General features: G+C 41.7%; 4 protein-coding genes and 1 long non-coding RNA gene across 14 annotated transcripts; 3 read left to right on the top strand and 2 right to left on the bottom strand.

Moving 5' to 3' along the window:
* Positions 1-1,484: 1,484 nt before the first annotated feature.
* Positions 1,485-26,625, bottom strand: LOC309342958 (protein FRA10AC1 homolog). The gene is made up of 14 exons (XM_081863961.1): positions 26,457-26,625; positions 23,061-23,137; positions 21,429-21,518; positions 21,295-21,340; positions 19,350-19,426; positions 18,557-18,640; positions 17,815-17,899; positions 12,146-12,191; positions 6,372-6,485; positions 5,325-5,367; positions 4,432-4,553; positions 3,662-3,700; positions 2,563-2,647; positions 1,485-1,598 (listed from the first exon to the last, which is right to left on the bottom strand). Exons 1-14 carry the CDS (start codon positions 26,472-26,474, stop codon positions 1,556-1,558), a joined length of 969 nt encoding a protein of 322 aa, XP_081720087.1. The 5' UTR covers positions 26,475-26,625; the 3' UTR covers positions 1,485-1,555.
* A 99-nt stretch (positions 26,626-26,724) lies between these two features.
* LGI1 (leucine rich glioma inactivated 1) lies at positions 26,725-56,001 on the top strand. Of its 5 annotated transcripts, none has more exons than XM_081863956.1 (9): positions 26,725-26,863; positions 29,692-29,795; positions 41,701-41,772; positions 48,115-48,186; positions 48,285-48,356; positions 51,439-51,510; positions 53,001-53,170; positions 54,236-54,400; positions 54,502-56,001. In XM_081863956.1, the coding sequence occupies exons 2-9, from the start codon at positions 29,788-29,790 to the stop codon at positions 55,317-55,319; spliced, it is 1,449 nt and encodes a 482-aa protein (XP_081720082.1). In that variant the 5' UTR covers positions 26,725-26,863; positions 29,692-29,787; the 3' UTR covers positions 55,320-56,001. The 5 variants fall into 5 exon arrangements, with proteins under 5 accessions (XP_081720082.1, XP_081720081.1, XP_081720080.1 ...); XM_081863955.1 differs by having other exon boundaries at positions 26,751-26,885; positions 29,697-29,795; XM_081863954.1 differs by lacking the exons at positions 26,725-26,863; positions 29,692-29,795 and adding an exon at positions 40,534-41,355.
* Positions 56,002-83,832: 27,831 nt separating this feature from the next.
* Positions 83,833-94,840, top strand: SLC35G1 (solute carrier family 35 member G1). Of its 2 annotated transcripts, XM_081863959.1 has the most exons (4): positions 83,833-84,152; positions 85,160-85,217; positions 91,524-91,704; positions 93,740-94,840. In XM_081863959.1, the coding sequence occupies exons 1-4, from the start codon at positions 83,838-83,840 to the stop codon at positions 94,497-94,499; spliced, it is 1,314 nt and encodes a 437-aa protein (XP_081720085.1). In that variant the 5' UTR covers positions 83,833-83,837; the 3' UTR covers positions 94,500-94,840. The 2 variants fall into 2 exon arrangements, with proteins under 2 accessions (XP_081720085.1, XP_081720086.1); XM_081863960.1 differs by lacking the exon at positions 85,160-85,217 and having other exon boundaries at positions 83,842-84,152.
* LOC309342959 lies at positions 87,318-90,691 on the bottom strand. Its single transcript, XR_014157046.1, has 2 exons — positions 90,362-90,691; positions 87,318-87,761 (listed from the first exon to the last, which is right to left on the bottom strand). It is a non-coding gene; the product is annotated as an uncharacterized lncRNA (long non-coding RNA).
* An 18,745-nt stretch (positions 94,841-113,585) lies between the features above and the next one.
* On the top strand, positions 113,586-247,194 carry PLCE1 (phospholipase C epsilon 1). 5 transcript variants are annotated; one of them, XM_081863941.1, is made up of 35 exons: positions 123,518-124,101; positions 124,314-124,442; positions 148,084-149,583; positions 178,495-178,777; positions 190,734-191,050; positions 204,546-204,691; positions 206,071-206,329; positions 208,213-208,427; positions 213,967-214,642; positions 214,909-215,091; positions 217,434-217,551; positions 218,449-218,611; positions 218,892-219,014; positions 219,112-219,248; positions 219,966-220,204; positions 221,285-221,346; positions 221,430-221,595; positions 223,654-223,761; positions 224,974-225,090; positions 225,198-225,356; positions 225,497-225,626; positions 226,786-226,827; positions 227,524-227,648; positions 229,715-229,832; positions 231,618-231,749; positions 233,862-234,155; positions 235,461-235,624; positions 236,133-236,394; positions 238,168-238,286; positions 240,581-240,709; positions 241,575-241,784; positions 242,837-242,998; positions 243,554-243,772; positions 244,267-244,467; positions 246,057-247,194. In XM_081863941.1, the coding sequence occupies exons 3-34, from the start codon at positions 148,630-148,632 to the stop codon at positions 244,444-244,446; spliced, it is 6,711 nt and encodes a 2,236-aa protein (XP_081720067.1). In that variant the 5' UTR covers positions 123,518-124,101; positions 124,314-124,442; positions 148,084-148,629; the 3' UTR covers positions 244,447-244,467; positions 246,057-247,194. The 5 variants fall into 5 exon arrangements, with proteins under 5 accessions (XP_081720069.1, XP_081720067.1, XP_081720066.1 ...); XM_081863943.1 differs by lacking the exons at positions 123,518-124,101; positions 124,314-124,442 and adding an exon at positions 113,586-113,604; XM_081863940.1 differs by lacking the exon at positions 124,314-124,442.
* The last annotated feature ends 3,196 nt before the right edge of the window (positions 247,195-250,390 follow it).

Here is a 250,390-nt window from a genome sequence, read left to right as displayed (position 1 = left end):
ATTAAATATAGATACAAGCAAGAGATACTAAGGTTGCTGTTGATCATATACTTTGTATTAAAACAAAAAACAGCATATTAAATATGTACTGACCATTTTTTATAACTGTACTGGAAAGACCTACAAGAAAAACTGGACCTCGACAATGGATACTTTATAGTGTTTGAAGCAGCAGATATCGTAGAGGACTCTTCCAAAGCCCTGAGAGACATGTTACACAGATGCAAGCTGATTGTTGCTTATTGGATTTGGCTCCCAACCAAACTTACAAGAAGGCAAAGATTTAACCTTTAAATCCACCTTCTTACCTAAAGAAGCCTTCACACACAGACAGCTACCTTTCTTTGCTATTCAAGGACACCCTTAATGATTTATCTTCCTTCTGTGTGCATGAATGCTGAAAAATATAATGAAATAACATTAAATGTGTGTAGAGATGTTCCAATATTCACTCAAGCTGTACACCAGGGTAAAAACATGTTCATAAATATATTGCGAATATGTTCAATTAGTGTTATTTTTTTAAAAACTTCTGGTCTTTTATTACCTGGCATATTTAATTGTCTACTTTCAAAATGATAAGCACACTACTTTAAATATAATTGTTCCACGCACCCCCCAAAAAATTAAATGTAAATGTCATGCAAAAATATGCTAATTTCTTTTTAAACCTTATTTCACATTGCTCAGGGACCAAACAAGATAGTTATTTTCGAGCATATTATTTATTAGAAGCATATGGTAAAATGGATTTAAGATATGTTGTACTTTGAACAGGGGAGAAAGAACCAGGCTGAAAGGTTGTGTGTTCTCGTCTTGCTGTATGCTCAGGATTACATTCTAAAGGAAGATTACTGTTCGTTCACTGCTAAGGGGATCAGAAATCATGGATAATGCTTAAGCCGCATGTACCTTTGCCCAAGGCAAGCCATCTCCTCGTTCATTAAAACAAAATGTGACAGTTAACTTAGTTCCCAGTATTACGTATCTATCCTTCAGAAATAGCTAGCCATACAAGCGCTCATGCTAGTCTCACGTTTGATCATCAAACCTAATCATTCCCTCTAACAGCAAACTTTAATAGCAAACTGACTGCTAACATGTTTGCAGTCAAAACAGAAGCGCTGAGGAAGAAGAGGAAGGTATCAGTGACACTGGGTAAGTTCTGAGGAATGCAGAACTACAAAGCAATAAAAGGCCCCAAAATTGCCTCTGCAAATTCATTTGGTTTTTTTTTTTTTTTTTGAAGTGAACATTAATCAGCTGCTGTGAATCTAACCTGTTCATCAGAGAATGCTGAATCTTATCATAGTTTTTGAATGTAGTATATCACATGGAAATAATCTCTTAGGTTAAACTACTGCAAAAAAAAAACCACACAAAAAAACACAATCTTATGCCAGATATCTAAGTGAGCCTGTGAAGAAAAGTTGTGCTAGATAGTTCTTATGCAATTAAAACCGTATTTAAAGAAAAGTCAGATATGAAATTGGAAGCTTGATGTTTATTTACGGATTTTGATGATCCACGAAGTTCCAGATTTCCACATTACATTTCAGAGAAATAAGTCTTGAAAATACTCATCAAATTCTTCTTCCCTGTAAAACAATAGCAAATGGTATTAAGAAGCACTGGGGGGGGGCATGCATGCAGTCATTTTCATTTACTCACAAAGACATTTTTCAGTCCAAGGTGTGGTACACCTTTTTAGGTGTGCTGGCAGGGTCTGTGCTGACAAAAATGTTGCACTATTGGGGCATATTGTTAAGGAAACATATGCTTACAATAATGCTTACAACTTATGGTGGCATGGCAGAGGTGCTGTACCAATCTTGCAAACAGATAACACATGCGCAAACAGTAATGCCAGGGTTGTTAGATCATTCAAATGTGTGAAATGGCTGAAACAAAACTGAGAAACCTACGGGAAGATTGAAATCTAAGAGGAATGCTTCCAAAGGATGGTGCTGCCTGCAGTGAGGCCAAAACTGCATCCTCGCCCACATTTAAAATGTCTTCCTGGACCTCCCAGACACCAATTGTTACCTTCCTTCTAAGGCTGGTGCTGTCTGTCTTCACCCTGAAAAAACAAAACAAATTCCTTCCAGTAGCACCTGAAAGACCAACTAAGTCAGTTCTTGGTATGAGCTTTCGTGTGCATGCACACGAAAGCTCATACCAAGAACTGACTTAGTTGGTCTTTAAGGTGCTACTGGAAGGAATTTGTTTTGTTTTGACTATGGCAGACCAACACGGCTACCTATCTGTAACTGTCTTCACCCTGTTGTATGATTGGCCCTGGCTGACAGATTTTTGACTACGCTATATGCCCACCACTTTCCCTCTTTTAGGGGCAGAGCAAATTTTATTTTACTAAGTTTCCAAATAAGTCTGCAATTTACAGAGAGGAGTTCTCTTCTCTGTTTCATTTACTGAAGGAGGATATCTGCCCATAAAGGTTAACTGTAATTGTTACCAATTTGAGGAAAAACAACGTAATTATATTTATTTTAAATAAGCACCATCGTTTTAAAACAAACAGCTACTCGTCAAAAAACTGACCGGGTTTTCTCTTCAGTTTCTTGTGGTGGACCCTTCCAAAAATCAGCATCTGAGGGACCATCTTTCTCATCATTATTGACAGAATCTGTGAATGAAAGAGTGATTTAGTAGTATTTAAAATGATTTTAGGAATGTCACATTTTAAACTATGTTTGTAAGCTGCCCAAAGTGGCTGGGGAAACCCAGCCAGATGGGTGGGGTGTGAATATAGCAACAACAACAATCTGAAAGCATTTTCTTTATTAACAAGTCTCATTCACAATCCAATGAAGGTAACATTCTCAATCTATTTTTTGTAAATATTAAAACAGGAGAAGAATTGGGAACAACAGGCTTATGGATACGCTGCAACTATATTTAGCTAGCTTATATTCCAATATCAGCATTGTGAATAAGACTGACCAAGCCTTTCCTCTTTAAAATCCATCCCTTTGTAATCATGGTGTGCTTTTCTTCCTAAACAGGTAATTTTGGCATGGGATTTTGTGGGCTACAGCCCAACTGCATGAAGGCATAAGAGAAACAAATATTGTTGCAGGTTTAAATGACTTATGTTTATCACCTCTTTTCCTAATCCCAAACAAAGTATCTTTTTTAAACAAGGCAAAAGATGCAATGCAACTAAATAGCCAATGTGGTTTGGGTCCCAACTGCCTATTGGCTGTTTACAAACTGTAATTTTCTGCACTTCCACATGAGCATCAGAATGTACTTTCTTGCCACCTATCAACTCTGCATTGCGTTCAGTAGAATGGACATTTGAATGTGTATTCAAAATGCAGCCCCCAATCCACATCTTTGTGCATCTGGCAGCACCTAAGTACTTCTTAAAAAAAAAAAAAGTTGGAGCACAGAACTTAATGCTTACTTGGGGTAGAAAATCTCCTGGTAACATGAGCTTCTTGCCGGCATTTTACAGAAAGGGCAACATGTGTCTATCTGGGTCACATGCATTTAGGAGGCCGGGCTCTAGGCTGGCCCAGGGACCTGCCTGCCTCTCCTCCACTTTGACTGAGACGCTCAGCAGGAATGTGGCTGCGGTGATGGGCCCACCACTCCTTTAAGCCAAAAATCAAGATGTCACCTGCAATTTAGTTACCTTTGTCAGAATCGTCTGATTCTTCTAAGAATGACTGATCTGAAAACAGACATTTTTAGAATTATGTTAGTTACATGTCTAGTTATTCAAATACATGTACAAATATAATGTTAGAAACTCAACATCTACTTAGCAATTCCTGGCATTTGATAAGGCCAGAGAGAAATGCTAAAAAATAATAATTATGGTTTTTAACTAGTAAGCCTCAAATATATAACAAATACTTTTGGTTAATACTTTTGGTTAATACGTAAATGTCAGTTTTCAGCAAATGAGTTTACCATGAAATGTTGCTAAATGTCCAACATAAACATAGTGACCTAGGACGACATAAAGGCTAGTTCATCGGACAACAGGCTGCTTCCTCCACCAGGCCTCCTGTGCACAAATTCTCCTTCTACCCTCAACCGTAATTTGCAAACCGCATGAAACACGGATAATCTTAATTTAGCACCTGAAACTAAGGTTTGGCTTGAAATGTCAGAGTAGAAGCACCCCAGGACAGAGAGATTTGCTTTCAAACGTACTTGGGAAACCTTCCCACCTGTAGGAAATAGACCAGGCGTTTTCCCCATCTCCCCTCTTCCTCCCATGTTTGTCCTTCCCTCTCACAACCGGATGTGATCTGCAATCCCACAGGCACACAAATCCTCCTGAGTCGAATCGGCTAGCAGTTTTCCAAAACACAAAATGTACATGTAGAGTCAAATTCAACTATGAATGTTAACATTTTAAAACAACCTCGCTTTAAGCATAAAGGTTTCTTTTACCTTTATGGCTCTTTCTTTTCTTTGGCTTGTGTCTGTGAGGTGAAGATAATCTTGTTTTCTTTGAAGCTTTGGAGCTTTGTTCTGTGCTTGCTCGCTTTTTCGTTGGTTTGACTTCCTTCCTCCTTTATAAAAGGGAGTGGATGTTAAAGGTTCTATCAATGTGTTTATCCAGCAACAAAAATATTACAGAAATATATAGTGGGTGGGGAAGGACTCTTTATAATTCCTGAACAGCCAACCCTGAAAAAATCAGTGAATTTGATGTTTTTAAACTGATCAATTTGAACATAGTATGGATGCTTTTTGTTTAAGAAAAGATGTTATATGCCCTAATAAAAGAGAAAAGGTTTGAGCCAACTCAGCTGCTTCCAAAAAAGGACCACATCTTAGTTGAACATAAAGATGCAGAGTGTAACCTGAATCAAAGCTTAACCCCAGAACTGTGTGATGCTATCAGTTCTTGAACCAGGAAAGTAGAAGTGGTGTCAATAAACATGCATACACGTTTCCCCAATCCCTTGAGGGGACTTTATGCATACACAAGCAGACTTCCGTATGTGTATATTGCTAACTGGACAAGCAAAGAAGTGTTTCATGGCTCTGCTCCCCAATCCAACAGCTGGAATTTCAGTTTTGGAAAAGCTGGAAACAATTGCTTGGGAGAGGAAGATAATTTCAGGTTGTGGCAAACATCTGTTGAGGAACTCACTGGAGCAGATCATGGAATCATAGAATTGTAAAATTGGGCGTGACCCCAAAGGTCATCAAGTCCGATCCCCTGCAATGTTGCAAATACACCAAGGGGAGGAGAGGAAACATAACCCCGCTGACACAGCATTGTGCATACAACTCAGTATACCCAAACATATATACAAAGACTGTACTTTCGTTACCTGTGGTGAAAGTTTAATTTGTAAGAGCATTCGGGACAAAGCCCTTTAAAAAGAGGGGAAAAAAGAAGAATTAAATGTAGAGGAATTAAAATATCCCCATAAATTTTACATCTAACATCAATTATCCCCATAAAGTCTGCTTTCAGTTTTTGTAAGATTGCCATGTCTAGCATGTCACACGTGCTGCACGCTAATCAAAACTGTCAGCACTAATTCTGCCTTTTAATAAATAAATCGGAAAAGCATTATTAAAAAACACTTGGGGTGGTTTTCAACTAAGTTGGTGTGTGTGTGTGTGTGTGTGTGTGTGTGTGTGTGGAATGAGGTCTGCTCGCACAGAAGGAATTTCCTCACTCTCCTCCCATCCGCACTGCCCAAATGTCCTCTGGAGCGTTGCTGGGACCCCCTGGTCAGGTTTAGGACACACAAGGGAGTCACACAGGGGGAGGAGAGAGTGGGAAAGTCTCATAGAAAGAGCAGACCTTGTTCCTTGTGTGCATGCCCCACTTAGTGCTACGCTGAATTCTGCCCTTGAGGGGCTGCAATCCTATACCCAGTTTCTTGGGGGTAAGCATAACCGAACTCAATGGGACTTACTTTTGAGTAGATATTTGTTGGACTACCCTGTTGTTCAACCAAAGAAATCTTTGGTGGCCTTTGAACACAACACTAAGATATAATTTAACCACTAGAGGGATGAGCCTGAGCAAAGGGATGGGCTCATTTGCTCCCTGCTCACCTCCTCTTTTGCCGCAGAAGGTGGTTTTCAGCAAAGCCAAACAATCCACATTCTACAGAAATCAGCTGGTTTGGAATGGATCCAGACTGCACTCCCCTTTTGTGAACTCTGTACTTTAAAAAAACCCTGTAATGTGGGTTTATAAAAGTCCTAATGTAATTTTCTACCCCGAGTGAACATCAACAGTAATAATTCAGCTGGCCAGATCCATTTATAATTAGCCTTCTAAACCACTTTGAGGTTTTCTTAAAATTAAGCAGTGTATTATTAAATAAAAATAAAAATCAAAGCTCACTGTTAGAACTCACTTAATTTAACAAGTGCATTTTTCTTTTCGCCATGCTCAACGTAACCAAAATTCACCTCCCAACTCTTCAAGCCTTCTTTCTCATCACAGTGCTTACTTCCACAGGAAAACTGACCTAGAAAGCAGGCAAAACAGAAAAGAGCACTAAATTTATCTCTCCCCAGGTAAGTTCCTAACAATTAAGTTAACTGTTAAGGATACTACTACTAGGTTTGTTTAACAAGAGGGCCTTCTCAGTAGTGGCACCCTCCCTGTGGAACACTCTCCCTTCAGATGTCAAGGAAATAAACAACTATCTGACTTTTAGAAGACATCTGAAGGCAGTCCTGTATTGGGAAGTTTCTAATGTTTAAGATTTCAATATGTTTTGATATATGCTGTGAGCTGCCCAGAGTGGCTGGGGAAATGTTATTATTATTATAAAATCATGCGGTATTTACAATGAAGATAAAGTTAGTCTAAATCAGCTGCAGTCTGCAGCACTTTGCATAGGCAAGGGAAGAAAAATAATATATTGCATGATCAAGCAATTGCAATAACACTGTTTCCTTGGCTCTTCATGATCATTTGATGGTCCTGGGATGCCATACCCATACATTTCTATGGTCCAAAATCTAAGACATTGAGAAATATGAGTAATATATTGAAATCATTCCATTAGTGCACAATCCTAAACCAGCATGCCTATTTCAATGGCTGGAGGGGGTCAGAAAGGAACTCTGCCATGTGGGGGGAGGGGGTTGCCCCATGACAGAAGCCCTTGCTATGCCTAGAAAGGGGTCAAGTTCCCACCAGTGACAAACCCCAAACTGGAACATTATAGAGCATGGGGAGTTGGATCCCCAGGGGGCCTAACCCCAGGGGAAGAATAACAAAAATAAAAGGAACCTGCCCTCCCACCTTCTGCTCAGGCCAGTGTGGCTTCAGGTGTGGTGGTAGGTGGAGCAGTGGTGGACCGTGGGGTCTCAAATTTCAGTGGCGCCCTGTGCAACACCCCCTGTTTTTCACCCTGCATTCTAAACCACGGTTGCAGCGGCCCCGAGGTTCCATGCCCAGTGCAACTGAATCAATTGTGTTGCCCTAAACCCCCTTCTGGGAGAGCTTCCACTCTTGCTTCTCCCTGCCGCTTACTACTGGGATGGATACGGGAAGAGCCAGCCCACTGATGAGGCGGGGTGAAGCAGCCACCCCAGGGGATGGAAACAAAAGAGGTGTTCCCATAGACACCCAGCCCACCCCACTGCCACCAGAGAAGCACCCCAGGCAAGGGAGGCTTTGTTGGGGCCATGGTGGAACCACGTTCTGCTGTCCAGCTTTGCCGCTGGTCTCCCCCGCCCCTAGGAGTGAAGGGGGGTGGGTGGCCCAGCTGTGCAGAATGCTTTGCCTCTCACCCAGCAGGGTGGGGAGGTTTTGCAAGGGCTTTTCCTTGAGGGTAAGCCCCTCGCAGACCCACATGCCCTTCTCGGCACCACTGGAGTAACAGCTGTGTGCCAACTCATTCCCAGGCCTCCCCTGGGTACTGGCACTGATGTCCCTGATCCGGGTGACTCCTTTGTGCATTTTAAATTATTTTTGTTAACTCTCCCCACCTCACCAACCCCACTTTATGCCACGTTTTAACCTGTTGAAACTTCCCCGAGTTTTCCAAAAGCAGGTCGCCACAGAATCATAGAATTGCAGAGTTGAAAGGCACACGCCAAGGGTCACCTAGCAGAATCTCAGCTAAGGCATCCATGACAGCTGGTCATTAAGACAACCTCTGCTTAAAAACCTCCAATGGAGGGGAGTGTTGTGTTGGAGTAAAGGATGTGCTGCAATTCAGAACAAACCATTTAAAACCCGATAGGGATGAATAGCTGGACTCTGTACTGTGCACGTCTTTCTTAGGATGCTGTACTTCAGTAACGAAACGGGCACAGCATGTGGCAGCCTTGTTAAGGCATGTCCCACGAATGAAAGCCCAACATCTCGTTTGATTTCACTGGCTCTGTTGCGTTTCTAACCCCGTGTGTAGTACCAGAGACATACAGCCTCTCGGAAAATGAGACATCCCCATGCCTAGCGAGTGGTAACTATCTGTATTAATAGGCTCACCTCCAGAACTGTTTTTGAAAGATTAACCTCAGAATGTTCTGCCTAAGCTGCTAACCAATGGATTGACAGTGTCCTCAGATACTTCACTTCTGCTGTGCAAAACCAACCGTAATGCTAAAGCAGGAACCAAAGAGCACAGAATGCTGCTGCTCATTTACTTCTCCAAATGAATTAAGAGACACACAGTCAACCCTGGATAAAAGAACATTTGAATATTTATACAAAACACACAAACGGGAAACATCAGGGTTTGTTTGTTTGTTTGTTTAATCAATACGGTGTATTTTGTTTTAATTTACACCTACAGCAATCTGATGCCAGCATTAAAACTCTGGCTGATGGTGATGGGTTGGGATTGTAGCCCATGCTTCAAGTCATATGCACAAGGGAGACAAAGGATTAATAGGCTCATTTTTAGACACAACAGAGCTCTTAATCTAAGAGGGGAGGAATCAAAATATATTTATGGACCCTCAAAGGCTCGAGCTGCTGTGGCACAAAACAGCTGTTGGTGAACCTTGGAAGAGGGGATTTAAGTCACTTAAGGGTTAGGCTGATCACTTTGTTTAGTGGTATGGAGGAATCTTCTCCGACAGCTGATCGGCACGTATCTCTGAATGTTTCACCCTCAGCCGTACTGTATCTCTTAACTCACTTGCTGGAGTCATTGGGCTCCATCTACATCCTAGTGGTTTGGTGCAATATTTCCTGTTTGTGGTTGGTATAACTATTTATTTATTAAATCTGTATGCCACCCTTCATCTGAAGATCATAGGGTGTTTCACAACATAAAAATGCAAAATGCAAAAACAAATTACATAGTAAAACAAAAACGAAACAATAACTCCCCTCCCACAAACACATTTAAAAGGCCATATAATGTTTACTCAGCCAAAGGCCTGGTTATAGAGAAATGTTTTCACCTGGTGCCTAAAGATAAATAATGAAGGCGCCAGGCGAGCCTCCCTAGGGTGAGCATTGCACAAACAGGCAGCCACCACAGAAAAGGCCCTTTCTTGTGTTGCTGCCCTCCAGACCTCTCATGGAGGAGGCACATGAATAAGGGCCTTGGATGACGATTGCAGGGTCTGGGTCAGTTCATATGGGGAGAGGTGGTCTTTGAAGCATTGCGGTCCTGAGCTGTTTTAAGGATTTATAGGTGAAAAACATCACTTTGAATTGGGCCCAGAAACTAACTGGCAGCCAGTGCAGTTGGGCCAAGATCGATGTAATATGCTCAAACTGCCTTGCCCTGGTGAGCAACCTGGGTGCTGAATTCTGCACCAGCTGAAGTTTCCAAACCATCTTCAGAAGCAGCCCTACGTATAACGTGCTGCAGTAATCTAACCTAGAGGATACCAGAGCATAGGCAACAGTAGTTATCTGGGGCGTAGCTGAACCACCAGCTGTAGCTGACAGAAGGCACTCTGCACCACCGAGGCCACCTGAGCCTCAAAGGATCCAGAAGTAGCCCCATGCTGCGTACCTGTTCCTTCAGAGGGAGTGTAACCCCATCAAGAGCAGGCAACCTCCCATCCATCTAGGAACCTCCCACTAACAGTGCCTCAGTCTTATCTGGATTGAGCTTCAGTTTCTTGGCTCTCATCCAGTCCATTACTGATGTAAGGCAGTGGTCCAGCACATCCACTGCAGATAGAAAGGAGGAGGAGAGCTGTGTGTCATCAGCTCTTTGCTCACAACATACTCCAAACCTCCAGATAGCCCCACTCAGCAGCTTTATGTAAATATTAAACAGCATGGAGGATAAAAATGAACCCTGAAGTAACCCCACATTGAAGGCTCCCCGGGTCTGAAGATGGGTCCTTCCCAAGCATCACCCTCTGGAAATGACCATCCAAGTAGGACGGGAATCACCATAAAGGAGTGCCCCCCACCCTAACTCCGACAGCCATGCTAGAAGGATACCATGGTCAATGGTATTGAAAGCCACTGTGGTCAAGGAAAACTGTCTTTCTCCCAAGAGAGTTCATCATACAGGGTGACCAAAGCTTTCTGTGCCAAAAGCGGACCTCAACCCTGACTGAAATAGATCTACAAAATCAGTTTCCTCCAAGAACATCTGGCATCAAAATAACTACAATGAAAATGTTTGATATGAACCTCCTGGTTATGGAAGGAAAACACAACTTGTTTCATTAAATGATAGCTAAGAAGCCAAACCAGAATTCAAAAGAAAATGTCATTTTAAAATTAATGTCACTGCTGCTTGCTTTTCTTACATACTGGGCTGGGAGAAGCTTTAAACAGCTTCTATTGCCTTGCTAAGATGTATGCAAAATCAGAATAATGTTTGATTTGAGAATGCTAATAAAATAATATACAAAACATGTTTTGCAAGAGTAAGTTCTGCAAAACAGATTACACAACTGCATCTAGAAATGTTTACAAAATTGCTGAATGCTTGCGCCCCTTAGTGGTGAACTATATTATTGATCTATGCTAATAGCTGCTGGTAACTGCAGCTGTCTTTGTGAAGACAGCCTATGGTTTCAGAAATAATAACTGAGAAACAATAAATAAATGCAGAATATATATTAGCGGTCTACTGCATTGCTAGAACAAGAAACTGTCACAAGAAGCTATCCATAGCACAGCTGTGCTTCCTATACATCGTTTATTGGAACTTGATCAGATATATTTATATCTTCAAACTTTCTATAAATTACAAAGTATCTATGGTTCCAAGCCATCAGAAGCTCCCACTGGTGAATATTGCATTCGCGGCTTCTACCAATCTCTCCTCACCCCTGCAGCCCCAATGCCACCACCTACACAGCTCCAGAGGATGGCCCAACTTAGTTGTGGGGGCACAGGGAACTGCAGCAGGAAAGGGAAACTCTACCAGCCAGAGCCTGCATCAATAGGCAGGCATGAGAAAAGACTGGATGGACTGTCAAGGAGTGAGACATACAAAAAAACTCATGTTAGTATCAACAGTCCTCTTGCCCTGTCTACTTTACTACCTATGGTTGAATTAGCAAATGCTTCTTGAAACAATACATACTACAGTGGTTCCTCAGGTTACATACGCTTCAGGTTACATACGCTTCAGGTTACAGACTCTGCTAACCCAGAAATAGTGCTTCAGGTTAAGAACTTTGCTTCAGGATGAGAACAGAAATCGTGCTCCAGCAGCGCGGCAGCAGCAAGAGGGCCCATTAGCTAAAGTGGTGCTTCAGGTTAAGAACAGGTTCAGGTTAAGTACACACCTCCAGAACGAATTAAGTACTTAACCTGAGGTACCACTGTAAATGAAATTAAGCTTGTTTCTCAGCTATTCTCCACCCAGATCATTAAAGCACTCTAGAGATGGTAACTGCCATGACAGAACGATATAAGCTAATTTATGTTATCGTGTATATCTTGAAAAAAATACTCATTATGTGACAATGTAATAAGTAAGAGAGAACAAGTAAAAACATTCATTCAAAAAGGCTTGGATCTCAAAGTTCCCTATGTGAGCATAAAGACCAAGGGAGAATCCCCTCCTAGCTGCACCCTTCCACACTAAGTCTCATAATGTTACAGAAGGTTTATCAGCTGGCAAACAACAATTGGGGGCAGGGGCTGGAGCGCGAAGCTCCATTCTCTGAACAGAACTCTGCTCATAGAAGTTACAATTCAAACCACAATAAGAAAAAGAAAAAAAAAACAACTTGCCTTTTCCTGATACAACCTCTTTCTCATGTCTCCATCTAAATCCAAACTGTTAGAAGAATAAAAGACATGCAGTAAGTATTTTGCACTTAGACATTCAGTGCATCCAGTGCAACTGAGATATTTCTCTTATGCCTCAGGTATTGCGATTTTATTTTTCTAGTTCACTATCACTGAATTATTATGATATTGAGCTACGTGTTCCACAGAAAATGGTAAGAATGGATTTCATAGACTCTGATAACTGCTAGTAGGCAAGAAATAGGAATGATTAAAATATGAACTGGTAAGATCCACCCTTGCCTGGAATTGCTTCTGGTGTCACTCTAAAGGTTGCTCTTCCTCCACTTTATAAGTTCAAAGTGTTTAATCCAACTTTTTGTACTTCCTCTGTACCATTTAAATTTTCTCCTCAAAGGATACAGTGGTGCCTCGCAAGACGAAATTAATCCGTTCCGTGAGGCTCTTCGTATAGTGGTTTTTTCGTCTTGCGAAGCAAGCCCATTGACAGCTTAGCGGATTAGGGCTATTAGCAGTTTAGCGGCTTTTAGCGGATCAGCTGATAAGCGGCTTGGGAAAAGGGGGGGAAAAGGGGGAAAAACCCACAGGAACTCGCAAGACATTTCATCTTGCGAAGCAAGCCCATAGGGAAATTCGTTTTGCGAAGCGCCTCCAAAACGGAAAACCCTTTCGTCTAGCGGGTTTTCCGTCTTGCGAGGCGTTCGTCTTGCGGGGCACCACTGTACATGAAGAACATGGGAGCTCTTGCAGCAAGTTGCAGGATAACCTTTCATTTGTTCAGAAGACACGGTCCATCCTGAATCTTGACCCAAACACAAGGCCATTCCAACTTTTTCAAAATGTCTTATCACAGAGGTCAACAACTTGTTCATGGTTCCAGGAGCAGAGCAGGTAATGAGATGATCATGAGCTTCAGGGGTGCCAGTGAAATACCCAGCTAGATGCATGACACTACCTGGGAGCAGGGGAAACCTGTGACGGTGACTGCTGGGATCAAGGCCTATCTGAGAGCCTCCAACTCCTACAGGAATCCCAGGCTCCTTTGTATGACTAGCCAGGTCAGATCTGTACCTGCAAGCCTCTCCAGAACTGGCAAAACAGACAGTAACAAATATAGATAGTATGAATTGTCTGTGCAGGTAGGGGACAGAGAGGTGAAAAGAGCACTCTGGGGAAGTAATACAGGATATATGCATTCCTGGGGTCTTCGCCCTACCATACCCCATTTAAAAAGCTGTGTAATGAATAAGACTACGATGTATACTTTCATTCTAGGGCATTCCCTCTCCAAAAAACCCTGCTTTGAAAAGAAAGACAGACTGCAAATAACACTATACAGAAAAGTTGGTAGTTCCAATTTGCTGATCTAGATCCAACATACTGGCCACCTAGCTATACTCCCTTTTTATCATCAAATGACAAGGAATAGACAAAGCACTGTTATGCATAATAGTCTTATGTCTACTTTTGTCTGTGCCAAAGTCCTGTTCAGCCTCTGCATTTTCAGCAAGGTGCAAGCAGGTAAAAAGTGTAACCTACAGCAAGAGCCACTGTGGGTAGTAGCCACTGATAGCAATATTCCACATGAATTTGTCTATTCCTGTTTTAAAGCCATCCAAATTGGTGGCTATCACTACAGCTTGTAAGGGTGAATTCCATAGTGTCTCTCTGCACTGTGTGAAGAAGTACAGTGGTACCTCAGGTTACAGATGCTTCAGGTTACAGACTCCGCTAACCCAGAAATAGTACTTCGGGTTAAGAACTTTGCTTCAGGATGAGAACAGAAATCGTGCTCTGGCAGCAGGAGGCCCCATTAGCTAAAGTGGTACCTCAGGTTAAGAACAGTTTCAGGTTAAGAACGGACCTCCAGAACAAATTGAGTTCTTAACCCGAGGTATCACTGTACGTAATTTCTTCTGTCTGTTCTGAATCTTGCAACATTCAGCTTCATAGGATGTCCATGAGTTCTAATACTATAAAACAGCCACAGTCACCTCCATGAGAACCTGCATTCTTGTGTGTTCACACTAGGCTATACTTTGGCTTATGATTACATGCAAAACAGGACATTCTATCTACAGTTCCTATTACAGTGGTGCCTCGCAAGATGAAATTAATTCGTTCCGTGAGGCTCTTCGTATAGTGGTTTTTTCGTCTTGCAAAGCAAGCCCATTGACAGCTTAGCGGATTAGCGCTATTAGCGGTTTAGCGGCTTTTAGCGGATCAGCTGATAAGCGGCTTAGGGCTTAGGAAAAGGGGGGGGGGGGAAAACCCGCAGGAACTCGCAAGACATTTTCGTCTTGCGAAGCAAGCCCATAGGGAAATTCGTTTTGCGAAGCGCCTCCAAAACGGAAAACCCTTTCGATTTCCGGGTTAGCGCCATCGACTAATGGCGGATTCCCTCCGAGCTCCGGAGGGAATTGGCTTCGCAGGATCGGGTCTTGTCCGCGGCGGCGACGCGGGGATCCTTAAAAATCACAGGCGCAGTTGCCTGTGAACCTGGTGACTCAGCGGGCACCATTTGCGCCCCCCCAAACTGCGAAGGAGCCTTTTTAAAGGCTTCGGAACGGGGACGGGGTGCGGCGCGGTGCTGAGAGTACATTGCTCCTTCTGCGGAGTGAAGCCGCAAGCCATTGTCGGAGAGCGCTGACTTTTTCCTTGGAACAATTGGACTTTAAAGTAAAAACCTGTGAGTAAGATGGAATTCGGAAATTAAAGAATTTTTTTTGTTAAATTAGGAACGAGCGGGGAAGGGTTAAAAAGGAAGTCCGCCCGCCCCTCTTTGTAGATAATTTAAAGCAAAGAACCTGCTATCTAAGGTCGAGAGGATCCTTTCTTTCCTTTTTTAAAAGACTTCAACCTTCATGGTTTGATACTATAAGAAATTTTACTGGAGGATAAAATATTAACTTTGGGAGCTGAAGTTTCACACACACACACACACACACACACCTGGACCCGGGAGTGTCCCGCGAGAGAGCCTGTTGATGAAGTACTGAGGAGTTTGACAGCTGTCAAATTGGCTGTCAGAGGGAAAAAGAGAACTTTGTTTCTGTCGCTTCTACTGGTTATATTTGTTACAATTTGTTGAGAATAAGGAAGGACTGATACAAATTAAATTGACTATTGGATTTGAGCTGAAAAACATTAAGAAACTAAAATCCCCCCTAGAGGGGGTTTAGGACATTACAAGAGTGGCTGGAGGAGGGAGGAGGGAGCTGGGGGCACTGTCATACAGTGGTTCCGCTCCTTCCTCCTGGGCCGTGTTCAGAAAGTGGTGGTGGGGGATGAGTGTTCAGACCCCTGGCCGCTCACTTGTGGGGTGCCTCAGGGTTCTGTCCTCTCCCCCATGCTTTTCAACATCTACATGCAGCCGCTGGGAGCGATCATCAGGAGGTTTGGGCTGGGTGTTCATCAGTATGCAGATGATACCCAGCTCTACCTCTCTTTTAAATCAGAACCAGTGAAGGCGGTAAAGGTCCTGTGTGAGTGTCTGGAGGCGGTTGGAGGATGGATGGCGGCTAACAGATTGAGGTTGAATCCTGACAAGACAGAAGTACTGTTTTTGGGGGACAGGAGGCGGGCAGGTGTGGAGGATTCCCTGGTCCTGAATGGGGTAACTGTGCCCCTGAAGGACCAGGTGCGCAGCCTGGGAGTCATTTTGGACTCACAGCTGTCCATGGAGGCACAGGTCAAATCTGTATCCAGGGCAGCTGTTTACCAGCTCCATCTGGTACGTAGGCTGAGACCCTATCTGCCTGCGGACTGTCTCGCCAGAGTGGTACATGCTCTGGTTATCTCCCGCTTGGACTACTGCAATGCGCTCTACGTGGGGCTACCTTTGAAGGTGACCCGGAAACTACAACTAATACAGAATGCGGCAGCTAGACTGGTGACTGGGAGCGGCCGCCGAGACCATATAACACCGGTCTTGAAAGACCTACATTGGCTCCCAGTACGTTTCCGAGCACAATTCAAAGTGTTGGTGCTGACCTTTAAAGCCCTAAATGGCCTCGGTCCAGTATATCTGAAGGAGCGTCTCCTCCCCCATCGTTCTGCCCGGACACTGAGGTCCAGCTCCGAGGGCCTTCTGGCGGTTCCCTCACTGCGAGAGGCCAAGTTGCAGGGAACCAGGCAGAGGGCCTTCTCGGTGGTGGCGCCCGCCCTGTGGAATGCCCTCCCATCGGATGTCAAGGCGATGGACAACTACCTGACATTCAGAAGACATCTGAAGGCAGCCCTGTTCAGGGAAGTTTTTAATATGTGACATTTTAGTGTATTTTTTATCTCTGTTGGAAGCCGCCCAGAGTGGCTGGGGAAACCCAGCCAGATGGGCGGGGTACAAATAATAAATTATTATTATTATTATTATTATTAAAATTCAGACTGAACAAGATAGAACATTTGTTCTCTTGGGAAAGTTACAAGGTGAAATTGATGTTTTGGCTACAAGCGTCATAACTCTGGTCTCAGCAGCAAACAATTTTGTTGAAGTTGATAAGGATTCGAAGCAGGAAGCTCATACAACTGGACAAATAGAGAAACTTGAGAGTTATGAGAATATGGAGAAGGAGACATATGCTGTTCCTGAAGAAAAGGAAGGAGGAGCTGTAATTTCGCAGATATCAAATGAGAGTTGCAATTTGTGGCCTGACATGAAGGCAACAAAGGAGAATAACAATTTGATGTGGAAAGCCTGGCCTGAATTGGTGAGCCTAAAACTGAGAGATCCCCTCATGTGGAGATCTGAAGACCGAAGGATTATAAATTTGATCAAGGTGGAAGTTGGAGCTTTAGGGACATTTGGACTTGAAAGGAGTATGTTGGAGTACCCCATAGGCTCTATTTTTAAGTATGGAGGGCTGGCTGGAAAAAATATGGATCCTGTTGGGCCGAAGCCTCTCCGAAATCTGGGGTTCAACATTAAGGACTATCAAAAAGGTCGGCAGAGAGGAAATGAAAGAGATTTAAAAGCCTCGGATGTGAGATCTCCAGGCTAAACAAGATATTGAGCTGATGATCACTTGTTGGGGACTGAAACCGGGAAAGGGGTGGGTGGAGTCTGGGAATCCAAAGGGTATATAATTATAACTTGCTTTGTTTTTATTTTGTTTTGCTATTTGTTTGGAACTGGAGAAAGCCGTGGAAGGGAAATTTTGGTCGACTTTAGGAAAAATGTTTAAGAATGAGCAACAATGATTGAGTATTGATGTTTCAATTTGGATAAGGATTTGCTGAATTAATAATTTAAATTGGAATACAAGAAGGGGAGGTGTGAGGAGGTCTGAGAAATAAGTTAAATGAAAATAAGTAATTGGAATTTTATGTGTTTTTAACTGTTTTTTCTTTTAAATTTTGTATTTTTGTTATTTTTTCTGTTTAATTGTTGTTTTTGTGTGTTTTTTTTCTGAAAATGCTAATAAATGTTCATTAAAAAAAAACCAAAACGGAAAACCCTTTCGTCTAGCGGGTTTTCCGTCTTGCGAGGTGTTCATCTTGCGAGGTACCACTGTATTGGCCACAGGTGTTAAGATACTGGCTATGTTTCTACCTATAGTCTCTGCAATAGCATACATGGCCTTAAGAGAGATTACATTCACTTGGATGAACATAGACAGCCCCCCGAGTTACAAAATTTGTCCAGCATGTACCTTGTTCTCTTTGTATTTAGTCAGATCTGCTATGCAGTACTCCTTGAATAATTTATCGTAGTATTTCTTGCTGAGCCTCTTCTCCCTGAAAGACGGAGACATTATTATGGGTTAGTTGGTTAGACAACGCAAATGTGGGCAAAAGATAGAAGTTTTTTTCTATCTTTTTATCTTATATTAAAAAGGCAGGAATACTAGCAAGGTAGTTTTATAAATGTACAGCTGTCACAGAAAATTAAAGAAAAAGCACAATTCAATGACCTTTTCTTTAAATACTTTAACATCCTATGCATTTATGCAGAAACCACCCTGTGTTTAAATGGGGATAGTGAATGTAGAGGTGTAGAGAATTGGTGGGCCGGTTGGACAACTCCCATCAGTCCTGGCTAGCATGATAAGGGATAGCCAATGGTAAAGAATGAGAGGAGCTACAGCCCAACAACATCTAGAGAGCCACAAGTTCTGCACATCTGGTGCATAGAATTGCAGCCTAACACACAGCTGAGAAACAGCTTTGAAGATGCCTTGTTTTGTAGCATTAAAAACAAATCACTAGATTGCTTTTAATTGGCAATGCACAACAATAATTCCCACTCACTCGCATCATGAGTGTATTAGCCACAAAAGTATACAATTAGACTCCTTAAGTTTATCAAGCCATTTTACATAAAAAGACTATGTATGAATTAACATATGAATTAACAAGAGAGAAATAAATGAGATCAATCCCAGGCCAAGTTACCAGTTCATGTCAGCTTCATCTTCCTCTCTCCACAAGAATCTGTGGTTTTCTCTTATAATGTCAAGGTCAGTCTTGTCATTTTCTCTGTTAAAAAAAAAAAAATCAATCAGTTATCAAATTATTATTTTTTTAAAAAAGATCACCTCTCTTCATTTGTTGCATTTCCTTTCAGAATCTCTAACACATTCAGTTTCATTTTATAGCTCACTTTTCCAGAAAAATCTGTGTCCAAAGTGGCACATAATGCATACAAAATACACAATGAGCAATGTTTGCCCCTGCCCTTATGCAGCATTTGAAAGGGTGGAACACTTTGCAATTCAGCAAGGAAGAAAGTCTTAAGCAACTTCTGCTCCTGACCCAATGGGGAGGGAGGTTTGGCTGGCTGTAAAATGCCTTAAGTCTGCCTCCCAACTGAGTTGGTGAAAACATGGAACCCGTCCATCCCTCTACTCTTCTGTGCAGGGCTCACTGGACTCTTCAAGACCAAATGAGATGTTCTGCCTTCATCTTACATGGCTGTGGGATGGGACCCCCCCCCCCACTCTGCACTATATCATTGTATTGCTTTTCCCCAACACAAACAACAACATGGGATGGATGCAAGTAAATTGTAACATGTGAAGCACTCCAGAATTATCCAGAGTTTACTTCTGCCCGGCCCACTCCTATTTACTCAAAAGTACGCCCTCGGTGATTTCACTTTTAACTTGCTCTCTATTATTTATGCATAAGATTACAGACTTAGTAACTTCTGAAAGCAGACAGACTTCTGTAATTATTTTGTACTCACCCTGAACGTTTGAAATCTTCTTTCTTGCCACCATAGTACAAAATATAGTCATTGACCATTTTCTTATGTCTTGCATACTGACAAAAATTAAGGAATTTGCTGACAGCATTTTCCTGCTTCCCAAATAAGAAATAAGATAACTGGAAATCTATCGTTCCTATGCTGAAAGAACTCTGCCTACACCTAGCAAATTTGGAAATGGCTCATACAGCATATGAAGGACCACTCAAGGAACAAGACAAAGATTTCTGCAAGAGAGAAGTTGGGGAGACTGGCAAATCTAGTGACAAAATTTTACCATTCCAAAATAAAATCTACACTGGAAGGTTCCAATTTGGACCATTTCATACAAGTGTCAACCACAGTGCATTTGCCAAAATTAGCACTATGACCACATGATGTAGTTTTCTGATGAAAATACTGAACAAGGAAAATACTCATAATATGGTAATTCCCGATATAATGTCTTATAATTTTTTTTTACACAGGCTTCTTCTGTGCTGGTTATTTTTAACCAAGGACAGCACAATAAATACAGGCAAGTAACTGCAGGGGTGGGGGCAGAATATTTAGTTATTTTAGAATTGTTCCAGAACTGGTTACATAAAAGACGTCTAGAAGTGTTGCTTCCTTTGTCAATAAAGCAACAGGCTTTCAGCCATGCTATCATAAATCATTTATCAAGCTTCTAACTTACACAGCACGTATACAAATATAGACAGAGAGCTCTGCCCCTAGGATATAGCACTAAATATTACAAGACAAGGCATAGACAGTTGAACTTTGTACACTATTACTGACACAGGCCTAATATATATGAAGCTGAACTAAGGACACCTCGCTCCATGTAAATAGAGAAAGCAATCCACCCATCAGCTGGATTCATGACAGACAAGGAATGCTACCCCAAATGAGGTAAAGCAAAACAATGGAATATGCTTACCGACCAAAAGACACAAACTATTCAACTATTAACACCGTATTTCATTGAAGAGGTGTCTGGAGCGAATTGGTCACTGCCTGTATATTATTGACTAGAATCCAGCTTTGGAGTCTTACCTGTCTTCCATCCACACGTTTGTTGTCTTAAAAGACAGCAAGAACAGAAGTAGGAGAGTCCAAGTTAGTTCTTCTAATCAATTGAGGAAGCCTCTAAGTCAGACTCAATAGCACTTGTGGTGGTGTAGTGGCACTGCTCACCAGGTTCCCCAATGCAAAGTGTGGTTGTGGGCATAATGGCGTCAGAGTGGCTCCACCACTGTGCCCACACTGAGCTCTCCTCCTGGCAACTGGCAGAGATGCTCACTGTTTAGAAGCCAGGTGAGCGATGCTACCCCACCTGCCCTACTGACTGCAACTGGTACTGTTCAACCTGCTGCAGTAGTTACATCTGCTGAATTCTCCTTGTAATAAGAAAAGGGCACTGAGGCTCACTAGGAGGAGTTGCAATCCATTTGCCTCTTTTCCTCTCTCCAATAGCCTTCAGTCACCTTCCTGGAGAAGAAAAGCAGCACACGTATCACTAAAGAGCTCAATCTCACTCAATGACTCCCTCTCAGGTCATCATATTGTCAGTTCTGCTCCAGATGATATGAAGGAGTGTGGGTGGGCCGGTTGTGTCCAGTCAAGTTGGTGTTTCTGTTGGGAGTTCAGAAGGAATAAATTGTTCTAGCAGGTGGTATGGGCAAGGGCCCTGATTGGCAGGTGGTAGCAATGGAAGAGTGCTTCCTAGAAAAACTTACATATAACAAGATTATATTTGTGGCAAATTTAATGGCTGGTACTTAACTTTGTTCAGCAAATTCCTCTCTTAGATCATGAGAAATGAAATCCTATACCCTATACCTAAGGAAGCAACCTCTCAAACAAAGGTCTCTTTCATGAAGTTTCCTCTTCTCAAAATTAAGACTAACTATTTCTTCATCAACGCAAATTTAAAGGATACAGCATCCAATGCTAGGAAATGAAATCTTTGATTTCTTGCTTCTTCCCTGGTAAAGACAACAATGTTATTCTAGTTGTCTACATGCCATGTGCTTAATGCTGTTCTGAAAACATTCCACAAGTATGGCAAAGTACCTGTCCCATTCATCTGTCGCCACCTGTCTGTGGGCCACCTTGCTCTGTTTTTCTTTCTGGAAGGGCTTTTTGAGTAATGCATCTTCATTCCTTATCATGCAGGAGGGGAAACACACAGAATTGGTTATTAGATGAAAATACATATAAACGGAGCAGCAACTTAGTGTTAAAGGAAAAGCTTACCCCCTGTCAATAATTAGTTGGACCACTTGGAGAAGGGATGGGAAGTAGGAGGTTGATCTACACCACCACTCATTCGCCCCCCCACCCCCCATGGTATAGAGCAGGGCCAGCAACTCCCACTGCTACAGCATGGGCTTCCTCTACACCCCTCTATTGCTTCTGGATTAGCAATTGGAAGGCCAATGGATCATCCTCAGGAGTCAGACTTGACCCTGGATTTTCCAGGCACTGATCTCTAACTTATTGGATAAAGGAAGCTGTGTTGGCCCATGAGAAAAACCCCAAAGTCCACATTCCTAAATAACAATAAGTAGTACTCAGACATCTGGGATCAGGAGCAAGGGCTTACAGATTGGAACATGTAGCTTTCATATGGGTTTAAACTCTAGCAAATCTCTAGATATTTAGCACTATGTGTTAGTTCTCCATAGGAATCGCTCCTAAAGGACTACCATGCAAAAAAAGCTCACTAAGGTTTCTTCTCTGCAAATCAAATTGCATCTCTATCTTGACATCTGAGAAACATTACAAGAGTTAACTAGGAAACTACTTTCTTATTTTCAAGTTTAATGTCTGCTACTTCTTTACATCTACATGTTTACAACACTTCTGATGCTCTGAGCAGCTGGTAGAGATGAAAGATCTATCCCTGGAATGCAACCCAATGAGTTGCTTAGCTGCCTTTATGTATGTCTTCTAAACAGGGACGCTCTAGTTCTTTCTCCAAGACATTTATACAGCTGAGACAGGAAGTCTGGCACTCTATGCAATGCGCTGGTGTCATCTACAGTTAGGCCAGCCCAGTGTGCAGAAAATGTTGCACTAGAACTGACATTCAGCCAAGGCTGGGGCAAGGAAGTTATATTCTTTGATCTACTCTCCTGAAGTTAAACAGACAGCCCCAGCTGGTTTTGGTGTTGTTGTTTTTGAATGCTGTCTTCAGCACAGGAAAGGCAACTAACCATTAGATTAATAAATAATCCACATAAATAAATTATTTAGGCATGTTTAGGGATTTACTCCCAGGTAAGTGTGCATAGGACTGCACCCTTAGTTGCCACAAAAACGAGTAATAGGATATAATAATCAAGCAGCAAGAGCACTCCATTCCCTTCCAGCAGGTGTCTTATTCTTTCATAGCCTGCTGCCACCTGGCTTTGACTGCTTTGATCTCTCATTCAGTAGCTTGATTAATCCTGCTGAGATGTGGCAGAGGGAAAATCAAACTAAGGGACCAACTAGGCCTCAGTGCTGTTCTTGTAGAGATGAAGCACAGAACTGCAAGAAATGAGATGGCACAGAGACACTAGTTGAGCACAGCAGTTCTCCCCTACCCCACTCCTCATTGGAGACAGCACTCTCTGTCAAGCTTGAGAGAAAGAAGACGAAGGAGTCTGTCATTTACACTCCTAGGGAGGACCTTATAATACTACTAGTAAAAGGCATTACCTATTTTTCTGCTGGTCCGATTTCTCTGCTGTTTCATCATCACTAAAATCAGAGTCATATCCTCCATGGCCAAGGATCTGGGAGGGGAATTACAAGACACAGAATCTAGTAAATTTAAGTATCACAAGACACTGATTTAAAAGAGAATTGCCATCATTTCTTACTAAGTTTAAAAGAACAAGAAGCATGTTTTGATAGCCGATCCAAACTACTTATTGGCTTCATAAACAGAGAGAAGATGAGAGGAACTAAACAGATTTCTGCTTGTCCCCTCTGCTTAGAAAACCACACCCCATAAGAACAGCACTTCATCAATTGTCTCTGACTCCAGAGACTACTGAAGAGGACTGTCACAACAGCAGCAGCCACACATCCTTGCATGTCTCTTCCAATGAAGTTTCACTTCAGGAGCACATAAGAGGTGATGTGGGAATGCTCCAACTTCCCTCTCACCTAGGAGCAGAAGATGTAAAGAGGCTCTCTGCACACATATATTCACCAGTGCATCAGAAGATCCTAGTATCATCTACATGTTATTGCCCATCTTTCAGTGGCTAGCCCATCTTTGACTTTCTCAGGTCTTTGCACAACACCCTGCCAGCACCATGGAAAAACCAGGAGTTGCTAACACGGTGCCTTCCAGAGGCTGCTGGACTACAACTCCCATAATTCCTGACTACTGGCTATGCTATGGTTTTAGAGTGGAATCCAAAAGTATCTGGAAGGTACAACATTGGCTACTCATGCCCTGACTGACAGGTCCTAACACCTTTTCAACCAAGTCCTCCAAGTAAACTCTACAGTGAACTAGATTCTACTTCTGTCTTATCTAGGAAATGTTACAGAGATGATGGAACAAGGCAACACCATAAGCCAGGCACTGAAGCATCTAGGACTGGTTCACAGAGTCCTATTTCCAGTTTTTCTCTTCACACAATCAGCAATAGTGGCTCTCCAGTGAAGCATACAGTATGTCCATGATTATAAATTTACAGGAAAAAATATGTCAGAATGAAAATATGGAATTTATTAACTAGGATGGATCCATAATGTTCTTTTAAAGGTTGCATAATACTTCTTCCTTACACACAATGCACACCAGCATTCGGTCTCAATTTAGGAGAAAGTGAACTTTTCCCCTTTCAGTAAGTCACTCTCTAATATATAAATTGCACGCCTGGTTTAGAAAATGCCATACACTGATCAAAGAGCAATAAAAGGATATAATGATCCCCAACTTTCATTTAGGCTTATGAGTAAAAAGGAGGGATTCTAATCTGTAATTGTGAGACAGCGCAAAATCAAGATGTGATAATTATTCTGCATAAAAAAGGATGGCATGCAAGAGTGCCATCTTATGTACGGGGCATCACCAGAGTAACTAGGACAGACAATTACTATGAAGTAGCCCGACAGCATTCATTGTTATGAGAATAACTGCAGTAATACCTGGCAATACCTTTCTGCTCTGAGAGGCCAGAGTTCAAATCCCTACTCTGGTATGAAGCCCACTGTGTGACCTTGGGACATTCAGCCTAACCTACTTCACAGGGTTGTTATGATGTTAAACTGAAAGCAAGAGAGGCACCTTGAACTCATTGGAGGAAAGGTGGGTTATAAATGCAGTTATAAATATATAAAATCTCTGGTGGTGACAGCTTATTTCTGTTGTCATTCTTTATCTGCAGCTCCAGGAATTAACATGTTCTTGCAGTTTAGTGCAGATTATTCTTAATAACAACTGCATGTTTTTCTATACTATTTTAATACAAGATATATACAAACTGTAACAAGACTAGAATTTAGTCATGCTGGCCACATGACCTGGAAGCTGTCTGCAGACAAACGCCGGTTCCTCGGCCTGTGGAGCGAGATGAGCACCGCAACCCCGGAGTCGTCTGCGATTGGACCTAACGGTCAGGGGTACCTTTACCTTTTAAAGGCACATAGAATACCTCACCCTTTAACATTTTTCAGTGACAATGTGTTTGGCATAGTGTTTAAAAGTGGCGAGAAAAGAATGTTTTTCCGTCCTTTCAAAATATGTATATGGAAGAAACAGTTCTAATATGCAGTAGCAATTGTGAATACTGAATCAGAGGAAAATAGTTATTTTATGTGTGTCTTTTAACTGGCCTGGGATCACTAGATAAAAAGCAGTATGTAAATAATCTTTTTAAAAAAAAAACCCAAGCAAGCATGTTTACATAACACTTACGATAATTAGAGGACCGGGTGGAGCTGTGGGTTAAACCACAGAGCCTAGGACTTGCCGATCAGAAGGTCAGCGGTTCAAATCCCCGCAACGGGGTGAGTTCCCGTTGCTCGGTCCCTGCTCCTGCCAACCTAGCAGTTCGAAAGCACGTCAAAGTGCAAGTAGATAAATAGGTACCGCTCCGGCGGGAAGGTAAACGGCGTTTCCGTGAGCTGCTCTGGTTCGCCAGAAGCGGCTTAGTCATGCTGGCCACATGACCCGGAAGCTGTATGGCGGCTCCCTTGGCCAGTAAAGCGAGATGAGTGCCGCAACCCCAGAGTCATGACTGGATCTAATGGTCAGGGGTCCCTTTACCTTTACTATGATAATTAGTGAGGCTGAGAAACACAAGGCTGAGGTTGCAATCCTAGATATCAGGGGTGGAAAGCCTGTGGCACCCCAGCTGCTCTTGGACTCCCATCAGCCAGAGCCAGGATGCAAAAGCCAGGGATGGGGGGAGCCACAGTTTACAACATCTGGAGGGTCCATTTGGTTCTCCCTCTCCACTGTACCATTTCCTTGTGCGTGACCTCATCTGCGAGCAGCAGCAAAATATTACACTGCAAATGTTGCCGAATCAGTACAGAAAACAAGATTAGAGCCATTTTAAAATAAAGCCAGATCCTCTTTTTTTCATTTGCACTTTGTCCTTCTTTCAAGAAGCCGGCTGGGAGGCACCCACGACTTTATTCCCAAATTAAACTTCGTGAGATAAGACTGATGAGAAATAAGTTGCTTTTCCACGGAATTAAACTTCAGGCCTCCTCGGTCCAAGTGTGACCCTGTGCCCATCAACCTACACCATACCCATTGCTAGCCAGTGCAGAATTTACCCCATATATATAAACAGCGGTTTTTAAAAACAAAAACAAAAAACGTTTAAGTGGTAAGCTTCCGACATTCAAACCTTAAATGCGGAGAGTGGTGGACGTACGCATGCAAGTTTCGGGGTCGGAACTGCCTTAAGAGATGTGATTCCCCTCCTGCCTCCTGTCCCCACACCCACAGGAGAGTCTTCGGGACTATTATTCTTATTTTCATTTTTGCTGCCCGACCCGCAGCGAGCGCCTTCCCAGCCGGTCCCTGAGGCGACGGGCCTCCGTTTCCTTCTCCCTCCCCCGGGGCGAGGGGCTCCGACTCACCGCATTCGAGAGCTTCATCTCCGGCTGCCGCCCCGACTTCCAGCCCGTTCGCTTTGCCTGGGAGGAAGAAGCGAGGCGCTTAGGCCTATCCTCCTCCCGCGCAGGAGTCCCTCAGAGAGAAAGGCCCCGTCGGAAACCGCGTCCGCAGCCCCAGGGGGCCGGCTGGAGAAAGCTTTGGCCGCGCTAGGCGGCGACTCTCCGGGGCCGGATCCTTGTCCGCATGAGGTAACGCTCGCTCGCTCGCTCGCTCGCTCTCCCCGCTGACTTGGGCGGCTTTCTTCGCTCCCTCTCCGAGCAGAAGGGCAGGCCTGCAAATCTCCGCCCGCCCCAGCTGAGTGGGGAGGCCGGCCACCTTCTCGCCGAGCAGAGCGCCTCCCTTTCGGTCCTGCGAGAAGGCGCCATGTGTGGTATGAGGCGCCCCCAGCTGTGGTGGTCGGTAGCGAAGGGCAGACACTTCATCATCATAAGCATGCCCCTTCTAAGATTAGGCAGCAAAAATAATAATGAATTTCTGCTCATTATGGATTCCCTCATATTTGCAGTTAAGGTAGTGATGAACCCCTGAACACCTTGAGGAGTCAGGGGAAATTTCACTGAATTTGATGCAAGTTTTAAGGGCTCGCCCACCACTTCTGTTTGTCCCGTGATTTCTAGGCCTGAGAGGTTTTTCTTTCAAATTATTTTTATTAGTTTTCCAAATTATTCCAAATCAAACCAAATCACTTTAATTCAATACAATGAAACAAACAAACAAGCAGGTTTCCCACTCCTGTTGCGAACAGGTTTTTCTCTCCCGGCCCCACCACTTACCCTGGAAAACTGGCTGTTTACTGCTGAATTGGAACAGACATCATCCTGCAGAAAACCTGACCAATGTTTGTTCCCATTCAGCAGTAAACAATTCTAAATGTTTCAAAAACTTGCAATCCAAAAAAGGCCAGACACACAGAACCCACATTTTATTCAGCCATAGTCTTGTTGAAGTATATTCTCAAGTAAATGGAATGTTTTCAAGGATGGATCACAGATGTCTCTTAATGAAATAATTCTGTATGTTTATATGTATTAAGGGTGTGCTGCAACCACAATATTTGCCTTGTGTCTGTATCTGTAGCTTTTGGAAGCAGCCTGATCTGTTTTGGATCTGCTCTGTCATTCCAGTTCGATTCAGGTTCATTTCTGTTCATCCAAATCTCTGTTTTGCTCCCTTTGACTATAATGGGGAACCTAAAGATGGTGGTCATGTTGTTTTTTCTTTTTCTTTTTAACATAAGTGGGTGGAATTTGCAGGCAAATGAGCCCCTTCGACTTGGATGGAGCCTGCCAAATTCCATGCATACCCATTCATGCGTTTTCATACAGGGAACTTTCAAAAAAATTTTAAAAAATGTTATCTGTCAGAATTGGGTGCACATTTTAGGCATGGTCCAGCATACTAAAGGGATGAAATCTGTCGAATTTCAGAAATAAAGGTGCATTGGTTGTTCTGAAATGAAAAGCTTTACTATTTTCGGGTGTGCATTCCCCTTTGGAAACTGTAGACATGAGGGAGGTGCCCCTGGGTGGAAAACCTGTCAAATTTCAGACAAATAGGTCCAGACTGGGTGATGTTACCTTCATTATATCTTAAAAAGCAACAACTGGGAGAATGATTTTTCTCACTGCTCCCCCGCCCTTCCTGGAAGCATCCTCCATGAAAAAAGGAGAGAGCTATGGTTTTTATGGAAACAGCTATGTGAGAAAGAAGCAGGCTACCTCAGTCTCTTACCTCTGTCTCATGCCCTGCTGTCACAGCCAAAACTCAAAGGGGAATGACAGTCCACATCCCTCCCCCTCTCTGTCAAAATGGCGACAGGGAAGGGGGCACAATTCCACTTCTTCTCTCTCCCCTCAAGCTCTGGGTGTTTTCCCAGACATCTTGATTTCATTTCTCAGCAAAGGGGAGGAGGAAAAGGCTGTGTGTTTGTTGAAAAGCTACTTGGAAGGTTGGGAATTCCCTAATCCGCCTTGAGATCTCTTGCTTTGGTGTAACCCAACTCAGTAACATGAAAGGCTACCCTGAATCACCCTGATGTGCCTTGTTATTTGAGTATACGCACAGCTAATGCACACCCCTAATATATATTCCACTATATAATGGTTGTAATTTTTCTTTAAAGGAACTCAACTTAGTGCTTGCAAAAGTGGCATCACGTGAATTATTCAAATAACTCAAAATAAATAATTTATACATACCAGGCGATAAAAGCCAGTCCCTCCCTCTCCTCTTTTGTCATCCCACTCCCAAGGAACTAAAAGTCTATTTTTGTATGAATGAATCTTGATATAGGTCTAGCAACTGGGCCAACAGAATCACATTTTGTGCACGTAGAAGGAGAGAAGATTTATAATTCTTCCTTATACTTGTTATACAAGACATATGTAGGCAAGAAGCAGCTTCCAAGATAGTGAAATTCTAGACAGTGACAATTTCAGCTGCTGAGAAATAAGATTTTTGTGTGTGTGTTTGTGAAAACCATGTTTAAAAAGCCAATAGTGCTGGATAAATAATAAGGTATGCTATCTATCAGACTGGTAATGGAGAACCTTTTAGGGTTTCCTTTTTATTTTCTTGTTTATACTCTGTGATCTCAGATATCTATAAATTAAAACTGGTCCCAAGATTTCCATGAAGAAGAGGTTGATGAGTCACTTTTCAGGAAAATGCAAGCATGCCCCAGGGTGCTATCTCATATCTATTCCCTTTAAAGGCAGTGCATTTCCCACATACCGCTGATAAAACAGGTAGTTGGAAACCCCAAAGAGTCTTGTGGCAACTTAAAAGATAACACATTTAATAAACTTGTTAGTCTTTAAGGTTCCGCAAGACTCCCTGTTTTCTGCTGCAAGAGACTAACATAGCTACCCTTCTGGAAATAGCTGAGTGGAGATAGTGAATGTTCATCTCTGTCTCAACAGTTGTTCCTTTACGCTATCTTTCACTAAGGCGAGCTTTAACAGCTAACATCCCCATCGATTGGTCTTAAATCTGCATGTAGGACATCCTCAATGGCCATGAATCTTACATCAAAATCCTGTGTCCAAAAGTCATGGGTCTGGATGGTTCTTCTTATTCTAATCTAAATGTGTCTTAGAATGACTTCAGCAAAATATTTCAATAGAACCAAAATAGAGAACACTATATTCTGCTATTGATTTTTGTTCCTAAGTTTTCTCTTTCTTGAACTTTTTCCAGTACAGGTACGACCTTGAGCAAAGAATCTGCAAAGAAAGCTGCTGGATTCTGGTGAAATAAGATAATGATGGCACAGGTGATCAACAGCCAGTTATCATGGCCCTGTAAGTTCCAACTGTTGGTTCCCCAGGATTTAAAAATCACATCACACACCCCAGACACTTCAAATGGCAGCTGATGATCTACCTCATTTCTAGGTGAAATAAAAGTCCTAAAGGAGATACCAGAGACCCCATGGCACTTTGAAAGAAAAGATTTCAGATAACTAGCAAGGATCTTTTAAAGGTTCTCTTTGGAAATATCCAGGAATGGAGCCTGCCTAATATTGTATGGGTTAATACTCTACAATCGTGGGGCCACCACCCCAAAAAGCCCAGTATCATATTGGACACTTTAATTATACTAACTGCATTGTTATATTACTTATGACATTGTTTTTGTGTTGTTCCTCTGGAATGTTCTGACATCTTCAATTTATTGAATTTTATTGGGAAATCATATTTGAGCTTTGTATTGAATCTTCGGTGGCTCAATTTTTTACACTTTTATTAGTAAGGTGATGCACATGGCCTGCAAACACTCAATGCACTCATAATAGGTGGGACAAATGGTTGAATAGGTCCTAGATTTCTTAGGTTAGTCAGTTACAGAGGGACTATGTTACAATTTTGTGCTTTTTCAAGAAGTTAATTTGAAAACAACCAGTGTAAACAAAATGCTGAAATATTGTCTTCTGTTTCCTTAAAAAAAAAAAGGTCATTCATGAATCTGTGACTTAAGAATGTGCAAAATAATTTTCTGTTGTTTTGTTTTGTATTAAAGATGGTCTGTGGCCCCAGATTGACAGTGTTATGTTTGCCCATCTCTAGACCAATCTGTTTCAGAAATAAGTCTTCATGGGTTTTATCCTTCCTTGGGTCCAGGGCTTTTTTTCAGCTGGAACTCTCCAGAACGGCATTCCAGCACCTCTGAGCTGACCTTGGAATTTTGGAGAGAGATTGACCAGCCTCAGCAAGCCTCGCTGTTCTTCCAGCTCACGAGTAGACCCTCCCAAGAACCTGAAGGGGACATCCTCTGTGAGCTTTTTGTGAGCCAGAGGCACAATGGGGCTTTGCTGAGGCTTTTCAGCCTCCCAGCTAATAGCTGACACATGAGAAAGCTGTGCCTCAGCTGAGCAAGCCCCCAGCTGCTCCGGAGCCAGAGAGGCCTGGGGTGGGGGCTCCTTAAGCTGATGTGCTGAGGCACAGAAGCCTCTCCATGCCCCATGCTCTGGCTCACACAAGGCAGAGGGGTGGGGAGAAGTTGCTAGGCTGATCAGCTGCAGTGCAGCCTCAAAAAGCCTCTGGCTGGCAAGGGAACTACCCCCCTCAGCGCAAAGAGATCCTTGTTGGGCTCTGTGGTGGGTCTTTTGCATTCCAGCACCCTTTTCTCTAAGGAAAAAAACACTGCTTGGGAATATCAAAGGAAAGGCCACTGTTTGGATATATATTCCCTGCTTCAATATGTCATATCTTCCACCCAAAGATCATGTCAAGTCAGCTTGCCACAGCCTGTTTTTGCTGCAAGTGAGAAAGATACAAAAAAATTACAGAAGATTTAGTTGTTCCATAGTTGGCATTAAGTATGTGTCACAGCATAGATAGAATTCTAGTACCCAGGAATTTGAACAATCCACATCAAAGAGCCAGTGAGGATCATCCATAGTACAAATGTCTAATTTAAACATTAGATGTGACCTGCACCACCCTAATGCATGTTAAGCCTCAGGAGAGCTCCAGGCTATGTTCCCCTCGCCTCCCCAATTAATCTGGCAAGAAGTCGAAATGTTCTTCTGGCAGTGGATCATAGTGGTTGCGCCAGTAGGAAGAGTAATCCCTTTCAAAAGGGTTTATTTTGTTTATTGTGGCTGAGGTAAAACAGAGCCTCAGTTGGTCTGAATTTGGCATTTGCAACAGAACACTTCACAAGAGCATCACTAGGAATGTAAACTCAGAATCCCAGCAGAGGTTCACAGGGAGAATTTCTGATCTCAAAAATCTTTGCTGTGTAACTGTTTTTGCAGCATAGCAATGGCAATCAGCTTCTGAGTAGAAACGTCTAAGGCTTCAGTGCTGAACACTGTGAAGCAGTTCCCACAGGGCCCAGTTTAACGCACCCCTTCCCTCACCAGTAGCCTTGACGCATGGTGCAGCATTGTTATTCCATGTGCACCCCGAGGCTCAGGTAGAACGATCACGTTCAGCAGAAGCTCTCCATGCTTTTCCTTCAAATGTTCCAGCAGCTGGTTTTACCTGGGTCCTTGGCATGCAGAAGCTGGGGAGAAAGTTGTACTGGTGAGGGTTGGCACCAGCACATAGCACCCTCAAGACAGTTGTGAGCACCCCAACAAAGTCCACTGCTGATACTTTCCTTTGGCCACTCTTTAGCTGTTGTTTTCAGACCTGGAATGCCAGGCCTTCTAGCCATCCTATGAATTTCCCCCAGTGCCCTCGGGCAACAGTACAGCTGGGCCATTGCATGGCATTTAAAGGAAGCCTAACTCTGCAGCCTGGCCCTACGTTGGAGTTCTGCCACCTCCAGGAAAACTCATAGGGGCTTGCTGATGGAGGGTGTCAGGAGCTGGAGCCAGGTGTAGGTCAGCGATAAAACATTAAAGCACCCAATGTCAGTGACATTAACTCTTTATTCAAAGAAACAAAACAGTGCAGTCCTAGTGGTCGCAGCAACCCTTCCCAGTAGATCTTGCCCCAGTGAAGCAGTTGTGAGGACTGAAGGTCCCCATTTTCCCACCACTCTAAGTCTCCATCCCTGGTTCCTTCCCCAGCAGCCTAAGGCTTCCGCATCTTGCCTCTCGTTGCCCTGCCCTCTTCATTTCTCTACATGTTCTGGGAAACCAGGGGGGAGAGGAGCTTGTCACAACAGCAGGGGCAGACTCCCTAGATTTTTCAGCCGCCTTCCTCTGTCTCCTGGCCCCACTCCTCTCCTGCCTCTGATTCTGAACTGCTGTCTGCCATAGTCTCTTCTTGCTCGCTAAACCCTGTTTCCTCTTCAGCTTCCAACACCTCCTCCTCCCATTGTCCCCCTCTTCTACCTTCTGAGCATTCATCGTCGTCACACCACCTATTGCCAGGCTCTGAGCCTTCTTCCTCTGGGGGTTCCCTTGGAGGTTCCCCAGCTGGTGCCTCCTCCCACTACTTGGCATCTGGCCAGTCCATGACAAAGAGGAGCATTGTTAGTGGAGGTAGACCACCAAAGGGCTGTGATACAGGTTTCAGGTTGGGAGCTCGCCATTATACTGAAGGACTCTAGGAGCCATTCTGCTCTCTGTGCACTCAGGATGGTGGATTGAAACAATAGGCATGTGTCTTGATTTTCGCAAAAGCAACTCTGTGGCACCTTAAAGACTATCATGAGGTAGCCAATATGGCACCCTCCAGGTGTTTTGGACCACAACTCCCTTAATTGCACACCACCAGCCATGATGGCTGCCCTGATGGAAGTCCTAGTCCACAATATCTAGAGAGCACCATGTTGCCTACGCTTGGACTGTCACATTTACAGCCACAGGCACTTTTGCTGAATGACACTCATTTCATCTGAGAAAATAGGCATTGGCTTCATTAGCACCAGTTTAATCAGCAGATTAATCAATGGTGGGCAATTTTAATCTCTGAGGATACAATTTAAGTGCAATTTAAGGACATGCCAATTTATTTTCCAAGGCTATTTTGTTCTGTTATTATACTGTGATGGAACATGGAAAAAGCAAGATATTAAATATCACCTTTCCTCGTACTAATGGGTGGTAGCTTTTATTTCTAATTCTAAGTTATCTCACACTTTTTTCCCATCTCAGAAATGACCCAATGTCCTTCCATCAAATTTTTGATATTATGCAAATTTATATATATAGTGTTAGCCAATCAGTTAATTGGTTAAAAGACAGATGAATCCGCAACAGCACTTTTAAAATAAGTTGGAAACCCTAGAAAATACCCCTAACAAAGTGAATTGAAACATTCTTATATACAAAGAGGGAGGTTTGGCTGTGTTTCTTGCTTTGATGTGTTTATTCCTCCATTAGTGTTGTAAATAGTTCAGCTGGCAGAGCAGTTGCCAAAAGCAATTATATTAACTCTCAGATGCACGTAACACCTAATTCCAAACAGCACTAGGATAGCCAATAATACTGTGTGACAGGTTTGGCCAATCAGAATCTTCTAATGTCTTCTAGATACTATTCATCATTATTTTAATTTAATACATGCCAGACAAGTAGGAATAAAGTAAAACCATTTAAAATAATGCAAATGTAACAGTCCATCTCTTACACAGTACTATAAAGAAGGAATAGTGATGAGGGCACATAACTTGAAGCAAGCTATACTGGGACATGAAATGGGTCTCATATTATATAGGGTCTTTTCAGTTTTGAGTAATTGTATGTACTCAAGATGGTAAATGAAAAGCCGTATGTCAGCTTGCTGGGAAGCATAGTGAAGGCAACAGGCTCTTTGCTTTCTGCCTAAAAGCATATTCTTCCCTTGAGTTCTGCTGGCCAGGAGGAATGAATTGAAGGCATGTGACTCTGTCTAGCTACTGCTGATTAGGTAGCAGCAACACGGCTTCTGAGCTGACTCACTGTAGAGCACCACATATCAAGAGCAGTCTATCTGTGCTGTGTCAGTTTAGAATTTCAGCAGCAGTACTTACTGCCCATAAAGGAATACATTCGTTTTTGGCTTAGCCCAGATTTTACCAATCATTTCGCAAGTGGAACTGTTCTGGGATAATTGCTATTTTATACATTTGGAAACTTATCTATTTGGGAACTTGCCTTGGGCCCGGAAATTACTAGTTTACAGGATTGCTTTTGGGTGGGCGGGAGGAAATCTTTCCTTTCTTCCGGGCAAAGAGGTGAATTGGAATACTGAAAGGAGCGAGCTAACGTCTCCAAGGAGTCGCCTGGCATCGCTCCACCTTCTTTTGTTTCTAATGGCTGTTTCAGACCACCCTGCCGCAAGAAGTAACCAAGGTATGCCTCGTCAGGATTTGTACATCAAAGAGGCTGTATGGCAAATGCTCAAATTCATGATGAGAGGTGGAAGCTTAAGTCTTAATAGGTTTTGCAGAATGTACATGACGGCATTCTTCTTGTTGCCAGGCTACAGTAGCCACCTAGCTATTACAATAAGAGCAGCAGAATGCAAAATGAATACAGTAAAATTCAAATTGAGGAAATACAGTGGTGAGTGGCTTTTTCAATGGGATTGTACTCCAGAAGCTCAGGTGCACTACCATTATTCTTAGCCTGGGTTTAAGGGGTCTTGATTTAATGCATTGGCTGAACTCCACCTACAATATCAGAATGGACTGGAGGTTGAAAATATCAGACTGGCCTGGAGAATAAGCAGGGCTTATTTCAGTTCGGTGAAAATCCTGGCTGTCGGTATGCCGTTCCACAAAAGAAAAAAACACTGCTTTCCAAAGTGCTGAAGAGATCATCCCTAATCAACCCTAGAATTTGCCAGAACCTGGCCCTGCTCCATGGATTGCTATCAGCTTGAAATGATGATGGAGCAAGATAAAGTCCAGGCTATGAGGAACCTCTGTGCAAGCACCTTTTTTGAGCTGTTTCTGTTATATCTGACACACACACATCCCACGAAAAAGTATTAAAGGGAACAGGTACTTACACAAGCTTTAGAATGGGATCATACTGGTTTACTGAAAATGTGTGCAAGGAATGGTCCATGCAGAAAGCATCCTTCTTTTCCTGACTTGTCATCAGGCATGGAAATCAACAGCAAAGGGAAGCTGGGTGAGTCTGACCCCTCGCTACCAGATTCAGGAGAGGACAAACAACACGGAAAGGCAGCTGAATGCCTACCTGATTGTGGGCTTCCCATAGTCATCTTGACAGCTAGTGTTGCAAGCCAAATGCTGGCCTGTCAAAGAGCCCCTTTGTCTGATCCAGCGGCTCATGTTATATTTCTGCAACCACTCCTAGAGGAGAAACAGACACCACTGGGGCTGGGACTGGATAGATCTGGGTGCTGCTTTCCTTTCTGTTCCTCCATCCTTTGCAGCCAAGGTCTGAAGTTCCATTCATCATAAACACAGGACAATTTTCAGAATCCTGCATGCATTATACTCTTCCATATGCTGGAACTTTGGGTTTCTGTATTAATGGAGTGATGCTTGGCGCTGGCTGGGTTCCTCAATGATGCAACGGTCCTGCAATGATGCATGCCCAGCTGCTGGTTCCCTTTTCTCCTCATAGCCATTCTGGTCCTTTGTAGGTGAAGCTGTACCTCTCAGTCCACGCCTAGCCAGTGTTGTGGCCTTTAGATGTCATCGAAGCCAACGCCTTCACTATTGGCCATGTTGCTCTAGGGCTGCTCTAAAGGGCGTCAGGTTCCCCATCCCTGTCTCTAGGCCAAGCTCTGCTGCGAGCCTCTGACCACATTCTGCCCATCCCCAAATAAATCCACTCTAAAGGAATAAAGCAACATTCCCTTTTCAGCTTTGTACCTCCGCTACTGTTTATCTGCTACTCTCCTGTCCTCGAGATTCCAGTCTCCCTGGCAACAGTTGCCTGGAGCTCCATATGTTCACCTGGCCCCTCTTGTCCATCACCTTCCATCCAGGTGAAGCTTCCCTCCTCTACCACACTTGACTCACCACTGGTAGGGATGTTCAGGGGAAATTTGATTCAGTTCGCATTCAAAGACAAATGCACCTAATGCACGTTTCTGAAACATTGTGGGAGCTGCAAAACAGCCATCCTTTGAAATTCGCAATTGTCCAAATTTTGCAATGTGATTCTCCAGGCAAGCAATGTGTGCAAAAAACCCCGCATAAACCAGGTAAAGGGTGCATAAAAAAGCATATATTGGTGAAAATAACACACACCACTGTGTTATATTAGGTGAAATGTTCTTTGCAAAAAATATGTACGTTAGACCAAAATGGATACAAAGCTGTAATTCCTGAACTGTCCAGCTGATAAATGAGCAGGTGGCGACCCTCTATGACAGTGAGCCTGGCAGTAGATCCTTAGCACTCACAAGGGATTCCTGTGTAAACTGCTGCCAGTGTGACCTGTGCCTAGGTGCATTCAATCCAATCCATACCTGTTTCTCCAGCAGAAAGAGGAAAGGAGAGGAAATCTAGGAGGAAATCAACCAGGCATCTTGACACGGGCCTCAACAGAAAGGTTGTCTTCCCCCAAAGATTTGGAGAGGTCACAGTGATTGAACTGACAATTGGGAAACCAGATTTCCACAGCTAAAGCTTGAGTGAGCCATTAAAAAAAAATCCATACAACCCACATAATCTTATAAACAGATTGATGACAATACAAAGCAGATACCCGGCTTGGCAGGAATGGGAATATAAGTTCATTTTTTATTGCCCTGTAATAAAAATAAACCATTGTAATGTTTAGACTTGTGGTTAAACCAGATTGTGAGAAGTAATCTTTTGGGCTTTGTGGTGCTGGGCTGGAAAATATGAACAAAGGCATTGCGTTCTACTGCATAATGCATGGGTATAGGGAGATGTGTGCAGAAGCTGGACACATGTGGGGCAGGGGTTAAATGAGGAAAAGTTGCAACAGCTCATTGTCCTAAGACTCAGACAACAGGCTTAAAGGGAATCCAGAGTCATTGGGAGCTGAGCAGAGTTTGCAATTTTAAAAAATAGGCCATTAGTACCACAACAAATCTATTGTCCTGGCTCTTATTTTCATTAGAGGCACATTTTCAGTTTGAAAACAGACATTGGCTGATGTATTTACATGTCAGACACTGAAGTAATCAAGCAGGGAGTCCCATGGATCAGTGTTTGCAGTAAAGGGGAGCTCACCATTGTCAGGGGGTGGTGTTTCGTTAAAGCCCCTCACCAATAATTTGAGCACTGCACTTATTACTCTGTTCCTTGCATCAGAAATGACTGCTGGTCAGTTTAGTGGACTTCAGGTAGTTTGGCAGATCCAGTGACAGCAGAAGGCCATTCCTGGGCCACTTCCTGTTACTGAGTTTCCAGAATGGTTGCACACTTTCTCTGTTTGGGCAACATTATACAGTGGGAGATTATTTATGTCCTGGTCATTTCTCTCTGCTCAACTACTAGTTGCTTGCTACCTCACTGTCTTCCTAAAGGAGCTTGCCTGCCCTTGGCCATGAATGACTGACAGGTTCACTTTCACCACCTCAATTCTATACAAGTACCGACCTCCAAAAAAGATGGCAAGAGCTCGACTACCTACGTGCCATAGTGTTGGACTTGCTTCCATCATGTGTTGTTGTACTCAAGTCAATGGATTGTGCAACCACTGCTTAACAGCCCCATAGTAATACATGTGATGCCTATGTGTTCTGAACCACAGCCCTAGCAGAGGGCTCATGGGAGTAGTTGGGTGCAGGGATCCCAAAGGAGGAGGCCAAAAACACCAGAGTGATCAGTTCTAGTGCCTTATTAAAAAAAGGTGTAGACTTACAGCCTGACAGCTCTCCTCACTGAACCCAGGATGGACACCATAGCTAGGACATGGCTTGTCCGTGCTCAAGCACAAGTGCGTATGTTCTTCATCCACTAAGCAGCATACATAACATGGCCTAGGGCTTCCCATCGCTCCACCTGCCCAGATGAGGGCATGGGTGGCAAATACCCAACTCTTCCAGCTAGCTCCCCTTTCTGGCTCAGAGCAAGCCAATCAGCTTATATCAGAGCAAGTGAATATAAGCATATATGAGCTCATTGCTACAACAACTACCAATTAATTGTGGGGTTGTCTTGACTACCAAGATGGTGTTAGCAAAGCTCCCAGAACAGTTCACCTTTGGGTCAACACGCTACGAAAGGTGTTTTGGCCCTTTTCTATATAGGACTACCCCTAGCCTCAATCTCAAGAGGGGAAATGAGGTTCATCAGCATGAGATCCACTTAATACAGGCCTACAGATACTAGACGTTCAGCTTGATAATAGCACTTCCTGTACCATTCTCTGTTGGTGATGTACATTCCTCTCAAATTCTGTGCCCCTACAACACTTCTAATCATAACCATATACTTTATTCTTATAGAGGAAAATAATTATATTGATGCCTGCTTACCGGCTATGGTATTCTATGAACCAATATTTTCCCTTAGCACCTGAAATAATGGAGTTATACTAAAGGCAAAATTGATCCATTCATTTTCTCTTGTCGTTATTATGCACCTGAAGTTCGAACTGACAAGAGGATTATTTAAGTGCTTTCAATATCATCATCATCATCATCACCCATAAGTGTGCACAATGCTTTAGAGTATGCAAGGGGACAGGTCCCTGCCCCAAAGAGCTTACAGTCTAAAAATTGGCACAGGAGAAACAGCAGAGCAAAAGGATAAGCTGGGGCAAATACTGTGCAATTACAGTATTTGAGTTGCATGTGCTTTGGCTTGGTTACAGGCTTAGTTACAGCAGCAGCTGTTCCACTGGACCAAATGGCAAATGGTGGGCAATTTCGTAATTGTTTCTCCCAGCCTGTTTTTCTTAAAGAAGTGCAGCTGTAGGTGGCTGAAATCAGGAGCAGAGGAGCAGCAGCAATTGTCTGCTCAAAATCATGGTCTTTTCGCTTTGCGGGGGGGGGGGGGGAATACAGGGAAAGGAAAGGGTTAAGCACCCTACCTTACTCTCTCTGATGCTCCACTCTTGATTTTTAGCCTTTCATGGCTGCTTGTAATTTTTTATTTATTTTTAAAACCCACTATTAGTAGGAAGAATCATGGAACTGCCCAACACATATCATTTGTCCCTTTCTCTGACAGAGAAGACTCTACCAGTCCCAGTGACAGCTTCATTTTATACAGTACTCAGTTCATCAGATTCTGTCACCTGGCCAGCAGGTTAGCTATGCTACACTTGCCTAATCTGTAAAAATGATCCCTGTGTCAAAAGATCAAAAATCCTTCTAATGAATGATGCAGTGCCCAGGGCAAGAACCATCTCCAAAGGACTGATGTTCTGCTTTTTTGGTTTTGAATTTTAAATTAAGGGATGTTAAGTTTAAGTACATTTATTATTGATCTGCAGCTCCTTGCACATAGAATGTTCTAAAGTCCAATAGTGCTTTAAATATCTTCTACTTATAAGAGCAATGATAGGATAATGGCGAAGATAAGAACTTAGTCCTAATTGGGGGGTGGGGTGGACATTGCCTTTTCTTAAACTGTGATGTAGCAAATGTAAGTTTTAAGCAGCCAACGTCACAGTGCTTAATTCCTGGTAAAAGTAAGACAAGGGCTCAAGCCTTGGATAAAACATCCTTGAGAAACCTCTCCAATCCCCAGTGCTGAAGGCTCCTTCTTCAGTGGTTAGGCAAAATACACACCCAACATGCTCAGGGGCACTTGCATATATTCAGATGTCCTAGGCTAGGGCGAAGCCTTGGCTTCAGAAACAGATGCTGAGGCAGCAACTTTACGTAGATTAAACCCCACTCCTTTGCCTCTTTCTAAGGATGACACAGCCTACCGCAGCAAATAAACAAGTTTTCAAAATAATATGCAAATTGGTTTGCTTCAAAGGCTGGCTGCTGTACATTAGCAAGACAAAGATGCAAGGGAGGTTTAAAAAAGGATTTTGTCTGAGAGCAAAAGAGCATTTTCTTTCTCAAATGACAGTTGTAGGCATTCTTGGTAATAGGCTCCATGTGTGCCTGTTTGTCTAGCTGTGACCCGAGCTTGTGCGAGAAAAGCAAACCCATAAGACAACTGTTCCTTTTGCTGTGATGGCTTTGGACCGTGTCACTCAATTTCCTCTTTTTGCTGTCGCTTGGCATATGCAAAGAAGAAACAAGGGGAGGGAGCCCCAATTCCCAAAGGACATTTTTACACAGGTGGAGGGATCCAGTCAAAGATGATGACCGATCTCCCCACCACACACACGCACACACACACACAATCCACCTCACGCCCACGCACCCACCCACCAGCAAAGCATAGTGTTGTGCTATTTTTGGTAACAAGAAGAGGGCCTCCCCTCAGACGAGAGAGAAAGGGAGAGTGCCGTGTATTTTCTCAGTTGCGTCACTTTGCAACCTAAAGCTGTGTTGTGCTCAGTGTTTCTTTGCGGTGATGCAAGCCCTCTTCTGCTTCTACAGCTGGTTGGATTTTCCTCCTCCCTGCCTTCACAGCACCTCGCAGGTTCCCTCTCTGAGAGCAATACGCTGCTTGAGTGAATAGAAAGAAACATACAGCTCAGCTGCAGGTTTTCCAGCTACAAAAAGAGAAAGAGAGAGAGAGGAAACATTCAGGGGAAAGAGACAGAAAAGAGCTGGAGAAAGAGAGAGAGAGAGAAATATATTGCTGTGTCTTAACAAGAAAGACATTCAACGGCTGAATAAAAAGGTGCGGGGGGAAAAACCCTGTTCATGTTTTGGGATATCATTCTTTCAACTGGCTGGAACCAGAGTGGATCAAAAGAATGGGAAATGCCAGCAAACCCTTTAGAAGAACTGCTTCTTTCCTATGCTTTTTCTCTGTACTGTTGCTGACTGAAGGGAGCAAGACAGGGAAGACAACATGTCCAGCTTGGTGTATTTGTACCAAAGATAATGCTTTATGTGAAAATGCCAGAGCTATTCCGCGCAGCGTTCCACCTGACGTTACCTCACTGTAAGGGCTGTAAGCATTTGGTTCTTTTAATTTCTGTTTAAAAATTGAGCCAGCATGTGTGGTGTTTTCAGTGCAGACTGAGGGGTGTCTGCAGTCGTGAATACCTACAGCATTCAAAACCCGGGAGCCGGGCGTTGAGGGGGGATGTGCTTAATGTTGTTCTCTCTGAATGCAGCTAGAACATCTAATTTATTTCTTTTTCTGAAACTTGTAGCATCCATTTCCCCCTTTTTTGTGGAAATAATGTAAATCCTAGTGATGATGACAAGAAATGGTCCTTTGAAGTGGTAAATAACTATTCAGGGAGCTCACGTTAACATAAGGTCTGTTTTCTTTTCCTTCTAGTTCCTTTGTGAGATCGGCTTTTACTAAAATCCCAGAAAGGAGTTTTGTCTTCTCACCATCTCTGCAACTTCTGTGAGAAAGATTTATATCATTGTTACTTGTTATGAAACATGTGTATCTAAAGTAACGGGGCTTTAGTACTTGTTCTATAAGAAATAGTGCAGATCAGTTATGTAACAAAATGCACCCTAGCGATTCCAGTAAAGGTAATTAAAGGTGTGTCATGCCTAGTTGTATATATATATATATATATATATATATATATATATATATATATATATATATAACTTTATCTTCCTCTTTAATATTTGTTAATTGCTGTTATCTTTATCATTATTATCTTCATTGTGCTTACTTGGCAATATTATTTGGCTAGGCTAAATTTAGATGCCTGATTATAATTATGTTCCCACATTGCGTTCCTAAATCACATGTATTGTACTTCAAAGGCCTGACTGTACTAATGGGTCGTAATTATTAATTCCCCACACTTTTAAAATTTGGTATTGGTGGATGTTAAAGTCTAAGAGTTGTTGCTGACTAAATAGACTGGCTGTTTTCAGAATCGAGACCTGAATTTCAATGGGACAATTCTGTAAGCAAAACCCGTAATGTTTGCTTCGGTAGAGGTTTAGCATTTCCCACAGATATTTCTTTAGGTAGGGACTGGATTTGTCCCCTGTTCTCCATCACAACAGAGACCTGGAGAAAAACTGAAGTCAGTTGATGTTTTGTGCAGTAGGGATAGCTCAGAAATATGTCTGTTTTGAATGTATACTTTGTGTGAAATAGAGACACCTATAAAGGATGGCCCATACATATGACTGATTTGGTTCAGAAACCTGTCGAGAAATCTTTTCACTCATTTTTTAAAAAAGAAAATTGTGTGTGTGTACATGATGGTAGCATAAACAAGATGAGTCAGCCCAGGGCATAATTTTGTTTGGCTACTAAGCATTACCTTCTGTTGGAACATTACATCTATTCAGTTCAAATGCTGATGCCCTGATAGTTGACGCTATGACCCTTCCTGTTCTTGTCTACTGTCAAGGGAGCTGATAAGAAGGCATGCGCACAGTGAGTACGGTTTTGAATCCAGGACAAATGAGTAAATATAGTTACCATGGAAACCTTTATGTTGCCCCTGTACACATTATCCCACACAAGCTTTTTTGGAGTAAGAGCATATTACAAGAGAGAGAGAGAGAGAGAGAGAAAGAGAGAGGGGGGGGGCAAAATTCACACATCATCTGTGCTGGGGAAAAGAGACGGTTACGGTTTTTGTATTTGGTCGTTTGTGTGCCCATAAAGGGAAAGGCACATCATGAGTTTGCCATTTAGTTGTGAGACACCACCTGCACTGCCATCCGGCTATGTGGTGCAAAGAACATGCGAGGTCGCCCATCTCAGCAGGCTTTTCAGCGAGGCAGCACGTTTCCTTGGCTCACAGTGTACTTGCTCTGAAGGCCCTTTTGCAGGTGGAAAAGCAGCATATACATTTCAGTATAAACAAACCTACTCCGTGCTTTTGAAACACTGAGAACCCAGAAGCTCCCTTACAAACCTAGAAGTACAGATTTCAGCTCCAGGTGTATGTGCATTGTAATAACAGTGGTGTTTGAGCAATGCAAGATAACTGTAACAATCTTAATCTCAGGGCCATGGGTTCGAGCCCCGCGTTGGGCAAAAGATTCCTGCATTGCAGGGGATTGGATGAGATGACCCTCGTGGTCCCTTCCAGCTCTACACTTCTAGGATTCTAGGAGTCACCAACCTTTCTGGGCTAGTGAGCATATTTGCATACTGGAAAAACTGTTCTGGGCATCACACCGCAACCTAGTTTAGAATGTTTATTTCACGTTTCATTTCAGCTGGGGAGGGAACCAGTTGTGTACCAGAGAAGGCCAAACATATGACCCCCAGTTACACATCAATTCTCATCTTAACTATTTTTTCTTCTTCTAGAGCTTATGCCATACAGGTCTTCTTAACTAAAATTATTTCTGTTCAGTTAGACCGTTACCTGTTGGAGTTATTTTGGAAGGGCAGGTCACTGGTCAAAAGAGAATAGGTTTAGGTCCTTTACAGGTAACATAAACATTGTGGCTTTCAAATCCTATAGTATACAGTATAGAGAAATGTGATGATACCTTACAGAGATTGTAGCTTGAAGTCTGCCAAGTGGGATGCATTTCCCGAGTAATAGGTAGAAGATATAGCCAGGAGGGTAGGAAGCACACTGCCAAGGGCTGCGCTGGAAGTACGTAATGCAACATACATAGGCAGCCAATCTGCATGCTTAGAAGCATTTGCTCTGTGATCTCCTGAAAGAGCCCAAAGGACACATAGAGCTGGAAGGATTCCAAAAGATTGTCAGAACTAACCTCCCATTGTAAGATTAGACCATCTGCATACCAACCCTGCACAGATCACCCCACACAACCCATGGGTGAACACAGAAGGGTCCCCACAGAACAGGTCGCTCCAGAATGTGATCCAAACAGTGAGCCCTGACTACAATCAAGCTAAACTGGTAGGCAGAACACGGCTTCGCCTGCAACATGTTCAGAACAGAAATGGTGACAAGGATTGAGGGAGTTTCTTAGAGCACAGTGGAGCTTCACTGAGCCCATTCCTCTTCCACTTGCACTGCTCTGCATCACTCAGTTAGCTGCTCATGAAATGTAGGAGACCTTTCGGTGTGGTCTCCAATGCAGAGCAAGGACCTGTGGTCACTTCCAGTTGACCTGTTTATTGATTGATCCTGATCGGTTTGCTGGGAGGCTAGATGACGTTGCATCAAGCTAGTGTTATCTCACACTTTCTGGTGCTTTCCCTTATCACTTTCCTTATTGTGCAAAGTCCAGTTTTGTGGGGGAGGCAGGCTTGTCACACAAGAGGTCCAAAACAGTTTTAACTGCGCAAGCTGAACTTGCTAGAATGTGATTGAATCCCACCCCAATATACCAATAATCTGGAAGCAAACAGGAAACAAGGGAAGGCCCAGCCAGTGCACCCACAGAAGGGTTTGGGCACATGTGGCCTTTCAGTCCCAGCAAGGCTTTCCAAATGGAAAAAAGCACTGAGTCAGGCATTCATTACTCTCAGGATATAGGCATACAAATCATTCCAGCTGGAAAAATGGACATTTCCCTCTGTTTTTACTTGTTTCCTTGCCCCTCTGGTTCTACTGCCCTCAAGAGGTCTATTCAACTTGCTCTTTCTGCTCCAGCATCTGTAGAGACATAATAATAATTATTTCTGTGGACTCCTCAGTCAAAATGAATTATAGAAATTAGTCATACACGTTTGACCCATTGTGAGCCTAGAATATATACAAATCCCCATACAGAATGTCCCCTACTAGCTAATCTATTGAATCATGAGCCCTATTCCTGTGTTCCTCACATGCAAATCCAGTTGGGGGGGGGGACTGTGCTCCATAGCTCCTCCTGTCACTGGCTTCTTTGCCTCTCACACACAGAGGGCTGAATGTCTGCAGTGAGGTCCCTTTTCGACTTGTGTAGGGGCTCACTTTGTGATTGAGAACCCCGGAAGGTCAGTGTTCTAGATCATGCGATGACCCTACCTGAGAAGGCCCCCCACTGCAGAAGTTCTGACCCCAACCCATGGTGGCTGACAAAGTTAGCCATAGCAATGAGGCAGAAGGCATGGGGCCAGGGAGCATGCCTCTGCTTCACAATTCAGATTGCATGTGTGGCAGTGCCTGAATAGGGCTACAGAATCATAGGCTGTGCATATTCTTTTCTTCAAAGATTTCTGGGTACTGTAGTTTACTCATCAAAGTTACAATTCCCAGCATCCCTTAACTAACTACAGTGCCCAGAATTCTTTGAGGGAAAGAATGTGTTTTAAAGGGATAGAAATAGGTGAAAGAGCAAATAAACAAAACATGCCCCCCCCCCCAATATTCTGTAAATGTCTCTAAAATATTCATGGTTGTTTGACAGCAAGAATTGTTGCTAGTAGCTGTCGGTTGACTACTAGTAGTTGATCTGCTACTGCAGTCATAGATGATTAACAGTTAGGGCAAAATCCTACCTGAGAGTAGGGATAGAAGAACCTGTCCATTTTGGTTTGCTTAGTTTCTCATTTTTCTAGTCTTAAATTCAGTTCTCTACAGTGCTGAAACAGCTTGCATTTTTTAAAATTAAAAAATCCTCATGAAAATTCTTCAGCATTTTGGCATGAATTTCTCTTAACAAACACATTTTTAATTAATGTTCACATTTTTGTGAAAATTTTATTACAATTTAATATGCTTTTGCATTTTATTTTCACTAATATAGTCGTTTTTTATGTGCACTGTGCCCTAATATATGCATTTTTGCAAAATTCAAGTGAGTGTGGATTTTGATGGATGGTTATGTTTCAGTTCTTATATTGCCTCAGAAAGTGAGAATTTTGATAGATTCAGCTTTAAATGCAAACAGAATCAAATTTCTCTCTCATCCCTATCTGGGAGGGAATTTACTTGAAAGTAAACACTCATTCATTGCTAGTCTTGGGAACAGAGGACCCTTTGGCCATGACACCTTCCTCTTCCTGGAATAATTTTTGCTGAAGAGGGTGGGGAGTAGTATTAGACTTGCCATACATCCGGAAAATTCTGGACACGTACAGAAATCAGATGTCTAAAATGGCGTCCAGGGGGGAATTTTTTGAATGTTAAGAGAACTCCGGAATTTCCAGAACGTATGGCAACCTGATTTTTTTTTTCAGTTTTCTGTGCTCCCCCCTTTTAAAATATTCCAGGGGAGGCTGCACCCCAGCAGCAGTAGAAGTGACAAGAGGTCACTTCCCTTGGCCAGAGAGGGGGGACAGAGGGAGGGGGAGGGAGGAAGGCGGTGCAGCAGCCTAGCTGCCCGTAGTTTGTTAAAAAAGTGACCCCGTTCCAGGGGCGTCCCATGGGCGTCTCAGTCGCAGTGGTGGAGGCAGTGAGAGAGGGTCTGTAGCTGGGCACTTGGGAGCTGCTAGTCCTAAGAAGTATATGGCAGTCCTAAGAAGTATAAGCTTTCAGGTGCTGTCGGTCACCCAACTGGCATATGGGGCCAAGTTTCACTTCCTCCAAGTCCTGTAGAAGATGCTATGTCAATCATATCAGACAAGGTTTTCTCCAAATAAGAGCAATTACTAAATACTTGTGGTCCCAGAAAATTTTAAAGGTAAAAAAAATTAATTATTCCAAACCCTTGTCATATAGATCAATTTTAAGTTCAGAAATTCCTTTATGCATGTTGAAGCTCCATTGCATTAAATTACATAAATTACATTATACTGTCATTTAATGTTTGCATTTTATCACATTGCTAAATGTATGTTAAGCATAAAAACAATGTTTAAGCTGCAGTTTTAAAGACTGAACCGTACATTGAGTTGCTTCTAACGGTTACCCATGTGGAAGGCAGCTTATACAAGAAACTTTTCCCATTCTGTCCTGCCCCCTAAAAAGCCTTTCAAGAGAGTTGGAGGGCATCCCTGAACAGCCACATGGAACTGTCATGCAAGAGGGAAACCACCTGGAAGCTTGCATGAACAGAGATATTTCATTAAGCCTCGCCTGCACAGCCACATGGACCACTGCTGCAGATAACATGAAAAATATTTACCATAGTAGCCATATTTACCATTGAGAAACAGTTAAATTACACACTGATCTCTTGATTCCTTGTGGGTTCAGAAACATATGTGGATCTGAAAGAGTTTCTCCATTCATTTTATAGTGCAATACTCAGAAGTAGGCCTTATTGAAAAAAGCATTGAATAGGGCATCCTTTCTGGAAAGTAAGCATAGGATAGCAGCTTACTTAGGGCTGCCATAAGACTTTCGCCAAAGCGGACATATGACAAGCAGGGTGATAATTTTTCCGGGGGAGATGTTGTTCTTTGAGGAATATGGCAAGTAAATCGGAAAGCCTGTCCATTCAAAAGCTCCCATGTGCATCTGAGAGCACAGATGAAGCTCTGGAATTGGGGCCACTTATGCAGACTTCACGTGCCAGAATCAAAACTTTGAACATCCAAGCAAGGCCACAGTATATTTTTGAATGCACAGGTAATGATATCAAATGCACAATGAGCAATAGTGAGAAACCATTGGGAAACGCCATCATTTCAAATAGCCACACATTTATAGATTACTACTAGCCTATTTCCCAAAGGTTCTAATGTTCCCAAAGGTTCAGTTTTCCCTCTTAGGATCTGGGCGTTGTCTGCTTTTGTATTACAATATTTCCCTTGGGTTGTTCTTATGCAGGTGATAGAATATGCCTCCTGAGATCTATGGTTCTTCATTTTTAACTTTAACCAAGAACCAGCAAGGTGGCTTTTAAACATCTGTTCCAACAGCATGTCACTGTTTAGTTATTTTTTGCTTTATATTTCTTTATACAGGTTATTTACAGCAAATACATTTGATGTCATTAGCGGTGATGCCTTCATGGGCCTTCCTCATCTAGAATATTTGTGAGTTGAAAAAATAATGTGAAAGATTTCTTGAGAGTGGTTGTGTACTTGAGATAGAGAGATTCCTTTGACCAAGCTGCCTTTATGACCCATTGCAGGTTTATAGAGAACAACAACATCAAGTCTCTTTCAAACACTTCCTTCCGAGGACTGAAATCTTTAATTCACCTGTAAGTAAAAGTGTTTGTTTTATTCCTTGCCATCTTTACAGAACTATGTCAATGACATATTTCTTTTGAAGATGTTAACCAGCTAAAGGTTTCGGGGGTTGATTACCTGTTTTGCCATTAATCAATTGATTATACAATTAAACAGGCAATTGCCTAATGTATCATTTAATAATTCAAATCATGTTCTGTGAGTAGTGTTAGTATCTGCAGCTTGGATCCAAGGAATCAAGAAACTGCTTTGCATATACAAGGAAGCTTTGAGCTTGACTTTTGTTTCACCCCCTGAATTGCCCTTCATGGCAAGATTTTAAATTTAAAGAAGGTTCAAAAGCAATTTGTGATATTGTGGAGGTGTGCCATGCAGTGGGGGAAATTAAACAGTTCCACTGGGTATGCCCAAATCCTTGGGTAATCCTAAAGTAACTCTTTGGATCTCAGCCAGTGTGATCCAGGCATTAAAGTTTATGCATAAGGTCTTTTGCATACATGAATGAAACTATCAATCTCTTGGCATGCTTCATGGTTTGCAATTCGGAGAAAAGTGAATAACACACAATAAAATAGCACATTTTCTTCTTCTCCATCCACCAGCAACTTAGCCACAGAAATACTTTTAAAACTTCACCCTAAAATGAAAATTGTGCAAATCAACAAGCGTGGGGTGTCAGTGTTGTGCATGGGGTTCATATCTTTTGGATTGAATCTAAAGGGAGAAGTGCTAGTACAAAACAAAATTTCACAGTCAAATTACCACCATTAGCAGAAACCAAATTTATCTATACTGTAAATTATACGTGAAAAATGCTTTCTCCAAATAAGGTTACTTTCAGAATATGGGAATGCACTAGAACTACCACCCCCAACCCCACCCCTGGCATATGTAGTTCAAAGTCTTTTTTTTTTTATTTGAATCATGCATAAATAATATAAAATAATGGAAAATTTTGATATGAAAACAATATTATTTATTTAAGACATTTATATACCGCTTAGTTATTCACATTTCTAAGTGGTGTACATAAAAACAATCCACAGAAAATGGGACAGTAAAACAATATATACTATCATAAAATGAAATTTTTATTGTAGCTGCTAAATTTATAACTACATCACATACATACATTCAATGATCACAGGGTAGTGTATGATTTAAAACCAGCAATAATAATACTGTGTGTGTGTAAACATCATAAAATTAGGCTCATATTGGTCAATGAAACTAACTGGCACAGTCCAAGAAGCTAAAAAAATAGGCATATCCTGATGCCTCATCTTCTTTCAAACGTTCAAGTGAAAAAAAAAATCTTTAAAAGATCTAAAGAAGACAGTATTGAGAAGGGGGAATCACATTTCCAGTGGGATGACATTTGATTATGGAACAGGACTTGTGGCCAGTTCAATCCCTGCTTCATCCCATAAATATATTATCAGATATGTTCAAGTACAATGTATATAGATGTAATCAGTAATCCTGTGGTCCTCCAGATGTTTTTGGCCTCCAGTTCTCATCAGCCCCAGCCAGCATAGCCAATCAGCTGGGACAATGGACATGGTAGTTGAAAAACATCTGGAAGGCCACATATTCTCCATCCCTATCTATGAACTACTAAGCGGGGGGTGGAATCCTTGGGCCCCTCCTTTCCTTCTTTTCCACCATGGTCACAACAAAGAGATCAGAAGCTTTCACTTCCAGCAAACGAGGTTCCTTATTACGTTGACTAAAACTATGGCGTGTTCAAAGAAGCCAAGATTAAACAAACCATAGTTTAACAAGTATCTTCATTCATTTCAGACATAAAGAGTAACTCTAGCTAATTTAAAAGTAGAAATAGAGATTTCTGATCTCTTCTTTAATGCCCTGTGAGAGGAGGGAGAAGCACATGAGTTTGAGGCTCAATACAGTTTGTGCATGTAACACTAATCCATAGTTCAGCATTAGGTCTGTACTGGGCCATTATATTCCTGTACAGCACAGCAAATAAATTTGTGATAATGATGCCTATTAAACTGTTCTGTGAAATTACAGCATCTGATTAATTTAGTTCCTGGCACACTAGTTTCATTCAAATGAACTTTTACATAGAAGTATAATGATTCAAGCAGCTATTAAAAATATCATTATAAATTGGCTTCTTGACAGCAGAGAGTCATTTAATACTAAATATGCTTCAGACAATTTGTTTTCAACAAAAAAGTATTTTTTAAAAAGTCACAGCTTTGATTTGTTGAATATCACTTGGCGTGCAGAAAGGGGGCAGAAATTTGTATTAATGCATGTGATGAAAACTCTTTCTTGACATTGGTTGTTGGTGGTTTTTGCTTAATATTGTGCAAGTCACCCTGTGAAATAGAGTCGCAAAGTGATTTCATGCTCTTTATTCAGCTCATAGTGGTGAGGAGGAATGAATGAAAGTCCCCTCAAAGTATCTGCTTTATATACATTATTTACACAATGGGCTGCACATGATTGGCTAATTCTGGAATTCTACTGTAAGCCAATCAGGTTGTGGATTCACTTATATCTGGAGCATGATTGGGTGGTTCCTGCCAACCAATCATACTGCTGCATTGTTCTAGGACCAATCAGGCTGCTGCATTCTGAATCCTATTGTTCTCGGACCAATCAGACTGCTGCAATTTGGATCCTATTGTTCTAGGACCAATCAGACTGCTGCAGTTTGGATCCTATTCAACTCAGTACATAACACCCTGGCTTGTTTTGGGTTGTTGTTGTTTTTCAGTTGAGGGGTGGGATATATTAAATAAGATAAATAAAATAACTTTGCATCTTCAGAACAATTAAAAGAAAGAAAAAAGTCACAGAGTTTGTCAAAATATGGACAAGGCATGGGAAATCTTCACATTCAACAATTGTTTTGGAGAGCAATCGGCAGTGCAGACATGATATTTTAACAAAGAACTGTTAAATAAGTTGCTCTGACAAATAATCCTTTAAAGAAAAACACTTCTTGGCATTTGCATAGCACTCCTTAATTATTTGCCGTAGAAGTATTTGCTGAAACAGATTAGAAATGAATGAAAGGATGATCTTGTGCTAAGAATAAAACATTTTCTTTTGCAGGAGTCTTGCAAACAATAATCTCCAAACCCTCCCAAAAGACATATTCAAAGGCTTGGATTCTTTAACAAATGTGTAAGAAAGTTTCTTCATTTTAACACTATGATTTGAAAGACAAGAGATCAATGCTCACTAGTAATTATTACAGAATAAGTACAGGTCTGGCCACTCATTAAGTGGGCGTGGTGTGACAGATGCATTAAAACCATTGCTGCCAGTTGCATTGTCAATTTACATTCAGGCACCAACTGGTTTCATTAGGAGATATATTTTGCCTGTTACCAAACATCTCTCCAACCAACCAATTTTTTAAAGCTTCAAAAATGTATAACAACATAGAAACACAGCAAGCACTAGCAAGGACGAGGCTGCTGCCTAATTGTTCAATTGGCTGCATAGCAAACAAATTACTTTGTTTTGAACCAAACCTTTCCAATTGATGAAGACAGTGATTGGAACACTGTCAAGGGTATTAACATTGTTTGTGCAATTCCACAGCTGAAAGTTGAGATTTGAGACACAGTCGAAAACACCCTGATTATATACAGGGAAAGTTGAAAAATGGGGTAGACTGTGTGCCATCAAACCTCCCTTGTCAGAGAATAATAAAATCATATAGAGTTGGAAGGGACCCTGAGGGTCATCTAGTCCAAACCCCTGCAATGCTGGAATCCCAACATGCAGTCCTCCATCCATTTTTTAAAAAGTTTATTTTTATTAAAAGATTTTCATGTATAACAAAGATGCATATTAACATCTGTTTTCACTTAATAAAGTCCTTTCTACACGTCAGTTGCATTCAGTATGAGGCATTTCTGTCCTAGGCATTGTGAGGTTGGCTTACACTGTACCCCATCCAATTTGAAACCAGACCAGACCCTGCTTAGCTTTGCAAATGTGCTGGCAGTTTTATTGCTGCACTATTAGGAGGGCATAGTCACCAGGGTTTTAGTGGAGAGCAAACCAAGGCATACCTGGAGTAGAGATGAGGCTTGGAGAGGGGAGGACATTTTCAGTGGCAGCCAGGAGCATCCCTGTGCTTGCAGAGTATAAGCTACGTTTACTAGGATCTATAATGTGGAACTTTGGAACTCCTTGCCTGTTGATATCAAGCAGATGCCTTCACTATACTATTTTCGGCACCTGCTAAAAGCATATTTGTTTAGATAAGCCCACCCACGTTTCAATAATAGAGAATGTTTTAACTCTTTTAACTAATTATTTTATTCCTTTTATTCCGCTTTGAAGATTTTTTTTGCAATCAAGCTGTATATAAATTTTACAGATTAAATAAAATAATAGTTATGAGTGGAATAAAATGAGAAAGTAACGCATCAAGAGCCCATACTGAGAGCAGTGAGACTTAGCTAGATGAAAAGGGGGTTGCAATATTTGAACACACTTACAATCATATCTGCAAATAAGTAAGAAATGCTCCCTCCTTATGCTGCTCTATGACCGTAATAAAGTGTTGATTGATTGATAAGTAAGAAATGGAAAACGAATGTTTCAAAAGCACTTGTACTGCACCTACAACCCCCGCCCCTCCTTTCTCCTTCCGACAGGGACCTTAGAGGTAATGCATTCAAATGTGACTGCAAATTAAAGTGGTTGGTTGCGTGGGTGAGCAGAACAAATGCAACAGTAGAGGACATTTATTGTGAAAGTCCTCCGGAATATAAGAAGCGAAAAATCAACAGCCTCTCTCCCAATGAATTTGATTGCATTATTACAGGTGAGTGTTCTAACTGCCTTCCGTTTACTTCATTTATGGCATATTTTACAAGTCACTCTCGCCATATGCTATAGAATGGGGATGTATGGCACACCCCATGGGACATGTGTCCCAGCTCTACTAACCCTCTTCAAGCCTCGCCTTTAGATTCTGGGGCATGCCTAGCACCTAATAGGGGACTGCATGTACAGTAGTACCTCAGTTCTCAAACTTAATCCGCTCTGGGAGTCCATTCGACTCCAGAAACCATTCGAAAACCAAGGCACGACTTCCAATTGGCTGCAGGAGCTTCCTATACTCAAGCAGAAGTTGCAGAAGCCATGTCAGACCTTCGGCTTCTGAAAAAACTTCCAGGTTTGCGGTGTTTGGGAGCCGATTTATTCGACAACTATGCCGTTTGGGAACTAAGGTACCACTGTAATTAGAATGATTCCTTCCCTCCCCATGCCCATTCCCTGCCTTTAGAACACCTCATTTTGGGCCTGCTAAGCTGCCCACTGGCATGTGGACATGGTTCTGCTAGTATGCAGGTTTTCTGCTGGCGTGACACCTTGTCCACCAGACTGTGTGTTAACTGCCCCCTCCCAGCTCCTCCCAGGTGATACTTTGGATTACTCTGGTAATTCTTCAGTTCTTGAGCTTTTTTAAAACAACAACAACCACCAAACACCCATGAAGCTTTGCTTCCACTCAACAACCATTCATTCCAGTAAAGAACTGAGTAACAGCATTGAAACTTCCTGCGTTAGGTACTTTGCCCAGGTTAACAGAAATAAGGGACTTTAGAAAGTAACTACTGTCTGGGAACAGGAGTGCCAGCTTGGCCCCGTGACTGTGGGTGCTTGGGGATGTGGGTGCCAAGCAGTGTGCATGGCCCTGGAGTGAAAATTTGTTGGTGCCCAGCCCCTTCATGGAGAATTTTGTGGGTGCTTGAGCACCCAGGGCCCCAGGGAGCCGGCACCTATGTCTGGAAACCTATTATTATTATTATTATTATTATTATTATTATTATTATTATTATTATTATTATTAAGTATGTCTCCTTTTGGTGTGCCCTTTTTGCAGAATTTGTTGTTTTTCGGAAGCTGCCTTATCAGTCACTATCGGTGGACACATTCTCGTTTGAGAATGATGAATTTGTTGTCATTGCCCAGCCTTTTACTGGAAAGTGTATCTTCCTTCAATGGGACCACGTGGAAGGGACTTTTAGAAATTTTGACAACATTACAGGTATGAATGATTCGTCTCCATAGACATTGTGTTGCTACCTGATCTAAATGCCAGTTGATGATGAAGCAATCTTTTATCTCTTTTATACTTTTTTTATCCAGGGACGTCAGTGGTTGTATGCAAGCCTGTCATTGTCGAGAGAAACCTGTACATCATAGTTGCCCAACTCTTCGGCGGCTCCCATATATACAAAAGAGACGTTAATGCAAATAAATTCACTAAAATTCAGGATATTGAGATTCTCAAAATCAGAAAGCCTAATGACATTGAAATATTCACGATGGCGAAAGAATGGTATTTTGCAATTGCAGACAGTTCAAAAGCTGGAATCACCACTGTTTACAAATGGAATGGAATCGGATTTTATTCTGACCAGTCTTTGCATGAGTGGTATAGAGATACTGATGTGGAGTACCTTGAAATAGCTGGCAAACCTCACTTGATCCTGTCCAGTAGTTCTCAGCACCCTGTCATCTATCAGTGGAACAAAGGAACAAACAAATTTGTTGACCCTGTTGACATTCCAGATATGGAGGATGTTTATGCTGTGAAGCACTTCACTGTGAAAGATGACATTTACGTTTGTCTAACAAGATTCATTGGTGATTCCAAAGTAATGAAATGGGGAGGTTCGAAATTTCTGGATTTACAAAGGATGCCGTCGAGAGGGTCAATGGTATTCCAGCCACTTCAGATAAAGAATTATCAATATGCTATTCTTGGAAGTGATTATTCATTTACTCAAGTCTATTTCTGGGAGGCAGGAAAGGCCAAATTTGTGAAGTTTCAGGAATTAAATATACAAGCTCCAAGATCTTTCACACACGTTTTTGTCGACAAGCAAGATTTTCTCTTTGCCTCAAGCTTTAAAGGGAATACAGTGATTTATAAACATATCATAGTGGACCTAAGTGCGTGACACACAGAGATTTTTGGAATTTGTTGTGAGGCTTCCTCCAATGATAACAAGGACCTAATGAACTAAATGCATGATGATGATTCTCTTTACTTCCAGTCTGCGGAATGCCTTTAACGGATCAGATTGCTAGAATCAAATACTACAAGTATCTTCATCCGTAAATGTCACGTCTAGTGCTGTTGGGAATTGCTTTTTTTTTTTTTTAAGAAAAGACAAATTAAATCATTAATTATTCTTTGCAGTCACAATGGCTTGGATCCAAATTTAGTCATGCTTAAAGTAGACCCATTGATATCAATGGCACATAGTACAGTGATGAGTAACTCAAGTCCCACTGATCCCAGTGGGTCTAGTCTAAACATGACTAAGGTTGCATACACACCATACATTTAGAGCACATTTAAAGCACATTCCCCTCACCCAAGAATCCTGGGAACTGCAGTTTATCTTTCACAGAGCTACAATTCCCAGCATCCTTAACAAACTACAGCTCACAGGATTCTTTGCCCGGGGGTGGGGGTCCTTAAAATATATCGTGTGTATGCAGGTAGTCTGGATCCAGTGCTCTGTAAATATGTAGTGAAACTCCATCTATCTTGGGGGGGGGGCGGGGGATCCAACAAGATGTAATTTTCCATTCTTCACCTATTTGAAAACTGCCAAATAAAACGTTTACATTTTCTTTCATATTCCAAATGGTTTTTTGTTTCAGAATTATGTCATTTTTTTAACGTACTTTTGCGCCAATTCAGTAGTTTCCTAGGGACATTGAGGTCCACTGTGAGGATGCCGCAAATGTAACACTAGACCTGGATCTATGTGGTTTATTATTATTATTTTTAAGTTTGAAGAGCTGTTTTCTTTTTTTATCATTCTTTTTATTATTTTTCAAAATTATGCAAATCAAGTCTAATTACATTATTTTAATACAATTTCTTAAAATCGGGTTTCCTGCTCCTGTTTCAAACATATGGCAATCATTTCTTCCCGTAGATGCATCATTTCTTATTTAGTGTCCAGTTGTCATCCTTCGCTTGCCGTTAAACCATTCTTCCAGCTGACTGCTTCCCCCCCTTACAAACAGCATCTCTGCTACATCTTACAAATATAAAATCCAGTTCATGTGTGTAGTCCTTCATATACATTTTTGTTCCAGACCTGGTGTGCTGGGAGAGTTCATTACTATCTTCCATTGTTTAGTTCTTTGCAGTGTTTATCTGGATGGTACAAAGTCACATCCCATTCCTTCCGCTGTTTACAGACTAGCGTATGGGCCACAGCCATTAATAACTCACAGGGTGTACATCCAGGCTCTGCCATTAAATTCCGCTCTGGAGTTCTTTCTCGGCACAGTTAAGAGCAAGATCTTTCCTCAAATTCAGTCTCTTTACCACATCTGTTCGGCTGCAGTTCATCCCCCACCCCCCGCATTCCTCCGGCAACACTCCAGTCCAGAAACAGTTGCAGATAAAGTCCATTTAGCCTCGACCGAGGGGGAGGACATACCAAAACCTTATTAAATTCCTTAGCATAAATCAACCCCCCCCCTCTTTTTCCAAGTATCAGACAGAATAACAAAGCAGTGGCTACACACGTCTCTTTCATTATGCAGGGGAGGTCAAGAAAAGGAAAGAGCATTTGAAAACCATAAGAAAGCACAAAGCACCTTGTCCTCCCTCTTCCTTTCCCGGCTGTTGTAGGGGTTTCTCAAGCTTCTAAAAAACATTCAAATACATTCAGAGAGCCAAGCCCAGTCCTTTTGGCAGCTGATTGATTGCAGCCCATTAGCATATGTCAGTCCAGGAGCGCTTCTTGATTAAAGCCAATTGTCCAGATTAAGGAGGAGCCAACCACAAATCACGCCGGTAATAGAGGATCGTCCAAGGCAGGGACACACTTCCAGGTCGTTCCCACTCTGCCTTTCAAGTTGGCAGACACAGGATTTCATGGTACTGTGGGATGCAGTGAACTCCCCAGACCCTACTATGGAGCACTGCGAATATTTATGTCTCATAAGTCCTCGCTTTCCCCTGCCTGAGCTTCCTTGCAGCTTGTGAAGGGCTGCGAAGAACAACTGCCATTGACTCGTGAAGTAGCTGGAAATGAACCTGGACCTATGTTATGACACTGTTGGACTTTTCTAGCCACTTGAAGTGCATAGCTCCCAAACTCTAAATATGGATATCTTTGGGTACAACACAGCTCCATAGAAATGGAGGAAATGAGTGTGTGGCACCCCACTTTCCATGACTTACATTGGGGGGAAAAATCCTGTTGAATTCTGCTCTTTTTGCTTCCAATAATTCCTTACATATCCATACTGTGGGAGGAGCTCAAGATACTGTGGGTGAAGTTCAAGCAAATATTACTTTTGCACAGAACCTCTTAGTAAATTACTAGTTAAATATTTATCATTAATCCATATTTCTAAGGCTTTTCATTTTAATGAAAAATATGCAGTGTTTATTCAGAAGCAAGTCCCGCTGTCATAATCATAGGGTTGCCAGGTCAGGGGCATCGCAGACCCTGAAATTTCTCGGCCTAAACCTGAGACTTAGGGACAGCCCCTGGTGATGTCATAGGAGTGGGCCCAGATCTTTCTTCCTCTGTGCTCCCTTCCTCTATTGAACCCTGGAGATGGAGGTTAACTGGGAGACAGCAGAGAAGGGCAGTTCCCACCACCAGCAAAAAAAAGTATATGCAATAATTTGCAGCCAGCTCCTGCCAGGCTGAAATGTGCAAGCTGCGTGCAGAAATGTCTTAATTAAAAAAAATAAAAAATAAAGGCATTCTCACACACCTGGACATTCAAGACTTCCCACTGCTACCTGGAGGGAGCCAGGCAAACCTGGAGACTTTGGGCCAGCCCCGAAGGTCTGGTAACCCATTATAAACTGCCCTTCCTTCCTTCCTTCCTTCCAAACAGCAGCACTCAGTGGTACTATTTCAGAATATACTGGGATGTTATTTTGGGATATCCTGAGATGCCGTTCCTGTTTGCCCTGTTTACGTGGCTAGTTAACACAGTCTTTAATCAAGATGCTGGGGATGCAACTCTTCTTTCAACAGAGAGAAAGAAAAATCATGAATCTAACATGAAATGAAATGTCCCCAGTCATGTACCGAGAAGGACTGAACTTGACAATATGCCAGCTACAGTTGGGAGTGTCTGATGCACCCTGAATTAAAGCAGAGCGACAGTTCTGGAGAAGAAAACCTGTCACCTTGCTAATTAGCAGGAATGCAGCATGAGCCACTCACTAAACAGTTATCAGATGTTTTGTCCCACAGTGCTGTCACTGCGACAGTTCTTTTCACAGAACTGTGCTTCAAAGACAGCCCTCCAAATTCCTGGCACGGTATTGATGCAAACATATTCTCAAGCGAATAGTTCCTGGAATAACATGGCAGACATTACAGGGTCTCCTAGAGCTAGCTCTCTCTCTCTCTCTCTCCCCCCCCCCCCCCGCTGTGTTTAAGTCATGAGAAAATCAGAAAGCAGAGACAGGACACACAACACCAAATCCTGGTTTTAAAATGGAGACTCTTGGATGTCAATTTACAAGTATACACTTGCTCAATGGCTGCAGCTTCAAAAAAAGGAGTTAAGAACCAGCAAGGGTATTGTGTTGCACACAGCCACAGATGGATTCAGTATAATACTATGCACATCTATTAGGAAGCAAGTCCCACTAAGTTCAGTGGGGCTTATTCCTTGGTAAGTGGGTACAGAATCACACCCTTGCTCACTGTTTAAGTGTATCTGTTGGGGGAAATACAATGCAACAGAATGATTTTGCCACCTCAAGACTGCCCCCCCCCCATTGTGCTTTCTCTGACTGTTTTTCAATAGGCAGCAATGTCATTAATCTCATCACCTAAAAAAAGAATTGAGCACGTCCTTTTAGGGCAAATTCTTGAAGAGTCTAGACTAAAGAAGACTGAAATAACTAGTTGCTACAAATGGGCCCTAATTGGACCCCCATCAAAGTTGGGTTCAAGGTCTGTTACCACCAGTCTCTGTGGATGTTGTCATCTCAGCACTATTAAGAGTAACATCATACAAGCACCTAGACATGCAGTTATATTTGAGCTTATGGTCATATGAGTCTTTAACTCACCCCACTCCCAGAAATGTTTGTTGTTAGAGCACACAAATGAAGATGCAGAGATAAATGCAGGAAATTTAGGAAACCAAAGAGGAATGTCATTCTAACTTTTCTGTTCTGACCCTTGATTGGTTGCTGAGCCTTCCCTGTGGTTTTTAGAAAACCATGAGGCCAAAAATCAGCATCCCTATCCTTACAGGTGGATCATAGCCATGATAGACAGCATTTCCTCTAGAGGACTGATTTCTGGCTGACTTTCCCTCCAGTAGCTGCCGCTCCACGTGTCCTGTAAATGGGGTGCCTTTGGGGACACAGGGGCTCCAGAATGGTTAAGTGGGGGTGGAGCTTCTGCTTCCCACTTATTGTAGCCCCTTGTGAGATCTTGCACAAGGCTGAAGGGTTTAATGGGACCTTGTGAGGGTTGGAAATCCCAGAACATATGTAGGGGGACACGGAAGGGCTGCAATGAGAGGAGAGGGAGGGGAAATGCCTTTGCACAGCCCAAAGTCCTTGCACTATTTAGCTGGATGCTACCCTTGAACACAAGTAAATATACATGGATTTTAGGGGCAATGGAATGACACAGCTGTGGCCACAATTTTCTCTGCACGTTTGCTATTTCTTGGGTTCCACTGTGCTTACTGATTCAACACGCTCCTGGGATTCTTGGGATCAGTTTTGAAAGTATACATAATTTGGACATCAAATTGTATCTTCAAAGGGGTTTCTCAGCCTCATGCAATTTTAATCAGAAGCTAAAAATTGGGATATTGTGTTATCACTGAGAATTTCCAGTTATCTCCAGATATAGTGCAAAATTCAAACTGCAATTTTCAGCATTAAAAGATCTCTACGGATATTCCCAGTACAGAAAATATCACATATAGCTTTTCAGTGAGCAACACAAGGAATGGGATATTTTTAGCACAGGATTCATGATATTTGAGCTATCTTTAAAGTGCAGGAGAGTAAAGGTTGAATAGGCAGCTTTCTACATTGACTTTGAGAAAGATAATAATTTCACTGTTCATTATGGATACTGAACCACATTCCTTCATAGGCCTCTAGAGAATCATCACTTATTTTTATGGACAGGATCGTGGTTAAATATAACATGGTTAATCATTATTATGTTAATAATTTCCTCCAAAGTAATACTTAAGAGAAGCAACAACAGATTTTTCTGCTAGTGCAGTATATGTTATTTTTTTGCTTCCACACTGATGTTTGAAGCTGTAATGGCTTTTTGGTGCTCCCTGATGGTTTTGCTTTTGATTGACAGATCACATGCAAGGACCAAATGTTCCTGAAATGATAAGCAATGCAGAAAGTTATTAATGGATGCAAACTACAGATCAATTTTTTTTAATGTAGCAACTTCACTTTGATATGCCTCACTTTAATGTCTTAGCCATAATAGTCCTATTGATGGAATTTTATCATATACCCCTAGCTCTCTTATCTATTGCTGTATTAATTTTTAAATGATATGTGTGCATAAGGTTAGTGAATTCCACATGCCTTTTTTAACTCCCATAAAGGAGCTAAGATTTTACCCATCTGTTCCAAATAATTTGACATCAGTGTATTTAAGAAATGAATTTTTCACAGGATAGGAGAGATTAAACACAGAACCCCATTCAACTTTTTCTGGAGATATTCAATACATTTGCGTCAATTTGTAGTTAAGGGATAGTGACAGTGGTGGAGCTTCATGCTCTGGCACCGGGGGGCGGAGAGCAGGTGGGGGTGGGGGTGGGGCTGGTGCACATCCTGGGGGCGTGGCACACTGCCCGCAGGGGCATGGCACGCAGCGCGGGCGGGGGGACAGCCACGATGGCACTCTACCAGGATCGCACTGCCAGGGGCGGTGGGCTCCCCCCCCACTCCTCTTCCTCCACCAGTGGATAGTGGCTTCCCAGCCATGAGCTATGATGAGTCAGGAAGTTCCTAAGCTCAAATAGATGATGTTAAGCAAGGTCTCCTCTCTCCATATCAGTCTCCCAACAAAAGGTCCATCTAGTCTTACATACAATTCCCAGTGTCAGATGACTCTGCAAACCCTTTTTTATGGGGAGGATGGGTAGGATATCTAGAAACTTCAACCCAGACTCAACAGTGCCACATTTTGTTGTGTCCAATAGCCATGCTCTCTGAATTTGTCTAATGACCTTTTAAAACAATGTGAGCCAGTGCATAATTATTTTATTTATAAAAGTATTTATATGCCGCTGTATTACAGTGTTTTGCAGCAATATGAAAACATAAAACCAAACAATAAAATAATAAAAAGTTAAAAGCAAAAAAAGTTAAAAATAACACATCTTGGGGTTATAAATTTCATGCATTAATTATTTGTCTGAAAAAGTATTTTATTTTGTCTCCCCTGTTGATCGGTTCTGCTGGTGCTATGAGGGATGGAGAATGTTGTATCTTTCTGTCCACTTTCTCCAAACCTCACATAACTTCCATCTGCTTCTCTTCCCTTCCCTATGTCATCTTTTTTTTTAATTTAAGCTATAAAATTACAAATTTTTGCTTTTCCTTTTTCATCATCTGAGTTGTCCTTTCCTACAGTCTGTGAATCCAATCAACTTAAGTATGCTACTGCCATAAAAGAGAGCCTTCCCTAAATTAATTGTGTTAATTGAGATTTGCTCCATTGTGCTATGGTAATTTATGATGCTCTTTTAATCTGAAACACAAATTAAGTAACACAGGACAAATTCATCCCTGGTGAGATACCATTAATTTACCTGAAGCTACACCAAAGGTTACTATAACTCATCACATACTCACAGTCTTTATACCATTACCTAAGGATGAGAGTGTGGAGAAGGGCAACTGGTGCCTCCAGGTATTTTTTGAAGTTTTGGAACAGAGGTAGTGCAATTCCAATGCCATCACCACCCCTCCCTAGGGATGGGAAAGCAACTTGATTCAGTCTGCTTTTAAATGTGAATTTACCTTCAAATGCAAAGTGAATTGAACCAAATCACAGCCATTCTTCAAAAATTTGCACTTATCTATAGCTTAGAAGCAAGCCAAATGTATTGTCAAACAGAGACTAACAGCAATTAACCTACAAGAGTGTATGGCATGGGGCCAAGAAGCCTTGCTCTCAGTTGCTGGGTTTGCCAAATTCCACTTCTAAGAATGGGATGCCTTATCTGAAATGGTTATCTGTTCCTAAATGCAGGAAAGCCTTTTATCTGGCACCTTTAAATGCCTAACCCTCAAAAGCTTTTATGGGGAACATATATCCAAGTTCCTATAAATAACAAATACTGCCCTTGTCATCACAAGAAGGTAGAGTTGGTGCCAAATGGTGTTTATATATGCCTTTTTAAACAAAAACCAGGGAACTACAGATAGTTTGATATACCGCTTTACTTGGGATGGATGCAAGCATTAAAGCCACACTTGACTTGCTTATAGGCTATAGACAATAAGAAGGTGAAAACTCAAGTACAGTGGTACCTTCGTTCTCAAATGCCTTGGTACTCAAACAACTTGGAACCCAAACACTGCAAACCCAGAAGTAAGTGTTCCAGTTTGTTAACTTTTTCCGAAGCCGAGCATGCTCTGTTTTGAGTGTTACGCTTCCGATTTGAGTGCCACACTTCTGTTTTGAGTGTTACGCTGAGGTCTGTCTGTTTTTGCTACTTATTTTGCATTTTTTCGGCTCTTTTGTTTTTGTGACTGTATGGAGCCCAGTTCAGCTACAGATTGATTGATGTGACTGCAGTACATTATTTATTGCTTTCATTTTGTCGATCAATGGTCTCGTTAGATAGTAAAATTCATGTTAAATTGCTTTTTAAAACCCTGGAACAGATTAATCCATTTTGCATTACTTTATATGGGAAAGCGTGCCTTGGTTTTGGAACGCTTTGGTTTTGGAACGGACTTCTGGAATAGATTAAGTTTGAGAACCAAGGTACCACTGTAACAACATTTTGCAGTAATTCCTTCATCTAGGCAACCTTATGAAAGTCTCTCATCACCTGGAAAACAAAGGAACTGGGAGGAAGCAAAAGAGCAGTGGAGCCAAAAGTGAATGGAATACATCCAAGCTAAGTGCAGTTTCCAAAAGCAGCATCGGCAACACATCTTGATGTGCCAAATATAAATCTAAGAAAACAGGACTGAACTCCTTCTAAGTTAAAACTTAAGACATGGAGACCCAGTAAGTGCTCCAAAAAGAATCTGTGATACAGATATAACATGGAAATAACCAGTGACTTGGCGAGGGCTACACAGTGAGCTTAGTAGCTGGAGAGGGATCTGAACTCACATACAGTAGCCTCTGCCAAGCTCAATACAGTTGTACCTCGGGTTACATACGCTTCAGGTTACATACGCTTCAGGTTACACACTCCACTAAGCCAAAAATAGTGCTTCAGGATAAGAACAGAAATCGGGCTCCAGTGGTGCAGCGGCAACAGGAGGCCCCATTAGCTAAAGTGGTGCTTCAGGTTAAGAACAGTTTCAGGTTAAGAACAGACCTCCGGAACGAATTAAGTACTTAACCTGAGGTACCACTGTACTCTACTGACTACATGACACCAGTTGGCTTTTCAAAATGCTTTTCGTATCTGACTGCCTTCTGTTAACAATCTATTGGGTTTCTCCAGATTATTCTTCATACTGATCTTCGATATCAAGGACATAAAATATCATCAATAAAAAATGATAATTTCCCTAAAAGTTACTAAAACAGATCTGGTAAAGAACAAGCTTCAAAGATCTGCCACTGCTCCAATCCAGCTTGCAGGAACAGCAGAGTTTTAAACTAGCCCCTAATTGATGCTGTGATGTTCTGAATAAAGAGGGCAGGTCTGCTCTACTAATGCCTGTTATTTGTCAAATGTTGCACAATCCAGAGGCAGGTTCAAGTTTTGAAAGAAAACACCCAGAGGAGTCTGGGAGGTGCTAGGAAATGGTTTTAGAGATGCCAATGATTTTAACATTTTGGCTAATGCATTCAAACATCCTGCAAACCAAGTTAAACAAGAACTTCAGCTGAATTCAGCTACAGAAGTTTTGACAGACAAGTAACCCCACTGGAAGAGATGAATAAGGCATCTTTTCTGGTGCTGTTAGCTATGGATAATTATTCTCAGCTGCTCAGAAGACACCAAGATCTTGTCTCTGGAGGAGGTCATTAAGAGGAAAGTTGACATCATCATACTGGTGAACTCATTTGAGGAGCATGGAATGCATAACCCTAAACCCAAACCCATTCCCAAACACACAGGGAAAGCACAATATTGTAGGCTGTTTGGCAAACATCTACTTGTGCCAACTTTGCACCAGGAATTAGGAAACCATAATAATTCCCTCTCTGTCTCTCCCTTGTATAAACTCCTTAGAGTAACCCGATTCAAAGCAAGCTTTACTCAGCCTCTTCTGCTTCTCATCTTGGCCAATACATAATAATAATAATAATAATAATAATAATAATAATAATAATAATAATTAATAATAATAATAATAATTAAATAAATAAATAATAAGAAAAAATAATAAATGATAAATAATAATAAATTTTTATTTATATCCCGCCCTCCTCAGCCGAAGCCGGGCTCAGGGTGGCTAACAACAATAAAATAATACAACATTCTAAAATCATTTCATTATAAAATTAATTCAAATCAAATTGATGGCAACAATTGGGCTAGAGTTCTGTGAAGATTGCCAAAGGAGGGAGTCAGGCTGTGTCCTGGCCAAAGGCCTGGTGGAACAGCTCTGTCTTGCAGGCCCTGCGGAAAGATGTCAAGTCCCGCAGGGCCCTAGTCTCTTGTGACAGAGCGTTCCACCAGATCGGAGCCACAGCCGAAAAAGCCCTGGCTCTAGTTGAGGCCAGCCTAACCTCTCTGTGGCCTGGGACCCTCAAGATGTTTTTGTTTGAAGACCGTAAATTCCTCTGTGGGACATGAGGCTTAAATTACCTTGGAGCCAGTTTCATGCTATTTAAGTCATTCATCATATTACAGGAAATAAAATGAGGGTGGCTGACATTTATAAGATGAGTGAGAATCGCAGCCAATGTCATTTTTACATTGGCAAAGAGATTTTTGAGTAAGATCATTTTAAAATCCCTCTCTACTGGCAGAAACATCAACATTGCTGCAGAGGATTGAGAACCCTACCCCTGCCCTTAAAAGATTTGCACAGGTTTTCCCCTGGTCAACCAAGTAAATCAGAGGGGAGAGTATTTGCAACCTGAGAGGAATCCTCTCTCATCACTGCCATGGCTTAGTAACTTAGAAGGACCAGGCTGTCAAAAACACCGTTTCGTCTCAACAAGCAGCAGTAGCAAAGTGAATGGGCTGATCAAGATGAGAACAAATCGTGAAAGAGGGTGAAAATCCAATGAAACACCAAATAGAGTTACAAGCTTTTAATTCTTTTTAAAGAATGTTTTTCATAATGACATAGCAGATATATGCATGGTTTAATCTAAATAATCTATCAGTTTAGTTGTACACCACTTAGAGAGTTTTTGGATTCAGCAGTTTATTATTATTTTAAATAAATGAATGAATAATCTACTCCATTTCTGCTTGCTACAAACAAACAAACAAACAAACAAACAAACAAACAAACAAACAAACGGAAATGAAATGAAAACCTGACTGTTATTTCTCGTGCACTGAGAAGAACAAGATGTCATGTCCCAGCGCTAACAAAGATATTAGAATTAGATGCCTATTGTCAAGGAACACTTTTGCATACCTATAGATGCCTGGGAATGGGAAGGCTTTTTTCTTCCAGTTGCCTCTTGTGAAATCTGAAACTCATTGAAAGTTTTCTTTTGAAATCAGTCCAACAGCAGCACAGGGAGGGGAAACAGACCAGGGAACTAAGATTGATTTAATCTAGAAACTCCCGACCCCCTGCAGTTTCCCCCTTGCCTACTATGCTGACAGACAGAATTACAAGGGACAAAATGACTAACTGAACTATGGGAAGTGGTAACAAGACATTCGGGGAGCAGGCCAGTGAAGTCGCCAAGAACATTTTAGATCGCCCTGTTCTTGATGCAATCGCACACAATGTCCACTGTGTACAAGGCATCTTTGACAACAACAGCAACCAGCATGCAACTCATTTCAAGGTGCCGTGGGACATGCACCCAAAACATGCCAGATGCAGAATGGAACTGGCAGAAGCAAGCAGGCAAAAGAGTCGCGGGAATAAAAGTTAGGGTGGGTTAACAAGGGGGAGGGAAAGTCAGTAGCAAAGGTTGAAATGCAGGTTACTAGTCGAGTAAAAATCCCAAAGACATAAGACAGCAGCAGCAGGATACCTTAAACATCTCTTGCTATGTCCAGTGCAAAGCTAGTTTCTGTACAATGAGTTACTTTCATGCTGCTGGAAGGTTGGCAGGGCCTGAAAAAATTCTAATTAATAATCTTCAGTATCCAGATTATGGAATGGTGCCCATTGATGGACTTGCAGGGTGAAAGGCAGGGAGACCAACAGTAAGTAGAGGCAGAGACAATGACAGGCAAGGCCAGCTAATTATAGTTTGTCTCCATCCTCCTCCCTGCTGAATTCTACAAGGGCTAACATGGAGACTAAGGAGGAGGAAGCTGATAGGCATTAGACTTATAGTATGCAAGAAGGCAGGCAGCTGGGGGCCAGCTGAGGGCACACTGAGGCTGGTGGGGCAGGAATCCATTTGCCCATATGGACCAGCATCCACTGTCCAATAGATTAAGCTGCTTACTACAAATTAGGCTGGAGGGACCAGTCAATTGACTGGTCAATTGGCGGGAATGGCTAGCCCTCCAACACTTCTGAGAAGAAAACTGGGACACTGTTTTTTGGTGCGGCGTTGCTGCATGGGTCAGGTAGCTTGGGCAGAAATGTGCACCAAACTGCCGCTGCTTACCAGGGTTGGAGAAAGATGACGGAAAGAGAGAGGGGAATAAACATTTTGCGGCTTGGCTACATGTCCACACCTCCCTCTCAGGACCCTTGATTTAGCCTGACAGCATAAGCGAACATAGCTGTCAACTTTTCCCTTTTCTTGCAAGGAATCCTATTCAGAATAAGGGAATTTCCCTTAAAAAAGGGAAAAGTTGACAGCTGTGAGCAAAGCCTCTCCCGAAGTCCCTTCCCAGCACCCAGATAAGGAGGCATATCTCTAAGTCCCACTTGCGACACCCAGGCTGTCCATTCCCAAGTGCAGATTCCTCACGAGATTGGTCCGCACGCGTACTTTAAGCCCCTGAGTTAGGAATTCCCTCAGTAGCGCTTCCTGTCAAGAATAATAGCCATTGTGGCCTAGTCCACTAGGGCTGGGATAGCTGGAAACTGGCAGCGTGTGAGGCAATTCCTCATCTCTGTGAAAAGTGCCACCACAGATGCGAAGTCAGCATGCCATGCTTGGCCTGAGTGGATGAAAAGAAACAGCATGCCGCCTTCCCAACACTGCTGCTGCCTCAGGGGCTGCTTCCATGGCCTCTGTCTGCTGGCAGGGAGAAATCTGAGCCCCCCAGGATTAGCTCAGAAACTGTGGTGGCTTTTCTAATTCCATGGCTGCCCCGGTAGAATCGGGACAGTTGAGCAATATGCAATGACAAATTTTCATTTTGCTAAATGCAGCTCAGAGGGGGCTCTTTGCATTTGGATCTCTGCTGGAGAGGAAAGGATACAACTTTAAATATCAGTCAATCGTATGTTAATGCGACGTTGCTATAATAACTTACCCAGGCTGTTATCTTTCCAAATGATAAAAGCATAAGAAGAGCCCTGCAGGTGCAGTCAGGCCAATGGCACATCTAACACAGCCTCCTGTTCTCATAGTGGCCAACCAGTTGCCTGTAGGAAACCTGCAAACTCGCAATAACACCAAGTCACATCTTCTAAGTACACGGAACATTGGAAGAACATTCATTTTCTCATATATTTCATGAGTAAGCAGTAAACGTCTAGTGGGAATGATTCCTTGATCCAAGAACCAACTATAATTCGTCACCAGCTGGAAATATCTGTAATGAAGCAAAGAGGTACTCGCATTGTGTTAAAAATAGATCAGCCAGACAGCAATGGAGAATAAGAAGGTGAGGTTTATTGCCAGGCAATAAGGTACCCAGTTGGAATATTTTCCAAAGAACTGGGGACCCCGATTGACAGAATTCCAGAGGTCTTTATACCTGAGCAGAACACAGCAAATCATTGATCATGAGACAATCAGGAAGGATTCACAATATTGTCAGCGAGAATCAGCCAATCAGCAAGCGGTTGTCACGCTACTTGACCCCCGGTCAAACCTTGGTCAGCACCGGATTCTAGTTCTGCTTTCCGATGCTCATAGTGACGCTCTGTCTAACCTTTCCCCCAGTAATGACAGGACAGGGAGCTTTGGACATTTTGTGGTTTTGCTCTTCCTGTTCTGTGGATTAATTTAGCCTGTATCTGAGGGGATTTTGTACCAGAATCTCTGATTCATGTCTTTCCCCCTTGTCCGGGGTGCACAGATATTTAGGGGAAAGGTCGGCTCCTAATTTCTTGCCGTTTCAAGCAGTTTGCAGCACAGCTTCCCTTTTGATTCAAAATGAATTATAAAGTACTGTAGTCCTTGATTTGTATAAGCATGTGTGGATATATATTGAATATATTGAATATATTGGTTTCTGATAACTGATTATGTGGACAGCATAGGGGTAGCCCTTCTCCCTTGCCTCAGTGCCACCCTAACAGATAGCAACATCACACCAGTGTCAACAGTGCATGTGAGTATCTTGTGACTACCATGTTTTCCTTGCTTGTTTTATATCAGCAATGTGCAGCTGCCTACCTCTTCATGGGCCGTGAGCAAAGTCAAGGAAATTCCCATTGTGGTGTTGCACCCTGCTTCTCTACTGTGACAAGTTTCTTGTTTGCCTCATTAAATGACTAGATAAGTGCCTTTTAGAGAAAGATGGATAACTCTCATGTGTTACCATCTACATGAGGCAAGTCTTGTCAGTTTCCTGGTACAGATGCAGTCCTTCGAAATTACAATTGTATAATTACAATTGTATAATTACAATTGTATAATTACAATTGTATAATTGTTCAAGGTTGTCTTGGTGGTTTTCAGGATTTTATGAAGGATGGCCATATCTTTTCATATACAGTGGTGCCTCTGGATACGAACGGGATCCATTCCAGAGCCCTGTTTGCATCCTGAAGCGAACGCAACCTGTGTCTGTGCATCTGTGTGTGTGCGGGCTGCGATTCGTCACTTCTGCGTGTGATGTCATTTTGACTGTCTGTGCGAGCGGCAAAACCCGAGTGCAACCCGAAAATGCTTAACCTGAAGCAACTTCAACTTGAGGTATGACTGTATAAGTTACCATGACTTATGCCATGTTCACATAGAATCAGTTATCTGTGTTTGCACACACATGTAATACCACATCCCCCAGTTGCTATGTATTAGTTGACAAATAGTGTAAATTTGTTGTTTTTCTGAAAAGTGCACGTTTGTCACACAGCTCTTTGTAACACAAAAAATGCAACAGTGAGGAAGGAGGCAGAAACTCTCTTTAATGGCCTGTTCTTAATTCCATTATTAGTTTGTAGCTCCTACTTGTAAACAGCAGATGGCACTGGCTGTTCTCTGTTTTTCCACATGATCTCTGTGCAAAAGACTGCAGGTTAAGAATGCCAACTAAATTTATATCCCATCCATCTCCAGTTACATATTAAAGGTTTGTAGCATCACAGTTACCTAGCATGGCAGTTTATCTCGTATATATGGTCATCCTCAAAGCACAATTAAAATTCTGTGGTACCCCACACCTTGGAATGTTAGATCACATCATATATATCATATATTATATTGCATCAGATATAATAGCCTTTTTGTAGACATAGCCTGTGGGGTTTACTTCAGTTGTTTCATTAGGTATTCATTCGTAGTCAAAACATTTGATTTCTGGTAAAAGGGCAGAGCCAGGCAGCTGTTTAAACTCCCTTTCGGTATACTTTTTATATAACCAATGCCTTCCAGACCTTGTTTTTGCTCTGCACTGTAGTATTAAAATCAATCTATCTTCTAGAAAGCCCACTCTACAACTGAAGGCTGTCTAGTACTATAGACCTCATCAAGGATTTAAAGAAAGACATCGTGATAATGATTTTCTTCTTTTCTATCAAGACTCACCATGACCCCAACCCTAGAGTGAGGGCAATGCCTAAGACCTGGCAGTCACTGAACTGGAACTTTCCAAAGTGTGTTGCCGGTGTACAATTGCCCTGCGTTGATTGTACCATCCTTTCCAGAGGACTTTCCCCACATTTCTGGTGTGGCAAAGCACCAACCCATGCGTTTGGTATGTTCCCATGGAGATCTGCTCTAGACTACTGGTGTTTCCAGATAAAGGTCTGTAGTCATCTAGTCAGAGTAGATCCATTTAAATGAATGAACCTAAGTTAGTCATGTTTATTAATTTAAATGAGCCATCTTCAATGCTGTGCTAAGTAGCACTTTGTAGGACTTTCCCACCCCCCTTCTCTCCCTGTGTGCTCCTTAAATCTCTTCTGGGAGTTCTTGCTACCCTTTGGAGCAAATCTGGGGCTGGTGGGATGTGCATGGAGGAAGGAGAGGGGGAGGGAAAGTCCTGTTGCACAAACAAAAGTTTTTCCACTCATGCATTTATTTAGTTTAATACCACCCAATGAGCCTATTCTGAGTAGCACTGAATACCCAGAACATTTGTCAAGTATCAAGCACACTGAATGAGCACATCTGAAACTCACAACCCACACCAGAGCAATGCTGGTTCCTAAGCTGATTGCTGCTAGTTCACATGGGCAGCACATGAATATAGGAAGCTATTTTATACTCCGTAAGAACGTTGCTCTAATGGTCCACCTATCTCGGTATTGTCTACAGTGACAGTTGGTGAGTTCTCTTTAGGGCTTCCCTATTGGTGACAATAGAAGCATTTTGATCAACACTATGTGAGAGTGATGCTGTAAAGTCATTGTGGCAAATTGAAAAAGTGGCTCTCAGATGCAGCTGGGGTGGGTATGCATCCACACATCATAAACCCTGGCTGTTGCTTGAGGCTTTCCAGGGTTTCAAATGGGAGCCTTCCCCAGCCCAATCTGGAGATGTTGGGGATTGAATTTGGGACCTTCTGCACACAAAAAACCACATACTCTGATACCACTAAGCTACGGCCCTTTCTAGCCATAATCTGTATGTGTGGCATAGCCCACTGCAGCCGCTGAGCACAAAATCTGATGCAGTCTAGATGAAATTATATGCATTATTAGGCAATCAGTTTATTTTTTTCTCTTCTGAAACCCAAATAATAGGGTGGGGTGGAAGAGAAAGCATAAGCAGACCAAAATCAAATATTTTAAATGCCTGAGCAAACAAGTTTTAACCTGGCACTGAAAAGATGTAACATTGACATCCTGTTCCACTTCAGTAGGGAGAGTGTTCCAAAGTTAAGGCCTCATTACAGAAAAATGCCCTCTCCTTTGTGCAAGTTTAACACACTTCAGCAAATGAAGGCGTTCAACCTCTGGTTGACCACTGTGAGAACAGAATACTGCACTGGATGAGCCTTTGGTCTGATCCAACAGGGCTCTTGTAATGTTCTTACTCTCAATATCAGATGATGGGGGCAATGTAGGGCCTTTGTGTCATACTTGTAAGCCCCCTTGAAGCAGCCATCTGGGTACTACCAAAGGAAACCAAATTCTGGACTAGATGGACATTGGCCAGTCCAACAGGAATCTTCCAAATGTTTATGTTTGACAAATACCTTTGTTTTGCCTATTCGTATGTGATGATATGCTGCAGATCAATGGTGGGGAACCTGTTGCCCTCCAGATGTTGTTGGACTATGCCATCCCTGCTCATTGGGCATGGTGGTTGAAGCCAATAGGTGCTGGAGTCCAATAATCTCTGGAGGACCAAAGGTTCTCAAACCTACTTGATGCACTGGATTAGAACCTAAGATAGTTGACTTCAGGCAGTTCATAGAAGTTCCCCATTCCCTTTCCCCCATCCATCTGCACACACATCCCAAAGTCACCATGGAAGGTTGGAAGTCCCTTACTCAAAACATATGCATATCTTAGGATCTAAGTCTGATTTGGAGTGATATCCCCCTTCCCCAAAAGCCCTCCCTCACCCATGCCTCATCACACATTGTTAAGGAACCATCTCCCAAACTCCAAAAAAGCTTTGCTGAAGGTGCTTGTGACTGGAGGGAACAGGGACAGGATGAGAAACTTCCCATGGTCTTCCTTAACTTATATGAGGATCCAGACTACTGAAACTAAGCTGTTCAATAAGCATGTGCCATCGCGACCCAATCAATAATAAAAAGAAATTGTATCCACATGTATAGTAGAAGAGGAACAGAACTGTGCATGGCTATCCATTTAATTAACCCCTATAAACAAAGATAGGGAAATCGTTTCTGAGAGACGGTTGTTACAGCAGAAGGCAGGGAACCCTAATCATTACAAACTGATTTCATAAAACTCCTTATGAAGGTTTAAGATATCCACAGCCAACCAGAGTGAGCAAAGTCTCTCCATAAAACACCTCCCATATTTCTTGTGCCAGAAAATATAATTACTCTCCTTATGTAAGTGTACACCAGGTCAAGGTTAATAGTGAAATAAATAAGCAAAGCAATTGCCTGAACAATGTCCCTGGGAGATTTATACCACATATGTCATCAAAAATCAAATAAAAGAATGTGGCAGTCTTTGCTGGAAAGTAGGCTTTGTACCTCAGTGTCTGTCCGATACTATCAGGACATATCATGTGCCAACCTTTCCAGGGCTCCAGAATTTCCTTTGCTTAAATTGGCTTGCACTCATTTAGTCATAAGCGCTTTAACTTTTTTTGTATGGAGCTTTCAACTATAACAAACTGGATTATCTCATTGCTCTTGTGACTCCTACACCCAAAATCTCAGTCATATGATCTTGACATCTTGAGAGCTGAGTCACATATTTAGTAGAGTTGGCATTTCAGCAGAGAATATCCACATGTACTATGAATATGAGCACGGCACCTACATGTTCAGATTTGTAATTACATATGCTAAACATGAACACTCTTCATTTTTGTGTGGATGTTTTTTTAAAAAATAAAAAAATAATACATTTATTCAAAAGTTACACATCAGCTGCTGTTGGACTACAACTTCCATCATCCCCAGCTATCAGGACTTATGGTCAGGGATGATGGGAGTTTAGTCCAACAGCATCTGGGGACCCAAGGTTGAAAAAGGCTGGTCTGGACACTCTCTCAGTCTATCCAACCTCACAGGGTTATTGTGTGGTTGTTGTGAGAGGAAGTGTGAGATAAATAAACAACATACAGCTCCTTTCATACTCTGTTATATATTGGTTCTATAAATAAGTCTCTCGTGCATGTGTGCAAATTGTCGAAGCAGCATTCACTAAATTGCTACTAGAAGGGCAAAGGATAGTGGAATGCGAAAATCCATGTGCCCATCCGATCTGTGTCTAGTTCTAATCAAATTTCTTCCCTGGTTTATGCTCAGTCAATTGAATATTTCATCTATCCATACATGTAAACAAAGTATGCAATGGTAGGTCCATTAACATGCTCCAAGTTCAATAATGTACATTTGTTCAGGTCATAAACGGTTCCAAGATTGCACCAGTTTCTTTTAATGTCCTTTCAATAGAACAGAATTTTAATTTCAATAGTTAAAGGTCATTGAGGGCATTACACGACAAAGTGATAAGAACAGTTATGTGTGAGAACAGCTACGCTTCAAGCTCAGGCGTGCCCATCCACCTGACTGGGATATTGCCAAGTCACAGCAGGAAATATGTTTGAAACTGCTGTAAACAGGAAACTGGCTGGCAGAAGTAGGTACAAGGAGCACTTTACAATCCCCTGGTAACGTGATAGTTCACTGTTACATATATAGGAGATCTACTGGTACAACATGACTTCTGTTTCCTCTCCTTCCAACATTCAGCTCCATTGGATGGTCTGAGGTCCTAGAATAATGAGAAAGGGAGAAAATTTCTCCCCAGCCACACCATGTACAACTTCGCACACATCTGTTATGCCTCTCCAACTCACCTGTGTGTCCTAAAGTAAGAAATCCCAAATGTTGTAGCCTTTCCTCATAGCTAAGACCAGCTTAAGGGTTTGGGGAGGGCGGCCCTCAAGGCAGGGAAGTGGTGGGTGGTGGGGGTGGAGAAGACAGTGGTGTACAGAGTGAAGACCAAGGTAATCCATTTTCATTTCCGCTTCAAGAAACGCAGGGTCAAGGTTCAAGGCTGCTGAGCCACAGAGGGGAGTTGGGGTGGGGCTAGGGGGAAAGAGGCAGCCCAGGAAGAACAGAAAAGTGGGCATGTAGGCGAAGAAACAGCATCTCAAACCTAGGGGGGGGCGCTTAGTGCTTGAGATGCATTGCTGCCCACCCCACTGCCCACAGAAGAGTTTCTATTACAAAAGGAAAGAGGGATGGGAGAGGAGAGGATAGAATCATACTTCCAGAACTGAAAATATCAAGGCAGCATCTAACCTCTGGTTGATACTGTGTTACGGATAAAGAGAATGCAAGGCAGCTGAAGATGACTCACAGTAGGAGTTGGGGAGGGGGATCTGAGTCATTGTGAATCTGACCTGATAGGTCAGATGGGGAAATCTGCTGCCCACATCAAACATGGCAATCAGCCATGGCCAAACTAGATGAGATTAGCGTGTGCATGAATGGCTTTTAAATAGTACATAGGAGGTGTGGGGGACCCAAACCAATCGAGATTGAGACTCAGGGGAGGCAGTGGGGTTTAACCATTTGCCCTCCTGCTGCAGTCCGGATACTGTCCGGCTCTCGTGCCTGCTGTTTCCATTGGAAGAAAAGTTCTCTTCCAAGGCAAACAGCAAGTGTAAACCCTCAGTTGCATTTGAATCCACGGGGGGTGAGGGGTGGGACGGGGACTCGCAGGTGTGAGTTGCCCAGTATCAGGAGTTGCATTCTATGTGGCATATGTACATATATGAGTGTATGTGTGTGTGTATTTGCTTCAAGAAATATTGGAACTACACATTATACCATAAAAACTAGATCAGATTTTCTGCAATGTACTTATAACTAGCTATACAATTGACTTCCCAGCTAACTACTTAGTTGTACAACTAACTTCTCAGTACTATTCTTTATATGTTCATGTAATCCAGGGTAAAAGAGAAGCAGCTCTAAAGCCTCTTTTCTAGCCAGGATGTGTTTAAAACTCATTTTAAACTTTGATTCATTCCTGGAATAAAGCAGTTCAGGGGCTGGTATCCCAGGATAACTCACCTTGTAAATACCGTAAGTGGAAATGGACAATGCTTGCATTTGTTTTTCACATGTTAATGAGATGGTCACCTTTTCACAATTTATTAAAGCTGCTGATACACTCCGATATTAAATGTGACTCAGAGGCTTGCATTTCCAATCCAAAGTCCAAATCCTGAACTGTTGCCTTGCCACATTCCAAGCAGCAGGCACCCTGAAAATATTGACTCAGATTCGATCCTTTATTCCAGGGTATAGGGCAAAGGGGGGGGGGGAGAGAAAAAGAGTGCATCACCTCCTCACAAAAACCTACCTTCACTTTTACTGTCAAATGCCTATTGCCACAGAAAAAATATTCAGGTGTAGGCAAATGCAAATATATGTATTTCTGTGAAGAAACGCAGAAACATTGGTACCTTACTGCCATAAACTTGTTCAAGGGATCCTGTGAGTTGTATTTATGTAAGGGGAATTAGGGGTGGCTAACAGTGAATTTGCAGTGTCTATAAATTACTGTACCAGGATCTTTTGTGGAAAGCCATGGCAGGAAGACATGAAGAACATAGGAAGCTGCCTTATAATGAGTCAGAGCCTTGGTCTATCAAGCTTAGTATTGTCTACTCTACACAGATTGGCAGCAGCTCTCCAGCATTTCAAATAGCAGTCTTTAACTACCTGGAGAAGACAGGTTTGAACCTGGGACCTCCTGCATGGAAAGCTGATTCTCTACCACCAAGCCACGGCATTTCCTCATTATTTGCTCTGTTTTTGATGCTCAGGCTGTGCCAGTGCTTATGTAGCCAAAATGCCACTCCCTCGCACAAATGAGGGGTGAAAGCTTTTCAGAACTACAAATACACATTTATTTTCTTAAAATAAATCCACCTTTCTTTCATCATGGAACCCAGGATGGTGTACATCTGATTACTAGGCAGTCATCCATCTAGGCTCTGATGAGCCCCAGACCTACCAAGCTTTGACAAGATGGTGGACTCGTGCTTTCAGACCATACACTAAACTAGAGGTTGGCAACCTAAGGCCTATGGGCCACAGGCGGCCCATGGGGGGTCGTTTAACTGGCCCATGGACCCCCGCCACCTGCTCGGGGAACCCCGCCACCCACTCGGTCAGCTCCCGTGTGCCGTGCTAAACCAGCGTGGAGCAGAGCGGGGACCACCTTCTGTGACACTGGCAGGATTCCCATTGGCTGCAGGAAGCTCCATGCAGGAAATAGTGTTTGCGCACGTGTGTGCGCTCGCACTCTGGCCCACCACGGCGTCTGCGGGACAGTGAACCGGCCCAAGTCACAAAAACTTTGCCGACCCCTGCACTAAACAGCCCAATGAGAACTGAGTATGCTCAGTGGCAATAGAGCACTATTGCTGTATGTGGAGGGTGAATGGAATTAAACCAGAACACCAGAGTTTGTTGCAGATCCAGCTCTATATACAGTGGTACCTCGGGTTAAGAACTTAATTCGTTCTGAAGGTCCGTTCTTAACCTGAAACTGTTCTTAACCTGAAGCACCACTTTAGCTAATGGGGCCTCCCACTGCTGCTGCTGCACTCCCGCACCACGATTTCTGTTCTCATCCTGAAACAAAGCTCTTAACCCGAGGTACTATTTCTGGGTTAACGGAGTCTGTAACCTGAAGCGTCTGTAACCCGAAGTGTCTGTAACCCGAGGTACCACTGTACTAATAGTGACCTCAATTTTCTGAGTGCCATTCTTTTTAGAAGCAATATGACAAAACATTAGTTATCAGCAGACTTAGGGGAACCATGAGGTTTTTCAGAAGTACAAAAGTATTTACAGGGATTGGGGGAAGCTTCCCAAGGGGAAAAAATCAAATGAGTCCAGTGATAATTGGTATGCTCAGTGGGCATCTATTGCTTATTATTGGAAAACCAGAGGGAGGGGAAATGGAGCGGTTGGATTCCACATGGCAACATTTTGTTACAGGTCCAACTTGTAAAATTAGTTGGGTACAGCACTCCCCCCCCCCTTTTTATTTATAAAATATATTTTATGTTAATTTGTCATTAGAGTAAATATTTGTTTGTAAAAAGCACATCTACATTTTCTGAAGGTCTAACCGTATTGTCCAAAAAATAGGATCAAAGTGGACAAGTGTTTCTGAACTTTGTGACATGACACATCTTTGGCAGTTTTATTGGCTGCTTGGCCAGTATGAAATTGGATGCTTTGTATATCTTGGCAAAAACAAGCACAGCCCTGAAATGGCTCAGCCCTTTTCACATTAGCCTAGGCTTATGAAACAGATCCTATTCCTCAAGAGCACAGTACCTGGTGTCAGCAGAAGCAACCCAATATTTTTTAGAAGACTGCAGTTCGATAGACACTTACCTGGGAGTAAGCTCCATTGGGGCTTACATCTGAGTAGATGTGCTGGACATTACCTCCTAAGTAATAACAAGGTTATAAAGTAAATATGTTATTGTCTTTTTATAGGTATGCATAATTAAAATTACGATGTCTAGAAAATGGAACAGATAGGTAGCCGTGTTGGTCTGCCATAGTCAAAACAAAACAAATTCCTTCCAGTAGCACCTTAATCTGAAGAAGTGTGCATGCACACGAAAGCTCATACCAAGGTATCTGAAGAAGTGTGCATGCACACGAAAGCTCATACCAAGAACTGACTTAGTTGGTCTTTAAGGTGCTACTGGAAGGAATTTGTTTTGTTTAGAAAATGGAAGTTTATGTTGTCAATAAATGGGAGAAGGGTTGTGGTTCGGCATAGACAATACTGAGGAATATGGACCTATGGTCTAATTCAGCATAAGGCAGCTTCCGGTGTTCCTAACACGACTGTGAAAAGTTTAAAACAAACAAAACAAAACAGATTCCTTTACATCACAAGCAGAAAATCCAGGAAGGCTGCTGTTAGTCAATGTGTAGGGTGATTGTTGAAGGAAGACAGGGAGACCATAGAGAAGCTACAAGAATTCTTTGTTTTGCTCTTCAGTGTGGAAGATGTTTGACAGATGTTCACACCTGAACCACATTTCGGGGAGAATATCTGATGAGACAAGTCAAGCAGAGACGACGAGATATTCTAGGACTTGTCAACAAAATGCACATGAAAAAGTTACTAAGTCTGGCTGGCATGCTTCTGAGAGTCTTCGTGTGTATGCAAAACACATTCAGAACAGATGAGTTCCCTCAAAGAACTTTGGGGACTGTAGTTTACACCTCACAGAGTTACAATTTCCAGCAACTCTTAACAAACTACTGTGCTTGGTATTCTTTGAGAAAAAATTGTATACCACCCTTTATCTGAAGATCTCAGGACAGTTCACAGCATAAAAATGCAAGATAAAAACACAATATACACAATAAAAATGGGGGGGACCAATAGCCCCCTCCCTACTACCCTCACAGTTGGGTGGTATATAAATAAAATAAATACGGAAACAGAAATAAAATAAAAGGGAAGCAGAGATATCATTAGGAAATATATGAGCCACAAATCGATCGTGTGGTAGAACTTTCTGGTTTCTTTTGAAACTATTTCTCTCTCTTTGTCAGAGCAAAAGGGATACCTACCCTTAAAAATAAGAGATCTAGTATTTTAGAGTGTGATTAGGCAGCAGTATGCCCCCTTTTCAAGAACAAAAACAAAAAAAATCAACATAGCATCAAAGATAGGAATACATGTGCTTTCTAACTCATGTCTTATTTTGTGTTGAAAGTTTACAATGAATATGCAACTTTAGGCTGCCTGGGTTTGGGGAACTGGAATACAGCAACCCTACTAATGTAATACTCTTTCTTTAAAAGTGATCTAGAGGGCAGTGCATGAAATTATAAATACCTAATGTATGTCCTTGGATAGTTTTGAGGCAACATTATTAAAACAGAATTATTAAACAAATATGCCTTGCTGCCCCCAAAATCAGCACAATTTCTCCTGAGGGGTGTCCTGCTTCATTAAACATTTCAATTCCCCTGAGTTTGTCAACAAACATGTAGATGGGAGTAACATCTACCAAAAATACAAATTTCCATCAGTTTTAAACCAGTTTTCCTCTCATGGCATTCCTCCTGCCCCAAAGAATCCTGTAATTTGATGAGAGTGTTGAGAATACTCTGTTAATAATCCCTAGTCCCCTCTCATAGTTATCATCTCAGACTTCCCTAGGAAGTGGAAGACTATTGTAATGTGTTTGTGGGGGTAGTTTGAAAAAATTCTCAAGGACACCCTCCATGGACTATAAAAAACAGATTAGAGGATTAGCAAAGGTATAGGAACTGGCCTGGCAAGTTCTTTACTTGTGCATGCTCTTTTGTTATCAGCTCACCTTCCTGAATGAGCAAGAAGGTGGAGGTTTGCCCATATTTTTGTTCTCTGCCTGGGCAGGGGGAGAAGGAAAGCTAACCTGCTTTTTGGGTCTTTCTTGAACCTGGGCCTACCTGCAAAGCTAAATACGAGAACATGATATGTTGAAGTGTTAATGCTGCAAGCCTTTTTGTATTATGCTCAATGTATGCATGTGTAAATAAGTCTTAAATCACACAAATGACAGAAGTTTCCAATAACCATTATTCTAAGAAACCCAAACCTAAGGTATGTGTGGGGACCCCTGAAACCTCTCACCACTGAGGGGTGTAGGTAACACTATTCAGCTAGTTGAAATTGTACTGTTGCTTTGTTTTTAAAATGAGGGGGCAACCCATGGCTTATTTAGTAGAGCATTCGTTTACCACTCTCCTGGAGCCGCTGACATATAAGCAATTAAAATGAGACTGTGCAGGGGTTGGGCTGACAAGCCCTGCACCTTCTAGGTCCCTGGTGTCACTGTTCAGAGTACAGACTCAAGGACTTGTTATGGAAATAAAGGGGGGGGGGCACTTATTGGAAATCAGTTTTGTCACCTCTTCCCCCCCAAACCCCAAGACAATGAAGCCATCCAGCTTTTATTCACAGTCGCATAAGCACTACACTACAGCATGGCCATAAACTTGTACATTCAACTGCTGAAATATACACACAATGGCCTGCCCATATTCAGCAATATCAAGTTACAGTATAGGAAAACTGGAGCTATTAACAGTAATCCTTCTAGTTGGTTAATTGGTTCGGCCACTTCCATGCACATGACGTGTGATGCTAATTATTTCCTGTGCGAGTTAAATGATAACCAATCAGAGGCAGCTACAGGAGAGCTATGAGATTAAGGGGAGGGCTTGTCAATCCCAGCAGGTATATAAGAGGAGGACCAGGCCTGACCAGACCATAGGCAAAAGTTTTTCAGTGTTAATTTTATTCATTTTTTAAAAACACCATGGTATTTAACAATAATATCTTATGTCCTTTAGAGGAGAAATTGTGAATTGTAGAATTTTAAATACCTATTATCACCCTTGGCTTCACTCGATTTTGTTTATAATACTCTTCCATTTTCTTCTAGTTGTGAGGATGGGGGATGGGGAGGGGCCTCACCAGTGGAGTAGCCTAGGGCCTCTCTTCATCTAAATCCCGCCCTGCTTAAACTGCATAAATACCGTAATACAACTAGTTTTTATGTATACTCATAATACTGAGCAATCAGACCTGCTGTTTAGCAAACAGCACAATAAAGTACTGGTAAATAGCTGATTGCCTCCCACAGGAACTTTTGTTTCCCCAGTAACTGGATTAGTGCACCTAACATTTTATAATTTCCTATTTGGGTTTCCACCCCGGTGCAAGGAGCTATATCAGCACCTCCCCCCCCGGCCCCTTACGTGACTGGATTCCTCTGTTGAGGCGCACAGAGAAGCCTGGCTGCCCAGTGCAGTGTCGCCAGTGTTAAGTTGTGGGTGAACATATCAGACGACACAGTGATTCTTCAAACAGCTCTTGTTTATTCAGAGGCCAGAACAGAACTGAACTGAAGAGCTCAGTCAGCCTGCTTATATAGAGTTCCAGTACGTTACTGTAGCAACTTTCTAAAACTATCCAATCACTGAACGTCACTTTAGATCCTTCATTTGCATACAAACTATCCAATCACTGAATGTCACTTTTGATCCTTCATTTGCATAACTATCTACAGTATCCCCCTGCTAGCCCAGGGTGAGAACTTCAGTACATAACAGGGAGCTTGCAAATGGGCAGGTGGGATCCTAGCCACTCAAAACCAGAGTGGAGGAGTGTGCCTTCTGCGCTCCCCAGGACCTCTGTCCTTGGCAGCAGCCAGCCTAGCTAACTCCTAGGTATGCCCCTGTCCCTGTGTTGCAAACCTTAAGAGCAGGGGTCAGCAAACATTTTCAGCAGGGGGCCTATCCACTGTCCCTCAGAACTTGCGGGGGCGGCAGACTATATTTTGAAAAAAATAATAATGAACTAATTCCTATGCCCCACAAATTACCCAGAGATGCATTTTAAATAAAAGGACACATTCAACTCATGTAAAAACACACTGATTCCCAGACTGTCCACGGGCCGGATTGAGAAGGTGATTGGGCCAGATCCGGCCCCCGGGCCTTAGTTTGCCTACCCATGCTCAAGAGCTAACTTCCCAAAGATTAGCTACATACTTGGCTGCTCCACAACAAATCTTTACAATGTGCCAAAACGCAGGGACTACTGGACAAGAATATAAGCGCTCCTAAGAGGTGGTTGCTTCCTATGAATCCCCCTGTTCCTATTACTGCATATTTCTGATGACAGCCAGGCTTGACTGAGCAGCTTTCCTGATATAGCTGCTGCACAAAACCAAGGCCAGTCAGAGACAGTTCCAAGGCCTGTACAGTCTTACCTCGGGTTGAATGCGCTTCGGGTTGAGCGCGTTACTTCTGGGTTTCGCTGCTTGCGCATGCACAGATGCTCAAAATGACGTCACACGCATGCGCAGAAGCGGCAAAAAGCAGCGCGCGCATGCACAGATGTGCCGTCGCTAGTTACGTTTGCTTCTAGATGCCAACGGGGCTCCGGAACGGCTCCCGTTCGTATCCAGAGGTACCACTGTATTGTGAGAACCGGCGGTTTGAATAGTTCGAAAAATGGCTTATACTTGGAGGGAGGTGGTGGTCTGCTTTTCAAAATGCATCACTGAGCATGCTCAAGCCCAGGGCTGGATTTAGGTTTGATGAGTCCCTAAACTGCTGAAGGTAATGGAGCCCTTTATATGTCTAGCTGCCCTTTGTCAATAACAAATTGTCACTGTTTTTTTGTGTTGAATATATGTTATATGGTAATTTATGGACCTAATAGGTATCTAAAGCTATTTGCCACTGTTGCTGTATTAAGGTTTTATTTTATTTTAATCTTATATTTTGGAAATGTGCATCCAGGTTTGTTTGTTTTTTCCTTTAATTTTTTGGGGGCCCCCCAAGAGAGTGGGGCCCTAAACTATAGCTTGTTTAGCTTATACGTAAATCTGGCACTGCTCAAGCCCTTCCCTTCAGGCACATGCCTAAAAGTACTATTTTCAGCTGTAGCTGTAGCAAATGCAAATAACCCACCCATTGCTTCCTGGGAACAAATACTTTAAATAATAATAACAACATATAAATGCACACCACACATAGTGTTCAAAGCGCTTCGCACGTTATTTCATACCTCCGAACAATTCTTTTTAAAGCAAGTTCGCTGTTAGTATGTATCTCATTACTTATTTAATTTATTTATTGAATTTATATTCCGCCCTATACCTGGAGGTCTTGAGAGAACTGAGGGGGCTTGCCTAAGGTCACCTACTGAGTGAGATAAGGGCAGAAGCGAGACTTAAACCGCAGGAAGCCTAGCTTCTCTTGGCTAACCACACGAAGGGATATTTCGGTAATCCAGGAACAACCTCAACACATGATTTCTGGCATGAGTTTCTCCCTCCACCAAAATATTATTTGAGGGGAAGCTTGGGAAGAGCTGTATTTATCGCGCGGCTCTCGGTAGAGCGGGGGAAATGGGGGAGAGGGGGCTTCGCGCCGCGGCCTGACGGAGCCTTCGCGGCTGCCACCTTCCCCGCGGAGGTCGCCGCAGTTCACGCCGGGACATGTAAACATCCCCCTCGGCGGGGAAGCAGGCCGCCCGGCCGGCGCAGAGCAGGCGAGGCAGGCAGGCAGGCAAGCAGGCGGGGGGCGGTGTCACGGCCGGCATGCCGCGCACGCGCACCGAAGTTGCCGGCTCCTCGCCGGACAGAGCCGGCGAGCAGTTTGTGGCAAAGCCGGAGCCGGAGGAGCGGTCCTCATGGTGCAGCGCCAGGGCGGCGAGGAGGATGCCGCCGCCGCCGCCGGAGGAGGAGGAGGGCGGCGGGAGGCAGAAGATCCCCCTCCTCCCGGGGACCACGACAGGAACGGCGAGGATGGCGGGCTCTGCCAGGTGCACGACCTGGAAGCGGCAGCGGGCGCTGCCAGCCTCGGCGACGGCGGCTGCTGCCGAGGAAGTTTCCCTTGGAGACGCGGGACGCCCGGTGGGTGAGGGCAGGCGGGGCGGGGAGAGAGGAGGGTGGCGAGCTGGCAACGGGCAGGGCGAGGAGGCGCAACGCCGCGCGCCTTGCGCGCCTCTTCTCGGCCTCGGGCGGAGGCTCAGACCGGCGGGCGTCTCAGTGCTCTGGTGCGCCCTCGGGGTGAGTCGGCGCGCCCTCGTGGCAAGGCCGGCTGCATCTTGCCTCTCTCCACGCGAGGTGCCCGCGAGCTGCGCCTTTTAGGCTCTGCCCAAATCCTTGCTAACCTTGAATACATCCGCTTAAGGTAGTCACAACAACAACAACAACAACAATTCTTGTTCTCTCTGGGTCCTCCTTGGTTCTTTGATTTGTGGTTCTGTTTATATACAGTGCCATGCACGTGCGGCTCTCTTTTTTTAAAAAAAGGGGAAAAAAAGATTTTAGGGATTCCGTTTCACCTTTGTTTTAAAACTTTTAAGAGTTAGGGCGCAAGGGCTTAACCTAGAATTTGCCAGCGCCCTGTCAAGGCAGGTTAGTGCTTTTACCGAACACATCATGGTGGCAAGTTGAAAAGGTAAAGAGAAACCTTTCCCATCGCTGGTCTCTAACACCTTTGCCCTCCTACGATCACTTAGTACAGCTTGTCTATTCCTTAATAAGCTTTACTTTTCTTCCAATTTTCAAAATCCTGTGCTTATGTGTAAAAATCGATGTGTATGATATTGAGTAAGGAATTGGGGAATTGCATTTTAATTATTATAGAGTACTAGGGGCTGTGTCTCTGCTTTCTCTGGCCCATCATTTGATTTTGTGCTTTAATGTATTATATATTTGGTGTTAGCTGCCCTGAGCCCAGTTCTGGCCAGGGAGGGAGGGGTATAAATACTATTATTATTATTATTATTATTATTCCCCCACATTTTAAGATAGAACTTCCCCTTCCTCGTATAAGGACAAACTTGCTTTTCACCTTCCCAACCCCATTTCTCCCTTCTCGCTGTACTTAGACTTCTCCTTCTTCCATTCCTCAGCTTCCTCATGTGAGAGAGATAAAGGATGCGGAACCCTCACATATTCCATTGTATGAAGGTACTTCATTCAAACCTCTGCTGTTGTTTAAAACCACAATTTCCCTCTTCCTTCCATCCCTGCTTTACTCTGACTTCTGCCACTACTTGAAATCACCAATTGCCCCCTCTCAGTATCCCTCTCTTCTCTCTCCCATGTCATGGCCACTGCTGTTGTGCAACCTGCCTTCTCTTTAGCTCCCCTACTGCACCCTGACTTCATGTAAATCCAGGGTTGGTTGTGATGGGGTACAACAAATCCACCAAAGTGGGATGCGCGTGTAGATAGCCTGACGTTTTTATGTATATAGGAAGATATGTAGCTTGTGTATGAAAACACAAGGGTGGTTATATTTTGTAAAGGGGTAACTAAACTATTGGTGGTCCTATACTATGTCTCTCTTTCTCTCTTGACCTGAAGTACTGTAGTATGAAATATATTCTGCAACAAAGGATATTTTGTTCTACAGCATAATTTGTACTTGCACACTCTCTTGCTAATGTACACAATAATTACATCAACATATGTAACTATCATGTTTAATCAGGCTGGCAATGGAAAAGCCATCTAATATTCTTTATTTTAATCATACATTGAAAAGCTATGTTAATATTTAATTATAAAATTATCTACCCCTTGGAGCCATAAGGGAGGCACTCAGAACATAACCATTTTTGTTTTAAAGAGTGGTGATTTGTCAACCTAGCATTTTGTGAGCTGCTAGTAACAGTGCTTTCAGCAAGAGCGATCATAGTTTGTAGGATTAAGCTTGCGGATAAATCTGCTATGTAGAAGTTTTATTCCAAGTTTATACGAGTTGGCGAGATGTTACAAAGCAAAGGATTGTCTAGAGACCTAGATAACACATGAACTATTTTGTTTTCCCCCTGCTGCTGCCACAACCACTTTTCCAAATCAAGAGAGTCTTTAATATTATTTTGCATTTCTAGTGGTAAGTTCCTATGACAGTCAGAGACACTGGTCTTGCACACAGTGTTTTGAAGCGTCTGTCAATAATGTAAAGGATTAGACAAATTCAGGGAGGTAAAGGCTATCAGTGACTATAAGTCAGGATGGCTATACTCTTTTTCCATAGTTGGAGGCAATGTTTTTGAATACCAGTTGCTGGAAACTGCAGGAGAGGAGAGTGCTGTTGTGTTTAGGTCCGACTTACAGGTTTCCCATAGGCATCAGGTTGGCCACCGTGACAACAGGATACTGGACTAAATGGGCCACTGGCCTGATCCAGCATGGGCGTTGATACATTCTGGAAGCTGTTGAGTAGGTTGTAGGATCATCCCGTTTTGGGGACCTACTTATTTTGGATGTTGTCTGGATTGTGCCACTTCAAACTTCAGGTGGATGAGGATTCGTGTGGTTGAATGCTCCTCCATATAGAATACCTATTTATTGTAGTTACAGATAGGTAGCCGTGTTGGTCTGCCATAGTCAAAACAAAACAAATTCCTTCCAGTAGCACCTTAAAGACCAACTAAGTCAGTTCTTGGTATGAGCTTTCGTGTGCATGCACACTTCTTCAGATACACTGAAACAGAAGTTTCCAGACCCTTCTATATAGTGAGAAGGTGGGGAGGGGTATTACTCAGAAGGGTGGTTATTTATTGTAATTATTTATTGTAATTTCAGTTCTCCATTTTAATCCTTCTCTTGAGAGCGGAGCTAGCCATAAAACAGCATTAGGCAAATGGAATACTGATAGAATAACACTGTGTCTTAAAACTTGATATACCCAGCAGAGATATTGTGGGTGTCACTGTTTGCTGTGCTTTGGCACTGAACACCTTTTTGTCACTGTTTTGTCAGTGCTGAATGGAAACCTACTGTGCTTTGAGAACATAGGGACATGGGAAGCTGCTTTATACAAAGTCAGACCATTGATCCATCTAGCTCAGTATTGTTGACACTGACTGGCAGCAGTTCCCCCGGGGTTTCAGCAGGCATATTTCCCAGATCTACCTAGAGGCACCTTTGCATGCAAGATATGTGCTCTGCCAATGAGTTGGAGCCATTCGCCAAGAAAGTGCTTGAAGAAGAGAGGAATGTTATCTTATTCTGTTCTTAAAGTTTACATTGAAAGGACAGATGCTCTAAAACCTATAATATTTTTCTTTCTTTTTAATTGCAGTAAGAAGGTCATTCGTTTCTACAGTGTTTGCTTTGCTAGTCTGGAATACCAGCCCAGATTTTTTTTTAAAAAAAAAGAAAGAGAAAGAAAGTACAATTGACTATGATACCTTCCATTCATAATATGAAAGTTTGGTGTTTCGTTAATAATGCAGAGGTTCGCTTTTCCAGCATCCCTAAACATCCTTTTATATAGCAACAACTTCAGAGAATTAGTGTCATATACGAAGTCTGTGCAGAATTCTGGCACTTTTATCTTTTAGGTAATCAAAGTAGACTACTACACCGAAACTTGATATTTTGTTCTTATTCTTCACTCTGTAGATCAGCATGGCTTTTTTTCCTTCTTCCGCTTCAGTCCATTCTGAATCTCCTTATTTTAATCCAATATTTCAGACAAAAATTTCCATTAATGTGGGACTGTATTGGACAACAAGAGCAAACTGGGGCAATAATGCAATTAAGGGATCAAATCTATATCGGTCTGTATTGGCTAATGTTGTGAAGCTCTGCCAACAGCTACACTGTAGGTTCAGAGAGAGAATGGCACGTTTGTTCTTCTAATAACACTTTAGATTAAAACCCATTATGATTAAACAGAGATGTGTATGCTTTACCTCAAGCAGTAATATGCCTTGAGATTTAGCATCCTTTGAAATCTATTCTTTTCTGTTCCAATATGTCACAGAGGCCCCTTCTCTGGAGCTTTTCTGAAAGAGAGTGAGCAGCCTGTTTAGTTCATTGTTACTGGAGTTTGCTTATATACCTGCCACAGATGATATTTTGAAACCAACCCCCCCTGCCAAATGTGTTCTTCAGATTTTGCCTCTTCCTGTACAGGTGTCTCCCCACTGGTGCACAATCAGCACATGCGCTTCCACTGACACACACACCATTTGCAGTGCCGAAAGGGGGTTGGATAGGGGCAGAACGGGGGAACCCTCACTTACACATATCCCAGTGATCCATTCAGCGGCCAGGAACAGAACCCTCACATAACTGGGGATTCTCCTGTATTAATGCTGCAGTCTTTTTAAACACACATACATGGGAGTAAGGGCCATTCAGCTCAGTGGGATTTAAATCTGAATAGACATGCATAAGATTATGCACAAATTAGAGGCCCAGGTGTTGTTTGTTACTAACTACTGCCCAGGTGCTTCAAGTACAGTGGTACCTCAGGTTAAGTACTTAATTCGTTCCGGAGGTCCGTACTTAACCTGAAACTGTTCTTAACCTGAAGCACCACTTTGGCTAATGGGGCCTCCCGCTGCCGCTGCTGCATGATTTGTGTTCTCATCCTGAAGCAAAGTTCTTAACCTGAAGCACTATTTCTCGGTTAGCGGAGTCTGTAACCTGAAGCGTATGCAACCTGAAGCGTCTGTAACCTGAGGTACCACTGTACTGGTCTGATAGAAAGCCAGTGAAATGCAGTGAAAGTTAAACCCATGTAGATGTAACTTTCATTTCATTTCATTTATTGGTTGCCTTTCCACCACAACAGTATGTGGTCACATTAAATCGCCGTATTAAGAACTTCTGGGGATTTTGAAGATAAATGTGTTGTGAAGAACCTATACGTTGTGCCAAGTTTGCCCGTGGCAGTCTAGAATTTTGGAGTAGACTGAAAACAAAGAGAAAGTTCTGAACATGAGCTAGAACTGGTGTTTAGGAATATGTGGAGGTGAAGGAGGACATCTTCACAGATAAACAGGAAGAAAAACGGCTAGAAAATGAAAGGGCTTTTCGAGATAGATTAGGGAAATAGGAAGAGAATCTGAGATAGGGAGATTGCGAGAGGAGATGGTGGATTTCACAAGATGAGAATATGCAACGTCATAGGATGAACCCCAAGCTATTTGTATTGATTTCAGTTGTTTTTTTTAAGTAGCTTGGTTGGATCCTTTTTACATCCTGTTGCTACATGATCCAGTGTTGTAATCTTCCATCCTTATGTGCAATGGGTCTGTTATGGCATAACTTTTCCTATATTCTTACATACTAAAGCAGTCTTCACCTACCTGGTGCCCTTGAGATGCTTTGGACTACAACCCCCATCAGCCCCAGTCAGTTGTGTTGATGGGAGTTGTAGTCCAAAACATCTGGAGGACACTAGGTTGGTGAAGGCTGTACTAAAGCATATTTAAAATTCCAGTTTACTCAGAAGTGATGATAAAGCACATTTTTGCAATCAATTTCTCCTAATGTTATGAATTTTTGCATGTTATTTTCACTAATATATTCATTTGTATGCACACTTTCCCCCCTAATATATGCATAAGCATTCTTTGGTTGGAGAACTACACAGCAAATTCTGGATGAGCGTGAATTTTGGAGGATGCCAATGTTTTGATTCTTTCATTGTTTTAGGAAGTGCGAATTTGATACAGTTTGCCTTTAGATGCAAATTGAACCAAATTTCTCCCCTTCTGCTCCATGGAATGCCTCCAGAGAATTCCATAAGTAGATTCCTCTTCTAGGACAAAACGAGGAAAGTGTTGTGTTAAGTGGGAAACTTAACCAGATGACTTTTAGATTCAAAATAATCGGCTAAAAGTAGAAGTGCTCAGATTTTATTCCCAGGAATTGATTTTATCGAGAAGAGAGTTGTTTGCACCTTCATGCAGGCAGGCTGTTAAAAGGACCCTGTCTACTTAACCGTGGTAAAATCCATGTCCAACTCCTCATACCAAATAAAAAAATACTTTCCAGTAGCACCTTAGAGACCAACTAAGTTTGTTATTGGTATGAGCAGGCTTCCTCAGACTCGGCCCTCCAGATGTTTTTGGCCTACAATTCCCATGATCCCTAGCTTGCAGGACCAGTGGTCAGGGACAATGGGAATTGTTGTCTCAAAACATCTGGAGGGCCGAGTTTGAGGAAGCCTGGGTATGAGATTTTAGTTGGTCTCTAAGGTGCTACTGCAAAGAATTTTTTTATTTTGTTTCGACTACGGCAGACCAACATGGCTACCTACCTGTAAGTACTCATACCAAGTACATTCTCACATTAAGCCTAACCTCAGTGTGTCCAGCGCTTGGAGATTTCAGCCCTTTCAAAACAGAGAGACAGCTGCTGCTCAGAAGTTGACTTTAGCAGTTGAAATCCTGGGACCAAGGCAGCCAAAGCATGTCTGTGCATATTCTGTCACCTTGGATTCACAGCAGTTGAATGTTAGAAAACATTGATTCTCAGCTTCCAGGTTGCTTATCAGCTTCCAGGTTGCGATTCCAAGTTGCTTAGCAACCGACAGAAATGCCCTGCCAAACCACTGCTTTCTTCTGAAGATAACTCTGTTGCCTCTCTAATCTTCTTAGATGATATCCCTACACAGCTAACAGTTCCAGGATTCAAGGTTCTTTTTTATATTATTTTTTTAACAAAACAGCATTATATTTGTTTTGGATATAAATGTGGGAAAGAAACTCTGGTGGCATTCTACCACCTCTACCCAGAGTTATGTTCATATTATTGGGATACTAGAGTTAAGATATTTGCACAACAGGATAACTTCTTCTAAGTAGCCAGCTCATTGTAAAATAATAGGGTATCACACTGTATATATAATGAAACAAGTAGAAATAACCATATTTAGTGGGTGTAAGTTATATCTTTATTCATTACAGTTAAATAAGAAAACTAATATTTTACATTTGCTTTAAAAACTCAAGATTTTTCCTAATACAAATAAGATGTAAAGTTGGTTTCTTAAGTATTACCCAACAATGTTTGGGAAAACACTGGAATAGATGCTTGAGCCTGCGGTAATTTTCGTTCATATAGCCTCGGGAATGCAGGTTAATATTTCTTGATGCCAAAATTTATCAGAATGGTTGGGCTATGTAATGAATGTGGTAAATGGACCTATTTTGCAAACATGGTGCATGGATTTATACATCCTACTCTGAGACTACTTAAAAAAAAAAAGTTGAAAAAATGCAACATGCAGATAAACATAGAACTTTTTGAAAGAGTAAAATTATAGTCCATACCATCATGTCAAAATTTTTTGTTAACTTTTTTTAAAAAAACCAACCGTATACCTTCAATTGCACTAAATGTATTTCTTTTGTTTCTTTCCCTCCTCAAAGTAGACATTTTTTTTTTAAGAACCGTTTCAAATTCAGTTGAAGAAATTACTGCTAAATTGTTAATTGCTAACTGGAAATTGTTTTGTTCCAGGAATAAAGGGGAAAAGGACCTGTCCAGGGCTTGGCCTGTTCTATACGCTGCTGTCTGCCTTTCTCTTCTCTGTGGCATCTTTATTCCTCAAGAAAATTGAAGGTGTGCATTCAGTGGAAGTCAGTGCCATTAGATGTGTTTTCCAAATGACATTTGTCCTTCCTGGTTTAATATACTACAGGTGAGTATTATGCCTCCTTTGTATGAGGCAAGGCTAAGAAAAAATGCACTTTGGATTGTTTATTGTTGTTGTTTTGGTTGTTATTATTATTATTGCCATTTATTTATACAGTCAAACCACGGAAGTCGACCGTAATCTGTTCTGGAAGTCTGTTTGACTTCTGAAACGTTCGGAAACCAAAGCACAGCTTCTGATTGGCTCCTGTAGCCGAAGGGAAGCCAAATGGCCGAAGGGGCTTTTGTGGTTTCTGATTGGCTCCTGTAGCCAATCAGAAACCACAAAAGCCCCTTCGGCCATTTGGCTTCCAAAAGAACGTTCGAAAACTGGAACACTCCCGGTTTTCAATTGTTCAGGAGCCAGAACATTCGACTTCCAAGGTGTTCAGGAGCTGAGGTACAACTGTATACCGCTTTTTGGACCAAGTATTCAGTAAGGATTCAACAAAATGCCATAAATCAGCAAGGGAAACAATATAAGGAGGGGCAGAGAAAAGCCTTCCCAGGGCAGAAGACTAATGAGCTCACCAACCTTGCCTCCCACTCTCTGTGAGGCTAGAGGCCTGAAGAGATTATGAGAAATGCTTATGTGAACAAAAATAACTAAGGTTGCTCTCATCACCCCCCATTCTAATTATTCAGGGATTCAAGGCAAACATGTAGGTCTTCAATCTGTGGGTCGCAATGCTGCTTCTGCCATTTTGGACTCCAGCTACAGCTGACCAAACCAAAAGAGCACTGCATGTAGTGTTTGGGCTAGAACACATCATTATGATGGGGCACTCATTTTATCAATTTCAATGAGTGCTGCAAAGTGGCAGGAGAAAGGCAAGAGGAAGATATTTCTAGCCAAATGTATGCCCCGCCTTCCTGTAGCTATGCCCATAGTAAGGGAACTCTCTGGAATGGGGGCTCCATCCACGTTCCGATCTATTCCTGTGGCTTTCTAGACTTCTTGCATAATCGATGTTTGCTGGGGACCAGAATGCAGAAGTGTCTGTTGCAGTGATTAGAATGCAGAAGTGTCTTCAGTTCTCCAGAACAGAAGCCGCTGTGATTCCCTCAAATACCCTAAAATCTAGTCTACAACACACAAACGTAGAGCTCAGCACAGCAGTCTTTGCTTTTATAGTTCACCAGAAAACAAGCTAATAAGCAGATTTTAAGGGTGTGAGGGTGTACAGTGAATACAGTCGTCATCCACTGTAGAGTCACTGGAATACCTGTTATCATTATATATGGAAAAACAAACATGCTCAGATGCTTCACTGAAATTGTGAGTCTTTTAAAAAAAGAACCCACTGGTTTTCAATAGCTTCTCAGCCTTTTGGCTCAGAACAAGTGTAAAAATCACTGGTTTTCATATAGTTCTAATGCTAAGGTAATGAATTGCCATTTTTAGGATTAATAATGTACCTTTTTAGCACTGTTAGTATAAGTCAAAAGTGAATACTGTATGTGAAAGTGGGTCCCATGGTACAGGTTAGAAGTCAGAGGTGAGTCTTGGGTCTGGACTAGTTGAAGACCATGGAAACTGCCAAAAACATTCTAAAAAGTATAATAAAAATAGGAATACTTAGAATACTGATAGTTGCTCCAAAAATGAAAAGCCCAACAAGCTGCCCCATGCAACTACAAGCTTAAAATTCATAGTCTTCCTGCCACCCAATAAAATGACCCAAAGGAGCCTTTGATAACAACCTGCCCTGATGTCTGCTGGTGCCCTTTCACATGCTGGCTGGCTGGCTGGTCTCCATGTGTCCTGGAAATAACAAGTTGTTCCTCAAGTCGCCCAGCTGCTGCATCTCAGGCTACTAGCTACGAACTAAGAGCAGAATGCCAAAGAGTCTTTATAACCATTTGATCAAAATGCATCAAAGTTGGGGACACTATTGGAACGTGAAAGTGTCCTAGTAGTGTCAGCGTTGGAAAAAATCATAGTGTTATTTAACATCCTGTGAAATGCACTGCAAGTCCTATTGATGCATGAATATGGAAACCTTAAGCCATGAGTTACATCTCTCTTTCTTTCATTTTAGAACAGGATTTCTGGGACCAGAAGGCAAACGACTCGTTCTTTTCTTTCGAGGATTGCTTGGCTCTGGTGCAATGATTCTTCTCTATTATGCTTTCCAAGTGATGCCTCTTGCTGACGCTACAGTCATTACTTTCAGCAGCCCCGTTTTTACGTCACTACTGGCCTGGATATTTCTCAAGGAGAAGTATAGTCCTTGGGATATTCTTTTCACTCTGTTTACAATCACCGGAGTGGTGCTTATTGCAAGACCACCTTTTCTGTTTGGATCCAGAGTTGCTGGAATAGAAGAAGAGTACAGAGATCGCCTGAAAGGAACAATAGCAGCTGTTTCAAGTGCCGTAGCTGCCGCCTCAACTTTTGTTATACTAAGGAAGGTGGGGAAATCAGTGCATTATTTTTTGTCCATTTGGTATTATGCAGTAATTGGGTTAATAGTTTGCCTAATAGCACTTTTCGTAATGGGTGAGTGGAGTTTACCCAACTGTGGCATAGATAGATTTCTCTTGGTATTAATTGGAGTGTTGGGTCTTGGTGGCCAAATATTCCTTACAAAAGCACTACAGATAGAGAAAGCTGGTCCTGTTGCTATAATGAAAACAATGGACGTGGTGTTTGCTTTTATCTTCCAAATCCTTTTCCTCAATCATTTGCCTACGTGGTGGACAGTCGGAGGTGCCCTTTGCGTAGTAGCTAGCAGTTCCGGAACGGTCATTCGGAAGTGGCATCAAAACTCGAAAAAAAGTACAGGAAATGAAATTTGACAGGTGGGGTGTTATTTCACTGCTGAAAGAGAGCAAAGCACTTGAGTATTTATTTTAAATAATTCGCCGCCACCTTTCCTTTTCGTGGAGATGGTGCTCCCATGTGCCAACTCTGGCACCAGGCACTTCTCTCTGGCAAAGAGGGAGACTTGTGCCTGCACAGGTAGGGCTGAAGCGTGTGCCCAGTTCATGTTTCAATCCGGTAATGTTCCCGTTTTGTTTTGTTATTTCTACTAGTTGTTGCTTTGGCATAGTTATTTTTCTATATTTTGGTGAAGCAGATCTTAAAATGTATTTATAGCAATATATATCTTTTATATTATTACATTGTGCCTGAGTAGACGGAGTGTTTAACTATGCAATTAAAGTAGCACCTACTTGTCAGTTTTGCCAGAATTTTGGGTTTAAGGATGGTGGACAGTTTAAGCCCCTATATACTAAGAGTGGGATGCACCAGAAGCTACTGCATTCCAGAGACCCACAATAAGCTGGTACGCTGATGATGCATCAACACTGCCCCATGCCATTGCAAATTATGTTAGTATACATTCTCAGGATTGATGTGTCTATCAACTTAAATCCAAGCATTTTTGCATAAGTGGTTTTTGCCTATCATAATAATTCTGGAACAGTGTTTACATATACTGTAGCAACACAAAACAACAAGCGGCCTGATCTATTGCCCTGGATTTGTGGGCTTGTCATAGACATCCCATTCACTATAGTGGAGAACTCAGGGGCAGCAGGTCTTTGCATAGAGATCTTTCTTGGTACAGTCATACCTTGGTGGACGAATGCCTTGCGACTTGAACGTTTTGGCTCCCAAACACCACAAACCCGGAAGTGAGTGTTCTGGTTTGTGAACGTCCTTTGGAACCCAAACATCCGATGTGGCTTCCGCCACTTCCTGCAGCCAATTGGAAGCTGCACCTTGGTTTCCGAACATTTTGGAAGTCGAATGGACTTCCAGAACGGATTCCGTTCGACTTCCGAGGTACCACTGTATTGGTGCAAAAACAGAAAGCCAAACCTTGCTCAGACATGAAATGACATTGTATTGCAGTAGTTGCGATGGATGTGTACAACATAACATGAAAATGTCTGAAATGTATGTATAGTCATAAAATGTTCACATGAACTAGAATCTGGATGAATCAGGGTTTTACAACGAACAAGACTTGTTCTGCAGGTGTTGCCCGCACTCACATTTGACTGTGTTAGAGTTGCATTTTTGAGAGCAGCATGTCTGTGTGTAATATGGTCAGCTAAACCACAGAGATGGTATCAGTGTGATCAGCGTTTTGTATCTTTCTTTCTCCTCACTGCTTGTTCATTGCTAACATTTCCTGTTTGGTGTAACCCAAGCCAAGTTCCCATGCATAGTTACATTGGTGTCTTCATCACCAGATATAAAAATAGAACAATGTTCAGGAGATTCCAAATCTCATCCCTCAGAGCCGATTTTTCTTTAAAACACAAATGGTGTTGTTTTCATGTAGTTTACCCCTAAACCTGGATGCTACCCCATTTCTATTTTCATTTAGAATTCTGTTATTGAAAAGTCAAGATGGAAACATCAGTAAAACCAAGTACAATATGCAACAGATTAGGCTAGCATTTCCCTGAATGCACCTTATTTTCAGCTAGCTAATGTGAAAAGCATATCATGAAGCATTCATTGAAACACAAATCCAGTCACCCCAGAACTTCCTAGTGTCAATGTACTTTAGTATGTGGATTGTATTTTAGTAAGAGCACCAGACGTCACTTTGATTGCGCACATAATTGTGATAAATAAAATTCCTAATGCATATTCAGTATTCAGGATAAAAACATGTTATACATGTCAGTACTCTCTGAATATACAGTTGTACCTTGGTTTTGGAACAGCTTAGTTCCCAAACGTTTTGGCTCCCAAACACTGCAAACCCAGCAGTGACTGTTCCAGTTTGCTAACTATTTTTGGAAGCCAAACATCCGACGGGGCTTCCGATTGGCTGCTGGAGTTTCTTGCAGCCAATCAGAAGCCGTGCTTTGGTTTCCGAATGTTTTGGTAGTTGAACAGACTTCCGAAATGGATTCCGTTCTACTTCCAAGGTACGACTGTACAGTAAGAATATTGCACAAAGTTGTTGTTAGTCTATAAAAAAACAGCTTAGTCACTTGCACTGCACAGCTTCCTCACTTGCAACTGTGGGGAAGTCTGACCAACGAGCCTGGAAATATTTCCAATACGAGAAACCGCTTCTTTCCAAAGACACAGTCACTGTGAGCCTAGCTAGGTTTTAAAATGATATGACTTCTTTCCTCCGACGAGCTGTTCTTGTTTATTTTCCTAGAGCTCTTTCTCCTTCTTGAGAGGGTAGAAAAAGAGAAGGGAAAGGTCTCTCCAGCCTTCATTGCCTGTTGTGGGTGGAGGATACTTTGGAATGCTAAATAAATACAGTACTCAGCTTCTCCCATGAGCAGCTGTCCTATGTAGCCAGACTTCTAAAACAAGTTGCTCCAAAAACTCTGGTGTCTCCTTTGATGCAGTGTGGTGGGCTGTGCTCAGAGCATGGAAAAGGCAAGTGCTTAGAAAAATACTCACATGAATCTAATCAAGTTCTCAAAATCTCTTTCCCCCCATCCCAACTGCCTTTTTGAGCCATGACCTCCTAAGTACTGTTAAATGCTTCCCAGTTCTCTGAACAGGAAGAAGTATAGGGCTAGTATTGCAGATGGAAGTCCCACAGAGTTCTAGGAGGCTTACTCTGGTAAGCAAAGTGCTACATCTATCAGAGCAAGCCAAAATGGGGCCAGGAAGGAGCAAGTTCACTGCCATATCTGAATACCTGCTTCTCAATCCAGCCAGGGCTGAAGGTCAAGGGTATTTTACCCACCAACTCAACCACCCCATTTTTTATTTATTTATTGCTGCAGCTGATCTTGAGGATTGGGGTCCTTGAGGCATAGGGAGCCAGGAAACTGCCTTGACATCAGTTCAGACATGTTATCCATCTAGTTACCAATGCTGTTTTCTATCTTGGTTAACTGTGTGTGCCTATACATGTCCACATGGAAACAAGCCTTACTGGACTTACTTCCAAGTAAGTGTGCAAGTAAGGATTGCAGCCTTAATATTACTTGGAGATGGAGGGAAGAGACATGGGCACATGGCAGCCTCATACTCCTCATAGCATGAATATGCTATTCCTGTTCCAGGTGATCAGGAAATCCATTGGACAGGATAGACATGATTTATTTTCATGTAAAAAAGAAAAGAAAATGTCCATGTTGTCCTCTTTAAGCAATACGGGTAACTTGAATCCATCTCACTGTTTTTGTTTAATCCCAGTTCAGCACACCTCTGGAATTGTTTCAGTTCATGGGATATACAGAAAATTCGTTTATTGTATCTTAAGTATCAGCCATTGTCTGTAAGTATTATGAAGTGGCACTTCCCTAAAGTATGCCTACAGTAGAAATAGAACACTTGATACAAGAGTGTAATGTTTAATTTGCACGCTTAGAGTACTAGACTTTTTTATACTATTGAACAGCCTAATCTTTTAAGAGGACAAATCTCAGGACAAGCCCAAGATGTGTAAAAATCTTCCCAATACAGATTTCACATGCTCATGATTCCTTTTGGCCTGATAGTGTTGACCTGTGAGTGTTATCACACTAAAAATGAATGCATGGATCCCTTATCTTGAACTTCTATACTTAATTTAGAGTCCTGTTCAGGTTTAACAGATCCCTTCAGGTAAGGTTTGGGTTCTGTTCTCTTTCAAAGGGTTGGTCTGATTTTTGGTTCATATTTGTTTTGATTTCATGAACCCAGCATTTCATCCCATTTATGTGAGTTGAAAGTGACCTTGCTAATTGAATGACCCAGTTATATGCATGCTTATTTAGAAGCAAGACCCAATATATTTAGTGGGACTTAATTGCCAACTAAGTGCACATAGGCACTTTTACTTGAAAATAAGTACCTCAGTTCCCGAACAGCTCCGTTTTTGAACGATTCAGCTTCCGAACACCAAAATGTTCCAGTTTTCGAATGTTTTTGGGAAGCCGAACGTCTGACGCAGCTTCTGCTGAGTGCAGGAAGCTCTTATGACCAATTGGAAGCCACGATTCGGATGTCGAAAGTTTTGGAAGCCGTACGGGCTTCTGGAACAGATTACGTTCAACAACCGAGGTTTGACTGTATTTAGACAAATGGCACTTTTAAGCTGATTTATTTAGAATCGGGGTGCTACTGTAATGCAGATTTATCTCTGGTACTGCATTATTAGGTACCCTTTGGCTTTTAATTACATTTTCATGATTCTCATAAAAGTAACAGTCATAAAAGGGAACCAAATAACCCACAGGAAGAATAGTACAGTGAGACTTCAACATACACAGGAATTACATTTCACAATTGCGCCCATAGCCAAAATAGTGTATAGTCAAAACACATTGGGTTCAATGGCAGGTGGGATTGCTAGTCATTTTCCCGGACATCACTCCATTTTCACCCCCCTTAAAAAATATTGATTGCCAAGCCCATAAAGCAAAATGTGCACGTAAGTTGTGGGCTTACTGTACTATAGCAAAGCAACAAGGACACAAGGACAGCAATAGAAGTAAGAAAAGTCGCAGAAGTAGAAGAATAGGATTATATTGGAGTAATTGTGAAATTCTAAAAGGATAAAATAACTACCCAGAACAACTCATGAGGTTTAGTATCATGCTAATAAGTTGACTGTTTCGTGGCATAAGCCTGGGTTCACCAATGTGCTGCCCTGGGCTGGCACCAGTGTGCCCAACTACCTCCTATGGCACCTACAGCAGGTCCTTCAAAAATCTACAGTGCATAAGAAACTGTTTGTTGTTTCTATTTATACTGCCTTGGCCTCTCTTACATTGAACATGTCCTCTTACAAACAGGTCCGTATTCACTGCATGCCGTCTTTGGGCATTCACATTCCTTCCTCTTCTGGAGAGGTGCAAAGAGCTCTCTCAGTGAATGCCACACTAGCTGGGTGCTTCCTTTCCATCAATGGGCATGACCACACCATTCTGTGGTCTTGTCTCATTTCCTGCCCTTTTTGGTGTGGAAGGCATTTTGTGTTACGTCACATCCCCATGGCAGCCATTTTGTGGCTGGTGCCCCCACAGTACTTGCTCTAAATTCCAAAGGTGTCCACTGGCCCCCAAAGGTTGGTGACCCCCTTGTACAAAACTATGAATGGATACCAGTTCTCAGGTAAATTGTCAGAATGTGTTTCTGACAATTGCCAGGTGTGCATTTCTTTAGTGAACTGGTCTGTTGAGGCTGCAGTATTGTACACACTAGCCAGGGAGTAATGAATAGGATTCTGCTGTAAAGCTCCCTTACCATTGGTTAAATGGCATATGGTTATTATTCCATTGCAAACATGTTTCCAATATTTCTCTAGGGTGAGTGGGGAACCTGCGACTCTCTAGATGTTGGTGGACTGCAACTCCCATCATTTCTGGCCATTGGTTGTGCTCTTTGGGTCTAATGGGAGGTGAAGTCCAGTAACATCTGGGGTGTGAGTGGGGACAAGTTCCCCAATGCTGCTGTGGGAAATTAAATCTAGCTAATCCTCAATTACCTAATACAGGCATAGGCAACCTTCGGCCCTCCAGATGTTTTGGCCTACAACTCCCATGATCCCTAGTTAACAGAACCAGTGGTCAGGGATGATGGGAATCGTAATCCAAAACATCTGGAGGGCCGAAGGTTGCCTATGCCTGACCTAATCCAAAACTGGCATTACTTAGAAAAGATCTGTTTAGGATGGTGCTAAGCTCCTGAGAAATTAGTTTTTCAAATTATGTTTTCTTTTTCTTTTCTTTTTCAAACCACCCTGGGATTAATTGAGGGGCAGCATTAAAATACTTCAAACTAAATAAAAAATAGTTCAGGGTAGCTTTCAACTGCCTGATATGCGCACTCCATATGTAGCACTGTGCTAGTCTTGTAGAAGTCTCTTCAGCCTTTTTAAGTGATAATAATTTTTAATCCTATGTAGCTTTCATTAATGCATACAAATGCCAATGGATTATCTTTAACCTATTATACTTTGCAAAGGGGAAAGTAGATTTGAATTGCACTGTTCCTGTGTCTCCTTCCAGTTTTCCTCAGCAATTACCAAGGTGTTATGGGTTAGTCACAGTATAGTGACCTGTGGTGGCTTGTCCAAAGAGAACGTATCAGAATGAGCAGCACAGTAGATTGTTTATGGTCTGTTCAACATAAGATAGACCTAATAATACAAATATACACAGAAAAGATGGCGTATCTTTTTTGTCTTTTGGAGGTTCTGCTTGATGTACCCAATACCAATATGTTGCTATATTGCCAGTAGACAGTCGTCATGATAAAGCAGCAACTCTTGAATCTGGTTCTTTAAAAAGTGTCTCTGACGTTAAGGAACCACCAGTGTAAAAATGCTTTTGAATACTGTATATGCGATCTCTATTTTTGCAAAATATCAGGGAGCTAAACTGGATTGCCCTTGCACTACTTTCATCGACTTTATTGCACCTTCTTAAGCTGTTTTTGTAGCTGCTGTTGTTTGTAGTAGATGCTTATTTTTTTATAGGCAACTTTTTAATTTCCTGGATTTTGAAATGTAAAGTATATTTTAATAAGTTTATATGATTTCATAAATTCTAATAAATACAATGAAAAATACACGCTTGGTTTCATTGATATCAGAAGAGTCTCGCAGCTATTCAAGCTGACATGAAGGAATAAACAATAAGCTGTGGTTTCGTGAGAAGGCCCTTCCTGAATCTATCCAAAGATGTATCTAAATCCAGCATCCAGTTCTCACATTTTACAACTAGATGCTTATCCTCCAATAATTTTTCTAAACCCCTTTAAAGTCATCCAAGTTGGGGGCCATTGCCATATCTTGTGAAGCACTTCTTTTTGTCTGCCCTGAATCTTCCAAAATGCAGCTTCATTGAATATTCCTGGGTTCTGTTCTTCTGAAAGAACATCTCCCTATCTACATTCCCCACACCATGCAAAATGCTATACATCTCTATTATTAATAATAATTAATTAAATAATTAAATTTGTATATTGTGTCCCCCACACAGCTTTTCCCCAGCTAAAAGCCCTACATTTTGTAACTTTCCCTCATGGGGGAGTTGGTCCAGCTCTGTTATCATTTTAGTTGCCCCCACTTTTTTAACCTTTTCAATATTCTTTTTTAGATGTGGCCACCAGAACTATGCACTGTGAATACAGCCCCATCATAGGGCCGCATGACAGCATTATGATATTAGCAGCTTCATGTTCAATCTTTTTTCCTAACATGGAATTTGCTTTTTTAAAATGGCTGCCACACACTGGGTTGACATTTTCACTGAGGTATCCACCATTACCCAAAAATCATAGATCATATATTAAGATCATATATAACCACAGAAAACAACAAATACCTTAAACCTACCCTCCAACAAGGACTGGAACCCACACAAGGCTGTTCAGAGGCTTAAACAGATAGTATGATAACATCCACACCATACATTTGAAGTATATGGCTTTCCCCAATGTACTCTGGAAACTAGTTTATCCCTCACAAAGCTACAATTCCTAGCATCCTTAAACTGCAGTTCTCATTATTCTTTCTGGGGGTGGGGGGTGGGGTATCAAACCCAGCCAGATGGGTGGGGTATAAATAATAAAAGTATTATTTTTATTACTCTGTATCCTTTGATCTGAATTTAGAGAGATTCCTGGAGATATTTCAGTGTATCTTCCAGTCTCTGGCCAATCTGCTGCAGCACTCAGCAAATCCCATCCCAAAACTATATTGCTGTGGCCCGGAGATCCATCCATCTCCAGACAGAAAAAACATTTGAAAAACTGTATTTTACTATTGTCTCCTTAACTTTACCTGTTTTGCAAATTCCCCTCCCGTTCTTGTCATTATGGCAATCCAGCCAATCAGGATGCAGGGATTAACATACTGCCTCATTACCACATAAGTAGGGCTGCAGCTGTGGTACACAAATTAGCCTATCAGAATCACTGACAATAGTTCTGAGCGTGTGCACAGCTGTTTCCTTGAAAGCCATACCAACACAGCCAGGCCTCAGGAGAGCATTTGCATCCTGAATAGCCTTGCTATTCGCTTTCCCTTTCCTGACCAGCCTTTTTGAGTGAGCAAGCACCATGGAATTCACTGTAAGTCTCTTGTTTTTAAATTAAACGGGTTCTTTTTTTAGTTATGGGGATTTATATATGAATTTACCTTGTTTATTGGAATATTTATAAACTGCACTTTCATAAATTATATAATAAGGCAGTGTACAACAAAAAAACAATACTCTAGCAACAGTGAAAACATCAAGAATGTATCAATGAAAACTGGTTGGTACAAAATGCCATGCTCTAAATCAAGCTGGTTCTCCCAGTGTTGCTGAACTACAATTCCCATCAGCCCCAGCAAGCATGGTCAATGGCCAGGGATGATGGGAGTGGTGGTTCATCACACCTTGAGGACCAAATTTCCCCCACACCTGTTCTAAAGGCTTATCAAACTTCTATTGGCAAGGAGTTCCTCAGTTTAATTTAACTTATTCTGTAAATATATGTCATGTTTCAGCCCAAACAGGCTTCTTCTGGCTCTTAACAGGACTCAGCACACACACACAAAATCTCTACAGCTGGCTTCTCAAAGCCTGCCCTGAGGGGGAAAATAGTTTCCTGCTGACTTTCCCAGAGACACTTTGAAGTCGCTGTTTTTTGGGTGGGCATCGAGGAACAAGAAACAATATGGGTGTGGGCTGAATTTCACACACCAATTTTGGACCAACCAGCCACATCTTGAGCTGAAGGCTTCTAATTAAATGCAATTGGGAACAGGGAACGTGACTGAGCCATAGATCCACTCACTGGGGCCTTTAAGGGTTTTTGTGTGCATTAAGACTGTGAAACAGGAGTGGCATAGCATTACATAAGATTCCTCCAGGAAGCAGCTTTTGTTGGTGTTGGCAATACAAAATCCCTGCTTGCTTCACTTTTAAATAGTTTCGAATCATTACAGAAATGATCAAATCAATTTTCTCCTGAATAGCAATGATGTGATGAATTTCCTTGAACGGGTAAAATTACCTCATCTCCTGCCATTGCTTCCAAAAAGTATGGCATTTTTGCCAAAGGGATAAAATCTGTTGCTGTGGAGATAGTTCCCAAATACTTAACCCCCACCCCCAATATTCTTGTTTGTAAAGATACCTCACGTACAACACATGTACAGAGTTTTATTGCGTATTTTCTCTTACTTGAATTTCAGTGTTCTAATATTCATACATTACTTTACCATGAGCTTTTGTTGTGATGAATGATGATTATAATGTTTTTTTATTAAAAAATAAACATTGCAGTCTTTGTCATCTATAATGTTCTACTCTGATATTTTGAAATGTTATGTTTCATGTTTTAAGATGTGCTGTTAAAACACACACCCACACACACCATTCCTCTGCATCTGGCCAGTCCATGACATTGGCAAGTGCTTGTCTGAAAAATTCATAACATGAATGACATGGAGATTTATTCTTCAGTGGTCTGTGGTAAGAACAGAACCAGGGATTTATTTCGGAAATCTCTCTTCTTTGGAATTCCTTTGACTATAACTCCCACCATTTCTTCCCTGAAAAGAAAGCCCAAAAGAACTTGATTTTTGAAGAACTGCTGAAGACAACAAAAACACAATCTTCCTCCTGCGTATCTGTTTCTTTCCAGTGTAACTATCACTTTTTCATGTCTCACAAGGAGTTGCTGAGCTATTGGCACAGCACTAGGGCATTAAAACTCTCAAACCACTTGAGGAATCTGCCAAAGATTTCCACCAATGTTTATGTGCTTTAAAACTCCAAAGCCACTTGGGAAATCTGCCAAAGATTTCCAACAATGTTTACGAGCTTTGGAGAAAATCTCATATTTTCAGTTTAAGAGGAAAGAAAATGGACAGAATAACTTATGGGCTCATTGTCACCATTCTGTGATGTGAAGTGAGAAACGGAGCTATTAACCTGAAAATGAATGCCAAGGGAAAGATAGCTTATTTTATCCAGCAGATGTCACTATTGTTCAATAGCACAGTGCCAGTCCTTCAGTTCTAAACACGGAGGTGCTAAGAAACCACATACTCTTGAGAAATAATCTTGCGTGGTGATGGGTGTATTTTCTTGATGGCTTGACAAATACACTCTGTGTGTTTTGAGGCACTTCCCTAAAATTGTTTCTATGTCCCAGGGTTTTGAAAATTTATTAGTGGTGGGTGACACAAATTATTATCAGTTCTTAGACTTTATAATTAAGTTTCAGTAATTCTCCCACCACCCTAAAAGGGGGCAGAGAGTAGTTTTGCATTATTTATTATTAAAATAGGTGTTTTCTAGTCATTCCGGTTTTGATCTGGCCACATAGTGTCTAACTAGTTTTATGCTGTATTTTCCAAGAAAGATAACAGGGAGAACTAAATCTTCCAGTTAGGATTCTACAGTACTATACTTCTCCAGCCACAACCACATTTTGATCAGCAGGCAAGATAATAGCTCTTACATTTTCTAAACATACTGGCAGCTTTATTAATTGCATGTGTGTTTTAAAAAAACTTTAATTGCATGTGTGTTTTAAAAAAACTGCTAACTTTTTATTACTGTACTGGATCATTTCAAGGTGGGGGATTAGTAGAAGCTGCTGTTTCTCTGTATTCAGAGTATTTGGTGGAACTAAAACCATGGGCTCACTCATGATGTTTGCTTAAAAGAGAAAACCCATAAATGAAGATTGCATCTGCATTGTATCAGAATTGCATAGCATACCTATGGAAGATAAGAATGTTTTCTTCCCTTACAGTTAATCAGTAATTCTCTTGCACAATAATATCAAACTACAGTTAGGCAACAACGCACAATATTGCTGCTCAGCAGGAAACTCCTTCGGCTAGTAATTAAATAAAATCATTTTTATAACTGGGAGAATGAGGTTGAGGTTTCACAAGTCCTTGTTGCCTTGTTAGCATTCAAGGTCACATTCTTCTTTGTTTGCTAGAGTGAAGTTTTTTTGGTTGGCTCACATTCTCTTCTATGAAATGTAGCTACTCTTATGGGATCAGGTCCAGCTTGAAACTCAAGAAAAGTCGGTTGTCACATTCTGCTCTGTGATCAAATTCCGTCTACAGGTGCTGGGTGTTTGTTTGTTTGTTTGTTTGTTTGCTCATTCATTCATTCATTCATTCATTCATTCTACTACTTTAAAAAAGGTTTAGGGACATTTTTTTGTCACCAGAAAGAACCATCTGCTGTTTGGGAGTCCTAGGGGAATTCTAACTCCAGAAGAAAGCCCTCCCCACAAAGGCATTTGACAGCCACCAGTTTCTGTCAAATTGTGGCATCCTTGTGGGCCCTCATTCATGTCCTGGGTCCCACTTGCAGACACAGTACTTGGACTCTTGGCATGATTATTTTCAAAGGCCTTATTCCAAAGCCCAAACATAGATCCGTGTGCAAACAAGCACTGAAAGCAGAGTTCCAAGGTTTATGGATAGCTGTGAGCTAAGATGTTGTCTCAACACTTGACACCATCCCAGGCTCCCCTTTTGAAAAGCAGGGTGGACAGAGTCAATCATGTGGCTCATGTTCTGAGCCAAACGACTGGCCAAACTAGGGGAAACTTCTGTGGGCTGGGTCTGCTCGTGCTGATGCCATGTGATTTGAGATGAGTGAAAACAGCCAATTCACTGCCCCAACATAAGCCTTTCCAGAGTTGGGAGGGGCCTCACTAACAGGAGGTGGAACCGAGACAGAATCAGACACCTCTTTTTTTTACCATGCTTGGGATGACTGCTGTCACTGAGTTGGGGCTATCTCTTGACAATCAGCTGAACTTCTCTCCAGAATCCAGATCAGCAGCTCCCAGGCCATCGGGCTCCTCTCCAGGAACAGGTCCCATACTCTCTCATCCCATTTCTCTTCCCCCATCAAGACACAATTAGTCTGAGAGAAGATAAACCTTAGAGAGCCCTGCGGGCAGCTTTTAACAATAAAAGAATAACTACAGCACTTGAAGCGATGCATTTAATGTTAAGTTTGGTTTGGCTCTTTAGTTTGTTTACTTTTCTATTGAAATTGTAAGTGCTACTTGGACTGGAGGTTGGGATGTCAAATTTTATAAGGAATTAAGAAGATAAACACAGAGTGAAAGACACTCACAAGAAACTATTGTTCAGAATTGGCCCACCCACTATTCACTGCTATTATCTTGCTCCATATCAAAGTCCTGTTTCATGATGATTGACATCACATATAGTCTTTGGATATTTTCTTTCACCAGTCTGAGGATGATTGGATGATATGTTTACAATGTAGTTTTATTTCTCTGTATGCAATCAAAAGAGGGAACTTCCTTTTTGAAACAAAATAAAAAAATTCCTTCCTTCCTTTTTGAAGAATCCCAAGACCTGTCAAATAGTCAGATTTGAGTGTCTGTGTGTGAAAGGTGATCGTCACCCATTCCTTGATATTTCAGTGGAAATAATGGTATTTTTGCTTGCTACATATGGCCTTGTTTAGTTATGAAAGAGAGGAAGAGTGTGACAACACCTTTATACAGAGATCTTTTTATGAGTGTGTTTTCTTCACAGACTGGTCTTTCTTCACAGAGAGATAAGCTTGTCTTGGTTAAACCCATACTGTACTTCCGTTTCCTCATAGATGAGATTCTTTACACTTTCTGTCTATGGAATAATTATGCATTAGGTTGCTTGTATCTTTTTAAGAGTAGCAAGGCAGGTAAATATTCATCCAGTGATAGATATGCAGTGATGAGAGAGCAGCATCTATCAAATTTCATCCAACTTTGAAAGGCTTTAGTCAAGGTTGTTGAAAATGGCAACTGCAGAGACCATCTAAATTGTTTTGGTTCTCCTGCTTCAGTTGCCATAACTGTACAAGAAGCTGTTAAAAGTTCCTGAGAGACAAATGTTCCCAAGCGACATGCATGTGGTCATTTTAATATGTGACGATTCTATCTTTCCGAGAGGAGGAAGTGGTCCTTTCCCAGAGGGCCAGTGTGACTCCAGGCTGTTTGTTCTGCAGTATATTTTATGTGCTTGTTCCTTTTCACTTCTCCTCTTCCTATCAGATGTAACCCAGCTATATGGGACAGTTGTAAAAGTTATTCCTTAATCTCTATTAACTTGCCTGTAGGCTAGGCCTGCACTGCTCTGATATTATTATACAATTTCTAGCCCAGTTGCATTTAATGCAGCATAATAGGCTTTTTTTAGATTTGTAGGGAGGGAAAGACTCTTTTCTTCAAGGCATATACTGAAGTCATTTCATTTCAGAGTGTTTCAATCTAAACCACGTCCAGGTTTCTGGAAGAGCAATGACTTCCTCCTTTGTTCTCAATCTGTTTTATCTTGAGTTGTGTCCTGTTGATGTTTTTTGTGGTAGTTATGTGATGGCTTTTTGGAACTTCTTTGAAATGACTTGACTTACTTTTACTGACTTTTACTTAATTTATTGCTGTTGTTCTGTACTGTATTTTTATTGTACATTGCCTTGGGAGAGCTTTTCCATTGATAGCCTACAGATATTTTAAATAAAGAGGCCAAAATAGGATTGGTTAGGAAGCACACAGAAATTTCATGATATGGAGCAAGGACCTTGACTCTCAGCTTTGTACTGGCAAAGGCAAAAAAGGAACCATGACCTGCTCACCCACCACCTGACATTGGGGAACTTGTGACAGTGATTTTATCACACCTACTTTGTAGCACAAATGTGCTTTGCAAAGGGACATGTGCTGCAGTGACAGGATCTCAAGTACCTACTTCCTGCTGCCTCGATGTGCCCCTTTCCCCTTGTGGAGGTACTGGACACAGTGGATCACTCATCCCACAATGAGCACAAATTAGGAAACCGTTCCACACATATGGGGCAGAACTAACTCACTCCTGTTGGATTCCAGGCAAGTCCAACAGGTAGATCGTGATCTACCAGTAGATCACTGGATGTCGGTGGTATGGTTCCCCTAAAAAAAGCTCAACATTTTTTGCCCTGCACCCCCCAAAAACAGGGCTCTCCTCCTCCCTAAATAAAGCTCAACAACTTTGACCTGAACCCCAAAAAGGGGGTAGATCACTATCACTGCCACTTTTTAACTCTTTGAGTAGATTGCAGTCTCTTGGAAGTTGGCCACCCCTGGATTAGACCATGGGTAGGCAAACTAAGGCCCAGGGGCCTGATCCGGCTCAATCGCCTTCTAAATACGGCCCACGGATGTTCCGGGAATCAGCGTGTTTTTACATGAGTAGAATGTGTCCTTTTATTTAAAATGCATCTCTGGGTTATTTGTGGGGCATAGGAATTTGTGGGGCATAGTTCATATTTTTTTTCCAAAATATAGTCTCCCTCCCCCCCCCCCCCAGGTCTGAGGGACAGTGGACTGGCCCCATGTTGAAAAAGTTTGCTGACCCCTGGATTAGTCAATATTTTGGCCTTGGTTGAAGCTATGCAAATCAAGCTTCACAGCAGCAGTTGAAACAAGTCTGGTTGTTTTTTGTTTTTTGTTTAATTATCTCAGAATGTATAGACATTCTATCTACTTATCTAACTAGTTACCTAGAGCAGAGTACTGTAAGTAGAGCAGAGTAACTTCACAGCAAAGCCACTTCACAGCAGAGCAGTGAAGAGAGCCAGTGTAGTAGAGGGGTTATAGAGTTCCAGACTAGAACCTGGGAGATGGGGGTTCAAATTCCCACTCAGTCATGACACTCACTGGGTGACCTTTGGCCAGTCACCAGCTCTCAACCTAACATACCTCACAGGGTTGCAAGGATAAAATGGAGAGGGGGGAGAAGCACATGCACCTTGAGCTCCTTGATGCAGCATCAGGTAACAGGGCGGCACAGACAGGGCGGCACTGCTCACCTGGCTTCCCAATGCCTATTTGTTTATGCTGGTTACTGAAAGGGAGAGCAGCATTGCGCAATGGCAGGAGCAGCAGATTGATGTTGGCACCAGGCCAGCAGCACACTTACCTTACCCTTCAAGAAGAACTATCTATCTATCTATCATCTAGCTAGCTAGCTAGCTAGCTAGCTCATCTGGATATATGGTGAAATGGTGAAAATACTTGCTAAAAAGGACAATTGTGTTAATGCAGAATGAAATTTTAGACTGAGAGTGCACATGTACATGTGCTCCTAGAGAAAAGTAATGTTTCCCTCTGTTTTCTTTTACCTTTGAAATGTAGTGCTTGGTTTTGTTTGACTAGACTTTGACCGTGCTTATTGGCTCATTGGGTGTGTTTGTTTTTGTCAGAAAACCATGAGACAGAGCAATGACGGGATTAAAATTCTAATGAATGGTAGGAAGGACTCTCTTAATTTAAAGAAATGCTGCCTTATTTCCAGGTCTTTCTTTGCATCATTATTGTTTCTGCAAATATCAGAAATGTGGAGCAAAAAGACCAGTCTTGCAAATGAATTAATGACTTATTCAAACCAAGTCTCTGCTAAGCAAAGGGAAATCAAAGTAGGCAGCTCTAAGAAGTTTGCAGCATATTGGATAGAGAAATTATGTACTGGTTATGGTATTCCAAGGCCATCAAGGCAGCATTCGTGCACTTCCCCAACTTGATTCCCATGACCACTGTGAGATAGGGCCAAATTACATATGACATGAAATAGGACATGATGGAAGGGGAGTTTCACCCCTTTCCCTCTGCAACAGTTTCTGTGAAAATCACCCTTCTCTAAGCTACTGCTAGCTCTAGGAGGGAGAGACTAGTTGGTATCAAACACAGCTTCCTTTCTAGGGCTAACAGCAACTTCGAATCCAAACAATTTCTATTAGGACAACAAGGGGAGAGGAAAAATTACAATTCCCTCTTCAGGTTGCCCACCAACCATGATCATACACTCTGCACTTGCTATTTGCCACTACAAAATTGTGGAGACAGAGTTTTGGGCAGCATGAATCTTATTAGTTTGTCTAAAGCCACACACAATGAGCTTCTTGGCTAAGCAGGGATTTGAATCAGGTCTTCCTGGTCCAAATCCAAAACTCTTACCACCACAATGCACCTTATTTGTTCTTTCCCAATATGGTATACAGTATCTCACTTATCCTTGTCCATTCCTCCATCAATGAAAGTCAACTTCACTTCACATGAATTTGTTCTATATTAAGTGTGTTCTTTTCATTTCTGACTAAAATATTTTGCCTGTGGATTGACTTTCTCCATAATAGGTTTGCCAAAACAATGCTTTCAATCTCTGAGAATCTAATCTTTTTTTAACTGAAAGGAAATAGGAGACTGAATGTTGAATGCAAAGTTTATTGATCCTAAACAATGAATATGTACATGCCTTCAGCCAGCCTATTGGCATGGACATATGCTGAAACAACATTCTCTATCAATTGATTCACAAGGTATTTGTTGTTGTTTAGTCAATTAGTCATGTCCGACTCTTTGTGACCCCATGGACCAGAGCACACCAGGCACTCCTGTTTTCCACTGCCTCCCGCAGTTTGGTCAAACTCATGTTGGTAGTTTCGTCCTCTGTCATCCCCTTCTCCTTGTGCCCTCAATCTTTCCCAATATCAGGGTCTTTTCCAGGCGGTCTTCTCTTCTCATGATGTGGCCAAAGTATCACAAGGTATAAAATCGAATCAAAATTGTTCAGATTTAGATTTAATATTTATACCCCACTCTTCTGTTAAAATAACACCCAAAGCAGCTTGCAATATAAAACAACAAAAAATATAAAAGGATAATACAATATAAAATACTGAAATTATATATATATTAAGCAGGAAAGTTTATTCGTGGTCCAGTGATGACCCAATGAGTACAGAGCCCAGGGATGTGTTAGATCTAGGAATGGGGGAGACTATGCAAGCCCCTTTAGCAGAAGCCATAAATTTTATTGGCAGCTCTGAAGCAATACTGCATCATCATATGTGACTGGCACATGTAACCAATGGGAACTGGCATGTGCAGCCAATGCAGAATGTAACCGCTCCACTGCCCATCAGAGGATGTCATCAGAGTGATGCCAGCTGATTGGCAGGTGGACATGTTTTTTTAAAAAATGGCTTTGTGGGACAGGATTGGCCTGCAGGCCAGTGGTGCTCCACCTCAATGTAAGATATCCTACTGCCATTGCCAAAAATATTCCTGAGTCTGGCAATAGTGTTTTCCACTGCCCACTTCATCCTAACTCAGTGGCTCACACAATCCCATATATCCACAACATCCAAGTTCCTTTGATCATAGTTCCTGACTCGTTTGTGCTCAGTTTATAGATTCTACTGCCCCAATATGGCAACTTGCTTTTGTTTAGCCTTTCTCTTGAGGCACCTAACCATAAGCCTGCATTTTTATCAAAGCTTCTATATATTTCAATCAAGGCTTGTATTTAAAAATGAGCTTAAAAAGGATTTTCAAATGTTTCATGCCAGGCAGAGAAAACCTTGGCCATTCTCCTAAGACAAGAGGGCCCCATTGATTTATAGTAGAAAAACAATTCTCAAAGTCATAAAAAGGGAGAATTACATATGCTGCCCCAAGGCTGAAAAAACACTATTAAGAATGGGTAAGATAATACTAATGTGCCTCCCAGTAAAATGAGCCATATCTTCTTTCTAAGGTTCAAAGGCCAGGAGCAAATGGGGAAAAACATTTAGCTAGAAGAAAGAGAGCATTTTTGGGGAAGTCTTTTTCTAAAGCCATTCTTTCTTAAACTGAAGAGGCTTCTTTTAAAAGCTGTGTTTTATTGAGTTCCTTCCTTTTTACTTTGAAAAGCTTTATTCTTTTAAGAGGCTACCTATGATAAATGTATGAAATATATTAGCTTAAATATATTGGCTTAAATGTAATTATGCAAAGGATTTAAGAAATGCTAGATTCTTATTTCATAGAGTCATATTGCAATAGGAGACCAGAGGGGCAAATGAGCCTAGCCCCCCTGCCAGACAGAAGACGCCATCCAAGCAGTCTTGATATATAGTTGTCAGGCATTTGTTTAGAAACCTTAAATGAAGGAAATCTTTCAATGTTGATGTGAAACTCAAGATCCTTGACATCTGTTGAACATAAAAATGTAAGATTAAACATTTGTTTTAGAAGGCAATAGGGCAAGGAGGGCAAGAGGTGAGCTGGTAATTAAGATTCCATGTAAGATATATTATTACTTATATGTCATATATATAGCTCTTTGTCTCCCTTATAAGGGCAAGGAAATGGGTGTATCTTTTGTGGGTGTATCTTTTGTGATTGGTTCTACCAAACAGCCAATAGGAATTTCAACCAGGCTGATTGGACAGAGGCAGCCACAGGAGGAGCAAAGGGGGCTGGATTAAGGGAATATAAGTGCTGGCCAGAATGGCAGGAGGCCAGGCCAGAGCTTGGTAACCACGTACCACTGAGCCTCTTATTTATTTGTCTGACAAATAAATTACTATTTTAATTTCTCTATTGCTGCGTTGAATATTTCATTCCAGCTAAGCGTTAACCACAAGCAGGGTGCTACACTCTCACATTCCACACTCCATTCATCTCCATCTCTCTTTACCTTTGCTCTGAAACGGCTACCCGTGGGACTTGGGAGCTGGCTGGCTTTGCTAAGGCAGACATACTAGAAGAGAGTGGTGCACATTTAATAAGGCCGTCTGCTAGCCACATGGTGAGTCAATTTGTTAGTCAGAATTAGGGTGGTTAGGGCTCCCCTCCCACTGTTGCGGAGCCAATTTTAAAGCGAGGTGGCTATGCCTCCTTCACTACTCCAGCACCCGACATCTTAAACTGCTGATTTGCCTCCCTCGGATGGTGTTTTGGTCTATTCAGTATGCATGGCTTTAGCAGTAGGGAGACCCAGACTGGCTGCCAGCTCGAAATGTTGCGCAAGATCACATTTCCTGACCATCTCGCCCCACTTTCAGCTGTTCTTCAGATGTAAAAGTAGCAAGCGAATCAGTGTGGGCAGAGGGGAAGGGATTGCTGAGTCATGACCTGTGGGCGACTCACATTCTGGTGACAAGCAGAGTTTCAAAACTTTCTCCAACTGTGAGTTTCCTCCTTTAAAAGATCAGGCTGCTTTTCATAACTTTTGCGAGGGCCCTCTTAAATTACTAGGACTGGACTTTTATAGTCATAAAAGCTGACTGTGGTAGGGTTATTAATTTGTTGGTAAATGTGATCAGACCGCCCCAGAGCACTGCAAGTTTTGCATTTATTGTCCACGATCCATATGTTTTTGAGACTGCAACACATTTTGCCATTGTCTCAAAAAGACGGTGCTTCATAAGTATTCTGCCTCCCTGAATTGTACCCTGAGAATTCCTCCTGCTATTTTTGAATTTCTGGTTTATATTATAATTCAAAATGGTTAAAAGATCCCTCAGAACAGGAATCTTTGCCTGTCCATTCCTGCTCTCAGCTTATTTCTGTAGTAGTAGTAGTAGTAGTAACAGCAACATACATACATACATACATACATAAATAAATGTGCCTCCCATCTGGCTGGGTTGCCCCAGTCACCCTGAGTGGCTTCCAGAAAATTAAAACATCAAACATTAGCCCCACCTCTGATGCCACAAGAGTTGTCTTCATGAATTCCCTGAACTTCTGAAGCAAAACATATTCTGCGATCTCAACCTGACTCCTTCATCCATATGGCACACTACAAGCTTTCCTGGTAAAGCACAAGTTGTCTGCACACCCTAGCTTCCTATGAATCATTCACGATTCTGAGTCTCTCCTAATTTTGCTGCTATAAACTGCTGGAAAATACTGATAATTTCCCAAGAGACAGCAGTAGGGTTTTACTAGAAATATTCTAACTCCAGGAGATTTGTCTTAAATCACAATGTTGTCTGTGGTATGAACTTCTTGATGAAGATACTTTCTTAACCACTGGTGGAAAAAGTGTGACTCTCTCCACATGCATAACCATTTTGTACAACTATCAAATCCTCTTCTGAATATTCACTAGCCAGTTCAACTAAAAGCACTTCTAGGGCTGTGTTTAAACCAAGGCACGCCCCCCCATTAGGTAGAATGAGGCTGCTTCACCAGACAGGTTTTTTAGGATGTCATGAAAGGGCAGCAAATTGTATTATCGTTGTATTTTCACTCCCGGGGAGAGGCCCTTGTGTATTCATATTGACCTGAGCATTGGGTACCTGCATAACCACAGTAGTCAAGGCATTGGTCACTTTAAGGCTGGACTACTGCAGTGGACTTTACCTGGGGTACCCCTTGCAGTTGCTTTGGAAATGGCAATTGGTGTCAAATGCTGCAGCATGATTACTGACTGCAGTGAGGTTCTGTCAACATATTACACCTCTGCTTAAAGATCTGTGCTGGCTGCTGATTTGTTATTGGGCCAAGTTCAAGATTTTACTGGTATATAAAGATCTTGGCACATTGGAGCCAGTTTATTTGAAGGATTAACTCTCCTCTAGGAGCCTGCTCAACCACTTTGATCTGCAGAACTCGCGTAAAGTATGTTTTCTGCATCTCTTAGGAGCTGATCTCTTGCCATGGCAGCACCTAGGCTTTGGAGAGCCCTTAACATTCATCTGGACCCCATGCTATAATGGTTTAGATTAATTTAACATCCATTCTTATGGGATCTGAACTGCTTTGAATTAACCAGGAAAAAGATCTTGAAGTCATGGTGACTAACTCAATCGACTCTAGAGTGCAGCAGCAATAATAATAATAATAATAATAATAATAATAATAATAATAATAATACCCTGCCCATCTGGCTGGATTTCTAATTCCATGCAGGGTTGGAAAATAAAGTGGCCTGTATCTCCATGATTTTATATTAAAGCCTCTTTCTGCTTAGTGCCCTATACATTGCTCTGTTACTTCTTATTACATTTTTACTGGATGTTCACATTTAGCTGTATTGTTTTAAACAATAACTAGTACACAGAAATATTATAAAAAAAACAGTTGTAACTTTCACTGATATCTGCTGCTTTTAATAAATATTTTATTTATATTTATGAAATGTTATAAACCACTTTATCAAAACAAAATCTCTAAGTGGCGCTATTCTAAAAGACAAAGAAAGAAGACAACAATTCAATAGTATCCAGAAACTAATAATAGAATACAGGATTGCTCAAAACGTTAAATTTAGTAGGCTGCCTGGAGCAAAAGATACCTATGCAGGCCCACTGTGTTGAAACTTTTTTTTAAAAATAGTAATGCTTAATAATCCCCAATAATTAAATAACACATGTGGCGTTTAAACATTCCTTCTCTTTTTTATTGTACTAGCCCAATACAGTACAGCCAATTTCATTTTTCTTTCCTTGCACAGTGATTGGTTGGCAAGCTTCATGGAAAGCTGTGTAAGTACTCTTACATTCAAAACACCTAATCAGACTGCCTGAATCTGAGAAAAGCAATAATGTATTGGAATCTGAATTAAATGTGTCACTGCCTCCTGGAAAATAAAAACTCTGCAGTTATTGTGTTCAGCAGGATGCTTCACTTACTTTTTCTACAGGAGTTTTAAACACAGAAAATGGAGTTAACTGCATATCAGGATGAAATACTCTTATCAAACTGACCATCGCTGTTGACATATGAGTTTGAGAGCTCGCATCATATAATGTCACACTTTGAGTATAGATGCTGCACTAAACAGCTTCCCTGGAGAGCAAGGGTTAACCAAGAAAGGGTCCTCTAGATCAGCAAACTTTTTCAGCAGAGGGCCGGTCCACTGTCCCTCAAACCTTGTGGGGGGCCGGACTATATTTTGAAGAAGAAAAAAATGAACGAATTCCTATGCCCCACAAATAACCCAGAGATGCATTTTAAATAAAAGGACACATTCTACTCATGTAAAAACATGCTGATTCCCGGACCATCCATGGGCTGGATTGAGAAGGCGACTGGGCCAGATCCGGCTCCTAGTTTGCCTACCCCTGCTCTAGGTGTTTTTGGACTCCAACTCCTACTAGCCTTAGCATGGCTGATGTTTGGAGCTGATGGGCGTTCATGGAATCATAGAACTGTAGAGATGGAAGGGACGTTGAGGGTCACCTAGTCCAATCTGCTGCAATGCAAGAATCTCAACTTGGGCCGCAGGTTAGCCACCTCTGCTGTATTGGCTTATTTGCATCATGGCTGTAATTTTTTGATGTGATGACAATGCAAATTATCAACACCACATGGACAGCCTCCAAATTCTTAGTAACACTGCCTTTGGTGATATACCCGTTTCAAATGTAAAGTGTAATGATCCACTTAAAAATAGATTTATGATTATGCCTTAACGCCTTGTTCTGAAAAGCTAATTTGAACCTGGACAATATTCAATAGGTTCCTTTGACATATATTTGCCTTCAATACTTGATTTCAAGGTTTTCCGCTATAATGATATAATATAATCATACTGTCATAGACTTTTGTATGGCTGACAGCTTTCATTGGATCTTTCTTTCTGGATCTTTCTTCACAAACTTAAGCTATTATCAACTGTTGCAGCCCTCTTCCTGATGAATTCAGGACCTTGGGATCTGCAGCATTTGCCTGAGTTTCTTTTGTTGTCTCGTGGATCCACTTCACGACTGAGTCTTACCTATAAAGCTCTAAATGTACTGGGTTTTGACATACATGGGAGATTTGCTTCTAAGCTACCGTAAATGGAGGTTTTCCACTTCAGGCAGCAAATGTCTTGGGCTGGCCCTGTCAGAGGGTATTCACAGTGGCTGTTCCAAAACTGAGCACCACCTTTCCTCTGGAGACACAACAGGCTCAAATCTTAGAGAAATGGGCTTTGACTCTAAGTCAGTTTTCAGTTGGCTTTTGATGACTAGGAACCAGTGGGCGTGACTATTGAATTTTAAGGTTTATAAGGCTGTTAAATCGTATCTAGTGTTGTGTGCATGTAATTCCACTGACTTCTATTTTCTCTCCTCCCTTTGCACAGCCCCCAGCCATCCAGATCTGAATGGGGGTGGGGTGGGGGGCTGGGGAAGACAGTAGAAGGAGAGGAAGCTCCCTTACATGCACAGAAGTCTCTTGCACTAGCAGAGTTGCAGCATCAGATACAGCCCATGGCTGGAGGATAGGATGAATGACCATTTCTGCTCAATAAATAATTGAAGAAAACCACTCTGGCGACATCTGATCGCTGTCAGCTTTTGAAGTTTCACATTTTACAACTGATATCCAACAATATTTTATAGGTTATCATGTGGGATGTTTGACTTTCATTCTGCATGTAACTTGGGCTGCAGTTCTGCGCACACTTTCTTGGAAGTAAGCTCCATTGAACCCAGTGGAACTTGCGCATTGAACTGAGTAAAACAGGTTCCGGAATGGGCAGCTGACCTTTGAAATCTGCATGCCAGCATGTGCTATTCTATAAATAATATTTGATTTATTACTAACTCACTACTACGTATGCAGCATACTATATATGTTGGTGAGTGTGTGTGTGTGTGTGTAATAAATAGTTGTCACTGCTTAATTCCTGTGTTTGGAAAACTCTCCCCGTGTAATGGAATCTCTAGCCTCTCCTCTGTGGCAGTCTGGAGGCCAGCTGTGGTTGCTCTTGTTGCTTCCTGTGACAGACATGCTCTCTCTGCAAAGGGTTGGAATGCTCTTTGCTTTATTATTTATTTAAAACTGAAACTAAGAGACTCGTGCTATCAGCTTACTGCTGATGACATATCACTAGCACTGAGAAAACTGTTGGATGCTCTGCATGATGGATTTACTGATGCACAGAACAAATGAGTTCCAGGAAATGGCAGGTTTGACTGTTTGCAAAGTAGGAGCTTATGTGTTCAAATAGCCCCATTCGGGAGCAATGTTTATTTAATCCAAGATAAAAATGAAGATAAAGAATGGGCACGAAAGTATATAAATATATAGGCATTAGAAGGAGGAATTTTGGTCCACAAATAAAGCAGGCAAAAAATTAGTTTACAAGGTGGGAACAGTTGAAGCTTGTCATTATTGGGGATGTTTTAAAATGGTGATTCTGCTCAAAGTATTGTTGGGCTTTTAGACTTTGCCTGTTCAACAAGGTAAGGAAAGCATTTGGAGTTGGCAGAGAAAACTGGAAAACTTTTATTCCAGAGGGAAGAGCATTAGGCTGAACAAAAAGACTTTGTATAGGTAGACAAACAGTCGTTTCCCATACCTATGTCTAGATTATGAGTTGGCCTAAATTAAACAACTAATGTGTGAATAGGAATAACATGGGGATTTATTGGGTCGGTCCAGAGTTTTGAAACGAGGCTTCCTTTTGAAGGGTGATCCCCTTCAAGACAATTGGGGGCAGGGGCCCAAGGAAGATCATACGTTTAAAGCCAATAGCTTTCACCCCAAAATCCCAGGAGCTGTCATTTGTTCAGGGTACAGGGGATCGTAGCTCTTTGAAGGGTAAATGACAGTTCCCAGTTTTATTTGAGTGAAACTGTGTGCTGTCATGTAATCTCTCCTTCCTGAACGTTGTGTTGAAAAATGATGCATGTGACCTATTTACGGCATTAGGAGATTTGAACCTCTGCCTGCAGCGGACTTGCAGCAATGGGGGTCAATGGACTCATTGCCATCTGCACCACAAGAGTGGGAGATGCTATGGGGCCATTGTGTGTATTGTGAATGCAAGAAGGTGACCTTCTGCAGGGATATTCCCATCATTGCGAGTTCATTGGCTCCCTCTGTGTGGGGACAAGACTTGGTGGGTGCTTTTGATGGTATAGCCTCTGATTGAAGAGCTTTGATTGTGATTTCCAATTGATCATGTATTGGACATGTTGGCCATTGCACAAATGCAGAGGCAGCATCTCTCTCACCCCATGTTCTGAGTAATTGGGTGAGAGGATTGCTCTGACAATCATGCCAGGTAGATGTTGCCCTCTAAAACTTTGCAAGGGTAAAGCTTCAAGGATTTGGCCTTGTTGCGGACCAGGAGTGAAGAGCTGGTCAGAATCTGAGGATGCTCTCTACTAGTTGCTTTCCCCAACCCACCTTGATCCACGCTACACCTCAGCTCAAAATCCATATTCCCACATCTGCTCTTTTTCATTCCAACACGTTTGTGCAAACCATCTAGTTAACCCTGCAGAGGGTTTAGCTTGTATTAATGAGAGCAAGCTACAGCTCTTTCAGTTTTATCTGGAATACGGCACCAGCAATTTTTATGCTTCCTTAATAAAGTCTGCCTGGATTTTTATTATTATTAAGTCGTAATATCCCCTTCAATTATAATAAATCTTGGAAAACCACATCAGATCAGCAGTTTTAATTAGAAAAGCACAGTACTGAGTTCTTGTTCATCCATCAGACGACATAGCTAAAGTGCCCCTGTGTTTTTTTCAGTTCTAAATTGTGTAATGGGAGTGGGAACTCCAAAAACCTGTTCATTTACATTCATATCTCAAAACAACAGTGTTTTTTTAACACTTGCACAAATACTCTTGTGTGAGTGAGCAGTTTAATAGGTTCTAAAGAAACTGTTTTGCAGTTTTACACAAACTTTCCAGACCTCAGAGTTGGACTAATGGTTTGAATTCTGTGTTTTCTACTGTACTGCAGTTGGTGCCTCACTGGTGCAGGAGCATTTCAAAGTGTTTTTATTGTCATTTGGGAATGACCCAGTTATTGCATAATATCACTTTTCACAAGTTATGCTGTTCCCAATTTAAATATCACTGCACACCTCCAAACGTATTTTGGAAGGACCCACCCCCACCCCCCAATGTATGCACTTTACCTTCCCTGGGTGTTGGTTCATAGTGTTCTGCGGTTGGACTTATATGATCGCTTGATTTATCCATTTCAATATTTTTATTCTGCATTTCATAGAAGGAGGCATCCAAGTTGGTTGCCAACAATTGAAAACCAGGCACATGAGGAGAAGCTAATAACAAGGTATAGCAAATTTTGCAGCAGGCAGTCAGCAGCTTAATATACAGCAGAAGGGTTCAGGAGCCAAACCATAAGTCTGCTGGAATGAAAGTGCTTGGAAAGGTATTTGGTCTCACAATTAAAGGTCATGAGCCAAGGGACTAATCTAATCTCCTAGTGCAAGAAATTCCACAGTCAGCCTGGACTCCACAATGGGGGGATGATGCCCTCTTCCATGTCTCTTCCAACTATACGTCTGAGGTTGGCAAAACATTCAGCAGAGCTTCCTCTTAAGAGATGGTACATACAGTGCCCCCTAGCACAAAGGAGCCAGGATACTCTTTATCTCTTGAGCAACAGCCAGAGGCTGCATCCACAGATGATACCCTACATGATGGAGCTCCAATAGCAGGGGCTCTACCTCCCCTTATCAGGACCCCCACTTCAGCTCTCGAAACCCCCCCCCCATCAGGATTCGAGGCTCAGTGGCTCTGAAGGACCCAGGCTGAAGCACATCTCCCATGAAGATCTCCAAAAGGGCCTCGGCTGAAATTCATCTATCTAGTCTCCCAACTATGTAGTCTATTCAGGAGTGAGAGGCAGCAATTCCCACACATGTTCTGCATCCTGGCCCTGAGTAGTTCCAGGCCCTCAAAGATCCAACAGTCTCTAGTTACACGGTGCCAGTACAACATCTTTCTGACGTAGTTCCTTACTTGGCCTTAAGGTTTCAGCTCCTTGGCTGCAAGTTGCAACCTGTAAGTTGGGAAAAGGACAGTCGTTCCACCTTTCCATATTACTGTGTATTCCTGCCTCCTGCTCTGTCCCTAGCCACACAAAGGAATTGCTTTGTATACAAGACATTCATTCATGTTGGCCTCACCTCCACAATGTATTGGCAGTGTCTTTTTAACATTAAACACACACTCACACACACAACTTAACATGTATGTAATCATAATCTCTATATAAAGTAAACCTTTGGGACTACATGCCAGGTGATCAGCTTCAAAGACCAAATCAGCCTTTTAGCACCTTTACTTGAGGGTGACTTCATTGTAAAGTTGCATAGAATCAGCTGGCCTGCCTCACACCAGCCGGAGGAGATCCTGCTGTGTTGACAGATGGTCATAATATAGTTGAAGTGAGCCTTGTTCTAGATGCCTGTGTAGCAAGTCTCAAGTGGTAAGATGAACAGCTATCTGATAAATAACATGGACAAGGAGGACTTACAACTTTGGAGCAGCATATTGATCAATAAGTGCTCTTTAGAAATGTCCGTCATGAAAAAGGGACCTAAAAATAACATAAGAATACTGCCTAACAAGATTAGTCAAGAGACTAATGGAATTATACAAATGGGCTTATTCATATAGGCACACTATCTGAACTAGCTCAGCTTATTTTAAATAGTCCCAGAGAAAATGGACATAAAATGCCTTTATAGGATTTCAATCTGCTAGAAAAATTGCAAGCTCCACAGGTCTGCTTTTAAAATTGACGGTGGAAGTTGGAGTAGGGCCAGCTCATCTATTGGACAAAAGGGGCATTTGTGCCTGGAGCAAGGAACACATCTGCAGTTGCCACAGAAGTATGGCATCTGTTTGGACTCTCTGAGTATCGATCAAACTTTGCTAGACGGAACTTGAAACAGGATTTGCCATTCTGAAAATAATGCCTCAAGAGCATGTGGATATAGTTGCTTCAGTTTTTTTAACTGAAGCATGAAACTGGATCTTGTTGTCATTATGTTTACTTTCAGGATGAACTTGTGTTAAAGGTTTATCTAGTGACACAGCTATTTATTGATGGACCGTTATGAAGGGAATTGCATTGGCCACTGATATCTGGACCCATCTAACACGTATACAAATCAAGCTCTCATATCTGAATAAGGTAAGTCACAGGTTGCTTGGGAGTCCAAGATCCAGAACTGATGCTGCCAAAGTCCTTGGAGGGAGACAGCAAGCGTGCTGCCTTAAGTATGCTAGCTGACAGCTGCCCAACTGACTGTTGTATGGTCATGGAAAGTAGGAAATAAAACTGAGGCACATGGAAATTTCCTAAGTCAGAAGCATGGACCAGTCAAAGCATAAATTAAAAAATTAAGGCTGCAATCCTATGCACAACTGGGAGTAAGCCCTGCTGGGCTTCTGGAAGCATGCAAAAGACCAAATCAACAGCAGTGTTAATAGAAAAGCGGTAACCCTTTAATAAAAATATCAAGAAAGGAGCATAGCAATGCTCTTCTGGTATTACGTATGAGCAGCTCTTTGTGATGGTCTGGACACACTTAAGTCCCCTGGTAGTTAGTAGTCCATATGGAAATTATCATTTCCTTTGGTTTCAGTGGGAGTTAAGCATGTGCTTAAATTCATCCTGTTAAAGTCAACACAACTTTAAAAGTGCTTTAACTGTTAAAAGCTGGGCACTGCCCTTTATTTTCCTCCACTTAAATATTATATTAACTTGTAAATGTTATTGCCACAGCACTAATAAAACGCTACTAATCTTTGATTTGTATCCCATCTGTACAACATTTAAGAACTATTCCCAACCCATCTCAGACTAAATGGCTTAATAAGACAGAAAATAGTTTTGCTTAAACTGCAATGTAGAGAGGTGCAATATGGTTTCTGAAAAAAGTAACCATGCCTAGTGTATTCAGAATATGTTTTAGTATATGGCTGATGCACAGCAGTAAAAGTGAATTGTAAAAGTTCAGACCCACCCCACTTTTTAAACTTTTTTTAAAGTGATGATGTGTTCCTGATACTGGAAGAGAATGTAGTAAATTAACTGCAAGTTTTACAGCCCAGTTCTGGGATATGGTCTCCACATACCATAATTATGAAAATTGCCATGCTCTTCGTATATAAAAGTCCAGAATAAAATGGTCCGCTGCCTTCGGCCAACTTTTGCTTCTCAACTTGAGAAATTAATGTTCCAAAAAATTTCCTTGTTTGGCTTGGGGTGCGTGTGTGTGATCTTTTGCATGCAAAGATGTCCAGTCTAGTCAAATGGTAGTTTTCCAAAAAACAGATGGAAACTTCACAATATCTCCCCCCGCAAGCACACACACTGCCCCCTCCCCAAAGAGCCCTTTCAGTTTACTGCCTTTCTTCCCATAGATAATAGCTGGCAGCAGGGTACAGGGCCGAGGCTGCGCGCTCCACTTCTGAACAAAGTCCTGAATCGAGCCATTGTTTCCACTGCGATAGCCTGCATTTTTTCACTGGACAGAGAAAGCAGGGTGTAAAAAAGGCACCTTGTGTAAAACTGTTGGCAGGGCTTGGAAGTGAATTAAGAGCTCCACAAGGTCTGAGCGCGGCAGCTCGGCTCGCTCATTGAGCCCTGGAAGCCCAGTCAGCTCAGACATTCCAATGCAGTGAGGCAGCAGCAGGGACTCACTCGACACACACACGAGAGAGCAAGGCAGCCAACTCCTCGTCCAGAAGCGGCAGATCAGCCGATCTCCTCCTCTCCTCTCCTCTCCTGAGTCCGCATACACAATCGGGGGACGAGGTGGGTTGGCGGTGGGAGGGAGGAGATGAAAGGTGGACGCGATGGCTCGGGACCAGGTCCTTGCCTGCAAAATTGTGGGGATCTGCTCGCCGTTCACTGAGAACGACGGATCGGGACTCCGAAAAGCAAGCCTCCCGCGCCTCGAAGGTAAGAGGATGACTTGGAAACTTGGAGGGGAATCAGCTGTTTCTTTTCTGCTTAGTTTTTTTAGCGCCCCGCTCCAAAACAAACAAACAAACAAACAAAAATAACCTGACACTTCCCCCCCCCGTTCTGCAAGTGTTGATTATTGGATTGATTTAACACACAAAAGACACCAGATCTTTTGTGAGTTATATCGACCACTCTGCTCTTTGCAGATCCAGGGCATTAAAGAACTCGGGACTCCCCGCGCGCGTGCAAACGCACACACGAGACCCAGTTTGCAAGATTCCGGGCAAAATCCGATGAGTGCATCGAGGTGCTGAGCTGTGAGCCCTTCTCCAAAGGTATCCCTGCCACTCTTTTCGAGCCGGAGGGGGCGGGGGAGAGTTGCCTCCCGGAACTGAAACCTTAGAGGGGCACATTGTAATAGACCTGGATGGACCGAGGGAAATACGAGACAAGTCTGCACAGTGCAGACTGGCTGCTGGAGGCTGATGCGTCGGAAGAAACGGCAACAGAGGCAGCGGCGGAGCTTCTGTCTCTGCAGTCCAACGAGGGGAGTACACGTGTATGTGCGTGCGCACGTGTAAAAGTTCCCAAAGAAGGAGAGCTTTGCGCAAGTGCTTAGCTGCCTGGCCTGGCTCTGCTTGCCGTGGCAAGATACTAATCACCACCACCACCTGGCAGGTGTGTGGTTGGGCGGAGAAGGGAAATCCCTTCCGTCCCGTGGGAAGGCACTTGATCTCACAATGAAAAGGGCTCTCTCCCAGGCGGTCCCTGCTAGGGAGGCGGAGGTGGGAGGAAAGACTGAATGAATGAATGAACGAACGAACTCCCTTTAGAAAGGGCTTCCCGCACCCCCGATTATTCAGTGACCAAAGTCGAGAACAAGAGGAAGGAAGCCGACTCCTTTCCATCCCTTGGCCTGCAGGGTCGCTTTAAGGGCAGCTCTGTTTGTCTGTTTGAAAGGTTTTGTCACCTTTCAATAAATGTGGAATCGTCGCCTGCAAAAAGGGGGAGAGGGAGGAGGACCGGCTGTCTCAGGGTAAGGATGCTAATCTTTCCCCACGTGGTATGATAGTCTTTGAATATTTCCTAAGGGGAAGAGAAAAGGGTTCCTTTGGCAACGCAGCTTCTTTCTTCTTCTTCTTCTTCTTCTTCTTCTTCTTCTTCTTCTTCTTCTTCTTTTTAAAAAAATAATATTTATTCTTCTTCTCCTCCTCCTCCTCCTCCTCCTCCTCCTCCTCCTCTAAAATTACACCCACCTCTTCTTGCGCTGAGCGACTGTGTAGGAAAAGAGGGCGAAATGATGAATGGAGGACAGGATGAAGACGTTTGGCTGCTGGTATGATTTCTCAGCATCAGGTTCTTGCATCATACATTCGTGAATCCAGCAGGTGTTGCGTACAGCCCCCATCTCTTCCCTCAAAGATGTCCTTCAGGGACGTTCCAATGGGCAATATTTTGCTCATTGGAAGATGTGATACTCTCCTTCTACATTAGTTGATACTGTTGGGGTTTGTACTAGGGTAGGATGTTCAGTATTTTAAAATGTGGGAGATGTCGTTGGCTATGAGAGATGCTCAGGTCTTCCCATCTTGCTCACTTATTTTCCGCTAATTTTCAGTATAACCAGGGAGTCCAAACTCCTGTGGTCTGCCATAACAAAATTAACAAGCTCAGTCATTAAAGCCAACGTTCACAATGGAGTATTGATTTCTGTTTTGAATTGCACAGAACTTTTCCTGTGGCTGGATGTTTAAAAAAAAGACGATTTTAAACACAATAAATAAATTTATTTATTTTTAATTGGATAGCTCCGAGTGAGGTCATGGTATTAAGTCATTTTAGTTGCATTTTGTTTCAGCCTTGAAAATGGAAAGTGTGAGTCTTGAAAATTATTTGAAAACTCTACTACTGATCTTTCCACTGTTAGAACTCTAGTACTGAAGCACTTTGTAATTATTAAAAAGCAAATGTCTGGCCTTCACTTTGATAGCCTTATGTAGGTGTTCAGTGCTCATGAAAGGTGATGGTCCATGATTGGATTGGATAGCCCTGCCACTCAGTGCATATCTAGGGGTTGGCAAAATTGGCCCACACTGGGAGTGCAGGCCCAAAAGGGGTGCAAAAATCACCCCCAAAATGTCTCCAGTTATCTGTGTAAGGTCCTGAATTTAGACAAGAGCTGGGAGCTGAGCGATAGAAGAAAAGGCAAAACGGTATGAAGGCAGACTACTGAAGTGTATTATGTATATGTGTATGGTGACATGCCACTATTATTGTGAGATCAAACATGGGAGAATCTTTCCATCCTTGCATAAAGGTGTGTGGGATTTTTTTGCCCTTCCTCCTCCTCACCTTGCCTTGACTCCCGATGCTTTGAGTACTTGGACCTCGTAAAATGTAGTAATTTCTAATGTGGCTATTGCAGTAAAGTGATGGGGGGGGGCGCTTGTTGATATATCTCCCTTCCGAGGGTGCATGGGACCCTAGGGTATGCCTCTGCCAAGAGGCCCACAGATTTGCCACCCCTCAGCTAAAGCCTTACTGGTTTCTGAGTTGCATAAAACCCTTCCTGCAAATGGATGTACAAGAAAAATAAAACTGTGAAAGTGATTTACCTTTTAATGTTATCTTTATGTTCTGATTAGACACTAAGATTGAAGATCCAAATGCTCCCTTGAAAATAAAATTGCTAAATAACAAAAAAATAAAATAAATGCTGCTCTTTTTGGTGTCTTTAGTGTGCAACCAATACAAGCTTGGGACACCTTTTGTGCAGCAATACCCTTACTAATGTTAACAATTAATGTTTAGCTTCTATAATAAAAAGTGTATTGGTTCCACACGTCCTAGAAATCAGAACGTCTGCCCTAGAAACACCAATTCTATACTGGGTATGTAACTATATTAGTGCTCTGCTCATGGGACTTGTTAAGTGGAAATGCTGCTTTGAGTTCCTAGATGGCCTGGGATTCCTGAAGGAGCATCTCTTGCATAAATCTACTTGAATACACTGATGTGAATACACTCCAGATTTCCCTCCAGATTTATGTTTAAGTTACCCAAACTGGTGTGGTGTTTGAGATCATTTTGGTACTAACAAGGCAAAAAGTGCACACAAAATGGCCACCCCCACCCCCCAGGTATAAAACTAAGCATGCTTGGTGCCTCTTTACACTGTCAGTCTGAATAGCTCACTTGGTTAGACTCAGCATGGTGCTGATAACATCAAGGTTGCAGATTTAATCTAAGCAGAGGTTGGATGGCTGTTTGTGATATATGATCGATCTAGTTGAGATTCCTGCATTGCAGGGGGTTGGACTAGATGCTCCTCAGGGTCCCTGAGGAGGATTCTATGATCCTGTGTTTACTTAGAAGCAAGCACAAATGAATGCCCTAGGGCCTCAGGTAGCAAGCAGTTGTGTCAAAATGTAATATTCTGCACCCACATACACGTGAGAAAAAGAGAAGTAAAATCCATTGTGACCCTGAATAGCCTTCACTTTAGAATAGGATTTGGAGCACTAACAGCTTTGTTGTGACCTTTGCTTCCAGTCTTTAAAGTTCCCAATAATCAACGTTTGTTTGTTTTTTGCTGCGAAGCTAAGACCTCCACTTGAATTTGTCATCACATATGCGCGCGCGCACACACACACACACACACACACACAGAGGAAGAAGTAGTTTTAAACTGGTTTTAAACTAGGCCGTTGCTTGCTTCTAGTTTCCCAAAAAATGTTCCTTTTCTTCCCATGCTGAAAACCACCCTCAGCTCTACGAAGTTCCCAAGCCTAGCCTCTAAATTTGTGGCCTGACTAAGCTTTTTCTTCATTTCTGTATGGGACCATGGTGCTTTTTTTGTCCTACTGATCACAAAGAATGAGTCAAAAGTTTCAAAAAAGCTTTCCTTCAGGCTTTTTCAGAAAAAGGAAGGAACTTCTCTGTATTGGATTTGGACTGGAGAAACCTTGGGTTCAGATCTCCACTTGGATGTGAAATGCATCATCTTCATCATCATCATCATCATCATCATGATTTATATACCGTACAGCCTTTTTGCCAAGGTACCCAAGACAATTTTCAGTTTTACAATACTTGCACCTATTCACTCAAAGCTAAAAATGAAACACACAACCACCTACGTTCCCACAACCCTTCTTTTCTCCTCACAGTACAGTCATACCTCGGGTTAAATATGCTTCGAGTTGAGCACGTTCGAGTTGCGCTCCTTGGCAACCCGGAAGTATCGGAGTGTGTTACTTCTGGGTTTTGTCGCTTGCGCATGCGCAGACGCTCAAAATGACGTCACGCACATGCGCAGACGCGGCGAAAAGTGGCGTGCGCGCAGACATGCCGTCGCTAGTTACGTTTACGTCTAGATACAAACAGGGCTCCGGAACGGATCCCGTTCATATCTAGAGGTACCACTGTATAGGCATTGAGACTATATTTCAGTTTAGTCTATCTCATAAATCTATTATCAGCCCACAATACAATGATTTTGAACATGCCACCTTAAATGCCTTGTAGAGAAGATGGTATGATGGTAGTTAATTGTTTTTTATTAGTATTATTTATCTGTATTCCACCCTTCATTTGTCCATCTCAGGGGGGTTTACAGCACAAAAATACACGATAAACACAAGAACAAAAGACAAGAAACACAAGAACAAAAACAAAATAAACAAGGTAAAAGTGAATTGACATTACAAACAAAGTGTCTATTTTCACATTGGAGCTGGAATTTATGTGTTGGGGGGGGGATGGCGGTGATGCAACTTTTGCTTTAGCAATGAAGCAGCACAGACTGTAAGGGCTATAGGAGCCGAAGACTCCATGCTTCCTGGCTCTCAGTCAGGCCCTGATCCGATCAGGGGTTTCTATGTGCTCCTTGTGGGTAGCCTCACACTGGTATCTCTGAAGTTCCTGCCTGACTTGCCATCACCTTGGCTTTTGTGGCCCTGGGGGAGATACGAGAGTGTATGAGAATTGGCTAGGAAGCTAGGTAGCTGTTGTGGGGGCCTTTGGTACTGGGAAAGGGATATTCAGTTTGGATGGCTCACTGAGGCCATTAGGAGTTTTGGAGATCTGCTGGAGAGTCCCGGTGCCATTGCTCTTCATCATAGGAGGTTGTTGAACCCCAACACGAGGTCATATACCCATGAATATTATGATGGTAAATCTGTTCCACGTTCACAGTAATTAAAGTAGATTAGTAACCTCACTTCGCCCATATGTTGCAAGGGTGGAAAACTCCACACTTAAGTCTGAAAGGATAGTTGGAGTGTATTAAAAATGTAGCTGATCTGCTTTTTTAAAAAATTCTAAAGTATGGAAAAATAGTGGCTATAGTTTGGGTATTTTCTCAAACTTGTGGCTACCACAACATAAGGGGCTGTTTTACAGGACTAGTGCTGTTTCACCAGCACTTTGTCCTGTGGTTTTCTGGACAGATTCTCCCCCTTGCCCTTCCTTGTTGGTAAACTGCTATGTAATAACGCTTCAGAAAAACTGCTATTTAATTTCACCAGACAAGATTCTGGTGGAACATAATTTCACTTCACTTTCAGTTTGTACACCGCCTTTCCACATTACTATACACAAGGAGGAATTAGTACTTCACACATTAAGTAAAGATATGCTATTAAAACAACAACAAAAACCCCATATACTCATCTTTAGCATTCCTGTTCCGCTGGACATACATCTCAAAAGCTAACATAATCTCTCCCCCCCCCCCCAGATGATGGTCCATCATAAATACAAACCCCACATTGGGCAAAAGATTTCTGCGTTGCTGGCAGTTGGACTGGATGACCCTCGTGGCCCCTTTTAACTCTATAGTAGTATGGTTGTTTACTTACTGTATTGGGCTGCAATTCAGAGAAATGTGAGCTTATTTAAATCCCTTTAATAACTTTATCTGGATTGTGCCCTTTGTTTCACTAATGAGCCTAATGTTTTAAATAAACAGCCCATGAGGACAGAAAGTTTTTCTAGGCACAAAATAGGCAGTAATGTGTATGTTTTTTCACATTTAAAAAAATCTGCAATGGTTTCAATGGTTTTCGCATTGCTGTATTAAAAGTGTTGGGGCTAGAACACTTTTTATCATTGCAGAGAGAAATTCTACTTTCAGTTCAAGTTTAGTTCTGTGCTTGTATTTATGTATGTTAAGGGTGTGACTGACTTGAGTACTCGGTATACAAGTGCAAGAGTCGGTGTCATGTGGTGTTTGCTGCAAAAAGCTTGTGCAAATATTTCCTAGGCTGGGAATTCACAATACTACTTCTGCCCAACATAGACTGTGTTCAGCTACGGAGGAAGCTGCTCGGGCGCCTGGGGCTGCGCACCCATAGGGGTGGGGCGAACCACCCATAGGAGTGGGGCGAGGGAAGAGCGAGCTGCCATAGGGGCGAGGCACACCACAGGGCCTCTGGAGCCTGCCTGCCTCCTCCCACTCAGCTGCCCTACAGCTGGGCAGGGAGGCAGCGGATCGTTTGGGCAGCACGGAGCCACCCAAGAGAGATGTGTGGCTCGGGCTCACTGCAGGCCCCGTGGTGAGTGCCACCCAATATTTTGTCACCCCTTTCAGGGGTGACACCCAGGGCAGACCACACCCACTGCACTCCCTTCCTCCACCCCTGACTGTGTTAACCATCTGTTCTGAGCCTAATTTCTTTTTTTACTTCATTACCATTAAAAATAAGTACAATGCATTGCACTAGAGCAGGGGTCAGCAACCTTTTTCAGCTGTGAGCCAGTCCACCGTCCCTCAGACCATGTGGTGGTCCAGACTATATTTTGGGGGGGAAAGTGAGCGAATTCCTATGCCCCACAAATACCCAGAGATACATTTTAAATAAAAGCACACATTTTACTCATGTAAAAAACTAGTCAGGCCCCACAAATAACCCAGAGATGCATTTTAAATAAAAGGACACATTCTACTCATGTAAAAACATGCTGATCACCAGACCGTCTGTGGGTTGGATTGAGAAGGAGATTGGGCTGCATCCGGCCGACGGGCCTTAGGTTGCCTACCCCTGCACTATAGTGTACTGTACCACTTTAGGCTGCAGGTTACATATTGAACAAGTCTCTCTTTTTTCTTTGTACCCCCCCCCCCCCAGTGCAATTAGAAGCTTTGATAGCAAAGAGGTGGGCTAGTACCCTTTACCCTGATTCAGGGAAGCATTGTCGTAGTGTTGTTTGCCATCACCAGGCGGGCATGTGTGCATGGGCAGGGGTGGAGCTCAGAGGGTGACTGAAGCCCACCATGCCAGCCCAGCCCTCACCACTGGAGCCAAGCAGGTCCACGTTGCGGTGCCTGCGCTGGGGAGATCATATATTCCCAGATGTAACTCTTGTGTGTTGGATTATGCATCTAACTGACTTCCACAGAATTGAAGTAGTTTACATGTAACGACTTGGATTCCAAGATAAATTAATTTAAGGAGGTTTGCAAAAGGAAGTCCTCTCCCCTCCCCTCTGCCATGCCTTAAACTGACTTTTCTTAGGATCCAAAGGTGTGCACTTTACCTTAACAGAGTTGCCAATCATCATGTAGTTAATGGCCCAAGTTTTTGTTCATTTATTTATTTTGATAGTAAAATATGAATTGTTCCTGTGGTGACATAGAGGTGTATATTTGAATAGTATTTCAAGCATTTATCTTGGAAGAATGTTTTAATTCTACTCCTGTGCACAACTGCTGCATAACTTGCATCTAATAATAGCATCGTTTTTTAACAGATGATTCTCCAGTTGCCTGTGACCTTGCTTAATGCTGGAGGACTTTGCTGTTTGTTTCAGACAGGAGCAGTGCTCTGGTGTGTGATGTTTCCTCCCACGATGTTTGTCTTCATCTGTGCTACTGTGGACAGCAAAAATGCTGTTGAAGTGAATTATGTATAGTAATCTTCAGAGTTCTGCTACAGAACAGCACTTCAGTGACTTAGTTGGCTAACTTCCCCTTCATACCAGGACAGGGCATCAACAGACGGCATTTAAATAATTTTCTGCTTGGATATCATTTTACGGTGTAGAGAATCTTGTTCAGTAGAGCAAAAGGCTGAATGTAAAAAAGCTGATTGTATGAGTCGGATGTGTACTCTGGACTTTAAAAAAGCTGTTTTTAAAAAGCTTAAGGAACTTCTGGGTGAGATCCCGCAGTCAGAAATACTCAGAGAAGGGAGTCCACAATAGATGGGAGTTTCTTAAAGGTGAGAAGGCACAACTGAAATGTGCAAACAATTCCAGCAAGAAAGAAAAGTGGGAGGCATCTGAAGAAGTTTTTGTGCCTTGAGCTGAGATTTAAAAGCGGCAGATATAAAAAATGAAAAAGGGGCAAATCATGAAGGAAGAATATAAACGATCATCCAATATTTGCAGAGAGGGTCAGGTGGGCTAAAGCTCAGAACAAGGTCAGGCTTGCAAGAGAGGTTAGAAATAATAAAATGGGTGGTGGTGGTATTTTACTATGCTTGAAGCAAGAGGAAGAACAAAAAAAGTAGCCAGACCTCTGTGTGTAGAAGACAGAATAATGGCTTTGGGTGACAGAGAGAAGGAGGAACAGCTCAACACCTGTTTTGCTTCTGTCTTCACTCAAAAGGAATACAGTGCCCAAACTGGCGATAATAGAATAAATGATGTCGAGAGGGAGCTACAGCCCAAGATAGAAAAAGAGGTGGTAAGGGAACACCTGTCAACTTTAAATGAGATCGCCAAGGTCTGAGGAACTACAAGGTTACTAAGGAACTTGCAGATGTAATCTCAGAGCCTCTTATCTATAATCCTGGAAAATTCTTGGAGAACTGGGAACAGGATTCCACAGTTTAGGTATCAGGATTTAATCGCCAGTCATCAGCTGGTGTTGGCAAACAACAGCTCAAGAGCCACAGGTCCCCCCACCCCCATCTCCTGATGAGAAGTTATATTTGGAGATGCCAGCAACTCAGTCTGCAAAATGAGCTATGTCCCATCCCCTGATTACTCTAATGTTTTCATTGTAGTAGTTAAATGAAGAAACAGTAAAACTGAGCCTTTATGGCGTGAGAGCTTAGCCTTGACAATAGATGTAGAAATGCACTTTCAGGAGAGTAAAATCTGTTCTCTTGTTTGGAAAGCCAAAGTCCTTTGAAAGAGCACTGTAAATTCATATAATGAATGCTTGTTATAACAAGCATTTGTATGCCCTTATCTTGGTAGTGGTTGTTTTATTACTAGTCCTCATGTTTCCCATGTATACTTCCACACAGATGATTCCCTAGTAGCTGTAGAAGATCAATCTAGGAAATTTGAGTAATCACTTATTGTTCTTCTATTGGCAAGTGGGTTGTCATGCTTGTGGAATGCTGACATTTCATAAAATATCATAAAATACATGGACTTGGACTTGAAATTCAGTAGGTCAGGGGAAACTTTCATTCACAAAACAGTAATTGTTTCTGTATTGATGCATTTTTCTATCAAAAGTTTTAATCTAAAAGAAAAATGGAAATAATGTGAACACAAATATTTAGAAGAGACAGATAACATAACAACTGACATACTAGGCTGCAAATATATACCGGTAGCTTTGCCAAATTTAGGTTTGCATATATATCTTATAACAAAAACATCTAATGTGCATGAGATAACACACTTGACTGATGGCCTGAAATGTAGATGCGCCTAGTATGGGCTCGTTTTTTTTACATGGTGCTTCATTTACATTTCATTGATATAAAGCATGGCTTTTCTTTTGTCTAAAATGAAATTGAGCCAGTTAGGCTGCAATATTATAAACACCTAGCAAGGAGTAAGTACTTTTGAACTCAGTGGTACTTAGTTTAAAGTAGACATCTAGAGGATTGCATTGCTAGTCCTATTTGCACCACATCTAAGTTTGTTTGTTTAACAACTACTTCGGGTGGAGTATAGCATTACTTCTGTGCTGCAAACCCTGTTCAGTTGATACTACAGAGATTATAAATTGGCTGAAGACAGGTTTATGCAAATGTTTGGAATAATAATACCTGTGGAATGTTGCACAGAGAGACCCATGTTTGCCTTATAATGCAAGGGGCATTCACAGATGACAAATAGCACATGGGAAGCGGCATTTTAAATCTTCCCTGCCAGCTGATTCTCCTTTGCAACACTTCCCCACCCCATTCCCCCCAGTCAGCCTTGACATTTGCCTGAAGGGGAAATTAACTTGATACATCTATTGTAGAGTAGAATTAGTGGGAAGGGTAATCCTTCCCTCCCTCCTGCCTTCTAATTTCCACCCAATTTGGGAACTAGAGACCCAGGCTGATGCTAGTAAATACAGTGGTACCTCGGGTACAAACACTTTGGATTACAAACTCCGCTAACCCGGAAGTAGTACCTTGGGTTGAGAACTTTGCCCCAGGATGAGAATGGAAACTGTGCAGCGGCAGCAGGAGGCCCCATTAGCGAAAGCACACCTCAGGTTAAGAACCGTTTCAGGTTAAGAACGGAACTCCGGAACGAATTAAGTTTGTAACCCGAGGTACCACAGTATGCAAAACAAACCATCCCTCCTGTAACTACGGTAAATTCTTTGTTTTAGAAATTCTCTGTTGCTATAATTCTCAACTAGTTAGAAATAGGACTCTGCCCATATTGTATATTAATTACTTTTGAATATGGTTGAGACCTTGCTATTCCATTTTCTTCTTCATCCTCTCTTTAAGCCAAGTTTCAACTTTTATGGCATTGCCTCTCAGCCAATATTATTTTTACAATATTAGCTAATTTGTTATTGATTTGTTCAGCTGGTCACTTTATTGCCCACTCTCAGCAGCTAATCAATATATTACTGGGACTGCCATTTCAAAAGCTGACAGAACTCTTAGTTCTTTACTCACAAGGAATTGTGATACAATTGTTTCTCAGATAAAATAGACATTGGCACTGACTTATTGCCATGAAGATTCTGTTTGACTGCCACTTGAGAGGCCGACTGAATTTTGCTGTGAGAATTATTCTAAAAAATCTGTAGTGATGTCTACTGATCAATAGTGATTGACATCAGTGCCAAGTTACAGTCCTAATTAGAAAGCTGTGACATTTTTTTTTTCCTGAATAAATATTTTCACTGTAGAACTGACTCCTCCTTTGTGTCTGGCTTGTATTATTAACCCCCCGTGTCCCTGCCCTACAAGATTTATAGAGAGAAATTAATTCTCATCCCCAGTTGCCTAGACACCTTCCCTCTGCACTTCAGAAACCCCCAGCTCTCTCTAGCACTCTTTGTCCTTTGATTAATTTCCCCAGTCCCTTCTAGTATGCATTCTGGAAAATATGGGAGGGGATAGCTGTGTTGGTTTGTTTAGAACAAAAACAAGAGTTCTTGAAGGCTGGAAAAATCCAAAATGTCCAGAGCGCAGCTCACAGTGAGTGGTCTTTTCTTTGTGAAAAGTACAGTTACAAAACTGTTCTAAACATGGTGTTTTGTAATCATGTAGATGGGGCATAGTCCAAAAATGTCACCAGACTGTGGGCTTCTTTGTCTTGCTAGCCACAGTCTAGGAACCGCTGAATGGTTGGTTGTTTACCAGCTGCTTTTTCCCTCTCAAGGTACTCAACCTACCAGGTAGTAAAGTGGTTGTGAAGCAGAATTCCTATGAGAATTGCTTAGTGGGAAAACAGAATTCTGAGGACAGAATTCCAAAGGGGGGCTTTAGCTAGAATCTTGGGTGAAGAAAATTTGGTGACATTTTCATGCATTGTCCTCAAAACTCCTGACATAGTAACACAGTGTTAAAACAAACATGAACCACTATGAAATGTCAGTGAAGAAACTAAATAACATGTATCGTTTATTCATAGCTTGTTCCTACAGTTGCAATCAAAATTATTCAACCCCCATTGCAAATCGGGTTTTTTAACCAAAATTTACAGACTTTCAGCTGTTTTTGTTTCATTGACTAGGTATGAACTGGGAGTTACAAATTATTCCTCTGAATTAATTGTATTGGATTAAAATGTAGGTCACTAACTTTTAAACTCTGTTATTAGCTGATATTTAGGGACAAGTATAAAATAATATGCTTGAAAACAAGGACATGTTTTTTTTTTAAATCAAGGAAAACTGTCTAATTACCCATATTGATGAGTAACCAGAAAATATCAGGCAGTAAGAATGATTTTTGTAAAAAAAAAAAAAAAAAATCTCTTTTGACTGTTTTCCTGCTTTAATGTAACAGAGCTTTCAAATGATTTCACACTCTGAACAGTCAGTTATTGAGGTGGGCTTCTTCCCAGAGACTGAGGTAATTGGCAAAGCTAAAGTAAGCACAGTACTTGTTTGCTGACCAAATATTATTTGTGGCATTCTAAATAGGGTTCCCATTAATACTAAAATACATGGGGGAAAAACACCAGCAGATTTTGACCATATTGAAAGGAATGAAGTTGTCTTTTATGTGTGTGACTCAAAAATTCAGCTTTACTTACTTTATAAATGAAGAAGAATGCTGTTGAATAAATATTCCGTAACAGATATTTACCGTAATCAGTTTTGAATATGCAGTAGGATGAGCTCTGCATGTAGATAGACACTTTGTGGGAATATGAAAATAGAGAATAAAAAATAAGAAGATCTCTTTGTTGGTAACTGGATATCCATTTGCTCTTTTCTGGTGGGGATAATACTCCCTAGTTGCTTGAAATTGAGTACTTCAGTGCTCTACAATGCAGTCAATTTAATTAGTAACAGAGTAACAGAGACTGGAATCATTCTTGTAATATTATTTCTATTTTACCTTCAATAGACCAGTTGCTGCTGGGATAAGGAAACAAGAACAAGCAGATAGACAGCAACACCAGACCCCAAACAAAGAGTTTTTTGCAGGCTAGACACAAAGGTGGACTTTGAGAGCTAACACCCCCCCCCCCCCGTTTAGTTTGAATTACCTCCATTGGAGATTTCATGACGCTTCAGCCCAAGAAACTGGGGAAGCCAGTTTCACATCTTTCTCCTGTTCTGCAGGTGACTGCAAGCTGACTATTTTAAAAGGTGGTGGAGCTGATTACCCCCCCTGCTTGGCAGGGGGTTGGACTCGATGGCCCTTGTGGTCTCTTCCAACTCTATGATTCTATGATCTGCTGCCCGAACTGCTCATTAATCAGCATTCATTATTATGACCAAGCTGTGGAAAAGCCAAAGTGATGTTTTTTCATGAGCAAGGACAGCACAATCCAAATCATTCAGGTTCTTTACACTTCATGGGTTGGATCCTGACTAAAGTTGACATTAACTCCCACTGATTTCTAATGGATATAAGTTAAACTAACATCATCTGGACTGAACCCAGTGAGTTTGGGTACTCATTCAGTGCTCTGCTTAAGTCCAAGTGCTTCACTGTTCAATATGCAGCCATGCAAATAACTCTTCAACTCTATCAATAGACCCCTGACATTTAATACTTAGATTCTCTCTACCAAGATGCTAGTCTCTGGACTTTATAGTCTATCATTCCTTAACACGAGCCAGCTGATAGCCCCCCACCCTCCAGCTCCAGTTCTATTTTGGGGGTCAGAGTTTCCCTGCTGTTGCTCTCTATTATATTATCTACACACTCTGAAATCAATGGAAAATGTTGAGGATATTAACATCCTTCAGCAAAGAGACCTAGAATGTAGTGCTTAGGTATAATAAGACCCAAAGTTCAGGTCAGGAGATCAGGTAGAATGCTTGTCTAAACAGGTATGTGTTCAAGGGCCAGCAGAATGCCAGTGTAGATGGCATTTCAGCTGGGAGAGCGTTCCACAATATTGATGCCACCAGTGCAAAAGCCACAAACCAATACACATTCAGCCATGGCAAAACTGCATAAGTTTCATTTGCAGTTCTTAATGCCATTACTGGACAATGGAAAGGAAGTTGTTTTCTTTTTCGGCTTGACAGAGAATGGCTTGCCTAAGGCCAGTGAGTTAGTTCAGCCTCTTACAGGGCAATCCTATGTATGTCTACATACAAGTTCCAATGTGGTAAATGGGACTCACAATCTAAACTTGAAATCTAAACCTCTAAGTAAGCAAAACAAAACAACTCACCACCACTCCATCATTGATGGGGTGTTTGTGTCAATTGTGTTGACAACCATAATCTAGTTCTGCCCAATTTCAGTAAACATGCTGGTCAGGTTATGTGACCTGGTTGTTTCACACATTGATGCATGGAGAGCTTCTTTTAAAGTACAATAAGTTGGGCAACAAGCTTTCCAAGCTGTAGCTGTCCCCACTTCCCCCATCCTGAGAAAAGTGTCGTCATATTCACAGCTGCTATACCCCAGCATGGGCGTAATCTTACTCCAATAGGTTTCCTGTTTTCCCCTTCTTTCAAACAGCACGTGCAGCACATGCCACCCCAAAAGCACTTTCCTTGATTTATGTTGATTCATTTGCACCTTTAATTCAATTCAGTTTTAGAAATGCCATATTGTATATTACTCTAGATATTTTAAATTCACCTTATGGCTGTATGTTATAATTTTCATTGTAAAGAGTAACATTTTGTGACCATGAATACTGACAGTTTGCCATGATGTATCATTTTATACTGTTTCTGCTGTTTGACCTCTGATCTAATGTGATTTATCCGTGCTGAATCTGTTTCCTCTCAGTCTTTTTTGCTTTGCTGATGGCATGGAACATGTTACATTTCTCTGATGTATCAAAATTAGCCCTTTTGTTATTTACTGGATTAGTGATGGTATTAATGAAAGTAACCTTTGCCTGCACATTGCCTCACATTCATTTCCCATGTACTAAAGGGATATTGTGCTTTCAGCTCTAAACAAATCCAGATTATATCTTCGTAATATTTCATTGTGAAATCATGGGGCTTGATTCAGGCCATGGTGGGTGCAGTACTTGCAGGTGGAGCATAAGGCATAACAGAGCCAGTTCTCCCTTACATCCTTTGTGAGCAGACATTCAATGCACCTGATGTTTAGGTGTGATGGCAAGTCTCCATGCTTTGCATTTGTTGCGTGAGCAGAGGTGGCTGATTCCTCACAGTGGCTTGGTTGGGGAAGAAAGAGAGCTTTGTTATACATACCCTGTAGTGATCCCTCTGCATGTAGTTACTGCAGTGTAGAGGACTGAGTCCTTGGGAAAGTTACTAGCAGGTACTGCACTAAAATAGATGTTGATATCCATGTGAAAGAAATAGACAGAGGCATGTCCATGCCTTTATCAAAAGGGTTGTTATGTAGCTCCAAGTTCCATTAGTGCAAACCTCCTTTTTGTGCTTATGACAGTTATAATATAAGTAGTTTAAAATGTTAATAATGCTAAAAAAAAAAGAAAATCAGGATTCTAATATAAAATCAGGATTCTAACTGATAGTGATTAGGACTGCAGAGCCAGAGTACGGTATTTATTTGAGATTAATTAACACAGGCTGTGATATATGTGAGGGACACGGGTGGCGCTGTGGTCTAAACCACTGAGCCTAGGGCTTGCCGATTGGAAGGTTGGTGGTTTGAATCCCCACAACGGGGTGAGCTCCCGTTGCTCGGTCCCAGCTAGCAAACCTGCCAACCTAGCAGTTTGAAAGCATGTCAAAGTACAAGTAGATAAATAGGTACCGCTCCGACGGGAAGGTAAATAGGTACCGCTCCGACGCTGCTTTGGTTTTGCTAGAAGCGGCTTTGTCATGCTGGCCACATGTGGTGGGATAGTGTGCTGCTTGTGCGTAAAAGCTTGATCCCTCTGGGGTTTGGCTGGTCATCCAAACCGATGCACTAACGGAGCCCCCAAAGCATGACTCCGTCAGTCGCTGGTAGAATCTGACAGTGGGCGTCTACGGAATTTACGCCAACATAAAAGCTCTTTGACAGACATGCGCTTTCGAGACTCTCTGCGTGACAGTTTCCGGCGAAGGGTGGGCGTTCCCAACGGGGGTCCCGTTACCTCTCCACTACTCTCACTGGAAGCATCCCAGAGCCTCCCCTCCGCTGTGACTCCTGCACTCCCCCTGCTGGTTCCCTCTTCTACTGCAGATTCTCTCCTATTCTCCTGTAGCCTGTCCACTACCTGTCTCTCCGATGGCAGTTCCCTGACATCCACCTCCCCCCCAGGGCCCCCTTCACCCCCTCCCGCCTCCTCTCCCACTGGCGGTGAGGGCGGAAAGCCCCTGAAGGAACTCTCCTCGTCGTCCGAGGATTCTAACACTTCCAGCCACGGCGTACCGTCTCTCTCCCCGTCTTCCTCTTCTTCGTCGGAGTCGGCTTCTTCACCCACCCCTGACTCTGGGAACCCTTCAAACTCTCCTTCCTCATCGGTGGTCCCAAAGTGTTCCCTTCTAAATCGAGCCACGGGTTGCGGTTTTCTTGGGAAACGCTGATGAAATGTTTCTATTAAAACCTCGTCATTGACTACCTCTGCTGGTACCCAAGTGTTTTCCGACTCTGCTTCCCCCTCCCATTCTACCAGATATTCCACCTGATTCCCCTTCCACCTGGAATCAATGATTCCTGCCACGTTCATGTCGCGCTCTCTCTCTTCTATCACGGGCGTTTGGGTGGCCTCTCTCTCACGCTCCCCCCACTCGCGTCCCTCTCGGTACGGCGACAGTAATGACCTGTGAAATACTGGGTGTAATTTCATGTGACTGGGCAGCCTGAGTTTGAATGCCACTGGGTTGACCTGCTGTATGACCTCAAAGGGTCCCAATCTTTTGGGCCTCAATTTCTTACTCCCGCCCTTGAACGGTAGCCCTTGGGTGGACAACCACACCCGGTCCCCCACCCTTATAGTTTCACCTTCCCTCCTATTTCTGTCTGCTTGCTTCTTATATTCTTCCTTGGCTTTCTCTAAGTTAAGTTGAAGCTGACGGTGGATCGCCTCCATCTCTTCAAAAAAATATTCCGCCGCCGGCACGCTCCACCTCTCCCCTCCCTCTCCTGGGAATGCCCGGGGGTGACACCCATAATTTGCCAGGAAGGGACTCATCCCTGTGGACACGTTCTCCGCGTTGTTGTAGGCAAATTCTGCTAGAGGTAACTTATCCACCCAATCATTTTCTCTGTCTTTTACATAACACCTCAGGTATTGTTGTAAAACCCCATTTGCCCTTTCCGCTTGCCCATTGGTTTCTGGGTGCCGGGCAGTTGAGAAATTGAGTTCTACGTGCAGTAAGCTCATAAGTTTCCTCCAGAACCTGGAAGTAAATTGTTTCCCTCTGTCGCTGACCACCCTCAAGGGGGCGCCATGCAACTTGAAAATATGTTCTACAAACAACTTGGCGGTTTCCTCCGCTGTGACTGCATGTGAACAAGCTATAAAATGACACATCTTGGTTAATTGATCTACCACCACCATGACAGCTGTTTTGCCTTTGGATTTTGGCAGGTCCGTCATAAAATCTATGGATACTGCCTCCCATGGCCTTTCGGGCGTGGGTAAGGGTTGTAATAGCCCCGCTGGCGCCACCCTCTCTCCTTTCGCTCGCTGGCACCTGTCGCAACCCCTGACATATTCCCGTACGTCCTCCCTCACCTTGGGCCACCAAAACTCCCTGGTAACCAACCACATGGTTTTGTGCTGTCCAAAATGTCCCGCTGTGGGGCTGTCATGCAACTGCTTGAGTACTCTGCCCCTCAGTTCCCCGTCGGGTATGTACAGTGCCCCTTTGTAATACAACGCCCCGTTCTTTTCTTCGAACCCCCCTGTGTTCTCCTCTGTCCTCCGGAGCTCTCTGAGTTTCTCTTGGGCGTATTCATCGTTCTCCGTACCCTCTATCAGTTCCCTCTGCCCCACCAATGCCGCCCCACACACCCAGCGGTCTTCAGGGATTACATGCCTTGCCTCAGGCGCTCCCTCCCCCTCTAAGTACTCAGGTTTCCTGGAAAGAGCGTCCGCCCTCACGTTCTCGGAGCCGGGCACGTAACGAATCTCAAAGTGGAATTTGGAGAACTCCTGGGCCCATCTCACTTGTCTCTGGTTCAGCACTCGGGCTGTTCTCCAGTATTCCAGATTTTTGTGGTCAGTTCGGACTTGAACCTTGTGCTGCGCCCCAATCAGCAAGTGCCGCCATTTCCGGAATGCTTCATGAATGGCGAGCAGTTCTCGGTCGTACACTGTGTAGTTCCTCTCTGATTTGTTCAACTTCCGCGAGAAGAATGCACACGGTCTCCATTCAGACGTATCTTTTCCCGGCTGGAGAAGAACGGCCCCCACCGCTCGGTCTGACGCGTCAGTCTCCACTCTCATTGGTTGTTGTAGATCCACGTGCAAGAGTTGCTCTTCCGACGCAAACGCCTGCTTTAAGCGTTCGAACGCTTGTTGCGCTTCTCCCGTCCAAACAAATTTCTTTTTGCTACTAAGACAATCCGTGATGGGCGCTGTTAAATGGGCAAAGTTTTTGATGAACTTCCTATAGAAGTTTCCGAAGCCCAGGAACCTTTGCACGTCCTTCTTGGTCTTTGGTGTTTTCCATTCCAGTACCGCTTGAACCTTGCTGGGATCCATGGCCAATCCCTTGTCAGACAACCGGTACCCCAGGAATTCCACCTCCTTGGTATGAAACTGACACTTCTCCAGTTTCACCCACAGCCGGTTTTCTCGCAGCTTGCTCAGTACCTCTCTTACATCTCGCACATGCTGCTCCTCATTGTCTGAGTACACCAGAACGTCATCTAAGAACGCTACGCAGTTCTTGTAGAGCAGTGGCCCCAGGACGTGATTCATGAATGATTGAAAACAGGCGGAGCCCCCTTGTAATCCGAAAGGCATAACGGTGTACTCAAAGGCCCCCAAGGGGGTGAACATAGTGGTCTTCCACTCATCCCCCTTTCTCACACGTATCAAGTTATATGCCCCCCTAAGGTCCAGCTTGGTAAAAATTTTCCCTTTTCTCACCCGTGTTAGAATGTCATCAATTCTGGGCATAGGGAAAGTCACTGGTTCTGACACTGCATTTAGGGCCCTGAAATCACATACAAGCCTGGGCTTGCCTGTGTTTTTTTTGTCCACAAAGAACACTGGGCTGCCCCCCACCGCTCGTGACTCTCTGATGAAACCTCGCTTGAGATTCTTGTCAATGAACTCCCTTAACTCCTGCATCTCACTGTCTGACATTGCATACAGCTTGCCCACTGGCAATTGTGCTCCTGGGAGTAAGGTAATTTGACAATCAAAGGGTCTGTGCGGGGGCAGTTTATCTGCTTCTTTTTCGCTGAATACGTCAAGCAAGTCAGCGTATTGTGGTGGCACCCTCCCTTTGTCCATCACTTCCATCCCTGCTAGAGTGCCCCTGGCGCCTGCCTGAGCCTCTCCCTCCTTGCAGTGTTCTAGGCAATGTGCTGATCCAAAGGAAACCACTCTCTGATGCCAGCCTACTAGCGGATCGTGTAGCGCCAGCCAGCTCATACCCAAGATAATAGGAGCTCCTCCCAAGGTGGCTACGTTAAACGCTATCAGTTCGGTGTGTCGTGCCACCCTCATTATCATTGGTACAGTCTGTTGGCTCACTTCTCCTCCCAACAGCTCCCTCCCATCAATCGTGGTAACCTGCAAAGGCTTACTCAATGGGATAGTCTGTATTTGGTGTGCAGCTGCAAACTCTTTGCTCATGAAATTACATGAGCTACCTGAATCCAATAGCGCCTTTATCTTCAGTGGGTGTCCGTTTGCCAGTTCCAGCAACACCTCTATCACAAGCGCTGGTCTTGGAGGTTCCGGCGTGGGCACATTCATTACTCCCTGGCCTGGCTGCTGTGCCCTGATGTTGGCAACCAGGCGTTGGCTTTTACTGGCTCCGTGATTTCTTCTTCCTCCTTCCCCCCAACAGTTCCCGCCATCCCTTGCCATTCCTTCCTTTGCGGACAGACTCTGGCAAAGTGACCTGGCTGTTGGCAGAGATAGCATCTCTTGCCGCTCTTTCCCTCCTTCTTCCGCCCTTCACTGGTGTTTGAAACTGCGCGCGCGCGCGCTGTTCCAAGTTCCATCGGCTCTGCTGGCGGGAAAGGCTGCTCCGGAATCTCTGGAATGCGGAAGTCCTTCCAACGTTCCCCCTTTCCTTCCCGCTTTTCCATAGCTCTAGCTTCCTGGCGTGCCCCAATGGACAGCGCTGATTTAGTCAGCTGATCCATAGACTCCGCCCTAGGCGCCCGGGAAAGTTCATCTTTCACTGCCGGAGAGAGACCTTCTTCAAACAGCATTTGAATAGGTTCACTAGCAAGGTCCCACCCAAGTCTATGAATCAGCATGGTGAACTCAGTCCAGTACTCACGTACAGATCGGCTCCCCTGTTTACACGCCATTAACTGCCTGCGCACCACTCCCTGCTCGATCTCGCTGGAAAACATCAAGTCCATGGCGCGGAAAAACTTCATTGTGTCCTTTAAGATTTCATTATTGGCTGCCATCAGGGGCCGAACCCAGTCCCTCGCCCCTCCCTCTAGATGGCCAATCACGTACGCCACTCTAGAGTTCTCGTCGGGGAAGTCATCAAACAGTAGATTGAGTGCATATTGCATCTCTGTCCTAAAGGCTTGATAGTTCCGGGGATCCCCCCCAAATTTCTGCACCAGTCCAGGCACCCGTCTGGCAAGTGGGGTGGTCTTCCCCTTATCTGCATCTTGAGCCCTCCTCTCCTCGAGCCTCGCCGTTTGCAGTGCCAGCTGGACCTCCAACGCCCTGTACCTTTGTTCCAGGCTTGGATCTGCGCCAGCTCCCGCTCCTGCTCCTCCGGTTCCGGATGGTTCGCTCATGATGCCTTCTGCTTGCACAAGCTGCTTTCAAAGACTGTCAGATTGCTGTGGTGGGATAGTGTGCTGCTTGTGCGTAAAAGCTTGATCCCTCTGGGGTTTGGCTGGTCATCCAAACCGATGCACTAACGGAGCCCCCAAAGCATGACTCCGTCAGTCGCTGGTAGAATCTGACAGTGGGCGTCTACGGAATTTACGCCAACATAAAAGCTCTTTGACAGACATGCGCTTTCGAGACTCTCTGCGTGACAGTTTCCGGCGAAGGGTGGGCGTTCCCAACGGGGGTCCCGTTACCTCTCCACTACTCTCACTGGAAGCATCCCAGAGCCTCCCCTCCGCTGTGACTCCTGCACTCCCCCTGCTGGTTCCCTCTTCTACTGCAGATTCTCTCCTATTCTCCTGTAGCCTGTCCACTACCTGTCTCTCCGATGGCAGTTCCCTGACACCACATGACCCGGAAAAACTGTCTGCGGACAAACGTCGGCTCCCTTGGCCAGTAAAGTGAGATGAGTGCTGCAACCCCAGAGTCATTCGCAACTTGACTTAACTGTCAGGGGTCCTTTTACCTTTTATGATATATGTGTAGCAAAACATTCCATTTATGTTGGTAGAGATCTGTATGTGTACTAAATGCAGACCAGATTCTCCTAACCTTTATATCTGTTCAATATAATACTTATTTTGATTTGGCTTGGCTCATGGTTTCACCTCTCTAGTGATTACCATGATCCGGGGGGGGGGGGGAATCAAACCAGTGCATTAATTCGGTAGAATATCATTGTTGCTTTGCACATAGAAAGCTGGCTTGATTACCGTAAATAAACAAAGTAATAGAGAGCATCTGGTTTTCCTCTTGTTTCTCATTACAATCTGACACAAACTCTTCTAGTCTGTTGACAAAACTAGATTTAGCTTCTATGGTTGCTGTTTACAAAGCAAACATTCATGCCCCACCCTGGTTTTATATTGATCTTTAGGCAAGTGATCAATTTGATCCAGTCTTCTGTCCATACCTGCTAGTGTTTGCTCTCTGCTTTGCATTCCAGCCCTTAAAATAACAACCTCTGTCCAACTATGAGAGCTTGAGGCAGCTGAGAAGTGGCCAGTGTCTGGTCTGAGTTAAATCCAAGCAGACAGAAAAGGATCTTTGATAGCTCCATGCAGCGGCGTAGCGTGGGTTATCAGCACCCGGGGCAAGGCAAGTAATTTGCGCCCCCCAACCCAGGGCAAGGCAAATAATTTGCGCCCCCTAACCCGGGGCAAGGCAAGTACAGTAATTTACTCTCCCAAGCAGCAGCAGCAGCGAGGCTTCTCTCCTTAATTGATTCCCCCTCCACACCGCGTCGTTTCCTGGCTGCTCCCCCCCCCTTCCCCTCTCTCTCCTCCTCGCTCTGCTTGCCTTGCCCTGCCCTGCCTGAGGGCACCCTGAGGAGACTCCGCTCTCCTTTTTGACCAGGCGAGGTGGGAAAAAGGGGGGAAAGTCTCTTCCCGCCCCCTCGCCAGACTCCCTGCTCCGCTCGGCTCACTACCCAGGCGGCCAGTGGAAAGAGAGACGCAATTACCTCTCCCTCCGCTTCGCCAAGCTGTCAAAGCCCGGCAGCAGCGGCAACGGCAGCAGCAGGCGCAGCCAGACCCCCGCGAGCCAGCCAGCCCGCCCGCCCGCCCGGCTTCCTCTCCTTTTTTTGCCAGCGGCAGAAGGCTTTGCTCTCCCCCTTCTGCGACCTCCTCGCCAAGCCGAGCGAGCGCGGGCTCCCTAACCAGTGGATTTTAGTAGGGGCAGAGAGCTGCTAGTGCGAGTGCGCCCCTGCCCAAGTTGCGCCCGGTGCGGCCGGCACCCCTGGCACCCCCCACGCTACGCCACTGGCTCCATGAGAGGACAGTGCCGGCCAAAGCATTCTCTTCCTGGGGCAGCTACAATAAATGTATCCGAAGGCCTTGGAGGAGCTGGCTGGATGGCTAAAGGACTCTCACCTTATTTTGTAGTCTTAGGCTTCTGTGAATTGTTTGATAGAAGTAATGAAAAAGTTTAATCTGCCATGAGTCCTGCAGTGCTGTCAGGATTGGGATCGGGCTTGGATTGGCAGGCTTTGATGCAAAAGGAAAAGGATGAAACAGAGCAGGACCCTGAATGGTGGGAACTTTGAGTTGGAGGAGGGGATAATCTCACCTGTTCAACCCAAGTTCAGCCAAAGGGGCAGCAGGGATTCTGGGTCTGCCCTCGCAGCTTTCCTGTGGAGTGGAGAGCCACTGGGAAGGATGTTGCTGGACTGCAACTCCCACCATGCCTAAGTGTTGGCCATGCTGTCTGGACCTGATATGAACAACACCTGAAGGCTAACAATTTCTGGTTTAGATGGTGAAAGATGTTGCTTTTTAATCCAAATGTCCCATCTGCTGACAGAGTTTTGGATAATGCTGTTTTAATTCCCATTTTGTTTCCTCCACACTTGTCTCAGAAATATATTGTAGAGAAGGGTTTCCTAAAATGGAAGCCTTTGAGGGGAGGGAGATATGGTTGGTGGAAAGTAGAAGGTCTTGGCTACCTTGTGGGACTGCAAATTTTAAAAAAGGTAAAGGACCCCTGACAGTTAAGTCCAGTCGCAGACGACTCGGGTTGTGGCGCTCATCTCACTTTCAGGCTGAGGGAGCCGGCGTTTGTCTGCAGACAGTTTTTCTGGGTCATGTGGCCAGCATGACTAAGCCGCTTCTGGCTCAATGGAACACCGACCCCAGAGCAGTGCACGGAAACACTGTTTATGCTGTTTACCTTCCCGCCGGAGCGGTACCTATTTATCTACTTGCACTTTTTGGTGTGCTTTCGAACTGCTAGGTTGGCAGAAGCTGGGGCCGAGCAATGGGAGCTCACTCCATCATGGGGATTCGAACTGCCAACCTTCTGATCGGCAAGCCCAAGAGGCTCAGTGGTTTAGACCACAGCGCCACCCGCATCCCTCCCTGCAAATTTAGCTGCAAATAAATGGATGGGATGGTGCCTGATCAGATTCTGTCTGAAGAGGTAAGGTTGGGGTGGTAGATTGCATGTCTGTTTATCCCACATATTCTGAATCTCTCAAAGGGAGCTTGGAGGGAAAACGTCAGCTATAAACAAAAGCACAATGGAATATATTCTTAAGGATGCTCTGCATTTCCATTAAGCATCTGTTAATACACCATACTCTTTCGTTATGGATATGCAGGTTACACCTGGCACTGTGTATTAAATATAGTTTTGTTTTTTGTTTTGCAGGCTACTGATTAACTGGAAGTTCCATGGCCTAAGGAACAATTAATTACATCTCCCCAACTTACTCTTCCAAGGCATGTAGCAAGAAACAAGGCGGGGTATAGGTATATCCTATCATGGAAGTGTTTGCTTGTGAGAGAAGAAAACTGTGCTATTACAAACAAATACTCAAGCTTTATGTGGCAATCCACCATAAACAGCATTCTGAAGGCCATTAATAATACAGCTGTGTTGTATGCTGTAAGTCTGCTGTGAAGATATAGCAGTGTTTTGCTTTTCTTTCAGTGCTATTATGTAATTCATAGTATTTGAGGGAAAGCAGGGTAGTGTCTGAAGCCTGTGTTTCAAGATGCTCTCTGAAGAGAGACAGCAGTGTCTGCATTTGGTCTTTGGCAGAGTTTTCAGTCCACCAGAAAGGAAATGGCGATAAAGATAAAGCACCCTAGATGCCAGTTATGAAAGTACAAAGAAATTGGATGCACACAACTCTCTCTTCCAAAAACGTGAAGAAAAGCTGTTCAGTGTTTTTATTTACCACATGAGAAAGAAATGACTGATAGCAGAAAACCCTGGGAGAGAGGCATATGTATCCCTGCTTCTGTGGAGTTTCTTAACATAAATTATGACATTATACAGAAAAGCTACAAAAACAACACTATACATAACCACTTATATAAAGCATGTGACTCTTTTGCAAATAAAGACAAATGTTTAGAAACTGGAATTCCTTCTTCACTGGAAAGAACTGTGTATGCTGAAATTCAGTTACAAATGGATGGATCTCAAGTTGAGTTGAAGCCACTAAGAAGCCAGTCCTCAGTAAATAAAAATGAAAATGAAACTGAGAGTGCTGATTTCAAGTATGTTAAAGAGAGAAAGAACATCTCAAAAAGTTTGTGTACCTTGCACAACAGCTTCATTTGGAACGAATGCTTACAGCCAGTACAGGCTTATAATGATTGCACCAATATTTCTGCAGCTTGCACTTGTAAAACAGTGGAACTACCAGCTACCTGTGGGAATAAAACTGGACAACAGTTGTGTGATTCCTATGGCACTACAGTGGATAACTATTTGTATTTGGAAAGAACAACCCCAAAACTCAATATGGCATGCTCAGGTCACAATTTTTCTAGCGGTAATATTACTGGAAGACTGCCTTCAAAGCCCAGTTTGAGCCATTATCAAAACTGCAACGAAGGCCACGGAGAAGAAATGGATGAAGATTCTTCTCGTACTAAGAAAGAGCGCTCCACTTTATTAGTCAGAAGATTTTGCAAAAATGATAAGGAGGTTAAGAAATCGGTCTATACTGGAACAAGAGCTATTGTTAAAACTTTACCGTCGGGGCACATAGGAGCTGTCGCTTGGAGTTGTCTTGACCGGAAGAGAACCCACGATGAATTAAGGCACTCTAGGATTATATCAGAAGAAATAATTGCCTTTCAGATTTCAGTGAGCCAAGCGTTAAGTTCTTCCCTTCTGCAGTCCATATGGCATGGGGTAAGTGTCTTTTTATAACTTTCAGATGCCTTTCTAAACTTAGTGCTTGAGCGAGAGCAGCTGGTTGGGAGCTTCTGTAGAGCCATCTTCATGATGATGCTGTTGCTTCTATGTACCTGGACAGTGCCAGGAGTGGGTCAGAGTTCTGGTGAGATTGGAGTTGGAAGGGTGCACCAGTGGAACCAATGCGGCACTTCTGCCAGGGTACCCATGCAGTCCTCCCCCTCCCCACCACTATCCAGGCATCCTCCTCCTGACAGGTGTTAGGAGGACAGCTTTGCACCATCCCCCCCAAAATGCCTGTCACATCTGTGCTTGAGAAATTCAAGACTGAAAAATCACATTATGTTTAATGATCTAGTTTGCCTCTAAATTAAAGCAAGAAATTACAATCCATCTCTATCAGTTCTTTTAAAATAAATGTGGCAAGAGCTTTAATACTTAAACATTTATTTTCTTTGTGTGTGTGGATAAAGTATATATTGCTATCAAAACCATCTAGAGTTGACAGCTCTGCTTAAGTGTGTGGTGCATGTTGTTGGTTAGTAACTATCTCTACTATTCTCAGCAACAAACCACAACTTCAGATTATGGTTTGTTGGCAGTAAGCATGCCATAGTTAAGCTGCAGGCTGCCTTTACATACAATGCTAAGCCATGGTTTAATAAACCATAGCTTAATAAACCATTGTTTAGAATTATGTGTGAACCAGGCTGTGAGAACAGAATGCTGGACTAAATAGGACTTTGGTCAGATTCATCCAGGCCCTTCCTGTGCTCTTATTTGCTTCTTCTGTCTTCTTGAGACCGAGAACAAGACTAAATTATTATTGTCTTACTTTATGTGCATTAATATATGAGGGACTGATTTGGTGAGAACTTGCCTTTAGACAAATGGGAGATTTTATGGGCATTAGCTCTTCCAGTTGTGTGATTCTGTGAAAATACATTTATCTGTATGTTAATTCTGGTTCTGGCACATTTTCATTATAGGAAAATACTTCATTTTCAAATCTTGTTATAAACCATTTTTGTGACCAGATTCAAATAGATTACTTTTATGCCTTTAAAAAAATAATTAAACAACGCATGCTTTAAAAAAATCTTTATTTCTTAGTGGCTGAACACATTGACATCAAAATTTAGTTTTAGTAATTGAGTACTTGGAGGCAATGTCATATGCAATAACATTGATATAATCTTTCTACATGGGCAGGGGAAGTGCATACTAATAGTTGTAAAATGCAGAGCAAGCTTATTTTGCCACAAATGCAAATATTAGTTAACACGCATGGCAGCTGCCCTATTTGTGTACACGTGGTTTTTCCTATATTGAGATGATGGCAGTCAAAAGGCTGGTCTGATATTCTGCTATTGCTGATATAGTTTTTATGATGCTATTTCTGTTTGGTTAATTTTAGTTGTGGTTTATGTTTTTTCTCATTAACACAGCTTGCATTTTAATTAATTGTAGAAAGGTAGGTTATTATCATTGAAATACAGAAAAAGAATAAAGCTTCTGAGAGAGTTAACTCAAAGGTTAAAAGATGAAAATATTCAAGCTATTACCTTGGTGTGAAGAAAGACCACAGACTGCCTGACTGACTAATCAACGCTTAAACAGTCTTTTTCTGCTCTCCTACTTAGCCTGTTGTACAAGCCTCACTTGCTTAGTATTTCAGGTTATATATGTGGTATATTTTAAAAACTGGCTTGGCTTGTATTTGTGCTTTCAACTCCTTTTCACTCAAAACACCTTTCCTTCAAGCACTGACCCCTGACACCAGCACTGGGCACTTCTGTCCTCATCTCACTCTGGGTATGTTTCTTTGGCAGAAATAATTATTTTTGGTATGGTAACTATTTAAGAACTTCCCATATGGTATGCTGAGTTGACTTGCACAATACTGTACACTACTCAGCTACAGCTTGCGGTTAGTGGGAAAAGAACTTAACCATGACTCCTGGTTTAAAAGAGTTATAATTATAATTATTTATTGAATTTATATACTGCCCTGTACCCAGAGGTCTCGGGGCAGTTCACAGAATAAAATAAAAAATATAAAACCACAAAATACATAATCAAAATAATAACAACCCAATAACACCCCCCAACCCACCCACCCCCTTTTAAAGGGCAATATTAAAAGTTGACCTTTCCATCCCCTTCCCTTTTCCTCCTTCTTGTATGTGGTATGACCAGTGCTTTTTTTTCTAGAAAAATAGATGCTGGTACTCACCATGTAGTTGTGACAGTAAGTGCCACACTCTTTGTCAACAACAAAAATAGGTGCTGGTACTGCCGGCTCTTGAGTACTCCATGGAAAAAAGCACTGGGTATGACTACATACACTGATATAGTTTCAAGTGCTATATGAATAAAAAATTAATTGTCATCATAATCAAATGATTAGTAGTCAAATGATTCCTGTGGATATAAAAAATATCCGTTGCTTGCATTAATATATCATGTGCCCTATCTATCTATCTATCTATCTATCTATCATCTATCATCTATCATCTATCATCTATCATCTATCTATCTATCTATCTATCTATCTATCTTGTCTGTCTGTCTCTGTCTGTCTGTCTATCTATCTATCTATAATATAAAATCTCTTTTTTAAAAAAGTGTTTTTTGATGGTGAGATTTTTGGCTCTGAAGCTCCGCCGTAATGAGTTTAACATCCATATTAGGAGTTAAAGGCCATACTCATCTGACTTGTTCTAAGCTCCATCAAGATGCCAAAAGCAGTGTCAGAAGAGTGCCAAACTTAGCAGAGATTTAAAGGAAATTCCACATGATTGTGACTCAGTGAATCCAAGGCAGGGAAGTGTGGTGGGTGGGTGGGTCGGTGGAACGCTCTCATCAATGTCCAAACCCCATCAGTTTAATTCAGCAGCATGGAATTGATTTTGCCAGCTGCTTTCAAAAACTATTAAATGAGCAAGTTATAAATAAATAAATAAATAAATAAATAAATAAATAAATAAATAAATAAAGCAAGGTAGCCATTGAAACACCTGATAAAAGAGGGCAGTCTTCTTTAAACTAAGTAAAGTGGCAGGGTGGCAGAAACCTTCCTTTTCATTTCTGTTATTTAAAAGAGAGAATAATGGAATAAAACACAGGGGTTAGAAACAATTTATTCCAGTCACAGGTTGCAAAGGGAGTTGCAGATGTGGGAATCATCCAAATGCCTTAATCAGTGACCAAACTTTCAAGGCCGTCACAGTTTGCTTTCTTTTTCAGCTTGCTGCTCAGCGATGCCTGTAGCATTTATTTTTTAAACCAAATTTATATGCCACTTGATTGTAGTAAAACCCCTAAGCCGCGTCATGCTCTGCTATTGCAGAGTAATACAATTGGTCTGCAATATACTAAAACACAGAACAGGGTTGTAGCATGGCTATCTCTTAAGTTTAACCAGCTAATTCATCGTTCTCTCTTATAGTATTCCAGTAGCTGTGTGTACCCTCAGTGAAACATAGAGCTTCCTTAAGCAGGAGTGGCTTTTGAGCTGAGCGCTGTCTTGCTTCAACTCTCCAAGGGCCATGTGATAAAGTGGGCATGGGGAAGTGGGCGTGGTCAAAGCGGGAAATTTAATACCTTTCCTACAACTGCCGCAAAGTATATTTATACCAGATGGGTGGGGTATAAATCATTAATAATAATAATAATAATAATAATAATAATAATAATAATAATACTTTGCTTCTTCCTTCTTCTTTGATTTTACTTCTTTATCCCAAATCATTGTGCTCATTTATTCAGTTAACTCCCCCAATTCATTCCATTCAATCCACAAATGAACCCCTCCCTTTATTAAGCCCTATAGTATTTTTAACTATTTCCCCATATATATTCCTTCAAAGACCTTCAAAGTTCCTTTCTTCCCACCCAAAATGTCTTCAGAGGCATTCAGTTTTCTCACCAATGGGTGCTGATGAATTCATTACCTCGATCCATTTCACTGTAGCTGCATGGTTTCCTCCCCTTTGATGATTTGGATGATATTCAGAATCAGGATGCCCCCCCCCCCCGCAAAGCTGGATCCCCACCCTGGTCCATCCCATGTGAGTCACGGGACACCAGAGCCTCTCCCGAGCTCCAAGGAGAGACACATCTGCAAACCCAGAGACTTCACAGGTGGAAACTACATTACCCTGAAGGAGCCAACTGCTACAGTGGCAGGCACCTACCCTTTAACTGGCTAGGAGACAGCCTCAGAGGCTGCTGATTCTGGTAAGCACCTACCTATAAAATTCACCCACTTGCTCTAGGATCTAGCTGAGACTACATGAGGCTTCAACTCCAGGAGCAATACTGGTGGTCCTGAACCCACACCTTGCACTACCTTCAAGGTGCACTTGTCTTTGGAATCAGGAGTTGATCTTCCTTTGCTTGGACCATCACTCCTCCTTAGTGATGGGCATCTCTGTGGATCGCAACAGTTTCAGGGGGGTGAAGATGGATCCTGTTTAGGATGAGTGAACTGGCTATCCCTACAACCTTAAGGTAAAGGTAAAGGGACCCCTGACCATTAGGTCCAGTCGTGACCAACTCTGCGGTTGCGGTGCTCATCTCGCTTTATTGGCCGAGGGAGCCGGCGTACAGCTTCCGGGTCATGTGGCCAGAATGACTAAGCCGCTTCTGGCGAACCAGAGCAGCACACGGAAATGCTGTTTACCTTCCCGCCAGAGCAGTACCTATTTATCTACTTGCACTTTGTGCTTTCGAACTGCTAGGTTGGCAGGAGCAGGGACTGAGCAACGGAAGCGCACCCCGTCACAGGGATTTGAACCGCCGACCTTCTGATTGACAAGTCGTAGGCTCTGTGGTTTAACCCACAGCGCCACACGCGTCCCTCCCTACAACCTTACTGGGGCTTAATTAAGTGCTTTTTTACAGGTTACTTACAGGCCCAGAAAGTGTCAAACAGCATCAGGTAGCAGAGACCTCAATCATCTCAAAGTGCAGCTTGGGGGGCAGGGCATGTGCTCAGTTGTTGCCCCAAAGACTCTGATACATATGATTTGTAAGTCACTGCACATAGGGGTGACTTGACACACATCCCTCCAGTCTGTCTGGAGGTAAGGCTCTCCCATCATCCTCCGATTCTGAGGTTGACTCCCCTATAGCTTCTCCTGTCCCACAGCCATGCAGGAGCATGCTGACTACCAAATCTGCTATGGACCATTTATGGAGGGTTGTCTAGGAGCTGCCCAGGGTCCTGATTTGCCTTGCTTTCCATGACTCAGGTAACTACTATCACTTCCCCATCAGAGCAGATCATGTGGAATTTTTTAAGGTGGGGAGGGGGGAGAATACCTGATCTATTTCTATTTTTAGGGAACTTTTGATATCTATGCTACTAATTACTTATGTGGTTTTAATTTTAGAGAAAATGTGCTCTTATTGGTACAGTAGTACTATAACATAACAGTTGTAACAATATGTTAAAGGTAAGTAAACATTTATCAGCTTTAGAGATTGACCCATAAGTAGTAGCAGTTGCCAGGACGTTAGCATGTTCACCTCTACATGGCTCCAGCCCTATTTCAGATATTGTGATATATCAAAATACCGTGATGCTTAACTGGTGATAGCCCAGCCCTACTGTCTAGCCAATGAGGTAAAATTGTCTAATGGGTAAAACTTAAAAGGTGTATGTTGTATGATTCCTATTAAATCTTTTCATTTGAAAGTGAGATGGATATACCCTCTGGTGGAGAAAACTATTACTACAGATCCCTTGCTATACTGGGATAATAAACAGCTTGTTTTCATAGCATTGACATTTTCTGATATGCTGTAGTCTTGGTAGATTTAGAGAGAGATTTCATTTTCAGAAGTATGTGGACTGTGAAAAGAGATTGTAAAACAAAGTCACTGTGTTTGTAAGTGCAGCATGTGACTAATTGTTCTGCATAACGTTTAATGTTCTGTTTTTTACAAACACCGGGTATTAGACTTTTGTTTAATTTGGTATTTGATGACTGAGGACTTCAGATTGCAGCCTCATTTATCCTAAGATTTTCCTAATCTTTTGCATATTAAAAATGGTGAGTTATATTAAAAATATTCCTGAGATATAGCTGTGTTGTTGTTTGCTGCAAGTGACTTAACACAGCACAAAATATGTGAGACAAGTACACTGAACAACAACAAAAATTTACACATATAGACCTTGCACAATAACTATTTTCTGAATTTTGGTCAAATAAATATGATATGGACTACTTCTGAACTTTGTCCTATTTTCAAAACAAATGCAGCATCAGCTAATCACAAGACAAAGGTTAATAAAAGGATACGAATGTATGAGGCAAAATCTTGCCTTTGATACCTGCTTCTAAAAACTATAACCACATGAAATGTTTAATGTTTCATATTTTTTGAAGAAGTGGAAGCTGCAAAACTCAAAAGTTGCAGTAAGTAAGCATACTACTAAATGCCTTTTCTCTTAATGGCTGAACAGTTGTGACCCACAACATTCTGTTATTAAAGATATAATCAGTAATCTTTTTGGCTAAAAAAATGAGGGGCTAGTATTCATATCTTGATAAAAGTGATATGGGTGCCATATCAGCACAAACTGGTTGTCACAGGCAGCAATCAATCAATCAATCAATCAATAGGTGACAATACTCTTTGCTGGTGAGTACTGTAACAAAAAAAAAGTGCACTGGGCATAAGAGCTCATTTTATTATTATTATTATTATTATTATTATTATTATTATTATTATTACTTGTAGCTTCTGAAAAGAAGCTAGAGTTAGGCTGTTGCCTAATCCTCCAGTTCTCTACACTGAATTGCATTTCCGTTTCTACATGCTCTTTGCCTGGTTATTTGAGGAAACAACTTCTTCTAGGATGTAACTAGAGGGCCAAAATAGAATAGTGACATTTTCTTAGGATCCCATAGTGACACAAACACTTGTCCAGATTTAACAAAAGTGGCTTAAATTATAAAACTAAGTTTGAGATAATATAAAAATACTTAACAATGAACACCATATATACTATACGTATGTTACACATGTATTTCCTTCTCTGTGTGTGGATTCCTAAATATTCTCACTAAAGGTTATGAACCAATATTGAAATACCTCTTCAGCTTAGGGGATTTTTATTAGTATTTTGAAAATAGCTGACTGCAGTTGCGGCTGCAGTACTGGAATCCTCAGTTATAATTTTTTTTATTTCCTTTAGCCATGTACACTTTTTATGATTTTTGTTCTCAGTCTTGGGTTGTTGAATTTTGAATTTCTGGCCAGCAGGTGGAGACTGAATAAAACTTTCAGCATTTATTTTGTAGCTGGCTTTATTCTGAGCAAGGGAAGCAAACCTCAAACAACCCGAGTGTTTTCAAAGATATGATAATGAAAATAAAACAGTATTGTTTAATCCCACCACCAGAAATGCACTTTTGCCCAGGTTTCTGGCAATGGCAACACCGTCATCACTCCCATACTCACTCACCCAGCTTCTCAGTCTACCCTCACTGGCAGCAGTTAATTAATGATTTCAGCCCGAGGTCTTTCGTAGGCCTTGGCTTAAAGGTAAAGGTAAAGGGACCCCTGACCATTAGGTCCAGTCGTGACCGACTCTGGGATTGTGGCGCTCATCTCGCTTTATTGGCCGAGGGAGCCAGCGTACAGCTTCCGGATCATGTGGCCAGCATGACTAAGCCACTTCTGGCAAACTAGAGCACCGCACGGAAACACCCTGTACCTTCCCGCCGGAGCGGTACCTATTTATCTACTTGTACTTTGAGGTGCTTTCGAACTGCTAGGTTGGCAGGAGCAGGGACCGAGCCACTGGAGCTCACCCCATCACGGGGATTTGAACCACTGGCCTTCTGATCGGCAAGTCCTAGGCTCTGTGGTTTAACCCACAGCGCCACTAAGCATTGAACATTCTGTATTCAATGCATGGTAGGGCTGCCATTTCCCAGACATTACAGGGATTTCAAAGGCAGAACTGACATCCAGCCTGGGGGGGGGGGGGCGGTTTCCGAAATGTGACACTTTGTCCTGGATCTTAAAATCGAAAAACTGTGGGAGTTTTTGTAAAAACAACAACAACTAGTTTTTACTTTTTGAAATACAGTGGTACCTTGGTTCACGAACTTAATCCGTTCTGGAAGTCCGTTGGACTCCTGAAACCATTAAAAAACCAAGGTGCGGCTTCTGTACTCAAGCAGAAGCTACGTTGGATGTTTGGCCTCCGAAAAACATTCGCAAACTGAACACTTACATCCAGGTTTGTGGCGTTTGGGAGTCGATTTGTTTGTCAGTTAAGCTGTTTGAGAATCCAGGTTCCACCAACCCTAAGATATGGCTCCAGCTTTCTATGCATCTGCAAGTTTCTTTAAAACACTTCAAATCTTTCTGAGGCTGGAGAGAGGGAAAGCACAAAGTGTAGTTTTACAAGTGTTTCTAAACCGTCAATACTTTATTTGTTTGCTGCAATATTAGTCTCATATTTTTTTAATGCCAAAGCCTGCTCAAGGCAGTCTGAATAATAAATGATAAAATGGCACAATACAGCCAAAACACAGTTTTAAAAATCTCAACAATAGTAGCAGCAATACTAAAACAGCGCTGTAAAACACAACAGCAGATGAAACAACAGCAGCCTTGCTGTCTCTGCTGCTTCTGCTCTTAAGTTTGCTTTAACTTTCAGCAGTCAATCTCATCATGAAAATTATTTGGGTAACTTTTTGTCTTTTGAATGAAAACCTTTCACGTTTGTTTTACCTGCATCTTGTTGAATGGGGATCTTAATTTTATAAACATTTGATATTTCCCAGATAGTGATTGGGCATCAGACTTTATAAGGTGTTTGTTTGTTTGTTTGTTTGTTTGTTTGCTTGCTAAATGTGTTACATTTTGCAGGAAATAATTTTTTAATATTCCATCCGTATGTTTCTTTCACTCTGGTGGCAAGATTTCATTTGTATCCAGTGTTGATGGGAAAGACACAGAGTAATTGGGTACAGTGGCTTCAAGAGATAAAATAATCAATTAGGAGAGTAGAAACCAAGAGAAGCAGAGGGCTCCAAATCATGGTTTGGAGGACTGTCTGATCTAAGCCAGTAGTTTCCCATGAGAGAGGGTTCATGACCTTTGCTTTGCAGTTGAAATAGCAATACCCTTGAAGGATACACCAGTTAGAATCAAAGTGGTTTACGGCAATAAAACCATTTAAAAAAATTAAAACTACACACTGATTAACCATTGTTTATTGGTTAATTGTTTGCATAGGCCGGGTGAAATAGAAAAGTTTTCAGCAAGCATTAAAAAGTTGGCACAGAAGGTGCCTGTTGAATCTCTGTTGGCAGAGTATTCTACAGGACCAAGGCTTGGTTTCTTCTTCTTGTCAAATGAGCCTCTCCAACTCGAGCGGCAACAAATGATATTCGTGCAGAGGATCTCAGTGATCAAGCTGGGATATATGGGCTTAGCTTGCAGAGAAGATACATAGCACAAACCAAGGACAGCCTTACGCTGGGAATTCACTTTTACCAACGAACAACTGCACCTGCAACAGCCTGCTACATATTCTGCAGAGTTCAAGATTAACCCTTTGGCTACCACATTAAATAAAGGAGGGAAGTGGAGTGCATGTAGGGGGTGGGAGAAGGTAGGAACCTAAAGCACTGGGGTTGAGGGCCACGTTCTCTGGTGGGCAGTCTTCAGGGGGGGCTGCATGGACTGGGCTAGAGGAGCAAGTGGGTCGCAATATAGATATGGCTCAGTAGGCTATATTCCAGTTAAGTCAAAGGTTGCTATACCCACCCATATCTCTCCATCCTAAATCCCAAAAATGAGGCATTATTACAGCACAGTGTCATATACAGCAGGGAAACGTCCTCAAGGAGGAATAATAGAATCATAGAGTTGGAAGAGACTACAAGGGCCATCGAGTCCAACCCCCTGCCAAGCAGGAAACACCATCAGAGCACTCCTGACATATGGTTGTCAAGCCTCTGCTTAAAGACCTCCAAAGAAGGAGACTCCACCACACTCCTTGGCAGCAAATTCCACTGTCAAACAGCTCTTACTGTCAGGAAGTTCTTCCTAATGTTTAGGTGGAATCTTTTTTCTTGTAGTTTGGAACCATTGCTCCGTGTCCACTTCTCTGGAGCAGCAGAAAACAACCTTTCTCCCTCCTCTATGTGACATCCTTTTATATATTTGAACATGGCTATCATATCACCCCTCAACCTCCTCTTCTCCAGGCTAAACATGCCCAGCTCCCTTAGCCGTTCCTCATAAGGCATCATTTCCAGGCCTTTGACCATGTTGGTTGCCCACCTCTGGACACGTTCCAGTTTGTCCGTGTCCTTCTTGAACTGTGGTGCCCAGAACTGGACACAGTACTCCAGGTGAGGTCTGACCAGAGCAGAATACAGTGGCACTATTACTTCCCTTGATCTAGATGCTATACTCCTATTGATGCAGCCCAGAATTGCATTGGCTTTTTTAGCTGCCGCATTGGCTTTTTTAGCTGCCGACCTGGGGCTGAAGATTGGAGTCATTGATTTTTGTTCATTCTGTCCAGCAGACCTCACCACAACCAACACCATATCACAAACTGTGTATGAATATCTCCTTGGGAGAAACACAGCCCTGGATCTCCCTTGGACACACAGAAATAGGGGCACAGCTCTTTGTATTCTGGCTCCTGTATTTAATTAGGATGATAGGCAGGTTCATTGAAAGAATAGCGTGTTCAGAGCCGTATCTTTAGGGACTAGATGATCTTGAGTACAAGTCACGAGGCTACTCCCACAGCAAACATCAAATTTCATAATGTCTAAATAGCCTGTTACTATCCTCCTGCCCAAGCTGCAAGTTTGCAAAGAAGAAAGGGAATGTCATTGTTTATATGCCAGGAAAGCACTTAAACTGTGTTTGAACAAACCTGATATACTTTTGGTTTCACTAGGGCTGCCAAGAACAGATTGGCTGTATTGTAAGGTGGATCATAGCATATTAAAGGAGCTTAAGAGACTAAAGCAGTCCTCGTGCTAGATGGTATCAGGGTTACTTCCACCAGGGCAAAACTGTGGTATCGTAGGCCAGTTTCCTTATTACCAGTCTTTAAAGGCTGCAGTTATGGTAGTTTGCCCATATGTGAATCATTTAAACCATATCATGCTAGATTTTGAAGGTAAACGTTTTAAACCTTAATGCACCAACTCAGTTCACATGACAGAAATGACCTTGGAAACAGCCTTGGGCTTGTACACTGTCCTTCCTGTATGCTCAGAGTAGTTACTTCCTAGGTTTTTTGGCAAACCATAGTTTGTTGTTACACCAGAACCAGAAACTATTGTTTGTGTCCGCCTTGTTAAGCTTGTTTGTGCACCAGCATTTAATCCTGGCCATTGTCACTGATAGTTGGGTCTCCTTCTGCCTTTAATGCAGAGATGGGGAACTTTCCCCCCCTTCTGGGCAATATTCCAGAGCTCACAAGCCAGAGGCAAAAGTAACCAAAGTGGCGAATACAAATTTTACCTTTGTGCCAGTTGTCTGCTTTCAGCATACACTCACACACCCGTCTTTATCCTTCAGCTAGCCTGATAAAAACACTCAAGAATAGTATGTATGCTAGTCTGATTAAGGTTGTGGTTGAGGTTTGTGTGTGGCTTGGGAGAGGCCTTAGAGTCAGATAGAGAGGCCTGGAGGGCTGACATTCCCCAGACTTGCTCTAGTGCTTATGTGAGCTGAGGAATTATGGATAGGGACTGGAAATCTGGCAAAGCAAAGCAAATTAAACTTCTTAAACTTCCAGTTCCTTTACTTTTAGATGTGGCAGTATGCAGGTGAACCAGAAAGCAGATAGGTAGGGTGAGAATTTGGTCTGTGCCAGACTGACAAGAAGTCTTTATTGGACTAGGCAGAATCCTTGTGTCACCTGATTGCCTCAAATCTACAAACTGTTGCATAGAATGAGGCAAGCTAGCAGTTCCACCCTCTGGAAAGCATGGGCGTAGCTAGGATTTATTTTAAGGGGGGGCAGGCATTGTATTAGGGGGGCAGAACCTAGTTATTTGTGATGCAGTTGGTCAGTTAAGTATTTTTATTTATTTACTTGATTAGGGGGGCAGCTTTTCCCCGCCCCGGCTACACTCATGCTGGTAAGCTACCAGCAGTAGCAGATAGTATGGCATGTCACCACCTCTCACCTGACAGTCCTGCAGTCAGGCACATCACTGCTGCTTACTGGGGAGCAGAGGGGAAAGGTGGTAGCAAGCTCAGCATGGTACAAATGCACTGGCAGAGCCAGTCCAGCACTGTGCCAACATCAACACTGATTGATGCCACAGAAACAAAGGTTGCTTGAGTACCACCATTGGGAGTCCTAAAATGAGACCTCTTGTGCCTTACATCTCCAGGATGCTTCTTTATTTATTTAGCAAGATTTATACACTGCTTAATCAAAATAACAAGAATCTATGAGCTGCTTACAAAACCGAGGCAAAAAAGAGCCTTTCCAAGACGGTCATTGTTTTTCAGCCTGAGTCATTCTTCTGACTGCTCATAAAATGAACTCTTTTTATTCATCTGCCAAGGCCGAAATAACCTACATCCAGAAGGAAGTGTCCAGCTGGTTAGATGGAAAATATAAGTGGTGTAGTAAAACTTTTAAGTTAGGAATGCCAGCAAGAATCTTCCTACCCTTACTTTAACTTTTTTTTTACCATGTCCTTATCTCAGAATACTATGTATTCATGAATTCCTTGAATATTTTTGGCTTTAAATGGTTTTTGGGAAGTGGCAGGGAGTTACAATAACAAAAATATTGCTTCCATCCTTTCTTATAATTAGTGTCTTTGGTGCTGGAGATGGGAATGGAGTAAAACCTCTTAGTTGCTGGAATTATGGTTCAGAGTTCCCCACTTCATTTTCTTAATGTAACTCCCTGTCAGTGGTATTTGCCTTAACCCCCCACTCACCCAAAACAAGCAAACAACTCTGCCCAGTTGCCTTTTAAAGTATTAATGTAACAAGCTGAAGTCTTTTCGGGACTGCAGGAATAGGGCAAGAATCCTGAGAGATACTTTCCTTGCTTCCCCTCCCCTTCATGTGAAAGCTATCAGACTTAATGGGGCCGTCTAGGTCCTGCTGCTAAGCCACCTGCACCCCTGATTGGCTCTCCCACAGTTGCAGTAATTTTCTTGCTCTGCAGCTGGTGAGTTGCTGATCATGTCTCCTCTGCCTCATATTGTTGCTGAGAGAAGAGAGGACAGAAAAAGTGGGCTGTGAAGGGTAGGTTGTTGTTGCTGTGCCAGTTGCATGATGAATAATTCCTCCCTCATACTATGGCACCTTGGTTCTCAAATGCCTTGGTACTCAAACAACTTGGAACCCAAACACTGCAATACCCGGAAGTAAGTGTTCTGGTCTGCGAACTTTTTTTGGAAGCTGAACATGCTCTGTTTTGAGTGTTACTCTTCCAATTTGAGTGCCACACCTCTGTTTTGAGTGTTATGCTGAGGTCTGTCTGTTTTTGCTATTTATCTTGTGTTTTTGTGGCTCCTTTTTCTGTGTGACTGTGTGGAACCCAGTTCAGCTACTGATTGATTGTGTGAATGCAGTACATTGTTTATTGCTTTCATTTTATGGATCCATGGTCTCATTAGATAGTAAAATGCATGTTAAATTGCTGTTGTAGGCATTGTTTTTTAAAGTCAGGAACGGATTGATCCATTTTGCATTACTTTCTATGGGAAAGCGTGGCTGGGTTTTGGAACGCTTTGGTTTTGGAACAGACTTCCGGAACTGTTTAAGTTTGAGAACCAAGGTACCACTGTGTATTTGGGGCATAGCGAAAATAGCTTAGTATGCATGTTACCTATCTAAAAACATATTTGCTTGCCCTGGAAAACTTCACACGTAACCTTGTTCAGCTTCCAGCACAGGGCGGCTGCTATAGACAGTATACATAAATCAATAGAAATCACTAGCACATTTCCCCACTAACACAGGCTATCAACATTAGCGGCTTAAAACACAGTGCTGCATTTCTTGTGTTTGCCTGCTTCTGTACACACCAGAGAAGGGAACAGGATGTCTTCACCTGTGTAGTTTCCCTGTGCCTGTAGCCTCTCCAACTCGTATTAATGAAGCTGTCGTCTGCGCATGTGCCACAGCTGCCTCAAGTGTGCACACCTCAGCTTAACTGCAAAATGAGTGTGGCTTGTTTTTCAAACCAGGTGGAAGTTCTTTTGAGGAAAAATGCATCTATCGGCAGTATTTCTGATAGTAGTTAATGCCATGTGCTTTAAACACCAGCATTAGGGAGTGCATTGGAGCCAGAATAAATGGTAATGTGTACACAGCCATAGATTATTCCGCCCCTTCTCACCAAAAAAGACTTCTCTAGGTTTGGATACAATACCACTGCAAAGTTGCCTGGACGTCATTCCTATCTTTCCATCAGGCACATGGTTGCATACAAGCACTCTGGGAGGTGCTAATGGTCAAAAAGTGACTAATACCATGAAAGTCTCTTCTCAGTTTCTTGTTAGTTTGTGCAGAGCCTTAAAACCTGGAGTACCATGTCCAGTTCTGGACACTACATATTGACAAGCTGGAATATGTGTAGAAGAGGGCAACCAAGATGATAAAAGGGTCTTGAAACCAAGCCTTATGAGGAACGGCTGAGGGAACTGAGCATGCTTAGCCTGGTAAAGAGGTGACTGAGAAGAGGTATGGTAGCCATCTCTAAAGATCTCAAGGGCTGTCACATGGAGGTTGGAGGAACCTTGTTTTCTCCCGCTCTAGAGGCTAGGACTGGAACCAATGGCTTCAAGTTACAAGAAAAGGAGATTCCAACTAAACATCAAGAAGAATTTTCTGACAGTAAGAGCTGTTTCAGAGTGAAACAGACTCTCACGAGACGTGGTGGACTCTCCTCCCTTGGAGGTTTTAAAGCAGAGGTTGGATGGCCGTCTGTCATGTATGATCTAGTTGAGATTCTTGTATTACAAGAGGTTAGATGACTCTTGGAATCCCTTCCAACTCTACAATTCTATGATATTGGATTTTTCTTATAGATCTCAGTTCTAATTTTACTAACACATAATAGGTTTTGAAGTGTTTATTATATCCCACCTTTTTAAAAAAATGAAAAAAGCATATTTGTAAAATCTTGGGGCTACCAGTCATGTACTCGGATCCACACTCACTTAGCTTCACAATGCTTCAGTATAATTCCTCAAAGTTTTTTTTTAAGAAAACTTAGTCTCTATTAGAAGGTTTGTACTCTAATATGCCTTTGTACGTTGCGGTTCCTGAGACTGTACCCCTTCAAGTGCAGATTTATTTATTTATGTAGCAAAATTTATATACTGTTTGATTGTAGGAAAACCTCTAAGTGGTTTACAAAAGATATCCTGTATCTTTACAGACTAGCCATTTGAGAAGTGTTTAATTGCATGTTCCCAAATTTTTCATCCTTTATTTATTGCAGCTAATGGAGCACTGCAGACCACCTTTCTTTCTCTTACACTTTGGCTGCAGTCCTTTGCACATTTCCCTGAGATTTAGACCCATTGAGCTCAATGGACTTACTTCTGAGTAAATGTGTATAGGGTTGCTGTATTAACTCTAAACTTACATATGATGAATAGGGTCATTGCTAAGTAATTAAAAGACTGGGTGCATACTACCATGTCACAAATTTATATAAGATTTGCCTCTACTAATGTATATGTATAGATGCTTCTGGCAAATTAAGGTGGCGGCTGGGTGGGATCTCAATAGCATGGTGCTTTGCAGTGCTCCCAGCTGCCCTAGAATAAACAAAGATTTATTTAAGTTTTAAAAGGGGAGAAGGGGGTAGGAGGCCCAGGACCCACTACAAAAGAGCCATAGCTCAGTCCCCCTCTGGTCTACCCCCACCCTCACCCGCAAACAATGCCTGACATTTATTGGATACCATTCAAAAGGCTTATCTGTGCTGCTTTTCTCTGTAACTCTACTTGGTTTCTTTTGTTACAAGCAGTAGTTATTACTCATGCATATCTGTCTCTCTCTTAGTCATTCCACTGTAACTGCAAGGTCAGTTTTAATGAAGTAGCTTCATATTGCTAAATATTTTGGAACAGGGCTGCAGTCTAGATTTCTCTCATGGGGTAAAAATGTGGCATTGGTTGAAGAAGCAAAGGAAGATAACATCATAAAGGTGAACTTGTGCAACTCTTGTGTCCTCTGAATTATGGACTGATGAGTGAGGTGGTTCATATCTCTCTGCCTAAACAGAAACCCTGAGCTTGCAGTGTTGTGTGTTAAGCAGAGTCCCACTTCCCTTTCTGACCTGCCCAAATTCATGTCCATCTGGCTGTTAAACCAGAAGGTTGGTGGTTCAAGTCCACCTAGGGGTTGCTGTGGGCAGGATTCCTGCATTGCAGGGGGCTGGACTAGATGACCCCCTGGGTCCCTTCCTTCTTACAATTCTATGATTCTAGGCTGTCATGGGCCTTGGAGGGTCACTGCCTATTGCCATGATTCTTCACATTGCTTGTGCTGAGGAAGTTTGTCCTCAGAAGTAGGCAGAAGTGACACTATATTTTTAGGATTTGGGGAACTTGAGGATTGAGGATAGCCTCCGCTGTTTTATTTTAAATCATTATTTCCCTCGAGGACACTTAAAAACATATCAGTTATAGGTCTTGTAAACTATTACTAATTAAAATAACCCAATGAGATCAAGTATTAAGTCTCTTGAGAAGAATTCATGCTATACTATAATTATATGTGAATTGGCATTTTCAGTTTTATTTTTAAAAATTCTTCAATTTGCAAAAATTTAAATAGCACCAGATATGCAAGGTCCAGAAACGTCTCAGCAAGTGATATGATCCAGATTTTCTTTCTCTGTGTGGCTCTTACAGGTTTGTTTGTGGATGTTTTTGTTTTGTTTTTAAATGGGACTGTTGAGAAACTAGGAACTGAAGAGGTGAAGCAGCAGCATGTGAAATTCAGCAAAAGGATTAGATTTGGGACTACACATTAGTTTCTGTACCGGCTCTTAGACATAGCCTCTTGAGACGAGAGCAGACTGTCATTCTGTATAGCTGAATACAGTTGGCTTGTTTGGGCTGCTTGGCGTGTGTGTGTTTGCTCTTGCATTCCATATCCAATGTAGCTTTTGCTTCAAGTGGATGTGATTTGGTTCAGCAGGCTGTGGATACTTAGACTGCAGAAGGTATGGTTCATTCATTGTAACCGAAGGTTTTGTTTCATAGTATGAATTACAGAACTGCCTTTAAACAGCAGAAGAGTATGTTTTTCTAAGACCTTTTGCAGTAATAAGCAGGATGCTGTTTTCATTGAAACATGCTTTGTGTTTATATCAAGATTTATTAATGTGTTCAAAAGTAATAAACGGGTCTTTCTTAAACAAAGTTCTTCCTTTCTAACTAATTGCTAAACTCTGTACACAAAAATGCTTTTATTGTTTCCTAGATCATTGCTGGCCTTAAAGCCAGTTTGTGTTTGAGTTTATATTATCTTTATGTCGTTTGTTGCCAATTTTAAATATGTTTGCTACAAGTATCTGGTTACTGGTTCTCATTCTGGCTGTATAATCATAGTACAATTGCAGAATTAAACTTCTTGCATTAGAAACCTTTTTAATGAGGCATGGTTTTAAAATGCTAGCAATTCGAACAACCAATCTATTCATTAAAATTTAATAAGTAAGCTGCATGTAATAATAGACTTGTGTTTACTTGGAGGATGAAATGGATTTCTGCTGTGAGTCTAACATGATAGCTGAAAATCTGTGTATGATTTTGAGGTTTCATACTGCAGTTGTATTGAAACATTTTTACAGAATCAGATTTAGATTACTTTTGAAAGATTTTGTTCATGTTTGCCTCATCAAATTTTTGTGTATTCCATATAAAATGTTTAGGTACTTTCTGTTATAAATATATATGATAGAAATCCTAATAAAGTTATTTGCTTACTTTATGTTGCATACTGTTGTAGTTAAAATAGCTCAGTTTGATTTTTTTTTAATGGTTATGTCAGTGTACTTTACTGGAACTTACAATATGTACTGTATTTTAGGAATTTAAGCAATCAAGACTACATGACTAACATAGTAACTTACCCATTCTAATAAATTGAACTGTTTACTATCTTAAACAGTTCTGAAAAATTACAGTAACTGTGACAAGTTGTCCTATTCTAAGTAGTGAAAGCAAAGTTCTTATACTGTGACTCAAACTTGAATGACAGCTTTACTGAATCTGCTCACTTCAGAGCTCTTAGAAAACTAAGGCTCAGTGCATTAATGACTTAATTGGAAGTTTTGATAGTATACTCTCTCTCTAACCCTGTTCTCTATCATACAAGCATAAAGGAGCATTTTGCTATATTTCTAAGTTTATTTTTATCACTTTATACAATTAAAAAAAAATTTTTTTTACTATTACATTGCAAAGGATTGCCAGAATCTGTAACGTAATTTGTATTGTTGAAGATATACATGGAAGAGACTGTTTATGTTGCTATGGTTTCACAGACTGATATTTATGATATGAATTAAGAACAGGTAAACTTATTAAAAAATATCACCCTAAACTGGTAGTAAATATACTGGTAGTAATATAATATTTCTGTACTTTTTCATCGGTGACCATTTTACATTGCCTCGAAAGGAGGAGGGGGGAATCTTAGAGATGGTGATAAGGAGCTAATACATAGTATGGGAGTTTCTAAACATCTGCCTTTATTGTGTTTTTTTGTGTTCTGTAAACTATTTGGCTGTTACAGCACTAGACTGAATGAGACCCATTCTTCACACAGAGGCTTGAGGGTCCCTAACCGGTGGGATTCTGTCAGTTTTTCTCACTCCCCAGTACTTGGGACTGTATGAATCTTTATATGTTAAGAAGGAGGAACAGAGATGAACTGTACTGTTTTAGTATCGGGCATAAGCTGTTGCTCTAGTAAGAGAAGAAAAGGCAGAGACAGAGGATTAATGTCAGCACCCAGCACTAATACTGAATTTCTCCTCCTTCTGTAAATGTTGATTTCATACACTCACCCTAACAGTCCTCTTCAACTATCAAATCTGATATATTGTTGAGGTGATCAATATGTACTGCTTCAGACTGCAGGTTCAAGTGATTGATTGATTGATTGATTGATTGATTGATTGAATGATTGACTGACTGATTGATTAAATAAATACTCTTTCATGCAAACACATCTGCACATGGAGAACTAGTATGTCAGGAGCAAAGCTTCTCTCTGACTTGCTCGTTTTCTGTATGCAATTGTCTCTTTGTAAAAGATCCAGTCATTTGAGCTCCCAATCTGAAATTGTACAGCTGAGATGCAGATTTACCTCCTCCGTACAAATAACAAAACATGCTTGAAATGTTTAGTTTTCTTTTGTGCTTTTGTCCATTTGAAATGAGGAAAGTAAGAAAAGAAATTGCCTCTGATTGGAAGTCCAAGATTAGCAAATATTGGTGATCTGTTGGCTTAAACACTGGGAGTTGTCTCTCTGGGGACTATAGGAGGTGGTGTCCATGTGGTGTCCTATGTGATGGGAAATAGTAAGAAGTGCCAACATTAGGGGGACAGTTAAAGCACTCAACAGCAATTTGGGGTTTATTTTTGTGGTTCATTGTGCTCCTCGGGCTCCAGCACTCAGAAAAACCATTTGCCTTGTCTACTTGGGTTGCGCAGATAATATTTGGCAGCACTATATAAATATTTGGCAGTAATATATAAAGCAGGGTGCCAAACTCAAATGTGTTGGAGGACTGAATTGTGTGCCCAGTGGAGGCACAAGGGGCAACACGCAGAATCTCTAACTGAATCACCAGTTTTGCTTCCCTAGATCATTCGAATTCAGTTTGCAACCCGTCTGCATCTTGCTTGCCAACATTCTTTTAGCATGTGGGTGGGGGGACACTGGTGGCCCCTTCCAGAGGTTGCTGGACTATGATTCCCACCATCCTTGACTGTTGGCCACGCTGGCTGGGGCCAGATGTAAATTCAACAACATATGGAGTGCTACTGGATCCCTGTCACTGTTTTAGCAGCAGCACTATCCCATTTTCCTTCTCCCTCCTTCTGCCCGCCATCTGAGACTGCCTTAGACATTCTTTGCCTTGCCCTTAAAAATCTACTCACATGTTAAAGCAGAGGTCACTAACATGGTTATCAGCTACAGCTCTCATCAGCCCCAGGCAGTATGGCCTGTGATCAGGATGGATGGGTCTTGTAGTCCACAACTTGCAGAAGACACCACCTTAGCTAACACTGCAATATAGCAACTGGCATTGCCCATCTTGCTAATTTAAATAGAAGAAGCTGATGCTAAGGCATTCAGTGGCCATCCTTGATAAATCAATTCCTTTTCCCTACTATGTTGACCTCATAGTCCTGCAAATGCTTTAGGGACAATTTATGTGGGTGTAGTGGTAGATTGTGGTGAGCTGTAGTTGTGGGTCTGTGCAAGCCACCAGACTTCGTTTGCTCATTCAGATGTATAATATAAGGCAGTCAACCAGTTTTTATCATGTAATTAATTCTAAAGAAGGCTTAAGCCCTTCTCTTGTATCTCATGGCAGTTCATCTCAATCACTTCATATTTTTGAGGTGTTATCATACTAGTGCATATACCACTGACCATAACATTACAAATTAAAGGAGCATAACTGCACATCAATTTTTGCAAGCAAGTTGTAATATACAAAGAATTTCAGTTGAAACTAACACATATATAACGAAATAAATCTAATGGATGCCTGAACTGCAGTTCCTGTCTCTGTGTTAGTCTCCAGGGGATAAGAGAAGTTAATATAAAGTATTTTTGTTTTTCTGGTCCTAAGCCAAATGTTTTCAATTCAGATGTCTCATATGACATTGAACTCCAGCAAGAAAAGACAGAAAAGCTTTATCCTAGACCTTTAATATATTACTGGCTTAAGTAGACTTTTACACAGTGACCATGTTCTCACATCATCCTAAACCATGGTTTAGTACTACATGGATGAGTTGAACAAGCCAGGAGCAGGACTTTGACTGAGTTTTGTTTCGCTTTTAAAGAAACCTTGTTTTCCATTAGTAAATTTCATAACAAGCCAATTTAAAATGATGGGTTATGCACCTGGCTTCTTAAACCAATATCCCTGGTTCAAACATAATGCTAAGGCAGCAGGACTCTTTAAAAAGTGAAACTAAAATCTCCCGGTTACACTGGAAGAGGAGTGGGGAATGTGTGAACCCAATACTTTGCTCAGGCTAATCCAGACATGCCCATGTAGTGCTGAACTATAGTTTAGTGTTACTCGTGAAAATGATCTTCCTTTACTGACTCTTACTTGGCCTGGTTTGAGTTATAGATTTATTCACTAGATGGGCAAGATTAGTTGGCTTCTTCTTCCCATTCTTCCTCTCCCCCATGCAAAATAAATTCAATCAGGGCTGATTAAACTTCACATTTTAAGGCTGTAGTCTTAGATCTACTTACCTGGGAGTAAGTAACATTGAGCTCAATGGAATTTCCTCCTGAGTAGCTGTATATAGGATTGTGCCCATATGTAGCTTTCCTATCTAGTACTTTAAAGATACGTGCAACTGTTTCACAAATCCTTTTCACCACCTCCCAGTGTTGCAAAACTAAAAGATTATGGAAACTATCTGGCATATAAGGAAAACATACTGCAATATATATTTGTGCTAGAATTCTTTTCACAGCTTTCGGGGTAAGACAATGACTTCATTTTTCCAGTCATATTTGTACGTTTTCAAAGTCTGCATGTGAGCCATAGAACGCTTTGAGGAGAAAGGACAGCTTTGCTTGGATTTACTGCTCATTGGACAAAAAGTATGTCTTGAAGTTCTGACACACTTCATAGGGAGAGAATATTCTTGTTTGTGTGAGATGAGAGTTTCCAGAAAATACTTGTGTGTCATTCAGAAACAAGACTTGCTGTTTTCAAGTGTTATGAAGAATACAGGATGCTCCCAGGACAATGGATTTTATTATCTCACTTTTTTGCTTATTACACATGTAGAAACTCAACTTCTGCTCCATAAAGATTATTCCAGAATCCATTTTTGGGCAATACCTTTGTGAGCCTGACTAAAATATCACAAAATAGTGTGCATGCTTTTGAGTTCTGCAGAACTCTTTGTCAGGCTAGATGGTAAGTGAAGGCTGGGGAGGAGAAAATTGCCTTGAGTCTACATCTGATCACACACAGTCTCAATATATAAAATGAGGAGATGTAGCAGGCATTTAAATAGGCTGTGTTAAGTGCTATGTAGGTTTTGGGTTCCATCAAATGGCTGCTGGGAAGAAGGAACATGACATGATTCTCTGAGAACAAAAAAAACAACAACCCAGCTGTTATTCAGACTGTCTCTGTCTTCAGGTGAAACACACAGGTTCCTTCATAGGAGGAAAACAGTAATAAAAAGAAACCAGGCAGGTTTCATATTATTGCTTATTATATTATCGTATATTATATTAATATTATGGTTCCTATCTGTGTATTGGCACAGTATGAGAAAAAATCTGCTTTCCATAGCAGTGTTTATGCTGTTAGTTTTTAAGGTATTACAATGCCAAGCTACTTTTGACAACTCAGGAAGAGTTTTAATCTTTACACCTGAAAAAGGGTTTCATTACGGTAATTAAATTTTCAGGACCATTCTGTTTCCAACCACCATAGTTCAGTCAGAACACTGAAACCTCCATTGTATAATTGTTACATAAAGGTTTTGTTCTGAGTTGTATGTATGTGTGTGTGTGTGATTTGCAACACCTTCCTGAGTTATGGCCTGTTTATATAGAGTTACAGGCCAGCTATATCTCCAGTCTTGTTCTTCCACAAGTTATTTATGATTGTTTACCTTTTACAACTGAGATAGTTTACAGATCCAAGAATGGCTTGTCCATTGTCTTGAGTGTGTCATCTTTGAAACCTATCACTGCAGAACATTTGACAGTAAATAATTACTGTGATACTGATGAAATTGTACGGATAAAAATTTGTTTCAAACCACCCCAATTTCTGAACTGTGTGAGGTTCCAGGGGTTCCAGGCGCTCATCCGGGGTCTCTGTTTTGGGAATGAGGCACAGCGGAGACTGTGGTTTCTTTATGATGTATGGTTTCTTTACACATATATACAACCCGATCCTATGATGGAGGAGTTCATAGTAGCATTAAAATCCCAAGAGGGTCTAGTTTCTCCCATCACCGCAGCCGTAGATTCAACCAGAAACCAACCATTCAGCTTGCTGTCTATACCAGCCTGCAACCTTTTTCCAGTCTAGGTCACATCACAACCAACTCTAAACACTAAACTCTGGCTTTAAGAGCTGGAAGAGGAGCCCCATCCATTTGCTGCCTTGCACAGAACCCCTTTTCCTTAGCTTTCTTAATAGGCCAGCACATTTCCTTTGTTTTCTTAATGGCTCATCATCTCAGCGATTATCTCATCAGGAAACTAGCCTGCCTTATATTCTTTTTTAAATATTTTTTATTGAGTTTTACAATTTTATATTCATCACAGTAACATCATCTCAAATAAAAAGAAAAATACAAATAGCCAGCTCCCCCCCCCCCCATTTTCCCACAACTTTCTCTTCTGGTTTTTTACATATTAACTTCTGCTGCATATTTTATTGTACCTTAATATTGCATTCTTTAAATTGAATATTGTTAGGTTCTTATCATTTTAACGCATTTGTTTTCAAATTACCTCATACTTCGTTATTTTCCAATTACTATATCTTAATCTCTGTTTATTTTGTTAATTGTAAGTGTTTACTCAAACCCAGCAAGTGAGTCCACTTCTTTACAATGTTTCTTAGGTACAACATAAATGGTTCCCAGTCTTTTTTAAAAGTCTCTATTGTCCTTGTCTCTGAGTCTTTCAATTAACTTCACCTTTTTGGCATACTCCATCAGTTTTTATTGCCATTCTTCTTTAGTTGGTATCTCGTCGTCTTTCCATTTTTGGGCTAGCAATATTCTAGTCACTGTTGCAGCAAACATAAAAAGTTCCCTCTCTTCTTTTGGCAGATCATGACCTGTAATGCCTAGCAAAAAGGCTTCTGGTCTTTTAACAAAGGTTGTCTTAAACATTCATTTCATTTCATTATAAATCATTTCCCAATGATTTTTAATTATTTTACAATTCCACCACATATGAAAAAAATGTGCCTTCTTTTTCTTTACACTTCCAACACTTACTGCAGCCAGCCTGACTTATATTCTAACACTTGCTAAATCCACAGGTTCAGTGTCTGGCATCCTGTTTAATACTCCAAACCTTAATTAAATTCTAACACTTACTGGACCCAGGAATTTGGGGGAATTTGGCACCCACAAACTTATAACAATATTTTCATTTGCAATACCTTATAAGAAAGGTTTTTTATTTTGTTTTGTTTAAAGATGAAATAAAGTTCCTTAAGAATAATGACATTCAGGTTGACTTAAATGGAGCCTAACGAACTACATGTTGCATGTGAATGCATGTAGTTAAAACCATTGTCCCTCTTTTATTCCAGGAAAAGCTTTCATGGGGCCGAGCAATTTGAAGATACGCAGCAGTAGTGATAGTGGGGACTTGATGCTATTCCTTTTCCAAATCCGCTTCAATCTACTTTCATCCTGCATGGGGTTCAAAACACATGTTTGGGAAAGGAAGGAATTTGAGGAAATGTCTTGAAGCAAGGAGAGAATGATTATTATTTTTTGCTGTTGTTTTGTTAGATAATCCCATTTGAAAGTGTGTTTTTGTGGTGAAGGTGGGTTTCATTTTGTTTAAACATGTCTGCATGAAATGTGCAGTTAGATCTTTGGAGAACACTATATCCTTGTTCTATATCTTTTGCTCCCTAGCCAGATAATGTATGGAAATAATTTGTATTTTTTTCTCTGATGAAAGTAGCCCCCTTGCCCATCGTTTGCAATTCCTTCCAGAATTCTAGCATTGACTCTCATCTGGTGACTCTTATCTTTATTCTTGGCATTTATGTAGCACTTTAGATTCTTGGCTCATCGCTGACACTGCCAACCACTATTCTGTCCCAGTTCCTTATAGTTTTTCTTACAGTAACGGAGAGTGATGAGTGCATGTGTGCTGAAGTTGGTCTGGAAACATGCCAGGCAACAGTTTATTGAAATATATATAATCTCTCCTCTGAAATTCACATGGCTATATGGTTAAACACTGTCAAGTAAAATATACTTTTCTTTCTTTACTTACACTTGTCATTTTCTTTGGACATCAGGTTCCAGAAGAGCATGTGCTTCATTTACCTGTCTCTAACCTACATCTCTGCATATAATTGAGCGGAGTTCTTGTACACTGCAGAAAACCAGACACTATTTTGAAAACAGTTGGTGAAATGCGCATTTTTGGAGACAGTTAAGTGCCCCAATGTCTCCTTCCATGCACTAGAGATTAACATTATTATTCTTTATATCATCTTTGCAGCAAGCCACTGTCGCCTCTCTCTCCAAACAAAAGGTTTCTTTGTTTTAGCAGTTAAGAAAAACTTGAATGCAGCATAAGCAACAGATATCAACTTCATTAAAAGGTTTTGGAAAGCAACTACCGCCGTTAGATATTATTTTTGCTAGCCAAATACTTTCAGAGAAAAGAAGACTTCTTATGCAAGTAACAGAGGTATACTAGGGATGATTGATTGAATGTAAATACAGCAAAAAGGATGGTGAGATGAAGACTGCTGCATAGTTAAATGCTGGGGCATTTTGCATACTTTCACCACTGTTTGCCATTGTGCAGCTAATAACAGGAAAGATACCATCCCCCCATGTATTTCAGATTTTTAAAAACATACTTGTCCGTTTTAATACAGCTTCACTGCTCCTTCTTTCTGAGCATAATCTGGAGTGCTGGTGTTTTTGTTTGTTTTTTGCTCTTAGGAACCTTGGTGCCTTTTCCTGACATGTATTAAGATCTTCTATACCCCTGAAAGTGAGGTGGAATGTGACTGGATTTAGTGCTCTCCTCTTTTTTTGGTAGTGGCACACCAGCTTTGGAATGCTTTTCCCAGGATGGTTTTCCTGGTCCTGAACATGTTGTCTTTTCAACCCAAGCTGAACTACACACTTTTATTTCTCTGAGTCTTTTGTTTTATTGAGGTGTTTAGTTTGGTTCTGATTTTATTTCTATGGTTTTATCTTTTAAAATGATGATTTTATGATTTGTTCTATTTTCTTTTAAAACCATATGCCACATTGAGCATTCAGATTGGTTGGCATCTGTCTGTCTTGGGAGACAATGGAGTGCACCTTTGGGGGTGAAGTCAAACTGTTGGATGCTTGCAGCACCAGCTGTGACTGTAGAGACCGATAAGGGAGAGACATTTTTTGTTGCAGCTGGGGCTGATGAAGGCGTCCAGTCCTGCTGTTGCAGATACACCATGGCATTTCCTCTCTCTGTGCTCCTCCCAGCAGTCATTCCTCCTCATTTGAATGGGGCTGGGGCAAGAGCAAGACCCAGATCAGAGGGGAGGAATTGAATACAGTCCATGGGCTGGATCTTTCCCTCTCTCCACAGGTCATTGTGGGCTCACTATGTTGTCATGTGACCCTGTTTTCTTTTGCCCACATGGTTTCAAACTATAGTGGGAAAGGCTCAGCATTTTTCAGGCACCACCAACAAGAATGAGCCGGTTGTCATACTTGCAAAGCCAAGACCCTTTGCAAGTGCTGCTGTGGTCATCAATGCTTGCAGAGGCATGGGTTTGGAAGCACCAACAGTCACAGCACTTTGGGCCTTGTTGCAAGTCACAGAGCTTTACAGGTGGCCCTGCAACCACTGTAGGAGCTGCGTCACACCTGATGTCACAATGCTTGCAGGGATGGAGGACCAATTGCTATGGTCTACTCTTAAAGGCTGATTAATCCAGAAGGTTCCCTGAGGTCCATGGGGGCTTTTCCTACATGTTTAACTGGCCATTTTGTGGAAGCTCTAGTCACAGTCAGGGATAGGCTTAGTCTGTTGGTGCAATCCTCCTGAAACGTCTTTGACCCAATTGTAAAGTCAGCTGCCTGATATGCTGGAAAGCTGATGACAACTGAACTACAGTGCAGGGAGTGGAAAGGGAATAGGGGAAACTTGTAATGAGTGCTACCAGAGACAAATAAAAAACAATTGTAGGGATTCCGTGGTGATCGTGGCAATGACAAAGAAACGTACTTCCCTGCCAGCAGAACACTTTTGAGCAATGAAGAACTTTTTGTATAAAGGTCTAGAGATAACCAAGTGTTAAGAGTCCTCAGAGGATCACTGCGACCAGTTTTCATTGCATTTTGCAGATAAATCACTCATGTTGGCTCCAACTTGGATGCCACAGTTTTGGCAGAGTCAGAGATGGATGTAGCCAGGACATGGGTGTCGTTTGTTCAGCCTTACGATGTGGACAAGCTGCTTGGAGCCTTCAGCTTGTTCTCTTAATTCTTTTTCTTATACCTGTATGGCTGTGCTATATTGAAAAGAAGTAAGTGTAATAGAAGTGTTTAGAACTACTTTTCTTATTATTGTGATTACTTTGTATATAGTTCTAAATTATTTAAAATGTTGGAAGCCACCATGGGAAAATACTGTTGCTCTACAATTGACTTACACCCTATATATTATCTTGTAGTAATTAAGAATATGATTGATTCTGCTGGTGGATTTCTGCTCTGCAGAAAAAAAGATAATCTTTAAAGGTCAGGTTGTCTCAACCTTATGTGTCACAAATGCTGTCTTCCGGCTTACTAAATAACAGTATCTAGGGGTGACTTTGCAAATACATTCTGAATTATTTATTTTATAAAGAATGAAGGGTCTTGTGGCTCCTTGAAGACTAAAAGTATATACGGTATACTGTGGGCTTTAGTGGGCCATAGCCCATTTAAACAAAATACACAATATGCTATCCTTAGTTGGCAAATCAATTCTGTCTGTCAGACAATGGAAGGAAGCAGGACTTACAGAAATTGTTGACTTTATACATTAACAAATGCACTAATTATCAGTTCTTGAAATATACCATAAATGATATTTTATATAAACTAGTATGTTGAAATGCACAAGTTGAAGGAACAGCACTCCTCTGTTGTGAAACCCTTCTATCGGAAGCAATTTAGGATTTTAGGTTTTGTTTTTTAAGCCTAGGGTTTTTGAGACACTAGGAGGAGTTCAGGCCTCTAGATTCAACAAGAGCATGGTGTGTCATTTTAGAGACTACACCCTTAAAAACGCCCAGTGCCATTAAGTCCCATGACAGCTAGCTGTGTTAAAAAGGACAAAACAAGTGGCCATTCATTCAAGTCCCCAGAATCCTGTCGCTAAAATCATTTACCTGGCTTGTTACTTAGTCAATGTGAAGCCCTTCCTCAGATCCCTGCACAGGTTTCCTGTTCCCTCCTGCACTCTTCCAAACTCCTTGTTGCTACTTTCAGAAGTCTCCACAGGTCTGTCACATCCTGTTTTTCTGTTCTTACCTCTTGTAACCTCTACTCCTCCTACTCGACTCCTCTCAGCATCTCACAGGTATGTTCAGAGAGAATACTTCCTCAAACAATTCTATCTGTTCTCTCCTGATGTTTGTTTATGCTGGGATTTTTTCCTTCCGCCACCTCTCCCTTTCTTCAAATCCTCCTTTAAAACCCACTATTTGCTACAGAGAGACCACCTCAGTCTAATGTCTCTGCAACAATTCTTTTCATTTAATTTCATTTTCAGCCATGATCAGATAACCTTTGATTCAAATAACGTTTTAGTGCAATACATAAGATCAGCATTTTAATTTGTTCTTCTACCAAGTGTTCTTCTACCAAGTGCTAAATTAATTGCTCTCTCTCTCTTTTTGTGTTTCACAGATCTTCAGGTCAGTAAAAGGAACAGAAGACTCTTCAGAATATTTTTGCTACCCTTTGAGGGAACCACTAACACCTCAACACCATGCAGATTGGTGGTGCAGAGGCAACAGCCCTTGCGTAACACCATGTTTTCAAAGAGCTCCTGAATACCGTGCTACTTTACGAAGGACTTCCCTTTCCAATTTTATCACTGGTGCTCTACTAGAAGCAACCACGTCACTGGGAGCTAGAAGTGGTACTCTAAATATTTTAGGAGGATCAACTGGAAAGACCATGCTAAAAGGTAATTAAGGGAAGTTTAATCATCTTTGACAGTGTGGCAATGGGGAGCTCCTACGGCCTCAAATTCTTCTCCAAATTGGAGATGATAAACGTATTGGACTGATTGTATGCTCTCCCCAAGTTCTAAGAATTCAAAATAACATTGTATATATTTAAATAATTCCATGTGTGTTAAATCAGTGGGTCAGATCCAGACTTAGTCATGCTTAGAGTAACCCCATTGATTTCAGTGAGTCTACTCTTAAGCAGTAGATCCAAAGTTTTTATTTCGCTTACATGGGAGCCAAAGGCTTTCACATTCCAGAATTAAGATTGTATAATTCTCTGCTTACAAAGATTCTACTTTTTTGTAGTTTTATTTTATTTTAATTGGACACTTGAAGTGGGGTTTTTTGGGGGGGAGACAAGAAATGCTCAGAACACTAGCATAAGCATCGCATGCAAAGGCTGAGTTGACATAATCAGATAATGTCCATTGATTACCGTTTAGCAGGCAGCTTGATTTTGGTTTTTTGCTTTTATGCTCTGCAGTCAGTTCCTTATTGACCCCAAACATATTGCACATGCATTAAGCTAAAAGTCCATGGGTGAACTATCCTGGTTTCTATATAGGGCATGTCATGCCATTGCATTGTTGAGTAGGCTAGAAGTGCGTAGGTGTACATCTAGAATTTCTTGCTTTTAAAGGATTGTAAAACACTTTAGATTATAATGTCAACTCACCACTATATAAAGATACTGTGTTTCAAATATGCTTACATTAGGTGAAGTAGTGGGGTTAGAGCAGGCCTTAATGAGTTTGGAGTTAAAGAACAGAGCAGGTCAGAACTGTTTTGGATACACTCAAAATATATTCCTGTCTCTGTATCAAATAGCCAAGATTGTTTATGTTCCTGAATGTTAACGGGTCTTTTGTCAAAAGATTTATAAAAACAGGGATCAAATAAATACATTTTCCATTTTTAGTACATAGATTGTTAACAGGAAGCTGTGATGGATAAATATTGTTATATTTAAGTACTGTTTCTCTGTTGTAGATGGCTGAATGCATTGATGTACAAAATGACCTAGATATACTTTGCTCTTTACTCTTTGTTTTGTGGAAGAAATATGTAGCTTACTAAGGCTTGAACTACAGATTACATGGCTAAGCTATGTATCCATACCTTGACTGCGGCTTTAGCACTGCAAAGGAGGCGATCTGTGGGGAAAACTAGTGGGTGAATAATGCTTCTTACATTATTCCCCAATTTGCTACAGCTTCTCCATCCGCTCCTCCTGCACCTTCTCTCCCCCACCCCCTGCCATGATTTTGCAATAGAAACACAGGTCTAGAACCCTGGAAGTACAAGAGAGGCAGGGGAATTGTTAAGCCATCCTTTCCTGCTGTTTATTGCACACAAATTGCCCCCCCTTCTGACAGCAGATAAGCAGGATCTGGGCTCTGGCAACATGACTGTCATCTGTTTCTGTGCTTCTTTCTGCCCTTCCGTTTCACTTTCCATACTCAAATCTCCTTTCTTAATATTGGCTCTACAAATCTATGATTCTACGACCTCAAGAATCTATCATGCACTTGTTTAGCATATTAAAAATGGAAGATTTAACTTAATAAATATTTCTTATGTAGTGATATGCTTTTTGCTGTTTCCTAACCCTATGATCAAAGGAGGTGATTATCTCTTTCTAGATATGGGGATAATCTGATAAGGAGGGAAATCAGGCTCCAAACTGCTGCACTCGGGCGTTGCATATCATTTATTTCAGTATTTTGGGGTGGCTGGCTTCAATCATCACTTTCTGTTACTTCCATTTTAATGGCTACTAATTCCTCATTTGTTTTCCAGCCATACTCATAACTATTTCTGGTGTGCTCCTGAATGGAGGGACGGATATATGCACACAACTATTTGCATGAATGCCCTGTCAGTACTTAATTGGTGTAATAGAATCAACAAATTAGAAAGGGAATACCTACTAGTAAGAATGGAAAAGACTGAAGTTGCTTCTTATACAGTATACAGATTCAAATATGTGCAGATGTGCACTCCTCTGGTCTAATTCCAAAGGGGGGTGGGAATGCATTAACAGTTAAATAATATCCTATGTGAACAAGCCCTAAAATTAATGATGTATTGTGTGAACCTCTGCAACTCTCCTTTTGAGACTTTGTTTATCTTCATATGTTTTTAAAGCTTTTTTTCATAAACTAATAATGGAATACTTGATAAAATAACTCTGTACTCATGGAAACTAGCCGCCCTTTTTCAAACACAGAAATAACATTATGAATGCTGATTTAAACCAATTTACCAGTATGTATTAGATGTGAAATAATTATTTTGACTGAGGGTTGGATAAGCTGTGTCCAGTGGTGATCAGCCAGAGATGGTGGAAGCTCTAATTAAGCAACATATTGAGGTCTACAGGTTAGGACACCCCCAGGTTAAAAAAATTATATTACCTGCATGTTAAGATCAATTTAGTATTATTGATTACAAGGTATGCAGTTCCAAGACATGCTCTGGAGCACAATCCTATACATGTTTACTCAGAAGTATGTCCCATTCAATTCAGTGACTTACTCCCAGGTAAGTTGATACTGTATAAGATTGCAGTCTAAGTCCCATTGATTTCCATGAGATGTCAGTGTTCTTATTTTGTGTGTGTGACTAAGACACTAATCTGACACACACTTACTTGGGAGTAGTCTCATTGTAGTCACTGGAGCGTGCTTCTGATTGGGCATGTATATTCAATCGTACTGTCAAACAGGTTTACAAATACTTTGACTTGGATTTCTTGTAGATTGGATTGCTCCTCTTAGTAGGAATGTCTACCTGTCCTTAAGTGTAAAATACCTCCCGTTGGATTCTTAGCGTTTCAGTTTTTATCTGGGAAGTGGGTAACCTGACCTTTCCGCATGTTGTCTTTGTGGCTTAAACAAAGCATGCTAGTTGTGCATTTTGACAGTTCGTAGTTTCAGACTGAGCAGCTGTTCCTGACAGCTAGGACAAACAAGTGCAGTGTGTGATATTCTTCTGCTTTTGAAAGTATCGGTCCTTCTGGAATTTTAGAAGGAAATCAAAAGAGCAACTCTGTTTACTGGTAAGCTTAATATTCCTATGGCCTATATGCTGCTGACTTTTAAATTTAAAATGAAAAAAAAAATGTTTCTGAGATGGAGATAAGAGGAGGTTGTTTTTACAGTCATGTACTGTGACCTGGGTACAGGTTTCCTTTACTAAGCATGGAAAGGAACACCTGACATATAGATACAGCATTTGCTTTTTCTTAGTTGCCTGTTAGCGAATTCATGGTTTTCTGATCACAGCCTTTATGCTTAAACAACAAGCAAACCTGTGACACTTGCACCTAATATAGGTAAACATTGAAATGCATGAGCCTAAACATTCCTCTACTAAACAAGTGTAATGTTGTTTAGCCATTTTCTACGGGTGTCGCTAACTCTCACTGGATGTTTCGTTCAGAAAATCGAGTTAACAGATAAAACATGTTCTCTCTGCTAACAAACAAATGTTATTTGGAATAATTTGCAAGTATTTAATCCCAGGGGCTGACTTGTACAGTTGCAGTTGACTTCAAAATTAGGGAAGGGTGATTTTGTCAATTTCAGTTTCTCGTTTTTCTGATCTTAAGTTCAGTTCTCCATGTTTCCATATCAATTTGCAAATTCTTTTTCTAAGAAGTTCTCATATAAATCCTTCACTGTTTTAGCATGAATTTCTCCTAATATGCACATTTTTTCCTGTGCAGTTTTGCCCAGCATATACATTTGCAAGCAATTTTCTCTAATATAATGCATTTTATGCACACTTTACTTCGTATATGCATTTTGGTACATATTACTTGGTTGGAGAACAACACTGCAATATTCAGAGAACTGCAAATTTGAAAGCTTCAGTTTCAGTCCACATATTGTTTCAGGAAGTGAGAATTGGATATATTTGCCTTAAGTATGAACTGAATCAAATTTCTCTCTATTTCACACTGCTACAATTCTTAGTGACACATTTCCACTCCCTTAATATTTTGTTTGTTGCGGTGTGGGCACAAATGTTAACTTTTGTGAGTAATGCAAGCCTTAAGAATAATGGGTTTAGATATCACTTGAAGCATTCCTTCTGTTACAATCACTGCCCAGTTCAGATGTTTCCAGTCCTTCAAGTCATGTTTCAAGGTAGTCTCATGGAGCCACGAATTCTCCCACATGCCGGATAATTTCTGTTTGGCTCTAACCATAATTTGCTCCATTTGGACATCATTGGTTATATAAGCTGTGGAAGGGGGAAGGGAAGGGAAGCAGGAGTGAATGGGGGAATATCTGATCCTGCAGCATGGTCTTGAACATCCAAACCATGCCCTGGAGCATCAGGATCAAGAAGACTGTATTGAGTCACTAAGCTCAATTACATAGCTGTTGTATTACAGAATTACTGGCACTGTCTTTGGGATTCCAGAAAGATGGCTAATAATAGCTGTCCGGTTTTAATACTTGAATGGCATGATATAATACTTATATAATATCACAAACAGATGTCATTGTGATAGGAGATCATAAAAGTTAGGATAATTTTAATTGCCCTATGGTTTGTGATTAATTTTTCACATTTGTGTGCACAGGAAATGTCATCTTAAATGGGAAAGCTAAATGCTATTTATTATTTTCTTTTCACTAGTGCAATACTAACCTTAGTAGTAACCTACTTCCATTAGAAACAGTTGAAAACATTTTATTGTATGTTTACTCTATTTAAACTTTGTGAATTGCCCTGATAATTTTATATTGGAAGGCAGTATAAAAATCTGGTAAATAAAACAAAACTAAAGCATTTTGTTTTCCAGTAAAATAGTCCCCACATCATTTGAAATGCCAATATAATATTCCACTTTACTCAGTGGGGGCAAGCTCACATTGCACATTACGTTGCTTGTAACGGTGCCCCAACATTTTTTTAAAAATAAAATAACATTATGAGAAGAGGATGTACAGGAGAAATGTGGTAGAGGAGTCTGTCCAAACCCACTGTTTCTCTGCTTCAAGTGCCGCATACAACAAGCATTTATTTACCCTTGCAGGATTCAGAATGCGTAGTAGTCAAATTTCTTCAGTTTAAAAGTTTTGGTTCCCATTCAAGGAATAGACCTAAATCAGCTGTGAACAGATCCGAGGAAGCAGGAACAAAACAAGGAAGAGCTCGTGGGCCCGCAGCCGTTTAAATGTGACTAAACCATGCCCCTCACGCAGCCGGATTGGCTGGCTGGGGAGCATGACGGGGGCCCAGGACTCCAGTGATGCAGGGGGCCTGGCCATGCCCCGCCTGTGAGCTCGGGAAGTGATTTCCGCTCACAATCCTTCCCCTCTGGGAAGAGGAGAGGCTCTGTAAACAGAAGCCCTGCTGAATTAATAAAGAAGTTGTAACTCTCCCTTCCCACCCATTCTATTTTGTGGAACACCTTGGAAACGACAGAAAATCACCAACTATTGAAAATTACTTTTGTTTTGGCACTGATGAAGTCAGTAAAATTAACCAAAGGAAGCTACACTGTTTGGTTTCTGTACAACAGCCTCTTAAAATACACCATGCACATGCAGAGCAGGCACACGTTTGTGGTTGTTCCAGATTGGTGCCATGACAAAGGAAATAGGTGGTGGAGAAGAGACAGCAGAGGTCAGTAGAAGAAGCTAGTGGAAATAGTTTTTTGGGAAGGGAGACTTCAATTCCTAAATTTGTTTTGTGAGTATGTTCAAAGACTTGAAGCAGGTAGAAGACATCTTCGTCTAGTTAGTTTTTTTTGCGTGACATATATTGACTGGCTGTGAGACCAGATCTTGAATTCTAGCCCTGGTGAGCCCCTGGACTGATGTACTCTCCGCATCCTGTTAGGAGATGAACAGAAATTCAGGATATAAGGATGAAGTTGCTGGAGGGTGGGGTGTTCAGCTTTCTGCATCCTAGAGCCCCATAGAAACAGAGACACTGTTGAAACAGATACACTCTTGATTATTATTACATTAATTTTTGGTGAGGTAAGTTGTTGCAGCACCTTTCAGAAACACCCTATAAATCAGAGTTGACAAATCTCCAGTTTAGGGGCCATAACCGTAAGCCAATGCCAAGTGACCTTCAAAGAAAGTGCAGGATTGCCTTTCCAGCTTTGTATTATATCACTGAGTTTTCCCAAGATGTTTTGTTCATATAATAGGCACTATATCACATCATTTATAAAATGGGGTCACAAAACAATTTAGCAAAGCAATTTCCAACTCTGCAGGAAGAGCCTGACTTTTACCATTACTTGTTTTTTTAGAGTGCGATTGCTATTACCACACTGCTGTGCCTCATTATCTCTGACTGTTGTATTGAGCAATTTTTAAATAATTGAAAAATGTTAAATCTGGGTCACAATTCTACAAGCTTCATCTGCACTGCTTTGGTTTAAAATTAGAAGCAATTATGTCGAGAACATCTAGGTTAGAGTTATTATAGCAGGGAACAATGCTGAAACCAAAGTTCCGGCTAAATATACTAGCTTTCTGAAAATGCTATTACAATTTCTTGAAATGTCCAACTCTCATGATCTGAAACGTGTGACCAATGTACTTCACTAAATACAATGGTAACACATGGTGATGTGTTCAGGGTAAAAAGAAAAGAAAAAACAACCATTGATGAACTAGATTTTTTAATGTAAAGATTGTAAGAAATAGCGAATTCCTCTGTTGATATTCCTCTGTTGATAGATGAAGGGAACGCAGTGGATGTAGCCTACCTTGATTTCAGCAAGGCATTTGACAAGGTGCCCCATGATATTCTTGTAAAGAAGCTGGTAAAATGCGGTCTTGACTATGCTACCACTCAGTGGATTTGTAACTGGCTGACTGACCGAACCCAAAGGGTGCTCATCAATGGTTCCTCTTCATCCTGGAGAAGAGTGACAAGTGGGGTGCCACAGGGTTCTGTCTTGGGCCCGGTCTTATTCAACATGTTTATCAATGACTTGGATGATGGACTCAAGGGCATCCTGATCAAATTTGCAGATGACACCAAACTGGGAGGGGTGGCTAACACCCCAGAGGACAGGATCACACTTCAAAACGACCTTGACAGATTAGAGAACTGGGCCAAAACAAACAAGATGAATTTTAACAGGGAGAAATGTAAAGTATTGCACTTGGGCAAAAAAAACCTGGCTTGAGAGCAGTACATGTGAAAAGGATCTAGGAGTCTTGGTTGACCACAAACTTGACATGAGCCAACAGTGTGACGCGGCAGCTAAAAAAGCCAATGCAATTCTGGGCTGCATCAATAGGAGTATTGCATCTAGATCAAGGGAAGTAATAGTGCCACTGTATTCTGCTCTGGTCAGACCTCACCTGGAGTACTGTGTCCAGTTCTGGGCACCACAGTTCAAGAAGGACACTGACAAACTGGAACGTGTCCAGAGGAGGGCAACCAAAATGGTCAAAGGCCTGGAAACGATGCTTTATGAAGAACGGCTAAGGGAGCTGGGCATGTTTAGCCTGGAGAAGAGGAGGTTGAGGGGTGATATGATAGCCATGTTCAAATATATAAAAGGATGTCACATAGAGGAGGGAGAAAGGTTGTTTTCTGCTGCTCCAGAGAAGCGGACACGGAGCAATGGTTCCAAACTACAAGAAAAAAGATTCCACCTAAACATTAGGAAGAACTTCCTGACAGTAAGAGCTGTTTGACAGTGGAATTTGCTGCCAAGGAGTGTGGTGGAGTCTCCTTCTTTGGAGGTCTTTAAGCAGAGGCTTGACAACCATATGTCAGGAGTGCTCTGATGGTGTTTCCTGCTTGGCAGGGGGTTGGACTCGATGGCCCTTGTGGTCTCTTCCAACTCTATGATTCTATGATACTATGATTCTATATATAGAGCAGCCTTTGCCAATCTGGCTGGTGTTCACCAGATGTTTTGGACTACAAGTCTCCATCAATGCCATCCAGCAACTGGAGGCATCAGCCAAGTTTATGAAGGCTAATGTATAGGAATAAGTAAAACCCTGATATGCAGTCATTATTAGAGAACACAGACATGAAGTAGGAGGGGAAATGACAGAACAGAGATGCAGTATTGAGAACCTAGCTTACAAGAAAAAAGACAAGAAAAATGAAAAAAAATTGGCTCACACTCCCTTCCTTGTGTGTTTTTTAAAAATTCCCAGGCTTTCATACAGAGGGAACTTATATAAATTACATACAAATTCTCCAGCCACAAAAATGACAAGAGAGCTGAACTAAAGAATGAGGCCAGCCAAAAAAGGGTTTTTTTAATACTCCATTGTGCCTTTTTTTGGGGGGGGGAGGGGGTAACTAGCAATTATAAGCCTGAGACACATTCATCCTATGGGATTTCTCAGATAACATGATAATGTGTAAGTTATGTGGATACTTTAAAAAGGCAAGGACATTAAACCATTGCTTTCTGACTGAGGGTTAGGCAAGCATGGACTAATTGCAACTTGCTGGCCGACTGATTCAGAACAGTCCAAGCGACAACTTATCTGAGGTAAATTTTCTTTGTTTTTAGATGGCATGATTAGACCTAAGAGTTAGTTATGAGAGCAAATATCCCTCCCTCCCTATAGTCCTCACTTGAGAGAAGTTATTTTATAGTGTATCAGACTGGAACAACCTGTTTGTCCCCAGTATGTCTATGAAGACTTGACTAACATTAAAAACAAGCAAAATCCTGGCTTTCTTAATACAAAACATCAGGCTGTTCTTGGAGAGATTACTTTCTTATGCATTTCATTCAGAATTAGTCTTTTTTAATCTTTGCACAGCCTGCAAAGCATAAGTAATTTTTTTTAAAAAATTGCAGTAGCATCTTGAAGAAACATAACTTTAAAGCATGAAAACGAAAGGTGGTGTACCCTCAGTTCTGCTGGCGTGCCAGGACTTCCATGTCCTCTCCTCCGGCAACTGTGGAACTGATTTGGAGGGCATTTGTGGGTTGGAGGAGATGAGAGTCTATAACATGCACAGAAGGCCATTGTAGCAGCAGAGCTGTAGCGCTGAGTTCCAGCAACAAACCTTGCTTTTCTCATATTTTCAACAGATTAATACAGTGTCTTGTTAATGATAAACATTGCAGATTGTGAGAAGTATAAAGAAATATCTTACTTGAAGATTTCGGCAGACAAATCAGATGTAGCATAGAACATTTCAGGGAAGAATAGTGTTACAAGGCCATGAACCCATATCTTACAGGCATATCACTAGTATTAGGATCTTTACTGGATAGTTTTGTAAAGTAGATTATATTGCAGTGAACCAAATTACCTTATTGGTGTTGCGGAATTCAGCAATGACCCAGAAAGGTCAAGATGAGTGTGCTTGGTTTGGAGAATTAACAAAAGTCACACAGTTTGTATAAGTTGAATGCTTATTTATAAAATTAGCTTAAAAGAAAAATGAAGGGCTTTGCAGCTTGACATGCAAATATGGAAGTATGTAATGCAAAAATTAGGAGCAGTGTCAAGAGGCAAGTGAGATTTGAAAAATTAGAGAGGCAGAAAAGGTCATAGCAGCTAAAGAGAACAGAAATTGTAGCTAGCCTTTATCAAGACCAACCAAGATTTCACAAAGTTTGGAGCAAGATGTTGAGCAACAATGTAGAAAAAGCTATGGATGATGTGGTTGCCAAAATGGAGTGCAGAATTAATTAGTTATGGAAATGCCATTAGATTAGCCCCTCTAGATACTCTAAATATGGGTTTTTTTGGGGGGGGGTATCATTTAAGCATGATAATGGTTTCTAAGTGACTGTGAGAGTTTACCTTCAGCCTGTGGCACAAGTGGTGCCGGTTAGTTGTATGGGTACCACTTTGGTGAAGGACATCCGTTGCCTCCAATTTAGTTTTTCAACCAGAAATGTTCCTATTGTAAAAGCAAACACTAATCCTTTAAATGGAAGCAGCCATAATACAGATTAAAAGGCCTATTATAAAATAAAAGCCTAAGGGAAACAAACTGGAGTTCTAGGTCTGTCTAGTGGTCTAGATGAGGGCAGAGGATTCTAGTCAAGTTCAGATGTGGCCTGACACCAATACTGTAGAGCCCTTTAGCTTGCTTCTGTGAGCTGCTGTGCAAGCTCTTGTCTAAACTTGCAACGAGACAGGCATATAACCACTTCCAATGTTATGATTTTCATCACAGGAATGAATTGAAGGTGCAGTCGTGTGAGGACAAAGAGTACCATGTGGAGACCAAGATAAAAGCTTTGTTTTCAAAGATCTCCAGAATTCTTTGGCCTGTTTGTTCTCAAGAGTTTTGATTTTGTCCTCACAACGTGTGAGGTAAGAGAGGCAGAGAGAGAGTGATTTGCTCAGGAGGAAGGATTTCAATAGGTTTGTTACTGTGGAAGACTTTAGAACAAGCTAAACCTGTGCGAAAGGAATAGGCTGCACTTGAATTGAATGGAATTAGTTGAAAGCAAGCAGAAAAGGGAAAGTTAGGAGTGTTAAATCCACACCAGCCTGCAAGAGATCATTTTCAGAGGCCCTCCTTTGGGTTGAGAAGGTAGAGATGCTTGCAATAATCAAACATGAATGTGAGTGAGCTGTGCTGCAGCTTGCTTGCTTGTTTACCAGGCAAGCCAGTTAGCATACCTGTGTAAGTGACCTTGATCAACACCGATATTTTTTTTAAGTACTGGAAACATAAAAAGTAGTACTCTTTTTGAATACAATAGTTATTTGACAGTGATTTCCTATTTGGAGTTCCCATTAGATCAGATGTGCTGAGTTGTGTATTCCATTGAACTCTGTCTTATTGAGATGATGATGGTAGCCATTAAAATTCATTGTTATGTTTCCTATTCTGTCTCCCTACCTATATTGCTTTCCATTGCATGATTCTGTGCATCTGGGAGTGGGGGTATGTCTTATTGTAGTATGTTTCATGGTAGTAATTTTATAAATACACAAGCAAATAAATTGTAAAAGGAAGAATGATTGACTTAGCTTCTCAGAGCCACAGTCTCATACACTGCTGTACAAAATTTCTGTTAGTTTCACTATGCAGATTTACTAAGAAAAATTGCAGCCAGCTCAGTTCACCAAGCCTATTTTTTTGTTTGGGCACACAGAACCCTAGCTATTTACTTTGTGTTCTTCACTGTAGTTTCCTGTTCACTTTGGAATAACTTTACTCACATTCCCCTATTATTGTGATGATGTCATATTGTGGTGTGTTTGTGAGCTTCCTTGACAAAGAAGTGGGGGAATCTTCACTTGGTGTTGCAGAGTGACTGAGTAAATATCAATTATTTTTGCCACTTGGGAGTTATCCTAGAGCAAAACAAATACAAAAAACCCCCCTTCCATTTCTGAATCAGATACAATTACTTTACTGCCCATCTGAAAGTAAGTTCATATTGCTGTTGTAGACATTATAGTTGAACTTACTGTTTGACAGCCTTCATATATGACAGGCATAGGCAAACTCCGGCTCTCCAGATGTTTTGGGACTACAATTCCCATCATCCCTGACCACTGTCCTGTTAGCTAGGGATGATGGGAGTTGTAGTCCCAAAACATCTGGAGGGGCGGAGTTTGCCTATGCCTGATATATGAAATAGCTGGCAACAGCCATCAATTGGTGAGCTGCCATGATTGCTACATTAGCAGGTGATAAACTGGTTCATCATCCATAGACTGATGCTGTCTACTTGAAAGTGTAATTTGCCTGTGTTACAGGAAATTTTATGCAGCTGTGTTGGAGGACAATGATTTCTAGATATTGAAAACGGAACTTCAGGTGCTATCCACTTGTAATAATGGAATATTTAAGTTGGGTTTTTAAAAACCCCACATAATATGTCATGCATTTATTGTGAAATTCTGGTTAATAGGTGGAAGGAGGAAATTTACCTCTTTTAAAATTTTGCATTTTGTTTATTTTTAGAACGACAATTGAGTTCTTCTATGGCTGGATCAAATGCCCTTGCTTCCACTGTAGCTGGTGTCAGTAAAGAACTTGTAGAACTTCAGCACCTCATTCAGTTTCCAGAGGAGGTTGCTAGTATTCTGACTGAGCAGGAGCAGGATCTCTACAGAAAAGTACTGCCAATCGACTACCTCTGCTTCTTAACCAGAGATTTGGGGAATGCTGAATGCCAGAGCAAACTATCAACTCTTAAGGCTTCTATTTCCGCAACTCTTCTTCCTGCCCCAAATGAGGAACACAATGCTGTTGAAGATTTGGTGACAAGATTCAACGAGGTAGGGTGAGGATTTTGATTACAAACACACATGGTTGGTTTTCTTTTATCTTGTTTGTGGAGTGGGTAAAGGGTTCGTTTTTTCAGTATTTGAGAGGAACCTGGGCATAGGGCTTACTGATGGGGCCCTTAACCTTTGACAAGAACTGCCAGGTTTACTAGCTGGTGGTAGCAGATGGCAGCAGTGGCTGGGTTTAGCAGCGATTTAAATTTCCTACAACGCTCCTAATGTATTGTGGCACTGAGGGTGCCATTTTGTTTTCCACAGTGCCCTACAGCAACACTATGTGATGGGCATTATGAGAAATTTAAGTGTTGGCTAGATCTGGCTGAGTGCTGATTTAGAACCAGGGACCTGTCATCTGCCTGAGCATGTTGGGTGCTGCCATCAGGGCCTAGTGGTTTTAATAAATTAGTTTATTTGGTTTCTTATAAACTCATGCTCTTGTGGAAAGCAGCCATGTTGCTTAATTCTCTGAACTGTTTTGTTGCAGGCTAAACATGATCTTCTTAGTGGTCTGCATGCAGCATTATGAAACGGGGGTATCTAGATTACATTAGCAGCTCACATGTATTTATCCATAATCCACAGAAAACTAATTAAGCACTTTCATATGCTGTGATTGTTCTTCAAGAAGCTGCGCTGTTTTTCTAAGTAGTTTTCTGGTGCAGCAAACCTTAGCCCAATTTCTTTTTCTCAATTATTTTTCAAGGAGATGCTTAATTGCTTTGAGTGTGACAGAGGGCCTCCTGTACCACTGCAGTGGTATAACTTAACTGTGTTGAGCAGGTGTCCTGAACTGACTCAGAATGGCATTCTGTTGCGACAGAGACTCTTTGCTTTGCTAAGTCAACAGTAGCGAGAGCCGCTGTACTAAAGTTTTGTGAATAACAGATATCTTAATCATTGATTTGTTATTTGGTAGCCACTTTCCCCAGTTTTTTGGGGACACGGGTGGCGCTGTGGGTAAAACCTCAGTGCCTAGGACTTGCCAATCGCATGGTCGGCGGTTCGAATCCCTGCGGTGGGGTGAGCTCCCATCTTTCGGTCCCAGCTCCTGCCCACCTAGCAGTTTGAAAGAACCCTTAAGTGCAAGTAGATAAATAGGTACCGCTTTATAGCGGGAAGGTAAACGGCGTTTCCGTGTGCTGCTCTGGTGCCGGTCACGCTGGCCACGTGACCCAGAAGTGTCTGCGGACAGCGCTGGCTCCCGGCCTCTAGAGTGAGATGAGTGCACAACCCTAGAGTCTGTCAGGACTGGCCCATACGGGCAGGGGTACCTTTACCTTTTACCTTCCCCAGTTTTAATGAGAAAAGCTTAGAGTGAGAAGGAAGGAGAGTAAGAGATGAGGGGAGAACACAAAGCCCTTGAAGGATGATAACTCACCTTCAGATACTGCAGGAGTTTCTATCATTTGTATGTGTGAGTCATCTGCATTTCCAGCTGGCATTATTCTTTTGAATAGTGTCTAAAAGGGATACTTGCCATGGGAGACATGTTCAGTGTCCTTTTGTATGCATGACCCTTTTTTTTTTTTTTTGCTGAGACATTTCTGTTACCTCTCATCAGCCACAGCAGCTACTGTAACTTTCCATGAGAAGATTAAGAAAAGCAAAATAAGAAGGGGCAAAGCATCAAAACGACATTGGGAGGGAAATGAAATTTAATACTGTAGCAATAGCAACACTGTAGTAAAATGCCCAAAGTAGTTCTTTAAAGACTTTTGAGGGCACAAAAATACACCTTTCCTAGCAAGGCAACATTTTTCCTTATAAGGCAACGTGTGGGAGAGATGTTGCTTTACTGGGAAATCCTGAAGAAAGTCTTTATTGAAATGCATTTGGCATCTTACTATTTGATTCAATTTCATATATATTTTTTCTGTATATTTTTGAGGCTTTGCCTCTTTTTTCTTCCTCCACCCCCCTCCATCCCCTGCTTGTTCCTTCTGTTTTGTGATCTCCCCCATTTTTCTCTTGCGTTGTTTCCACAATCAAAGGCAATCTCATACCACTGTCTCCGGTTTGTTCAAAGGAGAACAACATTCCCGTTGCTCTAAATATCAGTTTGGAGATGATCCATTCATCACAAAAGCCACTCGGTCAATTATACGATGGGAACATGCTAAAACCATAAAATCAGAAACACTATAGAACTTTTCTTTGAAGTCTTTGTATTTTTATTTATTTTTATTTTTGCTTTGGTAGCCCTGTACTTTGAAGTGAAAGATACGTGCTAATGTGTTCAGAGTTCAGTAGAGCTTTGGGTACTATTCTGAAATAAGGCATTCCTTTTCTTCTTAACAACCTCTGATTCTTTTAAAATATGGGACACTTGCCAACTTGGAAGAAAGGTGGGATATAAATATATTAAATAGTAGTAGTAGCAGCAGCAGCAGCAGCAGCAATGCTGTACAGTGGTACCTCAGGTTAAGTACTTAATTTGTTCCGGAGGTCTGTTCTTAACGTGAAACTGTTCTTAACCTGAAGCACCACTTTAGCTAATGGGGCCTGCTGCGCTGCTGCTGCACAATTTCTGTTATCATCCTGAAGCAAAGTTCTCAACCTGAGGTAATATTTCTGGGTTAGCGGAGTCTGTAACCTGAAGTGTATGTAACCCGAGTTACCACTGTATATATATTGGCAAATGTTGACTTGAAAACTCCACCGCTTTTAACAGTTCATAGGGGCGTAAAAATTTGATTTCAAAGATTCTGCTATATTAAGGCCTTTGTTTTCACATATTACTTTTAAGATAAGATAATTTTCATAGGAAAAAAAGGAAGGTGCCTTAATACAAAGTCAGACCATTTATCTCAGTATTATTTAGACTGTGTACTGAACAGCAGCTGCTCTCGAAGAGTTTCAGACTGGGGAATTTGTTGGTCCTACTTGGAGAGGCCAGCAATTGAACCATCAATCTTCTGCAAGAAAAGCAGGTGCTCTGTCACTGAGCTATGGTCCTTTCTTACTGAGGTATGGACCTCCCCTATATGGTTTGCAATATCTAAGGGTTGTCCATTCATATAGTGAAACTTCCCCTCTGTCTTCTCTCCTCATGTATCTGGATCCTCTGGGTCAGATTTGGGGGTGCTGGGAGAGACATGTTGAGGAGGCAAAGTTCTGTTGCTCTGACAGAAGTTATTCCGCTCACGCAATGACTTAGTTGGATTCAACCCTAAGAACCCTGGAAATGCTACTCATTTGTTGCTTCACACAATACTTACCTAAGGTAAGGGTAGGACTCGAACCAATGGCTTCAAGTTACAAGAAAGGGCATTCTGACTAAACATATGGGGGGGGGGGAATCTGACAGTAAGAGCTGTTTGACAATGGAACGGTCTCCTTCAGGAATTTGTGTTCTCTCCTTCCTTTGAGGTTTTTAAGCAGTGTTTAGATGGCCATCTGTCATGGATGCTTTAGCTGAGATTCTAAGCTTATTGCATTGAGACTTCAGTTAATGCAGTAGAAATTGGAAACTTTTTATTTCTATTTATATACTAGATAGTGAAATGTGCTTTTGCTAAATTTAATTTACAATTTTGGGGAAAATTTGATATATCAATTCTTTACATTATTTACAATATTAGCTGCATGTTCAATATGTTTGTCATACATACTCCATTAGCAACAGGGATTTTCTGTCCATCGCTGTTTATCTATTTGAAAGAAAATTCCTACAGAAAGAGTCATGCTTTGGTTGGCGAAAACCAGTAACTGCTTGCTGACTTCTGGCATTGCCTGCAAAAATAATTCACTATATTTATATTGTGGGAGCCAGAATGAATTTTTAGATGACAGACTCTTGATACTTAATAGGAGACAACTATTTCATACCATTGTCCTTTTTTTCCACTGCGCAATTATTGCATGCAAATGGCATATCATGTAACACTGCTTTTTCGTAAATTTTTGATAAATGCTAGTGCTAATTGATATTACTTAATAGTTTTTGCTTCCTGACAAAGGCATTTCATGTTTAATGTAGTTACCCATTCATTTCAGAGGGCTGTCCCTTGGGGTAGAATTTTTAACCAAATTAGTCAGTATAATGCTCTGAACATCAATTATGGCTGACCAAGAAATTCAGAAAGAAAATACTGCATGGCATTTTTTTATATCCTGTGCAGCTGTCTTACAAATTGTATGCTTTTGTACAGAAAAAAAGGATAACTGGTTATCTCCAGGAGCAAATGGCATACATTTCTTTCCAGTTTTTACTGATAGCTTCATATATTTAACTACTAGAAACCTGAAGGCTAACCATTCAGTCAGTACACGTTACCAATTTTAGACTACAGTAGTTTAAATATATTTTAGCTCTCAGCTGACAGATAAGGTTCAATGCTGTCCAGCAGCACTGTAAAAATTATACTTTTTGTGTTGGCCTTCCATTATTCCATGTAGTCCTCAGCTGAGAATTGGTTTATAATGTTTTAGCTCTCCCCACATCGATTTAGTGAAAAATCGTGCTTTTTCTCATAGCAAATTGTAAGTTCAATTCTATCCTTATTTGAATGACCGAGAAAACGGGGGGAAACATGCATTAAAAATGCTAAGAATTAAAGAAAAACCTTCCTTTTTCTTGTAATTTGAACATGTTGGTTTGGGTCCTATTCTTTGAAACAGTAGAAAACAAATTTGGACCATCACCTATGTACCGTATTTTTCGCTCTATAAGACGCACCAGACCATAAGACGTTTTTGGAGGAGGAAAACAGGGGGGGGGGGATTCTGAATCCCAGAGGCCAGAACAGCAAGAGGGATCTGGCTTATGGGATAGCCTCTTGCTGTTCTGGCTTCTGGGATAGCCGTGCATAGCCTCTCCCAGGCAGCAGGATGAAGGCTCACCCTGCCAGGAAGAGGCTACGTGTGGCTAAGCCAGAAGCCAGGACAGCCAGCGGGATCGCAGCACAGCGATCCCACTTGCTGTCCTGGCTTATGGGATAGCCGCACGCAGCCTCTCCTGGGCAGCGGGAGGAAGGCTCCCCCAAGAGCCATGCTCCCTTTAAAGAGTGCGCAGAGCGTGTGTGCGGCTCTTGGGGGCTTTTCCCCTAGGAGGGAGAAGGGCAGCCCTTTTCCCTCCTTGGAGAAAAGCCCCCATGCTCCACGTAGCTCTTTAAAGGGAGCGCTGAGCAGCGCCTCCGGACTGGATTCACTCCATAAGATGCACGCACATTTCCCCTTACTTTTTAGGAGGGGAAAAGTGCGTCATAGAGCGAAAAATACGGTAATTTATTTTCAAATATTTGAAGGTGGCTATCATATCACCTCTTAATCATCTCTTCTCCAGGCTAAGCACACACAACTCCTTCAACCATTTCTCATGGTGCTTGGCCTCCACCCCCTCCCACTCCCCAATCTTTGTTGCTTTCCATCTGGGTATGTTCCATAGGTTGCAGTTCTGCACCCCCTTAACTGGGAATTAGACCCAGTCAGCTCAATGGGACTTACTTCTGAGTAGACTGGTATAGCATTGCCACTTTAGCCTTTTAACAGAAAATAGAGATGTCTTAAAACTATCATTGTGCTTCAGCAGTGGGTGGAATGTAAATAAATATTTCTCTCTGCTAGTTCAGGATTTTTAGAATGCCTAGCTGGCTTTGCAGAAACCTTTTGAAAAGATTATGTTTGTACAAGTATCAAACTGTTTCCAGTCCTTCTTTGGAACAGTACATTTAAAGTGGTGTATAATCATATTAAAACGGCCAAGGTTCTTTGTTAGGATATTCCTTTCCTCCCGAGCAAATTAGCCACTCAATCTTATTCTAGTACAGGGACAATTACAGCTCTTACAAAAATCCATGTATCAAAATGTTGTAATATTGCTAGTTAGTGTTTGTACTGGATACGTGTCCTAGATAATCTTGGCAAAATAATCTTCATTGACTACAGCATTGTATGAAACTCATAATATGTAGCAGCAGCATGAAAGCATTACCTAGGGTTGTATGAGGAAACTGCAGGAGAGCCGTAATAAGGAATAGTCAAATCCATTAAGGAATATTCATGCTAGGACTAAAAGCAATGGTGCAGGATATTCCCAAGCAATAGATGGCTGTGTTCATGGTTCACCAATGACAGGAGCGGAGAATCTTTTTACACCCGAATGCTGTGTTGCCTTTCACTATTCCCCCCCCCCCCCCGCCGCCCATAGCTTTTGTAGTGTTCATACCCAGGAATGTCCTATATAATTTTATATGTAGAAGCATGACCTCTGTTTGAGCATGAGATGTGTCATTAGGGCAGAATTGGGTAACCTTTTTGACCCGAAGGCTAGATTCTGGCTGTACTAACCCCTCTCAAGGACATTTTCCAACTGGGGGGGGGGAGTGCAGGAGCAAAGCAGGACTAGTGAGGGGGGTGGCCTGGGGAGGGCTAGATGGGGAAGGCTGGCAAGCTGTGCTTGGGCCCTAGGCTTGAGGTCTCATCTCTGACCTATGGCCAAAATCATGCAGAGAGCAGGGGACCAGCTTTACAAATACACAGATGTACCTGGGAACTGACCTACTTAGGCTTTGGAAGGGGGGCAATGTCTTCAGCAACAGTCTAACTACCCCCGGTGTAAATGATTGAACCAGGTGCTGTTGGACTCCAACTCTCATCAGATCTCCAGCCAGCATGGGAGTTGTAGTTCAGGAACACCTGTAGGGGAATCATATTGTCTACCCCTAGTGTATACAACTGGGATTTAACCTTCGGGATTACAAGAGCAAATCTAGGTTTTTGGTTTTAAGTATCAAACTGTACTTCTAGTGTTTTTAGTTCTTTATTTGAAATGGTTTTTCTTTCCTGGCTCCACTGCATTCAACCAGATGTGTTTTACTTACAGATTCATATCCACTCTTCATCTCTGTATACTGAGTGACAATAAAAGCATGAATATGTGATATGATCTTATTCAGGAATGTTAAAGAAATAGCTGATGAAAATGTTCACTAGGAACCAAGGTACAGCTCATATAGCGGCCTTTAGCTAAGCTACGTACCTTATGTGCTAATTTTTGCTTAAGTAGAGATTTTTTAATGTGATTATCTCAGAAGAGGAACAGGCTGTGTCCTATGGACGTCTTGTTCACATTCAAATAGGTCAGAGCATATTATTCCCTACCCAGCTGATATAGAATAATATATCTGAACCAGAAATACAATGACTTTATTTATTTATTGATTGATTGATTGATTATAAAAGATTTATGTTTGGGCCTGAGTTTTGAAGATTAAGACCTAGGTCCCATGACTGAGCTGAATGGGGTTTGGAATAGGTGCAAGTCTCTCTTCGCCCTCCCCTGCCACTCCCCTGGAATGTGGTTCATTACAGCATCTTCACTTTTGAAATTGACTCTTGTATTATAGGTAGAAAAGGTGTATATAAGTAAGTGAATCAGTTGACAAAATACCATGGTTTGTATTCATTGTAGCACTGAAGTAAATGTTCCATCAGTGCAAAGATTTCTCCTGTGTGTCTCCTAGATCTGGTCTGCAGTTTCTCCCAGTCCTCCAGAGCAGATCTGGGGACAATGCAGAGGGAGAAGAGGGAGAAATCCCCCTGCACTACCAATAATTATTGCACTAGCCCAAAAGATTAGGTGAATACCGCCCTATAAGTCGGAATCCTCAGGTTTTATCTCTTGAACCACATTTATTTCTACTTGTAATAGGTTTTTTTGTTTTTGTCTAGGACATGTTGCTTCACTTTTCAAAGGCTTTGTTTGCATTCCAGTCCAGTTTTATATTTATTTGTTTATACTGTAAGGTTTAGAAATATATGTACTTTTTGCTGTACTAGTCTCTGTGGGTCCCTAATCTCATCCACAGTTTACAGCTATATTTCTCTGTCTTCATGGCTGTGTAAAGAATTTTTCCTCCTGCTTGTGCCAGATCTTTTCTCAGATTAAAAAAAGTTTTCTTTTACTGATGTGTCTACTCAGTTCACAAACAGCAGGTTTAAAATTCTGTCTAGTAATTAAAAAAAACAATTACTTGTTCCAATATGCTCATAATTATATTCATAATTAATTAGAAACAAATGCATAATTTTAGAGCACTCAAGTTATTTCACTGTAATCCTTCCAAGCAAGTTTCCTGCCTAAGATATAAATTAAAAGATGTAACACTTTGATCCACTAGATAACATCATTGGGCTTAATGTGACTTTATAAAAGCTGTTATAGCTTAAGCTTGGGGTTTGACTGCACGTTTTCCATTGCTCTGTAAAAGCTTGGCTTTACTAATGTGCATGCAGTAGTTGTTATGCTTGTTCAAGTCTGTCCAGCTTATTATTTTCACCCCCTAAACTGTTGTAGCATGTTATTGACCAAAGAAATAAGGAGGGAACTGGTCTCAGCAGCTGTTCTACAAACACTGTATGGCCTGTTGTTCGCTTGTCACTTAGTGTCCTAAGCACTGGTTACAACTATATTCCTGGGTTGATTCTTTGTAAATTATTAAGTGTATTTGAACAAGGTGATATGCAGAGCAATGGTCAAGCTTCTCCAGAGCAAAGTGGTCAAGGGCAGATAACTCTGTCTTGGCCTTACTTGCCTCACAGCACCTTTATAGGGTGACAAAATCTAACGTGCCCATCAGGGCAGCCCAGGACATTTTGCAGCTTCAAGCAAAACAGAGAATGCTGCCTGCCCCAGCTCTGCTGCACAGATGGGCATGGAGGCAGCCACAGAGGCAGGCAGGCATGGCAATGGCTCTGGTGCCCCCCACCTTGTAGAGCACATTTAGTGGAAAGGCAGAGTAACCTAGAACCATCTGTGAAAGCTGTGTTGTGCTTAGTGAAAAGTTTAAAGGGGGCTCTGTGAATACAGTGGATCCTCCGGATACGAATTAAATTCGTTCCGGGGGTCCGTACTTAACCTGCAAAGTCTGTAACTGGAGGCGCCACTTCTGTGCACGTGCGCAGTGCGATAGAGTGCTTCTGCGCATGTGTGCGTGGCGAAACCTGGAAGTATACACTTCCGAGTTTGCCGCGTTCGCAACCCAAAAGTTACATATCTAGAGTGGTACGTAACTCAAGGGTTCACTGTAGTTCCAGTTAGGGTTGTGCATTTTTTTCCTCATATGAGGAAAAATGTGAAAAAAGACTATCAGTGTTTCTCCCATGAGCATGTTAGTTCTTGATTAGAGGGGAGAGCTGAAATTGGTTTCCCCCCACTTGTTCCACTGAAATAAGTCTGTCTGTCACCTGAGGGACACTGTTGGCTACAACCCAAGCTCTTTTATAATAATCACAAGTATTTAAAATGTTTTTAGGAGGAGATTCTGTAGTCTTACAATTCATTCTTTTTATTTTATTTTTGTCTAATGGAGATGCTTCTCAAAATGCACCTCTGAATATTGCCTACTGCTTTAGATGTGAAAGTATGAAACATTTGTATTGCCAAGCTGTTTACAGGTTAAATAGTTAAGCAGTAGCACTTCTAAAGAAATCTGAAACCCTTTTTATAGTTCCATATTCTCTTTTGTGCTTGAGGCTTTCCAAGCTTCTGTTTACATTACCAGGACAACTGGCCAAAGCTATGCTGTGCTTAGTGTAGAGTTTAAAGGAGGCTCTATGAATAATTCCAACTAGAGCTATGTATGTGTGATGGGTAAATGTGATCTAGTTCCAGGTTATGCAATTATCCACCTTACTTTGTTCACTTGCAACAAGTGTAATATAATAAGTAAACAGTCTGAAAGGTCTATTAATTTCCTGATTCACTTATCAACCAGTTTGCTTGTCTTGTTTTTCCTTTGTGGGTTATTCATAGGGCATATGCATAACAGCACAGTCCTATGCCAATCTGCACAGAAGTAAATCTTACTGTGTCCAATGGAGCTTGCTCCTCTGAAAATGAACATAGGATAGCAGCCTATGTGTGATTTATTTACTTGAGATTCTGAAAGCATAGTAGTTAGTTGGGTGATTCGCTAGCCTTGCAGATGTCCCTTTTTTTGTTCTGAAATGTTTTATCTGTTTGAGACAAAGAGAACTTTGCAGCTTACATCCTCAGCAGTGTTGTGCACAGCTGAAACTGTGAATAAGAAACACACGTTTTTGGATTTTCCCAAAGCATTTAATGGACTAGTACAAGGGAAATTGTTTATTAGCCATTAGCATTTTCCTTTGTATGTTAAGATTAAGGGCCAGATACATATCTCAAAAATAAAAATAAGGGCATGCTAGCAACACCCCTATACAGTACTCAAATGTTATTGCCTAACCTTCACCTCCAAGCCATTTGCCTGAAGGACACAACCACAAGTTTGAGTGCATACATAATGCTAAGCCTAACCTTGGCTTTCCCCTAGCTAGCATGACAGTAGCAGGAGCAGAGGAGAGACACTGCAACATGATCTTTGTTCTGGAAACTTGCACATTTTCTCCTCCTTGCTCACCCACTGCTTGACTTTGTGCTACATGTGAACTGTCTCATTATGCTCTACTCAAGGCTCTGCTGTGTATATGTTGCGTTCATTTTGTTCTCGACTTCCACCGATTTAAAAACCAAGGAAGTGCTGGCTCATTTACGTAAATATATTATAAAATATAATGGTGCAATAGTATTTTATCAGTGCTTAAAGTATAGTTCAGCATTGGCATTGATAAGAGTGCTGGGCAGAGCAATCTCTACCTAGGGAGCAGAAAGGTGGAGCAGTAGGACAGTCACGGCCTCCAAACCCTAGCTGGCTTTTATCAGCCAGGATAGGAAGTGAGGATAGGAAGTTTATTTTTTGATGCAAAGACTGGTACAGCTCAGGGACTCAAGGAATAGGGATCTGGGGGGCTTTAAACTTCCTGCACCTCCACCACATGTGGAAAAAGAATATCATGGCATATCCAATATTTATTGCATCCCCTCTCATTTATCATTTTATTATTCAGTGAGTTCCATTGCCACAGTGCTGCCATTTTTATGCAGTTATCCTTGTAACTCATTGCTACTGGAAAATTTGAACCCTTTTAAGAATTCTGATAGCTGCTTTGAAATTGTCACTGTGCCACTGATTTTTATGGTGATATTTTGAATTAGGGTTTGATTGAACTGTGGATTGCTTTTATTGTTGGCCTCTTTGCACACCCCCCCCCAAAAAAAATTATATTATTTTAAAGAAATAATTAAAGTTGTGGGGTTGCCTATGCTGGATTAAATTGAAGCTCTGAGTAAAAGCAGATAAAATTGCCTCTCTCTTGGACTTTGCTGTACAGTATTTGATTTGCTGTTCTATCAGTCAACAATCAGATGTTCAGGAGATGTTATCTAAATTACAGTAAAATTATATACTGTATAATCCATCTGTGTTTTTGTAGATAATTTTAAATTAGTTCAACACATTCTTGTGGTTGACTTTACAAGGTTTGTGTCTTTAAATTTAGCTGTCAGTAGAAGATGAAATAGTTTTCTGTCTTTGAAGGGAAATGCATTTTTATCTGTTATGTGAAGCTCTCATCACTGAAGATATCTCTGCAAACATAAATTGCAAATCCTTCAGAACTCAAGAAGGAAACTAAATGTAGAAAAAAATAACATTTTTATCTCATGTTGATAAGTGTTTACACAATGGGGGAAAAACAAACCCTAGGGAATTTCGTTGTAAAATAGTCCAGTTGGTTTGAATTAGATTTCCATGTGAAATATAGCTTTTACTTACTTACTTTTTTTTTCTTTAATAAAAGTTGTGGGAAAGTAAATGGAACATTTTCTGAGTGATAAATAGTAGCCATCTATATGTGATCAGGGTTTGAACACACAACAATCTATATATGAAGATGATTGTTCTCACTGAGCCTAATGAAATATGAGAATTGCAAGTACAGTCACAGTGGGAAAATGGGATTTTAGATCAAACTGAAGCTGGGGTTTTTTGCATGTTAATATTAGTATAGCTCTGAGAACTCAACCTGTAGTCAAAATCTATTTCTTCTAAATTATTTCTGATATTGAACAATATTTTTTATTATATTTTTTTAGTGAAGTACTATGTATATCAAAAAGCTATAGATGGAGAGGCATCATTATACATTTTTACAAGTGACATGATTTAAAATTTCCTTTTGGAGAAAATGTTGCTCAAAAACAAGAGGGTTTGTTAATTTTTCTTTACAGTTATTGCATCCTCAGGACAGTGTTATGGAGAAGATCCCATTATAAAATATTTTTTGATGAATGCTGAGCTGTGCTACTGGGGTTTTCCAACCCCCAAACCATGTAGACCAGGGATGGTGAATGCGCCTTCTAGATGCTGTTGGCTTCCGCTTCTCATCAGCCCCAGCCAGTATGGCCAGTCATCAAGGTTAATGGGGGCTAGAGCTTGTTTGTGTGGTAGGCATATTACACACTCCTCGCCTGGGCCAAAATGAGGGTGCACAATGGATTGGACATGAGTGTGGGTTGGAACAGATGACAGATTTATTGACTACACTGCAGTCAGTGATGTTGGTATGGAACTGGAGCCAGGATCTGTTTGCCCAATAAGGCTTCTGATACAAAGTTCAATACACCATTCTAGCACACCCACTGGGGAATTCTGTGGGAGTTAATGAGCATAAAGGACCCAGCACAGCAGAGGTCAATGCAACTGTCCACCAGAGGTGAGTGGCACCATACCTGGCCACCTGAGCTCAGGCCAGGAGCTGGTGCATCCTCTCAAAACCCCAGTGCCATACCTGCCTAATTTGTGACAGGTAGATGGGTTAAATAAATGCTACCGACTGAGAAAAAGGCAAAAGCCTCTTAACCCCAGGGCCAACTGTGATGGAAATTAAATTTTCTTCCTGACTCTACAGTCGTACCTTGGACCCCAAATGCCTTGCGACTCAAGCGTTTTGGCTCCCGAATGCCACAAACCCAGAAGTGAGTGTTCTGGTTTGCGAACGTCCTTTGGAACCTGAACTTCCAACGTGGCTTCCTTGGCTTCCGATTGGCTGCAGGAGCTTCCTGCAGCCAATCGGAATCTGCGCTTTGGTTTCCTAACGTTTTGGGAGTCGAATGGACTTCCGGAACAGATTCCATTCAACTTCTGAGGTACCACTGTAGTATAAAAGGAGGGAGGGGTGGGAAATATGGCTATTGTAATGGCAGGTGACCTGGCATTTTAAGGTGTCTGATGCCACACTCCCTTCTCAAAGATGCCACAGGGCCGTGTGAGATTGCGAGGCCCTGCAAGATTTCAGGGAAGACCTGCTCTTCTCTTCACTATTTAGAAGCACCAAATCAGGTGCAATATCTGGAGGATACCATGTTGGCTCTGCCTGATGTGGACTTAAAGTGATTTACTTTTGCAGGAGTTCAGTTTCATCCTGCCCATGTTTACTCTAAAGAAAGTCCTATTGATTTGAGAGGTACTTCCAAGTAGGTTTGCTTAGTCATCCAGCCCTTTCAAGTCAGTTGCTTGAAAACTGAGATAACTTATTTAACAGGTTATGTGAGTATAAAGAATAGGATACAAATATAAGTGATTTGTTTTTTGTATTGTATTGTATTTTTTATTTTTATTTTAAGGTGAGCTCTTGGGTGACATGGCTGATTCTGACTGCTGGGTCTATGGAGGAAAAGCGAGAAGTCTTCTCCTATGTGGTACACGTGGCAAAATGCTGCTGGAACATGGGCAACTACAACGCTGTCATGGAGTTCTTGGCAGGCCTAAGGTACTTGCAGCTCATTCTTCAAATGATGGAGACTCATCATAGATTAAACTACAGCTTCTGTTACTTGCAGCTGTCCTTTTAAAAAAATAAACAGTGGACTACACGTCATCAGTCACACTGCTAAATAGTGTTCTGTTGCTAAGTTGCTTCGTTTATCTTGTCCAGGGAGTTTATGACAGGCTGTTTTGGGAAAATTCACTAAGATGGATGACGGAGGTTAAAATTGGTGAAAGACAGGTCTTTTCTCACAATTCTCCAGAGACCACATCATTTATCTTTCTAAACAATAAACATGGAAACTTTAAAATAAAATAAAACACCAGCTTTCTAAGAGCATAGATAACAGAAAAGGGCATTCTAGAGATTAAAAGGAAGACCACAAAACTTTTGATAGAAATTGTTTCTTACCCAACTCAAAAATGTTAAAAACCCTTCTTACTCCATTTTTCATTAACATTTTATTGATGTTATTGAAAATCAAAAGAATATAAATACAAAGCAAGAATTAAAGGTAATGATAAGTCTCTTCCCTAGCGTCCTGGAAATGCCAACTCCTTTTTGCACTGTGGCCACTGTGAGAACAGGGTGCTAGGTTAGATTAGCCAGGGGTCAGCAAACGTTTTCAGCAGGGGGCCAGTCCACTGTCCCTCAGACCTTGTGGGGGGCTGGACTATATTTTTTGGGGGGGAATAAACCAATTCCTATGCCCCACAAATAACCCAGAGATGCATTTTAAATAAAAGGGCACATTCTACTCATGTAAAACTACGCTGATTCCCGTACCGTCAGCTGGCCGGATTTAGAAGGCGATTGGGCTGGATCTGGCCCCTGGACCTTAGTATGCCTACCCATGGATTAACCTTTGGCCTGGTCAAACAAGCTCTTATTATGTTGTTATGAATAAATTGTTAAGCTATAGCAAAAAAGGCCTGTGTGTGTGTGTGTGTAAAGAAACTGTGCAAGTAACCAAGGCTTTATTTGGATTTTTCAGTACAGCCACAGTTCTTGCAGCCAACAGGGCAAGCCACTGCTCTGCTTTCAAAGGAGCTTGTCTCACTGACAATTTAAAAGACCCATCATGCAAAATCAGTGATACTTTTTATTATTAACTACATTGCATAGCATTTGATAATCTCAAATCCTGTGGTTACAAGAGGTGTGTAGCTTTTTTATACAAATTGTCCCAGTTAGGAATTTTAAAGGAACCCTGCTTTTTATCCATTTTTGCATACATAAGTAACATAAGTAGATGTGAGTTTCATTTTTCAAAAAAGAGCAACAGTGTAAATGAACTGTGAACGAAAGCTTTTTAGCATGCAGCAGTCTGATTTGAATTAATAAACTTCAGAATATGATTTGCTTGCTTTTTTCTCAAATAGGTCAAGAAAAGTTTTAAAAATGTGGCAATTCATGGACCAGTCTGATATTGAAACAATGAGAAGTTTGAAAGATGCAATGGCACAACACGAATCATCATCTGAATATAGAAAAGTTGTCAACAGAGCTCTGAATATCCCAGGCTGTAAAGTCGTTCCTTTCTGTGGTGTATTTTTAAAAGAACTCTGTGAAGTTTTGGATGGGACTGCAAGCCTCATCAGACTTTGTCCTCAGTATAACTCTCAGGATGAAACACTGGAGGTAAACTAATGAGAGATAGCATTAATTGCTAAAAGACCAGCAATAGTTCCTGCTTTTATTAATAATTGTCCACATATGAAAATGTACATGCATACATCCAGTCCTACAGGAATGATAGGGGTGGATTTTGGATTGGTTTTTATTTTAGTGCCTTGTCTAATTTGCACTTCCTGAAACTATTTGCAGACTGGGGGGAAACATTTTTTTCACACTCCTCTTAATTTTGCAATGCAGTTCTCCAAACAAAGGAAGTATGGAGAAATTTATATATTAGGGGAAAGTGCATAAAGATGCATATACCGGTGAAAATAATGCACAGAAATGTATAGAAAAAAGTCTTTCAAAATTTGTGTATTAGGCAAAACTGCATGCATTAGGAGAAACGAACATTAAAATGCTGGTGATTTTTCATGACAACTTTTTTAAAAAAAATGCAAACTGATGCAGAAATATGGAGAATTCATGACTGGAAGAATGAGAAAGTGAAATTGGACCTTCCAGCTCTACAGTTCTATGGTTCTGTAACAGATCCTTCTGTCCCTTTTCTAAAGTAAATTGATGTGTAACGTAAAAGCACAACACGAATCATCCGAATATAGAAAAGTCTTCCAATAGCTTTCTCTTGTCTAGCAGCTGAATTGGACTGTTTTGGATTAGGTGATGAAAGAATTATAGGTCCCCACTTTATAGTGCTGTTTGCTGCCTTTTTCCTCCGCAAAGTCTGTAAATTGCCAATGCCAAATTACAATGAATTAATAAGATTACTACTGTTAATCATAATCTTGTTATCTAACAGTAGTATGTACCGTATGTGTTCAGTGTTGGAAATCTATACTGTGATCCAAAAGGTCTTCAAGAGGCTTGTGACCTGTTGTTGTTGTTGTTGTTGTTGTTGTTGTTACTCTTATTCTTTGAAAAGCTGGCACCCAGCTGGGATGGGAGTGGGGAGAGACAAAGCACAAAGCTCCCTAAGGCTCATGGAACTGCGTCTATCATTCTTTGGACCTTGTCTGTGCATTTTGAATCAATATGAATGTTGTAAATTAATTTCCAATATTGCCTCTGTTAAATATTTGGGTTTTACATCTTCAAATTCACATATTACACAGTGATTTCATTGTTAACATAAAGCAAAATTAATGTTTGACACCATAAGCATGCAGGCTGATTTTGGTCATCACTGGCATGCAATATGTACCTATGAAATAATGTGCAGCTTGCAGCTTAAATGAAATACTCTAAAAGCCTCAGCTTTTATCTTAAATATAAAGGTAGACCCTTGTTATCGTAACGTTAATTTGGAAATGATGCGGGCCTTGGGCTTGTAATTGGAACGGGCCCTTGTTTTGGTTAATTAAACTTACTTCCAAATTTGTGTGTTCATAACTACTGCCCAAAATATATATAAAATTATGGTATGAGATATTCAGTGTCACTGTCTTGTAAAACAATCAGTTGGGTATTGTGCCAGCAAATATGTGCATAGAATTGGAGGCAATAAATTCAGTCATTCCAGGGCAAAATTGTTGAGAGAGAGACAGAGACCGAGGAATTCAGAGTTCCTACTATGTATGCTATGCAAACAGCGCTTTGGTCACATAGAGCCACCATGCGTCTTAAAACGTGGTAGTAATTAAGGTTGCAATCCTATATCCGTTTTCCTGAGAGCAAACCCTATGCAACTCAATGAGACTTGCTGGTCAGCAGGCATGTGTAGACTTCTATTGTATGTAAGTAGATCTAACAGAATTCCAGCTGGCAGGGCACTACAGAATCACCTCCCACATACAAGATGCTGTTGCTGTTATCTTTTGGATTGAAATGCCCATCTGAAGTAATTATGCTTACCGAAACGTTGTTGATTTGCATGGATTTTCTTTTAGTTTGTTGCAGAATACAATGGGCAAGACAACTATTTACAACGGATAGGTCCAGACGGCTTACATAATACAGAAAAAGAATCAACAGCTAACTACATCTTTCAAACCATTCGGAGTTGTAATCGTAGCTTGGAATCTGAAGATGGAGAAGATAATTTCATCGACTATGAAAATGGAAATTCCAGAAAAAATTCTTTGAAGGACAGAAACCGCTATCAGTAAGGCTTTATGGTTTGGGTTTGTTTTGTTTTAATTCTTTTTAAATTTTGTTTTGCTAAATAAAACAAAAAACCATTTACAGTATTCTGTGTATAACACATCCACTAAAAATTCAAATAACAATATTTAGAAGGGAACAGTCTAATCAAATTGCCTATTGCAATCAATTAAAAGGCTTTTTGCATCTAACCATGCATTTTCTGTACTTCTGAAATGTTACTGTGTTTGCAAAATTGCTTCATAAACTATGATCTGAAGTTGACTTTCCCCCCACTAATCTCATAGTTAAAAGTGACTGCAGTTTGTTGGAGGTGAGATGACATTGTAAACTGTGGTTGATCTTAAATGAAAGCAGAAGCTTCTGAACTCCTCCTCACAGCCAGGCCAGAGGAGGACAAGTGTGGCGTGTAATCCCAAGACTATGTGTAAACCACCCCAACGTGTCAGTTTTATATGTGTTTTCTTATTTTAATGAGCTTGCTATATAAAAGTAATTAATTTAGGAAATTAGTCATTTTAATGCAGCTTTCCCCAACCTGGTGTTGCCTAGATGTTTTGGCTTCTTAATTCCTGATCATTGACCACACTCACTGGCAGTCATGGAAGCTGAGGTCCAAACCATATGATGGGCACTAGGTTGGGGAAGGCTGATTTAAGGAACATATCTGCTATATTGGACTGCTTCCAGTTCCAGATATTTCTCAGAGTTATGCATGGAATCATGTCGCTCAGACGTTTAGAATCCTTCTCATTAAATTTTATGTTCCCTCATGATGTAATTACTTCTAGGCAAAGCCGTTTCATCTTGTGCATGCAGCTTTTAGAAAGCTACAGATGCAACTAGGGCTTGTTCAGTGATGCCAGGAATAGCACTATGGCATCTCTGTTGATCTTAGCTCAGAACATTATATCCTGTTGGAACAGCATTCTGACCCAGTCAAAATAAAGGTTATTTATTATTGTTCCTAATCCCACTACTTTTAAGGGCAAGTTATCTGAGGCTCATAAATTATCTTGGGGAAAGCTTATCAGACTAGTAAACTCTTTGAATATTCACAATAGAGTGCAGCCATTCAGCACAGGTGTTGTTTTAATTATGAAAGCTCATGTTCTCTGACCTCGGATCCCCAATTTCTCTCTGTGTTGTGAGAAAACCGCTTAAAAGTCCAGAACACAGTGCACTTAAATGTAAATTATATAAGAGCAGTGGAGACTTTATTGGACAATGCTTGAAAGATTTTATTAGATCTGTACTTGCAAGAAGAATTATAATATCTGTTTGTGGTTCTTCATGAAGGATACTTCTTAAAGGCCGACAGCTGTGATGTATAATGAATAGCATTTTGCAGTTGGCCACACAAGAAGTCCCAGGTCCAAAATCTTGCTCATCTGTAAAGTTCAGTGGGTGGTCCTGGGGAAGGTCACTGTTTCTTAGTCTAGGATTTTTGAGAAGGTGTTATAATTTGGTTTGGATATATTGCCATCTTCCCTAAGAAGGAAATAAATATTAAATTAATTTTGCTTTCTTGCCCAGTATACATTAAATTCAAGTAGTAAATCTGTTCTGGTTACATGGAACATAGCAATTAATTATCTTAATAGAGGCTATTGGGTCTAAATTATACATTATACTGCAGCTATATGTAGCATAGCTCCTTCTCTATTGTAAAACCCACTTGGAGCAGAAAGTTGAAAGTGTGGGGAATGCTTTCCATGCCAGATACTTTCCCCTGGATAATTCATCTCTTTCCGGCATATGGATCCATGTTTGCAGGGTAAACATGGTTCTGCAACACTGGAGAGAATAAAAATTGTTAGGGACAGGAGAAGGATTAAATATACTCATCAACTTGCTCCTAAATCAGGCATAGGCAAACTCGGCCCTCCAGATGTTTTTGGACTACAACTCCCATCATCCCTAGCTAACAGGACCAGTGGTCAGGGATGATGGGAATTGTAGTCTCAAAAACATCTGGAGGGCCGAGCTTGCCTATGCCTGTCCTAAATCATTGCAAAACACCACCCCAAGGAGGTAGGAGCTGCAATGTAATGAGTACTTTGGCCCTTAGACTTCACAATGCTGGTTGGAGGGGAAAGAATCACAGTTGTTCAATTATGTGTCATGACTTTTCTTAACAGTCTGATCCTAAGACTTACTGAACCACTAAGACCACGCGTCCAGTAAATGCCTTTTTCTGCACGTAGCACCAGCAACATGTTCTAAATGTCCTTATTTCCTTAATATGTGCATGAAGTCATCTTTGCTTCCTGACAAAATAGTTCCTAATAGAATTATTATCATCTGGCAATATTTCTTTCTGGGCAGTTGAGCAACATCTGACGTTGAGCAAGCCTTTCAATTCACCTTTTGACATCTGAAAAGTATTTAGAACGCCTCTTTAATAGTTCATATCTTTTCATTTCTTTTCTTCACTGTTTAACTTCTTTACATTTTTTTTTTAAAAAATTCAGATCCTAAACTTTAAACATTTCCTCTAGAATATAATATGTGAATGAGTATAAATCTTCCATTTGTTAGTAGAACAGAAAAGCAGGGCTAATATGCAACTGAATACCAAAGGAAGATTGTTGCCTTTGTGACTTGCTTGTGACCTTTCCAAAGGTATCTGACTGACCAATATCAGAAGCAGACTGCTGAAGCAGAGTTTTTAGTTTTTAGTTTGATCTCTCAAATTGCCACCTTTTTTAAAAAAAAAACCAATGAGAGTGCTGGTTTGCTTGATTATTTGACAAGTACAGATTAGAAATAAGAGGTGGCTTCTCACCTCCTCCTTTAGGAGATCACTTGGGTAAAGGAAGGCTAGTCCTAAAGAATCCTTAGAAGTTTTTGAAAATTATTATTAGTATTATTTGCTTATTACAATTACCACTATTGTGTTTTTGGTTATGTTCTATGCTCCCATACAAGCAGTCCTTGTTTTGCGCAGAGGTTATGTTCCAGTCTCCTGTGTCAGTGGAGCATGTGTAAGCCTGCTCTGCCTCATTCCACTGTGCCCACACTCCTGTTCTACCCCGCCCATTCTGGCCCAATGCAACTCTTTTTGTGACGTCATTATGACGTTTTGGGGCTACTTTGAGGTTCACCGTTGTGTGTGTGTGTGCAATCGCACATCATTTAGATGCGCCTAAATTGGTCGTTGCCTGTATTATATCTTGCTGTTATGTAAATATTGCTGTTTGAGAGTAAACTTAAGCTTTTATTTATCTCAAGTAATGTGATTCATATTTAATGATTATACTATACCCGTCAGGGCCCAAATGAAACACAGGGGTACTTTTTTAATGGATAATCTCACACGTATTTGCTCGAGTCTAATGCGCCATTGAATCTAATGCACACCTCAGTTTTCAGAACCTTGAAACCAAAAGAAGTATTTGCTGGCAAATGTAAATGTGCCATTGAATCTAATTTGCACCTTAATTTTCACAAAGTAATTTGGCCAAAAAAGATGAGCGTTAGATTCGAGTAAATACGGTAGTTAACACAAGTAACTTAAGAGTTTGCTTAGCTATGGGGTGGTGAGAACTGATCTGAAAGGAGCATTCAGTGACAGCTGCCTTCCGCATTGTGAGCAGTGGCGGCCAGGGGGGTGGGGTGGGGTGGGGGTGGGGGTGGGGAGAGACACTACTCATATATCTTGGCTTTTGTAATAAGTTCCTGAAGAATATACGGACAATTGATTGTGCCAAGGAACTATTATCTATAAACTGCCTATAGTTCATTCTTTAGTGATATTAATACCCTTTTATGGTAAATGAAACTTCTCTAATATGACAGTGGGGAGTTTCAGTGACATAATGTTTTCCATGTCATGTTTTTCCCCTCAAGCTAAATTTCACATTCTTTCACTTTTGATCAGAGCTTTTCATCAAGCAACTTGATTTATATGATAGGATTTTTTTTGGGGGGGTAGCTTTAACACTTGGAAGAATTTATGCTGTTTCATTCCAAAGAAGCTTGCAGTATTTTTTGTACTTGCCGTTGATAAGGGACTAAACCTCTGTGAAGCCACTCTTTTTCCTTGACTTGCATCCAGACATATATAGAGAGAGTGCTGATAATTATTTTGTGTGTGGATGTACACAGTGAGTGATATCAGCAGAAGAATAGGACTACATTCTTTGTTCTTATTTGATTGTTGAAAAACCGCATTACAGATTGGCATATTGCTACACTGTCATTTTGGTTTAGGAATGCACTGAACAATTTGTAATGTGCATGCTGTTATTGTCTAGTTTAGCAGTTGGGAACAGATCGTTGTCAAACCTTTTCAGTCTGCCCATTCTGGAAGCTGTCACAGGGGCTACCCCTCTCCTCTTGCTTTTGCATACCCACCTTTTGTGCTTTCATTTTTTATCCTTTCCCCGCCCTTCATGGGCCAACTTTGACGGGAGGCGAAGACCACCATCATGACATCAGGTGATAACTTCCAAGAGTCTGGTTCCGAGAGCTCACTTTTGAGAGGATTGCTTTCTGCACCAGTCAGCTGATTGGTGTAGAGAGCCCTCTCCTCTGAGATCCCTTTGCAAGCAATTTGAATACAAACCACCCACAAAAAAATAATTCACAGGGCTGGCTCTCTGTACCCATCAGCTGATAGGCAAGGAAAGCCACCCCCTCTGAAATCCTTTTGTCCAAACCACTTGAAAACTCAGATCACAGGGCTGGTTTCTTGCATTAATCAGCAGGAAGAGCCATCCTCTCTGGAGCATGTTTGTAAATGCCAGCAGAGTTCAAAGTGCTGGCTGGCCGTTTAAGGTCTGCTTGCCAGTGACCATTTACAAACAGTCCCACCAGGAACTCCCTAACACAGCTGATCCCCCAGTGGAGCTCCCCATTAACACTTAGGCACCGTTTGTCAAATTTGGGTCTCCAGCTGCTGTTGGACTACCATTCCCATCATCCCTGTCCAGTGGTCCTGCTGGCTAGGGATGATGGGAGTTGTAGTCCAACAACAGCTGGAGATCGAAGTTTGAGGAAATACTGATAGAGGAGGCCCTACTTGCAAAGGAACAACGTAAGGAACAATAGACTAGGACATCAGGTGTGGGGAAAGAGGGTGTAGTTGGACAGAACTAGCCTCAGGGGCCAAATTAGGACCCCTGCTGTGTCTAATTAGGCTCACAGGCTGGGAGTTTGCCAGCCCTATTTTGGAAACTGAGAGGGAGACTAGTAGGGCATAAGCAGGCAAGAGGAAGTAGAACCTCCATAGTCTTGGGCATGAATGTGTTATTGGAGCTGCTTTGCCTCCATGGATATAATATTCACTTGCCTGAAATAAGGGTAACTTATGCCATTTATGCCAATACTGTCCACCGGTGTGGCATGTTTGCTCCAGTCCTTCCTCCTCCTGACAGAACAAAGTCATTCTTGAGATTCAGGTTAGGAATGGTTTTCTTTTATTCACAAATATGAAAGAATGCAGTTGTATGCTCACAGAAATTTCATGATGAAATAGCTTGTTCTAGGAACGCGTATGCTAAAGAAAGGCTTGTTGTATCTTTGCTTCTGTACAGGTTTCTAACAGGAGATCTGTCAGATTCTGAAAGCGACATATTTGAGCAATTCAAAGAATGGACTACCCAGGCAGCTGAAGAGCAGCAGCAAGCTTTTAGTCATGGGATAGAACTTATTCCCTGGTATGTGCTGTCAATCAGAGCTGACATCCACCAGTTCATGCTGCAAGGCGCAACAGTCATACATTATGACCAAGAGACACACATTTCAGCACGGTGCTTCCTTCAGCTTCAGCCTGACAGCAGTACGTTGACGTGGGTGAAACCCACCACTGCTTGCACTGCAAATTCTAAAGTGAAACTGAGCATGCTGGGTAGCACAGCTGACCTTGGGAAGTTTCAATTTCTTGGCAATACTGGATTAAATGGACTTGTGGAGGGTTGCTTAGACTTGTTCTCCGCAAAGGCTGTGTATATGGGGCATTCTGGCATTGATATGCATGCTGTGTGTGTTCAGAACAAACTTTGCAACATGTCCCTTAAAGAAAACGGTGTGACGCTATTATACGGTCTTCAAACTACTGAAAATAAGTTGTTGCACTTCGTTGCTCCAAAATATACTGCTAAAATGCTCTTTGATGGATTGATGGAATTAATGAATGCTATCAGAAAGATGAAGAGATTTCCTGATCAGAGATTGCAGTGGCTGCGGAAACAATATGTCAGCCTCTACCAGGTAAACGATTGATTTTCCTTGTTCCCTAGCAGGCAGAACACATACCGTAATTTGCCCACTGAGCCCCTAGATCAATCTCTTTTCCATTCTCATCACTCCTCACTCCATAATTCTATTAGCTGCTCATGTTAGTTCCTCAGGACCCTAATGCAGCCTACTCAATGTTCTTCTGCTCCTGTGCAGTTAAAAAACACACACCACATCATTATATTTCTTTTTAAATTCTGTATCTTGTGCACTTTAATAAAGCTGAGGACTTTTATTAGGAGGACGGTCGATATGAAGGCCCAACGTTGGCTCAAGCCGTTGAATTGTTTGGAGGGAGGCGCTGGAGTACAAGAAATACAAGCCCAGGAAGCCTGACAAAAAATGTAGAGAAGCCAAGCGTGCAGAGAAACAACACACTAGGAATCAGCACAGCTAAGAAAAAGAAGAAAGTACTCATGAGGGTAGGATGCTTGTTACTTAATGTTGTTGGAGGCATGATTGAAGCTTCATTGTCCAGGGCTTTCTCCCTTCCTTTCCCCCACATGCCCCCCAAATCGGCTTGCAGAGGGGGGCGGGAGTCAGGAGAACCTCCAGAACAGAAAGTGAGGTGGGCGACCATCCCTCTATTTCAACTTGTTTGCATATCATTTACTTCAAAACAGTGGGGTTTTTTGTTGCATAATAATAAAGAGGTTTGCCTATGTTTAAACTGAAATAGAATATTCTGGGTGGTATCCTTTTTACTTCTGAGTCGAGACTTTTTATTATGGAAAGCAAAGAGAAGGGAAGTATCATGCATCTGAAGCATATGTAGTATGTTTGCCTATCCAGAAAGTATAACTCAATGAGAAAAGCACTTGCAGGAAAGGCAAAATCAAGTCATGCTAAACTTCTGGACCTGCCAATGAACATTCTGTACTGGAGTTGCAAAAAGGAAGGTTGAAATAGGAGGCAGTGGAAGAATCTTAAGTTCAAAAGTTTCTTCTTAATAGATTGTAAGACTTTGAGGACAAATGCAGGAAGCTCTGGTGCACCCAAGCTCCATGCTAAGCAGGATCAGTGCCACAGCAAGGAGCTCTTTGGCATGCTAAGCAGGATTGCTCTCCCTTTGCATCAGCCAATGGGCAGCTGGGTCCCACTTAGTGTTGGACTCAGGGGGCTGGAGCGCTCTTATGCACCCAAACTCGGCACTAAGTAGGATTGTTCTCCCTGTTGGTGAAGAGAGAGCGATCATGCTTAGTGCTGGGTTCCTGCTTAGCACAGGGCTTCCAAGACTCCCAACAACCAGCTGGTTAACCATAGGGTCAAACTCCATCCTCACCTGTACACTGTCACGTGTAGGGCAGGTGAGTGTGGCTTGTCCCAAATGGCCCACTGGCCAGAGGTTCCTCACCCTTGAATGCCTCCAGTGGAGGACAGAGGAACATACAAGCCCAGGAGAAGGCTTGGTTCATTCATATAGAACTAAGCCATGGTTTATTTAGCATTACTGTACATCCGAAGATGGCTAATATGTAGAAAATTTGGTTTCTTAAGTTTTTGCAAGACTCTTAATCAAGGCTTGAACCTGTGGGCAAAGAGTAAGATTTAGTCAAATATACCTTTATCAAATTGATAGCCTATTCAGCTGGTTTATGACAATGGGATAGGGCAAGCCAGCCAGCTGAAGGGCTTCATAAAATGGTCAGTTTCTGTATAATAATAATAATAATAATAATAATAATAATAATAATAATAATAATAATTTATTTATACCCGCCCATCTGGCCAAGCCTCCCCAGCCACTCTGGGCGGCTTCCAACAAAATACTAAAATACAGTAATCCATCAAACATTAAAAGCCTCCCTAAACAGGGCTGCCTTCAGATGTCTTCTAAAAGTCTTGGTAGTTGTTGTTCTCTTTGACATCTGGTGGGAGGGCGTTCCGCAGGGAGGGTGCCACCACCGATAAGGCCCTCTGCCTGGTTCCCTGTAACTTGGCTTCTCTCAGTGAGGGAACTGCCAGAAGGCCCTCGGCACTGGACCTCAGTGTCCGGGTAGAATGATGGGGGTGGAGATGCTCCTTCAGGGGCATTGCCTGTGGGTTTGCTTGTTTGTGTTTTAAAATGGTCATTAGCAAATATGGAGCCCTTCATTTTGGATCCAGACTGTGGCATTTTTGCAGGGAGGTGAGGCTTTTAAAAAACAACTTTCCCCATTTCCCCCCTTCCTTAGGGAGAAGCCCTCTCAAACTACACTTTGCCCTGTAAGGGTGAGGAAGAATGTACAGTTATCAAATTGGTACCTGTCTGTTTTGCTCCGAGAGGCAAACAGCATCTTTGGCAAGGACTAATTTCCCTGGCAAAGTGCACAGAGGAAAGGCTTAATCTCTCCATCCCACAAGTATTGCATCTCCAGTCTAGATCATTGCCCTTCCCTCCTTAGGGCTACATTTTAAAACCCCATGGGCTCTCATCCACGGATCTCTGGATGGTTTCATCCATGGATGAAACACCTTGTTTGGACCTCAAATGAATACCTAATGATCATTTTCTTTGATGTGCTACCTGCATCCCTTTTGTCTCAGCAAACCGATAATTGTTGTTGTTGTTGTTGTTTAGTCGTTTAGTGACTCTTCGTGACCACATGGACCAGAGCATGCCAGGCACTTCTGTCTTCCACTGCCTCCTGCAGTTTGGTCAAAAAACCGATAATAGCTTGCTTGAATAAATGTTCCACATACAGCTTTGTAACTTAAAAAATGGATGTTGGTTTTAATATGCAGTGTTTCTAAAGATGTTCATTATGAAGGTCACTGTTTTAAGGGTGAAAGTGGAGATGGCACTGATGATGAAATGGTAACCCGAAAAGCAAGACCTTTTAAGGAAAATCGGAGTAGAAGTGGTTCAGACCCTCAGGATATTGATGAGCAGGAAGAAGCAGGTACGTGCTTTCAGGGTGTGTGTGTGTGTGTGTGTGTGTGTGTGTGTGTTGCAAAGGACCTCAAATAATCCTTTGGGGGTCTCCAAGCACTGAGTTATCCCTTATTTGTTGTTTGATTGTGGCTTCTCAAGCTGCTTCCAACATTTAGGAGCAGCTTTGGGGGCAATGTAGGAGACTACAGTATTGGGGGGTGGGTCCAAAGCATTGATGTGTGTGTGTGTATAGCTTTCTTTCTAGGAAGACTATAATTTTGCTTTTTTAAAAAGAAAAGAAAAGAAAGCTCAGTCTGGAGTCCTGCTGGCTGCTGGCCAGCAACATCACTGTCCTCTGTACCCAGTCCTGGGTGAAAGCGTAGGAGTTGCAAAGAAAATAAATTAAAAAATCAGTTGCCTTCTCCTTCAGTATTTCCTATCTGACGAATGACTTTGTGCAACATGAAAACTTGGCCACATTTTCATAAACTGGTGATAATTGTAGTAAAATATATTCATTTAGCTATATTTTACACCACTATAGCCAGTGTGGTGTAGTGGTTAATAGTGGTAGACTCGTAATAGTAGTCTTGCAATCTGGGGAACCGGCTTTGCGTCTTGGCTCCTCCACATGCAGCTGCTGGGTGACCTTGGGTCAGTCACACTTCTTTGAAGTCTCTCAGCCTCACTCACCTCACAGAGTGTTTGTTTGTTTGTTATGAGGGAGGAAGGGAAAGGAGATTGTTAGCCGCTTTGAGACTCCTTAGGGTAGTGATAAAGCGGGATATCAAATCCAAACTCTTATTATTATTATTATTTCTTGTGAGTTTCATTTTTGCTGCTCTAACAGGGCTCTTTTCTTCTTCTTCTTCTTTTGAAAAGGGGTATTATAAATGCTGTGATACAAATTTGCTTTCCTTCTTAGAACCAACTCTTCTGGTTACTTTTCCTGCTACCAACACTCTGCCTTCCAGAAGAACACAATCCCTGATTACCTCAGTGCCACCTAATGTAACACCTGGGGTCTCGTCACCTGTCAGGCCAGTGTCTTCTCCTGTGATGTCATCATCAATAAAAGGTCAATCCAGGTAAGAGAAAGCATCATTGAACATGTGTGTTTTTGTGCATGCTGAAATTCTAAAACCTATACTGAGATCACTCCTTACTCCATGTTGAGTGTTGGGATTGAGGTGTCTGAAATCAACAGATGCATCTGGAATTCCTTTATAGTTTTTCCCATTAGCAGTTGATAAGTGGCTTACTTTTAGCTGGCAAACTAATGGACTGCTTTTTTAGGTGTGTGTGTGTGTGTGTGTGTGTGTGTACAGACACAGTGATAGTTTCCATTACATACCTTTATTTCTTTAGCACGTGGAGCAGCAGCAGCTGGCATGGAAGAGGAAAAGGGGGGCTGAAGGGCTTCCAAACCTGTATGGTTTCCGATAGCAACATGAGTTTTGTTGAGTTTGTAGAGCTCTTCAAATCTTTCAGGTAAAATCTCTTTTGTTGATTCTTACCTGAGAGTTTTTTTTAAAAAACCCCAATGTTTTAACAAGAATTGATAATAAAATGCATCATATATTTATAGCGTTCGAAGCCGCAAGGATCTGAAGGATCTTTTCGACATATACGCTGTGCCCTGCAATCGACTGGGTTCTGATTCCATTCCACTGTATACGTCTCTGAAGATTGATGAGAACACAAATGGACTTCAGCCAGATTTAGGTAAGATAACTTAAATTGACTTGGTCGTGTGTTGGAGTTGAACCTGGGAGCTAAGTGTTTGGTGCTGGTCACGTCACTTTCTCTCCATTTCTGTAAGATATGAACAGTGGCATGCCTAACTGAACAGTTGCTGAAAGAAAAATATTTTTAAGTTTTATCAAGCGCTTCACAGATTTGAAAATGTTCTATAAATAATGAATAAATAAAAAGGTAAAGGACCCCCTGGATGGTTAAGTCCAGTCGATTTTGACTGTGGGATGTGGCACTCATTTCACTTACAGGCTGAGAGAGCCAGCGATTGACCACAGACAGCTTTCTGGGTCATGTGGCCAGCATGACTAAACTGCTTCTGACACAACACAACACCGTGATGAGTGCCAGAGTGCACAGAAACACCGTTTACCTTCCCACCGCAGCGGTACCTATTTATCAACTTGTGCTAGTATGCTTTCAGATTGCTAGGTTGGCAGGAGCTGGGACAGAGCAACAGGAGCTCACCCCGTTGCACGGATTCCAACTGCCAACCTTACGATTGGCAAGCCCAAGAGGCTTAGTGGTTTGGACCACAGCACCACACGCATCTCCAGAAAGAGAGAGAGAGAATAAATCTTCAGTCGTGTGTTCCTTCAAAGTTCCTTGACCATTTAGGACTTTAAAGTTAAAACTAGCAGTTTGACCATCGTATAAAGCATTTATGTTCATATTTTTGTCTTTCAGATTTACTGACTAGGAACATATCTGATTTGGGCTTGTTCATTAAGAGCAGACAGCAGCTATCAGACAACCAGAGACAAATTTCTGACGCTATTGCTGCCGCAAGCATTGTTACTAACGGTACTGGAGTAGAGAGCACATCTCTGGGAATATTTGGAGTGGGCATCCAGCAACTCAATGACTTCTTAGTAAATTGCCAAGGAGAACACTACACATATGATGAAATCCTCAGTATTATTCAGGTGTGTAATGCTAAGCTATTGGAATTCTAATCACAGGGCTTCTTAATTCCTCTCTTAGAACCAGGAGCAACCACCATATTTAAATTGGTGTGGCAGCATCAGTAACATAGAGAACATAGAGAACAACAGAACATAGAGAACACAGCTGCCTTGTACTGAGGAAGATTTATTGGCCCATCAGTATTGTTGACTCTGGCTGGCAGTGACATTCCAGGGTTTCAGAATGGGACATTCCCAGCTGTACCCTGAGATACGGAGAGTGAACTATAGCCCTTCCCCAGTTCAATTAAAGTTCAGTGTTTTTAAATCCCATTGTTTTCAGCAGTAAAAACTTGGGCACGTAGCTGAATCATGGCCAAAACTCATACTGGGCACAGAAATAAACATCTGCAAGCAAACCTGTTAGGAAGGGAAGAACTGTGACATCTCACCTGTGTACCAATTTAACATAACCTTTTCACTCAGCTCGCTCCCTGATAGCTCCAGGAGGATGCAGACATCACACAGATGTTGGTCTTAAAGACATCTACGCTGAATCTGGAGTTTTTACTAAGGGATCACTATAAGCATTAATGGGAGACCTGCGATAAATTTGTGAAGTGTTTCTGCACAAGTCAATGTTTGCAAGCTTCCTTCAGAAGCTGGCCTTTCCCCACCACTGGCTAGCAGAGAGAAGCTAGCTCACCCCTGCTGGCTGATTGGCCAATAAACCTCCTGGGCTTGACTTCTGGGGCTGTTGGGGCTATGTATTTGTTCCTGGACCAATGTGGGTAGCATCTCCCCCACCGATATTAGCTGTGCTTGCTGTATCTTCCTTTCTCATGTGAGAGTGGTCTTTGCCTAGTTATAAATTGGCAGCCAGGAGAGAGCAGGGCAGAGGCATTGCCATAGTTCTGGGAGTTATGACCTGCATTTGAAGACCTGAATTTGACACCATCATGCCTAATTCTCAGTAATGCATTAGCTGGATTTGAATAAATTATGTTGCCAAAACTGTGTATAGCGTCTAAATACATTTCATTTTTTTAATGCCAATTTATTTTAGTCTATTTATTGACATTTCTGTTCTGCCTCTTACAGAAGTTTGAACCCAGCATCAATATGTGCCAGCAGGGACTGATGTCTTTTGAAGGATTTGCACGGTAATCGCCTGTAAGATCGCCTTGATATTTTCTTAACCTGCCCTGCATTTCTTTTTATGAATTTTAGCCTTTTGTATCTCTAGGTTTTTGATGGACAAAGATAATTTTGCATCTGTGAACAATGAGTCTCAAGAGAATGTTGAAGATTTGCTATTCCCTCTGTCATATTACTACATTGAGTCTTCACACAATACGTATCTCACGGGACACCAGCTTAAAGGAGAATCCTCAGTAGAACTTTATAGCCAGGTGCCTTTTTCATTTTTATTTTTTTTTGCAAGAATTTGTTTGTTTGTTTGGAACGTCAAAAAAAGCATGACCTTTCCCCTGCTTTCTAAACCTAAATGTCCTGAATACTTGCTTGTAAAGCATAGGAAAAACAAGATCTGTGGGAAAAACTGCTTGTGTGCACAGTTGTGCTCAGATGCTTTTTAAAATAATATATTTAAGCTTTGTTCTTAAGGCACAAAAAAGGGTGGGTTGGTTTGAGAGTCACACTAGCCAGTCTGATCTAACCTGCTAAAATTAGACTTTCCCACAGGAAAGACTTGAGCTAATACGTTGGTTCATTTAAATGTCACAGCACCATTCAGAATAATGCAAGTTCTGCTGAAAGTATGACTTTGAAGCAGCACCATTACTCAGAAAAGTGTTTGTTGCTTCTAGGAACATTACATAATATTTTAGACATTGTTTTTGGGCAGTAACCCACATGAAAATAAGTGCTCCTTTCCATGGGCTGAATTATATCTTGTGTATGATGGAGTTGCATCATGTTTAAAAGAGTTTACAGAAGCACCATACTTCCATACCTCACCAACAGACAGGAGCATTTAGCACGGGGCCACAGAGCCACCCTCCAGAGCCCAACATTTTTGTTTTTAACTTTTTTTTGCTTTTAATTTGTTTTTAGCTTTTTGCACTTTCGTCGTACGGTTTTTAAAAATCTTTTTAATATTGTAAACCACTTGGATATATTTTCTATTGTCAGAGCTGCCCGAAGTCCCAGCTCACAGAGGACCAATGCCAGGTCGTTGTTATATACAAAAGTCTTTATTGAAGTTTCAGTCTCTATTTCAAAACCGTGGCGCGCAGCTCTACGTCTTAAACCCTAGATCGCCGAAGCTCCGTCTGAATCTCCTCCCCTTTGACACCAGTTTAAGACTCTAGCCCTGCTCCACCTCTTCCTCTGCTCTCTCCTCCTCTGGGTCCTCCTGTCCGCTGGGGCATTCCCCTTTCTGGACTCTTCTGACGCTGAGTCCCCTGACTCCTCCCCCTGCCTCCGGCGGGCTTTAGGACCTGGTTCCCAATCCGGGTTCTCTGCTGTCCCGTGCTCCTGTACATTTTGAACTTGGCGCTCGCGCCAACCCAGTGACCTTCCTCCTGACCGTTACACTGCTTCTGTCACTGCTTCCCTCTTCCGGGAGGCTAGCTGGACCTGACCTCCCCTCCGTTCCCTGACTCTCCGATGGAGGCGTGGTCAGCTCTGACTCATCTTCTCTCCCTGCTGGGGGAGACGCTGGCCCCGATACCTGGGACTCTTCCCCCCCCCCACTACGCTCCGGTGGGGAAGCTGGTCCTGATCTCCAACTGCTGCTCTGGGAGTCCCCGCTGGCCCCTTGCTTCTGGAGTTTCCCCCTTGGGACCCCCCTTGCCCTGGCCACCGGCGCCCCCTTCTGTGAATCTTCTGATTCGCTGGAGAGGCTCATGGAATCTCTCGGGCCACTGTCATCTTCTCCTACGCTGCCCTCAGATTCTTCCCCTTCGCTCTCCATTTCCTCTCTTCCCTGTGCCTCTGCTCCTGAGCCCCTGACATCCATGATCTAGCAGCATTAAAAATAGGGTTTTAAGCCTTTTCTTTTATGTGCAAATAGATGTGCATATTTTGGAGGACAAGAAAACTTTGCTGGTAGCCTGCACAGAATGGCTGCCTTGGAAAGATGCTGCAGATGTACAACTAAGTGTGTGTGTGTGTGTTTATGTAACGTTGGTCTTTCTTAACTAAACACAGGTGCAGAGGGATCAATATAGGGCTCAACAGTTAAACATGTAGGAAGGTTGAATGATGTATACAGTAGTTTTACTGGAAGCCTATTTTGTGAGAAAACTGTTCAAACAACACTTGTCAGTGGTGCAGGAATTTGATCAAGTGTTTTTACAGCACTTCACTGTATTCCATCTCCCTATCCTTTGTATGCCATTTATAGTATGCTCACTGAAAAGTTTGAAACTTCAGCCCTTTAAAGTAATGTATGGTTCTGTAGAAGCAATGCAACACCATGTTGTTGTTGTTGTTGTTTGTTTCAGGTTCTGCTGCAAGGCTGTCGGAGTGTGGAATTAGACTGCTGGGATGGTGATGATGGAATGCCTGTAATTTATCATGGCCACACGCTAACTACGAAGATTCCTTTTAAGGTAGATGTATATTCTTACTAGGGACGCGGGTGCCGCTGTGGGTTAAACCACAGAGCCTAGGACTTGCCAATCAGAAGGTCAGCGGTTCGAATCCCCGCAATGGGGTGAGCTCCTGTTGTTCGGTCCCTGCTCCTGCCAACCTAGCAGTTCGAAAGCACGTCAAAGTGCAAGTAGATAAATAGAAACTGCTCCGGCAGGAAGGTAAACAGCGTTTCTGTGTGCTGCTCTGGTTCGCCACATGGCTAGTCATGCTGGCCACATGACCTGGAAGCTGTACGCCGGCTCCCTCGGCCAGTAAAGCGAGATGAGCGCCACAGCCCCAGAGTTGGTCACGACTGGACCTAGTGGTCAGGGGTCCCTTTACCTTTACTATATTCTTACTAATGTCTATTGTAGAAATTATTCTTGTGGAAAAAGACACTCAGGTCCTGCTTACTGTGCATTCCCTGGAAAATGTTCCTTAGGCAAGCGTTCACATAACGAGTACACAGTTTCCATTATTTCCTATGGAAATATTTCTAATGTGAGATTTATCCACCCTCTTTCTCTCCTCTCTCCATTTGGCACCACCAAAAATGTATGACATGGTGTCAGGAAGAGTCACCATTGGGAAAGCATTCCACAATCAGAATGCCAGAGCTGAAGAGGACCAGTCCTCAGTCCCTTCACCTCTCACTTCTGTTGTAGTGGGGACAGAATGTCCTCCGAGGAGACTGTTCATACTGGGGACAAGTTCATCCAAGAATACATGGTCTCTTAAATATCCAGCTGTTTATGGCTTTATGGTTAGAATAACACTGTGAATTAAGCTAAGAAATGGACCCAGAGCCAGTGCAGTTGTTTCAAGACTAGTGAGGTATATAGCCTACTCCCAATCTAGAAACAATATTTTGTGCCTATTGAAGTTTCTGAATAGACTTCAGAGATGACCCAACATATACAGTGCACTAAAGTGGCCTAAATCAGAGGTTGCCAATATGTGCTTAGACATGGTCAGACTATCTCTGTCTGGAATATGGGTGGAGAACAAGTTCCTTACCCCCACCTTCCAAGTGGGCATTTTCACCCAATTGCACATCACTTTTCCTCCTTCTGTCTGGGGACAGCATGTTTTATGCTAGATTTCCTTCAATAATTTGTGGGGCAGAATGGCATGTGCCCTGAATGCCACAGAATAATTAGGTAGTCCTGTTTTGGTTTTCATTCTTACAGGAAGTTGTTGAAGCTATCGATCGCAATGCTTTCACCACCTCAGACATGCCCGTCATCATATCGATTGAGAACCACTGTTCCTTGCCACAGCAGCGAAAGATGGCTGACATTTTCAAGGTAGGTTAAGAGAGAGAAGAATGCCACTCAGAGTGGAATAGGAATTTTGATCCAATTTATAACTTAACTCATGTTTATATGACTTTATATCTTAACTGATGTTTCAGAATACATTTGAAGAAAAGCTGGTGACTAAATTTTTGTTTGAAAGCGATTTTTCCGACGACCCAATGTTACCTTCTCCCCACCAACTGCGAAGAAAGATTCTGCTTAAAAACAAAAAGCTCAAAGCTCACCAGACTCCAGTGGATATATTAAAACAGAAGGTGTGAATTTTCTTTGAAAAAATATTTGAGAGTTGCCACACTCAGTCCTTTTTTGGATTGTAAGTTGCACCCTTGGCTACCCAATTCATTTTCTAAATGAATTTCCCATTGTATTTTTCAATGTTATTTTAATATAATAGGCTCATCAGTTGGCATACATGCAAGCTCAGGCGAGCAATGGTGGTAATTTGGGGAACCCTTCCACTGCTAACGAAGAAGAAGAAGATGAAGAAGATGAATATGACTATGACTATGAGTCTCTGTCTGATGGTAAACAAACATACTTATTAATAGGGTTGCATTTTTTGGATTTATGGCATGGACACAGTTTCAACCATAACTACACTTAAAGTTGCCTCCCCTCCCCCCAAAAACCTATTCAGTTACAACTTTTAAGCATTTGTCACTACACAACTCATTTTTTTTGTCTTTCATATCCATTCTAAATAGTAAGAGAAGGTTATGATTTATGGGAAGGGATGGGAAAGGAATTATGTTTTATCATCATAGTGATGTAGCTGTGAGAATATTATTAGGAAACATAGCGATCATTTCTGTTATTGCATAAGGTGGTTGTTTTGATATGTGTACTGAAATAAGGATATTTTAAAGTTGGGTTTCTGCTCTAAGCTGTATTCCAGCAACACAAAGCAGCTTTTGTTCTAAGGACTTGGCTTTTCAGAAAGTCTACTCAGTACCATAAATTAAAACACCATGGGTAGGAAGCATGTTTTATATAGTCCAGGAAAATAGTGCCCGTCTTATACTTGGTACTCTATCTGAATAGGTAGACACACACAGTGGCGTAGCGTGGGGGGTGCAGGGGGGGCCGGCCGCACCGGGCGCAACACCTGGGGTTAGGGCAAATCCGCGGGTTAGGGGGCGCAAATCCACGGGTTAGGGGGCGCAAATTATTTGCCTTGCCCCGGGTGCTGACAACCCACGCTACGCCCCTGGACACACAGCGCAAACCAGAGTAACAGAAGGCACATTTTGTTGTATTATTGGATTCCTGCCGCCTTGAATTATAGTATGTGCCCATTGGCTCATCCAAGTTGGGGCCGTTTTCAGCTAGTTTCATGATATGTACATTGAGTATATATCTATAATATTATGAAATTCTCTGCCAGACCTCGAGCATACTTAGTATCTTGCCTGTTTCCATGAGTTTTCTGAATTCTCACGCTATGAAATCATGTCCATTCTGGGTTAACCTAGATTCAGATGTGTTTATATAAAGTCTGACCTCATCTTTACACTCTTGTGTTCTAATAGTTAGCATTTTCAGTTTTATATCCCTGCAGCAATTCTTCAAGTTTTTGTATCGAAGATGATAGCTCTACACAGTTTGAATGTAATTTTCACTTCTCTGGCTTTATTTCTTAATTTCCTTTACTCTTATTCCCTTTCTGACTCTGTTTTCCTGTAGCTGATGTCCTTAATGCTTCTCCTGCTCCTAACAGCCAGGAAGGTAAAAGGCCATTTGGTCAAGCATAATAACTGCATGAATTTCAGCACTGCATTTCCCAACTTGGAAGCATTCTTTGCATTTCACATTTTAGTAAAAACACATTTTTTGCATTTCTATAATTTTCCATTACTTACTTTTGAGGATCGCAATATTTGCATGTTCCACACTAGTTTCTTATTTATACACTTTGGTTATAGCTATATAGATTAGTGAATCACGTTTATGTACGTTGACTTAAAATACACAAATATAGTTTTCAATTTGGTTATAATTTTGGGTTGAACAATGAGAATAACTTTTTAGTAAGCACTTCAATCCCCTGTCACCCCCCCCCACTCCCTTATCTGCAAAGTAATGTCTCATGCACAGGGCTGAGTACAAAATTTGAGGCCGAAAACTTTTAAAACATTTGCAATTAAATAATGATGATGCAGCTTAATTTATTATATCATTCCACAAATGGTTTAAAGTGGAAAACCAGCTTCTGCTTTGCATCTTGAGAGAATACTGGCTGAGCTCAAAAAGGTAGGATAAAAACTGACTCGCGCTTAGAAGAGAATTGCATTGAAGGAGAAATTATTTGCCTGTTTAATATTTTGATTATTCAGAATAATATTGGCTGCTTTTACTCAAAGCATTAAGTTGAAGTAAAATTTGCCTTTTCAACTCTTCAGTCAGATAATGCTTACTTTCCAGATAACATTTTGGAAGACCGACCTGAGAATAAGTTAACCATAGATAAGCTTCAATTTGAATATAGCGAAGAAACTGCAAAGAGAATAAAGAAAACAGAAAGTGCTATATACAACAACAAAGGAAAGGTAGTATTTGTTCATATCTGTTTTCTCAAGCTTCCATACGGGGAGTGGCTTGTAGTCTAGAACTGAAACTTACAAAGAAATTAAAAAACACACCGGCCTCTTGCAGCATCTAAGATCCACGTTTAAATGCCCTGATCTACTTCCTTCATGTCTAGTTTGCCATCTATTGCCCCTGAGGAAAAAAGAATGTTTTAGACTACAAAGCTGTACCTACTAAGCCCCATGGAACATACTTCTGAGTAGACAAGTTTGCACCATCGAGTGTTTCTTGTGCACCTCTGAGGTTTTTCCTCTCTTGCTTCATAAAAGATACCTCATAGTTTAAATAAGGGTGGTTATCTCACCTCAGAAATAAAGTGTACCTCATTGGATGTCCAGCTGTTCTTTTAATAGTGTTTTGATGGCTCAACAGATGTAGATTTTCTTTAGGTTGAGTATTGGACACTTTCCCCGGTTTTCAAGAGAGCTTCTTTGCCTTCCTAACAAAAGGTTTTCAGTCTCACTTTGTCAAATACCACTTGGCCTTCACTTTGCTCAGCGTATATATTACCTTCCCAATTTACTTCATATGTATGACGAAGTAGATTCTTGCCTAGGAAAGTTCATAGTGGGACTGGCTTTGCTTGGATCTTAAACTGCTGTTTCCCCCAGTCTGTTTAGTGTTTTATCCATTGAGGCACCGTTACCGTGTTTTACAACATTTCTATGATCTCAGCCAGTGAAACCCCTCTCCTTACAAGTCAGCTGTTTTCCACTGGCATGATAACATGTGATATTTTGATCATAATGTGTATAGAACACTAGGCTGAGCTGAATTTAAAGCATATGGTTCTCCCCCACCCCGAATCCTGGGAAGCATAGTTTGTTAAGTGTGCTAGGAACTGTAGCTCTGTAAGGAGAAGACTACAATTCCCAGGATTCTTTGGGTGAAGTCATGTGCTTTAGATGGACCTGCAGCTGCAAACCAGATCTTCTGCAAAGAACAGCTACAGAATGCACTAAGAGGAGGGGGGAACATTCTCCTTCATTCTCCTGGAAAGAGCTGTGTTGATAAATGGGCTAAAGCTACCTTGCCTTCTTCCGTGTCTTCACTTTGGACCTTTGTTTAATTTTTAAAAAGTAATGTGGGTGATTGCAAGGCTATTTATAATGCCATGTATTTTTTAAATACTATGCATTTTCAGGTTGCAAGGCTTCTCCACTGCATGTATGTCTTTCATAAAACCCACAAAATTAGCTGCATTTTCCTGTACAATAGTATTTAGAATACAGTTTAGTGGATGTTGTTGAAGTCTATGAATTCTACCATAGAGACCATATATATATATATATATATATATATATATATATATATATACACACACACACACACACACACACACAGAGAGAGAGAGAGAGAGAGAGAGAGAGAGAGAGAGAGAGAGAATGAATGTTGGAACTAGCAGAACCTTTTTCCAGGGGAGAATTATAATAGTACTGTGGTTTGTCTGCCAGAATAAACTCACCATTTAAGCCAGATGGTTTGACTTCACGCTGAGATGTCCTGTTTTCTGTGAGCGTGCTGCACTGCACAACACTGCCCTGTTGTATATATATTTAGGCAAGATGGGAATACTGCTGTTAAATATTTTTGAATTTATTTCAGTAAAGTGAGCTTAGTCGTTTCTGTTTTGTTTTTAGATATAGGGCATATGTTTGTGTAGTAATATTTAGTTTCTGCAATGGGGAAAGTACATGTAATTCACGAGCCCGGTGGAAAGGGAGGTATAGCATGTGATAAGGGAACTGTAGGATCAGGCAGATTGTCCTGTTCCACTAAGGTCATTTCATCCGGCTGCTAAGAGGTTAGAGGCAGTAGTGTTCCTAATCTTTCCCTGCTGGCCTGTGGAAAGTAGATTTAGAGGAAGGGGTGGTGGCTGAATGTGGGGAAGAAGAAATGTTAAAAGATTGGGGACATCTATAAATGTAAATTAACAGTGTTCTACCATATAAGTGACATTGCTCATGATTAGACTGCAATATTAAATATGATGAAATCCTTTCTTTTTTCACTTGACAATATATAGGTTTATGACATGGAATTAGGCGAAGAATTTTATCTTTCTCAAAATAAAAAAGAAAGCAGACAAATAGCACCAGAATTGTCAGATCTTGTCATCTACTGCCAAGCTGTGAAATTTCCTGGTAAGTTACATTGGCCTTAATTATTACCTGTTCTGAAACAAGCTATGACAAAGGGGAAAAAACCTGGGTTCTAGCTTCCCATTTTATGGCAGCTGAGAACTAGCTTTGATTCTGAGTGTGTTCTCCCAAGAGAGATGTCTTGATAGGAATGAGGAATGGCCTGTGGGAAATCAAACTCCATTTATCTCTTACACACACCCCTAATCATTTCTGTGCAGGTTGGGCTACAGTCCAATTAGGGAACCGAAAGAGTGAGTTACATTGGGATTGGAGCACAAACAGTAAATTGGAATGGAGCAAGTATAGCCAATGTGTAGAAAACCAACCATACTACAGTGGATTGGTTATAGGAAAAACCCATGGCAAGAAGGAAGGATTGATTTGCACAAGTACTAGAGAAATGCAGTGGTACCTCGAGTTACAAACGCCTCAGGTCACAAATGCTTCAGGTTACAAACTCCACTAACCTGGAAGAGTTACCTCGAGTTGAGAACTTTGCCTGAGGAAGAGAACGGAAATTGTGTGCCTGTGGCGCAGGGGTAGCAAGAGCCCCCATTAGCGAAAGCGCGCCTTTAGCTAAGAACAGCTTCAGGTTAAGAATGGACCTCCAGAACGAATTAAGTTCATAACTAGATACCACTCTAGGTAGAACAGACATGTCTTGATTTTGTTGTATGGAGGAACACTGGTGGGGGGAGCGCACCGCCCCTGGCAACATTGGGGAGGGTACCATCATGGCTGCCCCCCCCCGGACATGCGCCGTGAAACCCCCCCCCCACGCTGGGTGCCATGCCCCTGGGATGCACGTCACACCCCCGCGGGCGGCATACCACGCCCCCGGGACACGCGCCAGCCACGACCCCGCCTGCTCTCTGTCCCTGGTGCCGGAGCATTCAGCTTCGCCACTGTGGAGGAATGAAATACTCCATTATTTAGCTGCTGTGTTATAGCGAAATGCTGCATAAGGCTTATAAGCAGCAATTTTTCTTCCTACTGTAATGCATTTTTGTCCGTTTTCTTTTCATTGGAGAAGTTGATCCCAGCATAAGCATATTGATAAATGGGTATTTCTGCTGACTGTATTTGTGTACAGCCTGTTTCACACATGCATGTCCTTACACAGTTGCAGTTCCGTGGGCAGGGTTACTTGCATATGGTGCGGTGGGGATGAAAGCACAAGTTCACCTGTTGTTTCAGAAATAAATCCAACACAATTGCTGTTCATATACGCTTGGCTCCAAAGATACCCCTGTGAGTGGGAAGGCTTTTCCCATCACGCGAAGTTTTCAGCAATTTGCCCTTCCTACTGCTGCCTCCCCTTGCTGTATGCAGTTCTATTGTGGAAGGTCCGCAAGGGAGGAGGGGAATGAGAAAGTCCATTTCCACAAGTCAAACTCTTAGAAGTTAGGATCCAAGCCCTGGTGTTCTCTTGCCCTAATCAAGATTCCTGTGTTGTTCCAAGACGCAAGCAAGGCGGTTCATACACAAACACAATTTTTCAGCTTGCAAACAGAAGGGAATGAGAAAGCTCTTGAAAGCGAGAGAGCTTAGTGTTTGCGTTGAAGCTCACATGCCTTTGAGAGACATCCATACTGGAACACTGGTGTACGATTTTATACGTCGTCTTGTCTACGTATGCAGTACAAACTAGCGTTTTCCTGCATAAGACATTAGCATTAGATTATAAAGCCTTCAAAATAAACTGAATTTTTTTTTTAAAGGGGGGGAATCATGCCCACTCGCTTGTGTTTTTCAGTCCATTTATTTTATTTTGTATGGAATTAGGTCTGTCAACTCTAAATCCATCTGGCTCTAGCAGAGGAAAGGAAAGAAAGAGCAGGAAGTCCATTTTTGGCAACAATCCTGGAAGGCTGAGCCCAGGGGAGCCAGCAATGCTTGCCAAAGCATCTGGAAAAGGTAAAGTCAGCATCTTCCTTTACCAATCACAGGGACTGACTGTGTAATCCAACACATATAGCAGACCTACTAGTTAAAGATCAAACGTATTGTTCTGCACATGCAGCACTCAGGGTTTGAAATAATTTTCCATTAGCAGTGCAACAATTACAATGACCTCATTGTAAATAAAAGACCTACTGTAAAGTAATAAACTGTTGGGACAGGGTTTAATTGCAAGAAATATAAATGTAATCATTTAAATGTAATTTAAATTTTACTAATTGGCAAACCATTTTTCTTTTTTGTAAATAAATTTCTATTGATTTTTACAGTTTTAACTTCAACAATTCTTCTTCTTGAAAAAGAAAACAGAAACAAACACACACACAAAATATAAATATAAACAGAAATATAAGACATTAACACTTTTTTCAATATATAAACATCATCTCTTTCTTTTTGGAGGTTCTTTAACCTCTTTAACCATTTCCGTTTCTGGTTCAGTGAATGTATACATTTTCTGCATAATTATAATTAAACCTCTTATTTTTATTCTCATTATTTTATCAATATTTAACTGATTACCACCAAACCTTAATATCTCAACTCAAATTTCCTTTATCTCATTTTTAACTGCTTGTAAACATTTAATCAAAGCCTGCCAATGTTTCTACTTGTTTACAGTATTTTTGTACGTATACAATAAATGTTTCCCATTCTTTTTTAAATTTCTCATTATCATTGTCTCCAAGCTTTTCTGTGAGTTTAGTCATTTCATCATAGTCCATCAATTTCAGTTGTGATTTCTGAGTAAAGGGGAATGATATTCTCCATTTAGGTCTGAGATGTCAATAGAAAAGCAAGATAGATGTTGCCCTTCATCACTTTTAAGGTGTTCCCCCCCCCTAACTTTTCAGGAAAGTAATGGTAAAATGAAAATATTTCAATTGCCAAAGAAAGAAGCTAATGTTTTATATGAAAAGTGTGGTGCAGTTATAACTCTACCAATCCCTTAACCATGATGAAAAAACTGGTAGTGTGCTGTGAACTCTGGACTCCTGCATTCTCCCCTCTATTTCTTCTAGTCTGAATTCCTCTTTTACATTGTTTCCATTTGCATATAATGCTAAGCCAAACCATGGCCTAGCATGAACACACAAGCAGGCTCCCAGAGAAATGCTCCTCCTATAGTCCAGTTGTTGTTGTTGTTGCTGCTGCTGCTGCTGCTGCTAGTGAAGCCATGGTTTGGCTTTGCATGCTGTCAAAATCCAGGCTTGTAGTTTCTCTCACTCCAGACAATGGAGTCGTCATGTCTACACTAACACCTACCACATTTTTCAAATCCATTACAAATTAAGTAGGAGGACCTCATTAACATTGACCATGGTCAATGTTACACTGAACTGTGTTTAAGGCAAACAGAGTGGTATATTTGCTCTAGGTAGGAGGTAAAAGTGGAATAGGAAGTACGCAATCCCGCAGCCCCCTCCAAATTTCTAAATCACGGTTCAGAAATTTGCAACTTCACATCTGCCTGAATTCTGTGTCTGCACTGAGATTCGTTCATTATCGCACTTCTTTAATTTTTTGAGTAAGCATGTGCAGGTTTATTTATTTTAAATTATTAGGTTTATATTACACCTTCCTTCCATCATTGAACTCAGGGCAGCTTATATGGGGTTTTCAGAAAACCTTGCCTCCAGACCTGCTTAGCTTCCACAAGGTTGCTGCACTATTCCTTCAGATCATGTTGTTAAGAGCATGGTAGTTATCTTCTACTAATGCTTACCTCATTACTGTTACCAATATATAGGAATGAAAAAAAAATCTTTTTTTTTCAAAGTTAAGTCACAGAGAAGAAAACTAGACCTCCTGTTGTAGTTTATTTGAAGATCTGCAGTATTTCCAAATTATGAAGCCATGGCTCTTGTTTTTAAACTGGGTTTTCCTCTGAGGAACAGAATTCCCTGCAGAGAAGTCTTTAGAGTTCTGCTGATGCATAAGATTTCCTTACTATTGTGGCCATGCATGCATTTGTTTCCTATTAGTATATTCTTCTTGGGGATGAGGTGAAGACAAGGTGGTGTTACCAGAATGTGCAGCTGTTACTTGTCTTTGTTCTTTTTTTAGGTGCCTTTGATAGCGCACGGCAGATCTGGGAAGAGCCCTTTTCACCTGCTCTTAGCCCAACAACTTCTCTCAGTTCTATAATAAGGACACCTAGGTGTTACCATATCTCCTCTTTGAATGAAAATGCTGCCAAGCGCTTGTGCAGGCGATATTCTCAGAAGCTGATACAACATACCACCTGCCAGCTGCTGAGGACATACCCGGCCGCTACTCGCATTGACTCATCCAATCCTCATCCCCTTCTGTTCTGGTTACATGGGGTACAGCTGGTGGCACTCAACTACCAAACGGATGGTAGGGGCACACTCATTCCTTAAAAACATATGTGCGCTTGAAACATTACAAGAATACCATTCCCTTTTGGGTTGTATCTTGCATTTCCTTGCTTGGCGTTTTTATAGATGTAAAATGAATATACATTGGAGGTACTCAAGTTTCACAGAAATAATTGTGGTTTCAAACAATACCACATGCATCCACACAAATGCATGTGTCATTCTGTAACCCCAAACAAATAATAATAATTTATTATTTATACCCCGCCCATCTGGCTGAGTTTCCCCAGTCACTCTGGGCGGCTCCCAATCGAGTGTTAAAAACAATACAGCATTAAATATTAAAAACTTTCCTAAACAGGGCTGCCTTCAGATGTCTTTTAAAGATAAGATAGCTGCTTATTTCCTTGACATCTGATGGGAGGGCGTTCCACAGGGTGGGCGCCACTACCGAGAAGGCCCTCTGTCTGGTTCCCTGTAACCTCACTTCTCGCAATGAGGGAACCGCCAGAAGGCCCTTGGAGCTGGACTTCAGTGTCCGGGCTGAACGATAGGGGTGGAGATGCTCCCTTCAGGTATACAGGACTGATGTTTCTAGATTTTGGAGCGGCCATTGCTGGTTTTAGATACTGTCATTCCTATATTGTGTATCACTGCAGTTTCTTGGCCATATGAGTGATAATAAGCTGGTTCACCCATAACACTAGACCAAATGTGGCTTAGTGCAAACACGTTTGTGAGTGCCCATAGAACAGATTGTGCCTACTGCATTCCTTCTTCAGTCCTCTTGCTGCTGTGAGCTAAGCCATGGTTTGGCTTCATGTATTATCCAAAACTGGACTTGTATTTTGTCTTGCCTCGGACAAACCATATGCTGCTACCAGTGGGTTTGCAGCTTGTGGTTTGCCTGAAGGAGACAAACCAGGAGCCCAAATTCAGATGCTCCTCTGAAGCCAAACCTCTGCTTAGCTCACAGCAGCAGCAGGACTGGTGGAGGAATGCAGCAACAGCAATCTCCTTTTTGGGAATGCTTGCATGCTTTCACTAAGCCATGGTTTTGCTTGATGTTATTGCAAAAAAACTAATTGTGCGAAAGAGCCCTTTAACTTCATAGTAATCTGTTTTTGTGAACTATTTCTATTTCTTCAAAGCTCTTATAGTTTGATTAGTTTTTCAGGTTTACCGTTGCCTTTTGGCAACTAATTGAAGCCAACTGTACATGCCGAGAATGAAACGGCACATTTGTTCACCATGTTCTTTTAAAAATGCATTATCTTACAATCAAGTCTTAGCAATATTAACACTTTGAATGCTTTACCTATAGATCTCCCTCTTCACCTAAATGCAGCAATGTTTGAAGCAAATGGTGGTTGTGGGTATGTTATGAAACCACCTGTTTTGTGGGATAAGAACTGTCCAATGTATCAACACTTTTGTCCTTTAGAGCGAGATTTGGACAATATGGAGCCAGCTATTTATTCACTGACAGTAAGTGAAAACTCATATTAATCTTTTAATAAGCCTAACACAACCAGTTAACTCTATACATGACATAATTTTAATATGTGTCTTCTAATTATTATTACTGGTATTGCTAGTAAGACAGCTACAATTAAATGTGGGACCAAGGAGAGGGAAGGAGACGATCATCAGTTGTTACAAAACTTTCAACTTGATGCAGCACAGAAAGTGCATGTCAGTTTTTAGACACATATTTTTGGATTTGATGCTGGGTGGGGGACATCTGGCCTCAAAGAGTGTGGCAGTTTTCCACCTGGGTCCTTGCCCAGAAGCAGCTGCTGTTCTGCATAAGAATAAGCAAGTAGCATATTACAAGACTGCCATTTCAGTTTTAGTTATGTATATTACTACTTATTGTTACTTCTGAAACCAGTTTTTAATTAATTTGTTCTTTAAAGCATAAGCACTCTTCAGTCTGAGAGAGTTGATTAAAACAACAAGAACCCTGTTTTCATTCTGGGCCTTTGTTTTCCAGATTGTGTCTGGACAGAATGTTTGTCCTAGCAACAGCACAGGAAGCCCCTGCATTGAAGTTGATGTGCTTGGGATTCCGCTGGATAGCTGCCATTTCCGCACTAAGCCCATTCATCGCAATACTCTCAACCCCATGTGGAATGAACAGTTCCTTTTCCGGATTCACTTTGAAGATCTAGTCTTCCTTCGTTTTGCAGTTGTTGAAAACAATTCTTCAGCTGTGATGGCTCAAAGAATCATTCCGCTGAAGGCTTTAAAAAGAGGTAAATTGAAGTTTGTATGCAGGGCCCAGACAGAGCTGCTGAGTACTGAGGGCTGTGATACACAACAAACATTTTTGCATGTAGGGCTGACCACACATTGTAGTTAGGAAAATTAGACCACTGAGTGACTTGCTTATGTGCGAACCAATGTGTGTGGTTTGTTTTTTCCGCAAGCAAACCACAGTCAGAAGCCCAGGTTTGTTCTTGGTATCCTGCTCATAGTTCATAGTTTGTTTGATAGAAGCAACCCAACAAGTGCTGGATCATATATAATGCTTAACCAGCTGCTCTCGTGTTTTGTTTCCTCGCTTTAGGGAGAGAGGGGTGAAGCAGGGGCTGCTTTGGCTGCATGCGTACACAACTTGCTAAAACTGACTCTTATTTAAATCAGTTATTTCATAAAATTTATATATGGGTTGATTGTAAAAAAAAACTTCAAAGCAGTTTACAAAAGGATAAAACAAGAAAATGAGGGGGAAAATCATAGCCAGTACTTTAAAACATTCAAAAGTTAAAATACTAAAACAGATTAAAAATTAACTCAACTTTCTAAGCATCTTAATGTATGATGTTTAAAAATTATGTTGGGTTTTGTTTTCTTAATAATTGCCTACACCTCAGAAAGAGGTGCCAGGATCTATTATGGTTTTCCAATGTGTTTCTGTAAGTCTCAAGACACATACCTTAACTCAGACCTTCAGGAGAGCTTAATTGTTTCTAGGTCAGATACACTAGTGCTGTGTTTTACTGCTCTAAGATGATTGTCAAAAGCATTGATTGTGGTTGTAAATTACTTTTATTAAATGTACTGTTTTAACTATTATTTGTGTGCACTGCCCTGAGGTTCTAACAGATGGAACAGGTGGTTAAGGAAATGAACCCACACCCCTGCTTCAGCAGAAGTGTATTGTTAAAAAAAGGAGACTTTCAGCATTTCAAACACTAGTGTTTTAGGAGGGACACGGTGTGTTTGTGAATGGACTTCTCAGACTCCAGGCTTTTCTGGCATTACACCTGTTAGTGTATGTGTATAGACAGAACATGCTGAACCTCAGTAAGTGTATGCTGAAATCTTAGCTAGCAGGCAATTAGTTCCAAAATATCCTAACAGCTGCCGCTTGTCATCTTTCACCAGACCTTTGTGCAAGTGGACCCTCTACAGCACAGGCAGGTGTCTACAATATTTGTGCAATCTTTAGGCAAGTTTTAGCATGTCCAAATAAATATGTACATAAGCTGGTATCCATCTCATAATTTTCAGTGAAGTAGTGTCGATTGCAATGGCCATTTTAAATACCTTGGTGCTTCTGTAATGTAAGGGGGCAAATGTCTTATGAAGGTAAATCACTCAAAAGAACTTTCAATAGACCAGAAGGCCAGTGTTTATATATTTCAGTTTTTTGCCCACCTAATACAGCATGTTTTGAGCAGGTTGATAGTACATTCCAGCAAGCAGGCCCCTATATGCTCCTTGAGTTCTCACAGGAACTTCTACAGTAGCCCTCAACGTGGCTTGGGGAGCTGTGTTTCAAAACAAAATAGCGCAATGTCCTGGTATGCACTCTCAAGCCCTTGTCTACTTGCAGAGCTTCTCTGGACTGTAGCCAATAGATATTTTATGAAAGAGGAAATTACAAGCATCCTTACACTTCAGGGACAGTTAAGTGGCTACTGTTACATTTGTCTCTGCAACGTACGTAACCTATGAACATGTAGTCTATTTGACTGGTTTATTCTCCCACCTCCCAATTTTGTGTTACTATATTGTTTAAGGATACAGGCATCTGCAGCTACGAAGCCTGCACAATGAAGCACTAGAAATCTCGAGTTTGTTTATTAACAGCCGAAGAATGGAAGAGAATCCTTCTGGAAACATGGTGCCTGCTTCTTTGGTAATTTATTTCTAATAGATTTGTCAGCATGCTCTCCTGGTCAATGTAGAAGATTCTTCCAGGAAGAGAAAGGATGCCTTTGGTTCCTGCATTGTGAGAAATGGGAATGCTCTGGGGGGGGGGGGAGTATCTCCTGAGGGACAGCATCCATGTAAATCAGACTACAGTGCTGAATTTCCATGTGTCTTTGAATGCTCAGTAAAAGATATCAGAATAAATCAACATGCTACCTGTACTGTGCTTCTTCAGGATGACAGCAGCACAGGAGCTGAATATAATTGTACAGCTACAGTATAAGCATCAGAATAGATCTCAATGCAGGATATCATTCAGATAAGCAAGTCCAAAACCCACAAGAGATGGAAATGAACTTGCTGCATTTCTCACCCCCATGCTCCCTTCTGTTCTTTTGGCTTGGAGCAGAAGCTGGATTTACAGTGCTCTGACTGGCCAGTCTTTACGTCAGTCAGGAAGCCCCTCCCAGGAATACCCTCTAGCGCTACAATTCTATAATGCAATGGTCAGTTGAGGAACAATGGTGGGGGAACCAGAGCTGTGCAGCCACCCCTTTTTCAGTTATACAGTGGTACCTCGGGTTACATATGCTTCAGGTTACATACGCTTCAGGTTACATACGCTTCAGGTTACACTCCGCTAACCCATAAATAGTGCTTCAGGTTAAGAACTTTGCTTCAGGATGAGAACAGAAATTGTGCTCCGGCGGCGCAGTGGCAGCAGGAGGCCCCATTAGTTAAAGTTGTGCTTCAGGTTAAGAACAGTTTTAGGTTAAGAACGGACCTCTGGAACGAATTAAGTACTTAACCCGAGGTACCACTGTATTTATATTCAGCTTTAGGCTTCATATTTATTTATTTTGTCAAGTGTAATAAACCTTTGTAAGCTTAACTTGAAATTTATGTTTAAAGAACAGTGGATTCCACTATTTGTCAGGTTGGACAGTTGTACTCATTATGATGTCTGCTTGATAGTTAAGGGCTCAGTTATGGGCAAAGACACACATGCAGCTTTGCAATGGCACGAGCCCAATGGACATCTCTTCCCTCTGTGAACTGACCCATCATCTGCACACTGCATTGCACTAATTGTTGCCTAGACTGCCAGGTCTGTAAGTGCCTCCCCTACAGTCGGACCACTGTTGCTATCCTTTATGGAGCTACAGCTCCAAAGTTACTTGACTCCTAGCAGCTGTTATGCCACTGAATCCTCTTTTGGTTTTCCTTACTTGCACATCTGCAAGGTTGGAACATGCCTTCATTCTCCACTTTAAATCAAGTGCTGGACCAGACATTGTGACCTGTGGAACACTACAAGGTTCCTCTGAACTGGCGGTATGATGGTGAGCCGTCTTCTAAATGGGGTTTAGTCCAGCCTACAAGACCATATTCACGTTCACACACATATCCTGCGCTTTCTTAAAAGGATGTTATTTGCAACACCCCTGGCTGAATTCTAGCTATAGCAGGTGTGTTCTGTTTAATCCCAATGTTTCCTCTTTAGCAAAAAAAAGTGAGAAATGCAGTCCAGCAAAGGAAAGCACTTCTAAGTTCAGTTCAGTTGAAGAGTTCAGCATATTCTTTTATTTTAATGGTGAAATCAATGGGCTTTAGTTAAGCATAAATTTGTCTGGATCATGACACAAGTTCTTACGGAAACTCCAATGACTGTGGTCTGTCTGTTTTCCTCTAGCCCTTACTGTTAAGCAGACAATTCTATTTGTTTATCTCCTGTCTCCTGGAACCTTGCCAGTTCTCCATGAGTTATCAATATGAGAAATTTATTCAGCTCTACTAATTTGAATTAATTAAGTTTATTTAGCTGTTCTGTCCTTTGTTCATCCTCATTTATTTTTATTACTGCTACTGAGTCATCGCTTATATTATTTATATAGACAAAATCAAAGTAGCTGTTGTGTATCTCGGTCTTCCTTTTGCCCACTCTTTCTCCATTCAGTAGTACATTGTGTCCAGCACATTGTTTCAGAAGCTTGGCGCAGAGGCTTACCCTCAAGCTTTTCCTGGCTGTGTCTTTAAATTGAAATTATTTGAAGACATGCTATTAGACCACAAGGAAGCTAGCTAATGGCCATCTGTGATCATTTTTCTTAACTTATTTCAGTTCAAAGTTTTCTGCATGCATTTGCTATCTTTCTTACTCTTCCTAATGTTTCAGATATCCTGTGGCCATGTTTGTGGTGGATGAACTTGTTACTTATTGCATTGGTTAAATCATGAAATAGTCAATAAACGTTAAAGATGCATGTTTACTTTAAACAGCGGTTCAGTACTGCAGAGAGGAGAGAGGCTGCAGTGTACAAAGTCACTATACACGGAGTTCCAGGACCAGAACCTTTCACGCTTTTTACGATAAGGCAGGGAACCACAGCAGCTCAGCTTCTGCATCAAGTAAGCCTGCACTTTTGAGATGTTCAGGACTCAAATCTGTAGTAACTAACCATGTGCTGTGTAACTCGCTCCCTAAGATTTCTGTTGGATTTGGGCAGCCTAAGCCCCAAAATAACTAAGCCCAATTTACTGATATGGAGACATGCAAAAGCTTAGTGACAAACACAGATCCTATCCTAACTTCCTTAGTTACTGGAGCTTTGCAGGCAAAGAGGCTTGTTTGTTGCCAAAAACATTTGTAATGCTGAAACAGTGGAGCTAAAGCATTTCAGGTACAGAATGATCCAGATCCCTCAAGCACAGGCTGAAAGTGAATTGCACTGACAGTCATAAAGCTTTTGCTGTTATTATTATGAAGTTTTGCTTGGACAGCATGTTCTGTATTAGAAATATGTCTATTAAGGAGGAAGGGGGCTGCTTTCTGAACGATGGGCCAAGCTGGTTGCCCTTGTCATAGGGGCCAGGCTTTTCTGCATAATGTCTTTTTCTCAAACATCATTGAAATGCAGAATAAAAGTTAAAAGGGCTAAGTTCATGAGTGGAAAAACCTCCAGCTGATTATCTCAGCGGAGGCTGTTTTCCAGCAGTGGGAAAATGCTCTACTGTCTTGGGAATTTGAATAAACTGTCTGGCAAGCCAAGCTGGACAGAAATAAGATTAAACACCAGTTGCCTCTGCTGAAATAGTCAGCTACCCAGATAGTACATAGCCCCAGGAAAGACATTTTGGATGGCTAGCAATACAGCAAAAGCATATTTTGTACACAAGATAAATTGATCATAAAGGGTTTTTTGTTGTCAACACAATCAGCTTACTGAACATGCAACCTTCTGCCATTCTAATTATTAACATGTTTTTGCTTTAGATTTTGGCGACTACAAAAGGTATTGGACAGTATCCCACAGACTATTTTTTGATGGAGGAGAAATGCTTTATATCTAAAGAAAGAAATGAGTACAGGAAGCCACCATTCCAAAGAGTGCTCAGTCCGGAGGAAGAGATTGTCCAGCTTTTGAACAGCTGGTTCCCAGAAGAAGGCTACGTCGGAAGAATTATCTTTAAAACCCGCGAGGAAGTGAGTCTATTTGCCTTGACATATATTGCTTGCTGATAGTATCAAGAGGGTGACAAAAAGAACATATTCATTGCTTGGCTTCCTGGAACTTGTTCTTGTTGACATAGAGCATTAGGAAAGGAAGTAATACAGAAAAGCCCAGCAGTGTTTAATGGTGTATTATTATTTTTTTACAATGCATCACTGAAAAGATGGCTTGTTGAAACACTTAAATACATGAACTCATCCTAAGGGCAATTATTTTACATTATTTATTTATAGGTAGATCTATACAGTAAACTTTACGTATGCTTAATTAGGAAAGACGATGTATAGAAAGGGATCAGCAGCAGCAGGGGGGGGGGGAAAAGCCCTGTGAATAGTTGCACATATTTGTGCTAGCATTGGTGCTTAGGCGTGATGAATTTTGACTGGATTGTGCCCAAAGTGCCATCAAAGCTTGATTAAACAACTGAGATTTATCCAAATTACCGTATTTTTTGCTCTATAAGGCTCACTTTTTCCCTCCTAAAAAGTAAGGGGAAATATGTGTGCGTCTTATGGAGTGAATGCAGGCTGCGCAGCGATCCCAGGAGCCAGAACAGCAAGAGGGATCACTCAAGCGCAACATGCCACTGCCCAGCTGATTATGCTTTCTGGTGGCATACTGGTTGTGTAGTAAGATCCATCGCAACATAGGCAGACTACAGTGAGGATCAGGCCACCCCACATAAACCACTCCCTCTGTGTAAGTGTGTTTAAACAACAACAGGCCTTCTGAATTTTCTCATTTGGACAGCATAGGGAAGAAGAGTATGCTTTTCATTGACACAATTGGGAAGAAAGAGAAAAGTCCCTCCAGTTATTTTAGCACTCATGCAACTAGGTGCACAACTGCCATTCCCTTGCCATCAAAGCTTGATTCTTCATGCTTTTTCACAACATATTAAATCTTAAAACAAGGAATGAATACCACAATTTTAGTTTTCGAAGAAGCTACCTCCACATTTCCTCAAGCAACAGGTCTCCTTTTCAGAGCCAGGAAAATCTATATTTTTGCATGTTTTCTATAGAACTTAAACAACAGAAATCTTTTTCTGGAGGAGAAAGATGATGCAACTGCTAGCTCTGAGGATGACAGCTTTTTTGTTCAAGTTCATGACGTTTCCCCAGAGCAACCTCGTACAGTCATCAAAGCATCTCGCTTCAGTACAGCCCAGGATGTCATCCAACAGGTAGGATGTCCTAATTCATTTTCCCCTCACTTGCTGAGAGTTACACCTGTCTCTTGCAGAAAGAACAGCAGAATATCAGGTCAAAAAGATTGTCCCTACTGGCTGTCATTGCTAACACACTTCTGCCCACAGGACTAGGTTTTAAATGTGTTTTGGCCTGTAAATGATTTAGGTTAGACCAGGGGTCAGCAAACTTTTTCAGCAGGGGGCCGGTTCACTGTCCCTCAGACCTTGTGGGGGGCCGGACTATATTGGGGGGCGAGCGAATGAACGAATTCCTATGCCCCACAAATAACACAGAGATGCATTTTAAATAAAAGCACATATTCTACTCGTGTAAAAAACAACATGCTGATTCCTGCACCGTCCACGGGCCAGATTGAGAAGGCAATTGGGCCACATCCAGCCCCTAGTTTGCCTACCCATGGGTTAGACGAAATGTACATCCAGCAAATGAATGATTTATCCCTTCTGTTTGCGCAAGGTGAGACCTGCCTTAGAAGTGAATGGTAACTAAACAGCATTTGGTTTTGCATTTTAATTTTATTTTAACAGACTTTATGCAAGGCTAAGTATTCCTACAGTATTCTGAACCACCCCAACCCAAGCGATTATGTTCTCTTAGAGGAAGTGACAAAGGAGGCTGCAAACAAGAAGTCTTCTACACCCAAAATGTCTCGGAGGATCCTTGCCGACCAAGAGTGTGTGTTTCAGGCTCAAAACAGGTGGAAGGGAGCTGGGAAATTTATCCTTAAGCTTAAAGAACAAGTCCAAGTAAGTAAATTGTTCTACTAAATTTGTATAAACTTTGCTGTTCTATAAAGCTCTGCAAATTTAGAAAATGAACATACTATCATCTCTAGCAAAAATGGCAAAAGGAGTTTTATATTCATTCTACGGGCAGAAGATTCATAACAAATCCTTTAAATTGGCATTTAATAGCTTTGGATTATCAAGACATTTGTTAGAATTGAAGGCAACTCAACTTGCATTTTCAATTCCTTTTTTAAGCATTCTTCAGGATGTGGTTGAATATTCAGCTCATTCTGTGGAAGTTTACCCATGAGAAAGTTTCACTATGGAAAGAAAGGGGGGGGGGAGGTAGGGCAAAGTCACCATGTGGTGACATTTTCCTGCCATAAATGATATAATAGAGGATTGACACGGAACTGTTCTTTTGTGCAGAACTGTTCACCCCACAAGCCAATAACACTGACAATGTTTTTGCAACTTGGTTATTTTGGTTCCCTGGCGTTTTCTTTTCATAGGCAGGCCGAGACGATAAAAGAAAAGGTATTTCATTTGCTAATGAGTTTAAGAAATTAACTAAATCAAGTAAGCAGTACAGGGGCTTTATAACCACATCTCTACAAACATCTTCAGAGGGTCTGCAAAGTAAAGATGACAAGACTGCATGCAGTTTGACTTACAGCGACACGATGGAATAACCTCCAGAGATTTGTATTCAGGTAAGACATGTTGGCAGAGATCTAAATAATGTAGTGTACTTATATACCAATTTAAACTACATAAGCATTGCTAAGCTTGCAATAACCCAAGTAATAAACTCCTGGTAATTTTTTTTTTAAATGCTGTGAAGCCTTCCTTAAAATAGCCTTGTCTTTTATAATCAGTGATGAAGTAGGGGAATGGTTTAGTTAACAAATTAAGTGATAACACAGATTTCCCTTTCATTTTTGCTGTTCCAGCTAAGAGAGAAGGGAAAAAACTGGTAGACTTTTATTGCCATCGAGTTAAATTTAGGATGCATCCAGATGGCAACTTCTCACGCTCCCAGCTGAACATAATCCCCCAAAACGGCTTTTCCAGACAATCAGAATATAGAGCAGTCTACGTGTGCTTGCTTCTAATTTGTTGCATGGGATCAAGATACTTTCCATTGAGCAAGTGCTTCTGGTTCAAGGACAGATCTGCCTGTGTACAGTGTAGTTGTGATTGTCACAGGAACTTTACTGTGCAGGTCACCATGGTTGGTGAGCTTTCTACACCCGTAACAGTAGCATCTTGTACCACCAATGCAGTTTACTAGGTTTACTTGTAGAGGAGCTGAAAGATGGTTTATTGTGAACAAGCTGTGCTGATGCAGGCTGCTTCAAAGTTCCCATGGCACTCCCACACACACACACTTCTGGTGCTTGGTGAATAAGGCAAGCCAGGCTGCCTTTCCTCCAAACAAGCAACAATTGTTAACCTTGGTTTGCTTTTCCCTTATTGCTCATGGAAGAAACAAACAATGAACCTAGGTTTGGAAGATGCAGAGTTGGGAACTTCTGAGCAGTGTGCATTATTCACACTAAACCATCATGTTAGGCTATCTTTAATGTGACATTAAAATGGGGCAACCAGATATGAAATCCATGAGAGGTTCTCTTTCCTGTTAATCAGTAATTCCAAGGAAATGCTATTTTCTGAACTACCGTATTTTTTGCTCTATAGGTTGTACTTTTCCCCCTTCAAAAATGAAGGGTGAATGCAGGCTCTCACTGAAGCCTGGAGAGCGAGAGGGGTCGGTGCTCACTGACCCCTCTCGCTCTCCAGGCTTCAGGCAGCTATCCGCAAGCCTTCGGAGCCCGGCGGGAGTTCCTGCCAGGCTCAGAAGGCTTGCGGATAGCAGCAAGCTCCGGGAGCGAAGGCGAGGTTGCGCTCCAGGACCCATTCTGGGGGTGGGGGTTGGGGGAAGCCCGGGCTTCCCCCGCCCTGCGGCTAAAGAAGAAGCCAAGACAGCCAGCGGGATGAATCCCGCTCGTTGTCTTGGCTTCTTTGCTCTTTGGGGCTGGGGGGGGGGGGAATAATGTTTTTTTTTATTTCCCCCCCTAAAAACTAGGTGCGCCCTATGGAGCGAAAAATACAGTAATTTAATGACAACAGCATAAGAGCTTCCCATTTAAGGGGAGAAATTTAAGCAATAGAACCTCAGTACTTGCCTTTTACTAGATTTTCTTTATTCAACATATGGCAGCAGTATTTAAGTGATTAATTGCTCAAAATCTTTTTTAAAAATGTATTTAAACCTCTCTGCATTTCCTCCTGATTCTAGGAAATTACAAAGGCCTTAAATACAAGAGACAAAAGCTGCAGTGAAGTTGATAGAAAATGATGAATTCACTCCCTCAGCTTCTTTGCGCAGTCTTGCTTTGGGAGGAGATAGGGGGTGTAACTGGAACGTGTCTAAATAAAGAGACAAACCTTCGTACATTGGAGCAAGTCACTGCTAAGGAACTGGCTGGCCCAGCTGAATCTCTGCTACCAGTGCAGGTGCAATCTAGTTGCTGCTTCTGCTGGCAAGAGCCAAGTCTGTGAACAGTGGAGGAAGTTATGTTTTTGAGGCTTTGGAAGAATACCCTGGAAGCATTGGAGACTGTTCCTCCTTTTGTCTTCATATTCACTACCTTTGGACAAGAGGGAAAGTAAGCACCTTATATTGTCCATTGCAAGCAGAAATCTGCCTTTTTAGAAAAAAATAATAATTTAATTAGGTATCTTAAGGGAAAATGAAAGTTGAGGATGTGCTGTAGTGTGTTACATAACAATAATGCACTTTTTAAAAGCGGCTTCTAAACACACTTTTAGGTGGTTGTAGGCAGATAAAAAGTACATTGTAATTCATAGATTTCAGAATGGTGAATATAAAAGATGATTTGTCAGTGTACAGCTGTAAGTATACCTATTTTAATAGCGATACTGATTAGGAGCAACATTTCTTCATGCAATGTATTCTAGTTTTTGTTTTTTAAAAAATGATTATTTATTTTAATATTCTAAGGTATGTGCCACTGTATAATGTATTTATCATGCCTTGCTTTACAGAAAATTATATGTATCTCTGTTTAGAGAAGATAAGCATTATAATGAGAAGTACATTCAGGAAACATAATCTGTATGTTCACTATCAATTCACTACTATAAAGGTGTTTTGAGAGAAATTAACAGCTTGAAGTTTTTTCTATCTGAATTGTTAACGTCAAATATATATTCACTCTTACCGTAGCTGGCAGCCTTATTTAAGAAATTTAAACCTAAAACATACTAGTGTGTTCATTTTCAGTATAAACCTTGCAATTTCTGTTTACATAAAAGTATTTGTATATGTTTGCAAAATCATGGGCTTTTGTTGTTTTTATAAGGCCGTTAGCACCAGCTGTAACTTCCCTTCCTTTTGTTAATAATACAATTAAAGCAATAGTAACTGGTTTTGACTGTCTTTTGATAATGATAGTAGAAATTTTAAACTGTTCAAAAACAGGCTTTGTGGAACCTACATCAACACACCTGCTGTTCACCAGGATCATATTGTGAGCGTAAATCAAGAAAAGAGCCTGTTCAGTTAACTGAAGTTCAAAGCAAAATGCTGAAAAACAATTTGAACCCGAATGGAATGCAGAGTCATAATCAGATTGGATGTTCTACAAAGCTTCATACTCACGGCTTGCAAAATGTAGCCACTCACCTCTAATCCCCACAAGGCCCCTTCACCTCAAAGAAGCAGCCAGTAGGAAGCTAACATTAAGGAAAGCCAATTTAACTCCAAAAGTTTTAAAAAATTAGATAAGGGGGAAGGAAGCTCAGGACTTAAATCCAGAAAAGACTATTGTTTGTTTATGTTTAGTTATAGGGCTTGGTAGAGGAATCATAAACAGAAAATAAATGCCTTACTGGCACAGCAAAAAACAACAACATAGTGCCCTCCAGAGGCAGGACTCTAGATTGCAATTGTGTTGATCGGTCCCCACATGCCAGGGGTGGGCAGAACAACTAATGTGACTTCTGTGTGTTTCTACAGTGAGCAAGTTTCTTAACCCAGCCATCTCTATCCTCCCTCCAGGCAGGCAAAGAGGCCTGGACAGGTAACATTTGTCTCCCATCCCTGCTGTAAGCAGGTCATCCATCTCTTAGCCAAGAAAATGATGATGTTTTGATTACCACACTTTAAAAATGCCACAGTAACACTCATTTACCTTCTCACAAGTTCCTACACCTCCCCCCCCCCAATATAGAACTCTACTACATCACCAACCAAGTGCACCACATAACCCCCTACATCCTAGAGGACAAAACAAAACAATGGCTGCACATGGCAATAGACACAATCAGAAACACCTCCACCACAGTGTGCCCATTCCGTCGAAAAAAACTAAAGAAAATTCCCACAATGCTAAGCAGGTTCACACTTGAAGCACAGAAGGAAAAAGGAGGTGAACAGTCCAAACCCCATCCCCACTAATTCTCCTGACCCACCACGCAGCCCAAAGCTCCCAAACAGAAACTTGGCAAGCCAAAGGCTTATACTGCCACAACAATGGCAAACCCATACCAACACAAGAAGTATAAGGTAAAACTAGGGGACACCCAAATACTCTGGCTGACTCATCACCAACACCACATCGTCTTAAATAACACAGTAATCAAAGCAGCAGCCACTAGGCCTCTGACCACCTTTGAGAAACTTCTGTTGACAAGAGAGGGACACAGCAAGGTGATGGTATACACAATATACAAAATACTATTCCAAGACCCGACAAAATCCCTCACCAAAATCAAAGACTAATGGGAACATGGTATAGGTTGCAAAATCCTACCCAATGGTCTAGACCACTCTTTATAAATGGTACCTAACACCTCGGAAGCTGGTGCTGATACGCCAAGGAACCTCAAATAAATGCTGGAGAGATTGTATCACTACAGGCAAATACCTCCACGTGTGATGGGAATGCCCCCAAATCCAAACCTTTTGGACATCAAGTCCCACAAGAAACCTGGAAAATAACAAAACTGGTACTAGAAGCAACTCTAGAACTGGCCCTATTAAACTTCTTCCAAGGCAACAATGCACACTCACATTACGAAGAACTCATAAGCCACTTACTCTCAGCAGCTAGGAGTGTCATAACTAGACACTGGTGGGATCTGTCAGGAGTGAACAAGGACCACTGGAACCAAACTGTTTAGCTTTTCTAGTAGGGCAGTTTCCCAATCAATAAACTGACACTAACACAGGGACAAACAAAAGAAGATGCTTTCACCTCGGTATGGCTCCCCTTTAATTACATATACAGCCCAGCAAGACAACATAAACCCCCCAATAGCATACAAATCAATATGGCTAACTTCACTGAACAACCCCTTACAACCTCACACACACAAGCAAAACTCACTGTAATCAACTGAATGCAACCAACCATGCTCTGGGCTCTGCAACATCTCACACTGCCAAAACACACTAAGCAAAAGAACGAGATCATTCTCCCCTCTTCTCTTCCTCCCTCCAATTCATCCCCCCCCCCCCCGCAACCTCACAATATGTATTACAATAGTGTCTTACACTGAATGTAACTGACCTATATAAAGGACTCTTAGGAACTGAGAACAGAACCATATGTACCCTTGTTGTCTATGAAAATCCTTCAATAAAGACAATTTTTTTAAAAGCCTCAGTAAATGGAACACAGTGCTATCATATGACTTCTACACACCAACTTGAGTTCATAGCATTTAGACAAGCTCTATGCCTCTAAAAACAGCAGACAGACCTAAACAGTCAATGTGAGATGTTTAACAGTAAGTACCATACATTTAAATTTGAAGCTACATGTTATATAAGGTCCTTTAGAGAGGAGGTGGTGGAATAAATCAAATTTAATCATAGAACTCCTTATGGATGACTAAGAAGGGTCTCTGGCTACCTAGAGAATTTCAAAAGGTGTTGCTTTTACTTTTTATTTACTTTTGCACACATTGTGCTTCTATTAGGAACATGATGGAAACTAGAGCCAAAAATCCCACCTAGAAATGCTTGGATAGCAGTACAGCCACCAATGTAAAAATCTGCTCCCAGGTGTTTAGAAAAAAAACCCAAGAATTATATGTACATCATATTTTTGTTCCCCACCATCACTTTCCACTTGTCTGTGGTACAGTGGCAATTTTTTGGGGTGTGACCAATACGGAGCAGTTGTTGTCAGTATTCCTACCTCCAGCAACAGTGAATTACTATCACAAGAGTACTGCCATCTAAACAAAGTGTCTCAATAAATTAGTAAACATGGACTTCAATAGTTACATTCAAGCAGAGCAATCTAAACCCCTGATCTGCTGTACTGAAGGGAGTGTGGATGAAACAGAGGTGACCTACCTGCATTTCCCAAATGATGAGACTGCACTATGTCTACTTGGATATAAGCCCCAGAAAGTTCAATAGAGCTTGCTCTCAGGTAAGTGTGTAGTCTAGGATTGCAGGCTGACACTCAAATTGAGACCTAGATCACCAATATAACAAATGAAGAGCCAAAAGTTGTCAAACTTCTTTCAGCTACAATACAGTGCAACCATAAAACATTTGTACTGAATAGCAAAATATTTCCAGTTATCTGCACA

This window comes from Podarcis erhardii (genome assembly GCF_964252035.2).
Source record: "Podarcis erhardii genome assembly, chromosome: 5".
Lineage (NCBI taxonomy): Eukaryota > Metazoa > Chordata > Lepidosauria > Squamata > Lacertidae > Podarcis > Podarcis erhardii.
Note: the sequence above shows the minus strand (reverse complement) of the source record. Positions and strands in the feature narration are given on the sequence as shown.

What these genes read in the sequence shown, in the direction of transcription:
- LOC309342958 (XM_081863961.1), bottom strand. An exon ending in TCGGACCAGCAGAAAAATAG is followed by an intron (nt 21,519 to 23,060) that starts GTAATGCCTTTT and finishes CTGCATGATAAG; the next exon opens with GAATGAAGATGCATTACTCA. An exon ending in AAATGCACTTGTTAAATTAA is followed by an intron (nt 5,368 to 6,371) that starts GTGAGTTCTAAC and finishes CTCTTTTTAAAG; the next exon opens with GGCTTTGTCCCGAATGCTCT.
- LGI1 (XM_081863954.1), top strand. Translation starts at nt 41,165, where the DNA reads ATGGGAAATGCCAGCAAACCCTTTAGAAGAACTGCTTCTTTCCTATGC. An exon ending in TCACCATCTCTGCAACTTCT is followed by an intron (nt 41,773 to 48,114) that starts GTGAGAAAGATT and finishes TTCTTTATACAG; the next exon opens with GTTATTTACAGCAAATACAT. An exon ending in CTGAAATCTTTAATTCACCT is followed by an intron (nt 48,357 to 51,438) that starts GTAAGTAAAAGT and finishes TTTCTTTTGCAG; the next exon opens with GAGTCTTGCAAACAATAATC.
- SLC35G1 (XM_081863959.1), top strand. Translation starts at nt 83,838, where the DNA reads ATGCCGCGCACGCGCACCGAAGTTGCCGGCTCCTCGCCGGACAGAGCC. An exon ending in TTGGAGACGCGGGACGCCCG is followed by an intron (nt 84,153 to 85,159) that starts GTGGGTGAGGGC and finishes TCCATTCCTCAG; the next exon opens with CTTCCTCATGTGAGAGAGAT. An exon ending in CCTGGTTTAATATACTACAG is followed by an intron (nt 91,705 to 93,739) that starts GTGAGTATTATG and finishes CTTTCATTTTAG; the next exon opens with AACAGGATTTCTGGGACCAG.
- PLCE1 (XM_081863943.1), top strand. Translation starts at nt 148,630, where the DNA reads ATGACTGATAGCAGAAAACCCTGGGAGAGAGGCATATGTATCCCTGCT. An exon ending in TGCTCCTAACAGCCAGGAAG is followed by an intron (nt 226,828 to 227,523) that starts GTAAAAGGCCAT and finishes CTTACTTTCCAG; the next exon opens with ATAACATTTTGGAAGACCGA. An exon ending in ACTCAACTACCAAACGGATG is followed by an intron (nt 234,156 to 235,460) that starts GTAGGGGCACAC and finishes CTTTACCTATAG; the next exon opens with ATCTCCCTCTTCACCTAAAT.